Below are 288,358 nucleotides of genomic sequence, written 5' to 3'. Positions count from 1 at the left end.
GGAAAACAGTGGGAGAGATGTGAAGGAAAACTTCACTGTACAGTTTTTTGACAAGGATTTAATGAAAAGATACAACTCTGACTCCTGAGATTCTTGTGGTGTGAATTCAGCATTTTTTTTTCCTCTGTTTCATATGTAGCTTGTTATGTTTCGATTTCATTTCATAATCATTTCTAAATGAATACTTTTAAGTGAGAAAGGAAGAATCCAGTTTGCTGCTCTGCCTTGGGAAGGTATTCATGTTTTGTGTTTTCTTCTGTTTGATAAGGATTCATCTATTGCCCTTGTCAACCTCTCAGCGTTCTTTTCATTTCATATAATGTCAAAATTGAATGCTAAATTTATTTCCTGTCTTGCCTCCTGAGATAATCTGTGTCTCGGATTTAATTTCCCCGCTCATGCTATTCTCGATCCCACGCTACCCAGAAAACCCAATCATTTATCAAATTACCCCTTTCCTATCCATTGACTAGCCTAAAATCAGTTCCCATTTTTAGCCATCTCGCACCCGATTGCTCATTTTATCAAGATTGACTAGAGAGAGACCTCTCCTGCCCTCGTAGGGCTAGCTATGAGGCTGAGCTTGGTTTGATGTTGCCTCGAGTTTTGCCTTCTTTAGCCTGAGGTAGATTCGAGCCTTAACAGAAACCAGCTACTAGATCAAATTTATATCAGCACACATGTTAAGATCACATGTAGTCAATGGAGAAGGAATTTGGCCACAGACATCATCCAACACATTAGCTATTAGATCATGAAAAACTTGAAAAGACTACTGCAACCCATTTTCTATTGGTTTTGATGAGATTGCATGACTTTCTACAGGCTGCTCATTCTTTACTGAAAATGTACTATGCAAATTTTCCTTCAAAAACTGAAATGATTCAAAATAGAAAGGTACGGAATCATCTTGCATCGTTTGATCATATGTGCCAGCTTCCATGTATTCATCTACAAATTTACAATCAATGGCATTCAGGAGCTACAAATCTAGATATGAGAAGTCTTGAACAAGGTTTTCATTGCCCGATCATGACTTGTCGACAATTGATTTTTGATTGCATGAATGTTGTCTCTGATGAACTGAAACAAAGCAAAACAAAAAGGTAAATATCCTTCACTTACTTCAAAATTTTCTGCACTTTCCTCGTCACTGTCATATCTGATATGCATCTGCTGATCACTGTATTCGAGCTGCTGAAAATGAACTTCCTTCTCCCACAAACTAGCTGTTGATTTGTCTACAAGATTAGCTTCTATTTGGAGAAAATAATCGTCATCATACTGATCAAACTGAGACAAATCATCAGTATAAAAGACATCATCAAGCATACATGTCATATCAATAGGTCTCTCTTCTCCAAGATGATCTACAAAACAATCATTATCAGATCTATGACCGCTGAGATAAGAAAGAAGATGTTTTGGATCAGCAACTTGTTCTTCTTCAATCAGCAAGCCATGGGCTTGAACGTCATAATCATTCCTTGCGGTGATCTTTTGCATCATCTCTTCTACTGCACTTGCCAAAATGTCAAGCTTTACCTCTAGAGATGTCGATTCCTTTGGATCTATGTTCTTCACCTCTTTTTCCTTCAACTTTTCCCTTCTGATCGGCAAATGAGCCTCTACATCTACTGCATTGTTTTGCATCTCTTCAAGTGTTGCCAGGTTCCTTTCCCTCAGCTGAAACTCAATTTCCGGATCACAGGCACCTAGGTAGTGCAAGAGAGTGGATCCAGGAGGAGGTCTTATATTAACAGGCATCGAATAATAAACTTGGTTAAATCTGGCAGAAAATTGTTGTACTGTCTCCCCTTGCAATCTTTTCAGCTGGTTATACTCTTCTATAATCAAGAAATGGTTCTGTCTGACCACCCACCTATCGAGGAAAACTTTGATGAACTGCTGGAGATTTGAGATGCTCACATCAAGTAGGGGTTTGAACCAACTCTTGACTTTGCCATGTAAAGAAAGAGCAAAATGCCTAATACTGACATCTTCTTCATCAACTTCAAAAAGATCAAGAAAAGACTCAAAGTATAATACATGTCTCTTAGCATTGATGTTGTCACATTCACCATCAAATCTTGGTAGATATAGGTCATGATTTTTAGGGAAAGCATGGGATATATGAGGTAAAAATCAGAGGCTTGTATTGATCTGGAATTTTACGAGGTGGAGGAGTATATACAGAAGCTGTAGAATTAGTCTTGGTCACTTTAGGCTCATTAGTTTGAAGATGGTAATCACAAAATTTAGAAAAAGGGTCTAGATCAAGCTCAAATGCATGCAAATCTTTGGTGTTTACAATCTTCAAAGGGAAGGAATCAAATGTAGGCTGAGGATCTCTTCTCAAACATAGTATACTTTGCAAAGCCTTCTTGACATTCTTGGGAAAAGAGAAGAAATAATTTACAACAAAGAACAAAATGTCTTGGATGAAATTCCAACTTGAATACCTAATCTGTCCATATTGTCCTTTCATGTTTCTGTTGGACGGGTTCATCCTCCAATGAGGTCTTTGGATTTGATCTCAAAAATGATTTGGAATCACCAGGTGAATGATTTCAGCCTTTCCAGTGTCTGATCGTTGTCCACCATCAATAATCAGATCTGAACTTGATACATGTTACTGGAGCAATTTACAATTTAGATATTCCGTTTATAAGACTAGACCGGAGATTGACGAAAGTAGCTTTTATCTACTTACGCTCTCGCAAAGCAATGTGCAGTTCGAAGGCTTCCTGGCATAACTTCAGGCTCCGTCTATGGTTTATAAAGCAAGAACACTAACAAACAAATAAGCTTTTCTTCCCCAGTATAGTCGCCACTATGTTAGTGCCTAGATTTACCTTAGGCTGAGGAAGGTAGGATCCAGGGCCAACATCAGAGCACGCCTAACCTGGTAGATAGCCCTACCAAGTTGGGAGAGGGCTCTCTCCAGGTCAATCTCATCAAATTATAATCGATGAGGGCTTGAGATGACTGATAGAAATACTGATCTTAGGCTAGGTATATGTGTGAGAAATTTTGATTGAATAAAATGATGTTTTGTTGGCTTAGATGGAAAAGTAGATTTTGGGTGCAGAGATTGAGGCTCAGTCTTGCAGAGATCTCAATGGGGCAAGGTAAGAAAATGTTTTTGGCACTTCAAATCAAATGAGATGGAGGGATTAGATAGGTGAGGAGTTGAAGAGGGCAAGAAAAGTCATGGATCCTCTCTGAACAGCTGAAAACATCAAGAAACTAAAGCAAACCTCAAGTAGAGCACTGCGATTTCAATGGATTCTACTTACACTATTGTTTGTTTAGTTAAGAAGAAACAAGATAGAGAATGGCATACATAACACATAAGAAAATTCACAATTACAAAAGAAATCATTGTACCAGGACAAATTTCCACATGGATTCCAAAGAGTGCTGCAAACCGTGGTCTCAATTCCTTAGCCAAAATGCTGATATGAGTGTACAATGAAGCTCAAGGCTTTCTCAAAAGTCCAACCATGCTACTGACTAAAAAACAACATAATACAGACAACCATAGCTCATCCTTGCCTCTAGGGGTCGAGCACACATGTTTAGGATATGTTTCAACTAATTCTAAACTAAGAACTAGAAAATAGGCAACAGAACAGCATGCCTCTAGAAACAAGGGAACTGATTCATTCAATTTCAAACAACCTTTAAACTGATGAATCTACCTCTACAAGTGAAAATTTAACATATTTACATCATGATCCATCAATGTACATCAAATTACATCACAAATTTTCCATTAGGAAAGTAAAAAAGTCAAACTAGCCAAAGCTAGGCGAAAAATAGAGCAAAACTTGGTCAAATTGGCAATTTTTCCTCTATTCATCGCGCCTGATTCTCTATGCGTAGCACCTGTTTGGACCCACTTTTGGAGGTCTTCCTGGTGTCCAATGAGCTCTAGGTGTGCTTGTTCGAAAGGTATGCCCATCTAATTTCTAACCCAAGTGGAATTTTTCAATTTGGCCTCCATTTGCCCCTCCAAAATTCAGTTCTCCCAACACTGCTTCCTGTGTGTCAAAATAGGGGCAGTGAGGTCAATTTTTTTAGTGTTTTTGACCTTTTTAAGGGCTCAAAACCTGTCCAAAATTCTTGGCCATTGGTAGGCAAACATATATTTTTATTCCAAATCCAAAAATGTTGAGTTTTTATGCTTTGGAGGCTCCTAGCAAAAGCGAGTGCCACGTGGCATGGCACATAGGGCAGAAAAACCTGTTTTTTGTGCCAAAATTTTCAAAAATGCAAAAAGTGCTCCAATTTTTTTGAAATTTGGGCTGAGTCTCCTCTATCAAACATGGTGTTGGGCCAAGGAAGCCTCGGCCAATATCTGAAGTCATTCATGCTCCTTTCGCCTCTTTGATGCCATCTTCAATCTTGCCTTTAAGCTCCTGATTCTCGCCTTGCAAACTTTGTTCCTTGCCATGTAATGAAAAGCCATATGTCTCAACAATTTTTTCTCCTTGTTGGCCTTCTCCAACAATCTCTCTAAGTGGATGTTGGCTCTTTCAAGCCATGACTCCCAATCGGCATTGATCTCTCGTTCAAGTGAAGTGAACTCCACCCTCCTCCTTTGGGCAGCTTGGCGATTTTTCTTTATGTTTTTGCAACTCCATGATCACTTGTTGATCTTGAATACCGGTTGCTAGTGAAATGGATTCTGGTGTTAATGTGAAAGTGACACCAGCTAGAGTGGCTTGACCATCATGTAAATGCAGCACAAACAAACGAGCCAACTCATGATGAAACTGAATGCTAGCAACCTTCTCACAAAATTCATAGCAGGACTGGTGTTGGAAACAAGAGATGGCAAGAGGGCAGGCCTGTAATTCAGCAAGAGTGGTTGGTTCCTCTCGAATATGTTTGCCTCCTCTATGAGGCCTCCTAGGTGCATGTACCTCTGTAGGTGAATCACTGTGTGTCTCCTCTTCATAATCATATGAGGGATCAAATGCCATGTCTGCTAGTGGATGGACTGTCTTGGAGCTATCTTGATGAGAAAAAGGTGATTTGTGATGTGTTTTGACTTTTGCCACCAAGGGAAAGAGTGATATGAGGGACTGTGGAGGGAGAAAATAGTGAGGGATTTAGGGACTGTTGGGGTAGGGTTTAGTTAAGGGAACAGGGAATTAGGCAGTAGTTTGGGAGTTTTTAGTATAGGACTAGGGTTTGGGAGTTTGAGTTTGGGACTTTGGGAAACGGGAATTAGTGAATTTTGGGAATAAGGAAAATCAAGGGAGAAATGGAGTAAGGGTGTGGTGAGGGAATATAAGATGGACTTGGCAGCAAAACAACAGTTTGAAACCCTAGGCAGCAATTTTCTTTGCAAATATTGAAGAGATAGGGTTTAATTTCTTTAAAAAATCACCATACATCAACCACCATGAAGCAAGCATTAAAATTCGATGAAAAAGAGTAATAGAGGTTCAACCTACTTGTACCAATGACAATCCACGCGTTTTGGGCAATTTTGGAGCAAATGTTTGAAGTTTCAGTCTTGCTAGCTATGTGCGCCATGCATCCAACCTAATGCGCCGCGCCTAGTGTATGTGCCACACCTGTGCAAAATTGAACTGGAGTTTGAGGCCCAATGCGTTGTGCCAGTTGTATGTGCCATGCCACCTACCCAGTGCACTGCGCCTAGTGACTTAGAGCGATTTTCACCAATTTTGCCTTGCTCAACTCCAAAATGATTTTGCTTTGCTTTCTCTTTGATCTTGCAGTGCAAATGGGCTTTAAACATTTGGAGACATGATCTATACATGGAGCTTTTAAATTTTAATTTTGCAAACCCACTTTCATAATGTTTTGAAAATGACTTTATTTTTTAAACTCTATTTTTGGACTTTTTCACTTCATTTGAGCTTTGTGATGAACTAAATGACCTAAGCTTTGCTTGTTTTGCAGGTGTTGGAACTACTAGGGCTAGGGAAAGAAACCAGGGTTACAGATGGAGTGATTTACATATGGAGAAAATAAAATTACATAAATTTATACCATAAAAGCAAAAATACTCTATTTTTCCTCAAAACAAAGTTTTGAGGAAAGACATATCTCTGAGCACTTGATGATGAAATTTATTGATGCTGGGATCTCCTCATGGCCTGCTGGTTGTTATTAGAAACTTTGAAACATTTTTTGACGAAACCCTAATGAAACCCTAGACCTAAATGACAATGAAACCCTAAAGAAAAACCTTTGCAATCTTTAATACAACAGATGACTATATATTCTTTGAAATGAACAAACATGAGCCAGCAGGTAGAACATGAGGGAAACTGTAGGAAATCCACTACCGTTAGATGATCCATGCACCTAATGGAATGTAGCTGACTAAACGGGACACCTTATATGCAATGCAACAAGAGGATTTGATCTCTGACGAAGGGATGAAGATAACGACTTAACACAACCCACAGTTACCGCCCGAATCCAGAGCATTTGTCCAACCAAGGCTTACTGGACTAGTATCTCAACCCACAACATTTTCTGGGCTTCCAAATGGTTTGTCCAACCAGGGCTTCCAGTACTAGTAACTCAACCCACCAAGGGCTTCTAGAGTGTTTGTCCAGCCAAGACTTCCAGGACTAGTAACTCAACCCAAGCTGTTATAGGGCTTCCAGAGCATTTGTCCAACTAGGGTTTCCAAGACTAGTAGCTCAACCCAAGCCATTATAGGGCTTCTAGAGCATTTGTCCAATGAAGGCTTCCAGGAACTCATAACTCAACCCAAGCTAAGGAAACATGAGAACCAACAAAAAATAATAATGAGAGTAACCTATAGTCACCATGACTATCTAGGAAATGACAAGGCTAGGAAATCCACTGTCGAACTAGGCAATCCTCCATGCTAGTAAGATATCATAACCAAGAAACCACATGCATGTGCCACGCATGGAAAAACTGGTGAAGGAAACATACATGCAACTTAGTATCTACAAGAAAATTTGATGTAGCTACTGATCCCAATGCCTTTTCGCACTTTCCTTCTCTTCATTTTCCTTCTTGCTCCAAGAATCCAAGTATGCCACACCCTCCAAGAGCGCTCCAAGAAAAATATAAGTATCCAAGAGTATGAGAGGGAGAGAGAGAATAATGAGAGAGAGCTCCAACACTGAATTGACCAAGTCTCGCCCACTGATCCTTAGAAGCATTTTTATTAATGAGGCTTCTATTTTCTCCATTTTCCTCCTCAACTGCAACGTATGATGTTTCACCTTATTTTCTCCTAATTTTCATTATTTTCGTAAATAAAATTCCAATTAATTCCTCATGCCCTTCCAAAACCTTAGCCATTTCCTTTGCCAATTTCCTTTATCCATAATAAACTAAATCAACACCCCTTAGGATGTTTCCCCTGCCATTCATCTTAGAATACGTGTCCCATCACCATGGCCTTATATATATTTTTACTAGGGATTTACAGAGGTTTAATTGGTTATACTCTTGTTGGAACTATTCTAACCCCTTCTTTAGATACAATATGGCCAGGTAATTTTGCTTCTTTCAAAAAAAAATGAGATTTATTGGGGTTCAAGGATAAGCCATACTTTCTGCATTTTTCAAAATTGTGTTGTAAATGCTTCAAATCCTCTTCATCTAATATGGAGAAAACTGTAATTCCATCCAAATAAATTACCACAATTTTTTCTTTTTCAACTACAAAGGCTATATCCATAGCACTCTAGAAAGTAATATCATTGTTCATTAATCCAAAAGGAATCTTAGCATACATGAAACTGCCCCATGGAGTGGTAAACATTATCTTTTTTTAATCTTTTGGATACACTGAGATTTGATTATAACCTGAAAAACCATCACTCATTGATAATATAGAAGATCCTATTACTTTTTGCAAGATGTGATCCATTTTAGGGAGATGATAGTTATCCTTCAGTGATGCTCTGTTTAAATTCTAGAAGTCAATACATAATCGAATCTCCCCATTCTTTTTCCTCACAGGTACTAAATTAGCCACCCACTCAAAATATCTTAGAGAAACAACTATTTTAGCTTGTAATAGTTTCTTAACTTCCTTCTCAATTGATGGAAACAATAAAGGATTAATTTGCCTCAATTTTTGTTTATATGGCTTAATCCCTGGTTTCAAAGGAATTTTATGTTGAATGATGTTGGTATCATAAGTCTTCAGATCTTCATAATACCATGAAAATATATCAACATATTTCTTGAAAATATCTACATACCTCTATTTGAATTCTTTTGGAACATCTTTTTCCAATCTCACCACCTTTGGTTGTTGCTCTGTTCCAAGATTGCAGTCTTCAAGATCATCTTCTAAATCTATTTTCTTTGTATTGAAAACAACATCATTAGCATTAAAAAATATCTCCAAGGGTACCAAACCTTTAGGTATCACATTATTCTTCAACTGCATTATCTTCTGATCTCCTATAGAATCCTTTAAAGGAAATTTTCTACTTGATTCATCTTCTTGAACTCCTTTAGTTTCATCCTCTTGGTTGATCTCCAAGTTTGAAAATTCACCTACCATTTCCAGAAATATTTTAATATGTTCTTCATCTTTGAACACCTACCAATACTTTACATTATATGCAATAGTATTCCTGACTTCCACTTCATACTTGAGCCTGGGATTCAATGGAGGTTTAAAAGTACTAGCTGCAATTGCCAATGAATCAGCTAGTCTATTACCTTCCCTAGGTACAAATTGTATATTGAAAGCATAAAAGAAGTTATCCACCAAATCCCACACTTCATTCCTATATGTCTTAAGCCTTGGATGTTTGGCTTGACATTGATCCTTGATTTATTTAACTACTAATTATGAATCTCCAATAACAGAAATACATTGTATTCCTAATTTTTTTGCATCTTGTAAACCAAGAGTCAAAGCTTCATATTAAGTAACATTATTTGTAGAGTCAAATTATAATTTATAAGAAAAGGGAATCATATGAACTTTTGTAGAAAGAATAATAACTCTAGTTCCATTCCCTTCCTTCAAATAGGCACCATCAAAATGCAACTTTGAGACTCCACTGACTATTATCTCCTTTCTTTTAATTATTGAAGGGAGTTGTACTTCTATATCTTCAGCAATTTCCTGTGATTCTTGTAACATAAAACAAGAAAAGCCATCATGTTCCTAACTATAAATAGGAGAATTACTTGAACCCTCCTTTGTGATAGTCTTTAAAAAATTGGTCTCTTGATACAACCACCTTTCTTCTCAACCAAAAACTAGAATAATAGCATAAGTGAAATCCAATTTGAGTACTCCTCCCAGTTTTACTCTCCAGGAATTAGAGAGCAACATTCCAAAACAAGTTGTTATATCTACAACAACCACATCCATTACAATACTCCTAGTAGGAATTTGAGTCAATGACACCACCAAATCTTTAATAAATCCCACACAATTGACCATTTTTTAATCAAAGGAATACAAGTCTTTCTAATTCTTTGTAATTTGCAAGTTTAATTTCTTCATAATTGAAAGTGGCATTAGATTATGAGATGCTGTAGAATCTAGCATACAATTATGAAGTATGAAAGTATACATGAGTAGAGAAATACAAAATGGTGGTGTTATCTTCTTCCTCCACATGAGGACCAAAAATCACCACTAGTCTTTCCTCCTACAAATTAACTGCATTCGCTGAATTATTATCTTGTGAAAGATTTATAAATTCAGATACTTTTTTTTTTTATAAATAGGAGTCTTAACTAGCTTAGTTAAAGGAATTGGAATTTTAATTTTTTCTAGTTCTTTTAATAAATTTAAAGAATTACCTTCTTTCACTGTTTTCAATTGTTCCTCTTCATATAAGTTCTGACTTGACTCCTTCTGTGAACTGACAACAGGTTTCTAAATAGATTCGTGCAACACCCTTGAATCTTTCTTGTTGTTATAGCTTTCTCCTTGTTGATTTGTACCTATTACGACTGTATTGATCTATTTCTTTCCTTTATCAACCTATCTTGAAGATTGTTGTTGAATTGTATGATCTATTTTCTCCTCTACACTGTCTTGGAGTCGTCACCTCTTTCTAGATCTACGATCATATTTTTTGTGCAAATCTACTTGCATAAAATCTATAAGCTTCTTACAATATTCTTCAATTTCTTCATGATCCAAAAAGACATGATGAACCAAATTTTAATCTTCCCTTATGACTCCTTCTCCCTCTTCATCATAAAATGTAGAAACCAGATTTTTCTATTTTTTAAGAGTTTGTTCCACTTCTTCCTCTCGTTCACCTTAGATGTACAGAGGTGGTTGTATATGATCTTGGTCCATTTTATCCCCTTGCATAATTTGTAGTGGTTGCCTCCTAAATTAAGGATTAAAATTTATGTTTTTACCCTGTTGAACCTGTCTTGGTAGATTTTTTCCTTCTAATTCCATCTTCACCAATTTGTTGGACATATTCCTAATGGCTTTTGTCATTTCATCAAGATTTTGTTCATGAGAATCTTTAGGTGGACTAATAACCTTCACTTGTTATTTTCCTGTACCCCTAGCTTCAACGTGCCCCTTTGGTTTAATTTTCCTTGCAACAAATAGATTTGCTTCAATTTCCAGTGCATCAGTTTGGGTTTCGTCTAAATTTGGAGATATCCTCTCCCTCAAGGTAAAACCAAAGTCAGATTCAAATGCCCTTGCAAACACCACTTTTTCTCCTACAGGTGGTGTTTTTTTTTCTACTGGCAAACTATTATACAACTTATTAAATCTCTTAATGAATTCATTTACATATTCTTCACATTTTTTTTATTGCATTGAATTCAGTTGAGAAATAACTGTGATCCTTCTTTTCACCCCATCTCTATGTGAAAAAATTCTCTAATTCCTCCCAGGTATTTATAGAATTAGCAGGAAGTGTTTTGAACCACTTCCTTGCTTCCCCATCCAGTGACTGAACAAATAATCTCATCACTACATCCAGATATTCAACATTTAAATTCTTAGCAAATGCACAAAAAGAAGCAATATGTTTTTCTGATATTACTTCATCTTCCACTATACACTTGGGTAATAATTTTAGATAGTCTTGGGGCATAAAATTCATTGGCTAAGGAAGATTTAAAGGTGCATATCTGTTCAAAAGAAAAGTTGGGATATCCATATTTGAATTTGAGAGGGGAATAGAAGAACTTCCTGCTTGAAATACAAATGATTGAGGTGGGATAACATAAATAGGAACTGGTTAACTGATAGGAAAGGGACATTGACTCAAACAAATATCCTTTCAATGTGGGTTCTGAAAAAATGTTTTGAAGGGAAGAAAAGATTTTTGAGAAAAGTCAATATTTTTCACAACTTCTTCTAAATGAAAAGTCCTAAGAAATTGTGGAACAAAACTGGTACTAGGAGTAGACAAGGTAGGGTTTAGAGCTAATGGTGATTTTGGCTTCCAAACTTTTTGAGATCTCTGGATCAGAAAGGATAGGAGCTTTATGCTGTGAGGTATCAGACCTCGTGTGGGGATTTTTTGGAGCTAGGACTATTTCTTGGTGAGAGACTCAGCCTAAGCACTTTCTTTGTTCACCAGACAAAGAAATGACTAGAAAGAAAAACCCAAGGACAAATAACTCTCTGTCTTTAATCCCCGATAATGACACCAAAAAATGTTGTACCTTGAAAGACAACCTTTGGCTGAGGAGAGTTTAGTGACCAAGACATTTATTTAAAACTGTGATTAAATAAGTTGGCTATCCCATTGTTTTAAAACCCCATAAATTATAATTATAAAGATAGTGCCTCTTAATATTTTATTCGAAAAAACAATTATTCAAAGTGGCCTTCCCATGTTGAAAATAATTTTAATGAGAGTGCAGTGAGAAACGATAGTGGAAAGTCTTCAACACAGGATGCTTAATGGAGAATCTTTTTTTTTTCAACTTTAGAGGAAACATGAAATTATCATGGAATGACATATAGAAAAGAGGAGCACATAATTAAGGTACTTTTAACTTTAACTCACAGGAATCTAAGTTTGCAAAACTATAAAATTAAAGGCCATCGACTTCATTACTCTTTTCTATGAAGAAAAACATAAAATGAAAATAACAGGAAATACATTTTGTACTCAATAGGTGTCTGGAATAACTTTGAACACTTTATTCAAATCCACATGAATATTGAGAATACAAGTATTTTTTTCTTCTAAGGTCCAAAAATCAGAACCCTCACTTCTCTTTCTGAATTCATTTTATACAAAATTTCAAAAGCACATTTAAGGAATTATCAACTGCCAAAATATCTACCTTCCTAAAATACTTTGGAATTAATAGTTCTTTCGAACATTACATTTTGAAAATAGAAAACCTAAATACATCATTTCAAAAATATCTAAAAAGAAAGTATTGCATGAAAGGTGGCACTGCCTCATTTAGTTATCTGAGACTCTAATGCAGTTGAAGGTCTAGCTTTTGGACTTTCTGTTGTCGGTGACATCCATTCCCTACATCTTTCCCAGATGGTTGTATCTAAACTGGGACTCTTGACAAACCTAGTGTGTGCCATTCTGACGTTCGTGATTATTTTGTATGTTGGTTGTTAATTTTTCATAGGGAGAAAATTTTCTTTGCTATGATAGTTGAATTTTATCATTAATACAATATGTTCACCACATATCATCATTATAATATTAATATCTAAACCATTATACATCAATATGTGAAATAACATATAAAGAAGCAACTCCACTGTTGTAGGGAAAAGTATCCGACTCGGATGACCCTATCCCACTCTAAGGGTGATAGTACCTCAGCAACAACTGTAAAGAAAACTACTTAAGGTTTACTTCTTTATGAAAGCAAGAGAGAATGAAGAAATGCACTAACCGTTGCCTTGCGCTTAATGTCGAATCCAAACTCTTCTCTTTGCTTGCTTGCTCCCAGCTCCTTGCTCTTTTGCTGGCCCAGCTACAATGAGATCCTGCAAAATAACAAAGAAGGAAACTACAAGAAGCATGCAATCATAACTGATTCAAGGATTAGCATAAATCAAATATACAATTATCGCAACACATCATTGAAACAAGTGCATATAGAAGAACCTCAATAGCTTTTATTAATGGAAGAAGTAAAGTTCTGAGAGTGTTACAACCATTGAAGGCCCCAATCCAGTAACACCTCCCAGCAGAAAGAATTTCTCCTCTTCACCTCCTTCAGGCAATCACCCAATAGTTCTATAGTGAAACCAACAGCATATCATTACTTTGCACAAAATTTCAGCCTCCTGAGCTCATAGGAGAGAGCTCAATATATAGATGAAATGAGAAAGGATGAGTCAGCTTGCAACTGATGTGTAGTTGCCTTGTGTCCTCTCTCTCTTCAGTTGATCTTCAGTTCTTTAGTCCACTTGGAGAACCTTGCTTCCACTTGGAGAAACAGAGCCTCTGACTCATCACAAGGCGAAATCCCTGATCCAAGTGTCATTTTTGGAAGATTCCAGAGCAATGACTCAGTGTGCCACTTGTCCCATCTCGCTCAGCGCAGGTGGCCTTTGTTCTACCTGCTTTGCAACGCAGGTACACCATGGAGGAGTTGAGTTTCAGCGCAGAAGCCTAGTGGAGCACCTGCTTTGATTTTAGGATTGCTTGTTTTTGAGTGTTTTCAGGTGGAGAACTGATCTGAGAGCTGTTGGTTTGCTGACCTTGTTCCTCTAGGGGTAGGAACATCATGTTTAGGGACTTTGGATCCCTTGGATTATTGACAATTCATGCCTGATGCTGCAAGGCACAAAATTGTCTATAACATCCACCATCATCATAAATGCACTGAAACATAAAAGGAATGGTAGAAGAAAGCATGCAAACATATAGAGAAACCAGGATTGGTCTAAAACCAGGGAAAATCCGCTATGGGGAAAACCCTTGCAAATATTTTTCTTCTTAGATCACCATCAAATGATGCAGAAAAAGAGAGTATAATGATCCATAACTTTATTTATGCAGAAAAAACAATATTTATATTCATAAAATAGATCTAACCATGCTAGGAATCATATTCCTCATACTGATGGTTGAAATGTGTTATCACAAACTGATGCCAATTTTTGTATACTATTGTCACTATGCCAAACACTAATGAGTACTGTTGTAACTATCAATGAGGCCAATACATATGTTTAGAGTGGGAACTAACAAATAATATATACAAATCTAAAGATCTATATAATAGTAGAGAGAAACCCAGATCTACTAGATTACTAAAGTCAATTGAAGCCAAGATGTCAAACCTAAGATCTGAACTCAGGTTGCTCTCATAAAAAATGTTTGTGTGTGACCGAAACCCCATGGTCACTCGACTGGATACGATATGCAAGAGACTTTGCCTACATAGTCTCTCTCGGGAATACTTCATCCATGCAACTATGGCATAACACATCTAAAACCCGGAGTTTCTCCCTTACTGTAGTTGTGCGAGCAACCGAGACATCTTGGTCACTCTCAGGACTACTTTGTGCGAGCAACTAGGGACCAAAATATTCCTATGTACCTCTAAACCCAGATTCACTCTCACTAAAATATCTCTGAGTGACCAGAGAGCCAGGGTAGCTTGCTTTCCCACTCTGTGCCTCTATCTAGGGACAAAAATGTCCTGATATGTGTGAGCGACCGAGATCCAGAAAACCCAAACTCAGAGAGAAGCTTTCACCTATGATTTCAGACCCTGTGAGAACTCCTTCCAAAGTATCTATGTGAGGCAAGACAAAATAGATGAATATAAATATGATGAGGTGTGTTTAAATGAACTTGAGGTCACTTCCTTTTATAGGCTTTCCTGAGAGTTCACTTCAGGTTAAGGTTGACTCGAGCAATTACTCATGTGGTTAGGTTCAACCCATTCCATAATACATGTATGAATAAACTAATTCATAACTCAACTTCTTCTTAACCAAATTAGGTGATCTTTGGGTTAATTTTTGTCCTCTCGAAATAAGGAATCCAATGAAATCATGATCTACATCATTTGATCTATCCAAGGTGGAATGTTACCGTAGTTTCCAAAATTAACACTCCCTATCAACTAGGGAGAATTGCACTTGCCAATATCTGTCCATCGAACAATATGCCATTCTGGAATCTTCGAGTGTAATCACGTATCATCACTGATCATCTATGTCATGTAGTAACTATGCATTATACATATCAAGTGTCTCATCATCACAAATCATCATTGTACATCTAGATCTATCCTTTTCTTATTCATGTTGATCTCTTAATTGTTCGTTCTTGTATGCTGAACATTTTCGAATCTATAAGAAGAAGAACTTGATACTGGAGGGGAGCTCAAGCTACCACCCTCTATCCATCAAGTTGCTATCTAGAATCTTTGTTGGCGGGATTCTATCTAAAATGTTTTCATCTAAGAGCATATCATCAAGGAGAACATCTCAACCTAGAATCACATCAGGGAGCAATAGCTTCCACCCATACCGAGAAATAGGATACCTCATCACATAGGGGAGTAAACGATTGACCCTGAAATTTCATCAGGAAGCTATACCCTCGACCCAGAATCATATCAGGTCCTCTCAACCCATGGGTCATCTCAGCGCATCCTATTTCCTACTAATATTCCCATCAATGACCCAAAATAGTCATGTTGTAGAACACCTACATCATAATTGCCTGGGCTTGTACACCTCCAAGTACACTTTCAAGTCATTGGCCAGATGAGGAGCGGTAATCCCAACAAGCCTAGCTTGTGGGTATGATTCTAACTAGGGTATACTCTGTAAAGACCAAGATAGGGTGATTTACAACTCCAACACTATGGGTATCAAATATGGGTAACTCGATATTGTCAAAAGATTGATAGGGTAACACCCTATTGTCTAGAGTTCCCTTAACCACAGGAGCCCTCCATCTCAATTCCTCACCCTGGGAGATCAAACAGGGTAGGAAGAGTTGGCTCGGTGTCCTATATTAGCATTGCCCCTCATCTAGAGGGGATGCTCTCTGAAAACGAGGATGCCTTTGAGAGAACATCTGCAATCTTCTCATCTCAATAGCAGTTGTTTCTTATTCATACAAAGTATCAAATTAAATATCACATAAGATTATATATAATCACATAAATCATAAAAGAATACCATAATCATCTTCCCTCTCAAGCAGGTTCCAACCACAAGCTTGAGCTTGCGTCAAACAACTTCACTATTTCAATATGTGATAGTATCTTGATCCCAACTATATATATATAACCATGTCATATCCATATCATGCTCAAACATCTCTCTAAGGAGCTTATGTATCCTACCTCATAGCTAGCCATGCTAGTAGAATCTCGATCAACCTCGGTCATACTATGGACTTATCATCCAAGATATCATACTAAAGTAGCATCCAAATGTTCTTATCGACAATAATCACAAATATCAACAATACATCTAGGTAGACACATACCATAGGAGAAACCTTCTAAAAATATAATACCTCATGCAGCTATTTCAAAATCATGCTCGGTGGAAACTCCATGTGAATGAAGCAACTCAATTATGAATTTATTCAAGTTCTATGCACATCATATATATACAGATGGATGTTTAAAATAGAACATCAATGCTTCAAACAACTATCAAATGCCATGTTAATTTCGGAAATATCTTTGAACTTCAAATCAGAGTATCAAAGGATTTTCATTTTTATTATACAAAAAAAATTTCCAATAGCTTCGCAATGTGGAACTTCATTCCCAAATTCTTGAAATGATTCATCGTGATGTGATACATCATTTGAAGCTTTGGAAGCCATATCCCTCTGTTAACACCCAGGTTGTTCCCTATGACTCCCAAGGGAATACGGCCGGGGTAACCACTAACCAATCTTTTAATCACTGTTTCTTGCCAAACAGTGATCAGAGAGGGCTCTCTCTTTATGATTTATATCTACAGTGATGGTGTTTTAGGCTAGGTATTGAGTACAGGTTATGTTTGTGTTTCGGTTGATGAAATTCCCTTAGACTTCAGTGATGTAGTTTTCAGATATGTTGAATATCATTGGGCAATGGAGTCTGTGGCTTAATGTGTTTGAATCTGTGAGATGAAGGATGGAACTTACAGGGCCTTTTGAGTGCTTTGTTACAACATATTTTTGGCTAAATGACAGGAAACAGGCAGCACGAAGTGAAAGCATTTAAGAATTTCCACTTATTGTTTACATATTTCCAAGAGACAGACTTTGGAGGAGAAAACAGAGGTCACAGGGGCAATAATTTGAATCCCTGGGAATAGTCTGTTACAGCAAAGAGATAGATTGAAGTGCAGCAGTTAAGAATTGCAATTTCTATTACTGTTTCTGAAGAAAACATAGATGACAGCTCAGGTTTGAGTTCAGGGTAATGCTTGATTAAATCCTGAAACTATTCTTTCACCTTACTATCAAGTGTAAGACATTTAAACAACCAAAGAGAACAAAAGACTCTAAAAAAACACACAACAGAAGATTTGAAAATACTTATAGTTTTATGCAACACCCATGGAATCCTGCAACATGCATCCTTCACCACAAGACATCAAATACACCAAACTTCTGGAAGTTCCATTCCTCCTTTGTATTAATTCTCTGAAAATATTACAGCAGATGGAAGTTATCCAAGAGAAAATTCTAGCAACCCCTTATGCGTTACTAAGGGGGGTATATATACAGATTTACATTTGGAAAAATATCTGAAAGAAGAGTAAATGCCTCATAAATATGCTTCCAACTGCTAGTGAGCAGTAGCCAAAGAAGTAAATGAAGAAGTAAATGCAGTAATAGCTCTTAGTCCTTTAATTGTCAAAATCTGTCAGATGCTGTTGAATTTGTAGCAGTTGTAGTCGGCTGAAGGCGTGTGTTTCAAAATGTGGCTAGCTGTCACTGTTAGTGATGAATCACTTTTTAGATATTTTCCAGTCACCGACCACTTTATACTTGTCTTGCGGTGACCTGAGCTGGCTTTTGACCTGGAGTTTTGAAACTACCGTGGCAGAATCTGGAGCATGGCTTGCCACCAGTCCTCCTTGGGCATTTGATGCCTTCGCATTTTAATCAATGTCTCATCAAGCTCTGTGTATTTGAAAAAACTGGGAGGAGTTTCAAATAGATGATTAACTTCATTTTCAATAAAAAATGACCCTTCAAGCTGAGTGTACAAACTCTGTCCTGTAGGAGGAACAGTTTCTTCAGAAGCACTGCTGGATGCAGTGATTTGATTTTCTATGTACGCGGCCATCCTATTTGTAAATTGATCTCTGTTGATCAATTTCCCTGTACCGCTCAATAGGCTAGGCATTCCTCTTGCCTGTAGCATCCCCATTCTGAGCTTGAAGTCTTCAACTTCAGTCTGTATCTCATAGCTCCTCCTTTCTGCTGTCTGCACATATCCTCTGAGTGTTAGCACCTTTTTGGCCATAAGGATGGCCTCCGTTCTGTTGGTGATTCCAACTGCTGCCAGCTCATCTTTGTCTTGCCTGTTCAGAAAGTCTATCAGTTGGCTAGCTTGTTCAGGTCTATTTCCTAGTGCTGTCTTAGCCCTCTGGATATCTATCTGAGCTTGCACAATTAAATCCATATGTTCATGGATTGTTTTGAGTGATTTCCACTGTTTAATCATGCTTTGGGTGATTTTATTCCATAAGATCCTCTTGATCTCAGCCATGGTGTTTTTGAGATCAAGCTCTTTCTCCAGGGCTTTGATTCTGTCCTTTTGGGTCTTGATCTGTCTGCCCTGTTCTGCCACTGTCATTTTAGACTGGTCATACTTGGCATCTATCTCTGCCAGTTTTTCTTTTGCCTTCCTTATCTCATCTGCTTGTAGCTCCATTTGCTTAACAGCCTTAGTTAGTTCTTCTATGATGGGCTGGTCAACTGTATTTGCTGTTGTAGGGGCCACTGCTGCCCCAGAGCCTGTTGCTGCTGTAGAATCTGTTGGGGGAGTTGGTAGTGTGGATTCTCCCTGTTTGTCCTGTAATGACTTCTCCAGCTCCTTCTCTAGCTCTTGGATCCTTTGATCCTGCTGCAATAGTAAATCAAGTTGTTGATCAACTTGTTTTTCTTTTTGCAGTTCAGCTGTCTGAGGATGTTCTGTAGGTGACAGCTTCAATCTCCTCTTCATGGCATTGAGATCATCCTCTTTTTTCTTCAGGAGGGCTTTTACCCCGGTTGGGTCACTAGGGTTATGCCCTAGATCAACAATAATCTCTTCAAGAGATTTTATCCTGTTATCCTTGGCCCTGGAAGACAATCTCTCAAAATCCAGTTGAGTATTTGTGTGCTTCAAGGATTCTTTCAGCTCATGAGCTAGTGTGGCCTTATCTACCAAGGTGGCATAGACCATTTCTCCAGTCTGCTTATGGAGCTCAATTTGGTCCATAGGATGTATGTCTTTGGCCAAGACCTCCACCCTTGTTTTGATGAAATCAGCAGTGGACATTGGGTTGGGCCCCTTAGGTTTGAAATGGCTGAATATCATCTTCTCCTCTTTGAAGTCGTAGACCGACATCAATCTTTCTTGTTGGGCTGGAGTGGCATCTATAAATTGTTTGTAAACCTCAGCCCTCAATAGTTCATTTGCTGCCTTGATTTCTTTGAAGGTGGCCTTAACACCTTTGAGCTTCTGGCTTTGTTGAGAAGAAGATGATACCTCCAAGCCAAGTTGTAAATTCTGCTCCTGCTGAAAGGAGCTAGTCCCTGTGTGTTGGCTGCCCTCCCTATCCTTGGCTGTATCATTGAAGACATCTTCAGTAATGTTTTCTACTTCTGGGGAGTCTGCCCTCTGCCTTTTAGCTTCTGGTTGTTGGGAGGATCCACTGAGGGGAGTGGGCTCTTCTCTTTGTCTTTTGGTCCCCCTTTCTTCATGTGCCGAGGTCTGTAAAATTGAAGTGGTTAGGGGCTCCACTTGAGGGGGTGGTGTCTGCAATAAGGTGGTTTCTGGCAGCCCAGTTTGTGGCAGACCGGTTTGTTCTTCTTGCTGCCCTGTTTCTTGCTCTGGTTGTTGCTTTCCCTGCTCTGACTGCTGCTTTTTTGCTTCATCTTCAGCGTCCATTTTTCCCTTTCCCTTGTCCAAGCCTGGTGCTGTTGTTGGCGGCGCTGTCCTGGTAACTGAGGTTCCTCCTCCTGATGTTTGAGGCAGCCTGAAAGGTACCTGGATCACATAGTCCAAGTCAATAGTTTTTTCAAGTTCTTTCATATTTTTAGTTATTTTTTCCTCTTCAGACAAGCTCTCAACAAGGGTATCCAACTGCCACTCTTGTAAGTTTGCATACTGTTCTAGATGTGGATAGTGGCAGTGTTTGATGGCTAGGAGTCTGTACTTTGTTCTCCTGGCAGTGATGAAACCTTGAGGGTCATATGGGACCCACCGGAAACTGTAAGACAACTTATATTTGTCTTTTAGGATCAAATCTGCAGCCTCCCATCCTTCCTTCTTATTCATGATAAAAGGGCCCAGCTCATTTTTGAAGTTAAGGTGTGCTTTTTTCTTTGAGCTGTGGAAGTGAGTGAGGTCTGACTGGATTAATTGCCTGTAATATTCCAAGGCAAATAATCTCATGGGAACATACTTGGGTAGTCTGTATGGACAGAGCTCACACCCATACACTCTGAACACAGTGTGGTGTTCATATAGGTACCAATCACCTATTTTGTACTTCTTAGAAAGCTGTAAAGCTTTCTTGATCTCATTTGATATTCTAGGTGGAGGGGATTTCATAAGTATGCTGGAGACTGGGTATACAAACTGATCTACAAATTCACAATAGCTGTAGGGTGAATTTGTGATTTCATGATAGACTGAGGTCCAGAATATGACTGATCTTCTCTCCCCTTTGTTGTCCAGCCTTCTGATGTAGCATGGGAAAGCTTCAGAGTGATGATACATGAACAGGTGGTAGATGTATGCTGAATATCTAAAGACTCCTTGTCTGTCCAATTTGCACAATTGATCATGGATCTTATTGGCTATGAACTTGGCAAAGTTGTACTTTCGGGCAGGGGGTTGTCGTGGGCTGTAGGCAGATAGCATTACGAGCATGGCTAGATCCACATGCTTGCTGTTCTGGTAGCCTAGCACATAGGCTATCATGTCCAGGAGCAGCCTGCCTGAGTCATTGAAGTGCTCATGTGGATAAGGAGGTGGCCCTGTAGGCTGGTTCTCAGGCCACATGTAGTTCCTGGTGACCTTCTGCAGCTCCTCACTGGTCATCTTCTCACCTGCTTCCATTAAAGATCTCATGGAGAAAGGGACTAATAACTCTGTCTGTTCAAAGTGCAGCATTTTGTTGATGGTGTCAGCGTTTATATAGAACAAAATCCTCCCTAGTTGAGTGTTGACAGCTCTGTGCTCCTGATCATAATTTTGAGCACATAAGTGAATGATTTCAGGGAAAACATTCACAGCTGGGAGGCAGTAATAGGGCAGGTTTGACTCCCATATCCCATCTGTACCAAGTCCTGCCTTATAGTCTTCCCTTAATGTGGTGAAGTTCTTCAAAAAGTTTCTGTTTCCCTCAAAATCATTTATGAGACAGTCTTTGTCAACTAATGGCATAGCTTCCAGTTCCTTATTGGTTTGACTCAGTGGAGTGACACTGAGGGAGGAGGATGCAGATGCTGCCATGATACAGTCTGAAAGTGTGCAGCAGGATGCAGAGCTTTGATGAATCTCTTGAAGACTTTGAGCAGCAGGTAGGTGCAATTGGTGTGATGTCTTCTTCTGGTGTGAAGTTGTTCTGAAGCTAGCAAAGTACTGATGATTTTCAGGAATGTGGATTGTCTAAGGGAATGCTTACTGAGGTATTAGTATTTGTACAGGAAGAGTGTAGGTAACCAGTACTTGGCAAAAAGGAACAATGCCGGGTACTTCAGGGCGATTTCTGCAGTTTTAACCCGCGAGCTGGTTTGTACAGAGCTAAATTGGGGCTAATGGATGGCACAGGTTGCTTATGTCTGATTTGGGTGCTTAGGTAGAGCTAAATTTAGAGTTTTTAGCAGAATTTAATGGTGATTTTGCAGAAAATTGGAATTCACGGGCAGAATGGGAGAAGACGGCAAAATACCTGGCAAATCGACCTGGAAGCTTGCGGGCTGGGTTGCAAAGGCTTAATGCAGTCAAGCCTCGAACTTTGAACGGTTTACTTGTCGAATTTGATGGCTGAATGCAAGATTTCGCGGCAGCAGGCTTGACAACGGCTAGTTCAGCTTCGCATGCAAAATAAGCGAAAACTATGCGTTTAGCCGTTTAAAACGGTAAATTTGGCAAAAGTATGAATTTGGCGCTTTTCCGCCGATGACGTCAGCATGATGTCATGGCGGGGCCCAGGTGAGGGGTGACGTGGATGCTGAGGTGTTAGCCAGGTCGGCAGGACACGGTGGCGGGCGGGCGCAAAGGCGGGCCCGCGTGGAGGACCAAGGGACGATGGGGCGGGCACCGGCGGGGTGACGTCAGAGCGGCGTGGACATGACGTGTAGGCATGACGTGTGGGGTAGCGGTATACGGGGTGGCGGTAAGTGGGTTCCCCGCACCACCTTTGGGCAAAGGCGGTAAGTGGGAGGAGGGCTCCGAACAACCTTACCGCCCGCCACGCGTCCATTGTACGGGATAGGTAAAACCGCTTTCCCCGGACGCTAAATGTCGGCACATCGAGATCTGAAATTGACCGCCCACCCTTAGATCTGGGCGCTGGAGATCTGACGGCTGGCGGGCCTCCCGACTGGTCGAGCATGTTGGGGAAGGGTCCCGCCAGCGGAATAAAATATTCCATTTAATATTTGGGCGCAAAACTATAGGTTAGTGGGTTTTGAATGGTTTTTCATCTTTTCTCGCTTAACCCGTAATGTGGTGGGATTGGGAAACGTGCCAGAGGCGGGTTTTTTACCTTAGGGACTTTTGCAAAGATTTTTGTAGGCCAAAGGGTCTTGGAGAGGGGTTTTGCCCATGCAGAGGTGAATTTGAGGGTAAAATAACTTGCAGCAGAGGGGAAAGGGGTGGAAAAGGTTCACCAAAGTGGCCAGGTGCCATTTGGTCCCTTTTGAAAATACATGGCTATTATGCCTAGGGGAGGGAATATACATAAAATTTGGGGCTTTATACACCTTAGTGTTAGTATTATTAGGGGTAGGGGTAAAATAGGGGAGCTAAATAGTAGAATTAGGAGTTAGTATAAGTGAAGGTGGGGGAATTTAGAAAGGGGGTGTTAGCAATGGAGTAGGGGGGAAGAGAGAAGTTAGTGATGCTCTGCTGTGAGACCATGAATTTCACCACCTTTTTGCTAATATATCCATTGCCTTGGCAAAACATCTTTGACAACTATGTAATGGTGAACATGTCCTTTCTGCAACCACAACTGCCTACCCAACTATTTCACCTAACATTTTTCGTTTCTTCTTGGAGGGGCACTTGGACTTGCAACCCTCAATTGCCTTTTCTTTTCTTTGGCTTTTTTCCTTTTTTACTCTATCTGCTTCTACCCTTATCTCTTCCAAGGTCCCAGATTAGACTTTTGGGAACCTTTGTTTCTCTACCTGAACTACTTGTCTGCCAAGATTAAGCTGTTTGGACAGACTTCTTTCTCTATTCTACAACTCAAAATTGAAACATGGCATGATCCAGCTTGAACTGTTGAATCATCCACAAAATTTGTAATAAGGTCCTCAATATTTGAAGTATTTCACACACCTCTGATTTCCTGGAAATATGGGATCTTTGTAGTAACAAAGCAGAGCATATTTGGATTTTCAATAATCAATCATGAAATATGAAACCTATCACTATAGGTATCCAACAGTGGCTCCACATGGGGATGGTTTTTCTTTTGAAAGACCAAGAACAGCAGGTCAGATTGCCTTGTTCCTTGACTGTCCATCTTAATCTTTGGAATCTGATGCATGTAACCTGTCAAAATTGTGTGCTTTTCCTTGGGGAACCTTTGATTTTATCTGCCTATTGCTGCTAGGTGCAGCACTTGAAAACATCCTTTTACAAACAAAAAAAACATATGTAGGCCTGCATATATACAATGAACCTTTGAATCCCTATCATAGTGAACCATCATAATAGTGCTTCAACATCCTGCCATTGACAGGACCTTCATCTAGTTCAGTCACAGTCAAACTTTTAAGGAAATAAGTGTTATTACCTTGTACTGCTTGGACAGCAAATGGTCCCTTCCACAAGGAATCAAATTTCCCATGTTTCCCTTTCTCTTCTCTTCTTGCATCCCACTTTAGAACTTTGTCTCCTAGATTGAAGTCTTCTGCCTTGGTTCTTCTGTCAAAGGCCTTTTTCAGTTTTTCTTGTAGTATTTGCACTCTGCTGAAAACTTGTTCTCTGGTCTGCTGTAAACAGATTATCTGGTTGATCCTTCTTTGCATATCATTTGGCTCTGCTTGACTTTCTTGTAGAAGTTTCATAACTGGCACCCCTAGTGATGAGGGAAATCTGGCCTCTAATCCATAGACTAACTCATATGGGCTGGTCCCAATTGATCTTTTGGTGGTTAATCTGTCTGCCCATAAAGCATTTACTAGTTTCTTGTGCCAGTTCTTTTTGTTCTCTTCCAGCACTTTCTTTATGATGTTTATCAAGCTTTTGTTTGATGATTCAGCAAGACCATTTCCCTGAGGATAGTAAGCTGTAGAATGGCCCAAAGTAATGTGAAATTTATGGCAGAAGTTCACCATTTTCTTGGATTTGAAGGCAGCAGCATTGTCTGTTATTATTTTGTCTGGGCAGCCAAATCTAGCCAGTATATTGTTCTCTAAAAATTGAATGATCACTGAGTCATTTGCTTGTCTGCATGGGGCAGCTTCAATCCACTTGGTGAAGTAGTCTGTTGCAGTCAAAATCCATCTGTGTTGTCCTAAAGATGAGGGATGAATCTCTCCAATGAAATCCAAGCCCCATTGTTGAAAAGGTCTTTCTGTTGAAATGGGCCTCAAAGGAAGTGGCAGCAACTGTCTTCTGCCTTCAAACAGTTGGCACTTGTGGCATGATGTTGTGAATTTCTTCACATCAGAGAACATAGTGGGCCAGTAATAACCAGCCCTTAATATTTTATCTACAGTGGACTTCCAGTATAGATGTCCACCACAGTCTCCAGCATGGAATTCTTGCATGATGTTGTCAGTTTCACTCTCAATAAGACAGTGCAGCAAAATACCTTCATGGTTTTTCCAGAGTAGATTCTCATCCATCACACAAAACTTAGATGTTTTCATTTTCAGAAACCTAGACTTAGTTCTGGACAGTCCTGGGGGAGCACACAGGTTTTGTAACACATAACAGACATCAGAGTACCAAGGAGATTGTTCAAAGGCTACATTGATCTTTGGAGTCGCCAGCTCTGTTTCACTGTCCAGTTGGTTGATATCTAAGGCTTGGAAATTTGCTTCTGTCATTAACTTGGCCAAACCTTGCCCTTTAATCAACTTTGTAGGTTTTATTTCAATGTCAAATTCAAGTATGTTTGCAATCCATTTTCCTCTTCTACCCTCTAAGTTTTCTTGGGTGAGAATGTCCTTGACAATAGGACTTGGCACATAAGCCACAACATGAGAGTAAAGGATATAGATCCTAAAATCTTTGATAGCTTTGATTAATGCATAGGCTTGTTTTTCCATTATTTGGTACTTCAAAGGAGCATCTCTAAGAGCTCTGCTGAAGAAGGCAATGGGCTTTTCATTCCCTTGATCATCTTTCTGCAATAAAACAGCAGCAATAGTATGCTGGGAGGCAAAAGAAAAAATAATAAAGTCTCTGTCAAACTGAGGATTAGTTAATACCGGGGTTTGGGTTAAAGCCAATTTTATGCTTTCAAAGGCTTGCTTTGCTTCCACAGTCCACTTAACCTTTGAATCTTTCTTTAGCATATTGTTTAGTAGTCTGATCAATTCTGCTAAATTTGGGATGAACCTTCTTAAAAAATTGAGTTTTCCTAAGAATCCTTGCAACTCTTTGACATTCCTAGGGTGAGGCATTTGTAGGATCGCTTGTATCCTATCTGGATCAATTCTTATGCCATCTTTTGAAATGATGTGTCCTAAAAGTTTCCCTTCTTCCAAACCAAATAAAGACTTCTTGGGGTTTAAGGAGATGCCATATTTTCTGCATGTTATGAAAATCTGTCTTAAATGTTTCAAATGTTCTTGGTCAGATTTCGAAAAGGGTGTAAGATCATCTAAATAAATGACCAAGAAATCATGAATTTCTTTTGCAAAAGCAATGTCCATTGCTCTTTGAAATGTTGCCCCTGCATTCTTCAATCCAAAGGGCATTTTCACATACTTGAAAGTTCCCCATGGGGTAGTAAATGCAGTTTTGTCTTGATCATCAGGGTGCACTAAAATTTGATTGAAGCCTGAGAATCCATCAAGCAGTGATATCCTTGAGGCTCCTACTACTCTTTGGAGGATGTGGTCCATTTTTGGTAAAGGGTAGTTATCTTTGAGTGAAACTTGATTCAGATTCCTTAAGTCTACACAAAGTCTGATTTCACCAGTTTTCTTTCTTGTAGGGACTAAATTTGAAATCCATTCAGAGAATCTGATTGGTGCTATAATACCAGCCTTGAACATTTTATGCAACTCTTTTTCAATGGAAGGAAGGAGCACAGGATTGATCCTTCTCAATTTCTGTTTGAATGGTTTTTGATTAGGCTTGAGAGGGATGGTATGCTGGATGACAGATGTGTCATAGGACTTGAGATCTTCATATCCCCAGGCAAAGACATCTTGAAATTCTTTAAAGAGATCAACATATTTGGGCTTTTGATCAGGGGGCAAAGAGGCGGACAGCTTGACTATCTTAGGCTTTTCAATAGTACCAATATTGCATTCTTCAACTCTTGCATCTAATGGCTGCATCTTTGGCTTCCTAGGGATGTCATTTGAGTCAAAAATATCCTCTAATGGGGTAAGGCCCACTGGGAGGAAGTTGTCTTTGAGTTGTATGATTTCAGTTTCAATGTTACTTATCTCTTCACAGTCCATTTGTTTAATTTGTTGAATGTTTTCATTGTTGAAAATGGTTGGACTGAGTAGTTGTTTCGCTGTCTTAGGTGACATTGGGTGAGCAGATTGTTGAAACTGTATTTGTGGTTGACATGCTTCATTAAATATTTGTGATTGACTTGCTGTCTCAAGCATTTGTGATTGACTTGCTGTCTCAAGATCAATTTTTAATCCAGTGAACTCTTGTTGCAGGGTTAAAAAATTGTTTATTTGCATGTCATCCTCAAATACTTGCCATTCTCTGACATTGTTTGGAATAGAGGGTCTGTACCTGACCTCAGCTGTGAAACAGTTGTTGGGTTCCAATGGGAATTTGAAAGTGCTGGCAAATGTTGCTAGGCTATGTGCATGGAGGTTGTGGCCCCTTGGAATTTTTGTGATAGCAAACTCATGAAAGGTCTCTAATATTTCAATTACAGCAGACCTGTAGGATCTCAGCCTCTTGTCATTAGTGACAAAGTTTCCTTTTACTTGTTGAATGACCAGATCAGAGTCTCCCATGATGGAGAGGCTAGGTGCTTGTAATGATTTTGCAATCTTGAGGCCTAGTAATAGAGCTTCATATTCTGCCATGTTGTTGGTGCATCTGAAATTCAATCTGTAGGCCTTGCCTGTTGCGCGGCCTTTCTCTTTGTTATGTATCCATACTCCAGCTCCTGCTCCTAACTTGTTAACAGAGCCATCAAATTCTAAGACCCACAAGATGCGTTGCTGGTCAGGAGATTTGAGGTTCTGTTCATGGGATGGCAGTGTGAGCATGAGTTGGGGTTTCTTCTCCCATTTGTTTTCCAGGATAGCTTCATCGTTTGCATGACCATCTTTGACCCCTAGGGGAGAGCTAAAGTGTTTTGTTGTACTGATTGATGTTTTACAGGTGCTACTTGTTAGAATGATGTTTTGTTCTGGTTTAAATGTCTCCGTGCTAATGTGACTGTCCGAGAGGCCTATGCTGTCATTAAAGAGGATGTAAGAGTCTATGTCTGAATGAACTGCATATATTGGGAAATTTTGGGGTTTCTCTTCACTGCTAACCATATACTTCATGAGTGTTTCCCTGTAAAGTCTTTTTGGTTGTCCAAAGACAGAGATGGTTGCATATGACATGTCTAACTGCTGGGAGCCTTGAAGCTTTGCTCCCCATGATCTTGATAATAGCATCCCATACTTGGGTGGGATATCAGCAACAACAACATCCATCAAAATGGTTTTGTTGGGGAATTGGACCAGAGACACACACAAATCCTTAATTAGACCCAGGCACTTGACTTGACTAGAATCAAAAGAAAACAAGTCTTTGTATGGTCTTGTGATATCTAAGTTTAATCTTTCCATGACTGCTTTTGGCATCAGGTTATGAGAGGCTCCTGAGTCAAACATTGCATTGTGCAGAATTTTGTCATGTACATGTAAGCTGACATAAAACGGTAAAACCCCTGTGACTACTGTTTTTCCATCTACCTCTGGACCAAATAGTAACTCTGGAGTGTCATCTAATACATTTACATCATCTTTGCTATTGGTGAGCTGAAGGGATTTTTTAATCTGTTGTTTGTACATGTCATGCTTTGCTAGCTCTGAGAGGGGAATTGCTACCTTTAACTTGCCAATCTCTACTCCTAAGTCAAAGGGTTTGTCAATTTGCAATTTGGGATCACGGGTAGCAGTTCTTTCTTTGTTTATTACATCTTCTGGTGGGATTTCATCTTGATTTTGGAACCTGCCCCTAATATTGATGTCTTGAGGGGCCATATTTGGGTTAGGCTCAGAGGATAAGGTTGCCATGGGTTGTTTTGATGGGGACAGTGGATCAGTAACTTCTTCAACCACTACTTCCTTTGTAGGCAAGTTTGGCACATGATCAGTTTCAGTGGCTGAGCTTTCTTTGGTTTGCTGTTTTTCTTTTATCTTTTCGGGTTGATTTACATTTACAGTCCTACTCCTTAGTTTGTATTGTTTGTGAACTTCATAGACAGCAGTGTCATATCCTTGTTTGAAATCAAAGGATTCCCCTGACTTAGTTTGAAATGTATTGCTTTCATCCTCCTCATGGTCTTCTTGGGTTAAGAATACATGACTTTTGCCATCCAGACCTATTAGATTGATTTCGGGGTCTTCATTTAGCTGATTTGCAGAAGAAGTTTCTGCATAGTTTTCTTGAAAAGGGGGTCTGATATCTTGGTCAGCATTAGTCTTTCCTATATTGGGGTTCTGGACTCTCCTGAAATTTGGGTTCCTAGGAGGATTGTTTTGTTGTGCCTCCCATGATGATTTTTTTTCTACTGATTCCACTCTCTCCCCCAACCTCTTCATGCTATTTAGAATTGCATCTAGCTTTTGGTCAAAACCCGAGGGTTCTTCTTTGAAGCCAGTTTTCTTTTCCAGCTTTGCCCTGTTTCTTTTGGCAATTAGGTTGGCCTCTACAGTGACTGCAACCCTTTGAGCTTCTGCAAGGGTTGGAGGGTCTCTTTCTCTCAACTGATAGGCCATATCAGAATCAAAACCATCAGGGAAATTATAAAGGGCCAAATCAGGAGGGGGTCTTAAGTTCTGAGGGATAGCATTGTATATGTTGTTAAACCTGGCACAATACTCTAACACTGTCTCTTGGGGACCTCTTTTAATAGTGTTATATTCACCAAGTATGTGGTGGGGATCTCTCTTTTTCTCCCATCTGTTAGTAAATTCCTGGTATAAAGCTTCAGGGGTTGCAATTGAATTTGCATTTAAGGACCTAAACCAAGTTCTGACATCCCCAGTTAAGCTTTGAACAAAGATTCTCATCCTGACACTATCATCATCAATTTCATAGGTCTCAAAGTGGTCTTGCATCTTTTTAGCATGCTGGATGGCCGTCAAAGGGCCATGGGAATCAAAAAATGAGAGTCTGGTTTGATAATCTTGGGGTAGGGCTGGAGCATTGGCTGGAATCTGCAATGGTGCATATCTGTTAGCCATGTTTATAGGGTTAATAGGGTTGATAGGAACAAATGGGACAACTGGGATTACAGGTGTACTGGGGTTAATAGGATGGGTAACAAGTGGAGAACTGGTTGAGTGAGTATGTGCAGATGGTGAAGATGGAAAGGTAGGACTTTGAGGGGTTGAAGATGAACTAGGGGAATTGGGTGTGGAACGAAAAAGGACTTTGCAAGGAGTGGGAATGAGGATGGGTTGGTCTGACCTTATATCTGAATCAGCAGGTTTATCCTGCTTGTGCTGTTTCCTTATGTTCTTTGGGATGATATTTGGGTTATCAACAATGATGGGTTGATCAGGGTCAGGGTGTGCCCTAGTATGCCTTGGATTTCTTTTAGGAGCCAGCTTCTAAGTGTTCTTTCAGAACTTTATACAGAAGTTTTGTATTTACAAGGGCTAAATAAGAACTCTGGAATGACTATATATGTTTCAAAGCTAGGATAAGTTTCCCTAGTTAGCTCTTCCCTAAGACTGTCCCTGTATCAGAGAAACAGTCCTAAGATGTCTTGGCTAGTTTCAGGCTTGATGAAAGCTTTGGAAGATAGATAGTAATTGAATAGTCTTAGTCCCCAGTGGAGTCGCCAATTATGTTAACACCCAGGTTGTTCCCTATGACTCCCAAGGGAATACGGCCGGGGTAACCACTAACCAATCTTTTAATCACTGTTTCTTGCCAAACAGTGATCAGAGAGGGCTCTCTCTTTATGATTTATATCTACAGTGATGGTGTTTTAGGCTAGGTATTGAGTACAGGTTATGTTTGTGTTTCGGTTGATGAAATTCCCTTAGACTTCAGTGATGTAGTTTTCAGATATGTTGAATATCATTGGGCAATGGAGTCTGTGGCTTAATGTGTTTGAATCTGTGAGATGAAGGATGGAACTTACAGGGCCTTTTGAGTGCTTTGTTACAACATATTTTTGGCTAAATGACAGGAAACAGGCAGCACGAAGTGAAAGCATTTAAGAATTTCCACTTATTGTTTACATATTTCCAAGAGACAGACTTTGGAGGAGAAAACAGAGGTCACAGGGGCAATAATTTGAATCCCTGGGAATAGTCTGTTACAGCAAAGAGACAGATTGAAGTGCAGCAGTTAAGAATTGCAATTTCTATTACTGTTTCTGAAGAAAACATAGATGACAGCTCAGGTTTGAGTTCAGGGTAATGCTTGATTAAATCCTGAAACTATTCTTTCACCTTACTATCAAGTGTAAGACATTTAAACAACCAAAGAGAACAAAAGACTCTAAAAAAACACACAACAGAAGATTTGAAAATACTTATAGTTTTATGCAACACCCATGGAATCCTGCAACATGCATCCTTCACCACAAGACATCAAATACACCAAACTTCTGGAAGTTCCATTCCTCCTTTGTATTAATTCTCTGAAAATATTACAGCAGATGGAAGTTATCCAAGAGAAAATTCCAGCAACCCCTTATGCGTTACTAAGGGGGGTATATATACAGATTTACATTTGGAAAAATATCTGAAAGAAGAGTAAATGCCTCATAAATATGCTGCCAACTGCTAGTGAGCAGTAGCCAAAGAAGTAAATGAAGAAGTAAATGCAGTAATAGCTCTTAGTCCTTTAGCTGTCAAAATCTGTCAGATGCTGTTGAATTTGTAGCAGTTGTAGTCGGCTGAAGGCGTGTGTTTCAAAATGTGGCTAGCTGTCACTGTTAGTGATGAATCACTTTTTAGATATTTTCCAGTCACCGACCACTTTATACTTGTCTTGCGGTGACCTGAGCTGGCTTTTGACCTGGAGTTTTGAAACTACCGTGGCAGAATCTGGAGCATGGCTTGCCACCAGTCCTCCTTGGGCATTTGATGCCTTCGCATTTTAATCAATGTCTCATCAAGCTCTGTGTATTTGAAAAAACTGGGAGGAGTTTCAAATAGATGATTAACTTCATTTTCAATAAAAAATGACCCTTCAAGCTGAGTGTACAAACTCTGTCCTGTAGGAGGAACAGTTTCTTCATAAGCACTGCTGGATGCAGTGATTTGATTTTCTATGTACGCGGCCATCCTATTTGTAAATTGATCTCTGTTGATCAATTTCCCTGTACCGCTCAATAGGCTAGGCATTCCTCTTGCCTGTAGCATCCCCATTCTGAGCTTGAAGTCTTCAACTTCAGTCTGTATCTCATAGCTCCTCCTTTCTGCTGTCTGCACATATCCTCTGAGTGTTAGCACCTTTTTGGCCATAAGGATGTACTCCGTTCTGTTGGTGATTCCAACTGCTGCCAGCTCATCTTTGTCTTGCCTGTTCAGAAAGTCTATCAGTTGGCTAGCTTGTTCAGGTCTATTTCCTAGTGCTGTCTTAGCCCTCTGGATATCTATCTGAGCTTGCACAATTAAATCCATATGTTCATGGATTGTTTTGAGTGATTTCCACTGTTTAATCATGCTTTGGGTGATTTTATTCCATAAGATCCTCTTGATCTCAGCCATGGTGTTTTTGAGATCAAGCTCTTTCTCTAGGGCTTTGATTCTGTCCTTTTGGGTCTTGATCTGTCTGCCCTGTTCTGCCACTGTCATTTTAGACTGGTCATACTTGGCATCTATCTCTGCCAGTTTTTCTTTTGCCTTCCTTATCTCATCTGCTTGTAGCTCCATTTGCTTAACAGCCTTAGTTAGTTCTTCTATGCTGGGCTGGTCAACTGTATTTGCTGTTGTAGGGGCCACTGCTACCCCAGAGCCTGTTGCTGCTGTAGAATCTGTTGGGGGAGTTGGTAGTGTGGATTCTCCCTGTTTGTCCTGTAATGACTTCTCCAGCTCCTTCTCTAGCTCTTGGATCCTTTGATCCTGCTGCAATAGTAAATCAAGTTGTTGATCAACTTGTTTTTCTTTTTGCAGTTCAGCTGTCTGAGGATGTTCTGTAGGTGACAGCTTCAATCTCCTCTTCATGGCATTGAGATCATCCTCTTTTTTCTTCAGGAGGGCTTTTACCCCGGTTGGGTCACTAGGGTTATGCCCTAGATCAACAATAATCTCTTCAAGAGATTTTATCCTGTTATCCTTGGCCCTGGAAGACAATCTCTCAAAATCCAGTTGAGTATTTGTGTGCTTCAAGGATTCTTTCAGCTCATGAGCTAGTGTGGCCTTATCTACCAAGGTGGCATAGACCATTTCTCCAGTCTGCTTATGGAGCTCAATTTGGTCCATAGGATGTATGTCTTTGGCCAAGACCTCCACCCTTGTTTTGATGAAATCAGCAGTGGACATTGGGTTGGGCCCCTTAGGTTTGAAATGGCTGAATATCATCTTCTCCTCTTTGAAGTCGTAGACCGACATCAATCTTTCTTGTTGGGCTGGAGTGGCATCTATAAATTGTTTGTAAACCTCAGCCCTCAATAGTTCATTTGCTGCCTTGATTTCTTTGAAGGTGGCCTTAACACCTTTGAGCTTCTGGCTTTGTTGAGAAGAAGATGATACCTCCAAGCCAAGTTGTAAATTCTGCTCCTGCTGAAAGGAGCTAGTCCCTGTGTGTTGGCTGCCCTCCCTATCCTTGGCTGTATCATTGAAGACATCTTCAGTAATGTTTTCTACTTCTGGGGAGTCTGCCCTCTGCCTTTTAGCTTCTGGTTGTTGGGAGGATCCACTGAGGGGAGTGGGCTCTTCTCTTTGTCTTTTGGTCCCCCTTTCTTCATGTGCCGAGGTCTGTAAAATTGAAGTGGTTAGGGGCTCCACTTGAGGGGGTGGTGTCTGCAATAAGGTGGTTTCTGGCAGCCCAGTTTGTGGCAGACCGGTTTGTTCTTCTTGCTGCCCTGTTTCTTGCTCTGGTTGTTGCTTTCCCTGCTCTGACTGCTGCTTTTTTGCTTCATCTTCAGCGTCCATTTTTCCCTTTCCCTTATCCAAGCCTGGTGCTGTTGTTGGCGGCGCTGTCCTGGTAACTGAGGTTCCTCCTCCTGATGTTTGAGGCAGCCTGAAAGGTACCTGGATCACATAGTCCAGGTCAATAGTTTTTTCAAGTTCTTTCATATTTTTAGTTATATTTTCCTCTTCAGACAAGCTCTCAACAAGGGTATCCAACTGCCACTCTTGTAAGTTTGCATACTGTTCTAGATGTGGATAGTGGCAGTGTTTGATGGCTAGGAGTCTGTACTTTGTTCTCCTGGCAGTGATGAAACCTTGAGGGTCATATGGGACCCACCGGAAACTGTAAGACAACTTATATTTGTCTTTTAGGATCAAATCTGCAGCCTCCCATCCTTCCTTCTTATTCATGATAAAAGGGCCCAGCTCATTTTTGAAGTTAAGGTGTGCTTTTTTCTTTGAGCTGTGGAAGTGAGTGAGGTCTGACTGGATTAATTGCCTGTAATATTCCAAGGCAAATAATCTCATGGGAACATACTTGGGTAGTCTGTATGGACAGAGCTCACACCCATACACTCTGAACACAGTGTGGTGTTCATATAGGTACCAATCACCTATTTTGTACTTCTTAGAAAGCTGTAAAGCTTTCTTGATCTCATTTGATATTCTAGGTGGAGGGGATTTCATAAGTATGCTGGAGACTGGGTATACAAACTGATCTACAAATTCACAATAGCTGTAGGGTGAATTTGTGATTTCATGATAGACTGAGGTCCAGAATATGACTGATCTTCTCTCCCCTTTGTTGTCCAGCCTTCTGATGTAGCATGGGAAAGCTTCAGAGTGATGATACATGAACAGGTGGTAGATGTATGCTGAATATCTAAAGACTCCTTGTCTGTCCAATTTGCACAATTGATCATGGATCTTATTGGCTATGAACTTGGCAAAGTTGTACTTTCGGGCAGGGGGTTGTCGTGGGCTGTAGGCAGATAGCATTACGAGCATGGCTAGATCCACATGCTTGCTGTTCTGGTAGCCTAGCACATAGGCTATCATGTCCAGGAGCAGCCTGCCTGAGTCATTGAAGTGCTCATGTGGATAAGGAGGTGGCCCTGTAGGCTGGTTCTCAGGCCACATGTAGTTCCTGGTGACCTTCTGCAGCTCCTCACTGGTCATCTTCTCACCTGCTTCCATTAAAGATCTCATGGAGAAAGGGACTAATAACTCTGTCTGTTCAAAGTGTAGCATTTTGTTGATGGTGTCAGCGTTTATATAGAACAAAATCCTCCCTAGTTGAGTGTTGACAGCTCTGTGCTCCTGATCATAATTTTGAGCACATAAGTGAATGATTTCAGGGAAAACATTCACAGCTGGGAGGCAGTAATAGGGCAGGTTTGACTCCCATATCCCATCTGTACCAAGTCCTGCCTTATAGTCTTCCCTTAATGTGGTGAAGTTCTTCAAAAAGTTTCTGTTTCCCTCAAAATCATTTATGAGACAGTCTTTGTCAACTAATGGCATAGCTTCCAGTTCCTTATTGGTTTGACTCAGTGGAGTGACACTGAGGGAGGAGGATGCAGATGCTGCCATGATACAGTCTGAAAGTGTGCAGCAGGATGCAGAGCTTTGATGAATCTCTTGAAGACTTTGAGCAGCAGGTAGGTGCAATTGGTGTGATGTCTTCTTCTGGTGTGAAGTTGTTCTGAAGCTAGCAAAGTACTGATGATTTTCAGGAATGTGGATTGTCTAAGGGAATGCTTACTGAGGTATTAGTATTTGTACAGGAAGAGTGTAGGTAACCAGTACTTGGCAAAAAGGAACAATGCCGGGTACTTCAGGGCGATTTCTGCAGTTTTAACCCGCGAGCTGGTTTGTACAGAGCTAAATTGGGGCTAATGGATGGCACAGGTTGCTTATGTCTGATTTGGGTGCTTAGGTAGAGCTAAATTTAGAGTTTTTAGCAGAATTTAATGGTGATTTTGCAGAAAATTGGAATTCACGGGCAGAATGGGAGAAGACGGCAAAATACCTGGCAAATCGACCTGGAAGCTTGCGGGCTGGGTTGCAAAGGCTTAATGCAGTCAAGCCTCGAACTTTGAACGGTTTACTTGTCGAATTTGATGGCTGAATGCAAGATTTCGCGGCAGCAGGCTTGACAACGGCTAGTTCAGCTTCGCATGCAAAATAAGCGAAAACTATGCGTTTAGCCGTTTAAAACGGTAAATTTGGCAAAAGTATGAATTTGGCGCTTTTCCGCCGATGACGTCAGCATGACGTCATGGCGGGGCCCAGGTGAGGGGTGACGTGGATGCTGAGGTGTTAGCCAGGTCGGCAGGACACGGTGGCGGGCGGGCGCAAAGGCGGGCCCGCGTGGAGGACCAAGGGACGATGGGGCGGGCACCGGCGGGGTGACGTCAGAGCGGCGTGGACATGACGTGTAGGCATGACGTGTGGGGTAGCGGTATACGGGGTGGCGGTAAGTGGGTTCCCCGCACCACCTTTGGGCAAAGGCGGTAAGTGGGAGGAGGGCTCCGAACAACCTTACCGCCCGCCACGCGTCCATTGTACGGGATAGGTAAAACCGCTTTCCCCGGACGCTAAATGTCGGCACATCGAGATCTGAAATTGACCGCCCACCCTTAGATCTGGGCGCTGGAGATCTGACGGCTGGCGGGCCTCCCGACTGGTCGAGCATGTTGGGGAAGGGTCCCGCCAGCGGAATAAAATATTCCATTTAATATTTGGGCGCAAAACTATAGGTTAGTGGGTTTTGAATGGTTTTTCATCTTTTCTCGCTTAACCCGTAATGTGGTGGGATTGGGAAACGTGCCAGAGGCGGGTTTTTTACCTTAGGGACTTTTGCAAAGATTTTTGTAGGCCAAAGGGTCTTGGAGAGGGGTTTTGCCCATGCAGAGGTGAATTTGAGGGTAAAATAACTTGCAGCAGAGGGGAAAGGGGTGGAAAAGGTTCACCAAAGTGGCCAGGTGCCATTTGGTCCCTTTTGAAAATACATGGCTATTATGCCTAGGGGAGGGAATATACATAAAATTTGGGGCTTTATACACCTTAGTGTTAGTATTATTAGGGGTAGGGGTAAAATAGGGGAGCTAAATAGTAGAATTAGGAGTTAGTATAAGTGAAGGTGGGGGAATTTAGAAAGGGGGTGTTAGCAATGGAGTAGGGGGGAAGAGAGAAGTTAGTGATGCTCTGCTGTGAGACCATGAATTTCACCACCTTTTTGCTAATATATCCATTGCCTTGGCAAAACATCTTTGACAACTATGTAATGGTGAACATGTCCTTTCTGCAACCACAACTGCCTACCCAACTATTTCACCTAACATTTTACGTTTCTTCTTGGAGGGGCACTTGGACTTGCAACCCTCAATTGCCTTTTCTTTTCTTTGGCTTTTTTCCTTTTTTACTCTATCTGCTTCTACCCTTATCTCTTCCAAGGTCCCAGATTAGACTTTTGGGAACCTTTGTTTCTCTACCTGAACTACTTGTCTGCCAAGATTAAGCTGTTTGGACAGACTTCTTTCTCTATTCTACAACTCAAAATTGAAACATGGCATGATCCAGCTTGAACTGTTGAATCATCCACAAAATTTGTAATAAGGTCCTCAATATTTGAAGTATTTCACACACCTCTGATTTCCTGGAAATATGGGATCTTTGTAGTAACAAAGCAGAGCATATTTGGATTTTCAATAATCAATCATGAAATATGAAACCTATCACTATAGGTATCCAACACCCTCTTATTTATATTGTTAGAGGCTCATCACCTATCACAAGTAGATCATCCAGACATAAAATAAAAAAATATAATCAGTATCAAACTCATCATCATGAATTCATCAGATAACTGTGAAATATAGGCATATATGGATTCTAAGCATAATTCCTTAATAAGCCATCATAAGGATCCTTACATAAATTAATGTTGTATCATCATATCAGGAAAATCATCTAATCAAAGTTTAGAAGAAAGATCGAGACCATTATCAAAGATATCATTATCATAGTATCAATACTTTCAACCAAGAAATGGGTAGAGCTCATATTAAACAATGAAGTTGTCATCACCCATGCATCATCAATTTGAACTTGATCAAGTCATTCTCATAATCAAAATACAGGTAATTTTTGTCACTAGGTGCAAACACATGCACCAAGGATTATTCATTTTCATATTGAATCACAAATTTTGGTACCTCAACCATTTTTCTAAGAATAATAGGCCAATCTCCACATAGGTCATCATGCCCACATATCATCGATATAAGGGAAAATCAACAATCGTCAAATCAAATCATCAGGTTAAGTCCAAATTTGCTATCATAGAGAAATCTGTAATCAAAGCATATCTTAGTCACCCACTGAAAGTTACTGTCAAGCATCATGCCAAAACACTTTTCATATATACCAATAATGCCAAGTCATTCCAACCTATTGTGGCATAAACATAGTGACATATCTATATGTATGTCCTGGTCACGTGTAAACACAAGTTCAGTCAGCATGTTCATCTTGTGGAAAATATTCAAGCTTTTCTTACTAAGAGATCTTGTTGTTACCTGCAATGCATCTATGGTACTAATGTCTTCCATGTGACCGCCTGATTTCATTCACAATACTTCATTATATGATAAAAAATTTAACTCAACAATTTTAAAAACTAGTTAACAATCGCAGAATATGTCAGAGACACTTTGATTATGAATTCAAACAAGTTCATAAATCTTTAGATGATGGTAAACAACAATCAAATATCTTGCCTCTCCCTTCAGGTTAGCATGAGAATGACTTTAGCTGCCTGGACATTGTCTAGGCCTTAACATGTGTGCATCCAGGGATGGGATTGCCTAGATCTATGAAAGAAAACAGAGAAAAAACCTTAATTTATGTATAGGCTTTAGCTCTAAGATTTTACTGCAGATAAATACTATCAGATGCACATAAATCATACTTTAGTAGCATAGAATACAAATATTAATAAGGCTAAGAATATTGAGAAGAGATGCTCCCTTTGACTGGGGATATGCATCATTCATCTTCATTCATGTAAGCAACTAGTCTCTATTTGAGTCACGCAACAGTAGATATGTTAGATCATGACATAAATATTTCATCAAAGGCTTAGAATCAAAGCAATAGATAGATGCAACATCACCTCTCAAGGATTATGAACAAAATAGAAATTTCTATCAACTCACTTCATCAAGTTAAGATATTCAGTTTAACCATGACCATAGTTAGTAAGATATCTACTTATCAATATTACACTTATAATTTTCACATCGAGGTTGCCATGCTCTTCATGACCAATGAAATTAGGTTAGATCATTCAATAAAACTATATCCAAACAACAAGAGTGTCAATCGTGGTTATCACAAGTATTACCAATAGACTTATAAATAGGAGTTAATGAACTACCATTTTATATGAAATTCATCATGACAAGTATCAAGAATATCATTTACTAGAGTCAAGGTGCTAGCATTCTTTATAGGATAAAGATATCCAATAGATAGATCATAGATGTTAGCAAAACATAAACTGTATCAATGTATCAACATTAGATAGCCTCATAGAATTCAACATTAGGAGTAAAATTTCATTATAGGAGACATAGATCCAAGTCACTTTCATATACATGTATGAGCCATTGCATAAAGAGACATTCTCATCATACCTTGGGGCTTACTATGTCAATAACTGAAACATACCATGCATACCTTGTGGTATTAGCTATGAACCTTTTCATTAGACATAGGCCTCTTGAAGCACTCTTTCATATTTTCATCAAGTACCTCTTTGTCTCTTTCTAGATCTGCATTTCAAAAATGACCCTCAAGAAGCATCTACTCATCATATCTCAGCAAGGAGCTTAAAAGCATCCATATACTCAAATACATATGTAGGAAGTACTAGCAATAAACATAATCATCAAATCTCTAAGTCTAACAAGTAGGAAGCATCATAAGTCAAGAAATACTTATCTTCAATGAGAGGTGATCCTCTCCCTCTTGAACCAATCTTCAAGGGCCATGAATGTTCATGGTCCATATACTAATGTTGCCTTCAAGTATCCAACCAGATCTTCTAGGGATTATCCCATCTAGGGCTTCATCGAATATTCATCTAGTACTTGAGCATCTTTACATAGATATATAGTTTTATACATCAAATATCAAGCTTTTGCCATAAACCAAGTTTTTATCTGCAAACCTAACCTCATATAATCCATCACGCGCTAATAATAAATATTCCTAGGGTTATCTTGAAACCCTAGAATTATTTTAGGTCTCCACCATCCTCTTCTTGCTTCCACAAAGGTGTCATCATGAGGGTGATCTCCATGAATTTTCTTCATCCCACCTTTGATACCATTTTAATTTTTCATAGGATGACATTGTTCTTTTCTATGATAGTTGCATTTAATCATTAATACATTAATTTCACCCCATATCGTCATTATATTATTCATATCTACACCATTATACATCAATATGTGCATTAACTTAGAAAGAAACAACATCACCATCATAATCAATGCAGAAGAACATAAAAGGAATAGTAGAAGAAAGCATGCACACATATAGAAACACCAGGATTGGTCCGAGACCAGGGAAAAACCCACTATGGGGAAAACCCTTGCAAATATTCTTCTTCTTAGATCATCATCAAATGATGCGAAAAAAGAGAGTACAATGATCCATAACTTTAACTAGGGAGAAAAACAATAATGATATTCATGAAATAGATCTAATCATGCTAGGAATCATACTCATAATATTGATGGTTGTAATGTGCTATCACAAATTGATGTCAACTATTGTATACTGCTATCATTGTGATTAACACTCATGAGCATTGCTTTCATTTTCAATGATCCCAATACATATGTTTGCAGGGGAAACTAACAAATCATATATATAGATCTACATATATGTATAATAGTAGAGGGAAACTTAGATCTACCATATCACTAAAGTCGACTAAAGCCAAGATTTCAAACCTGAGATCTAAACTTGGGTCATTCTCATCAAAATTGTTTGTCTGCTATCGAAACTCCTTGGTCAATCTCTTGGATACTATATGTGAGAAACTATGATTGCAAAGTCACTCTCAAGAATCCTTCATGCATGTGACTGTGGAATAATACAACTGAATCATAGAGTCACTCCCTTACTGTAGTTGTGCAAGCAACGAAGACATGGTGGTCACTCCCAAGACTACTCTATGCGAGTTACCAAGGACCGAAACCTTCCTATCTGTGTCTAAACCCAGAGTCACTCTCACTAAATCATGTCTGAGCAATTAGAGAGCTAGAGTCACTCCCTTTCCCACTTTGTGCTTGTGAGCAGGGACAAAAGTGTCATGATCTATGCCAGCAGCCGAGATCCAGAAAACCAAAACTCAGAGCAAACCTTTTGCCTATGATTTTAGACCCTTTGTGAACTCCTTTCGATGTATTTGTGCAAGCCAAGACAAAATAAAAGAATATGAATATGATGATGTGTGTTCAAATGAAATTGAGGGCACTTCCTTTTATATGATTTCTTGAGGGTACACTTGGAGTTAAGGCTGACTCAAGCAATTTCTCATGTGGTTACGACCAACCAATTCCATAATACATGTATGAATAAAATAATTCATAACCCAAATTCCACTTAACCAAATTGGTTGATATTTAGGTCAATTTTGGTCCTCTAGAAAAGATGACTCCAATACAATCACTATCTAGGTCATGTGAGATGTACAAGGTGGAATATTACCGTAGTTGCCAAAATTAACATTGGTTTGTCCACAAAATGAGTTCTCATTAACCATAAAAGTTGGAAATCCCTTTTCAATTAATGGAGAATTGTTTCTCCATTCAACACTATTGTTATTTCATGAGTTGAACCGGTTTTTATTTTAGCCTCCACCAGGAATGCTTCATAAGTCTCCCAGGGTAATAGATTTCCCTACTAGTCCCAACATGAAGGCAAAGTTGTTCTTGTTCTTTTATTAAAATCAATATTGAATTTCATGAGAACTTGTTTTACATATGTTGATTTTGCCTCTACTATCTTCCTGTATAGGTTCTTCATAATAATTTTATTAATCTTTAAAACATACTCAGTCCTTTCTTCAACTCCTAATTTCCTTAACTACTTTGAAGATCTCGATTTAAGGAAATCGATCATTTTTTTGCAAACTCAGCTCGTTGTTCTAATTTTTGCTTATTAGCAGTGATGATGTTTTCTAGTTCTCTGATAATGATCTTCTTCTCTTCTACTATAGACAATGATTCCCAGATGTTCCTCACATTATGGATGATACCACTCCATAAAATTTCTCTCACCTAAATAAGGGACATATTTCCTTTCACCTTCTCCTTTAGCTCTTTAATTTCTTGAGAAGAAACTTGAAAATCATTTCTGTACTTTTCAGCATTCTCCTTGGACATTGCCAAGTCAATTTCAGTGCATTTTATAATATTCAAGGCACTTTGATAATCCCTTTGAATTTTCTGCATCTTATTCTCAAAAATATGCAACTCAGTCATGACTCTAGCTAACTTATCAATGGTGTCTTTAGAATCTGATTGTACTATAATAGTACAAACATGAGAATACGTTTTCTGTTACAAAAAAAATCCATTTCCTTCAGCTTGGTGATTTCATCATTCTTTTGTCCAAGTTCATCAATCAATGCTTATTTTTCTTTCTCCACCTGTGCTACTTCTGAATCCATTGGATGCTCTATGGAGGGAATCTTCAATTTCTTCCTCATCACCTGGATTTCTTTCTCAACTCCTTGCAACAAATTTTGAAGAGAACTTCTATCCTCTGGATTGACCCCAATTTTAACAATCAATTTCTTTAACTCCTCAGTTTGAGTGGTTAAATCTCTTGAATTTTCTTTTTCTAATTTTAATTGATTAACTACTTTTTCTAATAAAGTTTCAACTCTGTTAGCAACCAAGGAAGTATTTTTCCAATCATTGTTAATCAGTTCACCAGTCTACCTATGTAGGTTGATTTTATCAGGTAGTGGGATCTCTCTAGCATCTACTATCAAGTTGACAAACTTGAAACCTGATGAAGAAGACACAATCAAAGTAGAAGGGTGAGAAAAATATAGTTTGAGTCGATTTCTCTCCAAATCCATAGAAAAAAAGAAATCTAGATTGCTAATTGGAAATAAAATGAGCATAAAATTGGGACTCTATGCTTTCTTTAACGTTCCTGTTCTTTTATTCAATCTAAGAATACAATTGTTTTATCATTGAAACAAAGCTATGGTCTGTCTCTTTTGAAACATGAGAAGATGGTGTACAAATAACTTCTCCTAACCATAGTTGAAAACCTAAAGTACATGATGAACTGACCCCCTCAGAGAGTTTAGTTTTGTTAGTACTTTTGTCTATTTCCTCCTCCAAGTCAATGATATCTTCACTGCCTCTATTTAAATTCTTCTCACTTTGATGAGGAGTTTCAATCTCCACCCCTCTTAACAAACTGGTGTGTTTTCCATTTGCTAGCTTATCAACATCTAGTTGAGCTTCATGTACATAGGTAGCATAATAATTTTCCACTGTCCTGTATGAATGATATGGTGAGGGTCATATGCCAATTTCTCACCCAGCTGCAAATTCATACCTTCAAGAAATTTTTGCACTTCTCCTATAGCTTGTCTATTATTAAGAGAAAAAGGTCCCACTATACATGGAAATTTAAATAGGTTCCCCTTCTTTTCTAGAATAAAATGTACTTGATCCACATTTAAACTCTGCTTAATGAATTCCAATGAAAACAGCCTCATAGGCACAAATGTGGGCAACCTATAGGGGGGAATGTCTGCTCCATATAATCTATTTTTTACATAATATTCAAATAGAAACCAATAGCCTACATTAACATCTTTGCTGAGCTAAAGAAAATATTGAGCCTTTGGTAATATGCAAGGTGGAGGAGAACTATTTATGATTGAATAAGAAAGTTGATAAAAAATAAGTAAGAAAGTGCATCAAGCCCTCATTATTTGTAGTACTTCTTACCACATTAGTCCAAAAGATCATTCATTGTTTGTTCTTGTGAGGGTCCATGATATTCAATCCCAAATGCATGAATATCTCAACATGAGTATACAAGAAGAGATAAGTAATTAGAGAAGGAAATTTGAAACATCTAGTGAGGGAGATATCTATGAATTGAGAATTAACCATCTTCTACCAAAAAGCAGGTATGTCAAAAAGCATTTCAGGGCTCATCATCACCTTGAACATTCCTAGGATATATTTTTCAATAATACTTGTATCTTCCCTTCCTAAGATCTTGTAAATAATTAGAAGAATATGTCTAACCTCCTCGGCAAAAGTATCCAAAGGAAAAGGAGTAGGCTCCATAGGCAAATGATTCTGAACAAGGATTAAAAAGAAAGTCAATTAAGAATAATTAGATGTAGATAAGTCTTGAAAATTAGATAACAAAGTTTCTTTTGGGAAAGTAATGTAACAACTTGAGGAAGGAAAACATAATCCTTGCTGAATCAAAAGGGAAGACACTTGAAAATTATTTTCACCTAATTTGTTCATGAAAAATTATTTTTGAGGATAGAAGGCAAAGACCAACCAATATATGAATTCTAGGAACACATGGGTTTGAGGAATCATGGCAGCTAAAACACTTGACCTTACAGTAGCAGCATATACAGGAGACTCAACTTGGTTAAGAAGAACATGCTAATAAATTTCTATGTAATTAATTGAGAAAACTGGGTCAAATATATTTGTTTCAGTGTCCATCAATGGAATATGGGAAGAATAACCTGCTAAAATGGCTTTCTTCGACATTTTGATAATCTTGGATGTTTAGATATTTTGCGCAAATACCTGAGTAGCTGTGGCTAATGGTGACTGGAGCTTCAACTTGTACAATTGGATCTAGAGAAACAAGAGAAAAGGACAATGGTAAATGAAATGAGATTTTATAGAGGAAACAAAACAATGGGTAGGAAAAACGGAATTAAATGTGAATGTGGGAAATTTGAATGATGACATGGTGACAAGATGGTTGATGAGCTGGAAGATGATGTGGATGATGATGTGGTAGAGGGGTGTGATGACAAGTGGTCACAGAGCAGTGGCAGAATGACTCGATGGTGCCCATGCTCACTTGTCGATGTAATCATGCTGAGTTGCCGACATAATACAGGGGCAAACTCCTGAATGGAGAAAAACTTATGGATTCCCCTCGTAACCATTGCAATCCATTGAATTGTGGTCAAACAAGAATAAAAAAAGTATTTATAGAGGAACTTAGAGGATCAATCCTCAGGCATGTAGTTTTGACATGTTTGCTCCATCTGATGGGCCCGCCTGTATATTCCATTTCACCCAAAAATGTGAAAAACATTTAATCATTTGTCAAGTTTAGTGTATAAGGACCCATCTATATTTAACCTTAAGTCTACATTTGATTTAATTAGTGCATCTTAATCCACCATAAAAAATAAACCAAAATTTGAAATCAAAATTCTTCCTTTTTATTTTCTTTTTCTTTTGATTTATATATATATATATATATATATATATATATATATATATATATATATATATATATATTTTCTTTTGAACACATAAAAAGTAAAAGGAGCTACAACACATGCCATTAGAGATGATTACCTTTCATAGTTTCCCTGCGATACCCCTTAGTTCAAATTCCTTTCCGTCCCAAAAAAAAATTCGAGAAATGTTTTTGAAAATTAAAAGCTATCATACCCAAAGATTGTAACCATTGGACTCCTAGTACAACATCAACACCACCCATTGGAATGGAAATAATTGAATTATTCAATACATATTCTCCCATGGATAGCTCAATATTATGGAATTTTCTACAGTAATTTATGGTTCCTCCATTTTCAATCATCACTTGACACTCTGGTGATGGATATAGGAAGCAATTCAATTCCTTCACTATGTTACAATGAATAAAATTATGGGTACTACCCGAATCAATCAACACTATTACCTTTTTCCTCTTGATATGTCCTTTTATCTTGAGAATTTGAGAAGTGGTAATTCCTTGCAATGCATTACAAGATATGGTCGGATTCATTTCTTCTTTCTCTAGGATTGGTTCCTGGTCTATATCCTCTTCTTTTGACTTTTCTTATTCCTTTTCTTCCTCTTCTTCACAATCTATGTAAATTAATTTCTTCTCAACAAACTTATTACCTCTAGTGTATTTGTTATCACAACTATAACAAATTCCCTTCTCTCTTTTTTCTTCCAATTTTTTGGTGTCAACCTTGTAGGTTGTGTAAGGCTAGGAGCAACAACGTTTCCATATTTATAGTTGTGAGTGGTAGGCATTCTTGTTGCCATAATTTTTCTTTCAATTTTTCTTGCCAACTTGAATGTCTTTTCCAATGGATTAGGTTCCCAAAGGTGAACCTCATGTTGGATGTTATCCTTTAAAGTCCCTATGAAGACATCAATCCTATGCCCCTTTAAAATATCATTTACCCTTATATTCAATTTTTGGAAGTCCTCAATGTGCTTCACCATTGAACCCTTTTGTTTGAGATTTATCAATTGGATAAAGAAGGTGTTTCTCTTTGTATCCTCATAATGTGCTATCATTACCTCTATAAAAACTGACCAAGTTACAGTTTTTTTACGATAGCAAATCCACCGATACCATACAAACTAATTGTTCTAAATATAAAGTTGCAATGTGTACCTTTTGTGTGTTTTGCACATTACAGAGATTAAAATATTACTCCATCTATAGTATCCATGTTACAGGATCCTTGCCATCAAACTTTCTTGTATCGATATTTGGAATATGGTGGGTCTTCAATCCAATGTTAGTGTCTATGAAATCATGATTAACATTTCTTTTGTTCTCATCATGAGTTTCCTCTACTACCTTTTCCCCATTGGGAAGCATTTCTTGTAACAACTTTGTCAAATATTTCTTCAAATATTCCATGTTTCCTTTTAGTTTTCCTTCTATACCATCAATTTTAGCTTCCATGTCATTCTTCAAGCCATCCATATTAGCTTTTGTTACTTTTTTGTGACAAAGAAATTTGTTACACTTGATCTTGTAATTTTTATATATCATGTTTCATTTCTTCCTCTTCTTCATGCATCATAGTAGATATTTCTAGTTGCTTAATAGGTGTTTCCATTTCTTTCTTCGAGGCATTTTGAAGTCAAGCAATGATATATATGCTTCATTATTCCCTTTGAATCACTTCAAACTAATTTTTCAAACAAAAGTTATGTAATTTTTAAAAACAATACACACCTTTTTCTTACTTGTATGACCTCGATCTTGAAACGATTGTAAATCTATAATTGTGGATCTCCAAGTTTTGAAATTGCTTCATGCGTTATCTCTCTAAGTCCTCTTTCCAACCCCATAAGTCTGGTCGAGATTTGATTCTTCAAGATAGAGTTATGCCAAATCTCCTATGATGACCTGATTATGGATTGATTCAGTAGAGCGAAGTTGTATGGGATACCATGTACTATTGTTTCAACCTTCGATCGTAAAATTGCTGCAAAAAAATCTACAATCTGTTCAATTTAAGTGATGTTTTACATAATTCAAATCCAATGCTTGAAATGCATGTTGTGGTGGTTTTCCCTAGGTCACCTGTCTGAGAAAGAATTCTGGTGCCTACAAAAACCCTAACTTCTTCAGAGCATATCTATGAAAATATAGCAAACCAAGATCTAAAAATTTCACACGAAGCCCATTACAGTGTCAGCTCCATGTGGAAAACATTTCTGCTTCTGATTCCTCGTAGAAAATAATTTATGATGATTTTCTCTAGGTCACTTGTTTGAGATAGAATTTTGGAGCCCGCAAAAACTCTGACTTCCTTAGAGCATATCTTTGAAAGTATACCAAACCAGGATCTAAAATTTTTACACAAATTTCTCTGATATTTCTTCTCCACATGGTAAAAATTTAGTCTTCTAAAGCCTTGTATATAAAAAATTATAGATAAAATTCCAAGATGGCCCGTTTGAAGAAACAAAACCATAGAATCCAAAGCTTTGATACCAAATTTTATGCAACTGGCTCACAAAATAGAAGAATACATAGATCAACGACTTCAAATTAGCTTATACAAGGGGGAAAAAACCTTTACGTTACAAAATGAACAATTCTTGGATGATTCAAATGACAAAATATGCTTTATATATGTAGGCGTCTAAGGGGTCACAGTATAACCAGAGCTAACATAACAATAACAATGTAAGGGCACCAAAATAACAATAGTGGGCTTCTATGGGATAGAATAATAACAATATGGGGACTACATGGGCACAACAATAACACTAAAGGGGCTACACTGATAATAATATTGATGGGATACACTAGTATTATAGGGACCTAACATCTAAACATCATATATGTTTAGAAGATACCAAAATCATCACCAAAGAAAATCATTATTACAAGCATAGAGTTAGAGAATCCATTGAAATAAAAAAGCTCCCTAAAAGCTTGAATAGAGATAATGGCATGGATATCAATAGTAGTTGGTTTCTCGTGCTCTCTTTCAAGCATTAATGAAACTAATATAGCTATTTTTCCCTCACTTTCTTATCCTTTTTAATACTACATAGAGAATTAATTACCTTATAACATTATACATTTCTTACGTATATACATTTATAATTTTTATTAATTAATTAATTTTGTAAAAAAAAAATTGAAAATAATTTCCTAATAATATTACGTATTTAATTAAATAATATAACTTTACTTATCTTAATATCTAATTCTACATATTAATAATTCATAATTCATAAATTAATCATTAAATTTGGAATCCTGGTCATTTATATACTAACACCATTCATATTCAACTAGGTTGGCTACAACATTTTCTTTAAACATACCTTTCCACTATTTATTTACCTCCACTCTTCATAATTTTCTCAACTTTTGACAATGGACCAGGATAGCGGGTCTGAAACATCGACATTAAAATCCATATCTGTGAATCTTACTACACAAACTAAAAACTCTAATAATAGAAACATGAACACTGCAACTTCAACTATTCAAGGTCCCTTGGAATGATCTTTTAGCCTACAAATTCATTAGTAGTCAATGACAGACCAAATTATAGATTTAAGGCCCAACATACCAAATTAAAAGAACTTGGTGAGGAGAGAAGGACACTTGGAAATTAGTGAACATATTCATATTTACAGGTAGAAGACCGACAACTCAAATAGTTTGAGAATTCGTATCGAGATTATTGTGCAACAAATTTGATTTTTCTTTATTTTACTTTATACATAACATAATTTTAGTTTGATATTATCAACATTTGTTATTTTATTTTTATTGGCTAAAATGAGGAACAATGAGATAGGCCATGGTAATTTTCCTACTTAAACAAGGTTTTTGTAAGTAACATGGGTTGGGAATTTTTGAAGAAAGATTGTGTGTTAGTCTTGATTAATATATTGCTATATGCTATGCTACTTATCAAGTTATGTAGAGATTCTTGTGTGTATAACATCTGGTCTATTTTTCCTCATGGTATTTAGTTTCTTTCTATGCAACATCTCTTGATCATTAAGTCATCAGTACTTTGGATAAAACGTTATGAACTAGAATTCCTTACGAATGCTTTGATTTATGTTATCTAAATAGGAGAATTCTTGTTGCTCTATTGTGATATTTATTCTCCATATTTCATCTCTACATCTTGATGGTATCATATCTAAGAATTTATATCCTTTCTTGCATCTATTAAGGGTTGTCTAATATGCTTTGGTTAGAATCCTCTACACCAAAATTCATGCCTAATGGTCCTGGTTCTCTTATCTCCAAACCAATCTCATCTTACACATTAAATCTAGCCAATTAGCTTAGCAACTATTGTTGAGGTGACACTGGGTAGTTGAGTTCAAGGAGAGATCCCTCTCCAAATTGAAGGGCCAACTTTCAATCCAAAGTGCTTAGACGTTACCTTAGTTTTTTCCCTCTATAGCCAGGGTTTTTCTAAGCGATAACAAAGTCAAACCAATAATCCAAATCTTGTCAAGCCCTTGCAATTGTTACCAAATACTATCATATACTAGCTCAAGTGATCAAGTGAAGGTAAACAACATATTGATATGTATATTTTAGTTCCCTACAAACACAAGATTAATCAAGATGTTCACATTCTCTATAATAAGTCAAACATTATATAGATACCAAAAACTTCCCTACTCATAGAAACTTTTGTTCTCTTCTCCATATTTGTAGAATTGTCATACTGCTGGTGCGCTCCTGGTTTCATGCATAATAATTTATTTTTTTATCATTATGGTTGAATTGCACATATAGGCCTTCTTCATTGAAATTTAGAGGCTTATAACCACACCCTTAAGACTTTTTTCCAGTAGTCAGGGCTTTAACTAGGAAAAACCTTCTATGCTCAAATAAGGATTTTCCAAAACTTCTTTAACAACGTAAGACGATTATTCATGACCATAATTCTTCCTTCAACTATCATGTGTCTTCTTTTAAAATAATGATAGGTGTTGAGATCTCATGGAGATTTTCTCCCACTGAATGGGAAGCCACTTTAGTGATCATCATTCAAGACATCAACATGTCTACCATTGTACAATCATGCCTCAGTAAAACTTTTTGATCATGAAGCCAAACTATATCAGGTTTTTCAAACAGATATGCAACATATTCGTAACATATCAACATTATCTACTTCATCATCAAATATTAACATGACATAAAAAATTCATCAAGGGTTAGTTTCAAATAATTAGGACATCTAATAGGAGTATACTTCAAGTATCATAATCACAACATCACTTCTTTATCACATTATCCAACCATAAAGATAGGGCATTCATCTTTACCACATTTTCAAATTTACTAATCTTATTGAAACCTAACAAGAAGGTCTTGAGTATCAATCTTATTATTATAATCTCATCATCAAGGTTATATTATCACGAGAATTAACAATAGTATCAAGTCACAATATATATAGCAAATTGTATCTAGCTTGCATATATAAAAATCAAGAAATCCGTCATGTCTAAAAAGTAAGATACTTCTCAAACATCAAGTGCACCAATATATCACATGTGCCATAAATAAAACTTACTTTCATATTCATATATGAGTCGTTGATGAAGGTGATATTATCGTCATACCTTAGGGACCAACTTATCTTCTAATCTTTCAGCTAAATCATAACATTGAAGCAATACACTACAGATGCCTTGTAGTATTCATATACCTTGGTCACTTGTTGCTCTTTTTTGTTATTGGAAGTTGTAGAAAATGCATATCGAAATTTATGGATGCTACTTTGAAAACTTTCATCAACTTTATTCAAGTGTTTCTTTCCTTTTCCAAAACCATCTCTTCTCTTCCTGCACTAGATTTGTTTTCCTACAACTTGGACGATTCTCAAGAATGATTTGTTGATCACATCTTATTTTAGAGGTTAGAATTATTCACATGTTCAAATATGCAAGAAGGAATAATCAAAACAATAAGTTAAAACAAGAACAATATCATAAAGAAATAACACCATCTTAAAAGGTACTTTATTTAACAAGAGGAGATCATCTCCCTCTTGAATGGACCTTCAAGAGTCATTACCATCAATCACCAATGTAACAATGTTTCATTCAATATTTTCAATTATCTTCATCAGCAACCAAGACCTAATTGAGATGATCCCATCTATGGTTTCGCTTAAATTTATCACAAGAGCTAGAGAAACTTCTCATTCATCATGCTAGGGTTTCAAGATTGCAAAACTAAAGCTTTTATCATATTATGTGGTTTCTTCAAAACACTAACCTCATGATATCCATCAAACCCTGATACTTATATTATTTAGGGTTTCCTTCAAACCCTAGTATTATTTTAGGTCTCCTCCATATTCTCTTACTTCCATCAATGGTGTATTTATAGGGGTGATCTCAATGACTTTTGTTTAGCCCAACTCTGATTCAATGTTAATTTTTCATAGGACTTTATTTCTCTTTTCTTTAGATAATTTCATTTCATCATTTACATATCAAATTTACCCAACACCATTGTAACATTATTCATATTTACAACATTATTCAACAATATATGCAATTATATGGAAATAACAATATCATTATCCATGCTGTGAAACATAAAGGAACAATAGATGAAAATAATTCACACATAAAGACAGCAAGATTGGTTAAGACCAAGGAAAAACCCACTATGGGGAAAACCCTTTCAAATTCTTCTTCTTATTAGATTTTCATAAAATATTTAGCAAAGAGAGTACAATCATCCATATCTTCAACCAAAAAACTATCTAGCAAAATAAACTAATCAACATCCAAGAGATGAACCCAACAATGCTGATAATAAAAACCCTGATTTAGAAGCCTACAACTAACTATCAATATTTGTGGTCAACTATCAAACTCTATGGTCAACTATAAAAATCAAACCTATAATATCCCTCGGTCAATGTTCATGTAATAAGGCTTAATAAAGGAAAATTAAGACAAAGATGATGGGACATGTATTCCAAGTTGAATGTTGGGGTAAAACTATAGTGGGCATCACTTTTGGTTTATTATGGCTATGGAAATTTGCAAAGATATTGGTAAAGGAAAACAGGCATTAATTGGCATTTAATTACAAAAATAAAGGAAAATAGGAGAAAAGGAAGGTGAAGAGACACAAATTTGCATGCTAATGAAAATAGAGGGAAAATTAAGGAAAAAGAAGAAAAAGGAGACATCAATAATAAGAAGGCATTAGAGAACAATTCACATTTCTTTTTTTAGTTTTGGCTTGCAAATATTTTTAGAGAGAGAGAGAGCTCCAAGAGGAAGAAGAAAGTAAGAAAAGAAAACCAAATGAATGTAAAGGAGGGAAAGGACAAGCAAAGAAAGCAAGGAGAGGGTTGGATCAACAACTAAACAAAAGGATTTTGTAGTTAACAGTTTGCATGTGTGATTTCCTTGCTGAGGTGTAAATGCATGGTTTGTTAATTTGTTTGTTTGGTTCATTTTATGTCATTGGAATGGGATTGGCCTAGCTCGACAGTGGTTTCAACCTTGCCTTTCCATTTCTAGGATAGCTGTGGTGTTATCGGATTTATTATTAGTTGAGCTTTGGATTGCTCAAAGTTTTTGGCATCCGATGAGGTGGTCTCAGGAAAATTCCCGAGGGTTGAGGGTGGAGATGGTGTTCTCTAGGAAGGCCTCGGTGGGTGTGTAGAAAGTCCTTGTAGATTCAAACTTTTTATGTAATTTTCTAAAAAAAGACTTGAATCTAATCTTCTCATTAGCAAAGACAATTAATTGATCAAGAAATTACGACACATACAAGAGAAAGAATTCAATCAACACATTAAATAATGATTTCCTGGGGAAATCCATAGCTAAAAACCCTTACTATCTGCATACTGCATTAGTCATAAAATATGAGAATATTACAATTCTTTTCTCAAGACCGAGCAACCTCTGCACTATCTCTATTTGCCTCACAACTTCCTAGACAAGCCTTGGCCAATAATTAACCAATTTTTGACACCATTTTTATTCTTGGCCAAGTCCCTATTTCCTTTCATTATTTCCTGGGGAATTAGCCCCTATTAATTAGGGAAATTCCTCAATTTGAATTCTGCAATACATCATTGGTCTTCCTATGACTGCATGCACCACCTATATAATTTTGATGATTATACAATTGATAGTACACTACCCTTGAACTCCAATATCAACTAAGTAACTCTCACATCACACATGCATGAATTATTTATGGTTGAATTATCAGCTAATTGGTTGAATGCTAAATTTTCACCTCACTTTTAGACCTCCTACTAGTTCTTCCATCAGTTGGAACTAGTTTAACTGACTTAAACTCAATTAAACTGAGTTAATTAATTACCACTCAAAATAAACTCAACCAGGGCTCCTAAAAGGTAGGAGACACTCTACATGACCCAAGTCAAACCATCAACTTGAAATAACAGAACCAAATAAATCAAATTAACTTAGTTAACTTGTACAAGTTGTCTTGTGATGTGGAATTACAAATTTTCTCCTAATTTAATTCAGGCGAAAATTAAATCAGGATTTTTTTTATTGCATTCTCAACACTCCCTCTCAAAAAGAAAGAGATTATCAGATACCCCAATCCTTCCTCTTTGGAACTCAAAATTTCCTCTTGACAGTGCCTTAATAAATATATTCACATCATGTTCCTCTATAGTAATGTACTCTAGCAACATGATCCACCTCTACACATAATGTCTGAGATGGTGAAAGTTCATGTTGATATGTTTGGATGTATCATGGAAAACACAATTCTTAGAGAGTTTGATACAACTCCAATTGTCACAGTAATCACTGTAGGATCCATATGCTAACCAAATAACTTATCAAGGATCTTCCTTATCTAGATAACCTCACAAGTTGCTTGCCTAGCATTCATGTACTCTGCTTCTGGTGAACTGAGTGCAACTGACCTCTGCTTCTTGTTGTACCAAGAAACTGTTCATGACCTTCAACACTGAAGATTCCCCCTAACATGCTCTTCCTATCTGATCGACTCCCTACCTCATTTGTATTTTAGAAGCCTTACAACTTCACTCCCTTTGTTCTTCTACATAAGAGACTAAATTGACATGTTTAGTTACCCTCCAATAGAGTTTGGTTGGTTTAACCATTGCTTGACTGAGTTGGTTAACTACAAAACACATATCTAGTCTTGTGTTCACCAAATACAGAAGTGAATCCACAAGCTTCCTATAAATGATAGCCTCCACTACTTCACCTGAAGTAGCATCTTCCTTCCTCCAATTCCCTACCAGAGGAGTCTCCATGGGTTTGTTTCTATCCATGTGAAACTTCTTTAGTATCTCATTGGCATACTTCCCCTGAGAGATAAAAAGTTCCAATCTCCTTGCCATACTTCCATACCGAGGAAATAATTTACAATATTCAATCCTCTTTGCAATATTTGACCATATTCTCATCACTTGTTAGAATTAAATCATCAACATATAATACTATAATCAATAATTTACCTTCAACCAAAATATGGTAAAGGTTCATATTTGCTTCACTTTTCGCGAAGCCCATCCTGGTGAAATATTTGTCGATCCTAGTGTGCCAAGCACGAGGTGCTTTTTTCAATCCATAAAACACTTTCTTTAGTCTACACACATGTGACTCTCTATCGAAGGCCTCAAATCCTTCTTGTTGCTCAATGTTCAACTCTTCCTCAATCACTCCATTGAGGAATGTTGTCTTCACATCCATATGATGTATATTCCACCCCATCTGTGTTGCAAGAGGTAGAATTGATCTGTGTCAGGCCCCAGAATTGTTGTACTTAATGCACCTTTTTATTCATATGATGCCCTACGTATTCCCTTGTTTTACTAGTTTATGAACTCTTTCTACATTATTTTAATGCAATAGTGAATATTTTCACTTGGGTTGTATTTTATATAAGAATAACTTCATTATATGCATTTCTAGGATTAATGTTCATTAAAATGTTGTTAATGTAGATTGTCTTGTTCTTGCATCACATAGGGATCCCACACCAAGTATATGTGGACCACTTTGTCATTCAAGATTTCCACAAAGGAAAATGCTAGATTATAGTACAAAAACGTGTTTGGAATTATTTTGGATCCTTTTCGATAGTCAGGGGTGGACTTATCTTTCATTGACCTATTCCTCCACTAAAGAGAAACATTCATACATTAGAGAGCAACCAATTTGGGGACTTCATACATCAGCATATTTTCGGGAAAATCTGGAAAGCTTTTGTTAGAAATTTTGTTTGAACACCTACACATCATTAAAATTGCACCCAGTCTATAGATATCATTTTTTATAGAATAATTGATGCTTCAACAACAAATTCGACAGTTTCCAAACTGCCTAATTTGGTCTCAAATTTCATGCACTTGAAGAAGAATTGCAGAAATCTAGAATACGAGATTTTCTTCCAGTATCGCAAAATGATTCAGCCTCAAACGGTTGTCTAAAATTCATCATGGTTTGGGAGATCCAAAGGGGTCTTTGAGGCGGATTTGTAAAAAATCAGGTAAAACCCAGAATTGCAAAAGTATCCAAATAGTCAACTTTGCGCATGATTTCCAATGAAATGGAGTTGAATGAGAAAATTCCAAGAGAGGTTTTTGTTGAAAACATGAAAATTTAGGTTTCCTCCAAATATGCTACCAAAATTCACCATCATTAAGAATATATGAAAATATATTTGAGGCCAATTTGTTAAAAATATATAATTTTCTAGAATTAAGAAAAATGGCTGTTAGAGCCAAAATTCGCCTTGTAAATTTTATAAAAGGCTTAGCCATGGACTATGTGAAGGAGGATGTTATTATAAACTTACACTTTTGGTCTGGAAATGTAGCATATGGCCTGGGATGTAAAAGATTGATTCAATTTTAATAAAAAAATGTTGATGTTGGGTTTTTCTAATCATTTCTATTGTGTTTCATCATTATTTCATCTCTGTAATTTCAGCTCTTAAAGGAAAGTGAGATTTGTACTGGTAGGTCCCACTAGAATGACTCAACATCCCTCTGATTGTATAATAATTGTGTGAATTTGTAGATATGTTTATGGTGTAAGTTTTGTTAAAAGATTGATGTGTCAACTATTTCAATTTCTTTTCAAAGTTTCATGATTTAGGGTTGTGTGTTTGGGATTTTTTTTTATGTTTTTCTACTAATTTCATAGCTCTTTAATTTGTATTGGTTTCATATCTAGATCTAGGTATTTTTGACACTAGATTTGCAGATCCATTATATCCTTTAAGTCCTCTATCATAATATAACTACAACAAATCTTTCATATTCAAAGCCTCTTGTTGAATATTGTGCCTATGGTTTAGAAGCATTCAATGTGATCATTGTTTACTATTGAAAGTGTTAACAAGTCTTGAAAATGACAATGATTTTATTTGCATCCATTGGACCGAGGCTTGATTGATAAAGTAAAACCACAGTGCAGAGTTAAGGTTTCTTGGAGCCAACAGATGAACCTAGATTTTGAATGCAAACCCTTAGACAATATTTGATCCTGTTTGTATTATTGTGAGAGCAAAGTATGCATAATTTATTATTGTGCATGTTTGGTTTATCAAGGTTGTGTTTTCTGGTTGTTGATTTGATTTACACAACCTACACTTGTATGCATTGAAGCAATGGTTTAAACTTATGGAGTTGCAATATTTGATGAATAATGATTGTAGAGAACGCTACTGGATGAAGGAGGTTTTGATCATTTAAACTGTATAACTATGGCTTTATTTTGGATAATTATATGTAGTACATTGTATTATAACACTAAGATTAAAAAGTGTGTTTTTTCTCCAAGTTGTCTTTCCTGTACCAACATTAATAACTTAAATCAAGATTTGATTTGGAAGACAAGACATTTGTTAGAGAGTGGGTGCAATCGACAGATAGCGGTTATTTCCTTTTCATGCACACAGTGTTTTCTTATATAGCTGATGCATTAGGTTTTGTTGATTGCACTTTAGGTAGATATTTAGTTGCATTGTTTACATTAGTACAAGAATCTGAAATTGGAATTGATATAGTGCAAGAACTTGAATAGAGATTTTATTTTATTTAAGAATCTTGTTTGGAATTAGTAGAGCTTGGATTGCTTAAGGTTTGGATAGTCTTTACATTTTCTTGGTTAATGCTCATGTTTCTAGCTAATTAATAGTTAGGGTTTGTTTCTTGATTTCCAAACATTTAAGATTTTCCAATCACTATGGTTTGTTTACAATTGTTACTAGAACTGTAGGATTGGTGTTTGAAACATTTATGGTTTTAGTTCTAATGAATTTTTTGGGTATAGGAATTAACTAGTGCAGGTATACAAAGGTGTGAGAATTTTCTACCCAAACTAGGTTTTTGTTTTTTAGGTTACTGAAGTCTCTCCCTAGAATTTCTAGTGCTGCATCTCGAAGTTCATGAACTCCTAGATTGAAAATTAAATGTTGGTACATTAATCCACCATATAATATGCCCAACATTTTGGTGTCATTGCGAGGGAGGCACTTAGGGGATTGACCTTCGTGACCCACTACATTTGTCTTGCTATTTCACTTAGTTTCTCTTGCAAGTTTCTATTATTGGATTTTACTTATTTCCTGCATATCTTGGTTATTTTAAGGTTTTTTTCTCGATTTCTATAAGTACCTCCTTATACATACATTACCACTGTGCTGATAGAATATAGTAGTTTCCTCGTTTGGAATAGGAAAATGGTATTTTGGGGAATTATTCAATAAGGAGTTTCGATGATGCTACAAAGACATTTAAATCATCCAATGAAGAACTCACAAGTGTAGAATCTAATATTTTTCTTGAACATAAAGATAATATTATAAAATATTTGATTTCAAAATTAGATTATTTGTAGGAAGAATAGAAGAAGGATGAGGAAACATTGTTGATCTATTGTGCCCACTGTATGAAGAAACACTTCCTTGGAAAGTGTCCACTTAGTAGCTTGAAAGTTTGTAGAATTTGTGAAGAGGCTCATGCAACAAAAGATTGTCCATCACTACCATGATTACTAAAGTAACTCAGGAAATCAACTAAGGAATCAAATCAACTTCCAGGTACAAATCAAAACTTATCATCATTCAATACTTGGATTAATGCTTATTCTCCTGAGAAGGTTCCTCAACATGTTTATAATCCTACAATTTCATGGAAAAATTTTAGTCCTCCACCAATTGAATACCTTACTTCATGGCCACAGTGGCCCTTTCCCTGGACCTCATTCTCGAATCGAATATTCCCATGGCCTCATGAATGGTTTGGAGCCCCTTTCCTAGGGTAGTATTTCATGCAAATTGAATAACAACAACCACAATTTCCACTCAATGCACTACCAAGTCATCCTCCTCCATCATCCCAACTAGTTGTGAAGCATTACCCTGATCCATATCCTAGCTCTAATCCATACCCTATCCCTTATCCTAATCTATATCCTAGCCTTTACCTGAATCCATATCCTAGCCCTTATCCTAATCCATAACATAGACCTAATCCAAAGTCTAATCCATACTCTAATTTGAACCCTCAACCTAACCCTAGTTCATACCCTAATCCAAACGCTAGACCTAAACCTAGTCCAAAGCATAACCCAAATCCTAGTCCAAGCCTTAGCTCCAAACCCTCATCTACACCATAGCCCAAACCCTAATCTAAACCAACAGGTTGCGAAACAATTTGAAACATGTATTCTTCCCATTGACTCCCCTACTTAGTGTAATGATATATATTTGAAGTTGGCAAAAGGGGTGAGCTTGGAAACATCTCCTAACACTACAGAACATTCACCTCCAGAAGATCTAATTCAAATACCATTAGACGAGAAATCTATAATTAGGACCTATTTTAAATGTGTTGTTGAAGCTCAAAACCCTAGAATTCCCCTAAACTATTCTTGCCAATTTGAAAAGTAGATATTTGAGCTCAAACTTGAGGGTTTTTTGTTTTGTCTTTCACTTGATCCTTTATGCCTATGAGAGAGTGATTATCAAGTTGTGGAAGGCTTTCATCAGTTGAAGAATCATGAATATGTGGATCCCATCGAATCTTGGTTTCAGGCAATCATCAACACATCTTGTTCCCTCATCATTCTACAACACTTGGTACCATATCAATCAAAGTAACTGGTTTCTTAAACCCTGGTATGTGTTGAAAATTATTCTTTAAAACTAAGCGTGAATATATTTAATATTATGTTATGCACATGGTGAGATTGGAAGTACTCCTACACATGGAGGAGATCTTCCTCCCTTTAAATTAGGGTAGGGTAGTATTAGAACAATAAATAAAAATTCCATTTCAAATAAAATTGTTACAAGAACACTCTTGAAATTGAAATTTCTAAGGCACAGGTATTGAAATTTATATCATTGTGCACTCTTGCGATAATACTTGTTAGAATTAATTCACTCTTAATGCCTCAAATTTTATAAAGTGACTTTGATTATTGGCTGAGATTACTCATTGGATCAGTTAGGGGGATTTTCATTATTATACTTTCCATTCATAAGCTTAAAAATATACTACTTCCCTATTCCTTCTAACATACTATCATCGAAGAGACCATTTCAAGTTTCTCTTTGAAGGTATTGATGAAAAGCCTCCATTGGTGGACCACTCCTATAAAACCCTAATGAGCTCTCATGGGAACCCTAGCACAATCAACTCGAGGAATATTTCATTCATTATCTGAGATGATTTCTTTAAAATGAGTCTTTAGGGTAGTAGGACCAACCAGTAAAAGATTAGTAATTAAAAAAATTTCACGCCATCCTGTGCTCTTAAGGAGAAGATTTTCCTCCCCACCTATTAAGTAACCTATCTGAGGTTAATCATAATCATAGTTTTTTTTAAATAAATGGATAAATTGAGGTATAGGAGGTCCCATTACAAGTTTACCTACTATGATCATGGGTCCTAATGAGAATGACATTACCACTACTGGTCACCAAGTCAGGGCAATGGCTTTCAGTTGAAAAGTTGGAAGAGAAGAGGTCTCATCACGAGCTAGCTTGTTCATTCTTGTTATATCTTTTGAATGGAACTATTATTCGCTAGTTACCAAGCCATGCCTTCAGTTAATTCCCAAATCAAATTAAATTCTTCTAAATGACTCTGAATCTATATCTAATTAGTGGGACACTAGAATTTCATTGGGTTTAAAGGAATCCCTATCAAGGCTATAGATTCCTACTCGTAGTAGGGCCATGATTGTGGTATTAAAGTCTATTTTACATTATGATTTACTTTCATGTTTTTGTCTTTTCCTGAACCCATTATCATATCTCTCTGACAATGGCTTTAAGATCCTTTCAGTAATGGTTTTTGGAGTTCTATATTTTCAATGATTTGGTTTCTATGGATGTGGTACCCTCAATGTAGGTGATTTACTTTACTTGAACAAGAGGCTTCAACTATACGCTTGGGTAGTGGTAAGATGGTCATCCTAGGAAGGTATCATTTTTTCATATTTCCTTTTCCCTATTTCCATTGATTTTATTCCTTGGCATTCAAATAATGTCACTTCTATTTATAATAATGAGGCTATTGAAAGTGAAGACATGTTGATTTTGACTGCTCTTGAGATGGTTTGTGGAAATTTTGATAGTTCACTATTTCATTATGACACTATCCTTGCTTTTTATCATTTTTTATAGCAGCCTTGGTATCAAAATTTCTTTGGATTGGTCTTATTGAATAAATAATCGAGTACATAAATAGACCAACATGCATTATCTTTTAGAAAAATCAAATCTAGTAGAGAATATTTGTTTACACATAGTTGTAGGAACATTTATGGTTCAATTTTGGGTTTGTTTGCAAGGGAAAATCAGTATATCAGTTCATTCGCTTGCATGAGGACATGAAATATGATCGGCATGAGGGGATGTCAAGCTGTAGAATTGTTGTACTTGATGCACCTTTTTATTCATATGATGCCCTACTTATTTGCTTGTTTTACCAATTTATGAAATACTTCTACATTCTTTTAAAAAAATAGTGAATATTTGTGCTTGGGTTGTATTGTATATAAGAATAACTTTGTTATAGGAATTTCTAGGATTAATTCTCATTAAAATGTTGTTAATGTAGAATGTCTTGTTCTTGCATAAAATAGGAATCCTACACCAAGTATATGTGGATCACTTCATAATTCAAGCTTTCCACTAAGGAAAATGCTAGATGGTAGTACAAACATGCGTTTGGAATCATATTGCATAATTTTTTACAGTGAGAGGTGGACTTTGTTAGGTCCCTATACTACTGGTGTAACCCCTTATTGTTATTAGTACACCCCCTTATTATATTGTTGTGTCCATGTAGTCCCCATATTGTTATTATTGTGCCCCATAGAAGCCCACTATTGTTATTATTGTGCCCTTACATTATTATTGTTATGTCGGCTCTAATAATATTATGACCCCTTAGACTCCTATATATAGAAAGGAGGTCTTGTCATTTGTATCATCCAAGAATTGTCCATTTGTGTAATACAAAAGAGGTTGCCCCCTCGCAGAGACTGAATTCTAAGGCATTGATCTATCTTTTCTATCTTTTTGTGGGCTGGTTTCATAACATTTGGTATCAGAACTTTGGATTTTAGGGTTTCGCTACTCCAAATAGGTCATCGTGGAATTTACACTATAATTTTTTTTCTGCAACGTTTCGGAAGCAAAAACAAATCCCATTTTACATGAAATCACGTTGAACCTCAGGTTCGAATTTCAGATCCTTTTGCGCAATATTTACGGAGATGTGATCTCAGGAAGTTGGTCTTTTTGCAAACTCCTGAATTACATTCCAAACAGGTGACCTGTGGAAAATAGTCATACCTTTTGTTCTGAGCATCAGATTGAAATTTCATAAGAAGTTATAGAAAGAGGACTGATTGTAGTTTTCTGTATATATTTTTCAGATCCTAAGGTCAAAACAGTGACACGTGGCACTTCATACAAGTTCACTCTTTTGAAAAGGTATATAATCAGGTCATCTTGGGAGATTGTGCATAACTCTGTCTTGGAGAATCCAAATTCGATCAGACTGGTGACATTGGAAAGAGGACGCAAAGGGGTACTGCAGGTTGCAATTTTAGAACTGGATGATCCGAAACTATAGAGATACATTAGATTCAATATCAAGCTCCTACAAAGTGAGAAAAGGTGTGTATTTTTTTTAAATATCTGCACAAGCTTGGTTTGAAAAATTAGTTTGAAGAAATTCAAGGGGCATAGTGAAGCATTATCATCGGTAATTAATGCCCCAAGGAAAGAAAATGGAAACACCTAGAAAACAACTTGAAATCTCTAGCATGACTCATGAAGAAGAGGAAGAAATGCTACATGATATATCAAAATTATGAGACCAAGTGCAACAAATGTCACTCTCACAAAAGCTAACAAAAGCTAAGATAAATGGTATGGAATCTAAGATAAATGGTGTGGAATCTAAGATAAATGGCATGAAAGCTAAGATGAATGGCATGGAAACTAAGATGGATGGCATGGAAGCTAATATGGATGGCATGGAAGCTAAGATGGAAGATAAGATGGATGGTATGAAAACATTGTTACTAGAAAGGCTTCCTAATAGAAAAAGGGTAAGAGAGGAAACTCATAATGAGTGTTATAGCTCCAAATCTCACTCTTATGGTTTGTGATGCTGCACTCATGGCCTAGGGCAACCCCTCCTTCCAGACTTGGTCCTAAAATTTAAAAAATAGTGTTTTATCCCCTATACGTGACATTGCCCTGAGTTAAACGCGTGTACACGCGGGTCTGTGTATACCCAACCCGCGTGTATGTATTAAAACACTTAAAAAAATAAATAATTCCTTATTTTCGGGCGGAGATCGCGGGTTTTACCTGTTGATCACCTGTTAGTGCCCGTGGCCCAACTGTTCCCAACCAACTCCTAACTAAAAAACTACTTTGGAGATGGTATAAAAAGACATCAAAGGGAAGGCCTAAGGGAGAGACAAAAGAAGAGCAAGATTATTATGCTGAGATTTTCCCCATAGACCAGGTCTGAAGTCATTCGTGCCTTCTGCACTTCCCCCATTTTGCATAGGAAACCCTTGTTTCCATGTGTATTGGTGATCATTCATCCTTTATATCACCATTGAGTAAGACTTGGAAGGAGCTCTTGTTGGAGGCTTGAGGCTGGAACGAATTCGGGAGGAAGCTTTGCTTGGAGCCTGCTGAAGGTGTTTCACGTGAAATCTTTCCGTTATATGTACTTTACTTGCCTTTATATAAAGAAACACGTCTTGGTTCCTGAAACAATCTTTCTTTATGCTTATGAGATTCTTGTTTTGAATTCTTATGCAAGTAGTTACTTAAAGATTTTTATAACTAACTTTATAGCATGAAGATGGTTTTCATATAAGTATTTGTCCATGTACTGTTGTGTTCTTTGATTTGTTTGTTTTACAGGTCAAAGGAGAAGAAGGGAACTCCAAGAAGGGTTTGGACCCTAAAGGCCTTCTCGAACAAAGGACCTTAGGTACGTACCCTAAACATTAGAATTTGCTTACAGTAAAGATAATGGCTGTGTGTGTGTTTCTTTGAATAAGCAATTTTCAGTCTGGTAGAGTCTTAACCCAAAGGACCCTAGGGGTACTTTCCCCTCAACCAGAATTGGCGACTCCGCTAGGGAACAACATTCTTGTTGTTCCTAGTTTGGGTAGTCTTCAAGCCAATCAAGGCTCAGCCTCTCTGTTTGCTGGCTCTGACTGTCTGATTTGTTCTTGAACTCTAAGCTTTTCCAGTTTTTTCAGTCTATGTTTTTTATTCTTCTTGAAAATCTTCAGATACGCTATTTTGTTGGATTACAGAAGCGTATATACGGAAGTTGTACTAAGTGAACCCGCGTATACGCAGGTTTCCTCAGTTACAGTCGCGTGTACACGCACTCTGCACATCACTGCAGGTGCGTATATTATCTAATTTTCAAGATTTATAAATTTCCTTTTTGCGAAATGTTTGTCTGGTAGTTTGGGTCAGTTTGAAGCAGTCATTTTCCAGTAATAGTCCTATGTTTAACAGGGGGCATCTTGTTCTGAACTCTTTCTAGTTATAAGGAGTATTAGTCTTGTTTTCGTTGATTGCAAGCGTCAATGTTTATTGACACACAAGATTTCTGATTAAGAATCTTGACTGCTCTGTTTTAGTAGAGTAGGAAGATTGGATTCAATATTTGCATTCATTTTGTTTTGGTGACCTTTTGTTTGCTTAACGAAACCATTTTTATGACCATTTGCTCCTTTGTTTCGGGAAAGTTGTTTGTTACCATTTTCTTGAAACTTGTCTTTTGATCTTTTGGACTTTCATTGCTGCTTTTGATTGTCATGAGCGATTTCAAACGTATTTGTTTTTGTTGGGTTTTCATCATTTGAAAGGTGTCAATTCACAAAAGTGTTTGGTTGCCTATTCATCAATCATTGGTGTCAGTATTTTTGAGAGCATTCTTTGAAAAAGACTTCTTGGCTTCATTGAAAGAAAATCTTTTGAAAGTTTTGAGTTTCGCTTTCTTAAACTTGCTTTTCATTTGATTTCCTTTTTTGCGAAGTGAAAGTGCTTTGTGTTTATCTTAAAACTTGTTTTTATTGTTTGGATGAAATGATTGGTAACACATCATCTTCTATCTAAGCATTTTAGTGGCAAGACAAATTTGATAAGGCAGCAACTTTCCTTCTTTGATTTTAGAGTAGTATTTAAATCTTGCATCCACATATAGTTCTTGCATTAGGATAGATTTGCATCTCTTTTTTAGGCATATATAGTTTTGTTAGTTTTTGTGAGTGTGGAGTCTGAAAAGAAAAGGAAAATTTGTTTATATTAGAAGTACCTCTGAACCTCATAGAAATTGCTCTTCATCGAAAACAAAAAGTGCATGTGCATGTAGCTAAGTTTTATTAATTACTTTTGCGTCCATAAAAACACCACAAGTTTCATCTCCATTACCCTGTGACTTAAAGAACAGCCTAATAAAATCAAGTGCTAATTAAAATCCACTAGAACTTTTTGTTTTAGTCAGTTACACCAACAAGTTTAGGATTTTAGGGCCTTGGATTAGGCAAGTGGAGAGTTAACTCTCCAAGGCCACATAAAACGTCAAACATAAGAGTCTGATTAACGAGAGAAAATCCAATAGCGTTAGGAAGACCAGGAAAGCTTCGGATCTGGGAGTTAAGCACGAGGGTCTGTGAAGACAGGGAAGAGAGATACCCCCTCTCCTACTTGTCCGAACTTACCTCACGACTGTTCCGCCTGGATTCTGCGACGAGTTGGTACCCATAGTTGCCTCTCCTAGGGATCTACACAGGTGGTTGCGGAGGGGAATCCCGTGGTACCTGAGGTTGACGTTGTATCACTCTCGACAGTACTACTGGAGGGCACCCTTGCGAAGCTTGGGGGCTTGCACCGGCGCAGGCTGTTGTTAGGAGGTCAGCGTAACTTCCTCTGATACCTTCGCTGATAGGACTGGGCCCTCATCATCCCAGACTATCTTCGGAAGGCCCCTTGATTCACTTTCTCGTATTTTGGTGTCCGGTCCTAATCACCCGGAGCGGAAATACGTGGGAGTTGTTTGACTGGCTGTATCTTTAGGGACTTTATAGTGTGTGCTCTGTGCTCCTAGTTGGCCTAGCTTTCAATTTTTTGAGTCTTTAGTTAGATCATAACAAAAAATTCAAAGTGGCTGACCGATCTCCCAGACGGTCTCGAAGACTTCGTGGTCTTTCGCCGCCAAGTTTAGAGCCTTCTCCGAGAAGGCGCAGAGGGAGTACCACCGGTGGGGTTCATCCTACGCCGGTTGACGCATCGGAGATTGATCCTCCTAGCGGAGGCATTATTGCCCAAGCAACGCCTGGTACTTCTGAACAAGAGAGGGATAATCCATTCCTTTCTCGAGTTCTTTTTCAAGCGGAGAATAACGTAGATGTAGAAGAATTCTCAGAGTCGTTAGGAGCTCCGAATTCTCCCCTACCATTAGTCATCCAGATGTATTGCAATACGTTGGGACTCCGTCACATAGACCATCAAGTCCAGGTTATGCTACGCGCTTACCATTCATGACCACTACTGGAAGCATGGCTTCTACAAGTGCTACGACTATGCAAACCCCTACATCAGTGCAAGGGGGAGGAACTATTTCCATCCCCTCCACTTCCTTGTTTGGATCTTTTGCGAGCACATCTCTACTTGGGTGTACCTCCATTCCGTCTACGAGTGGAAATGCCCAAACCAATGCTCTTGGTACTGGACTCTTCTCTTTTGGCACCCAATCACAGGGTATTCCATCGGTTCCGTTTAGTGCCGCTACGTCCATGATGGGCGGATCGGCTTCATTCCAGGGTTTTCCTTTCGGAAGTGGTCATATACCACATTCCAACCCGACGATAGGATCCATGCCTTTTTCTTCAATAGGACAAAGAAGCAAGCCTTTCCAAGGTTGGAATAACCCTGGGGTTAGTAGCGCGAGAACTGGGGATCCATTTATCGGCCAACAAGGGAATAGGCCGTACACCACGGTTAGTTCGTTTCAAAGTATTCCTCCCCTTGCTTCGGCTTGGAATCCATATCAGGGGTTATCAACTCCTTACCATTCTTTAGGAGGAAAGTTTGTGGGTTATTTAGGTTATACGGCAGGAGTTGGTCAAACTCCAAATTTTGCTGGACCACAAGGCTTGCCTTTTGGTTCAACCGGTTCTACTGGTCACTTCGGGCAGCCTGGTGCCTCCCAAATTCCAGGACAATCTTTTTAGAGCTTTGGGAGTTTTGCCCAATCTGGGTGGAATCCCCTAGGTCCTCCTAGGCTTCCGTTTCTGGCAACGTTAAACTTTCTAGATCTCACAAAGTTAACAAATGACCCAATCAGGTGTAATCCAGCCTGGCCTCCGGTCCCAACCAAACTCCCTTCGGACATTCCAAAATTCGAAGGGAAGAGTGGTGAGGACCCGGGCGACCACGTAACCACATTCCATCTGTGGTGCTCATCCAACTCCCTCATCGAGGATTCGATTAGGTTGAGACTCTTTCAGTGAACCTTGACTGGTAATGTGGCCAAGTGGTATATAGAGTTGCCAGGGGGCAGCTTTACATCGTTCGCCGACTTAGCCAATATTTTCTTAAATCACTTTCAGTTGCCTGTCCGCTATGACGCCGGAACTGAACTTCTGGCCACCTTTCGTCAAGATAAGGCTACTCACATTTCCGATCACATTCAGGAATGGAGACGGAGAAAGAGGCTCATTAAAGCCGAAATTCCTTCGGAATACCGTCTCGAGTGGTTTTTGAAGTCTTTACAACCCGAGATCTCCAAGGATGTCTCCATGTCTGGGGTCTATTCTGAGGAGCAAGCCATTTTTAGGGCCCAGCAATTGGAATTGATCTACTCTCAGTCTGGGATCCTACAAAAGTACTTGCCAGATGCTCCTGGATCTAAGGTTGATTTAGCTAAGCCGAAGCCAGGTCCGCACGCGGACGGTATCGTTGGGTCAGTAGACACATCTACAGTGAACTTGTTGAATCAATTGCAGCAGTTTTCTTTTCAAACTGCTTCTAACAACCAAGTCACATTGTCTAATCCTCCCGCTTCCCAAACTTCTTCAATTAATGCCGTCCAATCCGATAACCCCAAAGGAAATCAAAATTCCAATGGGAAGAAGAAAGGACGTGGTAAGAAGAAGAACTCGGATGGGAAGCCCGATGCAAATAAATCCGGTAACAACGCTGGTGGTGGTAAAGGTGAGTCGAGAAAGAAAGTTAAGTTTCCTTGCAAGTTATGCAAAGGAGACCATCTAACTCATCTTTGCCCTAGGATTGAAGACGCTCAGTGCTTGTTAGGACAGCAAGGGACTTCTAGTTCGCAAGCTGTGTTAACTAACCCATTTCCCCAAGGGCAGCAACTTCTCGCTGGCGCGAGTTCGAATCCTGGGACCTCCTCAGGGGGAAACCAGGAAGGGGAAAAAGCATCAAATGTTTTTATGATGGGTTCAAATGTCCATGTGACTATTCGGTCACGTGATTATGGTGAAGCCGAAACGTCCAAGGATAAAACTGTTCCCGGAGGTGCTGACCTTCATATTGAGCGACCCCCTGTTGAGACTATACATCGGATACCGGAAGGGTCCGCCAAACGTGCTACGATTAACCCTAATGCTAGGGCCACCCAGAATTACTCCATTGTGGAGGATCTGGCTCAAAGCCCGTGTGCTATGTCCGCTTTAGAGGTTCTCCAGTCGTGTCCGGCTCAGAGAAGTGCTTTACTCTCCGCAATTGGAGCAGTTGATCCGGCAAACTCTTTAGTGCTCACTTTTTACATGTTAAATGTCAAAAAGCGACTCCCTCATCATATGGCTTTTCAGATAAAGTCTACATACCGGAAAATCAATATTTTCCACACCATTATAGATGAAGGAGCTTCCACATGTATCATGTCGATGTCATGTTGGAAGGCTATTCGTTCACCTTTGGCTGTTCCTTCACCAACCGTCTTAACTGCATTTGATGGTCATTCTCACAAGCCGCATGGGATTATCCCGGCCTTTCCTATATGTGTTGGAGGGAAGGTCGTTAATATCTAATTTGAAGTCGTAGATGCTAACCTAGACTATAATCTCCTATTAAGAAGGAACTGGGTATACGAAATGGAAGCCATTGTACTGACTCTGTTTCGTGTCATTTGCTTTCCTCATGAGGGGAAAATCGTTAAGGTTGATCAATTGGACTATTCCCCAATCGATCCTCAAGCAAGCTCCGACTCTACTGCTCCTTTGGTGGATAACCCTTGCCCACCGACTGAGAATTTAGGAGTAGGGATGTATTCCTCATTGATGGGTACGTTTGATCTTCCCTCTCCTTTTGCAAAAATCAATTCTATTTCATCATCCAAGGAGTCTCCTCGAGAAGAGTTCTTCCGAACTCATTATTTTTCCGACCGTTGGACCTTGCCTTCACCTACGACCAATTAGTTGAAGGACAAGTAAATGGAATGGCGTTTCCTATATCTGCAGCTGAGCTTAGATATCAGTCTATCGTAGACTCTGCAGATAACCATTCCACTCCTTTTTCTGAAGAAGAGTTGGATGGTCATGTGGCCCCAGCCTGGAGCCTAGACTCTATCTCTACCTTGGATTGCTTGGATTCAATTTTACCTTCTGAAGAAGCAATCCTTGAAGCAATGATGGGTATAGATCAACCGTGGGAAGACTTACACCATCGTTCGTACTTTCTTCCTCCTTTGCAGGAAGTGGAATCTAGGTTTTCCGAGCTCTGTACTAGTGATGTTGATATGGTGTCGAACCCTTTGGCTCCAGCACACATTCGCGCCGAAGGTAATATGTCGGTAATTTCAAAAACAATATCCATCAACATGTCTAGGGACCCTAACATCATTGAGAATATCTTCATCGGGATTGAGTGTTCCCCTGAAGAAATTCAAATCTACACCGACCTCTTTAAGGAATAACGTGATGTATTTTCTTGGTCTTATGAAGAAATGCCTGGCATTGATCCTTCTATAGTTCAACATGAGATCAATACATATGAAAACGCGAAACCTGTTCGTCAAAGACTTCATCCGGTTAACCCTAGGAAAGCAGCTGTTATCAAAGCTGAAGTCCAGAAGCTGCTAAAGGCGGGTTTTATATACCCTGTTCCTCTTACCGATTGGGTTTCTAATCCAGTCCCCGTAGATAAAAAGCAAGGAACGATCCGCGTATGCATCGATTTTAGGGATCTAAACAAGGCTTGTCCTAAAGACAATTACCCCACGCCGTTTATTGATCAAATTATTGATGAGTGTGTGGGTAACGAGATTTTCTCCTTCATGGATGGTTTTTTAGGTTGTAATCAAATCTCTATCCGTCCTGAGGATCAGCATAAGACAACCTTCATATGTCCCTGGGGTACCTTTGCATATCGAAAGATGCCTTTTGGTCTTAAAAATGCTGGAGCTACGTTTCAGCGGGCCATGTCATACGCTTTCCACAACATCAAACATGTCATCGAAGCATACTTAGATGATCTCGCTGCTCATTCTCGAAAGAGAACAGATCACCCTAGTCATCTTCGATTAGTCTTTGAGCGATGTCGTTTTTATAAAATCTGGTTGAATCCCAACAAATGTGTTTTCGCGGTTACATCCAGTCGGCTGTTAGGGTTTATTGTGTCCAATGAAGGGATTCAGGTTGATCCCTTCAAGGTTGAGGCAATAATTCAGTTGCCTCCCCCGTCTTCACTTCGGGAACTTCAAAGTCTTCAAGGGAAGGCTAACTTCTTAAGACGGTTTATAGAAAATTACGCCGAGATCACTAAAGGGTTCATGCGTCTACTACGGAAAGGAGTTCCATTTATATGGGATGACTTCACGCAGCGGTCGTTTGATGCTTTGAAAAAAGCATTAGTCTCTGCCCTGCTTTTGAGTCCACCGGATTATGGTAGAGACTTCCTTTTATATCTCGCTGCGGCAGAATCAACCATTGGTATGGTTCTAGTTCAGGAGGATGATGCTCTCGCCGAGAACGTCATTTATTATTTGAGCCGAGGCTTAATAGGCCCTGAGCTTCGCTATTCTCTGGTTGAGAAATTGGCCTTGGCAGCTGTCCATGCTGTCCAACGGCTCCATCATTATATTTTGCTACGTAAAACTTTTGTCTTAGCGGCAGTGAATCCATTTCAATTTGTCCTCAGTAGGCAAGTGATTGGGGGAAAATATAATAGATGGATAGTCATTTTGCAAGAATTCAATCTCGAGTTCTTGTCTGCCAAATCTAAGAAATCCATGGTTTTTGCGGAACTTATCTCGGAGCTACCTTGTGGAGATGATATTGTCTATGAGGAAAGTTTACCCGAAGAACATATATTCCTCATCTCTGCACAAGACCCTTGGTATGGAGATATCATTGTTTATCTCCAGACTTCGAAGTGCCCCTCTACTTTCTCCAAGGATGAACGTCGCAAATTACGTCACCTGGAAAAAAACTATGTTATTGTTGGTGACACATTATATCGTCGAGGGATTGACTCAATCCTCCAGCGTTGTTTAACCTTAGAGGAAGCAGAGTCCGTGCTCAATGATTGCCACAGTGGAGCTTGTGGTGGTCATCTATCAGGGCTTGCTACAGCCCAACGCATCTTACGTGCCGGCTATTTTTGGCCTTCACTTTTTAAGAACTGTGTGGAAGCAGTCAAACGCTGCCACCCATGTCAAATTTTTACTCGCAAGATGTGTGCGCATCCAGCTCCTCTTTTTCCCGTTGTCACTGTTGGTCCCTTTACTAAGTGGGGCATTGACTTTACGACTTGTAATCCGCCTTCAGCGGCGAATCACAAGTACATTATCGTGGCCGTAGACTACTTCACGAAGTGGGCTGAGGCCATGCCTACTTATAAGAACAATAGTGACACGGCAGCTTTGTTTCTTTTCAATCAGATTATCTCAAGATTCGGTATCCCAAAGGAGATTGTCACTGACCATGGCAGTCATTTTCAGAACCAACTGATGTCTGAATTGGCTCGTAAATTAGGTTTCCGTCAGGAGCATTCGTCCCCTTATTATCCTCAGGCCAATGGGTAGGTCGAGGTAGTTAACAAAACTCTTAAGACGATACTCCAATGGACAATCGATAAAAATCGATCCAATTGGTACATTATGTTGTATCCGGCCCTATGGGCATACCGAACCTCCATCAAAACGGCTACTGGTTTTACACCTTTTCAGTTGGTTTATGGGATGGAATCCATCTTCCCGGTTGAATGTGAAATTCCATCTCTTAAATTGGCTGTCGAACTCCTTCCAGAGACTTCGAGTCTCGAAGAGCGCCTAGTTCACTTGGAACATCTCGATGAGAAGCGTCGAGACGCCGCCACGATGAATGAGGCTCATAAGAAAAGGGTAAAAGCGCAGTATGATAAGTTTGTCCGTCCTCGAGTCTTTGCTGAAGGTTACCTTGTCTTGGTCTATGACCAAGATAAAGACACCTTGGGGCCAGGCAAATTTAGGCCTATGTGGTATGGTCCTTTCATTGTTAAACGAGTTTTAGAAAAAGGGTCGTATGAGTTAATCGACTTTGAAGGGAACAAGCTGGCAGAGCCCCGAAATGGGCTCTACCTAAAGAAGTACTTTGCTTTGTTCAGGCTGGGAAATGACTTCTTTGTACTTTATGTATATATTTATACATATATCGTCGAGCATTTTCTGATATCAGTTCTTTTTGGTCTGCTGTGGCAGGTGCTGATGGATGATTTGGTCTATTTTGGATTCACCGATGGTGCTAGTCGACACACCCGGAATCTTTCTTCCGCAGCTTGGGTAATTTGTTATCCAACTAGTCAATTGATGGTATCGAGAGGCGTGCGTATCGGTCCTGCTTCAAAAAATATGTCCGAGTATACAGCTGTTATCAATTTATTATCCGAGGCAATCTCTTATGGGATTGACTCGTTGGTAGTATATCTTGATTCTCAATTGAGAGTGTCTCAATTAAATAACATTTATCGGGTTAGGGATCCTTTATTATATCGCCAATATTTAAGGGTGAGTTTGTTGCAAAGATCATTTATTTACATTAATTATTTGCACATTCCAAGATCTCAAAATTGGTTAGCTGATTCTATCGCTAATCAAGCATTAGACTGGCATATCAATCATTCATCATCATAAAATCATACATCAAAAAGTCAAACTATATATATATATATATATATATATATATATCATAAAACGCCTCGAGTGTACATATGTGTGTCCAAAAATATACAAAATTGGGACTCAAATGCCCATAATCATGTCAGGAATATCTAACACCTCGGCTCAGGATGAGTGTCTAAGTATGTCACTATAGCGTGGGCCACGCGCCGAAAGATGCGAACCCAGTCACGTGGCATGCCAACCACATGACGCTGCATATCTGGAGGAAGGTCCTCTATCTTGGCCATCGATACTCAGCAGCTCAGTCTCGTCAAGTGTCGTTGGATGTTGTTCAGGGTCTGTTCCGTATCTGGAGCCGCCTCTTCGGCTCCTCGGCCACGCCGTCCGTGCCGAGGGAATCCATCTGGTCGTACAGGCCCAATGTCTGGAACATGATCATCATATTAGTCATTTGAATCTCATCAAAAAATATTTTTCAAAATTCATCATTATATTTGAAAAATCCAAAAAAGATCATAAAATAATAAAAAAAAAAATTCGTACCAATCTCGCCCCATGCTGCATCCGGTGGTAACACTAGGTCAGGATCTCCTCGGAAATCCAGCCCAGCATAGGGGTAGTCATCCACAGCGATGATCTGCTACTCCCACCAAGCAAAGAAGTCATCGTCAAATGCATTCCTTGGGACTTCCCCACCCCCCAAACATTTCATCAAGTCAGCCCACCGGCCCATGCGTGGATCACGTGGACTACTGATGGCAACTGCTACCCTGGGGCGGAGTGCGGGAACCTTCTTGAAGAAGAAAGTGCACAAGATGGTTCCGAACCCAAAGTTCTTGGTCTGTCCCCTCCTGATAGAAGTGAGTTGTTCCTTCATGTTGGCAAGAAGAGGGGTACACCAGTCAAACACAGTAGTGAGACAGTCCACTGCCACGCTCATGGTTACCCATGACGCCTGATGTTGTGAGGATGATCCGTTGACTCGTGCTATGGTGAACAAGATTATCCTGAGTGACAAACTCTTCACATGTGGGATAGAGATCTGGCTCCCGACCTTCCGATGACCTGGGCAGTAAAGCTGTACATAGTCATCTACACTAAGGCTATTCCGTGTCCTGCCCCGGGAATGTACTACCTCTCCCCTTCGGGAAAGGCCCGTGATAAAATATATGTCTTCCACTTCTATCCTGAGTGGCATCTGATCAATCACAAATGCTTCCTCATCGACATCCCAATAATCAATGAGCCTCTCGAGCAGACGCGTGTTTGCTTTCATATTTGGCAATTTGAAGAATTTTAGCAACCCGCATCCCCGTAGGGCATCTAATGCCTCATCATTGCCCATAACTTCATTATCCATGGCTGAGTGCTCTCTTTCACGTCATGTGATAGTCATCCTGGAAGAAAAAATCATTATCATCTGTTAGTTTTGTGTATAAAATTAGTTTGCTGCACACACGCGGGTTCATCTGTATACAGTCGCATGTAGGGCCGGCGTATACGCGAGTTCTATATTGCCAACCCGCGTGTACGCCGCGAAAAATTTTTTTGCAAAAATCCGACGGTAAAACATCAAATAAAATTCCTAAAAACTATCACAATTAATTTCAAGACAAGTTTGAGGCTTACCTGGAAGTTTTCGGCAAGTTTGAATGGTTGAATTGATCACAGGGAAGTTTGCTCCTTTTGCTCCACAATTTTTGCTCGCCAAGTCAAATGGTGAAAATGGTGAGTCAAAAATGCCTTTTATAAGTTTTGAAAATGCAAAATTTTTTCAAAATTTTATTTTATTTTACCTCATGTGACTTTTAACTTGGGAGCTTGGAATGCTGAGTTTGGTTTGTTTTTCAGGACATTTTGGACATTTTTCGACAGTTCGAGACGGTTCCATGACCGCTGACCCTCCATGGCAGGTATCGTGTTTTCACTGGCATATAGGTTAGGGACACCATTTTTTCCGTTGCATTATGCATACTAGCCTCCATCTGACCGATACATCTGCCGTAGGGTCCACCCCATCGTGTTATGGTTCGTAAGCCATTTTCACTCACCGATTCTTTAAATCATGACACGATGGTAGAGCCATCCCTTTACATGGGCATCGTAGTTAGCACCTCATTGACATTTGTTGCCCATGCTGCTTCATTTTGAGTAGGCTCGGGAGTCCTCTGTAGTCCCGCCATGACTTATGCGTTGAAGACTCATTCCTCTTTACTTCTTCGCTTCGTTCTAGCCTTATACCCTAGAGGCTCCTATGTGTGTTGAGTTGTACTTCTGCATTGCATGTTGACCATTTGCACCTTTTGGCCTAGAGTCGGCTTCACTTGGACTCATGTTTAAGCCAACTTTTGAGCATGACGTCTGCAAAATCAACCTTGCATACCTTTGACTTCTACAGCTTGACATACCCAGATCCGTGGAAAGAACATACCTCTGAGTGTCACTGACCAGCTTTCACCTCCCTGCATTGAGCATAGGAATGTTCCTTTCCCAGGAACTAGATCATCTATTTCACCGACACTCGTTCTTTCCACTGTACCATAGCATTCTTTTATTCTTTTTCCGTCTTAACAGAAAAAGACAAAAAAATTAAATATTCCAAAAAAGAGCGGGAACAGGGACATTATTTCCATTTATTGTTGGCAGCTAGAGTCAGTCGTGTCACCCTTGAACAAAGCACTCAAAACAAAGTCTCCTCAACATGGGTGGGATTTAGTTTGACTTAGGTATGCCATAACCTTGTTATTGAGTCAGTTCTCCCCCGATTGGTTATCTCTTCCAATCATATGGAGGGTTTGTTTGTGCCTCCTGCATGGCAAACTTATACAGAGTCATCATATGCTGCCACATAGTCACATTGAGTTGTGCTTTTGTTCAAGGGAAGTTAGCCTGAGTCGGCCTCTCTGCGGTGTCTCTTGGCTCATTTTCAGTCGGCCATCCCTGGTTGTCAGTATCATGTCTATCATCACATCAGTATATTGGTCCTTTACTCGTGCCGGTTCGAGAAGGTCCCCATTGACTTCTTGCTGGCGGGTCTTGTCCTTATCGACGACGACACCTTGCTCTGAGGACAAGCCTAGAGCCGCACCCTGGCCCTATTTTCATTATTGATAGGTCACCTTGTGCTCAGCATCGATCAGTATCATGGGTCTTTGACTGAGTGGTTTCCCTTCTGTTCGACATCAGCATACATTATCACACATTGGGATTCGTGCAGTACCTTGGTTTCCATTTGACCCTATTGGTGGATACCTCGCCTCTGTGTCAGCTTTCATTATTGGTTGGTTCAGAGGGTTTCTGCCGTGCGCTAGCCACATCTTGTGTATGCCGGAAACGTACTTCGGTTGGGTTACTACATCTTTTTCGTCTGATTCCTTCCACATTATTGGCCTACGGGTTACACTCGCGCTAGATTGATGGAGGATGCCTTAATGCCTTCCTTCTAGTGGATCTTTCCCTATCGACTCTGACTCATTGCTCTGGGGCAAAGATCTAGAGTCCATTTGGCAGTACCTTGGGGTTTGCAGAAATTAGTGGCAGATTCCTCTTTATCAATAGTGGGAAACCATCATTGTCTCCTGATCGATAGATTCTTATAGGTGTTCAACTTCAACTCATCTATTCACACTTGTTGGATTGTACTGGGTACCTTGACGCTCATTATCAATATCGGTGAGTAGTCTCGCGTTTTTTAACGGTATACATCAATGACCGGTAATCAAACGATTTCTCACATGGTCGACTTCAGATCATTTATTCCCATGGTGTAGAAATGTACCACGGCAGTCGATGAAGACCTCAGGTCGTATCAGCATTCATTGGTTCACTTGACAGTTGCTCCTGTTGCTGCTAGTTGATACCACTCTACCTTATATGTCGCAGTCAATCATGGCGACATTCTATATGCTGGCACCTGAGTTTGCAGTGTAGTACCATCCTATTCCATCATGTTTAGTTGGTACCTTTTGGGATCAGTCTTTGATATCAGTGATCTGTTGCATCTTTAAGCATCATTGATAGTCTTATATGTGATATTCAGGCATGTACTTGCTCCTTATGATCAGATGATCCATTATGTATCTTCCAGTCATTTATACTTGTATACTTAGTGGATCCACTTGTACTTGATATGCGGACATGCTTTACTTTTTCTGAGCATGGGTATGTCGGCCTCAGACAGTGTTCCTTTCATATCTCCTTTTGGTGGCTTGGCAGGCTGAATTCTGGTGAAGTCCTCCTCGGTTTTTCGACACGACTTCCTTTCCATGTTCTTACATAATATATTTCGGCCATCATGTTCCCCTTCTGACCTCATACATTAGGGGGCATCTGTTATAGCTCCAAATCTCACTCTTATGGTTTGTGATGCTGCACTCATGGCCTAGGGCAACCCCTCCTTCCAGACCTGGTCCTAAAATTTAAAAAACAGTGTTTTATCCCCTATACGCGACATTGCCTTGAGTTAAACGCGTGTACACGCGGGTCTGTGTATACCCAACCCGCGTGTATGTATTAAAACACTGAAAAAAATAAATAATTCCTTATTTTCGGGCAGAGATCGCAGGTTTTACCTGCTGATCACCTGTTAGTGCCCGTGGCCCAACTGTTCCCAACCAACTCCTAACTAAAAAACTACTTTGGAGATGGTATAAAAAGACATCAAAGGGAAGGCCTAAGGGAGAGAGAAAAGAAGAGCAAGATTATTATGCTGAGATTTTCCCCATAGATCAGGTCTGAAGTCCTTGGTGCCTTCTGCACTTCCCCCATTTTGCATAGGAAACCCTTGTTTCCATGTGTATTGGTGATCATTCATCATTTATATAACCATTGAGTAAGACTTGGAAGGAGCTCTTGTTGGAAGCTTGAGGCTGGAACGAATCTGGGAGGAAGCTTTGCTTGGAGCCTGCTGAAGGTGTTTCAGGTGAAATCTTTCCATTATATGTACTTTACTTGCCTTTATATAAAGAAACACGTCTTGGTTCCTGAAACAATCTTTCTTTATGCTTATGAGATTCTTGTTTTGAATTCTTATGTAAGTAGTTACTTAAAGATTTTTATAACTAACTTTATAGCATGAAGATGGTTTTCATATAAGTATTTGTCCATGTACTGTTGTGTTCTTTGATTTTTTTGTTTTACAGGTCAAAGGAGAAGAATGGAACTCCAAGAAGGGTTTGGACCCTAAAGGCCTTCTCGAACGTAGCACCTTAGATACGTACCCTAAACATTAGAATTTGCTTACAGTAAAGATAATGGATGTGTGTGTGTTTCTTTGAATAAGCAATTTTCAGTCTGGTAGAGTCTTAACCCAAAGGACCCTAGGGGTACTTTCCCCTCAACCAATGAGAACAAAAGGAATTTTAATCATGATTTGAAGAATGACAACATGGAAGATTTAAAGAAAGACATTGAAGGATTGAAGGAAGGTTTGACAAATTTGCTACAAGAAAGGCTTCTTAATGGGGAAAATGTTGTAGAGGAAACTCATGATGAGAACAAATGAAATATTAATCATGATTTCATAGACTCTAACATTGGAACAAAGACCCACCATGTTCCAAAGGTCGATATGAGGAATTTTGATGGAAAAGATCCCATAAGATGGATACTACAGATGGAGCAATTTTTCGATCTTCATAATGTGCGAAACACACAAAAGGTATGCATTGCAACTTTACATTTGGAACCAAACCAGTTTGTATGGTATCAATGGCTTTTCTCTCGTAAAAAAATTGTGACTTGGGGAATTTTTATGGAAGAAATGACAGCACATTATGAGGATACGAAAAACAACACTTTTTTAGCCAATTGATAAACCTCAAACAAAAGGGTTCAATGAAGGAGCACATTGAGGACTTCCAAAAATTGAATATAAGGGTAAAAAACATTCTAGAGGAGCATAGGATTGATATGTTCATAGGGACTTTAAAGGATAACATCCAACATGACATTTGCCTTTGGGAACCTGATTCATTGGAGAAGGCATTCAAGTTAGCAAGAAAAATGGAAAGCAAAATTATGGCAACCAGGAAGCCTACCACTCACAACTATAAAGATGGAAGTGTTGTTGCCCCTAGCCTTCCACAACTTATAAGGTTGACACCACAACAATTTGAAGAAAAAAGAGCAAAAGGGCTTTGTTACAATTGTGATAGCAAATACACTAAAGGTCATAAGTGTGTCAAGAAGAAATTATTCTACATAGATTGTGAAGAGGAGGAAGAAAAGGAACAAGAAATGTCAAAAGAGGAAGACATACTCCAAAAACAAACCCTAGATAAATAAGAAATGAATCCGACCATATCTTGTAACGCATTGGCTAGAATTACCACTCCTCAAACTATCAAGATAGAAGGACATATCAAGAAGAAAAAGGTAATAGCGTTTATTGATTTAGGAAGTACCCACAATTTTATTTATTGTAAGATAACCAAAGAATTGAATTTCTTCCTATATCTAGCACCAGAGTGTCAAGTAATGGTTGTAAGTGGAGGAACCATAAATTTCTCTAGAAAGTGCCATAATATTGAGCTGTCCATGGGAGAATATGTATTGAATAGCCCAGTGCTTTCCATTCCAATGGGAGGTGCTGATGTTGTACTATGAGTCCAATGGCTATAATCCTTGGGTACAATAACTTTTAATTTTCAAGAACTTTCCTTGAAATTTTTTTGGGAAGGAAAGGAAGTTGAATTGAGGGGTATCAAAGGAAAACTTGGAAAGATAATCAACTCTAACAGCATGAAAGAGCTTCTAAATAAAGAACAATGAGGTGTAATTGCACAATTATGTTCACTAGAGGATCCTACATCGAAATCATGTATTTCTCCAGATCTCCAAAACGTTTTGGACAATCATTCCAAGGTATTTGAGACTCCCAAAGGCCTCCCACCTATTCGTGATCATGATCATGCTATTCATTTGATTCCACGAAGTGTTCCTCCAAACATCAGGCCTTACATATATCCATATGCCCAAAGGAGTGGGAACTCATTCAAAAGTTGCAGAAGATCCCCGTTCAAGTAGTCTTGCGAGAACTTGACAAGGAAGGAAAAATCATATTCAAATCTGAAGCAGTCACAGAACCAAGAAATTGAAAGCTACGAAATAGATCAATTTCAAAGTATCTCATCAAGTGGAAGAACTTACCCATTGAAGATTCCACATGGAAGGACAAGAACTTATACAAAAACATCAAGAACTACTCAAGCATTGAGGACAACACTTTTTGAAGGAGAGGGGCATGTTAGGTCCCTATACTATTAGTGTAACCCCTTATTGTTATTAGTACAAACCCCTTATTGTTGTGGGGAAAAATGCCTATGCAGGACGATCCTATCCACCTAAGGTGTGACAGTGCCTTAGCAACAAATAGAGACAGCGATTCTAGTATTCTTCCTTTATGAATTAAGAATGAAGAGAGAGATGGATGGACTAACCAGTGTCTTCCATTTGTCCCTCGATCCAGCTTCTCTTCTGTTGGAGAGTTCCCAGCTACTTGCCTTCTCAATCACCTAGCTTCAAGAGGTTTCTACAAGATCACAAGAAGAGAACACTACACAAGACATGGTTTCATATTCATAACTAGTTTAGGATTAGAAATAAACTAAACATACTAATGCAATCATACATCAGAGATACACCAGTATATAGGAGAAAACAAGATAACTTTATTGATGAATAACAAGGTTCAGGAAGAGATACAACCCAAAGGGCTCCAATCCAGCATCTCCTTCCCAGCAAATGGAATTCCTATCTTCACCCCCTTCAAAGCATTAAGCACCCAATGATTCCAATCTCAAACCAACAGCAATTCTTTGCAATAACAAAATTCCAGCCTCTAGATCTCATGGAGGAGAGATCCATATATAGATGTTTGGAGAGAGAATGAGTCAGCTTGAGATCTGACTAGTGTCCTCTCCCTCTGTTAGTTCTTGATTCCACTTGGAGGTTCTTGCTTCCACTTGGAGATTTGGAACCTCTTACTCATCACCAGTCGAATTCCCTGAGGCAAGTGTCATTTTGGAAGCTTCCTGGGTTCTGACACCTTGAGAAATGAACTTGCCACATGTCCACTCTCGCTCAGCGCAGGTAGCCAGTGTTGCCTTTGACATTCAGCGCAGGTAGCCAGTGTTGGCTTTGACATTCAGCGCAAACAGCTAGTGAAGCTACTGAAATGATCCTGAATTGACTTGTTTTTGAGCAGTTTCTGGTGGAGAACTTCTGTGAATTGCTGTGGTTTGTTAGCCTTGTTCCTCTAGGGGTAGGAACAACATGTTTAGGGACTTTGGATCCCTTAGATTATGGACATTTCATGCTCAATGTTGTAAGGCACAAAAATGTCTATAACAGTTGCCCCCTAAAGTATGAGGCCGTTTATCAGGTGAAATGCTTTATCAGGGGGATCCGAAGTTCATCCAATGCTGGGAGGAGACCTGTAATAAGATACAATACAATACATTATTTTTCATACTGCTTCCATGATCTAGCTGAGGCGGGCATTCCCATGCTCAGCTTTATAAATTCATTTTTCCATACATAGAACAGACAATTGTCTGATGGTAGACTGATAATTTTGATGAAATTATCATCCTTTGAGTAGGATGATTATCTGCTGCAATGATGTACATGTAAATGTCTTTATCTTTCCTGAATATATGTATCACAGCCCGGATGGATGAAACTAGATCCGGGGTCTTCAAACTCGTTCGATCTTCACTCTAAGTACAAGTCAATCCATGTGAGAAATGTTCTGAAGTCGAACATGGAAAGACATCGCTTGATTACCGGTCAATGAGGTAAACCGTTAACAAGCGCGAGAGGAATCACCGATAATGATAATGACCCTCAAGGTACTGCAGTACAATTCACGTGGTGTGAATAAAGGACTTGGCATCGAACACCACGCAAAATCTTTCGGTCGAAGGTCATTGATGTATACCTGTCGCCGGAAGTGAGAAACTTGCCATTGAGGCATGCAAGCTTCAAAGTACTGAAGGGGTTGTTCCTAGATCAACTTCTTGGATAATGAGATGATGTCGACAAGAAACTATCCGTCAAAGGAGGGCCTTAATGAATCACACATCAATGACATGGAACGGAGCTAATGATTTTAATGGAAGTGAAAATGATCTGTGACATATGATTCAGGGTGGCGGTCATGAAAGGATGAAGGATAATGTATGGCAGTGGATGGGACACGGTTGACTTTTCTGAACGACTTCTCTTGAACATATGGCGACACTGATGCGATGGATTGGTAGCATTACCCTAAATATGGATGGTATGGCGAGACCATGGATGTGACCGGTGAATGAAACAACCCAACCCGATTGTGGTACGGAGGAAAAGTGTCATGTTCAAGAGCGACTTGCTACCATCAAAGTTTTCTTGAGTTTCTCCCAATTTTTCCCCAGTCATTGCTAACCAGTACCTCTTTATTTTTTTCAAGCTTGAGGAGGATAACATATGCTTGTTCTATAACCTGCCCTTCGGGCAAGCCCATCGCTATGTTTTAATGAGCCTAGCGATAGTGAAACTCATTCTCATCTAAAGACAAGTTTGTCGCTATTTAATGATTTTAACGAGTCTAACGACAAGGATAACTCGATCCTTTCCATTTTTAGAGAGTCTGAAAAGGTACATAAAGTTAACTCCAAAGGTCCTTTTTCGTCATCTAATCCCTTAAGTCCAAAAAAGTATAAAACAATACAGAAGGGATGAGTTTTTGATAGTTTTAACGAGCCGAATAAAACAAGCGCTCGATATTTTTGTGCAATAATCCCTCAGGTTCAAAAAAGATTAAAATCTAGAGGAGGGATAGCACTTCCTGTCCCTTTAACGAGCTGGAAGGCCAAGGACTCGGCAATCTTTTCATATTTTATGAGTCAGTTGAAAAGAGCTTAAAGAAGACTCGTCTTTTGAGGAACCAGTGATAAACAGGGTTAGCAGCTGATTCCAGGTACAGGTTGGAATTTTCCAATCACGGCAGTGTCACAAGGATGGCTAGGCGAAATCACTCTTCGCAGCTGTTCCTCAAAATGGGTAAACAATCACATGGAGGTGAGCGACCAGCCAAATGAAAAGAGGAGGTGATGGGCAAACACGACCAAGGCTTTAATGGCTGATGATATTACATTCACAATGGTTATTTACCGGGATAGTTCATTTTTTAACGAGCTTAAACGCGGGTGGAAACATTTGCTCGATCTTATGTTTATTTTTTAACGAGCATGAACTATGTGCTAAAACTGCTCGGATCTTGCATTTATTTTTTAACGAGCATGAACTGTGTGCTAAAACTGCTCGAATACCCAGTCATATGATAAGAATGTCTCATTAAGATTTTATTTTTTATGGAGCTTCAGCTTACAAAGCTATGCCCCGCATCCTTTCTTTATGCAAGTTAGGAAACGGCTAACCCCAAAAACAGATAAATAACCGCTCTTTGCTTGCACTCCAAAAGGTTTGCATGCCCCCAGGTATAAAGTATGATTTCAAGGTTACCTCTACTTCGTTTCTGTCAAAACAATTGTTTTAACGAGAGAGGCTTACCTCTTTCAGGTTACCCAAAGATTGTCTCGTTAATCTTTCAAACAAAACACTTCCTCGGCAATGTCTACTGAAATAGACAAATGTGAGTGACGGTGCCCGCCAACTCACATAACTTTGACAAAAGAATCTTATTCTAGAATAACCCTCTTCCAGCATGGGCGGGGTACAGACTAGTCATATTCTCCCGCAGAAACCTACCCTATACCCAAAGTTTTCCTGCCGAAGCAGACCAGGACGCATGCCCCCTGGGTTCCAGTCATATCCTCCCAGATTACTCGCGCTCATCAGGAGGACGGACCGTGGGTTGAGACACTTCTTGCGTGAAGAGACCATTTAGGGATGGTACATGACTATTTGCGATGCGTGATCCGGGAAATCAAAGTTGGTCCACAAGCTTGACCATTCTTCCTTCATGCGGAAAACACATTACTCTAAAGAGTGAGGAGACGAGGGCCCCCATGCAATATATATAGTCTCGTCCAAGGAGTAGGTTATAATCCAAGGGTCCTTGAACGACCATCACATTCATTTGAACGGTCTTCCCTTTCAATGTGATAGGCACATTGGGGAGGATCCCTAAAGGTCGACTGGTTCCTTTATCAAAGGCTGATAGATTTCTCATTTCAGGCAAAAGCGCTGGCAAACCAAGCGCTTTCCAAGCAATAGAGGAAAGGATACTCACAGATGCCCCCTCATCAATGAGAGTGCCAGCCATTGCCATTCTGTATATTTGAATGATAATTCTGAATGGTATGCTTGCTGGCAACCGGGGTCTGCCTAGTTGGTTCCAGTCGAAGGACACAACCAGGTTGCTTGGTGGTGGGACCGAGTAGACGGCCGGGTATGACTCTGACGAAGTTCCTTCCTGTGATAAAGGAATGGGAAAATTTCCCCCTTGTTTGTCAGAGTTTGTGTTGATGAAGAGAATTTGGACGGTGTCGTCTTGATTCTCCTCTGTGATGGTATCATTCGAAGATAGAGCCTCTGAAGGCAAAACCGGGTCAACTGCCGCCTCAACCTTTCAACTTTCGTCAGGCATGGATCCAGACGGTTCATCTTCAATGATAGGTGCTTCGGCTGAACACTTGGGCGGGCCAGCCGGGTTCTCAACTAGTGAAGGACTTGGCAAGAGTTTTTGATATCCAGGAGGAAGTTGCGCTCGTAAAATCGGGCGATCTTCCAGAACTCTTTTAGCCTCGTCTAAGAAGGGACAACGTTCGATGGCGTGGTTTCCTTCACACAGTTTGCAAGGAAATCTAGCTTTCCCTCTCTGTCCTGGGACTTCACTTTCACTAGTCGATGGTGAGCAGTCAACATGGCTATCAGAGGTTGATGCTACCGAATTGCGCAAACGGGGAGACCAGTCCCTTAGTATCCGAGGGATGCAAGGACAATCTCTGTGGAAGTGGTCTCCCTTGCATATGACACATGGCGATTTAGGCCTAGTCAGTGCTGTGTGTGGATTTTTGTCAGACGACACTTGTTTGCCCCCAGTCGCTTTTGGCTCCTTCTTCTTCTCTTTCCTCTTATTTTCCTTCTTCTCCTTAGGAACTTGGTTTTTTGTTTTACCAGTTCCGTCAAGCGAAGAGGAAGGAGGAGAGGAAGAGTTAGATGAAGTAGAAGGTTGGTTGGCAACTCTGGTCTGGTCTAACTGTTGACTCGACTGTTCAGGAATAGTGGTGTTCTGAACGACATTGGTTGAAAAGATCCAAACCGGCAGGCCAATTGTCAGTCCTGGAAGCGATAATGTGCCCATATGGGGCGCCCCAACATCTCCCCAAGAGGAGAAGGGACTAGGATTTCCACCAAGGGGAATTCCTTGGTTGGTGTGCTCCATTTTTTCAACTTAAAGATCAACGCAGGAATAAAGGGTGATTGTTCCATTTAAAATAAATTTTAACGACGCTTTAGACGCAACTTGCTTTTTCACTTTTAAAGAGTCGAGAAAAAGCTAAAGATGACTCTAGTCTCCTTCGATGTTTTAACGAGCCTGAAGTGACAAATTCTCGGATGGACTTTTTCCGTTATAGAGTCTGAAAAAGGCCAAAAGGAACTGCTCTGGAGTTCTAGGCAGAGGGTGTGCCAAACTTTTCGCAAAACCGCAGAATACTTTTTAGGGTACGGGCGCTCGATCTTCCTGAATGCTGTGTTCAGTGCATTGCGATCAATAGGGCGGCCGACACGGCTTCCTAAGGATAAAGGTTTTATGCCTATAGGGGTCTCCCAATATATACGCGACGGTACGTGGGAGCACAATCCGTACTGGCACTATCGTCCCTCAGGAGGAATCACCCACCATCCACGAGATCGACAGTCACCAGGCTTTACGACGCCAGAACACGTCTCTAGCCTAGACCTCTATGTTGCGCGTTATGTTGCAAAGTGTTGTTAAGTTCATTCAATTTATTTTAGGTTGATCGTTTTTAGAAGTTTGCCTTTCAAGGTTCACCACGAGATGTATGATACAATCCCTAAATGCAGTCTGAAGATGATAAGCAAGCTTTATATCTTTTCAACTTTGAAAATCCTAGCTACTAAGGGAAAAGAAAGACACCATCTTTTCTCAAAGAGCAATCAGCACACTCTAATGCACTTTTCCTAAATCAAACATGCAAACTATCAAGATGCAAATGCACAATGCAGGTGTTTGTCTTCCGCTTTCTTAGTATTGATGCCTACAAAGAAAGCTTTTTGTACAACTTTGAATTTTCTTTTAAATGACAAATACAAACAAGTTTACTTTTTCGAAATCAGAAAGGGTAGAAGAGATTACAACACTTAACGATTTTAGAAATGAATACTTGTTCCGACACTTAAAAGAGACAAACTCAAACCAAATGCAAAAGTAAATGTATAATCAACTGCAAACAGCCAATGAACTCTCTTCTAAGATCACAATCAACAGATCTGAATCAAGGGCTACAGGATGATTATTTCACTCATGCAAAGGAAAACTGTAAATGACGCCAAAAACACATAAAAACATTAACAGTCTTTTTGTACAAAAGGAGGCAGAATTTAAGCAGAGAAAAGGAGTTATTAGACTAGTACCTATGCTGGTTACAGGCTGCAAAAATCAGAGATCAAAACAGGGCAAAACAGAGCAGAGAACCCCAGCTGCACAAGGGCAAAATGGTTCAGCGCAACCTCAACACAGGGGTTTTTACATTCAGCGCAGGTAGCCTTCACGGGACCTGCGTTGAAATGCAGAATCCCTTCACTGGGTCTGCGCTGAAGGAGAAACTCTCGTTTCTCACTGGTTCTGGGTCACAGATTGCTATTTAATCTACTGTTTTAGGCCAAATCAAAGCAACAAGCAAGGTGCAATCAAAGGGATGCTTTGAGGGGGTACTAAGATCTATCACAAAGGATCATCAAATCATTTGTGAGTCCATTGTTCAGATCATAGACAAGTCCAGTGATTGGATCAAAGCAGCAACTGTCTACTTTGCATCCGGGAATAGCAGATGCAATTCGATTGTTGCAGTCGAGTCTATGAAACAAACAATGATAGAAACACAAATGAAATGACTAAACAGATGTCCCCAGTGGAGTCGCCAATTTGTTGTGGGGAAAAATGCCTATGCAGGACGATCCTATCCACGTAAGGTGTGACAGTGCCTTAGCAACAAACAGAGACAGCTATTCTAGTATTCTTCCTTTATGAATTAAGAATGAAGAGAGAGATGGATGGACTGACCGGTGTCTTCCGTTTGTCCCTTGATCTGGCTTCTCTTCTCTTGGAGAGTTCCCAGCTACTTGCCTTCTCACTCACCCAGCTTCAAGAGGTTTCTGCAAGATCACAAGAAGAGAACACTACACAAGACATGGATTCATATTCATAACTAGTTCAGGATTAGAAATAAACTAAACATACTAATGCAATCATACATCAAAGATACACCAGTATATAGGAGAAAACAAGATAAATTTATTGATGAATAACAAGGTTCAGGAAGAGATACAACCCAGAGGGCTCCAATCCAGCATCTCCTTCCCAGCAAATGGAATTCCTATCTTCACCCCCTTCAAAGCATTAAGCACCCAATGATTCCAATCTCAAACCAACAACAATTCTTTGCAATAACAAAATTCCAGCCTCTAGATCTCATGGAGGAGAGATCCATATATAGATGTTTGGAGAGAGGATGAGTCAGCTTGAGATCTGACTAGTGTCCTCTCCCTCTATCAGTTCTTGATTCCACTTGGAGGTTCTTGCTTCCACTTGGAGATTTGGAACCTCTTACTCATCACCAGTCGAATTCCCTGAGGCAAGTGTCATTTTGGAAGATTCCTGGGTTCTGACACCTTGAGAAATGAACTTGCCACATGTCCACTCTCGCTCAGCGTAGGTAGCCAGTGTTTCCTTTGACATTCAGCGCAGGTAGCCAGTGTTGGCTTTGACATTCAGCGCAAACAGCTAGTGAAGCTACTGAAATGATCCTTAATTGACTTGTTTTTGACCAGTTTCTGGTGGAGAACTTCTGTGAATTGCTGTGGTTTGTTAGCCTTGTTTCTCTAGGGGTAGGAACAACATGTTTAGGGACTTTTGATCCCTTAGATTATGGACATTTCATGCTCAATGTTGTAAGGCACAAAAATGTCTATAACACTTATTATATTGTTGTGCCCATGTAGTCCCCATATTGTTATTATTGTGCCCCATAGAAGCCCACTATTGTTATTATTGTGCCCTTACATTATTATTATTATGTCGGCTCTAATTATATTATGACCCCTTAGACTCCTATATATAGAAAGGAGGTCTTGTCATTTGTATCATCCAAGAATTGTTCATTTGTGTAATGTAAAGGAGGTTGCCCCCTCGAAGAGGCTGAATTCTAAGGCATTGATCTATCTTTTCTATCTTTTTGTGGGTTTGTTTCATAACATACTTAGCTTTCATTGACCTCGTCCTACACTAAAGAACACCATTCCTGCACTAGAGAGCAACCAACTTGGGGCTTTCATACATCAGCACATCTTTGGAAAATCTGGGAAAGGATTTTGTTCAAAATGTTGTTTGAACACTTCCACATCATTAAAATGCACCCAGTTCGTAGAGATCAATTTTTAGAAAATAATTAATGTTTCAGCCCCAAATTCGATAGTTTTCAAACTAATAAAATTTGCCTCGGTTTTCATGCATATAAAGAAGGATCTCGGAAATATAGACCACGAGTTTTTCTCCCAGTATACTAAATTGTCTGAGCCTCAAATGGTTTTCTAAAACTCATCATGGTTTGGGAAATCCAAAGGGGTATTTGAGGCAGATTTATAAAAACTCGGGTAAAACCCAGAATTACAAAAGTATTCAAACAGTCAACTTTGCGTAGGTTTTTCGAGGAAATGGAGTTGAATGAGAAAATTACAAGAGAGGTTTTTATTGAAAACATTAAAAATTAGGTTTTCTCTAAACAATTTTCCAAAGTTCTCTAGGGTTAGGATGATGTGAAAATATCTTTGAGGCCAATTTGTTAAAAATATACAATTTTCTAGAATTAAGAAAAATGGTTGTTAGATCCAAAATTTGCCTTGCAAATTTTATAAAAGGATGAGCCATGGCCTGTGTGAGGGAGGATGTTATTATAACTTTACATTTCTAGTTGGACATGGAGAATATGGCTTGGGATGTAAAATACTGATTCAATTTTAATAAAAGACTATTGATGCCAAGTTTTTCTAATCATTTCTAGTGTGTTTCATCATTATTTAATCTCAGTAATTTCAACTCTTAAACAAGGGTGAGAGATTTACTGGTAGAGCCCACTAGAATAGCTCAACATCCCTTTGATTGTATAATACTTGTGTGGATTTGTAGATATGTTTATGGTGTGAGTTTTGTTAAAAGATTGATCTGTCAACTATTTCAATTTATTTTCAAAGTTTCATGATTTAGCATTGTGAGATTGAGATCTATTTTATGTGTTTCTACTAATTTCATAGCTCTTTAATTTTTGTTGGTTTCATACTTAGATATAGGTATTTTTGACAATAGAGTTGCAAATCTATTATATCCTTTAAGTCCTATCTCATAATATAACTACAACAGATCTTTGATATTCAAAGCCTCTTGTTGAATATTGTGCCTATGATTTAGAAGCATTTAATGAGATCATTGTTTACTATTGAAAGAGTTAACAAGTCTTTAAAATCATAGTGATTTTATTTGCATCCATTGGACCGAGACTTGATTGATAAAATAAAACCATAGTGCAAAGTTAAGGTGACTTGGAAGCAACATATGAGACTAGATTTTGAATGCAAACCCTTAGACAATATTTGATCATGTTTGTATTATTGTGAGAATAGAGTATGCATAATTTATTATTGTGTCTGTTTGGTTTATCAAGGTTGCATGTTCTTGTTATCAATTTGATTTACACAACCTACACTTGTAATCATTGAAACAATGGTTTAAACTTATGCACTTGCAATATTTGATGAACAATGATTGTAGAGAAGACTATTGGATGAAGGAGGTTTTGATGATTTAAATTGTATACCTATAGAATTATTTTTATAATTATCTACAGGGCATTGGCTTGTAACTCTAATATTAAAAAGTGTGTTTTTGCTCCAAGTTGTCTTTCCTGCATCAACATTAATAACTTGTTGACTGTGCTAAACCCACCAACATGTCAGGGGATCTCCTCGATAAGAAGTCCCAACTAGACCTCACACCGTTTGGTGCAGGAGTCCCAGCAATGGGTCGTACAGTATTGTATTGACTGCAATTGCACATAGAGGCAAGTAAGATGTCCCTGTTGGTAGCAATGGTGTGACATATACAACAAGTCGAGGAAGGTGCATGAGTGGTTCTAACACATGGAGGGTGAGATGACTACGCCCCTTGGAAACTTGTGAAAGCACAAAGTTAAGAAGGGAACGCATGAGCAAAGATGAATCACAAGCTGAAAAGAAAGTAAGCTAGAAATCCAAAGTGATGGTTAATTAAACAACACATTTCAGTAAGATTCATACATACTTATATAGGAAATTCCTACATGCATGCGTAAGCAAACAGATACATATACCATTTAGAGTAAACAAGATAGATGAAATACAATATGAAATATTCATGAAATGTGTTGGCTATGTTATATTAAGAAGTGAAAGTTCTAAGCATACAATACAACCATGACCAACCACTAGTTCTGACAGTGGAATGTTACAGTCACTGCTGCCTACTTCTCCAAAGAGATATACTAGCTTTGCATAGTGGATAAGCCAAGGCTTGTTACAATACTCTCCAAGCTTTCTCTAAGATACTCCTATCGGAAGCTTGGCTGACCAAAAGTGTCTACAATGAGTTATAAGGTACTATATATAACAAAGGGTGTGGTGGCCCTTAAGATTCCCTTTTTTTATTGTTCATCTACCCTCATGACTCTTCATCTACCCTATGATTGTTACATCTAACTATCAACACTTGAACTTCCCCTTGACAAGACGTTACCTACAATCTACACATCTACCCATGTGAGACAAAAGAGGCTTCAACAAGCCATGCAAGACATCACTATCACTCAGATAATTGTGGGAAGACCAGCTCTTTGACATCCTCATGTGGACGATGGTAGTGAACTGATGCTACGCTTGGTAGTCTGCGATGGTGTCTGTGTACTATGTGGTGACATCTTTCTGGAAGTCAACTCTTGCCTCTGTTGCATCCGGGTACACTGCTTAGGCTCCTCTATCCAACTCATTTGATAACATGCACATCATTGTCTTGAGTGTAGCTGGACCAGTGACATACTGATGCATGGTGTCTGCACTGATCACCAAGTCTGTGCTAGTGTCTATGTGCATCAACTCGTCAAAGTATGAGTCAAGCTCTAGTCAGACTTGTGCCTTCATCTTTGCCTTGGTGAGTGTCCCAATAGATGGGATCACATGTGCGCGCACAACAAAATCCATACTACTGAATACCCATGCATGGGAAGCCTGCAAACTATTGATGGGCTATGGGAGGTCTTCATAGTTCTGGATCTGAATCTGGATGTGTGCCTTCGGCTCGACCACTCTACGCTTCATCATCTTCGGCAAGTGTAATGGGTCTCCCTTTTATCTCATTTTCCATATTTGCATGTAATCAACAACATTCTGCACATTTGACAAGATACATGCTCTCCTAACACATCGTTGCTACCAACTGTTGAGATGGACAACTGCCTTATGCATGGTACCAAACTTGGAATACAACACCCGCATGACCGTTTCAAGGGACAATACTTCATCTAGTATTGCCTTCTTCAACTATGCTCAGGCGGATGTTGTAACCAGTTATCCTCCCTGCTTGGCCATCTGTAACACCTTATCCATACTCTCATTCTCTTCTATGAAGAAGCGAACACTTGAGCTAGTGGCTTCAGCATATACTCTGTTAGCATTAGCTAATGTTGCTGGATGCTTGCAAATGTTAGACACGATCACTCATTCCTCAAACTACGTAGGAGATGTGTTGTCATCTGAAGTAGACACTCTGCGTGATTGCACAACTTTATGTTGTGACCCATCGAATGATATGTTTTGTATCTCTCCTTCTGGATTGTCTTCAAGGACCTCAATATCTCCTTGGTTGCTCGGGACTTGCTCTGCTTCCGGATTCAGCGAATCTGGTGGGTCAAGCTCTTGGTCGTAAGGCATGAGGTTGATGTCTTTCTCCAACTCTTTCTCCTCCATATTCGTATACATCTTTTCAAATGGTCATTCTATCTATTGAGCAAAGTCCTACTCCTGCGACTACTCACCCTGCCTTCTTGGTGCCAGTTGTTCAGATGAGTATGATAACTGTACAAACATAGTTTCATCTTTCTGTATATGCTCTAATCCCTAATATACCAGTTCATGCTACACTTCCTTCTCTTGTTTGTGCAACATCTGTTCCTTCCGGAGTTGCTCCTTCACCTCATCCAACTCCTTCGGTGTTTTCTCCATCCCCCATTTTTCTCTTTGACATTGTGCATTCCTCATGTCACGTTGTTTCCTCTTCACCTTTATTGCTAAAGCTACTTTCTACACAACGGGGTCTACTCTAAACTTGCAACTCTTTTTTGCCTCCGCATTGTTGAAAATCTTCCTCTTGCCTTTCTCACACACTGGTATATTTATATCTGCTATTTTTGTTGCTATTGCTCTCCTGGATTTTGCTTCACCCTACTTCACTAACCATTCCAAAGCGATTTCGACCAGTTCATTGGACCTAGATAAGTTGTAAAAATATCTTGATGGCTCTTCATATACCCAATGACATGCCCTGTGGATCCACTGAAACTGTACTCTCATGCAATGATCTTTCACAATACAATGTATGTCATATGGGTTGAAGCTTCAGACATTGAAAGTATATTTCTTGATCTCCTTTGTTTCAACATCCACATGCTTGAGGTTCCATATCTCGTACAACCCAATCCAAAATGGAAGATTGGACCAAGGTTTGTTCTTCTTCCAGTGCAGCCTAGTTGACAATCCTGCCGAGATGTGGTATGATACTTCTTGCATGACGAGCTTGTCCATGGAAAACTTTGGCAAAACATGCAAAGGTTTCTCCACATTGTACATCTGTATGAAGGTGTCGGGTGGTGAAGCATACCAATCCGCTATGTCGACCAGTGCCTTCATTTCTTCCTTCGACATGCAAGGTGGATCCTGTTAAAATATCATCTTGTACACTGGGGTGAAGAAATGATATGATCGCTATGTGATGACTTCTTTGAAGCTGCATTCAGATAACATTTTACAATAAGTATTCACGGAAGTTTTCATCAATGTCCACACCCACTTCATGCCCAGGAATTGCTGATGAGCACATATTGCATCCAAGATGTAAGTGGACATGTATATTTCTGCTTGGTGACCTTTGGGTAGCTGCCAAGCTTCTGTGACCTGTTTCTTCAGCCTGTGAGCGAAAATGTCGGACCAATTGCATGATTTTCCTTCACTAGCTAGTTGGTCCAACACGATCACCCAACTCTACAAGAAGATCTTTGTGCTCTCTTGGCCATACAAGCAACATGAAAAGATGACCAAGTATTAATAGACCTTTCGCAGTATCTTCGTCTTGTAAATCTGGTTGGGTGTCATCATGAATTTGGTTGGCTTCTTTATCCAGTTCTTTAAGATATCCCTACAGCTCGCATTAGTGCTGGGTATGTTGAAGGGTGTCTCCATGGTGATCACTGGCTTCGACAAATGGTACATCTATTGATAATTCTATGCCCTGAAGGTAGAAATATCCATCCTGCTGACACTACTCAATGTCATCGTCTAAGGATCAGTGTGTGAGATGATCCAATGTATCATGTCTGGGCATGGGAACATGGGATACCTGCATGCCATTTGGTATAAGCCAGACTTGTGAATGTTCACATAGACTTGGTGGTCTTCGATATCTTCCCCAAATGTGCTTGAGAATGCATCATTGACCTCTTGCCATTTTAGCTTGATGTGTTTTTCTACAATCAACTTGGTGTCTTCATAAATCGACCAACTTGTAGACACTTGCTCAACTATTGCTCCAGTTGTGCTTCCATTGGTGTCCTTTGATCCTGCTCTCTTCGAGGCCATTGATACTAAACTGTTGAGAGATGGATGAACACCTACTATGTCTGGAGACATGGTGACATGAATGGAAAGAAATTTGTTAGTTAAAACCAAAGCAAACTTGAGGGATGACAAGCTACATACCTAGGGATTGACTAGCAAGGATTGCACAATTTGCACTGAGAGGCATGGAGATTGACTACTGGAACTACGTGAAAGGTAGTCTGCATTGTCGGAAGGTTGGTTAACTTCTGGGATTGTGTAATGCATAATCTAGACTGGCCTGTTGGGTGCTAAGATTGCGGAATGTGAAATTTTAGCTGGCAAGTGTTGCAGGCCCAAGGACTACATTGCACAATTTTCTGGTCCAGAAGTCACTACCTCTCAAAATTGCACAAGGCAATACTAGAGAGTAGTCACTGGCTAGAATTGCACTTTTTCTGGGAGGAAGGCAGAGCCTTCCCTCTTCGAATTATGTAATGTTGTCTTGGTGAGGTAGAATCTGGGCCAAGGTTGCCTAGACCCACTGATGGGAAACTGAAAGCAAATGAAGGTGTGAATGCATGGTGTACTAAGTATAAGCAAAGGTTAATGATCATGCATGCAAATAGTGAATGCAAGATTCAAAAAATGGAACAACATGCATGTGTGTGAGACGAGTTACTGAATCGACAACCATTCGTGCAAAATAGTGTCATGCATGTGACAGCAGTGAGATGCTAACAAAAAATTGAAACGATGCTTGTACAAGATAATATGCATGCAAATGACAACAAGAATTCAAAAAATCAAGCAAATAGCACTTGCATAAGCCAAAACACAAAAAGTGACATAAATGGTGCAAAAGACAAGTTAAACAGACTTACTGAGATATAGCTGAGCTAGATGTGTCAAAGATTCCTAGATATGCTCTGGGATGTTAGTGCTCCAACTTGATCGATGTGAAGAATGCACTCTGACATGTCAAATAAATAAGTTTGAGGTTGATGACGCGCATGCAAAAGATCTAGGAAAAATAGACACTTGGAGGAAATTTTCTAAAACAATCTTTGCATGTAACCTCCAACTGCTAAAAATATCTCCCTAAAATCTAGGGATGTTTTTTTCATGTAACATTTTTCTATTTCAGGAAAAAGTAGAACTGGTCAACCTGAGGGCACATGCAATAGCTTGCTTGACTAAGGGGAAATTTTTTGTGATTTCTGGGAGGAAGTCGGGTTGGCTATCTAGAAGGATTACATAATTTCTAGGAGGATGAGCTTACTGCTGCCCATAATTGCATAATTTCTAGGCTAAGTTGTCCTGCTGGGCTAGATTGTGTATTTTTCTTTAGGAAGGTTGTATGACAGGATTGCACAGTTTTTGAGTCCATTAAGATGCCAGTTAGATTGGTGTAATTTCTGGAGGGAAAGTTCGTTCCCCTCTAAAATTACATAATTTCTTGAGGGATTTTCTCAGCCAGTAGTTGGACCATGTCCGAAGTAGTAGCCTATGAGGGGGCTTGAAGCAAGCTATCATGCATAGGCTGGCAAGCTACTAGAAAACCACTTAAACTCATGTACTTGACAGTGTAAGACATGCTGCTAAGGAAGGTTGGTAGGGAGGCTCCAAAATGAAGTTAAGGAAAAATTTTGGAGGGTGGTTGTAGCCATTACAACACTTGGCGATACACTGGTAGAACTCTAATTCTCTAAATTGACCTTTTTCGTGAAAAGCAAGTCTAACACCTCCGTAAGTATTATTTATTTCTCTATTCATCTTCATTTCTACACTTGCTTGGTTGTAAGATGTAGCATCTGCAAAGCTCTTGGTTGGTTGAAACACATTCCAAGCCAAGTCAACATAGTTGTTATGATTGGGGATGACGGGTACATTGGTGCAAAAGTAGTATAGTCGTCAGAGTTTTAGTTTCATCTCTGGTGTTTCTTCACTGCCAGTAGGCCTGGATAGTACCCCGGTGGAGTCACACAGGAACACAAGCATCTCTCCACTGCCAGCAAGCATGGTTAGTACCCCGACGAAGTTACTTGTGTCACCTCTCTGTGAAGGAAGCCTTTCTCTTCTTTCACCTTATTCATTTTTTTCAAAATTCTTCACTTTTCATTTTTTATTTTCATAACTGTGCATAGCACTTATTCATTTCAGAGGTGGAAGAGGGATCTCGACTTATTGAGAGTAGAAAATGTTTTTCCTTCAAATAAGTAGTTTATATATACCTTTGATGTGCTTGTTAATGTTTTCCCCCTCACGTTACTCTACTTGACTGAGCTAACAAGGGTTAACCCAAAAACAACCAACTAGAGTAGGTGACACTAGTTAGTGTGCAAGTGTTGTGTTTTCACCAAGGTTCACTTCGAACAATACGTATTTTCTATTGGTGTATCATGGAATGATGATAACAAGTTCTTCACACATAGGAAAGATGACATATAACCAAGTATTGATAACTACACAAGTCCTCTTGTACTTTACCCATCTTATTTCAACAGTCACACACGGTCTCATGTGAAACTAACCTACAAATGTAAAATGAGCAAACAAACAACAAAACAAAGCGGAAGCAGAAGTAAATCTGAAAGAAAAGCTAGTAAGCAAATAGACATGCAAGCAAACAAACATGCAAGGTAAGAAGAAAACATACATGCAAGGTAAGAAGAAAACATTCATGCAAGAAAAAAAATCAAAAGCAAACATTACTCCTACTCCTAAGCTAACGGTGCATGGGCCTAATCATGTGAAGTGATAATTCCAATGAAGCCACTGGTGCATCGGTCGACCCATGTTGATGAAGGCATGATTCGCGAACAACAGAGTTATGCGGACCAAAAAACAAGAAAAATACAACAATGAAGACAAACACACTCCAAGTTTAAATGTGTCCACAAAACCTAAGTGAGTGCAAGTACATGACATGCATTCCATGGACTCTTCATTGTGTTGTGTGACACTATGTGCAGCTGTTAAGCATACACATACTCTTGACTATGACATGCAAGAAAAGGAAAGAAAAAAGGAAACTCGTGTCATGTACATCTTCTTGCTATGTAAGATTCCTCCAATGTATTAGCGATGGGATCATGTAGTTTGAGTGGAGGAAGCATAATTTGTGTGTGATATTTATCTTCAATGCATACATATGAGTGATCAGGAGCCCTGGCTGTTTCAACATTTTCCTGATCGGAAGTGAAACCAACCTCAGGAGAATGAGGGCTTGACATAACCATTAGCTTGGGTTGAAGTGCCCTGAAAGTCTATGGGGTTTCGACTTCATCGACAAATAGATCATCAGAAATAGTTGGCTTGGAAAAATCAACCATGATAGAATCATCATCATGATCGAGTACGGGAGTAAATGGGTAATGACAACTACATTCAACAAAATCGATGATTTCATCAACATCCTCATGATCTGATTAGTCAAACAGAGGGTTAGATGAGAAGAGGAAAAAATCACCCTTTGGGTTTTCGGAAAAGGTAGATGAAAAATCAAGTGGATTTTCAGTGAATAATTTATCCTCTTCATTGTTGGACGATGGACTAACATCCGGTGTGTTCTGTGAATGATCAAAAATGGGTGCATCTATAGACAGAGATACACATGTGAAATCATGGATGGCAACATCACCAAAGATGTCAGAAAAAAATGGAGGAGGCTTGGACAGAAGGGAGTCATCCTTCGCCGAGGATTGATGCTCAAGTTCCCAGTCATACTCTTCATGAATGACAACACGAGTTGGTTATGGAACACCAACTCCATCAATACCTTGATCCTTATTCACAACAAGTGTAGAGTCCTTATGCTACAACCACCATCCAAATTTTTCCTTAGCTTCATTTTGGAGCCTCCCTACCAACCTTTCGCAACAACATGTCTTGCTTCATCAAGTACACAAGCTTTATTGATTTTCTTCCAGAATGATAGCCTGCCCATAATATCTTGTTGCATTTCCCTCATAGGATGTTCCTCCAGACTTGTTCCAACTATAGGCTAAGGAGCTCCCTCAATAAATTGCGCAATTCTAGAGGGAAACTAGCCTTCCCTCTAGAAATTGCACAATTCTATTTGACAACCTACTGGGCTCTAGAATTGTGCAATTTTGTCAGTTATGCTTCATCCATAGAATCGCACAATTCCTCCCAGCAGGGCTCCTCAACCCAGAAATTGTGCAATTTTTGGTAGTAGTCAACTACTCTACCCAGATATTTCACAAATCTCCTGGGAACACAGCCCATCTCCCTTCGAGAAAAGCATATTTTCTCCCAGTAGTTAAGCGACCTCTTGCATGTGCAGTTAAGTTGACTGGTTCCCTCCATTACTGAGCAAACTGATTTGTATGCATGGGCTACTTCTTCCAAGGCAGCATGCAAACACATCCCTTGATTCAGGGATCTACTTTCAGCAGTTGGAGGTTGCATGCAAGGATCATTTTAGAAACCTCTCACCAAGTGTCACTCTTCCTAGATTTGTGGCATGCGCACAACATCTTGGATTTTATCGGAACTCATGAAACGGACGTTGTAGAGTTCATTCCTCACATCAACCTTGTAGCTCTGACATCCCACATCACATCTAGGAGTCTTCAGCACATTCAACTTAGCTATTTTGGGGTAAGCCAACCTTCCATGTCTTGTGTTGCATTTTTGGTACTTTTTTTTTTGTTTTTCTTCAAATGAATTTTGTCTGCTTGATTTCAGTGACCACTTGCTATCACTTTGGTACATACTAGCTTGTACTAGCACCATTTTAGTTTTCGTTAACATCTCATTATTGTCGCATGCATGAAACTATTTTTCATGAATGGTGCATGATTCGGTGACTCACCTCACCCACATGCATCTTGTTTCATTTTCTAAATCTTTCATTCAAAATTTTAATGCACTATCATTCACTTATTCTTATAGTTAATATTGCCATGCATTCACATTCACGATCTCTTTCAGTTTCTCTTCGGTGAGTCTGGGCAACCTTAGCCCAGACACTGCCTCACCAAGAAAGCATTATGAAATCCTGAGAGGGAAGGTTTTGTCTTCCTCTTAGGGAATGCACATTTCTTCCCAGTGGCTAACCTATAGTATTCCATTTTGCAATTCTGAAGGATAGTGACTGTTGGCCTAGAAAATTGCGTAATGCAATCACTCAGCTTGCAACAATTGTTAGCTAAGATTGAAAAATTCTCGTAGTCAACAACCAGACTGGACTATGCATTGCGCAGTTCTAGCAGTCAATCAGCCTCCCAGCAACTGAGCCTATGCCTTTCGCAGTCTTCGTAGTCAGTCTCCCGAGCTCCCGGCAGAAATTGCACAACCTTCATGATAAGTCACACAGGTATGCTGCATGTTAGTTTTCAAGTTCATTTTGGTTTTTGATTGATAGATTGCTTGCCATGAGTGTTTCCATGTCTCCAAGTATCGCAGGTGTTCATCTACCTCTCAACAGCATAAGTATAATTATTTCCAGGAGAGTAGATATGGAGACACTATTCAGACCACACTTAGGGATGTAGTCAATCAACTGTCTATGAACTTTCCTACCCATGAAGACAACAAGGTTTTCGTGGAGAAGCACATCAATATATGACGAAAGAAGCATCACAAAAAGAAGTACCATGAGCAACAGCTGAAGGCAACATACCAGATCTAACAAATTCAAAAGGAAGGTTGTTGAGAACACAGAGGCAGAACAAAGTTGCAAGCTCGATCATATCCACTTGTGATGAAAGAAACGTTGGAGATGTAGGCTATGAGGTGAGGGTGTGACATGAAGATCACGCGAAGGAACAGAATGAATAGAGAAGGAGTTGCACGTGCTCATGCGGAAATTCATGGAAGAACATGAGCTACATAGACAAGAGAATGAGTTGCAACAAGAATAGGTATAGCAGCAGGCGCAACATGCAGTCACAGATGAAACTGCACCTGTACAAGTTAAATATCCATCCCAGCAGCTGGCACGAAGCAAACATGATGAGTAGTTTTGTTGATCGCATGCAATGGAATTCAGTAGCATGCATGTCATCGTGCACACGCATGCGATCCCACCCATTCAACATACTCACCAAGGTGAAGACAAGAAGCAAGTCCGACTAGAGATGAACTTGTAGTTGACAGTTGATGCGCATGACCACCAGCACACACTAGAAGATCAGCACAGACACTATGTGTTAGTGTATTGCCAATTTAGCAACACCCAAGAATAGCATGCACATGCTAGTAGATGATTTGGATGGAGGAGCAATACCAATGCACCTAGATACAATGGAGGTAAGAGTTCGCTTCAGCAATATGTCATCGTTGAGTGCATGCACACCATCACAGACAACCAAGCTTGGCATCATCTCACCACCTTCACCATCACAAGCATGTCAAAGAGTTGGTCTCACCACAATAGGACCGAGTGTCAGTGATGTCTTGCATGGCTTTCTCAAGCCATTTTGTCTCACATGAGTACATGTGCATTGTAATGTAACGTCTTTTCAAGTGGAAGTTCAAGTGTCGATAGTTGGATGTAACAGTGATTGAGTAGATGAAGAGTCATGAGCATAGATGAACTATCACAAAGGTGAATGTCAAGGTTCACCCCACCCTTTGCTATAAATAGAACCTAATAACTCATTGTAAAGGCTTTTGGTTAGCCAAGCTTCTGATAACACTATCCTGGAGAGAGCTTGGACAATATTGTAATGAGCCTTGGGTTATCTACCACGCAGAGATAGTATATCTCTTTGGAGGAGCAGGTGGTTGTGGCTATAACATTATTTTGTTGAAGCATGTGGTAGGGATGGATGTATTATATGGCTAGAACTTACACTTCTTAATATAATAGATCTAGCATGTTTCATGCATATGTTGTATTGTATTTTATGCTATTTGGTTTACTCTAAAAAATATATGTATTTTTTTTCTTACTCATGCATGTATGGACTATTCTGTATAAGTATGTATGAACCTTTATTAAATGTGCTATTCATTTAACCATCACTTTGGATTTCTCACTAGCTTTCTTTCCATCTTGGGATGCATCTTCTCTCATGTGTTCCATTCCAAGCTGTACAATATTAAAGGTTTCCAAGGGGTGCACTCACCACACCCTCAGTGTGTTAGAACCCATCATGCACCTTCCTTGGCTTGCTATAGCTATCACACCCTTGCTACCAACAGAGACATCTTACTTTCCTATGTGAGAAATCTCGATCAAGGCATTACCGTAAAACCCACTATTGGGACTCCTACACCAAACATTCTAAGGTCTAATTGGGACTTCTTACCAAGGATATCCCCTTGCATGTTGGCTGGTCTAGCACCATTGACATTTTGGTGCTATAAGGAGGGCCAGATGATAAGCTGAGTCCTCGCATTTGTTTTGAATATCTACATATCTATCATGACTAACTATCGATTTTCTCTCCCATAGTGCATGTATTATGGAAACGACTTCATTATCTCAGAAAATCTCTCAGATAACTTGTCTCATAAAACATATGATGGTGGTGGCCACGCAGCCTTAGTGAGGCATGCACTTAACATTGTAGGCTCATGTGAAAGACATGGATTCTTTGAAGAATACATGAATTGTGCGTTGTTCGTCTACATGCTTTGAGGGCACCTAATGCACTAGTGTGAGATGCTGCCCGAAAAATCTATTCATTCTCTTGCTCATCTGGTCTCAATGATAGACCATTCTTCCAATCAGTTCGACTATAAAGAACTCACCAAAGAAATTCTAAAATTACAAAAAGCACCTGATGAATCGTTCAATAGTTTTACACACACTTTTGTAATCTTGCATATTCATTCTCCGAAGATGATATTAATTGGGACTTTCACGATGGAAGATTTGAGTATTTTCTTCACATATCCAAACCCTGCTTAGCACACTTTGATGATGGAGCTACACAATCACAAGAAGGAAAGGTTGTTGTCACAAGTGACTGTCCGCCTTCACCTCATCAAACAGCTCCACCACTGTGGAGTGATGTGGGAGAGCATGCACACACATTTGTTGAACTATCACGTCCTCCCACCCCACCAGCTCTTGAGATATGAAAAAATTTGGCTTGCAAGCCTATTGGTTATCACATGGATTCATTCTATCAACCTCCGTCCTCACATTCTGTTGATCCTCCGGATTGTACTATCTTGTGTTCTTCCATTCCAGACTCCTCACATGTTGTAAACAAGGATCAAGTTGTCGACAGAGTTGGTGTTATGCACCCAACCTGTGCCATCATTCATGATGAGTGTGTGCGGGAATCTAAAGAAGAACACGCGGTGAAGGATGAATCCCTTCCAGCCACACCTCATCCACTTTATCCTGACATAACTTTTGATTCTACCGCTATTGATTTCCCCCATGAAAACCCATTTTCAGATGTTTCTACTTCCGATCATTCACAGGACACGTCGGATGTCAGCCTGTCATCAAATTGTGAAGAGGACACATCTTCCTCGGAAAATCTACCCAATCTGTCATCGGTCATTTCTGAAAACGCAGAGGGTGATCATCTTTTCTTCCCATCTACCCGTCTTCCCGGTACATCAAATCATGAGGATGCCGACAAACATCCTGAATTTTATGATCTTGGTATTCGTGAACTCTCTACTTCTTCATTTGATCATGATGTTGATTCAATCATTGTTAATCTGTCTAAGAAACTGGTCTACGATGATCTATATGTCAATGAAGTTGAAACCCTGTAGGTTGTCGAGACACTTTAGCCCGAGCTGATGGTTATGTTAGGCCATCGCTATCTTGAGGTTGGTCTCACTTCCGGTCAGGAAATTATTGAAACACTCAAGGCTCCTCATCAGCCTCTTCTTTGCATTGAATATCAACCAAACACCCATATTTCATTTCAACCACTCGAACTACATGATCCCATCGCTCATGCATTGGAGGACACTTACACAACAAGCACACAGGCACAATGTAAGTGGTCTAACTTTCTCATGTTTTCTTGCTTGTCATAGTCAAGAGAATGCATACACTTGACATCTACATGCAGTGTAGCACATAAACATGGCAAGTCCACAAAGTGTATGTGATGCACTTTCACTCATTTTTGTTCTATGGATGCTTTTAAACTTAGAGTGTGTTTCTCTTCACTATTACATCTTTCTTGTTTACTGTTTCACACAACTATCTTGTTTGCAATCCATGCCTTCACCAACATGGGTCTCCCAATGCGCTAGTGGCGGCGTTGGAACTATCACTTCACATGAGATGACCCATGCACTATTAGCTTAGGAGTAGGAGCAGTGTTTTTTTTTTAGTTGTTTTCTTGCATGCATGTTTTCTTCTTTCCTTGTGTGTTTGTTCACTTGCTTTTTGGTTTTCTTACTCACTTTATTTCCACATTTTCTTTTGCTTTTTGCTTTTCTTTGTTGTGTGTTCACTTGTTTTGTTCATAGGTTAGTTTTGCATGAAACCATGTATGACTCTTGAAACAAGCTGGGTAAAGTACGAGAGGCCTTGTACAACCATCACTACTTAGTTATTTGTCATCCTGCCTCTGTATGAAGAACTTGTTACTTTTATTCCATGATATGTCGATGGAAAATACATACTATTTGAAGCGAACCTTGGTGAAAACACGATGCTTGTGCACTAACTAGTATCACCTACACTAGTCGGTTTCTTTTAGGTTAATCCTTGTCAGCTCAATCAAGTAGAGTAAGGTGAGGGGGAAAACCTTAACAGGCACGTCAGAGGTATAATAAACTACTTCTCTGTAGGAACAACCTCTTCCACTATCAATAACTTAGGATCCCTCTTTTGCTTCTAAAATGAATAAGTGTTATGCACAGTTACTTAGACGAAAAATGAAAAAAACATGAAAAAATATGAAAAAGTGAAAAAAGTTTGAAAAAATGAAAACGAATAAGGTGAAAGAAGAGAAATTCTTCCTGTGCAGAGAGGAGATGCAAGTAACTCCACCGGGGTACTGACCAAGCTCGCTAGAAGCAAAGACATGCTTGTGTTCCTATGTGACTCCGTTGGGGTAATATCCTGGCCTGCTGGCAGCGGAGCCATAGCAGAGATGAAACTAAGACTCTGACGACTATACTGCTTGTGCACCAATATACATCTCAACCCCAATCAAAACAACTATGTTTACTTGGCTTGCAATGTGTGTCAATCAACCAAGATCTTGGCATATGATACATCTTACAATCACATAAGTGTGGAAACCAAGACGAACTGAGAACTGAACAATACTTCCGGAGGTGTTAGAGTTGCTTTTCACCAACAAGGTCCATTTAGAGATATGGAGTTCTACTAGTGTTTTTTCCAACTGTTGTAGCAGCTACAAACACCGTCCAAATTTTGCCTTAGCTTCGTCTTGGAGCCTCCCTACCAAACTTTCACAACAACATGTATTGCTTTGTAAAGTACGCAAGCTTCAGTGATTTTCTTACAGAATGAAAGCATGTCCATCAGAGATTGTTGCATTCCCCTCTTAGGCTGTTCCTATAGACTTGGTCCATCTGCAAGCTGAGAAACACCCTTAAGAAATTTCATAATTCTAGAGGGCAACAAGCCTTCCCTCTAGAAATTGTGAAATTTTGTCTAGCAGTTTGCTGGGCTCCAGAATTGTGCAATTCTGCCAGTTAGGCTTCATCCATAAAATTGTGCAAGTCCTACTAGCAGGGCTACTCAGCCCAGGAATTACACAATCCTGTGTAGCAGTCAGCTGCTCTGCCCAAAAGTTGTGCAAATCTCCTAGGAAGCCAACCCAACTCCCTTCGAGAAATGCTCGTTTTCTCCTAACAGTTGAGGAGCCTCTTACATGTGCAATTGAGTTGATTGGTTCCCTTCGGGAACGAGAAAAAATGATTTGCATCCATGGGCTTCTTCTCCCAAGGCAGCATGCAAAGGCATCCCTTGATTCAGGGATCTACTTTCAACAGTTGGAGGTTGCATGCAAGGATCATTTTAGAAACCTCCCACCAAGTGTTGCTCTTCCTAGATTTGTGGCATGTGCATCACATCTTCGATTTTATCAAAAATCACAAATCAGATGCTATAGAACTCATTTCTCTCATCAACATGGCATCTTTAACATCCCACATCACATCTAGGAGTCGTTGGCACATTCAGCTCAGCTGTTTTGGGGTAAGCCCACCTTCCATGTCTTTTGTTGCATTTCTGGTGCTTTTTGTGTTTTTCTTGGAATGAATTTTCTCTACTTGATTTTAGATAGTGTTTGATATTATTTTGATATACACTAGCTTGTACTAGCACTGTTTCAGTTTTCGTTAACATCTCACTGTTTTCACATGCATGAAACTATTTTTCATGAATGGTCGTCGACTCAAAGACTCGCCTTACCCACATGCATTTTGTTTCGTTCCATGAATCTGTCATTCAGTGTTTTCATGCACTATCATTCACTTATGCTTACACTTAGTATCGCCATGCATTCGCATTCACATTCGCTTTTAGTTGCCCATCAGTGAGCCTAGGCAACCTTGGCCTAGACTCTGCCTCACCAAGACAACATTACGCAATCCTGGAAGAGAAGTCTTTGTCTTCCTCTCAGGAAATACACATTTCTACCTAGCAACTATCCTCCAGTCTTGCATTGTGAAATTCTGAAGGACAATGACTACTAGCCCAGAAAATTGTGAAATGAAATCACTGAGCCTGCAACCATTTCCAGCGAAGATTGCGCTTTGAACAATTCCAGCAGTCAGTAGCTAGACTAGGCTATGCATTGTAGAGATCTAGTAGCCAGTCAGCCTCCTAGCATCCCAGACTGTACTTTGTGCAGTCTTGGTAGTCAGTCTCCCAACTACTGGCAGAAATTATGAAACCTTCATGATTAGTCACACAGGTATGTTGCAAGTTAGTTCTCGATTTCATTTTGGTTTTTGACTGATAGATTGCTTGCCATGAGTGTTTCCATGTCTCCAGGTATCGCAGGTGTTCATATGCCTCTCAACATCATAGGTACAATGATTTCCAGGAGAGTAGATATGGAGACACCTTTCAAAGCAGACTTAGGGATGCAATCAATCAAGTGTCTATGAACTTGCCTACCCATGAACACATCAAGTTGTTCGTAGACAAGCACATCAAGATATGACAACAGCAACATCACATCAAGAAGCTCCATGAACAGTAGCTGAAGGAAACATACTAGATGTAACAAATGCAAGACAAAGGTTGTTGACAACATGGAGGTTGAACAAAGTTGCAAGCTCGAGCAAATCCACTTGTGGTGAAAGCAACATTGGAGACTCAGCCTATGAGGTGATGACGCCACATGAAGATCATGTGAAGGAAGAGAATGTAATAGAGAAGGAGTTGAATGTGCTCAAGTAGCAACTCAAGGAAGAACAGGAGTTGCATAGACAAGAGAATGAATTGTAGCAAGAACATGTACAGCAGTCGGCACAACGTTCACTCAAGGATGAAATTGCACTAGTACAAGTTAAAGATCCATCCCAGTAGTTGGCACAGTGTAGACATGTAAGCAGTGATCTTGATCACATGCAAGGGAATTCAGCAGCATGCGATCCCACCCATTCAGCACACTCACCAAGGTGAAGACAAGGAGCAAGTCCGACTGGAGTTGAACATGTAGTTGAAAATTGATGTGCATGACCACCAGCACACACTGGAAGATCAACACGGACATTGTGCATCAATGTATTACTGATTCAGATGCACCCAAGAAGACCATGTGCATGCTAGCAGATGAGTTGGATGGAGGACCCATACCAATTCACCTGGATACAACGAAGGTAAGAGTTCTCTTCAGGAAGATGTCACCATTAAGCACATGCACACCATCACGGACGACCAAGCTTGGCATCATCTCACCACCTTCACCATCAAAAGCATGTCAAAGAGTTGGTCTCACCACAACAGGACGAGGTGTCAGTGATGCCTTGCATGGTTTGCTCAAGCCATTTTGTCTCACATGATCACATGTGCATTGTAATGTAACGTCTTGTCAAGTGGAAGTTCAAGTGTCAATAGTTGGATGGAATAGTCATAGAGTAAATGAAGAGTCATGAGGGTAGATGAACTTTCACAAAGGGGAATGTCAAGGGTCACCCCATCCTTTGCTATAGACAGAACCTCATAACGCATTGTAAAGGATTTTGGTCCACCAAGCTTGAGATAAGACTATCTTGGAGAGAGCTTGGACAATATTGTAATGAGCCTTGGCTTCTCCACTACAGAGAGCTAGTATATATCTTTGGATGAGCAGACAGTTGTGGTTGTAACATTTTGCTCTCAAAACTAGTGATAGACGTGGATGTATTGTATGACTGGAGCTTATACTTCTTAATATAACAGAGCCAACATGTTTCATGCATATGTTGTATTGTATTCTATGCTATCTCGTTTACTCTAAATGATATATGTATTTGTTTGCTTACACATGCATGTATGGAATATTCTGTATAAGTATGTATGAACCTTTCTAAAATGTGCTATTGGTTTAACCGTCACTTTGGATTGCTTGATAACTTTCTTTCCAGCTTGTGATGCATCTTCACTCATATGCTCCCTTCTAAGACGTGTATTTTTACAGGTTTCCAAGGGGCGCACTCACCTCACCCTCAGTGTGTTAGAACCTCTCATGCACCTTCCATGACTTGCTGCAGATGTCACACCCTTGGTACCAATAGAGACATCTTATTTCCCTCTATGAGAAATTGTGGTTAAGGCATTACTGTATGACCCACTGCTGGGACTCCTACACCATACGGTCTAAGGTCTAATTGGGACTTCTTATCGGGGAGATCACCTTACATACTGGCAAGCCTAGCACCATCAACAAGTATGGAATGGAAGAACACAAGACAATGCAATCCAAAGGATCATTTGAGTATGAACATGGAGGTCGAGTTACAAAATGCATGTGATAACCCAATGGATTCACAACCAAGCTTGTGTAAAAATCAGGAGCAACGTCAAGAGGATGTGATGGTTGAAAATATGTGTGTGCATGCTATCCCATGTCACTCTTTAGTGGTGGGGCTATTTGATGAGGGGATAGTGAATAGTCACTTGTGACATGGACGATGTCCATCTGTGATTGCACAGCTCCATCACCAAAGTATGTTGAACAGGCCTTGGGCTCAAACTTCTTCTTGGGATTGACTGACTTGTTAAGATATTATTCCAACCTATGCCAAAGATATGGAAATTTCATCTAGCTCTATGGAGCTTGAAACTACAACACATGGAAGCGTTACGAAAATTCCATATGCTATTCTAGGAGGGCCTTCCATTGTGTTGTGGGGAAAAATGCCTATGCAGGACGATCCTATCCACCTAAGGTGTGACACTGCCTTAGCAACAAACAGAGACAGCTATTCTAGTATTCTTCCTTTATGAATTAAGAATGAAGAGAGATGGATGGACTAACCGATGTCTTCCGTTTGTCCCTCGATCCGGTTTCTCTTCTCTTGGAGAGTTCCCAGCTACTTGCCTTCTCGCTCGCCCAGCTTCAAGAGGTTTCTGCAAGATCACAAGAGGAGAACACTACACAAGACATGGATTCATATTCATAACTAGTTCAGGATTAGAAATAAACTAAACATACTAATGCAATCATACATCAAGATACATCAGTATATAGGAGAAACCAAGATAGCTTTATTGATGAATAACAAGGTTCAGGAAGAGATACAACCCAGAGGGCTCCAATCCAGCATCTCCTTCCCAGCAAATGGAATTCCTATCTTCACCCCCTTCAAAGCATTAAGCACCCAATGATTCCAATCTCAAACCAACAGCAATTCTTTGCAATCACCAAAATTCCAGCCTCCAGATCTCATGGAGGAGAGATCCATATATAGATGTTTGGAGAGAGGATGAGTCAGCTTGAGATCTGACTAGTGTCCTCTCCCTCTGTTAGTTCTTGATTCCACTTGGAGATTTGGAAACTCTTACTCATCATAGTCGAATTCCCTGAGGCAAGTGTCATTTTGGAAGCTTCCTGGGTTTTGACACCTTGTGGAATGAACTTGCCACATGTCCACTCTCGCTCAGCACAGGTAGCCAGTGTTGGCTTTGACATTCAGCGTAGGCAGCCAGTGTTGGCTTTGACATTCAGCGCAGATAGCCAGTGGAGCCACTGACATGATCCTGAATTGACTTGTTTTTGAGCAGTTTCTGGTGGAGAACTTCTGTGAATTGCTGTGGTTTGTTAGCCTTGTTCCTCTAGGGGTAGGAACAACATGTTTAGGGACTTTGGATCCCTTAGATTATGGACATTTCATGCTTAATGCTGTAAGGCACAAAAATGTCTATAACAGTTGCCCCCTAAAGTATGAGGCTGTTTATCGGGTGAAATGCTTTATCAGGGTGATCCGAAGTTCATCCAATGCTGGGAGGAGACCTGTAATAAGATACAATACAATACATTATTTTTCATACTGCTTTCATGATCTAGCTGAGGCGGGCATTCCCATGCTCAGCTTTATAAATTCATTTTTCTGTACATAGAAGAGACAATCGTCTGATGGTAGACTGATAATTTTGATGAAATTATCATCCTTTGAGTAGGATGATTATCTGCTGCAATGATGTACATGTCAATGTCTTTATCTTTTCTGAATATGTATCACAGCCGGGATGGATGAAACTAGATCCGGAGTCTTCAAACTCGTTCAATCTTCACTCTAAGTACAAGTCGATCCATGTGAGAAATGTTCTGAAGTCGAACATGGAAAGACATCGCTTGATTACCGGTCAATGATGTAAACCGTTAACAAGCGCGAGAGGAATCGCCGATAATGATAATGACCCTCAAGGTACTGCAGTACAATTCACGTGGTGTGAATAAAGGACTTGGCGTCGAACACCACGCAAAATCTTTTGGTCGAAGGTCCTTGATGTATACCTGTCGCCGGAAGTGAGAAACTTGCCATTGAGGCATGCAATCTTCAAAGTACTGAAGGGGTTGTTCCTAGATCAACTTCTTGGATAATGAGCTGATGTCGACAAGAAGTGATCCGTCAAAGGAGGGCCTTAATGAATCCCACATCAGTGACACGGAATGGAGCAAATTATTTTGATGGAGGTGAAAATGATCTGATGACATATGATTCAGGGTGGCAGTCATGAAAGGATGAAGGATAATGTATGGCAGGGGATGGGATACGGTTGACTTTTCTGAACGAATTCTCTTGAACATATGGCGACACTTATGCGATGGATCAGTAGCATTACCCCAAATATGGATGGTATGGCGAGACCATGGTGATGTGACCGGTGAATGAAACAACCCAACCCGATTGTGGTACGGAGGAAAAGTGTCATGTTCAAGAGCGACTTGCTACCATCAAAGTTTTCTTGAGTTTCTCCCAATTTTTCCCCAGTCATTGCTGACCAGTACCTCTTTATTTTTGTCAAGCTTGAGGAGGATAATATATGCTTGTTCTATAACTTGCCCTTCGGGCAAGCCCATCGCTATGTTTTAACGAGCCTAGCGATAGTGAAACTCGTTCTCGTCTAAAGACAAGTTTGTCGCTATTTAATGATTTTAACGAGTCTAGCAACAAAGATAACTCGGTCCTTTTCATTTTTAGAGAGTCTGAAAAGGTACGTAAAGTCAACTCCGAAAGTCCTTTTTCGTCATCTAATCCCTTAAGTCCGAAAAAGTATAAAACAATACAGAAGGGATGAGTTTTCGATAGTTTTAACGAGCCAAACAAAACAAGCGCTTGATCTTTTTGTGCAATAATCCCTCAGGTCCAAAAAGATTAAAATCTAGAGGAGGGATAGCACTTCCGGTCGCTTTAACGAGCTGGAAGGCCAAAACTCGGCAATCTTCTCATATTTTACGAGTCAGATGAAAAGATCTTAAAGAAGACTCGTCTTTTGAGGAACGAGTGATAAAACGGGTTAGCAGCTGATTCCAGGTACGGGTTGGAATTTTCCAATCACGGCAGTGTCACAAGGATGGCTAGTGAAATCACTCTTCGCAGCTGTTCCTCAAAATGGGTAAACAATCATATGGAGGTGAACGATCGGCCAATGGAAAAGTGGAGGTGACGGGCAAACACGACCAAGGCTTTAATGGCTGATGATATTACATTCACGGTGGTTATTTACCGGAATAGTTCATTTTTTAACGAGCTTAAACGCGGGTGGAAACATTTGCTCGATCTTATGTTTATTTTTTAACGAGCATGAACTATGTGTTAAAACTGCTCAATGCGGGTTTATTTTTTAACAAGCTTGAAGCCTGCGGTAACACTGCTCATGGCGGGTTTATTTTTTAACGAGCTTGAACCCTACAGTAACACTGCTCGTGATAAGTTTGCGTGCCCCCAGCATAATAACGCAAATCATGGTGCATGCCCCCCAAGCTTCATTGCATTCAACTTGGTGGTTGGAATGAAGGTTTACCTTTGACATTTGGAAAGGAGATTGTTTCATTTTTTAATGAGGTTGACAAAGTAAAAGAACTATCCTCATGACTCCTTGTTTCATTTTTTAATGAGGTTGACACGAGATTAGAACCGTCCTCGGAGCCCACCGTATTTACAGTATTTCTATTAGGGCGATGATCCACACTAACAAAATGTTTAGGAATCTTCCGAATCCATTATATATAGAAGATTTCATATTGTAGGTTTCCACTGTGGCCACTTCCGCCAGATTACTTGCAGGCGGTAGGGCAAAAGTACCCATTAAGGCAGGGTCTTTTAGGAGACCTACTCCAATATTTTGAAGCGAATGATTGCTTCCATGGATCATTGGAATGCTTCCCGTAACTTGTGAACTGTCGGGGAGGAAAGTTTGTTGGTCGACGACTGTAATTCCTCCTTGAAAGGGAAATGCAATCTTCCTGAAGTAGGTCGACACAACTGCGTCCATGGCATATATCCAGGGCCTTCCCAGTAGGATGTTGTAATCGAGGTTTCCATCAATTACTTCAACATCAATTCCTACTATTTTGCCCCCTAGTTCAACTTGCAAGTTACTTAAAATCCCGTATGGAGTGTATGATCGTCCATCAAATGCTTTTAACGTCGTTGACGATCTCAACAAGGGTGGTGAGCCTAAATTCTTCCAGCAACTCATCGACATAATAGACGTAGATGCTCCCTCATCAATAATTTTTCGATGAACAATTTTGTTGAGGGCTTTCACTTGAATAAGGAAAGCTAGTTGAGCTGGTAACTGAGGGTCATATCCTTTATGATCGAAGGCCACAAGATTGGAGTCCATTGGGTCAATTTCACCTATTGCTGATAATAAAGCTTGCTCTTGGGAGAGGCAATTTTGCGGTACCTCAAGCGTCGACATAGCGGACGGCGATTGGGCTAGGTCCTCTATTATATTATAATTCTGTGTTATTTTTGCACGAGGATTAAATGTCGACTAGTACACTACTCCCTTTGGCGACTTTATCGTTTGTTCAGGAATGGTGGGTGGCACAACTTTGGTCAAAGTTGTTGTCGAACTACTAGGTTGTTCATTAGCCTTTTTATTCGACACCTGTGGATTCCCGTAATCTTTATTCCTTGCCAAAGCATCATTTTGCTGCTTTGAGATAGACAACATAAGCACTTGGGATCGGGAAGCATTTTGATTAGCAACCAGTTTGGTACCCGGGCTTGGAAATGGATCAATCAATACTGCTGAGGTTTTTGAACTCTTAAAGAGTTTCTTAACTTCAGCTATATGTGGACAATCTCTCGTCCAATGATCCTCATCGCATATATGACACCCTGCAGGGGGTTTCCTTTTTCTCCCTTTCTTTTTCTTCTTGCCCCCTAGTTGCTTCAGTTGTTTGCCCTTGTCGGTCGACGCGGCATTTACTTCCGAGGCAAGAAGTTCCTCATTTGCATTTTGACTGGAAATCTTACGGACCCTTGTAGATGTAGCCTTTGTCGATTTCGTGTCTGTCGTGCCAATCATGCCATCGATGGCATGAGAGTCATTTTTTGACTTAGGAGGAGGAGGAATTGAGAATTCCGGTCTAGGGGCGTCAGGTATTTTGTCATAGAGCGTGCCAGACTGAGTATAGACCAAGTCAAAATATTGCGCATGAGCGATGACTTGCTCTTCCGTTACGACTCCCCCCTTTGCCACATCTTCCGTGATTGTAGGAAGTAAGGATTTGATAAACCATTCAGCTAATAGCTGATCGAGAACGTACGTTATTACCATCCTACGACGACGTCGCCACTCATGTATATGATCGGATATATGAGTGGCCGTCGTCTGTTTGAAGTTGGTTAAGATTTCCGTTCCCGTTTCATACCTTATCGGTAATTGAAAATGGGTTAAGAAAGTCGTGGCTAGGGAGCTGAAATTGTCGAACGAAGCTCTAGGTAATTCAATATAACATTTTGCCGCTGGACCCGTTAACGTCCTCTGAAAAAGGCGAAGCCTTATCGAATCATCGTTTAGGGTGTTTGATGAACACCACAGATGAAAATTCATCACGTGATTCGATGGGTCTTCACCTGGATTTCCATTAAATATAGGAATGTCAGAAGGAAGTTTGTGAGGAATCGCTAGCCGCCAAGGGGCGTAAGCAATTGGATCGTTTGTTAACCGGTGTAAATCGGGTAACTCTAAAGTTGCCACGAATGGTAACTGTTGATTCAGGTTAGGTGAAGCATACCCAGGGTACGATGGAATTGCCTGGGTAGTTGGCCTTTGCATACCAGCATAATGCAATTGATGTTGGTATGACTGATATGGTTGGTGGACTTGACCACTATAAAGTGGTTGATTTTGACCATTTTGAATGTACGGTTGTCCACTGTTTGCAAAGATCTGCTGCTCAGAACCTTGGTATACTTGTTGGAATTGCGGTTGTTGGTATTGCACCAGCCATGGTTGTGAAGCCATCCTCTGTTGTGCTATACTAACTGTCGGACCAAGATGTGGGGTAATTGTACCCGTTTGGACCTGTGTCACCCCACCAGTTGGCGATTGTGGTTGAGTCACAGGGTCAAGGGGCTGTTGCATTACAACCTGAGAAATCTGAGGCTGACATACAACAGGCATCGTTTGAAATTGTGACACTGTTACAATAGCTGGTGTTGACGGGATGTTCGACATAGGTACACATTGTTGCATAGAATACACAACTCTTGGTTGTTGGTGTAGTATAGGTACCCAACCACTTGTCGTAACTCCAATATAACCTAAATACTGTTGAGAACTCCCGTATGGATATCCTCATGGAGGGGGTAATGGAAGGGCATACTGCCCCCCATACGGTGGCAATCTGGAACTCAAGGGGATTGTTTGTCCTTGGGGACTGGATTGCCCAAATTGACCTCCAAATGGATCAATCTGGCGAGTCTCAACATAAGAGTTGTCGGATATTATTCCGGAGGAACAAACTGGAACAGACCACACTGTCGAAATAGTCCCTGGGTGGACTCCTTCTAGCGGTTGTGAGCTAGTCGGAACAGATGGTATGCCGGCAAACATTGTTTGAGTGACAGCAGGGGGTTCTGTTGTCGCCGTGTCGTTCGACACAGTCCTAGATGTTGACGGTTGTTCAGACATTTTGAGTCTATCCAAGAGATTACCTAGCGATTCTACAGGAACTTCCACTTGTGGTAGACTAACTTCTGATGAAGGAAATAGAGTGAGCCCGACTCCAAAATGGGTTGGAGTACTTGCTTGCGGATCCTCTACAATTTCCTCTATCACAATCAAACCAGGTGGAAGGGGAAGACCGTCAGGTCCGTAAAATATTTCTGGTGCCGAAGAAGGGGTTGAATCGACAGCGACAGTTGTTTGAGGAGCAAGACTCTCCGAACCGGTCACAGATGGAACTGGTTCAGTAACGCAAGTATTTGCTCCCAGACTAGGATCAGTGTTACTGTCCCTCTGTGGTTGTTGAACTTCTTCTATAGAGGCAGGGTTTCCATAAAAGTTTGGAGTAACCGGAATCTCAGATGTCGTTGGAACACTTGTTCTAACTTTGATAGGAGATTTCGAACCAGTTAAACGAATTAGCTTTGTCCGTACTGTTTTCGATTCCGGAGACAAAGACGGTTGCCTCGTAAGCCTCCGCGAACGACGGGGTTTCAATTGACTTTCTTCCATGATTGCGGATTACTCGATCAACCAAAATACAAAGGGGAAAATGTGTTTCCGAATTAAATGAATTTTTAGACGCTTTTAGACACAACTTGCTTTTTCACTTTTAAAGAGTCGAGAAAAAGCTAAAGATGACTCTAGTCTCCTTCGATGTTTTAACGAGCCCGAAGTGACAAATGCTCGGATGGAATTTTTCCGTTATAGAGTCTGAAAAAGGTCAAAAGGAACTGCTCTGGAGTTCTAGGCAGAGGGTGTGCCAAACTTTTCGCAAAACCGCAAAATACTTTTTAGGGTACGGGCGGTCGATCTTCTTGAATGCTGTGTTCAGTGCATTGCGATCGGTAGGGCGGCCAACACGGCTTCCTAAGGATAAAGGTTTTATGCCTATAGGGGTCTCCCAATATATACGCGACGGTACGTGGGAGCACAATCCGTACTGGCGCTATCGTCCCTCAGGAGGAATCACCCACCATCCACGAGATCGACAGTCACCAGGCTTTACGACGCCGGAACACGTCTCTAGCCTAGACCTCTATGTTGTGCGTTATGTTGCAAAGCGTTGTTAAGTTCATTCAATTTATTTTAGGTTGATCTTTTTAGAAGTTTGCCTTTTGAGGTTCACCACGAGATGTATGATACAATTCCTAAATGCAGTCTAAAGATGATAAGAAAGCTTTATATCTTTTCAACTTTGAAAATCCTAGCTACTAAGGGAAAAGAAAGACACCATCTTTTCTCAAAGAGCAATCAGCACACTCTAATGCACTTTTCCTAAATCAAACATGCAAACTATCAAGATGCAAATGCACAATGCAGGTGTTTGTTTTTCGCTTTCTTCGTATTGATGCCTACAAAGAAAGCTTTTTGTACAACTTTGAATTTGCTTTTAAATGACAAATACAAACAAGTTTACTTTTTCGAAATCAGAGAGGGTAGAAGAGATTACAACACTTAACGATTTTCGAAATGAATACTTGTTTCGACACTTAAAAGAGACAAACTCAAACCAATAAGCAAGAGTAAATGTATAATCAACTGCAAATAGCCAATGAACTCTCTCCTAAGATCATAATCAACAGATCTGAATCAAGGGCTACAGGATGACTATTTCACTCATGCAAAGGAAAACTGCAAATGACGCCACAAACACATAAAAACACTCACAGTCTTTTTGTACAAAAGGAGGCGGAATCTAAGCAGAGAAAAGGAGTTATCAGACTGGTACCTATGCTGGTTACAGGCTGCAAAAATTAGAGATCAAAACAAGGCAAAACAGAGCAGAGAACCCCAGCTGCACAAGGCCAAACTGGTTCAGCGCAACCTCAACACAGGGGTTTTGACATTCAGCGCAGGTAGCCTTCACGGGACCTACGTTGAATTGCAGAATCCCTTCACTGGGTCTGCGCTGAAGGAGAAACTCTCGTTTCTCACTAGTTCTGGGTCACAGATTGCTATTTAATCCATTGTTTCAGGCCAAATAAAAGCAACAAGCAAGGTACAATCAAAGGGATGCTTTGAGGGAGTACTAAGATCTATCACAAAGGATCATCAAATCATTTGTGAGTCCATTGTTCAGATCATAGACAAGTCCAGTGATTGGATCAAAGCAGTAACTGTCTACTTTTCATCTGGGAATAGCAGATGCAGTTCGATTATTGCTGTTGAGTCTATGAAACAAACAATGATATAAACAAAAATAAAATGACTAAACAAATTTCCCCAGCGGAGTCGCCAATTTGTTGTGGGGAAACATGCCTATGAAGGACGATCCTATCCACCTAAGGTGTGACAGTGCCTTAGCAACAAACAGAGACGGCTATTCTAGTATTCTTCCTTTATGAATTAAGAATGAAGAGAGATGGATGGACTAACCGGTGTCTTCCGTTTGTCCCTCGATTCGGTTTCTCTTCTCTTGGAGAGTTCCCAGCTACTTGCCTTCTCGCTCGCCCAGCTTCAAGAGGTTTCTGCAAGACCACAAGAAGAGAACACTACACAAGACATGGATTCATATTCATAACTAGTTCAGGATTAGAAATAAACTAAACATACTAATGCAATCATACATCAAGATACATCAGTATATAGGAGAAACCAAGATAGCTTTATTGATGAATAACAAGGTTCAGGAAGGGATACAACCCAGAGGGCTCCAATCCAGCATCTCCTTCCCAGCAAATGGAATTCCTATCTTCACCCCCTTCAAAGCATTAAGCACCTAATGATTCCAATCTCAAACCAACAACAATTCTTTGCAATCACCAAAATTCCAGCCTCCAGATCTCATGGAGGAGAGATCCATATATAGATGTTTGGAGAGAGGATGAGTCAGCTTGAGATCTGACTAGTGTCCTCTCCCTCTGTCAGTTCTTGATTCCACTTGGAGGTTCTTGCTTCCACTTGGAGATTTGGAACCTCTTACTCATCATAGTCGAATTCCCTGAGGCAAGTGTCATTTTGGAAGCTTCCTGGTTTTTGACACCTTGTGGAATGAACTTGCCACATGTCCACTCTCGCTCAGTGCAGGTAGCCAGTGTTGGCTTTGACATTCAACGCAGGCAGCCAGTGTTGGCTTTGACATTCAGCGCAGACAGCCAATGGAGCCACTGACATGATCCTGAATTGACTTGTTTTTGAGCAGTTTCTGGTGGAGAACTTCTGTGAATTGTTGTGGTTTGTTAGCCTTGTTCGTCTAGGGGTAGGAACAACATGTTTAGGGACTTTGGATCCCTTAGATTATGGACATTTCATGCTTAATGTTGTAAGGCACAAAAATGTCTATAACACATTGTTGTAACAGTTTTTGGTCAATAAGTTCTCAAGCAAAATGATGGAAGGTAGATTCAATGAGATCACAAAAATGATCAAGTGAGTGCATGTTTCTAGGAGGCAGACTGCAACACCATCGTTATGGGGATTCATGAGGTGTGTATGATAGCAGTAGACTAACCTCTTCTACATAGAACTCATCTGCATTCTCAAGGAATACATAGAAGTCTTCTAGGTACTCAGGCCAGAAGGGATAAGTGTGATGGAATACATGATAGATGTGCAAAGGTTCAAAATAGGATGAGAGGACAAAGCTTGTCATCTATCCCTCCTTCTAGCACCAGAAATGTTGATGGTGTTAGACCTGCCAACATGTCAGGGATCTCTTTGGTAAGAAGTCCCAACTAGACCTCAGACCATTTGGTGTAGGAGTCCCACCAATGCATCATATGGTATCGCCTTAAACATGGTTTTGCGTAGAGGCAAGTAGGATGTCTCCATTGGTACCAACGGTGTGACATATATAGCAAGTAAAGGAAGGTGCATGACCAGTTCTAACACATGGAGGGTGAGGTGAGTGTGCCTTTTGGAGACCTGTGAAAGCACGAAGTTAAGAAGGGAACACACAAGCAAAGATGCATCAAAAACTAGAAGGAAAATAAGATAGTAATCCAAAGTGATGGTTAAACCAACAACACATTTTAGTAAGATTCGTACATACTGATATAGGAAAGCCATACATGCATGCATAAGAAAACAGACACATATATCATTTATAGTAATCAAGATAGATGAAATACAATACGACATATGCATGAAACATGCTGGCTCTTTTATATTAAGAAGTGAAAGTTCCAATCATACAATACAACCATGACCAACCACTAGTTCTGACATCAGAATGTTAGAGTCACCACTGTGTGCTCCTCCAAAGAGATAGACTAGCTCTGCACAATGGAGAAGCCAAGTATCATTACAATAATCCCCAAGCTTTCTCTAAGATACTCCTATCGGAAGCTTAGTTGACCAGAATCCTCTACAATGAGTTATGAGGGACTAAATATAGGAAAGTTTGGGGTGGCCCTTGACATTCCCCTTTGTGACTATTCATCTACCCTCATGACTCTTCATCTACCCTATGACTGTTACATCCAACTATCAACACTTGAACTACCACTTGACAAGATGTTACATACAATCTGCACATGTACCCATGCGAGACAAAATAGGCTTGAGAAATCCATGCAAGACATCACTATGATTTGGACAACTATGGAAAGACTAGCGCTTTAACATCCTCACAGTGGTCGTAATCTTCCCTAAATGTGCCTGAGGATGCATCATTGACCTCTTCCCATTTTATCTTGATGTCTTTGTCTACAATCATGTTAATGTCTAAATAAATCATCCGACTTGTAGACACTTGCTCAACTGCTTCTCCAGTTGCACTTCCATCGGTCTCCTTTGATCTTGCTCTCTTGGAGGCCATTAATATTGAACTGTGTAGAGATGGAGGAACACATTCTATACCTAGAGACATGGCAACATGAATGGCAAGAAATCTATCAGTTAAAACCAAAGAAAACTTGAGGGATGAAATACTACATACCTGGGGATTGACTGCCAAGGATTGTGCAATTTTCATTGACAAGCTGAGAGACTGACTTTCGAAACTACACAAAAGGCAGTCCTGAATCTCAAAAATCTGGTTGACTACTGGGATTGTGCAATACGCAATACAAACTAGCCTATTGGGTTTTGAGATTGTGTAATGCGCAATTCCAGCTGGCAAATGTTGTAGGCCCAGGGATTGCATTACACAATTTTCTAGGCCAACAGTCATTGGCCCTTAGAATTGTGCAAGGCAAGACTTTAGGATAGTCATTGGCCAAAATTTTGCATTTTATAAGAGGAAGGAAAATCCTTCTCTCTCATAATTGCACTATGCTACCTTGGTGAGGTAGAGTGTGAGCCAAGGTTTCCCAGACCCAGTGACAGGAAACTGAAAGAAAATGAAGGTGTGAATGCATGGTGATACTGAGTGTAAAAAGAGGTGAATGATCATGCATGAAAATAGTGAATGAAAGATTCAAAAAATGGAACAACATGCATGTGTGTGAGACGAGTCACTGAATTGGTGATGGTTCGTGTAGAACAATGTCATGCATGCGACAGTAGTGAGATGCCAACGAAAATTGAAACGGTGCTTTTACAAGCTAATATGCATGCAAATGATAGCAAGCATTCATAGAAATCAAGTAGACAACACTCACACGAGCCAAAGCAAAAAAAGAAATAGAAATGTTGCAAAAGACAAGTTAAGCAGACTTACCCAAAGATAACTAAGATGGATGTCTAAGACTCTTGGATGTGTTGTGGGAAGTCAGAGCTCCAAGATCGATGTGAAGAATGAGCTCTGAAACATTGAATAAATAAGTTTGAGGGTCATGATGTGCATGCCACAAATCTAGGAAAAAGCGACACTTGGAGAAAAGTTTCTAAAACGATCTTTGAATGTAACCTCCAACTACTAAAAATAGCTCCCTAAAATCTAGGGATGCTTTTTTTCATATATCTTTTTACTATTGCAGGAAAAAGTAGCCCATACATGCAAGTCAATTTTTCTCAGTCCCATGTGAAACCGTTTAACATGAGGGCATATGCAATAGCCTGCTTGACTGAGCGGAAATTTTGCATAGCTTTTGGGAGGAAGCTGGCCTTGTTGTCTAGAGGGATTGCACAATTTCTGGGAGGAGCAGTTGACTGCTGCTCGGAATTACAGAATTTCTGGGTTGAGTTGTCCTGCTAGGCCAAATTGTGCAGTTTTCTCTGTGAAGGTTGTCTGATAGGATTGCATAGTTTCTGAGCCCAATAGATTTCTAGTCACATTTGCGCAATTTCTGGAGGCAAGGCCAGTTCCCTCCATAATTGTGCAATTTCTTGATGGAGATACTAAGCCACCAGCTGGACCAAGTTTGGAGTAGCAACTTGTGAAGGGGGTGAAGCAAGCTATCATGCACATGCTGGAAAGCTACTAGAAAACCACTAAAGCTCATGTACTTGAAAGTGTGAGACATTCTGCTGAGGATGGTTGGTAGGGAAGCTTCAAAATGAAGCCAAGGAAAAATTTTGGAGGGTGGTTGAGGCCACTACAACATAACTTACATCAAGATCTGATTTGGAAGGTAAGACACTTGTTAGAGAGTGGGTGCAAGGAACAGATAGTGGTTATTTCTCATTCATGCACATAGTTTTTTCTTATATAGTTGACGCATCAGGTTATGTTGATTGCACTTTAGGTAGATATTTAGTTGCATTGTTTGCATTAGTACAAGAATTTGAGATTGGAATTGATATAGTGCAAGAACTTGAATAGAGATTTTATTTTATTTAAGAGTCTTGTTTGGAAATAGTAGAGATTGGATTGCTTAAGGTTTATATATTCTTTACATTATCTTGGTTAATGCTCATGTTTCTAGTTAATGACTAGTTTGGGTTTTCTTCTTGATTTCCAAACATTTAAGATTTTCTCTGAATTAGGGTTTGCATTTCAAGTTGCCAATAACTAGGGTCTATATACAATTCTTGACAAACCTAGAGGATTGGTGTTTGCAGAATTTATGGTTTTACTTCTCATGAATTTTTTGATTGCAGGGATTAACTAGTGCACGTATACAAAGGTGTGAGAAGTTTCTACATAAATGTTGGGATGTGGTTCCCTGGGGTCATTTTTTGGGCAAGAGACCAAGTTTTGATGTAAAAATATGCAAAGTCTCTACAAGTTGTGATCTCAGAGTGCATAGTTAGTTAAAGAATAAGAAATGGTTTTACCCTTCGTTTATGTAACTTGAGTCGGCTTCGAAGATCTACCCATGGTCTGTGGACCATGGGATTGTATAAATAGGTGTGTCTTAGGAATGTATAAGGCAAGTAAGAAGTTGTCGATGGGTATGATCGAAGAAGTCTAGCGCAGAAGTAGAAGTCTTAGAGGAGGAAAAGGCTCTGCATTTGAGTGCACAAAGGCCGAGAGTACTGTTCATAGCTGAGTGTGTAGACCCTTGCAGTTGAGTGCGCAGGGAAATCTTGAGTTTGTAAGCTTAACTAAATATCAATAAAGAAGATTGTTATAGAAATTCTTGGGTTTTATCTATTAACTTCTGTTATGTATGAATGTGCTTTATGGTATGATGAATTATGGGTTTATGAAATAATGATGTATTTATGCACGACATTACTTATTTCACATTGTTATTTGAATGCAATTAATGTTACGCGAAGACTACAACACATTCTGTCAAAGTTATCGAACACTTAAGTAGATATGAACAAATAATGGTCTAAGAGTAATCTATGATGCACATAAGTAGATAATTTTCATGTTCAAGGTCTGTAAAAGCTGATCTTAGACCTTCGTGGAGTTTTAGAAGTCAATTAGAGGAAGTTACAATGATAGGCTATAGGAGCATAGAGGTATGCATGAAGGCAGATCTAGGTCACCAAAAAGACATCACACTAATATCTGGGTGCGAAACTTGGTTCTAGCATCCCCCCATACTACTTTGGGTGAGATTTCAGTCCATGCAACGTGGATTGATACTGAAAGGGTCAGTAGTGTAGGGACTTGTTTGGCACAACTAACTCTAACCCTGGGTTAGGACCCCCTAAGCCAACAAATGGTTATGTTGCTGGGACTGAGATTTGCATAAAGAGATGTGTGATGTCACATCACTGGAATCTGACCAAGAAAGAAATTGAGAAGTGGTTGGATAGAAAAATCCATGAATTCGTGGTGTAAGAAAATAGAAATCCATACCTAAAAAAAGAACAGTGGTTGGACAGATATTTTTACATGGAAATACATGAAATCTTCTTTTTCACCTTCCCAATCGAACTATATGAATGGATAGCTAAATTGGAAGACAGTTAAGGAAGGTGGAGGCTTGATGGTCTGATAACATGGACCACGGAGCTCGTGTGGAGGTTGGAAACTTCTGAAGATAATATTGCCACTACAAGAAAAAAGGAAATTGGTGACGGGCGAAAAATGTCACCATAAGCTCATTGGTGATGGTCAAAAGAGCATTCATCACCAAAAACTGAATGTCACCAAAGTTGGCGTCACCAAAATTATAGGTGTTGTAATGACATACAAATTCCATCACAAATAATTATTTATAATGACGGATAGCGATCATCACCATTTCATATGAGAAATGGTGATGGACCATAGCCTCCATCACCAAAAATTGAACATTGCCAAAAGTATGGGTGTTGTAGTGACATTCACAGTTCGTTGCCAATAATGATTTATAATGATGGATAATGATTTTCACCATTACATATGAGAAATGGTGATGGACCATAGCCTTGGTCACCAAAAACTGAACGTCACCAAAGGTGTCGTTACCAAAAGTATAGGTGTTATGGTGACATTCAAGGTGCGTAACAAATATTGATTATAATGAGAGATAATGACCGTCACCATTTCATATCAACAATAATGATTTATTGGGATGGATCTTTAATGGTCGTCACTTTTGGTGCATGTATATCGTGATGTTCATTGACCATCACTAAAAACGCATTGCTAGAAGTATTGGTGTTGTGGTGACGTTGAAGGTCCGTTAAGAATAATGAGTATAGACCATCACCATTTCATATCAACAACAATGATTTATGGTTACGGACCTTTGAGAGTTATCATATTGATGCGTATATATGGTGGCATTCATTGATCGTCACCATTTCATATTTTTGGTGAGGGTAAAAAAATGTCACCAAAGCTCATTGGTGATTGTCAAAAGAGCCTTCGTCACCAAAAATTGATCATGGCCATTCCATATGGATGTCAAGGCACGATGGAATTGAAGCACCAACCACATGCTTGTAAAGCAGGTGCTCTTCCATTGAGCTAACACCCTTTAAAGAATTATATTTTTAAAAATTAGACCTTGGAGCTTCATAAATTGTAAATTCTAAAACTTTCAAAAAATTAAAGTCTCAGTAATATTTTACTAAACAAGCAAAGAAACATTGAAGTTGTAGGTCCCTACCTAATGGTTATTGAAGTTATGAAAATTGGGTGGAGAGAAAAATAGTTATGTATAGGAGAATCAATATGTTCAGTTGAATACTCAATTAGAAGTGAAACTCTGAAGACATTTGTAACCTATAAATGACCTATAACTATCAAATGCACCAAATATTGCAAAGGAAATGTCATAAGTGGATAGCATATGGAAGAAGAGGATGCAGGGACTTGGAACCCTTGTACATCTTGGCATGCCTTAGCACTTGGCACATCTTAGCTTGTTTGACATGTCTTCGTACTATCTAGCAGATCTTAACATGCCCTAGCATTACTTAACACACCTTGGGAGTCATGACCTCACAACTAGCATTGTATTTTTCCATGACTTGGGAACCTTACATTCACTAGAACACCTTGGCTCTCCCTAGTTGTCATGCCATCTATTATCCTACATAATGTCCTAGGTTGATGAGGAGATCGACAGAGGTAACCTCAGACCAAGCTTTTAGTTTGGTATCTAGCCCTACCAAACCAGAGAGGGCTCTCTCTATGAAATCATAGCCAAGAGATGACTGAAATGTAAAGGATTTTAGGCTAGATAGCTAGGCTTAGGTGGGGTTTTCGAAACTTTAGGGATTTGGAACTCTATCCACTAGTGTCTTGTCTGGTAGGGACATTGTTAAGGAGGAAAGGAGTTGGAACTTTTATAGGATAAATCACCTAACACGCATGACAGAATCTCCGTAGAATAGACTACCTCCTACCTAGAAGACTGTCCCCTCCTCAAAATATACAACCCTTCTCTATTGTGCACTTTTTTTAAAGATAAATCTATGCATAAAATAGTACTAAGAAAAACACCTAAATTAAGGAAAGTGAGCATCTAAGTCAAACTAGAAAAGTATAATAAATATGACTCTATATAAGTTTGGGAAACACTAGATAAGAATGCTTTCATACAACAACAATAATATGCCTAAAATCGATGCGATTCTTTCATTGTTGTTATACCCTAACAAAAAAACTAGAATCTATAGCACATACCCCAAGGCTATATGCATCTGCTGAAGGTGTAGATTGAAATGATCTGTTGAGATGAAGTACTATTGAAGAAGAAACACCTTCAAAACAATAGATAAAGTATATTGTGAATTCAACCCATTTTCACACAGACCAAGGCTGCTATTGGGTACACTTCTCCGCTAAATGGAAACTGCAATATATTGTAGTGCTGCTGAAGAAAAAACACCTTTAGTGCAACACAAAAAAAACTTTAACAGATATTGTCACCATGGACTCGGTTTTCGATGATCTCATCAATATAGGTAACAACTTCAATAATTGAAAAACCAAAAGTTGAGATTCCTAGATCATTTGAAATGACAGATTTGGGCATACTTTATTATTGTTTAGGAGTGTTAGTATAGAAAATGCAAGGTAGCCTGTTGCGTCTTTATGTCACATGCCAAGGATGCGAATAAATACATAAAATATTAAATAGCATGGTATAATTCAATTGCAGGTCCTTTTGAAACGGGAATGTAATTCTCCTTGTACAGGTTCTAATCTAGTGGGTATAACTTTAAATAAGAAGATGATAGCTATTTGGGTTGAAATTGTCTCACAATTCATGAAAAGTCCCAATTTTGTTCACTAGAAAGAAGCAGAGTGATTCGTCAAGTTTATGGAATGGAACATCCTATTCGTAGGAAGATAACTGGAAATTAGTCGAGCATATTATTTTTTGTGTTCTTGTACGTGTGTGCGTTGAAGAGATAACCACATCCAAAGACTCAATAACAACTCTGGTAAAGTTTATAGATATGAAGCACTTCTGAGAAAACCCATTGCTTAATGACAATTGAGCGAGGAATATGTCGAAGGATTCAATATTGCACTCAGTCATAAAAAGGAAGTTGGGGTATCCAACATCTTTCCAACAAACCGACTCCAACCATAATGTGAAAGGCGGGTTAACTACAAAACCCCTTTCCCACCTTGTAGTATTGTTCCCTCTTGAATTCCAACAGGTATCTAGCTACTTAGATCCACAAAACTCATGCCAGGTAAACTTTGCATGATACAATTATGACATGCAAGCTTGACACACACACTAGTTTCCCTCTAAAAGAGGGGGTATGTTAAAATATTATGAAAATATTATTTGTAATTTGATCATACATTATTGAGGTATTGCATGGAATAAACAATATACTATTAATGCACTAATGAAGAACTCAAAATAAACAATTTCGTATTTCTACAATAGTGCCTCTTAGGATTCTTGGATAAAGCACCTAACTTTCACGACAAAAGCTTCCTATAATAGAGTACCTCCTACCTAGAAGTGTGTCCCCTGCTCAAAATATATAACCCTTCTCTACTATGCACTTTTCTTAAAGATAAATCTGTGCATAAAACAGAACTAAGAAAAGCACCTAAATTAAGAAAAGTTAGCATCTAAGTCAAACTATAAAAGCATACTAAATATGGCTATATCTAAGTTTGGGAAACACTAAACAAACATGCTTTCATAGAACAACCACAAGAAGCCTAAAATTGATGCACTTCTTTCATCGCTGCTACAACCTCATAGGAAAAATATAATCTACAACATGTATCCCAAGGCTCCATGCATCGACTAAAGGTGCAAACTGAAAAGATATACTGAGATGAAGTATTGTTGAAGGAGAAAAACCTTCAAAACAACAGATAGAGTCTAATGTGCATTCAACCCATCTGCACACAGGCCAAGGTTGCTACTGGCTACACTTCTCCTCTAAGTGGAAACTGCAGTGGATTGTTGCTCTACTGAAGGAGAAACACCTTCAGAGAAACACAGATAAAACTATAACATATATTGCCACTGTGGTGTCGGTTGTAGAAGATATCATCAATATAGGTAACAAATTTGATAATTGGAAAACCAAAAGGTGAGATACATAGATCATTTGAAATGATATATTTGGGCATACTTTATTATTTTTTAGGAGTGTTAGTATAGAAAATGAAAGGTAGCTTGTTGCATCTTTATGTCATATACCAAGGATGTGAATAAATAAAGAAAATATCAAATAACATGGTACAAGTCGATTGTAGGTTCTTTCGAAACAAGAATGGAGTTGTCCTTGTGCAGATTCTAATCTATTGGGTATATATTTAAATAAGAAATTTATAATTATGGGGTTGGAATTGTCTCACAATTCATGGGAAGTCCCAAAGTTTTTCACTAGAAAGAAGTAGAGCGAGTTGTTAGGTTTATGAATGGGAACACCCTATTCATAGGTAGATAACTTCAAATTAGCCAGGCATATTATTTCTCCTCTTCTTGTACGTGTGTGATTTGAAAAGCTAACCATCTCCAAAAAATCAAGAACAACTATAGTAAAGTTTATAGGTGTGAAGCACTTCTGAGAAAACCCATCACTTAATGACAATTGAGTGAGGAATATGTCCAAGGATTCAATCTTGCACTCAGTCATACAAAGGGAAGTTGGGGTATCCAGCATCTTGCCAACAAACCGACTCCAACCATAATGCGAAAGCCAGGTTAACTGTGAAACCTCCTTCCCAGTTTGTAGTATTGTTGCCTCTTAAATTCCAACAAGTATCTTGCTTCCTAGAACCACAAAACTTGTCCCAGGTAAACTTTGCATGATACAATTGTGATGTGCAAGCTTGACACACACTCTAGTTTCCCTCTAAAATAGGGTAAGTCAAAATATTATGACAAGCTTAATTGTAATTTGATGATACACTGTTGAGGTAATGTATGGAATAAACAATATACTATCAATGCACTAATGAAGAACTCAAAATAAATGAATTTCTTGTTGCTACAATATCGCCGCTCTTGGGATTCTCCAAGAAGCCACTAATTTATACACATTTGGAATCTTTCCTTGGTCTGCAGAAAGATTAAGCAATGGTAGTGATCACTTTTTTCCCTCCCATGGAAGTTCTATACACAGTCAACAAGAAATTGATTTAAAATTGAGGTATATGCATGACAAATAAGACTCCAACTCTTCAACTCTAATTTAGTTGCAAGGAAAAAATCAACTGTAAATGATTGATCTTCTACAGTGTAAATTTATAGAATAAAGGCTAGCGTAAATCTGTCCATTGTCCACATATCCCAAAAAACCATGTATGTCTAGACTCTAGTTGTGTGTAAGAGAGGGGAGATCACATAAATAATCCATTATCAAAAGAAAAATTTAATGCACAACATTCTATGGAGAATTTTCTTTTTAATTTTATTACATACCTCAGAAAGTTTGAAAGGACATAATCGTAGCTTCCCTCTCTTTCCACACTCCTTTAACTATGCCCCTTTTCCAATGCAGATGCGGCCTGCAGAATCACAATCAGCGAATAGAATATCAAAAGTAAGTTTAATGAATTAAAGTAGCTTTTCTATTTGTCAAGCAAATGGACTATGAGAAATTGGATTCATTCTTTACAAAAGATGATATAGCAAGATCTAATTACATTTTTAAGTGAAACAAAGGTAAATTGGATTCATGCTTTGCAATAGATGATATAATGAGATCTAATGACATTTTCAACTCAAACAAAGGTAAGTTCAGTAAGCTCAAGCTCCAAAATGATGGCATCCAACTTATGAGTTGAAGTTACTATATATATCTAGCTAGAGGCTATAACATAAAGATATTTGTTATATGTGAAGATAAAAAAATGAAAGGAATGTGAAATTTTGACCATCAACTATAAGTTCCTTTCAAGGAATAGATCAAACCATAAAATTGTTATCAAGATAATCAACTCACACATGCTAGTATGCTTCTAGTAGTTTCATGATAAAACTCAAACTCAATAAACTTCAAACAACATAAATTAACCAACAATATGTCTAAGGTTGGTTAACTAAGGATTATATCATACTAAATTACCTTTTGCATCTAACATTGAAAATGATTGTCAAAGAAATGGAGACAAATCAGTGATTATGATGGATGCATGTGATGAATAAAAAGACCTTTCTTCTTGCTACTGATGAGCCTTGTAGGGGATTCCTAGATGAAGATGATCTCGATCTGCTTTCTAAAATCAAAGAGACACTTTCTAGCTACTCTAATTTGATGGACAACAACCCTAATGCTTATGAAAATGAATATGGAAAGCAATAAGCATCGATGAACCTAGTCTTGAAGAAGGTGCCACAAATTCTAATATGGATAGTATTTTAAATTTCTACAGCTAACAGAGGGTTTTCCCAGTTGGGTTCCCTAGAATTTATTTTTTTTGGCTATATTGTGATTGTGTTTTATTTCTATTCTATTCCACTACAAATTGGTAGAGATATTTTTATCTTGGTGCAACAATTAGTTTCAGATTTATTCATTCAAGCAGTAGCAGAATTTGAAGGAAATTCTACACAAGGGACAATTAATCATATTTTCACTTATATCTTTTCCAAGTAAAATTCATAACTAAATTTTCATTCAAAGTGTTTAGGTTACTAGCAAGTGGTATCACAACATATCTCAACATTGCAAGGCATAAATCATACTATTCAATAACTTTGAGACTTGAGATACAAAAATGTTCCCAAGTTATGCAAGCAAGAAAACTGCTGATTTTTAGTTCTAAATCTATCCAACCAGAACAAAATTATGCCATTTTCAATGCCCTCTAGTCAAAGTGATTCCTGGCCTCATTCAACTCAATTAAGAATATGTCAATCTCGTTGAGATTTCTTCTTCGGTTCATGCTTCTAAGTTATATATTTATGCAACCTAATATATCATTTATGTTAAGTGATTATTCATTCAAAATTATTTATTTCATCAAGCACATCTACCTAATTTTCTGTTCAGTTTCTGGGCAGACTATATCCGACATTTGCAGAAAAAAATAGAAGACTATTTTAGTACCTAGTGTTATAAAACTCTAATCTAGAAAAAGTATTTTAGGTTGTTTCCCTAAAAATATTTACAATTTCAATACCAAAGCCATTTCAGGGAGAATTTTAGTCAGAGAGAAATTTAGTATTATTTTTGGAAAATTTGAATGCAGCTAAAAGAAATTATTCCCATTTGCTCAAAATATTCCATCACCAAAGATGAGTGAATTCACAAAACTTAAGATTTGGAAATAATTAAATTTCACTTCGCTTTTCCAGGAGCATATATGATTGAATTAACAAAACCCGAGATTTGGATTCTGGAAACACTTAAATTTTACCCCATTTATTAGGATTGGAAGTTCCATGAGATGCAAAGATGTATCATTAAGGATCTACTTTTCTTGTTTAAGGACAATGTTCAGTTTGTAAATAGTGATACAAGAATCATTGTGTACATGCCTGGCATAGTTCTTTGGTCATAACTAATGAAACTAAACTCCATCAATACATGACAGACGAGGTAGAATGTAAGAGAGCATCCACTTTTCAACATATACTCTGACAAAAATAAACATCTATACAATCATATAAAGTTGTCAACACACCAAAAAAGGAATTAAAAACCAAAATCAAAATAGGAAAAGGCTTGGATTGTTATGGTTACTCTAACAAAATGTTAAATAGGATCAATATGTTAATATGGAAAATAGTGTAGTTGATTATGATTTATTGAGCCCAAGGGGTTAGCCCAACCAAATTTCATTAATGTTACTAGGTATTTGGCTAATTTTGTGCTGGCAGGTGCCCTGTTTGAAATCCCTTGGGTGAGGTGCACTAATTAATGCCAATGGATTTACCAGGGATGCCATCCATGAATTTGGGGAAACATCCATTATGATTCCATAAAGAGTTTTTCTTGGAAAAAGTAAAAATAGGATTTTCTAAAGAGAAATTTTGAGATGCATACAATGTACACCCAGTAAAATTAGCTTTTACCTATGTTCCCTCATGAGTGTCTGCTTCATGTGAGATTTTACCATGGAGATAACCTTCTCCTTTGCACCTTCAACTTTGTGGACTCCATTTTCACGAGGTTTACTAAATGAAGTGCACTTGTTTAGCTAATGATGTAAAATGTTACTTCTATCAGATAATATTATACCCAATATCTCATTAGAAACACTAGGTGTTGGTAGCCTATTATTTCCATCATCCCTAAATGAGATCTCCTATGTTATCCTTCTTGGATTTTCCAAATAGTTAGTAGTTGTAGGGATGTGTCTATCTTTACTATAGCTAGTTCTTGATCGTACACGAGCAGTTAAGATGCTTCCGCTCACAACACTTGACCTTGCATTGCCCATCAATTCCTATAAATCATTTTTTTATCACTAGAAGATAATCCCTGCTAATGTCTTCCATCTTTATGAGATTAGCTGGACCTATATTATCTTCTCTTGATGTTAGAGTACGTTCCATCGTTGCCCATGCCTAATCAACATTAGATTTAACTATATAATTTTCCATCTCTAAAACAGGTGCTAAATTACTTCTCCGAACTGATTCACGAAAGAGAAGCGACCTATTGTTGGGTGTGGGTTATACAATTGCATCAGTCCCATATCTAGCCCCAAATTTGTCAAGGGAAGAGCTAGGTTAAAACCACTAAAAGCCTTTTCCTGGTACAGACCAGTTGTCATTGTAAAGCCTATACACGCTCCTGAAGTATGTGTTGACCTGAGAGAATTTGTGTCTGTACAATGGATACTTGGGATGTAATCCTAGATACTTCAGTTTTCCTAAGTGAAGCCCTTGCTGAATTTGGCAATCTAGGAGATGGATTTGGAGTGTTTCGTCGCAAAATCATTCTATGAATTGTTCTTACATGAGTTGGCCTTGTCTCTGCGAGAGGATCAAAAGAAGAAGAAGGTGGTGATAAATTAAGCTCCAAGTTTATTCTTTCTACAATCATCCCAACTAGAGCATCTTCTACAAATCCTCTGATTCCTAAGCTTCATCACCATTGTCAAAATCAAGCGCAAAATCCTCAACATATTCATCATGTGTGCTGGGATGTCCAAGTATAGATGTTTGATAGCCTTAACAATACCAATCTCCTTCAGGGATAGCCCTTCCATGGCCAACAAAATATGTATGATATGTTGAATCATAGCAATCACACAATAATAAAAGATCACCATCACTAGCCTCATTACAATCTAAGCAAACTATATTTACATAGGGATCAAGAAATCCCATTACTTCTTCTTCTGAAAGTTGATATACCTGCCAAATAGAACCATTTCATATAATAAAATCATCCTCCAAATTTAGAACCAACTGATTAAACTTCAACCCTATGTATGCAAATAAATAATCATGCTTCGCAGGAAAGATAGTAAGATAAAGGAAAAGAAATATCTTTAAGAAATCCAACAAGGTGTTGCAGCTAGAAACTGATATCACCAAATTGTAAATCACCAACAAACTCAAGGATTGATAGAATAAAATGATGAAATAAAATGAGCTAGACTCGGGGGAACTCAAATGTATATGTCTTTAAACATGAACCTATAAATTCAAGGAACCCTGATAAATAAAGAGTATTGCTACAAATAGGACATAAACTACTCCAAATAGTTATTGGGAAAATAACTAAATTCTAGCATTCAAACAAGGGCATAAACATGTTGTCAAAGGGCAGAGTTGAAAGGAGTTAAAAACATCAAGGGCATGTTGCAAATCCAATTCCTATCATTGAAATCAAGAAAACTACCATTGGAATCTCAGGCTTGGATCCACTTCTCTATTGAATATATTCATCTACTTGTCTACTCAATCTGTTATAACTGCAGCAAATGGTGCCACATGATAAATAAATTGTAACTTCAACAGATATTTTCAAACAAAGGCTATATTCTGGACATTGGAATGAGTGATGCAGGAGTATCCCCAGTCCATTAGTGTTCTTGCATCAGCAAAAACGTGTTTAAAGTCCAGCATCTTGTTCACATTTAATAATCAATTTGTGCTTGTGAGACTTACATGAGCCCACAAGAGAGCACTCTTAGCTTCATCAACTCCCACTTTAAACATGACATTTCTAAAAATAGCTGGCAGGAAAGGTAAGATACAATGTACTTAGTTTATTCACCCATTAAATTGGAACCACAATAAAAACAAGAGGAGTTGAGATGACAGATTGCTACTCCTGGAGAAATAAGACAAAAACAAAGAGATACCAAATTGACAGAAATACAACAGGGTATGATGGCATCGAATCACAGATATTTCTATTTCCAGAAACATCTTGCTGTATGATGAAACATAAATCAACTCCATGAATAATTAAGACATTCATTGTAAAGGAGGAGAGCACTGAGAAAGAAATTTTAACATAGATCAGAAATCACTAGGCTAAAGTGGAGGAATTCATCGAGGAAAACAAATTAAGAGAAGCAACAGACTCTTGTTGGGTCTTGAAAATTTCACTCATTTCCATTACAATTTCACTATTATTTCCATTATATCACCTCCATTTCAGTACTATGTCACTACATTCATCCCACTTTCATTATCATTGGGCCACATTTATGTTTTTCTAAACTTTATTAATTCTTAGACTTTTTAAGTGAATTTGTGGTTAAAGATTAGAAAATAATGTGCATATGCTTATACCTAATAAGTGGGTTGAGATTGTATACATGTGTAGGTCAAAAGTAGACTTCTCGAAGACCCTTATGTGGCACTCTAAGGCCAAATTCGAATTTGAGTGGAAAGAATAATGGGATCATGAGGATATGTGTCACATCTCCTAATTGTATTGAAACTCTAAGAAGACATGTGTATTATCAGTTCCTATTTTGATTAGGACTCTAGAGGTGGAGGGAGAGATTCATGGACTCTCATTAATGAGATGACTTCTCATCTTTTTGTATAAATAGGAGATCTCTCTCCTTCATTTGTTAGCTTAGAGTTTGGTGAGCTTGTTAGTTCTTGAGCTTGTTAGCTTGTGAGTCTTAGCTTAGCCTAGAGTTTGTAGTTCTTCCTTGATGGATTTTGAAAGCTTTAGAGAGCTTTTTTGTACTTTTTAATTTTGAATAATTTGAATAAAGCTTTGATGCTCTCAACATGGAAGGAGATGTGAAGTAGATGTCATGGAGCACATTAGAATATAAGGTAGAGTAGATTTTATTTTGTAATTTTACTTTGATTTCATTATGTCATTTTATTGCTTTCAAGCTTGGTAGATTAGATTTTCCATTCATGCAATTTTAATTCATGCAAGTGTGTTCAACCAATTGATTGTAGATTAGTTTTTCTTAACATGTTCTTGCATCAAATAGTGACATGAGATTTGCCTCTCTGCTGACTTTGCTTTTTTAGCTTTTTAATTTCAATTATGCTTTGATTTCAGTCTTATTCATTTGCTTTGTTAGTTAGTTTAGATATCAAATTCCTCATATCATTGAAGTTATCTCCTAAAGCCATACATTAAACTACTTGGCGAGCTATCAGACTACGAATGATGTGATTTGATTTTAGTTTTACTTTTCTGCAATTAGATATCAAACTGCCCATATCATTGACGTTATCTCCTAAAGCCATAGCTTAGACTACCTGACGAGCTATCGGACTATGAATGGCATGATTTGATTTTAGCTTTATTTTTTCTGCAATTAGATATCGAATTCCTCATATCATTAACATTGTCTCCTAAAGCCATAGCTTAGACTACTTGGCGAGCTATCAGACTATGAATGATGTGATTTGATTTTAGCTTTATTTTTCTGCAATTAGATATCAAATTATTCATATCATTGACGTTATCTCCTAAAGCCATAGCTTAGACTACTTGGAGAGCTATAAGACTATGAATGAAGTAAACTGATTTTATTTTTATTAGTTTGCAGTTTTTGATTTGTTTGAGTGCAATAGCTTAACATTTATTTATGTATATAGATAAACAGCAGAGACAATGATTTCATGGTCAGTATGTCATCTTTTGTTTGATTTAAGTAGTTGCACATTTACACTTTTGTTCAACTACTGATTTGATCAATAACACGTTTTGAGATCTTTTGAAGCGCTAAGTTTTGGAAGTTACTATAAGGGACATAAACCTTGTCTTAAAATCTACATCCATACTTGACCTTTAAAAGTATTCTTAAGACCTTAGAATAGGATTTCCATTTGCATTAGACACTTTAAGAGATCAATAAGAACAAAACCCCCAAAACAACATAAACTATAAAACAACGAAGTAAGAAAAAGGTTAACTAAGCACATATGGTGCACCACACTTCATTAGTTTACGATACCCGGATTGATAATTTATGTAGAGCAATTTAAGACGTTAAATTGACTAGACATTTTGGTGCTGTTGCCGAGAAAGTGTAATTAGGAGACCTTCTTTTTTGCATAAAAAAATAATAATTTCTTGAGTATGCTCTCTGCCTGCACTTTGTGTGATCTGGAGGATCAGAAAAAGGATTGTTATGAAAAAAAAAAAAGGGAGACAAAAAGGAGACAAACTAAACCTCATCATTTCATTTGATTCAATAAAATATATATATAAATATAAAAGATAAAAAAAAATAAAAAAAATCCAACTGCTTTGATAGATTCAAACTGTCCAAGATTGATTGGTTATGGTTTGTAGTGGTCCTCAAAATGATGTGTTCTGTTTTAATAAGATTTTGCAACTTAGCTGCGGAATGTAGCCTGATTCTGCAGCTAATTTCAAGGTTTAGCAGGTTACATGCATCAAATGAAGAAACCAACGACATGGGCATCTCCAGAATTTTCCCGACATGGATCTTATCCTACTCACCCAGCTCAGATCAATAAAAAACCAACCTAAGACCTCAGTCAAAGTCTTGTTTTTAGCATGTTTTCTTTGAAGACTTTGTTGCCTGAAATTGAAAATAATTAATCCTTTTTATAAAATTTCACAATTTCAGAGAAGAGAAAAAATCTATGGCTATCTCCAATTCCAGTCTCCACTATGGCCTCAATAGAAACCTGCATTCTTTATTGTAATTTTTGTACTGATATTAGATGTTGATTTGGGTACAAGTGCCATTTTTCCCATGGTGAAAAGGAGCTTGGGAAGGTAAATGTAGTAACACACAAGCTTAAAGATGATCTGGCAACAAGAACTTTTGGCAGTAGGTTCCCAGTCGGTGACTTAGATGGGAAGTCTGAAGGTCGTCCTGGCTATTGCGAGGTTAGTCCTCCTAGTATGGCAGTTGTAGCTACATTTGGGGCTTCAGAAACTGCAAGAAAAATAATAAATATCGATGTTGCACTTACTGGTGTTTAATTTGGAAAGGTGTTGTAAACTCTAAGTAAATTTTTCATTCAACTGGTGCAAAATTGGCTATAAGAGACCATGAGTCCGATACTAACCTGAAGTATATTGAGTGGGAAAGCAGTTTTGATTAGGTAAAGGAAGTCGGTGCCTGCGTTTGTCAACTAATCATGCACACTAGTATTACATTGCCTCTAAAGTAGATTCCATTTGCTACAAACAATTTCAAAACCACAACCATTAGGAATCAATAAGCATAAACAAAAAACCTGCAAATGAAATTCAACCACAACAATTTAGAAAAAAAAAAAACGCAAAATAGAAAAAAAAACGTCAAACTTTGAATGCATGATTTGGCCAAACAGAGGTGAATTTGGAAAAAATAAAACATGGGTTTTTTCGCCAATAGGGTCAATTAGATAACTGAGAAACGGTTTTTAAAAATTCGTGGCGGTTTGAGAGAATTTCTCAGTTCTCTAAAGCCTCTTTTTTCCTGCCGTGTGAAGAAAAACGAAATTTGAATCAATTAACTGACAGTTGATTTAATTCGGCTGCTTCCAATTTGAAATCAATGGTGTGCTGATAATTAACCGTTTTCTGATTAGATTCTCCCACCTTTTGCCACCCGTCTAACACCTGCTCTGCCGATTAATAGCAATTCTAATTGGATACGGCTCTTTGCTGATAGACGTAACACCTGTTAACAACAATTCTAATTGGATACGGCTCTTCCATAATAGACATAACACCTGTTAACAACAATTTTAATTGAATACGACTCTTCCTCAAAGCTTTTCACATCTGTTGGCTGCACGGTTTGAATCTGAATTCTATCATGCAAAATTTTTATGTGTGGTTAAGTCGCTTGAAAGGGAATTGCTTACACACTTGCTAACCTGTAATTAAATGCTTCATGGTGGTTACATGCTTACACTGCAGGAGAGAGCACAATATTGGGACAGAATCACCTTACACGAGTTAGAAATGAGAAGAGTTTCCAGCAATAAACTAAGCAGTATTCTGGTGATATTGTTGTTCTTGTTTTTCTGTGGACAAAGGAGAGTGCCACATTCAAATGAGCTAATTTGAGCTTCTGCCTAATTTGTAAACTTTCCTTTACTTTGACCAGAAGGGCTTGTTACGTCAGAGACAGATCTGCATGTTGGCTCTGCATTTGTCGTATGCTGTGTTAATTTTAATTGCAAATACAGACATTTGCTTGTTACCATCTGAAACCGTTTTGCTTCCACATAACCACTCTGTTTTCATTGATGTTTACGCAGTAAAAAAAGCAGAATGGGTCTCATTGTGAGGACAGAACCGAGGGAGTCATCAAAGCTGTTGAAAAGATCATACATTTCCATTACTCTGATATATTTTCATCATTAAAACTGTTTTGCTTCATATACCATTTACAAAATTTTTATTTTTCAGGCAGACAGTGAAGAAAATTTAAAAAAATAAATATAGCAGATCATGAATAATCGGTCTTGTGCACTAGCTGTGATCTTAGGCTCTCTCTCTCTCTCTCTCTCCCTGGTACTTGCCTGCATAAAATCTCTTTTCCAATAACTTGAATCAGAAAACTAATGGTTGACTGTCTTTTAGCTGCGGAATGCAGCCTGATTCCGCAGCTAACTGGCAATTCCACAGCCATTTTATTACTTCTATAGGTTATAGGTGTCAAGAGACGAAACAAACCACATGGGTAGTTGGGAAAATGTTAGTACATGGATGGTGTCCTATTCATTTGATCCAAGTCGATGAAAAAGACCCCGGTCAAAGGGAAGTCAAGGTGTGTGTTATCACTAAGTCGCCACACTAAGTCGCCACATGTCAAGAAAAAAATTAATAATTTTGAATCAATGAAATGAATATGTTATTTGCTCACTTTTCTGAAGGTATTGATTAATTTTGGACTGATGATGAAAGATGAATGGCTAACATTTTATTCAAGATTTTTAGCTACAAAAACTGTGCACATTCCATAGCTAAAGTCCAATTCTGTAGATGTTCTCTAATTCCGCAGCCATAAAAACCTCATTGTTCAAATCAGCATATCTTTCTCATACAAAATCATATTTTTGATAAGTCAAGTACTGTTGGAAAGATCTCAACAAGATCTACACAATGAGAAATCCATCATTAGAGTTTGAAATGGTAAATAATGAAATAAATTGCTGAAAAGAAGTAACATCAACTTAAGGCGCTAATTCCTAAACAGGTATAAATTCTTTTGATTTTTTTTCTTTGAGAACTTGTTTCATTAATACAAATTCTTAGTTTTGTGTGTAAGTATCATAACTAGAGATATTAGCCATCTCTCTCCTTTGATAATCTTACATTCCATTGCAGAAGAAGTATTAGTTTTTTTTCAGGTTCCAAGAGGAAGGACAAATGACTATAAGAGAATGGTGTCTCTCTAAGAAACTAATTTTTTTCATAAGAGGATGATCAGCAACAAAGAGAAAATATGCTGATGCAAAATCAGATCCAAACACTTGAAAAACTTTCAGATACTATTGTCTCCATCACATCCATACCTCATAATAAGCCATTCACCTCATTTCACTCCATACTTTCCATTTACATGCACTTTCCATCTCTTTTTGTCCATTCATAATCCACAAATAAAAGCAAGAGGCTCATTCACATGCTTATTGCCCATTGCCATCTTCCACTTTCATCTTTCATTTCCTGTCATTTTCATTTTGCAAATAAGCCATGCTTTAATGCAAATTATTGAGTCCATAGTCTTTTGAGTCTAAGTTCCTTATAAAGACACCTTGAGGCTTGCATGCCTTAATGGAAAATTCTAATGTTGACAAACAATGGGAATACATTAATGTCCCTTGTTCGTCAGATCTTCTAGGTGACTCAACATCAGCAAATTCATTCGTACTTAGCAAGATGTGTTTGGGCATCTTGACTCTCGTGGTCATCAATGGTGAGAGTTCTCGTGTTGACTAGTGGTATTCATTAATGGCCATTAAGTCAACAATTTCTTGCTATGTTCGACATTAGAATATTTTTTTTCACATAGTAGGAATTGTGCCAATGAGTTTTGAAGACATGAAGACTATTATTTTCAGCATTTTGGAACAGATTCTGTAAGTTTAGTAGAAGCAATAAAAAGTCATCTTATCTCTTTATCGATGACTCCTCTTACTCAGCCACTTAAGGAAGAATATGATTAGAATTTTCCAGCCACCACATATACAACTCATCCATTCCAAAGGGGTAAGTTAAGGTACGTCATTTTCTAACTTTTGACCATAGAATTCCATAAAAATCTAGAATGATAATTGTTGGAAAAACATTTCTCTTCCTCATTTCATAAAATTGCCAATACCATCAGTTGGGGGGGAATGCATTCATCTTCATTTTTTTCCATGTCCATATCATATTCAGGAGCCCACATACTTCCAACATATATTAACTATTACATTGTTATTATGAGCATACAATGGCTTTTCAAAAAGTGCTTAAAGGAGAAATTGGATACAACAAAATCATGGTTGTCACACAAGAACCAACCATCATGCAATCCAATAAAGATATACTTTGCAACAATAATCAAAATATCATTATTCAAAGTTCAAAGATCAAAATAGAATGCAACAACAAATAAATTGGTTGTAACACAAGAACCAACCATGTTGCAATTCAAGTAAAACACTTTGCAAAAATATGAAGTTATCAAATGATATCATGCAAAGTTAAGCCAAAGCTCAAGGATCAAAAGAGTTAATGTAATATATATTGCATGAGGACATGCAATAGCTTCAGTTGGGGGGTATGTTGGGTCTTGAAAATGTCATTCATTTCCATTACAATTTCACTATTATGTCGATTATATCACCTCCATTTCACCTCTATTTCACTACTATGTCACTACATTCATCCCACTTTCATTATCATTGGGCCAAATTTATGTTTTTCTAAACTTTATTCATTCTTAGCCTTTTTAAGTGAATTTGTGGTTAAATATTAGAAAATAATGTGCATATGCTTATACCTAACAAGTGGGTTGAGATTGTTGACATGTGTAGGTCAAAAGGAGGCTTCTAGAAGACCCTTATGTGGCACTCTAAGGCCAAATTCGAATTTGAGTGGAAAGAATCATGGGATCATGAGGATATGTGTCACATCTCCTAATTGTATTGAAACTCTAAGAAGACATGTGTCTTATCAGTTCCTATTTTGATTAGGACTCTAGATGTGGAGGGAGGGATTCATGGACTCTCATTAATGAGATGGCTTCTCATGTTTTTGTATAAATAGGAGATCTCTCTCCTTCATTTGTTAGCTTAGAGTTTGGTGAGATTGTTAGTCCTTAAGCTTGTTAGCTTGTGAGTCTTAACTTAGCTTGGAGTTTGTAGTTCTTCTTTGATGGCTTTTGAAAGCTTTAGAGAGCTTTGTTGTACTTTGTAATTTTGAAGAATTTGAATAAAGCTTTGATGTTCTCAACATGGAAGGAGATGTGAAGTAGATGCCATGGAGCACATTAGAATATAAGGTAGAGTAGATTTTATTTCGTAATTTTACTTTGATTTTATTATGCCATTTTATTGCTTCCAAGCTTGGTAGATTAGATTTTCCATTCATGCAATTTTAATTCATGCAAGTGTGTTCAACCAGTTGATTGTAGATTAGTTTTTCTTTAAATGTTTTTGCATCAAATAGTGACATGAGATTTGCCTCTCTGCTGACTTTGTTTTTTTAACTTTTCAATTTTAGTTATGCTTTGATTTCAGTCTTATTCATTTGCTTTGTTAGTTAATTTAGATATCAGATTCCTCATATCATTGACGTTATCTCCTAAAGCCATAGCTTAGACTACTTGGCGAGCTATCAAACTATGAATGATGTGATTTGATTTTAGTTTTACTTTTCTGTAATTAGATATCAAACTACTCATATCATTGACGTTATCTCCTAAAGCCATAGCTTAGACTACTTGGCGAGCTATCGGGACTATGAATGATGTGATTTGATTTTAGCTTTATTTTTTTTTGCAATTAGATATGAAATTCCTCATGTCATTGACGTTATCTCCTAAGGCCATAGCTTCGAATACTTGGCGAGCTATCGGACTATGAATGACTTGATTTGATTTTAGCTTTATTTTTCTGCAATTAGATATCAAATTCTTCATATCATTGGCGTTATCTCCTAAAGCCATAGCTTAGACTACTTGGTGAGCTATCAGAGTATGAATGAAGTAAATTTATTTTACTTTTATTAGTTTGTAGTTTTTGATTTGTTTGAGTGCAATAACTTAACTTTTATTTCTGTATTTAGATAAACAACAGAGACAATGATTTCATGATTAGTATTTCAACTTTTGTTTGATTTAAGTAGCTGCATATTTACACTTTTATTCAAGTACTGATTTGATCAATAACATGTTTTGAGATCTTTTGAAGCGCTAAGTTTTGGAAGTTACTATAAGGGACATAAACCTTGTCTTAAAATATACATCCATACTTGTCCCTTAAAAGTATTCTTAAGACCTTAGAATAGGATTTCCATTTGCATTAGACACTTTAGGAGATCAACAAGAACAAAACCCCAAAAACAACATAAACTATAAAACATTGAAGTAAGAAAAAGGTTAACTAAGCACATATGGTGCACCACACTTCATCATTTTACGATACCCAGATTGATAATTTATGTAGAGAAATTGAAGACGTTAAATTGACTAGACAACTCTCTCAGGAAGAAGGCAACGACATCCACAAATGCAATTGAGCACAATAATTGGGAAAGAATATCCTTGGAGTAGTTGAGGCATATCACTGGGAAATTGAGGAACATCGCTCCACCGAAAATGAAGGAGATTGTTAAGGAATAATCATTGAGGAGAAAGAAGGGTAAATTCCTGGAAAAAGAACTAGCATGGAATCTATTCCTAAAAAAGAAACCGTGCAACCCATTGTTGTGTGAGAAATAGAGTATTCCTTTTTATTCATCCTTTCTTAATCTTGTGCATGAGGATCAATTTCTACTGCAAAGTGAATGTAATTGAGTAGCATCACTGTTATTTCACCGATTTACATGAATGTTATAATACAAGTTTAGTGATAAAATATTCATGTGGAATTTTTTGGCTTATGTTTAGTGATGTACATTGATTGTGATTGACACCATCCATTGAGATGGATAGTAAATTTTATTTCTTATCTACCTACAACAGATTAGTATGTATTTGTGTAGGTTTTGCATTTTCCAGCACCCATCGATTAGTATTAAAGTAGGAAGAACCTATAGTTAGGCAAATCCAACAAAGGAGGGAGAAAAGGAATTAGGTGTTTCTTGTCTATCAAACAAACCCCAACAACACTAGGGTAGGTAGGGTTTCTCTAATTTTGGGAATGGGAGGGTTTAGTTTTATTGTATGTTTGCTTCTTCTGATTGATCTGTGTTCCTCTATATTGGTTGAATAACAACCACTTGATTTAACATATCACAGGGGTCCCCTACTCACTAGTAGTCCTACTATGGATGTTCATCTGATTTGGTATGGAAGATTCAACGCTGCTCAACATTCCATTGTGGTAGATTTTGTTTAGTGCTTGGAAGCTAGCAAGACCCTAGAGCCCTCTTTGTATAGCTAGTGGAAAACCACTTAGAGATACCGTGGTTAGTCCAACAAGGCCATCACCATGGAGAATACAAGGCTAGGAAAATAGAAGTTGGATGTTGGTTATTCCCTCGGTATATCTCTGAAAAGGAGCCAAATTATGGCTCTAGTGGAAGGGGAAATTTCTTCCAAACCTTTGCTGGAGAATGGAAATTTGATGTATTTGGTGCTCATGTCTGATGATGTTACCATAGAGGGATTCTGTATTCTCCACAACTGAAATTGAGCACAATCATTGGGCAAGAAGATCCTTGGATCAATTGAGGCATATCACTGGGCAATTGAGGAAGATCACTCCACTGAAAATGAAGGAGATTGTTAAGGAATAATCACTGAGCAGCAGCAAGGTTAAACTTCTGGAAAGAGAACTAGCATTGAATCTCTTCCTAAACAAGAAACCATGCAACCCATTGTTCTATGAGAAACAAAGTATTTATTTTTATTTATCCTTTCTTAATCCCATGCACGAGGATCAATTTCTATTGTAGAGTGAATGTAATTGAGTAGCATCACTATTATTTCACTAATTTAATTGAATGTTATAACACAATTTTAATGATAAAATCGTCATGTGGAATTGTTTGGCCTCAGTTTAGCGAAGTACATTGATTGGGCTTGACACCATCCACTGAGATGGGTAGTAAATTTTATTTATTATCTACCTACAACAGATTGGTGTGCATTTGTTCAATTTTTTCATTTTCCAGCACGCATCAATTGGTATTAAAGCAGGAAGAACCTGTAGTGAGCCATATCCAACAAAGCAGATTTTTTTCTCCCTCCTTTGTTGCAAATCCAACAAAGGAGATTCAGGGGAGAGAAGTAACTCCAGGAAGAGAACTGGTAAGATGATGTCCAGAAGGAAGAGAAAATACATGGTATGTGGAGGAGTGGATGTGAATTGGAGAAGCATATATCAAAGAAACGAAAACATTACAGAGATGTTGAGAACAATTACTACAACATTGAAACCATAGAAATAGCCCAGCTGAGAAAAATTATAGCCAAAGTAAATGATGGAAGTGAACATGAAGGGAAACAAGGAACCCTGAGAGAAGAACTAGAGGACTCTTTTTTAAAATAAAAATGTGATAGAGAACTTCAGGCTACTAACTTCGTTGTCTATCTAGTGAAAGATCAGTTGTTTATATAGATAGCTCGGAAAGGCCCATCAATATATATATATATATATATATACCATTGTGAGAGAGTTTGAATACTAGAAATTAGAAGCTAGACATAAGAATGTCAATTGGAGCCCTATGAAGTTGGTGGGTTAATTTAGCAGCCTTCATCAGAAAATTTCTTCCACACTACAGGTCAACACCATAGAAGGTGGAAAAAAACAAAATTAACTCGAGACATATGAGGATCATTATTTGAAGGAATGATTATTTACTAACACTATGGGATCATTAGTTATGGATCAAGTAATCACTAGAAAATCTATGTTCTAACCAATTTTACAACTCTCTTTCACTTTCTTGTTCTTCTCCATAAGTTTGTGCATAGCAACACCAAGGCACTTCCTTAGATTATTCACCAAGTATTAAGTGTTTTTTTTGCATTGTCGAAAGAGCTATCATGTCTTGTTTGAAGCATAGACTTGAAAAACAATAATGTGAAGAGAAGAAGTGCATCATGTTTTTTTGTTCGTACCTATCATCCAGAACAACTAGAGGTCTGGGAGGAAGATTTATAAGAAAAAAAAGTCAGTGAAATTACTCACTATCCTTTGCAAAAATTAAGCTTCAATTTAGAAATTGCTTAGCTCTAATATAATAAAGGCCATAAATTATGCCCATGAAGAGATTATATTGCAGGGACAGGTCTAGGAGGAAGATTTATTAAAAAAAGGTGCTGAAATTACTCACTATCCTTTGCAAAAAGTAATCTTCAATTTAGATATCAATTATACTCATGACAGGTCTAGGAAGAAGATTTATAAAAAAGAAGGCAATGAAATTATTCACTATCCTTTGCAAAAATTAATCTTCAATTTAGCAACTGCTTAGCTCCAATATAGTAAAGGCCATCAATTATACTCATGAAGAGATTATATTTTAGGTATGCTTATGGATAGTAAGAAAATACGCCTGCATACTCTTATGTGTGGTCTATTGTCAAACAAAGATCTTACTAACAATGGATCCCGTGATCAAGTGAAATAATGTTAATGTCAATGATAAAGTGAGTGATCGAGTAAAATATGAACTGTGGTTGATCTTCAGTTATATGTTTGTGATATTACTTCCCTCTTCCACAACTAATTGTTGAACAATTCCAGATAGATAAGTATTCCTACATGTATATATGAATCGTATTGAATTATTACAAATTTTTATGGTTTATTTCGTTGCTGAATTAATTTTTAGGTTGCCTCCCTAACTGCTTCTGTTATCCACATTTTTTATCTATGGATTCGTGATTAATGGAATGGTTGTGTGTATTTAGGTTGCATAAATCCATATTTTCATGCCTGTCAATAGTAAATAGTTAATAATAGAAATAATTCAGTTCAGCTACTTCATAAATTTGTGTGAATTTGGGTTCATTTTTTGTGTAAATTTGGGTGGTAAACAGAAGTACCACATCCCCAAAGTGCAAAAAATTTATTGGGTATATTACATGCATGGACCAATACCATGGAGCTATGTTTGACATGCATGCCCTAAAAATATAGCCCTAAATCTAGCTCCTATAAAATAGGCGAACTACCCACAAGGAAAATCGACATGCACCTATAAATAGAACCAACATGATGGAATATGGCACATACAAATCTAGGGGCTGAAATTCCCTTAATGCACATTAGATGTCCAATGATCCAAACGACATTTAAACGCATTCATCAATTTTAAGAGATTTAGTAGGAAGGCATTGACATATGTAGAGAATCTAGCTCAGTGGGCCTCGGTGAGAAAGAGTAAATAGGTCACAGATTATTAGCTTATTTCAAGCTTTACAAAAAATTTAAGTAATTTTTAGTTATGAATCATATAAGTTTTAAAGTAAATTCTGCTAATTTTCATAATTTAATTTTTTATTTCAGTCTTTAAAGAAAATTTAAATCATTTTTAGTTATGAATCATACAAGTTTTAAAATAAATTTACTAATTTTCATAATTTAAGGGTGATTTCACTGATCCCGAAATAGAGAATGAATAAAAAGAATAAGAGCTTACTGATGATGACATCACCGTAGGGTTTCTAGAGCATCATTTTTATTCCTTTGGAGTCTAGTGAGTTGCGCAGTATTCTCATAACAACCTTGGTGACCACAATGTTAGAAATTTTGAACATCTAAGCCTCTCATTTGGGTCTTCTTCCCCTGCTTCTTATTATAATAAATGGCTTCCCAAAGTCATCAAATGCCAATGCCATCCCTGCAAACAGTAACAAAGTGTGGCACAGAGATTAAAGCATAAACTTAAAAGCAAGGATGAAAAAAATAGTGAATTTTGAACCAGAGATTTGAGGTGTGTGTACTCCTCCCTATGTGGAAGAAGACTAAAAGTGGGGTGGAAATGCAACAAGGTTAGAAATGAAACATACCTAGGCACCATTAATGGATTGAAGATCCAATGGTGGGGTTCGATATGAGTCAGCTACTGGTGAAACCTTAATTCACAACTCTCTTCAATATCATTTTCCCTCCTGCCCTATGAAAAGTGAAAATATGCTACTCTTAAACTTAAAAGAAAGGATGAAAAAAATAGTGAATTTTGAACCAAAGATATGAGGTGTGTGTACTCCTCCCTGTGTGGAAGAAGACTAAAAGTCAGGTGGAAATGCAATGAGGATAGAAATGAAACATACCTGGGCACCATTAATGGATTGAAGATCCAATGTGTGGAAGAAGACTAAAAGTGGGCTGGAAAAGCAACGAGATTAGAAATGAAACATAGTTGGGGGCCATTAATGGATTGAAGATCTAATGGTGGGGTTCGATATTAGTCTACTGCTGGTAAAACCTTAATTCACAACTCTCTTCAATCTCATTTTCCCTCTCACTCTATGAAAAGTGAATTTTCTCTCTCCCTCTATGAAAAGTGAAAATGCTACTCACTTTCCCTCTGCCTTATGAAATTTGAAAATTTAATTCACAACTCTCCTCAATCTCATTTTCCCTACGCCTTATGAAATGTGAAAATTTAATTCACAACTCTCTTCAATCTCATTTTCCCTCTCGCCCTTTGAAAAGTGAAAATATATAATCGTTTTCCCTCTGCACTATGAAAAGCGAAAATATCTAATCGTTCTCCCTCAGCCCTATGAAAAGTGAAAATATACTACTTGTTCTGTGAAAATTTAATTCACAACTCTCTTCAATCTCTTTTTCCCTCCCACCCTATGAAAAATGAAAAAATACTACTTGTTCTGTGAAATTTTAATTCACAACTCCCTTCAATCTCATTTTCCCTCCTGCCGTATGAAAAGTGAAATTATTTAATCGTTTTCCCTCCACCCTATGAAAGTGAAAATATACTACTTGTTTTAGCATGTAAATGAAGATTGGAATTGGGAGGGATTTGTTACATCAAAATTAAGGCTGAATTTTTTCAAAAATGTTAAAATTTCCCTCCCTAAAAAAACCATAAATACAATATTTATAGAGTATAGAGTAGATGTGTATGTTATAGACATATTTGGGCACATCAATCCAAAACTTATATGTCGAAGTATTAGGGCTCATCAACCCCTAAAAGAGTTGTTTCATACCCTAAAGGAACATAGTCATCTGAATACATCATTCCCCAAAAGTTCCATATGAGAAACCATCTAGAAATTTCCTAAATTGAACCATACTGACTGAACCACTGGCAAAGTACAATGCATACTGAGTGGTACAATTCCAAGGTGTGATTCATACTGTTTAGGCCTTCTATAGGGTGCGATGGGTGAGTATGGACAAATGTCTGAGACATTTTTCTAAGTGGTTGCTCATGGAATCTTCTAGAAACTTCTCCTATGCCACTTGCCTCTCTGAATTCGCCCAAGGATGAATAAGGGATCTAAGAAAATCTCCGATCCCTTCTCTTATGGAACCAATTGTAACAAGTAGAATGACGCTAATCAAACCCCATGGATGACTCACACCCTTGCAAACATCTATAAATGGATCCCTCATTCAAGAGATCTAGAGGCTGAAATATTGTGAATTATAAGGAAGTGCTGATAGTTTGTAATTGAGGAGAGAGTATTTTATTCTTGTTGATATGATATTGCTATTTCATGAGGTGAAGAAAGATTGAAGTTGGGAGGATGATGCTGGATCAGACAACTGGGTTGTAGTTCTCCTTTCTATTAATAAAGCTCTTCAATTTTTCTTCCATATGATTGTGCAATTGTGAATGTTATCATTTGTGAATGTATCATTTGTTCATTATATATCTGATTCTATAATGTTTATGTTGTAATAGATCACAATGCTTTGACGGTTCTTTGTTGCTGTACTTGTGCAGGTACTCTCCAAGCATGTTAAATACAGGGAGGAGTTGCAGGATCTGTCAAAGGGGAGAGAGATCAAACAAGGGATTAAGCATAAGTTCCATGTTGGTTCCATTATCTTTCTCTTATCTATTACACATAGAAGAAATCATTGTATTGCTTTAAACTGTTGTTTCTAGGGTAGCTGCCAAACCTAGAGGGCTAGCATTCTTTAGGAATACCAGTTTTCCCTGTAGGTTATTTGATTGGTCTATCACACCATTCACCTTTGTCTATTTGAATGAAGCCAAAGAAGTGTTGGATAACCATCATGCTTCACCGCAGTGATTTCCATCTGGTTACAAAAGACTATCCCTTCCATCATGCTGGTGGCATGTAAACCAATTTTCAAGCATACTTTTTTTTCATTTCGAGGATAGTTCGTTTTCTTGTGTCAACCTCGTTAAAAAATGAAACCAACGATGTGAGCATAATTCCTTGTCTTGTGTCAAGCTCTTTTAAAAAATGAAACAAGGTCCCAAGTTCCAAGTCGAGTCGTTCACTCAATCTCATAAAAGAACCTTCATTCCATCCACCTGATAGCCATAATTAGTCTACTTAGGTGAATGTAATGAAGCTTGGGGGGCATGCACCTAATGGTAAAGATAATTTTCCCTATAGGGTATGTGATTGGTCTATCACACCATTCACCTTTGTCTATCTGAACGAAGCCAAAGAGGTGTTGTATAACCATCCTGCTTCACCGCAGTGATTTTCATCTGGTTACAGAAGACTATCCCTTCCATCATGCTGGGGGCATGTAAACCAATTTTCAGGCATACTTTTTTTTCATTTCGAGCTTGTGTAAAAATGAAACTGAATCCAAGCATAGTTCCCTATAGTTCAAGCTTGTCTAAAAATAAACCCATTTTCAATTTTTAACCCTTATGATTGCGATTCTATCAGCCTTTTGAGCCTTGGTTGTTTTCATCTCATCACCACCATCTCTTTGGCCAATCATACACTTTCACATGGTTGTTTTACCCCTTTTTGAGGAACAGTTGCAATGAGTGGTCTTAATAGCTAGCCTCTTCACATAAATAAACATGTTTTGAGAAGTTCCAACATCACCAGAACCAGTTGCTACCCTAGACACCACTCATTCCTCAAAATAGAGTCCTCTTTAAACCCTTTTCAAACTCATTAAACATTAAAACATCGTCGAGCGCTTGTCTTTTCCAGCTCGTTAAATTACTGGAAACGTCATCCCTCCGGTATTATTTTATCCTTTTTCGGACCTGATGGATTATTTTACAAAAAATAACTTATGCAGTTTTCTTTTTGTCCCTTTTCAAACTCTCTAAACATGAAAAAGACCGAGTTATCCTTTTCGTTAAACTCATTAAAGTAATAGCGACAAACTTCTCCATCTAGACGAGACCGAGTTTCACTGTCACTAGACTCGTTAAAATATTAAAAAGTGATAGGTTTGCCTGAAGGGCGAATTATAGAACAAGAATATGTTATCCTCATCAAGCTTGACAAAAATAAAGAGGTACTAGTCAGCAATGACTGGGGAAAAAGGGAAGAAACTTCAGGAATTTATTGTAGCAAGTCACTCTTGAACATGACACTTTCACTTCATCTCCATTATTGAGTTGGGTTGGGTTATTTTGTTCATCGGTCATCTCACCATTGGTCTTTCATACCATCCATCTTTTGGCGTTAATGCTACCAATTCATCTCAGTGTCGCCGACATGTTCAAGAGAAGTCATTCAGTTGAGAAATCACCATCTAGTTAATGTCCCATACACTACAATACCTCCAACCTTCATTTTTTCATAACCACCAATCCTAAACCTTGTGTTGTCAGTTGCTTTGTTTCGTGTCATAGATGGGGGATACATCAAGGCCCTCCTACGACGAGTCACTTCTTGTAGACATCAACTCATTATCCAAGAAGTTGACTTAGAAACACCCGTTTCAATGCTTTGAAGCTTGCATGCATCAATGGCAAGTTTCTCACTTCCAGCGACAGGTTGACATCAATGACCTTTGGCCGAAAGATTTTGCATGGTGTTCGACATTGGATCATATATTCACACCACGTGAATTGCACTGTAGTACCTTGAGGATCACTATCATTATCAGTGATCCCTCTCGCATCTGTTAACAGCTCACATCATTGGCTGGTAATAAGGCGATGTCTTTCCATGTTCGACTTCATAACATCTCTTCACATGGATTGACTTGTACATCGAGCGAAGATTGAACGAGTTTGAAGACCCCGGATCTAGTTTCATCCATCTAGGCTGCGATATATTCAGGGATATAAAAACATCAAATGTACAAACGCTCTACACAGATGGTCATCCTAACCATGGATGATGACTCTATATTTGAAGAATCACCAGTCTGTATCTGTAGACGACTATCTAATCTATGTACATGAAATGAATTTATAAAGCTGAGCATAGGAATGCCTGCCTCAGCTAGATCATGAAAATTATATTATGATTATGTATTGTACTGTAACTTATGCAGCTCACCTTCTAGTTTGAAACTTCAGATCCTCATGATAAATCATTTCACCCAACATGAATATTTACAACCTCATGCTTTAGGGGGCAACTGTTATAGAAATATTTGTGCACATCAACCCCAAAACTTATATGTCAGCGTATTATGGCTCATCAATCCCTAAAAGAGTTTTTTCATACTCTAAAGGAACATAGTCATCTGAATACATCATTTCCCAAAATTTCCATCTGAGAAACCATCCAGAAATTGCCTAAATTGAACCATATTGACTGCTCCACTGGAAAAGTGCAATGCATATTGAGTGGTACACTGTCAGGGTATGATGCATACTATTTAGGTCTTCTCTAGGGTGCAATGGGTGAGGATGGACAAATGTCTAGGACAGTTTGCTAAGTGGTTGCTCATGGAATCTTCTAGAAACTTCTCTTGTGCCACTTGCCTCTCTGAATTCACCCAAGGATGAATAAGGGATCTAAGAAAATCTCCAATCCCTTCTCTTGTGGAACCAATTGTAACAAGTGGAATAACACTAATCAAACCCCATGGATGACTCACACCCTTGTAAACATCTATAAATGGATCCCTCATCCACGAGATTTAGAGGCTGAAATATTGTGAATTGCAAGGAAGTGTTGATAGTTTGTAATTGAGGAGAATATTGTATTCTTGTTGGTATGATCTTGCTATTTCATGAGGTGAAGAAGGATTGAAGCTGGGAGGATGATGCTGGATCAGACAACTGGGTTGTAATTCTCCTTTCTATTAATAAATCTCTTCAAGTTTTCTTCCATATGATTGTGCAATTGTGGATGTTATCATTTGTGAATGCTATCATTTGTTCATTATATATATGATTCTGTAATGCTTATGTTGTAATAGATCACGATACTTTGATAGTTCTTTCTTGCTATACTTCTATAGGTACTCTCCAAGCGTGTTAAGTACGGGGAGGAGTTGCATGATCTATCAAAGGGGAGAGAGATCAAACAAGGGATTAAGCGGAAGTTCCAGGTTGGTTCCATTATCTTTCTCTTATCTGTTACACATAGAAGAAATCATTGGATTTCTTTAAACTATTGTTTCTAGGGTAGCTTCCAAACCTATAGGGCTAGCATTCTTTAGGAATACTAGTTTTCCTAGAAACAGTGTAGGTGTAATGTAAGTATGTAAACAATTCTAAATATGGGATTAGTTAAATTATAATAGTAATAATAATGATACAAGTCAAAAGTATGGGGATGAGTGCAAAAATATAAATGTTGGCTCAATTAATAATAAAAATAATAAAATTCAATTTGTTATATTTTGATTTTGTTATTAACTTGTGAATAGGTTTTGTTACAATACCATGAGCCAATACCATCCCTTATGAATACCTCAAGCCCAAAACCATAACTCATTTCACAACCAAAATATTTTATAAAAATATGACAAGATGCTTCGATGTGGATATTCACCCCCCACTTTACAGTGGAAGTAGGATATTACTAACTTGTAAAAAAATTGGTTTTGTTATAATACCATGGGCCAATACTATGGCTTATCAATACCACATGCTCTAAAAACATAACTTATTTCACAATCAAAATACTTTATAACAATATGAAAATATTCTTAACCATGGATATTCATTCTCACTTTACCATGGATATTATTAACTTGGAAATAGACTTTGTTACAATACCATGGGCCAATACCATGGCTTATCAGTATCACATGCCCGAAAAACATAACTTATTTCAAAATCAAAATATTCTATAATAATATGACAGGATTCTTAATCATGGATATTCACCCCGGCTTTGTCATTGATATTATGAACTTGTGAATAGGCTTTGTTACAATAGCATGGGTTAATACCATGGCTTATCAATACCACATGCCAAAAATTCATATCTTATTTCACAATCTAAATATTTTATAACAATATGACAAGATTCTTAACCATAGATATTCACCCCCACTTTACCATGGATATTATTAGCTTATAAATAGATTTTGTTACAACACCATGGGCCAATACCATGGCTTATCAATACCACATGCCCAATTTAATTTAATTTTATAACATTTTTTATTTGAAGCTAATAGGAAAAGGGTTGTAATTAGTTTTGAGATATATATAAACCCTCTATCCTCACGACTACTAAAATTACTCCCATATAAATTAAATTAAGGTTTTAATAAAATTAAAAAAGAGAATACTTTTGTATTTAAAGATGTGAAATTTATATAATACAAATATTAGTAAGAACCAACATAGATCTACCTTAAATAAGGATACAAGTGATGATAGCAAGCAAAGTGAAGGGAAGAGAGTGGGAGGGAGATAGTGACAAATATGGAGGGTGGAGAGAGAGCGAGAGAGAGAGAGAGAGAGAGAGAGAGAGAGAGAGAGTGAGTGAGTGAGAGAGAGAGAGAGAGAGAGAGAGTGATGGGGGGAGACGGAGAGAAGGAGGTAGGAAGAGAGAGAGGGGAGAGAGAGAAGAAGAGAGGGGAGGAGAGAGATATGGAGTTGGAGGGGGGGAGAGAGGGAGGAAAGAACTAAGTCATAGGGAGATAATGGTTGAGAGAGAGAGGGAGTGACAAGGGATAAATGGATAGAGAGAGAGGGAGAGAAGAGAGGATGGAAGAGAGAGAATAGGAGGGGAGAGAGAGATATGGAGTTGGAGGGGGAGAGAGAGGGAGGAAAGAACTAAGTCATAGGGAGATAGAGGTTGAGAGAGAGAGGGAGGAAAGAACTAAGTCATAGGGAGATAGAGGTTGAGAGAGAGAGGGAGAGAAGAGAGGAGGGAAGAGAGAGAATAAGTGGGGATAAAGATAGGGAGAGAAAGGAAATAGAGAGAGAGGGAGGCACAAAGATGGAGGGGGGAGAGAGAGAGTGATGGGGGGGATAGAGGGAGGTGAGAGAGAAAGGGAGAGGGAAGACTAAGAGAGAGGAGAGAGAGATGAAGTTGGAGGCAGAGAGAGAGGGAAGGAAGGATTAAAACATAGATGGAGAAAGGTAGAGAGAGAGGGAGTGATAACGGAGCGATGGAGAGAGGAGAGATAAAGGGAAGAGAGAGGAAGAGAGGAAGGAGGGAGAGAGATATAGATATGGGGAGAGAGTGTGTATGTTTGGGGGGTGAGATAGAGAGAGGGAATAAGAAAGAGACACATAGATACAAACATAGATATTATATGGTATCATATAACCAGCCTAGATCCATCTTAACCTAGATCTATCAAGTGCCAAAAAATATGTTTGCACATCGAGAGATTGGATCACTCTTGGCGCTTGATAGATTCGGGTTAAGATGGATCTGGGTTGGCTTAATAAGTTTGTAGTTGTATTTGATAAACTAACACTTTTTTTTATGGTTGTGTTTGAAAACATTTTTTTTATATTTGGTGTATTTATCATAATAATAATAGTCTAATTTTAATTTAATTTTAAGCTTACCTTTTCTATGCAATGATTTTTTTGTTAATTTATATAGACAAATATGTTATACCTTTAGAATTTGAAAAGGAAACATGTGCTCTTAACTTGGTTGTATTGAAAACATTTAAGTGTACAAAAGAAACATGCCCTCTTAACATGGTTGTATTAAAAACATAAGTGTTCTTGTATACTGGGTGGGTGAAAACAAGAGATAGTATATGGTAAGTGGATTAAATAGTTAAAATAAAATGTTAGTTAAGGAGAAAGTTAAAAAATTCTAACAAATAGGCTAGGGTTAGGATGTCACTGTTTTGGGACATCTAAAGTTGAAGGTACGTTTTATGGAGGTGTAGTCTGAGCCCTTGGGAGTAGGGAAAATATTATAGGTATCTTGGACTTTTGGTGTGTGTTAGTGGTGTCAACTAGTGGTGGAGAGTCCAACCAATGGGTAGGCAAAGTTTTTCATTTACAAGGTTGGCATCAATCAAGTATTCTCCCTCTCTACCCAACTCCAAGATGAGGAGTGTGCATAATGGACTTATTATTGTAAAAAATTGCAAATATTTGATTATCTTTAAGTTCAAGGGCTTGAAGTGGCTACCTCAACCTACAAATCTTTAAAGGAACTATGTGTTTTTCAATTAAACCCTTGTTGTCAAGGAGCTACAAAATAGGAAGGCCTTATGGCTATTTTTAAGGGGTTGTAATGACCCTCATCTTGTGGTAAATATGTTGATACAATGCTAATGGTCCTGATATTAGTACATTCACGTACATAATGTACGTATTTTCCTATCACCTTGCACTGTATAAATATGATAAATATTTTGTGGTAAATGTTGGGTCATGCAACAGGTATAAATTTTCCCTTGATTACATTATATGTCTCCTCCCTTTTATGCATTTGTGCTATGATATAACAAGGTTTTGATAGAATTTAGATAGAAAGTAAACGAAACTGCTTTTGATATGATTTCATTGTCAAAACTAACTTTCGTTACTTTTTATGCAGAGATTAGCGAATAGGACAATTGTTGTTCAAACTATTGAACAACAAAGGCTAAACAAGGATAAAAGACCACATCTTATGCAGTCAGTTGAGAAGTGAATCAGAAGGATCAGCGCAACATGGAATATTGTTTTGATAATAGAATTTTGTCGCAAATTCCTCAAGATCTCCTGATCCTAAGGAATCACAATTATCTCTTTTCCTCTTTGACTATAAGAGGGGTAAAATGAATAGAATGGAACAACTTTTTCCTTTTTTACTTCAGTTGTAATTGTAAGAGACAGAGTGTTATTCTGAAAGACACATCATTACTATAATGATATTTGGATTTAATGAGTAATATATAATTCATGTTTCCATTTTCTTGATATATTCTAAGTAACTAGGCAATAATCATTAGTGGCTTGGGCCCGGTCACTGGTGGATTTCACTATTGTTCCTTGTGTTATATTTTTACCTTTTTACTGCCAGTCTAATTAGTTTGTTTTATAGTTCCACAATTGATCTACTTGATATATAAATCACTGGTGTTGAGTTTGTGTATTCCATGCATTAATTCTTATTTTTGTTGATTGGCTTCATTGTTTTATGGCATAGATTGATTTAATTATTAGATAAGAGTTATTTCTTGTTAATTGAAAGCCAGAGTATTATTGGTTAGATCAGGTGTATTACTATTATGAAGAAGTTTCTATTCAGCTAAAAGAGCTCTGTTACTGCTATAGTGCACTCGGTTGATGTGCTTATGACTTCTAATTGCAATTAGAGCTTTTTGATTAAGATTGAGTTTTGATGCTTGAATAATTTAATTTCTTTGAAGTTACAAGTTTGGTAGTTTATGATTTCATGAGTTTACTCTTGTATTGAAATCAATAAGTTATCTTAATGCATTACTCTTGGTAGATACAATGATTTCCATCACTTGCACATATCGTGTACACTCTTGAAACAAAAAGACTTACCCAGGTCGATAATTAATGTGAGGCATTTAGGAGTTCTAAAAGACATCTTATCACCCAACAGTTTGGCGTCGTTGCCAGGGAGAGTGTTGTTATTTAATAGAAGGTGATGTATGTTTGATATTTGTTGTTGTGAAATAATTGGGTATTAAAAACGAAAGGTAAGAACCTACGTACGAGTAAGTAAAGTGCTTGCTCCTTTCCCCACTTTTTGGCACAATTGCCTAGGACTTGAAGTAGAAATAACTGTTTGATATTTGTTCGTTGTGAAAGAACTAGGTATTAAAAATGGAAGGTAAGAACCTACATACAAGTAAGTAAAGTGGTTGCTCTTTTTCCCACTTTTCTGCAAAATTTCGTAGGAATCAAAGTAGAAATGAAAGTTTGTATTTCTATATGAATGACTAAGAAGAAAAGAGTAGAAAAAAATATAATTCCTCCACCCATATTTGAAAAATATAAGGGAATGATGACCCTTGGACGATCAACCTTCATTGACGAAATCATAAGAAAAGCAAAGTCTCAATCATTAGTACGACCCTGAATCATTTCTACAAGAAATCCTATTGTAACCCTTCAGGTCGTAGGATCATCATTTGTAGTTGACGCTGAGATTCACAGAAAGACTAAAGGGTCTGAACAGAGTTTTCAGAACACTGAAAATTTACAATTTAGCCCTTTACAAGAAGGGAATTCTTGCATTCTCTGTGAAGGAGTAGGAGAAATAGGTAGTGCTGAAAAGATTAAATCATTAGAACCCAAATATCCTAAAGTAGTGGTTGAACACAGGACACCCATTATTCCAAACCAAGGTGGTGTTGTTAAAATCATTCTAAAAGTCTCTTCTAACCCCCCAGGAACAAATCTCCAGCTCTGGAAATCCCTAAAGGATATTGGCATACTTTTTACCAAATGGCTCATAATCCAAAATAGCCTTGGACCTCTACATTACAATACCCTATTGTTGATACAACTGTCAATGCTCCCATGAAATCTATTCCATTACAGAATATTTTGACCTTTCATGGGCTGACTTTAGAGGATCTTGATGCCTTCCTTTTCGAATTTGATGGTTTATGTAGGGGATATGATTACACTACCGACCCCCAGAAGCTGAAATTGTTCCCCTCTACTCTAAAGGGAGTAGCTATGCATTGGTTTATGGGGCTTAGTGGAGGTACCATTAATGATTGGGACCAAATGAAAAAAGCCTTTCTAAAAAATACCGAGATTATTGCCAAACTAGAGAACTGAAGGATGAAATCTTTCAAATGGTAGCTAAGACTAATGAGACTCTTGAAGAATATGTAGAACATTTTCAATATAATCTTCAAAGATATCCTTCTGCAAATTTGCCTCCTGAAGTTCTTAAATCTACGATGATCAAAGGTATGAAAGACCAATGGGTAGAAACACTAAATTTAATGGGGAAGGTATGATATCCCATTATTATACAACTCCTTTTGAAGCATTGTTTGGCTTCAAGTCTGCAGTAAGTCATCTTAGAATATTTGGTTGTAAATATTTTGTGCTTGTTCCCAAAGAAAACAGGAAGAAGTTAGATTCAAAGGCCATTAAATGTACTTTCATTGCATACCACAGTGAGTATAAGGCTTATAAGTTGTTTGATCCTTCTACTCACAAGGTGTTTGTTAGTAGAGGCGTAGTATTCCATGAACAGGTTGATGATGGAAATCCTATTCAGGATAATTAATAATGGCATGAACCCTTTGTTGAAAAGTGTGCAACAAGAAATGCTTGTTGAGAGTGCAACAAGATGATGGAGCTTAGTGAAAAGAGTCGCCTTCACTAAGTGGGCCCGTAGGCTATTTTTGGTGCAAGTCTATTTTTAGACCATGTCTATTTTTAGACATATGGATCATGTCTATGGATGATTGATCAAGTTGGGAAAAATAGATGGACTTCTATTTTTGATGAAAGTGTGAGTGATCACAGTGTGAGTGATTATAGTGTGAGTGATCACAGTGTGAGTGATCAAAGTCAAAAATAGAAAAGTCAAATATTATTATCTCACAATAATATTTGGACTATAAACTTAATCTTATTCTCTTGGAGCACTTCAGTTTGAGCTATGGAAGTGGCACATGTAGCTGTCAGAAGGAAATTCGTTTTTCTTATGAGTCAGTTGAGTTGTTGCATGCATGACTTCAGTTAGAACTCAAGTGAGTTGAGTTTAGTGGACTGGAGGTACAGTTGATGGAGTTGTGTTCAGTTTAGCTTTGTTAAACTGGTTGTATTTAGTCTAACTGATCAATAGACTAGAGATGAGTTGGGTGAATTAGTTATTAATTAATTCACAAGTTATTAACTCATAATGCAACTATAGAATACATCAGTTAACTCAGTTGCATGTCAGTGCATGTTCAGTTCAGCAGGGATAGGTGTTAGAGGATCAGATTGCTATCAGTTGTGACTATAGCTGTGCATGATGATTTGCACAATCAAAGGATTGAGTATGCCAATGAGTTTTCTCACGTATCTTCATGATATTATAGCTGTTGCTCACGTCCAACATAGTGTGGGTGACTATTTTGCAGTGTAAAATCGAGTTTGGGAAGCAATTCTCATCAGTTTTCGAGCAGGTTTGAGCAGTGGAGGCAGGCAAGCAGCGGGAGAGATTTGGAGATCAAATCTGAGCTGTATTGTGTGTAACAGGTGGAGATACTTGTGAGAAGTATTATGCTTTGTATTGTTACATGATTCAATCAATATAATATACAGATAGTGTGGGGTTTTTAGCGAGATGCTTTCCCCGGGATACATACTGTGTTTATGAGTTTGATTGATGCTTCTATGTGTGCCTGTGGATGTTTCTGCTTCTGTAATTTGATGATCAACGTAGAGGAGATTATGTATTATACATGTTCCGCTTAAATTGTATGATCAGGATAATCTCTGCTGAATATGTGTCATATTATTCAAAATTTCTACATGGTATCGGAGCGAGCTGATTTGTAGAAGAAGTTCTACATGATATCAGTGCTGTATTGATCATCAGATCTATTATTCAGGAAGTGTTTACATTTTATTTCTTCAGGCAGAGTCTGTAATCGGGCCAGGTAGCCTCTGGATTCATCCTTCTTTTGGAAGGTGAGATATCTGGTGAATGCCCATACAGTCGATCTCTGTACGAGAAATATTTTGTTCTCACGAATTCTAGATCGGAAGCAGTTGCGTTTTGTGCTGGTGGAATTCGAATTTAATTCCAAAGCAAGAGATAAAACTTAGAAACATTCAGTTCGAGAATGGAGATAGTATGCCCCAGTATCTCACGAGGTTCACTCAGTGTCGAGATGAGCTGGGAAGTGTGGGGGTTACTGTTGATGATGAGGATGGTGAGTCTAGGACACCTTGACCTTCCTAAGAGTTGGCATAGCTACCAGGACTTGGTGAATGGAAGGGAGAAACTGCCAAATTGGGAACGACCATGGTCGGATTTGATGCAGGAGGAGATTAGACGGAGCACCAGAGACAGTTCTTCATCCATGCAGGATGAGGAGAACTGTGCCTTAGCGAGTAAGGCGAAGAAGGGGAAGGAGAAGGTTTCTCTTTTCGAATCTTGTTCTTCCAGTGATGGGAAGAAGGTTGACAAATCGAAGGTGAGATGCTTTCGTTGTCATGAGATTGGTTCATGGGTCAGGAACCTGTATGCTCTTGAGGTTCAAGATGCATGCAAAGCCTTGAGCAGCAAGGCAACTGATGGAGACTTGGTGGTTGAGAGGGAGCGTATATTACCTCTCAACATGTAGAGCCAGAAGAAGTCTCAGATGATTGTGGAGGAGCCACGATTGGTGCAGCAGCTTCAGGAGGTTGTGGAGGAGCCACAACAAGGGAAGCTGAGTGGAGATCGAGTAGAGACATCTACTCATCCAGAGACCTCCAGTAGGGGGAAACTTCAAGCCAGGTGGGCTGAGGGATCGCATGCAGCCATACCTCCAGGTAGGAGGTGGGGTGATGTGGATTGATTGTCCCAAGGAGGAGGGGCAAGATCCTTGAGGTACCCAACCTCTTGGATGAGACCTTGCTACGGGAGCCCCGATGTGTAGTAGCAGGAACTGACTGATTGGGTAGAGACAGATGCGGATGGAGCAGCAGAGAGAGCGACAGTGCAGGGAATCCCAGGATAGCGCATAGCTAGCAGGCTGTAGCAATGCGAGAGGCACAAGTGTTTTGCACAGTGCTAGGTGGCACAGAGAGGTGTGCAATGGTGCCAGATGCATGGAGATGTTGCATTAGCGCAGATGTCAGAGAGGGAGCACTTGTCAGTAGCAGGTAGAGCTTCAGCATCAGAGGATGTTTCTAACCCAACAGGGAGGTCAGTTGGGAGGTGCAGTGCGGATGCAATGCTGGGAGATAGAACCAGCAGCAGCACGGATGCAGTCAGAGATCAAAGTGACAGAGGCTAGAGCAGTCAGATACTGAAGAGCACAGAGATGCAGAGTTTCAGTTGACAGAGGCAATAGAAGTCAGAGACTTTGATGACAGAGCAAGTGGACCGGCCAAATGTGTTGCATGGAGAACATTCCAGAGTTACAGGATCGGGTTTGAGAGGAAGCCTTTCTTGTTGAGAGGTAGTGTTGAAAAGTGTGCAACAAGAAATGCTTGTTGAGAGTGCAACAAGATGATGGAGCTTAGTGAAAAGAGTCGCCTTCACTAAGTGGGCCCGCAGGCTATTTTTGGTGCAAGTCTATTTTTAGACTATGTCTATTTTTAGACATATGGATCATGTCTATGGATGATTGATCAAGTTGGGAAAAATAGATGGACTTCTATTTTTGATGAAAGTGTGAGTGATCACAGTGTGAGTGATTACAGTGTGAGTGATCACAGTGTGAGTGATCAAAGTCAAAAATAGAAAAGTCAAATATTAATATCTCACAATAATATTTGGACTATAAACTTAATCTTATTCTCTTGGAGCACTTCAGTTTGAGCTACGGAAGTGGCACATGCAGTTGTCAGAAGGAAATTCGTTTTTCTTATGAGTCATTTGAGTTGTTGCATGCATGACTTCAGTTAGAACTCAAGTGAGTTGAGTTTAGTGGACTGGAGGTACAGTTGATGGAGTTGTGTTCAGTTTAGCTTTGTTAAACTGGTTGTATTTAGTCTAACTGATCAATAGACTAGAGATGAGTTGGGTGAATTAGTTATTAATTAATTCACAAGTTATTAACTCATAATTCAACTATAGAATACATCAGTTAACTCAGTTGCATGTCAGTGCATGTTCAGTTCAGCAGGGACAGGTGTTAGAGGATCAGATTGCTATCGGTTGTGACTATAGTTGTGCATGATGATTTGCACAATCAAAGGATTGAGTATGCCAATGAGTTTTCTCACGTATCTTCATGATATTATAGCTGTTGCTCACGTCCAACATAGTGTGGGTGACTATTTTGCAGTGTAAAATCGAGTTTGGGAAGCAATTCTCATCAGTTCTCGAGCAGGTTTGAGCAGTGCAGGCAGGCAAGTAGCGGGAGAGATTTGGAGATCAAATCTGAGCTGTATTGTGTGTAACAGGTGGAGATACTTGTGAGAAGTATTATGCTTTGTATTGTTACATGATTCAATCAATATAATATACAGATAGTGTGGGGTTTTTAGCGAGATGCTTTCCCCGGGATACATACTGTGTTTATGAGTTTGATTGATGCTTCTATGTGTGCCTGTGGATGTTTCTGCTTCTGTAATTTGATGATCAACGTAGAGGAGATTATGTATTATACATGTTCCGCTTAAATTGTATGATCAGGATAATCTCTGTTGAATATGTGTCATATTATTCAAAATTTCTACACCCTTAATTTCAAATGAGGATGTTGAAATAGGGATCAGTCAACAACAACAAAAACAAAAACAACAACAACAAGATAAGGAGGAGGAAATTGAGTTCAGTCGAAAAAAAGAAGAACAGAGAAGAACAGTTGACACCCCACCACTCAGGAGATCTAGCAGGCCGAAACAGTTACCGGCTCAGTATAGGGATTGTGCGCTCATCACTGGTATGTTAAACATTGCAAAACCTTCTAATTTTCATGAATATAGTAAGAATTGTGAGTGGAAGGAAGCAATGAAGGAGGAATATGAATATATTATTAAGAATAATACTTGGGATCTAGTAAAGCTTCCTCATGGTAAACAACCCATAGGTTGCAGATGGTTATTTAAGTTGAAATTTAAAGCATATGGGTCTATTGATAAGTATAAAGAAAGGTTGGTTGCAAAGGGGTATTCCCAGAAAGAAGGTATTGACTTTGAGGAAACATTTTCCCCTGTTTCAAAATTAAATACTATTAGATTGATTATTGCTTTAGCCACTAAGCATCATTAGAAAATATGTCAATTAAATGTTAAATCTTCTTTCTTAAATGGTGATTTAAAAGAAGTATACTTAATGCATCTTGAGGGGTTTGTTAAGAAGGGAGAAGAGCATTTAGCCTGTAGATTAAAGAAAGCATTATATGGTTTAAAACAACCTCTTAGATCCTAGTACGACAAAATTGATTAATTTTTCCTCATGCATGGTTACAAACTGAGCAAAAATTATCCTAATTTGTATACTGTGTTTAAGGATGAGGGACATATAGTGTTGATTTTTTTATATGTAGATGATATGATCATGATAGGAAGTGCAAAGAATCTCATTGAAGAAATCAAGCAACAGTTATCACAGAAATTTGAGATGAAGGACCTAGGAGAATTGCATTACTGTTTGGGTCTAGAAGTTTGAAGAGATTCAAGCCAAACTTTCTTGTCCCAAGGTAAGTATGCTAAGAGTTTGTTGACTAACTTTAAAATGGATGAGTGCAAGGTTGCATTTGTGGCTTTACAGTAGAATAGCAAACTTCAGGTGAATGATGGTTCAAAATATGCAGATGCAACATTGTACAGATAGTTGGTTGGTAGTCTTATTTATTTGACTACAACGAGACCAGATCTAGCTTATGCAGTGAGTGTTTTGAGTCAGTTCATGACTCAACATCATAAAAACCATTAGCTTGCAATGAAAGGAGTACTGAGGTGTCTGCAAGGAACTTCAGACTTTGGTATTTTGTATTCTAATTCATTTGATGTTAGCTTGACAGGTTATACAAACTCTGATTAGGCAGGAAATTTAGATGATAGAAGATCAATTATATGTTACACCTTTAGCATTGGATCTAGGGTCATATCTTAGTGTAGCAAGAATCAACATACTGTAGCCTTATCCTCTATAGAAGTAGAATATCAAGCTATGTGTGCAACAGCATGTGAGGCAGTTTGGTTGCACAGACTTTTCCAGGATGGAGGAGAAGAACAGACAGAAGATACTGTTAGCTCTATTACATGTTGCTGATTTTCCAGGAGGAGGAATAAGCTTGGTCATAGGTTGCTAGCTCAGAGATGGTCTACAGTGGTTATCCTCACCTTTCCCTTTTTCCCTGCTTACTTCCTTTCACCTTGCTATCTCTGTTTTCCTTCCTAAACCTCTCCATTCCTCATTGCCCCTTCATTCTCCTTATTCTCCCTTAACCCCGTCATTTATGTTTTCCTCTATAATCCTTTATAAACCCCGTATAAATCCTTTTTCCCTCGGGTCCCGGGCGCAAAGTTAAACCCATGAGACCGTGGTCATATAACTGCACGCATATGAAAAAAGCACCACTGGCGAGGACCTCCCATGTCTCATCAATCAATAAACATGTGCATTGATTCCCGCCATCCAATTGTCCATCTCGTGATCTGACGGTAGTCGCATCTCCCGCCACCAAAACCTGCACGCCCGTTAACTTGCGATTGCAGTGGTTTTCTGCCTGTCCCATCGTCCACGTGTCACCCTCCTACTGTGATCACTGGTTGTTGTACGTATACCGCCACACACCAAAAGCGGTGCGATAATTACCGCCATCTGCCCAAAACCACTTTCCTGACTGTTAAATTCCCCGCAGCTTCCGTGCCCGTCAACCATTGGATCTCCCTACTCGAGATCCAACGGCTCGTGATCTCCCTGCTCCCCTATCTTCTGATATCCTCCGTAGACTGATCTTCGCCATCGATATATGTGATTTGACGGCTTGCAGTTGCTCCACCCCACATCTTCCCATCGCCTCCCACCATGAGATCTCAGCCATCCGTCAGTTCCATCCAACAGCTAACATTTATTCCCAGCCCTTCATTCATTTTCCATGCAGTTTTCATGTGTTTGGCCTATACCATGCTTCCAAGGGACGAAGGATAACAGCGATCAGCTACCCACCAGCACTCTGCGCAGTTAATCTTCAACTACCTCATTCAAGAGACAACACGGCCAAGGAAGGAAAGTACAGCCTCGAGCAGTTAAATGCCTCCAATAGTTATGGAAATTTATTCATACAACACCCCACTTGCCTGAGGAGTACTCCTAAGTACCAAAGAATGTCAAATTTTGTTCATGAAAGTAGCAGATTGTATCAGAGACCCATATCAAACAATTAATGTGGTTGGTGGTCCATTATGACCCCTCCACACATAGGATAGCAGATATTTTTGTAATCAACCTCCATATATATCAAGAAACAAGATGTAATGAGGGTTGATGGATATTGCTTTGATGTAAGATTCAACTTCTGGAGACTATAACTACTGTGATACCTGCAGCATCTGGTCTTCATTTTCAGCTAATGAAAGCTTCTTTTGTTGTTAATTTCTCACTTTCCACTGCTTCTTTGTTCCAAGTTGTGCCTGTTATGCATTTTTCATGTGCTCTTGATGTTTAGCAATAGAGGGGCTATCATCTCACCTCTGTGTTAAAATATAGTATTTATCATTAAGTGTGTATGCAGGTTTCTATTATTTTAAAGATAGAGAGATGTCATCCTATCTGTGCATTAAGAAATAGATTTACAGACCCTTTAACTGGTTGCAGATGGCCATCACAGGGTCCTGTGCATCTACTGGTGTGGTCAGCGTTCTCCATCATCACCTTATCCTCATACTGTGAGTAATTGGTGGTCTAAAGCCTTGTAGTCTGGGGGTGTTCACCCATGTTTGGGGTCAAGCATAGTAGAAGTGGTTATCTAGTTTGAATATGCATCATTCCTTCCATTCATCCACCATTTTCCAACATTTTTGTTGAGTTTGTAATGTTCCTGAGCATCTCTTAGATACAACCTAGGAGAGTTTCTTGGAGTGATAAAATTAATTGGCGCCATTGCCAGGGAGAGGAGATTGAAGCTCAGCTTCCTTGGGAGAACAACACAGTTCCAGATGTTAATGATAGACAAGGTCTGGGCACATTTTTGGTTGTAATCATCTATCTGGAGACTCCACTGGAGGAAGACCAACATTTGGCGACTCCACATTGAAGTTTTGGCTCAGTTTGTGAGACATACTCGAAGAAATCCTCAGAAATCACCAGCTGAATCAGTGCCTAACCCTGAGAGGACTGTCAAATCGAAGAAAGCATCACAGAAAGGGGCATCAGGATCAGGTAAGCCTAAGAAATCTCATGCATCTCTGAAAGATAAAGTTATAGCTGAAGATATACAGTTTGAAGATTTAGAGCCCAACACTATTAATAAGGAAATTCCTTCAGAGATTAATACAGCCCCTTGTCCATCTAGTTCCCCTTTGAATCTTAGTCCAAAGAAAGTTTCCCATACAGTCCAAAACATCCCTTTGTCTCTGCCATCCATCACATTACTTCCTACCATTCAATCTGCCAATATCCTTCCACATATCCCAATCATGGCAGGTCAGCAAGCACCCACGAAGATAGAAAGAATTGTAGCTGCCAGGTATGGACCCTTGGTCTTGCCTGTTCCTTTAAATCCCATGCCTGTGGGAGAATATCAAAAATATATGCCTAAGTTCATTGGCACAGAGGGAGTAACAGCAAAAGAACACCTTGAGGCCTTTTACAGTTATGCTAATAACTTAGAGATAAGTGAAAATGATGTCTGGATGAGAGTTTTTGACCAGAGCCTTGATGGAGAGGCCAAAAAAGTGGTTCAGAGAACTAGCCCCTAGATCTATTGCTGATATTGAAGCCTTAGATGATGCATTTTTGAAGCACTGGGTAGATAAAAAAGACTTACTTTATTACCATACTGAGTTTGGTAACCTAAAGAGGGAAAATGGGGAATCATTGCCTGATTTTAATAAAAGATTCAACCGTATGTATAGTAAGATACCAACTGAGGTAAAGCCTACCTCTACCTCTGCCAAACTCACTTATGCCAATGCTTTTGACTATGATTTCTGCCTATTATTGAGAGAAAGGAAATGTGCTACCCTGGTAGACATGCAGGATGCAACCCTAGAAGTAGAGTCTAATATCATGGCTACAGAAAAGCTCAAAGGTCAAGCTGATAGAAGGAGGTAGAGAGGTCAAGCTTCTACCTCCTCTACATCATCTTCAGAGCCTAAATTAGACAAAATGACTAAGATGATAGAGTCATTGGCTGTTGAAATTTCTAAGCTAAAGGTTGAGCAAAATTCAGGAAAAACAAGGCAGCAAAACACATTTTCTCCAAGAAATCTCAATCCATTTAGAAGAGAAAATGAGAAGTTACAAATTATTCAAAGGGGTGAAGAATCAAAATAAGAACAGAAAGTTAAAGCTCCTTTCCAAAATGTAGTCATGGAGGAGGAACAATTTGAAGATGAGGATGAAATTCACTGCATGGAAGATAAAGGCAGCGCTACATTTTTTACTTTGGCTGCTTATGAAGAATCATTGCTGTAGGAACAAGATAGCCAAGAATGGGATAGAGAAGCTATCCTACAAACTGAGGAGCAACGAAGATATAGCCTGATGTCAAATGCAAGAAATGTCAAAGAGAATCCTGCACAAAGAGTTGCTGTCCAAATAGAGTGACATAATATCAGACAGAGAAGACCAACAACTGATTCAGTCATTCTCAAAGATCCAGTTCAAGAGGTGAGAGGTTTTGACAAGTTACCTTCCTCTTTCAGTTTTGAGTCAGAAGTCCAGAAAATAAAAATATCTATGCCTCTGGTAGAGTTGGTAAATAGTGAAGTGTTTAGAAAGCCTATTCTTGAAGCTCTTGAGTTGGAAACCACACAGACCTCCACTAACTCTATCAATTTGCAATATGAAAAACCTTCCATTGTGCTTAGCCCCATGATTGAACCTACTGATAATAATTCTCCATCTTTTTATGTCTCCTTGACCATTCATGACAAAATCCTCCACAATTACCTTCTAGACACAAGGGCCAGCCACAATTTAATGTCTAAAGCTATCATGGAAGAGTTAGGCCTTGATATCACTAGACCCTATCATGATTTATTCTCTTTTGATTCAAGGAAAGTGAAATGCCTAGGATTAATCAAAGACCTGGCCATTACCTTAACTCAGCTACCCATGAAGAGTATGATGATGGATATTGTGGTAGCAGATGTCCCTCCTAGGTTTAGCATACTGTTGTCTAGAGGATGGATTAAGGGACTAGGTGGGACATTACAAAATGATCTATCTTATGCCACTGTCCTAGTTTTTGGAGGGGAAAGCAGGAGATTGTACAGAGAAGCACAGTTGGCATACATCATCAACGATGAGAAGAATCCTACTAATCATCCCATATATGTAGTGGACACTGATTTTGGAGCATGTATCCTCCAAATGGAAGAATCTTAGAAGGCCTCAATGAAGCTCAGGAAACCAACAAATTAGGTTGAAGAAGAGCAAGGAGGTTGAGTTTGGGAGATGTTCTTTGATGGAACATGTTACAGGGAGACTGCAGGAGCAGGGGTGATGCTGGTATCTCCAGAACAAGAAAGCACACATTTGTCTTTCAAGTTGGCTTTTCAAGTCACAAACAATATAACAGAGTGTGAGGCTTTACTATTGGGCCTTAATGCAGCAAAAGATAGAGGAATCAAGAATCTGAAGGTATTTGGAGATGTTGATTTGATCATTCAACAAGTAAATAAAACATTGCAGGAAAAGCACCCAAGGCTGAAAGCATACAGAGATGAGGTATGGAGAATCATAGATTCCTTTGATTATTTTTGTATTTCATATATCCCTAGAGCCAAAAATTAGCTTACTGATTCCCTTGCTGTTTCTGCTAGCCTGTTTATCCCTCCCATGCCTCCCAGACTAGTTTATGAAGTCCAAATCAAGTACAGACCATCCTTGCCCGATAATGTCCACCATTAGAAATTTTTTGAAGATGATGATGAATTAAATAGGCTTCTGCAAGTCATTGATGAGTTTGCTAAGATGCAAATTGACCAAGAAAATGTAGCCTTGTTAGAAAGCCCCAAATCCCAGCTTAGAAATAAAATTGGCAAAGATAGCATTGTCCAGCTTCCCAACAATCATATTCCTAAGGGTTTAATTCCTTTAGAAAGATTTTTTGACCAGAATGATGTGCCCTACAAGGTTGCCCAAAAAGAAGATCAATATCTGGTCTGTAAGCATGACATAGGGTGTCCAAATCAGCCTAGATACATAAATCTGTCTTCTCATCTGTCTGCTGACGAAAGCTCTGAATACTGCAAATTAGTGAAGCAATTTGCTGATGTGTTTTCCTGGGAGTATAGTGACCTGAAAACTTATGATAGAAAGATTATTCAGAATAAAATCCCTCTGGAGAAAGACACCATTCCTTTCAAACAGAAGCTGAGACCAATAAATCCTATGCTTCTTCCTCTAATTGAAAAAGAAATCAAAAAATTGTTGGCTACAAAGATTATAGTTCCTCTTAGATATTCCAAATGGGTAGCCAACCTAGTATTGGTGAGGAAGAAAAGTGGAGAAATTAGACTGTGTGTTGATTTCAGAAACTTAAACAAATGCTCTAAGAAAGACAACTATCCTCTACCCAAGATGGAGCATTTGCTGCAGAAGGTCTCAAGAGCCAAAGTGATGTCTTTCCTGGACGGATTTTCAAGGTTCAATGAGATTGCTATGCATCTAGATGACCAAGCGAAGACTGCATTTACCACTCCTTGGGGCACTTTTATGTATGCCAAGATGCCTTTTGGATTGATGAATGCTGGAGCAACATTTTTGAGAGCTATGGATATAGCATTTGTTGGAGAGAAGGATAAATTTGTCCTTATCTACCTTGATGACATAACAGTATACTCCAGCAGCCATCAAAACCATTTGTAGCATTTGAAAAAGGTGTTCTTGAAGTGCAGAAGGTTCGGGATTTCAATCAATCCTAAAAAATCACAATTTGCTTTAGAAGAAGGCAAGCTGTTAGGACATGTTGTTTCTGCTGCAGGTGTCTGGATTGATTCAGAAAGAGTAAAAGCAATACAAACTTTGTTTTGTCCCTAGATCAAAGAAATATATCCAGTCCTTTCTGGTAAAAATAAATTTTGTGAGGAGGTTTATACCAAATTTTGTAGAACTGGTGAAGCATGTTACCTCCATGTTGAGAAAAGGGTCAGAGGTTAGATGGACTGATGCAGCAAGAAAATCATTTTTGTCCATTAAGAAGGCTATTATGGAGGCTCCCACTTTAATAAGTCTAGATTACAGCAAGGAGTTCCATATATTTTCATTTGCCTTTGAAGACACTATTGCAACAGTTTTACTGTAAGCAGATGAAGAAGGTTCAGAACATCTGGTGGCATTTTTCAGAAAAAACTTAAGGAATGTTGAACTGAGGTATGATATTATTGAAAAACAAGCATATGCTCTTATCAAATCCTTGAAAGCTTTCAGATTTTACATTATGCATTCCAAGATACTTGCATATGTACCCTCTGCTGCAATAAAAGGTGTCTTAACACAACCTGATGCTGATGGAAGAAGCACTAAATGGATTGCAAAATTGATCGAATTTAACATTGAAGTAAAGCCCACCAAACTTATCAGAGGTTAGGGTCTTGCCAAGCTAATGGCTGAAGAAAATTGCAGATCGTTAGATATTGATTTCCTGTGCACAATTGCAGAAAGTGGTCAGACAGATGAAGAAGAGGAAGCAGCTGAACCAGAGAGAAAGCAGTCAGTGGCCAAAAATCTAGCTTCTTGTGATTGGTATTCTGCAATAATTAATTTCTTGCTGAAGCTAGAAATCCCTTCAGGACTTACTCAGAGTCAAGCTAGAACTATCAAGCTTAGGGCAGCAAAATATTGCATTAATGAAAATCTGCTCTATTAGAGGTACCCATCTAGAGTGCTTTTGAGGTGTTTGGACAAAGAACAGTCAATAGAAGTTATGCAGCAGTTTCATTCCAGCTTGTGTGAAGGGCACCATTATTAGAAGACTACAGCCCTCAAGATCCTCAGAGCTACGTACTATTGGCCCACTTTATTTTCTGAATGTGTTTTCATTTGTTAAATCTTGTTACAGGTGCCAACGATTTGAAGGAAGCAGCAGTTGAAGTCCATGCCCTTAAAACCAATACATGCAAAAGGACCTTTTCAACAGTGGGGCTTGGATTTCATTAGACAGATCAATCCCCATTCAAGTGGCCAACACAGATGGATATTAGTAGCCGCTGATTATTTTACTAAGTGGATTGAAGCAATCCCTACCAGGAAGGCTAATCAGAATGTGGTCATGAAGTTTTTAATTGAAAATATCTTTACCAGATTTGGTTGTCCACATAAATTAGTTGCAAACAATGCAGCAGACTTCAGGGAAAAAGAATTGGTGGATATGTGTGATTCAATGGGTATTAAACTGGTTCATTCCACCGCATATTGTCCTCAAGAAAATGGTCTAGCAAAATCCTCTAATAAAATCCTGATAAGGATAATTAAGAAGCTGTTAGAGGAAAATAAAAAGAATTGGGATTCTAAGCTCAAGTATGCACTATGGGCTGACAGAGTGACCATTAAGAAATCCACAGGGAATTCTCCTTTCAAGCTAATATATGGCACGAAAGCTGTATTCCCAATTCAGTTAAATCTCCCTGTGGCAAAATTCCTCCGAGAAGAGCATAATGAAGAAGAGGACATGGCAAAAAGGATCACTGATTTGGCAGAGTTACATCAGATTAGAGAACAGCTGGTTGAAAAGGCTCAACACATTAGATAAAGATCAAGGAAGCCTTTGACAAAGGGACAAAATCAGATGATTTTCAGGTTAGAGACTTGGTTCTGAAATGGGATGCATTGAAGAAAAAGAAGGCAATCGTGGGAAGTTTGATGCTTTCTAGACAGGCCCTTTTATTATTTCACAGATTCAAGGGAACAACACCTTCATACTGAAAAGTATGGGGGAGAAGCAGTTTTTGATGGCCCAGTTAATGGGCGTTTTCTCAAAATTTATAGGATTTAAAGTCTTTGGGCATTAAAATTGTAAATATTTTGCTTTATCAGTTTTAGTATAGGTTCAGTCAGACTCCATGCCCAATGGAACACTAGGAATTTTGGCTAATTTGTTTTCATCAGAAAGGCAATGGTTTGTAGGTTCTTGAGACCTCACAGGGAGGATCTCATCCCCAGAAGGAGCCAGTGTTAGCTCTGCTACATGTTGCTGATTTTCCAGGAGGAGGAATAAGCTTGGTCCTGGGTTGCTAGCTCAGAGATGGTCTACAGTGGTTATCCTCGCCTTTCCCTTTTTCCCCGCTTACTTCCTTTCACCTTGCTATCTCTGTTTTCCTTCCTAAATCTCTCCATTCCCCGATGCCCCTTCATTCTCCTTATTTTCCTTTAACCCCGTCATTTCTACTTTCCTCTATAATCCTTTATAAACCCCGTATAAATCATTTTTCCCTCAGGTCCCGGGCACTAAGTTAAACCCATGATACCATGGTTATATAACCGTGCACATACGAAAAAAGTGCCACCGACGAGGCCTTCCCATGTCACATCAATCAATAAACATTTGCATTGATTCCTGCCATCTGATCGTCCATCTCACGATCTGACGGTAGTCGCATCTCCCATCACCGAAACCTGCCCGCGTGTTAACTCGCGATCGTGGCAGTTTTCCGCTAGTCCCATCATCCACGTGTTGCCCTCCTATTGTGATCGCTGGTTGTTGTACGTATACCACCGCACACCAAAAGCGATGTGATAATTACCACCATCTGCTCAAAACCACTTTCCTGGCTATTAAATTCCCCGCAGCTTCTGCGCTCGTCGACCATTGGATCTCCCTGCCCGAGATCCAATGGCCCGTGATCTCCCTGCTCCCCTATCTTCTAATATCCTCCATAGACTGATCTTCGCCGTCCATATATGTGATCCGACGGCTCGTAGTCACTCCGCCCTGCGTCTTCCCATCGCCTCCCGCCATGAGATCTCAGCCATCCATCAGTTCCATCCAACGGCTAACATTTATTCCCAGCCCTTCATTCATTTTCCATGCAGTTTTTGTGTGTTTGGCCTATACCATGCTTCCAAGGGACGAAGGATAACAACGATCAGCTACCCACCAGCACTCTGCATAGTTAATCTTCAACTACCTCATTCAAGAGACAGCATGGCCAAGGAAGGAAAGTACAGCCTCGAGCAATTAAACGCCTCCAGCAGTTATGGAAATTTATTCATACAACACTCCACCTGCTCGAGGAGTACACCTAAGTACCAGAGAATGTCAAATTTTGTTCATGAAAGCAGCAGATTGTATCAGAGACCCATATCAAATAGTTAATGTGGTTGGTGGTCCATTATGACCCCTCCATGCATAGGATAGCAGATATTTTTGTAATCAACCTCCATATATACCGAGAAACAAGATGTAATGAGTGTTGATGGATACTGTTTTCATGTAAGATTCAACTTCTAGAGACTATAACTACTGTGATACTTGCAGTGTCTAGTCTTCATTTTCAGCTAATGCAAGCTTCCTTTGTTCTTAATTGCTCACTTTCCACTTCTTCTTTGTTCCAGACTGTGGATGTTATGCATTTTTCATGTGCTCTTGATGTTTAGCAATAGAGGGGTTCTCATCCCACCTCTGTGTTAAAATCTAGTATGTATCATTGAGTGTGTATGCAAGTTTCTGTTATTTTAATGCTAGAGAGTTGTCATCCTATCTGTGCATTAGGAAATAGATTTACAGACCTTTTAATTGGTTGCAGCCAGCCATCACAGGGTCCTGTGCATCTGCTGGTGTGGTCAGTCTTCTCCATCATCACCTTATCCTCAGACTGTGAGTAATTGGTGGTCTAAAGCCTTGTAGTCTGGGGGTATTCACCCATGTCTAGGGTGAAGCATAGTAGAAGTGGTTATCTGGCTTGAATATGCATCATTCCTTCCATTCATCCACCATTTTCCAACATTTTTGTTGAGTTTGTAATGTTCCCGAGCATCTCTGAGATACAACTTAGGAGAGTTTCTTAGGGTGATAATAGCTATGGTTATCAATTGCGATAAAACATCCATCAAACTGGCTTACAATTCTGTGTTTCATAAAAACACTAAGCACATAAACACTCAATTTCATTTTGTTAGGGAAAAGGTGCAGTCCAAAGATATTTGTGTTGAATATTGTAATTCTTGTGATAATATGGCTGATATATTTACTAAGCCTCTAGGAAGACTGAAGTTTGAGTTGTTTATGGACATATTAGGCATGTTTAAGAACCCATTCTGCATTAAGGGGGAGTGTTAGAATTAATGGAGAATAGGCTATTATTGTTACATAGTTGTGATTTTCCCTTCTATAGTTATTTAGTTCCTATTCTCCTGAGATAAGATTTGTTCTCCCTAACAAATTGTATCTATTTAATATTGAAGATTAATGTGAACCATGTGTGGCATTTTTCTTGAGGTAACTCTTGGTGATCCACACCTGTGAGCTCCTCTTATTTTGGTTTATCATTTCATGTCTTCCCTGTGTAACTCTTGAAAAAATATTGCTCATAGTAGATGAGATATATCTCCACATGAAAGTTGTTGATAGTCGATTGGAATGCATTGAAACATGCCTAGCCTCTTCCTTAGGCCCAAGAAACAATAGCAAGAATCTTGAAGATGTTCAAAATTATGTTGGATCCTTCTATTTATATATAAAATTCATCAAAACCTTTTGGTTTTCTATTTTTTATAGTTACTCTACTATTTTCCCATTTAAATATTTTAGTTTACCAAACAATTTTAATTCTACTATTTTCCTATTTAGAGATTTTAGCTTCCCAAATAATTTTAATTCTAAGCAACAAAGATACCTTTGCATTGCTAATGACATAGCAATAACGACAACTCTAAACATATATAAAATTTAAAAAATATTAATCCAAAATTAAATTGAAATTGAAATCAATTCCATTTTTCTTTAAATTAGGCACCTTTTAAAACGGTCTACAAAGAAATATAGTAATTTCCATTACCAATATGCATGTGATACATGACATTCGAAATAAAATATTAATAACTAAATCCATATTATCTTAATCAGTTCAACATACGTTAAGGTGCAAACCTTTTCTTGTTAAGGTTTAGAGAAGTGTACATAATTTACATTTTAGATTCAGACTTAAAATTTTTTAAGGAGAAGCACAAGTTACTAATAATTAGCTCAATTTAAGCTATATATTACAATATTAAAATCTTTAATATTTTAATAAAATGTCTATTGCAACTCTAAATCTATCATATAGTGAAATATAATATCTCAAAATACAAACTATTATTTTTGTTTAACTCCAAAGAACTTCTCACATGATTACTCTCCAAAAATAATATATTTTAATTAAGGTAAACTTATATATATATATATATAAAAGATCTATCAATTTCACATTGAATATTTAAGAAATTATATATATATAAAAGATATATCAAGTTCACATTGAATATTTAAGAAATTCTACATTTTTATTCTTTGCAAATGTATTAATTAGATTAATATAGGTATCTATTCTGGAATAAGGTTTACAAAATTTTAATTTAATTATCCGTAATTAAATTTATCTATCGGTGTTTATTTTGGAATAGAGATTCCACAAAAGTAATTATGTTATTTCTTCCTTTCTATTAAATTGATTAAGTGAAAAAATTTCATAATAACAAATGTCATATGAAATGAGTTATGGTATTTTGGGAATGTCGTATTGATAAGCCATGGTATTGTAACAAAGTATATTAACAAGTTAACAATCCCTATTGTGAAGTGGGGTGGAATCTTTAGGGTTAAGAATAATTAGGTTCTTTTTTAAATCTATATCTATTTAATTCATATATTATTTTTTTTCAATTAATAATAATGACAATATTTAAAATAAATAAATTGTAATTTAATTAATTAAGCTATAGGTGTGTCTATTTTGGAATAAAACTTTAAAAAAATTAATTTAATTATCAATAATAGTTAGCTTCATGGTATGGATTTAATATAAATGAAATATTCTACAATAGTAGTCACAAATCAAAGGTTTATATTTATCTCAAAAGTAGTAATGTCATTTTTTCCTTTTTGATTAAAGTGATTAATTAAAAAATTGTCATATAATCACATGTCAAATAAGCAGGTGGTTTTTGGGACATGTGGTATTAGTAATCCCTATTATTGGGCCATGGTATTGTAGTAAATCATATTTATAGTTTAAGAATCTCCATGGTAAAGTGAGGGTGAATCTCCATGGTTAAGAATCTTGTTACATGTTAAATGTATATATGTTTAACTCATGTACTAGTGCAACCATATAAATTAATTGGTTAGTAAATCCTTATATGCATCAATTTGTGATAAAAATCGAAACACTTATAATACATTGTCACATTGCTAAGTTAAAAGGTCATAAAAATTATCTAAATTATAATTATAACTTTATTTAAATTTTATTATTATTAATTATAAAGAGAGTTCGTAAACACCCCGATGGGGGTATTGGAACTTGTTCCCAAGGAGGGAGGGGAGAAGGCCTACCACCCTACCATCACCGAAGGAATTAGAGAGGGTGATTTTGCAGCCAACTAATTCCATGCACACACACATGTTCACTAGTTATGATGACGTAGAGAATTAAACTATAAACATACATAACCATCACATCTTGTTGGTATTTCTAGAGTTTCCCTATTGTTATCTGGAGCCTTTGTTGTATCATTGAGTTACTTGTGGGATTTTTCATCCCTTGCATATGCAATTATGGTATGTTGGTTAGGGAAGGTCCAAGCTTTCCTAGCCTAACCTTCTAGTTCTCATTATTTTTAGCTAGTTGGACACTCTGTAAACTTCAAACATGCATGGTGGTAAATGCAATTTGGTTGTGCATTAGCTAGAAGGAGGGCTAGTACTAGGGTTCTATTGATGTCTTCTGGAAAATGTCTACACCAAGATCCATGGTAAAACTATTGACCTATGACCCCTACATATGGTATTTTAATTATAATGTTATCATTTATGGTTTTTTGTTCTAAGAAATTGGTATTGACCTCATAGTTGGAAACATCAATATCTTGTATCTTGTGGGGAGTTTACCCAGTTTTCCCCAACTCAAGGAGGACCCTTAGTTAGTTAATATTTCTTCCTACACATATGCGTTGTTTCCTTGGTTCTTCTTGCACTTGAGCCCCCCACCCCTGAAGCTTTTCTTATTGCATTATTTGTGATACTCCCCTTGTTATTCATTCCCACACTCTTCACTTGTCCCCGGGGTCATGACTAGTTGGGAACTGACATTTACCTACTACCATGTGTAGGCATCCAAGGGAAGGCTTGGGCGGAAAAAGTGCTATTGGTAAGCCTCGAGCCGAGTCCCAGGCTGAGTCTACAACAAAAGTTTACCATTTAGCCACCCCCTAAGAAATTCAAGATGAAATTTGTTTCCTCGAAGCACGATAAATTTGAGATAGGAAAACCCATTCTAACTCATATATTTAGGTAAATGTTTCTTGTTGGGTTTGGATACTAGACACACTATGGGTCGCAGGAACCAATAATTCCACTCCATCATTGTTATGGCAAATGAAAATAATATCAGTCCATATCATCTAGGGAAACCAAGAGGACCATAATCAAATCATTGTTCACCTTAAAGATATCCAACGAGCCCAAAGCATTTGTGTTTTTTAGTTAGCCAGGACACTAGGTTCAGTGTATATTGAGATGCATCTCCAATATGGGAAACACTTCCCACTAGGTGTGAGCACATAGGATCCCACCCTTACAACTCCTTCTGAGGAAGGATGAAAACTGAGTTTTATTATAAGTTTATGCTTATGATTTTTTTAATTTCAAATAACATTTTTTTTTTATGTTTTACAGTTATGGTTTGTCCATTATATTCGACTGTTATTTTTAATGTCTATGAGGATACTACTAAACATCTATCATGGCCTAGAGATAGTCATGTAGTAGTTTCTATATGGTTGATTTTCATAGGCATAAGAAACTTACAATATCTATAGCGTTGTTGGTCTGGTTTGTCTCCTAGTAGGCCATGATCGTAAGTATACTAGTTTTGTATCACGGAACTGAGATTAAATGGAAGATGACAAATTTAAAAAAAACCAACAATTGAGAAACATTTATACATTTAAAAAAATATGTAACAAGATTCTTAACCATGGAGATTCACGCTCATGTTATCATCGAGATACATAATATTAGATAGGATTTGCTAAAATACCATGGCTTATGAATACCTCATGCCCGGAAAAATATAATACATTTCATATGAAAATTTTTAAATTAATCAGTTTAATTAAAATGTAAAAAATAACCACAACTACATAGAAGATAAATCTAAACTTTTTATTTGTTTATACCACTAAGAATATCCTAGAATAATTTGTGAAAGTTAAATACATACCATCCACTTAATAATTATTGATAATTAAGTTAAAATTATGGAAGTCATATTCGAGGTTAGGTTAGCCATAATTAATTCATTTTACAACTAATAGTAATAGTTTAAAATAAAAAGTGTATTTTAGTTAACTCTTATGAATTTTTTTTTAAATGTGGCAATGTGAGATGTATTTTGTTTTGATTCTTATCATGTATTGATGTCTATCTATATTTAATTTATGTTTTTTTTTTCCCAGGAGAAAATCCGTAATTTCCATTAATTTTAGAAAATTACATGTTGTAGATGCGTAACGCATATGCAGAAGTGGGCAGAGCCACATACAATAAACAATACTTCAAGAGAAGTATTCCGACAAACAGGGCAGCAAGTAAAGGGTATGTAAACCCCAAAACTGGAGGATACCCTTACCCGTCACAGCAAAAACAACAAAATAAATCAAGAACATAGCTTCTGAGGGAGAAAATGAAACAGTAAAACATCTAAATCTGGCTGTCCAAGCAAGTAGGAGAGGCACGAAATGAGGAAAGTGCAGCCATGGTAGCCACGCCTCCCCCGCCCCCTCAAAACTCTCCTCCTGAAGCCGACCAAACCAGAGGTAGATACCCAACTGCCAAAACTTCTTTAGCCACTAGTAGAAACCCCAGCAATTAAAACGGCTATGATGCGGCATGAAACAATGCATGTTCCCTCAGCGTGTCAATAAACCACAATGTATTGCTAGTGAGCCATCAAAAAAGCACCCACTGCCCCAGCAAAGGAACCCATCCGGTCCCAGCCAGAGCAGAGGCAGGTCCGGGGGTAGAGGTGGCTAGAGCAGCCACCTTGCCCCCACGAAGAGTGATCTGAAGACCAAAATAATCTCACCCCCGCTCCGCCGTGCAGACAAAATAACCCAAAGAAATCAGCACCTTGCAAGACCGCCAAGCAGAGCCGCCGAGAAAAATAACGAGCAGGGCCGCCGAAGTCTACAAGGCACGCCGCAACCACCCGACAGGTGCTATAAGGAGCCCCGGATCTCTTCCGATCAGAACCCAAGACGAGCGGGCCGCCAAAACAGTATCACAGAGCCGAAAGGATTTAGGTCAGCAGGAATGGGGAAAGCAGGGGCCGAAAAAATGAAGCGTCGCCTCAGGCAAAGCCGGATTCGTCGCTCAAAACCCCAACTGTAAACAACGAAAAGACCTCCGGCAACCTGGCAATGGCGACGATGTCAATACAAAAGCGTCAAGGATGGCCGCCAAAACCAGGGGCGGCCCTGCCGCCACTTCCCAACGGCGGTAGCAGGGGCAGTCGAAACCCTATCTCCGCGCGCCTTCACTCCGCCTCAACCCCATTTAATTTAATTTATGTTGTTGCTCTAGCGTTTTGATATTTATGATGGATTGATGCCTATACTAATTATTAGGTGATAGTAGGCCCCTCCAATGGCCTTCTCTCTCCTGCCCGTGATTATTTCCTTGTGTGCACTAATGACTACACTAATGTAACTTTTAAAATTTTATTTAGGGCTCCCTTACCATTTACAACCCTTGACACCATATTCTTTATGGTGGCACATTCAAATAAAATAAAACCCCTCGGATATTTTTATGGTTCTCGCTCTTACAGTTACCACAATGGGTTTTCTCTTGTTGTATGGAGCCACTTTCAATTCTAACTTGATTTCATTTATACTAGGACCCTCGTCCTCCTTCCTCTATATTTTATGTGTAATTCTGTCCATGACATACAAAAGGTCTGTTGGCGAAAATTTTGGAACATTATAGACCCAGAGCTCGACCTGAGGTTGCCAACAAGATACCATTGTAGTCTAACTTATTTCCAGCATTTCCACTCCCTTTGGAGAAAAGGAGTGTCTCACCCAATGTGTGCCAGAACATAGAATGATAAGAGGGATCTACATGAGTGGCATAAACTAGAAATTACCATCACATTATTTGTTCATTTTAAACATGCTACTAACAAGCACAACCAGATCTATCTATAGATCAACCATTCATAGATTAAATGATAAAGAATCACACATCCATAGTTAAAATTAAATGGGTCACACATTCATCAAACCATATAACACAAATCATTCCTGCAACTCCTTCATTATTATTCAGGAAATCATTACAATAAAGATATGCACAGACTTGCGCAATATCATATCTTCATATAAAATTACATTACATCAAAGCAACATAGTTCAAAGTGAAAAGACTCATGATTTTGTGCGGGTTACACATTCTTAGTGCACAGAGCACTAAGAGCAGTCCCGAGTACTATCTCTAACTCTAGATGCTCGATTTTCCCATTTGTGGCTTTTTTTATAGACTCGGTCGCTTGATCTAGTCATCATGTAGGTTCCTTGATCCCATCCTTGATCAGGTCCACTTTGACAAAATTTGGTGGCTTTGCCCCTATCCTTCTTAATATTTTCAAAGTTGAGCTTGTGTTTCCTTCTTTTGCAACTATGTTTTCCTTGTTTTATGGTTGCGTGAGTCCCAACATAAGTTATTTATCTACCGCTTTTTGTTTTCTGGTGGTCTTCTTCCAATGGAACTATCCATTCTTTTCTCCGCAAATGTTGTTAGAAGAAGAGAGAGAGAGTGCAGTGAAATCGATTAAACACATAATACCAAAACACACACTTTATCCCTTGATCACATTAAGCAATTACATATATAAGAATTAGATCACTGACTTCTAGATGATAAGGCCCGAAAAAGGTGGATCAATGACTCATAGAGAACTCACACACATAGGGAAATAACTACTTCTAGAATCACACCTAGAGACTCACAATGACAACTCTCTACAACTTGGAAGTCATGGAAGCATTACTTCCAATATCCCCCCTTAATGCTTTCATGACAAGTATAGAAACACACATTACAACAATAAGGATAATCTTTGTCTCACTTGTCTTCATCAGCACCCACATACACTCTGGAATCTCACAAACAATGCTCTTTCACCACCACATCTTTGAGTTGTCACTTGACCTCCATTTACCAAAATAAGCACTTTAGACCATCGCTGTCGTGCTTTGCAGAATTGATGCTTCTGAACCTCCTACAGCGCAACGGGCCAGTCTCCATACTAGACCATCGTATAGAACTTCCACCATTTGTTAATCCACAACCCTCCGCAGCCTTCATCAGTTATCTAGGATAACATTCTGGGTACAAAATGTCTTCAGCAAACAATTCTACAACTTGACCTTGCATAAAATAACCTATAGTGACGTTCTTCGAGCACGATGAATCACATCAACTTAACCTTATTAATAGCTACTATGATTAATGCCCCTGGAACATGACAACTCACATTTTAATCTATTCGATAGTTGACATGTTCTTTATAATTCTACATCATTTAATTTTTACACAATATAATTGCATAGTACAACATTAATAAAACTACACCATAAAAAAAATTCTACCCACGTTTTTCATAACTCCTTGCAAACTAATTGGTGGGGACAACTACTACTCTCCCTTAAATGCGATTACTCCCACCATATTTGACTACTATCCCTTAAATGCTACCGCTCCAACCACATTTGACAAAATATATATAACATATCATTTTCCCGTTCATCTTTTAAGGCCCCAACATTGACACAACGTAACTGGAAAATAAAAAATGAAATCCATAAGTAATAGAGTTGACCTGCACTTAAAGTTTTGTAACGTTTCCCTTTGTGCCCATCTTCCCCGATGACGTACACCATAATAAACCAACACAATAGCTGGAGCTACTCTGGAAAGTTGATTTTACTAAAGATTGTGTAGAACGACGACAGGATCTCTTCTCTAAACCCCAGGATGCACTGACCGAGAATAAACTTGAGGACATCTGAACATGTTCATCGCGGTTTCTGCAGCGCTGAAAGATGTCCTTAAAAATCATGGAAGTCCTCTAATATATGATACTGTGTGCTTGAAGGCATTCTCTTTTTCTAATAAAGAGGAACTCCAAACAGTTCTGGAGGTTTCGTATTGTTCTCCTCCGACTGAGAAGCCACCGCCTAATGCTGTCGATGGTGAGCTAGAGATGCTCGATCATCTGACATGCCTTCGTCGCAGAGATAGTGAGAAACTTTGAATTCCACCGTGACAACAAATAGTCCAAACTGCGATTAAGATGTAGTACATAAAGATTCTAATCCCTCTCAATTGGTCGATCATCTGACATGCCTTCGTTGCAGAGATAGTGAGAGACTTTGAATTCCACCGTGACCACAAATAGTCCAAACTGCGATTAAGATGTAGTACATAAAGATTCTAATCCCTCTCAATTTGGTTAAGGCCGTGGGCAAATTTTCACCAGCAATGCACATGGACTCCGCAAAATAATACAGATCTTAGAACATAGAGTGGAATTCACACGGCTCCACTACCTTGCTTCCAATGTGGCTTTGTGGAACTCCTTACGCAGACGTTTTCGCAGCATGAAATCAACTTGTCGGCGTATTTTAATAGCAATGAAGAAAATCACAGCACACGGCCTCGATTACTGTATTCCTTTGACAACGATTTCACACTCCGGTTCCACGATCATGCGTAGCACACGGCCTCGATTACTGTATTCCTTTGACAACGATTTCACACTCCGTTTCCACGATCATGCGTAACAACCTTGCTTGGATTCTAGATCTACACACAAATAAATCTACACACAAACATGGAAATCAAACCCTAACTAATTTATATACAGAGGATTGACTCTCACATCTTAATCAAGCGAAAACAAACTTTGATACCAGGTTAAAAAAAGGATTGAAAAAAAGATTGCACAGGAGAAAGTGATTAAACACACAATACCAAAATATACATTTTATTCTCACATCTTAATCAAGCGAAAAGAAACTTTGATACCAGGTTAGAAAAAAAGATTGCACAGGAGAAAGTGATTAAACACACAATACCAAAATATACATTTTATTGTTGATCGCATCAAACAGTTAAGTATATAAAAATTAGATCACAGATTTCTAGATCATAAAATCTGAAAAAGATGGATCTATGATTTATAGACAACTTAAAGAAAATAATTATTTCTAAAATCACACTAAAAACTCACAATAACAACTCACCGCAACTTAGAATTAATGGAAACATTACTTTCAACATTACTTTCAATAATATAAATTTGTTTCCCAAAATATCTTTAAAAAACTAAAAACCCAACAAATTTCCTTTTTACCAGAAACTGGATGGTAGCCACAGTTCCGGAACGCCGATTTTCATGAACGAATACATAAATTTTATTTTATTGTGAACAAATAACCTGTACGTTTCCACGTGTTCGAGCTCAGTTTTATTGTGAACAAATAACCTGTACAGATTTTTATTCAATGTTTTTTCTTCACGTTTTCCCCTAGCTTACGGCAGGTTTGTCTTTTTTAACTAAAAGCAATCTATTCAAGATAGAGTCAAATTAAGTTTTAAGTTCATTTGATATCATATAGTGGAAACTATTTCCTTTTTCTAATGGTTTAATCAGGATTTGCTTCTATAGCATATATATGGGTAAAAGTCATAGGTTAAACATCACTCCACACCAATTGCAGATTCTACTCTATATATATATAATCTTTTAAAATTTTTATACTAAAATAAAATAATAATTAGCACAAGGTATAAGAAAAGATAATTAGGGTGAAGCACAAGAATGTATATATTTAAAGTCAATGTTGAATATTTATTTGTATTATATAAAAGGTACTTATTATTTAGTTTTACAATTAAATTCAATTATAAATTTAATTGAAATTATATTAAAAATTGAAATTAAATCTGTATTTTTCATATTGTTTTTTTTTTCCTGTTAAATCTATTAAGAGCATATATATGAAAACATAAATAAAACTATTGAACAAAAATAAGAGAAGTGTGATTATCAATTCATAAGTTGAACTCTCATTGGAATCCCATATCTCCATAGGAGCAATGAATACATTATTATATGGCCCACATATTTCTAATTTCATGATCCATTATCTGACTAATCTATTGTCCCTAATAATTTGTTGAATGATCTTTGACTACATCTATAAATTTGTTGTCCTAATTTTATAACTCTGAACACAAAATTTGTTGGCTAATTTGCCAGCAATACATAGCTTTATTTTAAGCATTATCCTCAATACTCCCCCTTAATGCTTAATGAGGTGATTCCAAGCATATCCCTCATGTATTCGAACTTTCCTTTAGATAGTGCTTTGGTAAATATATCTGCAAGCTCTTCATTTTTTGTACAAAACTTTATTTCAATTTCTCCTTTTGCCACATAGTCGCTTATGAAATGATATTTGATATCAATGTGTTTGGTGTGATTATGAAACAATGGATTTTTAGTTATGGCAATGGTAGACAAGTTATCACAATAAATAGTTGTGGCATATTTTCATTCTTGTTTTAGATCTAGCAATACTTTCTTCAACCAGACTGCTTCACATGTTGTTGTTGCTCATGCAATATATTCTACCTCTATAGAAGACAATGAAATAGTCGGTTGCTTCTTTGAATGCCATAATACTGCACCTGATCCAAGGCTGAATACATAACCTGAAGTGCTTTTTCTATCATCAAAAGATCCAGCCCAATCACTATCTGTATAACCAACCAACCCAAAATTATTTGATGAAGTATACCAAATTCAATAATTTTTTATTCCACACACATACCTCAAAATTATTTTTGCTGCTCCAAAATGAATGTTACTTGGACTTTGCATGAATATGGAAATCAAGCCTACTGCATGCATAATATCAGGCCTAGTGGTAGTAAGATACAAAAGGCTTCGTACCAAACTCCTATAGGACTGAGCAGCTACCTTTTCAGCTCCATTTTCTATAGAAAATTTTTCATTTGTATTCATGGGTGTGCTCATGGGTTTACAATTTCCCAGTTTCCATTTTTTAAGAAGATTTGAAATATATTTTTCTTGTGAAATAAAAATTCCATCATTCATCTGTGTTACTTCTATGCCAAGAAAATAATGGAGCGAACCCAAATCAATCATTTCGAATTCAGTCATCATAGCCTCCCTGAACTCTTCCAGTAAAAAATTACATGAAGATGTGTATATCAAGTCATCTGCATATAAGCACACAATTATTCTATCATTACCATTTGACTTGATATATAATGTGTGTTCATTTTCACTTAAATTAAACCCCTTTTTCAAAAAATACGTGTCAATTCTACTGTACCATGCTCTTGGAGCTTGTTTAAGCCCATAAAGAGCCCTTTTTAGTTTGTAGACTTTGTATCCATTTCCTACTTCTTGATATCCTTGGGGTTGATGAACATATACATCTTCTTTCAACTCACCATTTAAAAAGGTTGATTTAACATCAAATTCATAAACTAACCATTTATATCGTGTTGTCAATGCCAAAACAATTTTGATTGTATCAAATCTTGCAACAAGAGCATATGTTTCATTGTAGTCAATACTTGGTTGTTAAGCATATCCCTTTGCTACTAACCTTTCTTTGTGCCTTTGTATTGATCCATCAACTACATACTTGGTTTTATACGACCATTTCACCCCAATGACCTCTTTTTCAGTAGGAGGATCCACAAGCTCCCAAGTTTCATTCATTTTAATCGCTACCATCTCTTCATCCATTACTTTGCACCAAAATAACTCTTTTACTACATCTTCAAAACATCTTGGCTCTACTTCAATCTAAGACATCAAAGCAAAATTAGTATAACCATAAATTTCATTTAAATATTTTTTCTTTTTCAGAGGAGGACTTGGACTTGAAACATGACTTGAAGTAGCAGAAGATGATGGAGTGGATGTGGCCTCTAAAGTATTTTGATTAATGGATGGATTTGCAAAATAAAAGATTGATCTTCTTGTACAACAATACATGGAGTTTGTTGTTGCACATCATGATTCCACTGCCATTCTTCTTTCTCATCAAATAACACATCACGACTAATCATTAATTTTTCAGTTTCTAGATTGTACAATCTATAACCTTTGGTTTCCTCACAATATCCAATAAAAATGCATTTCATGCTTTTATCATCAAGCTTTCTTCTCTTTTCAGTATGAACATGAGCATAAGAAATGAAACCAAAGACTCTTAAATGAGAAATATTTGGTTTTCTTCCACACCATGCTTCATAAGGGGTAATATTTTTCACTCTCCTTGTTGGGCATCTATTAAGAAAATAAACAGATGTAGCTATAGCTTCAGCCCAAAAAATGTTTGGAAGGTTTCTACCTTTCATCATGCTCCTAGCCATCTCACCAAATGTTCTATTCTTACGTTCAGTAATGCCATTCTGTTGGGGAGTATAACTAGCTGTCAATTGCCTTCGAATTCCATTCATTTTACAATAATAATCAAGCTTATTAGAAGTGAATTCTCCCCCTCTATCTGTGCATAATGTTTTTAGAAAATATCCACTTTGTTTTTCCACATGAGCTTTAAATTGTTGAAATATGACAAATGCATCAGATTTTTCTTTAATGAAATATGCCCATGTTCTTCTACTAAAATCATCCACAAAAATAATGAAATACTTATTTTTGTTCAAAGACAAGGTTTGCATAGGACCACATATATGTGGATGCACTAGTTCCAATGGTTTATTTTCTCTCCATGATTTTCCTACTAGAAATGAATCTCTATGTTTCTTACCAAGAATACACCCTCCACAAACTTTATCAATAGAACCAATAAGTGGTAACCCTTTAACCATTTGCTTGTTATATAACAATTTCAAGCCTTTCATATTCAAATGTCCATACCTTATGTGCCATAGCTAGGAACTATCATCATAAGCAACATTTAATGTTGTACTTTCTTCACAAGGGAGATTGAAGCAAAAATTCTATTTTGCAGCATATTAGTCTTAGCAATAATTTTATTGTGATCAACTTTATCATAGATTATACATTGCTTGTCCTTGAAAACAATTAAATATCCCTTTTCAAGGAGCTTCTCCACACTCAACAAATTATGTGCTAGACCAGGAATATATAAAACATCATTAATGTGCTTTGCTTTTCCCTGTTTTGTCTTCATAGCAATTTTTCTCGTACCTTTAGCTTCAACTGGCTTGTCATCTCCCAATAGTACATCAGATTTTGCAAATTCATCTATCTCTACAAAGCCATCTTTGTTTCCTGTCATGTGATTGCTACAACCACTATCCATAAGCCACACCTCTTTGGAAACATTATTAGTTGAATCAGAAGCCAAGAATAAATTGCCAACCACTTTGTTTTCTTCAGAAAAATTAGCTTGTTGTGTTTGTTTTTTCCAACAATTTCTTTCATAATGGACAAATCTTTTACAATAAAAACACTAAACTTGGGATTTATTAAATCTTTTACCTCCATCACTTTCATCATTGCCTTTTCCTTTGTTGTATGCAAAAAAATATATTCCTTTGCCTCCTCTGTATGTTTGTCCTCTTCCTCTTCCAAAAGTTTTTTGGCTTTCCTCATGAGAGGAACCACTTTTGTCTTCGAAAATATTTCCTCTTGCTTGAAAAGTTTGCTGAATAGATTTTTCAGAAGATCTATTGATTCTTTTCTCATGAGATTGAAGAGACCCCATTAACTCATTGACAGACAATTGATTTAGATCCTTGGACTCCTCAATAGCAACATCAAACCCATCAAATTTTGCAGGCAAACTTCTTAAAATTTTCTCAAACAATTTTTTGATCTTTTAAATCTTCTCCATAGGACTTAATTTCATTCACTATACTCTAGTGAGAAAATCTTGAATAGATTCAGAGTTTTGCATGCAAAAAGTTTCAAATTCTCTTCTTAATGACTGCAACTTAACAATTTTTACCTTATCACTTCCTTGATATGCTTGCTGCAAATTATCCAATGCCTCCTTTGATTTTGCAACTCCAACTAGCCTTGGAAAAATAGAATCATGCACTACTTGCTGGATTAGGAAGAGAGCCTTTGAATCTTTCTTACGATTTTCCTTTCGCTGGTTTCTTTTGTATTGAGTTCAGCGGGCAAGTGTTTGAGCAGCTGTATATCCATTCTCTACGAAATCCCACAAATCTTGTGAGAGAAACAATGTTTTCATCTTAATGCTCCAAAAACCAAGGTTCTCCCCTTTAAACATTGGTATTTGTGTCTGAGAAATATTCATATTGTTGGCCACTGCTACTAACTACTGAACATTCCCACCAATAACTTGGATCTGCACAGGCTTCACAAAATTATGAAAACTCTTGCGAATAGATTTCACAAACTTTTGAAACCTCCTATCAACAACACACGCTTTACATATAAATCAACTCTCTTAACCTAGCTCTGATACCATGTTAAATCTATCAAGAGCATACATATGAAAACATAAACAAAATTATTGAACAAAAATAAGAGAAGTGTGATTATCAATCCATGAGTTGAACTCTCATTGGAATCTCATATGTCCATAAGAGCAATGAATACATTATTATATAGCCCACATATTTCTAATTTGATTATCCATTAATCTATTGTCCCTAATAATTGTTGAATGATCACTGACTACATCTATAAATTTGCTGCCCTAATTCTGATAACTCATAACACAAAATTTTCTGGCTAATTTGTTAACAATGACATAGCTTTATTTTAAGTATTATCCTCAATATTTTCTCTCTGCTCGTTTCTTGAGTGCCAAACTTGGTTTCTCGTACAGTTGTAGTTTCTCGTTTCGATGTATGGTAACATAGCAATTTTCACTTGACAAGAATCGAAGTTCTTTCATTAAATATTTAAACCCTAAAAGAATATGACTACCATGGGGTCCGCTCTAAGGAGCTCAAGTTCTGGATGCCGACTCAGGTCCGAGGTCGACCTTGTCCCTTGAGTCATTCCTCCACAATACTCCCGACTACAATGATCCTCGACTAAGTCAACTAGAACTCCTATCCCGACCAACTCAATGGGGTCAGAGCTGGTATTCCTTTGGAGCACACCAAACGCAAATGAGTTGAAGCTGACTGTTAACTAGTAAGCATAATCATTGATACGGTGTTATTTGTATGTCGTAAATGTTGATCCCAATGCTGACTCCTTTGAGTAACAAAGATAAGTGATGGCCTTGACTTGAATTTACTCGCCTTTATCCTACGTTGTAAGCCTTCAGGCCTCGTGTCCCTTCTCTAAAGGTTTGGATTGGGATCGACAACCATTATCATTGAAGACCGATCATGAACGTTCAATGCCTCTTTCATCAACGTCGCTCTTCTGAGAACACTACATGGTGCCTTTACACTTCTGACTTGAAAATAGGTGTTTCCATGATGTCGCGTAGTTACGGGAATCCACTCTACCACACAGAGTCAACACTAACGCATACATCGATGATCCCCGAAGCCTTTTGTTGATCTTGCTTTTCTTAGTTGCATGACAACCATGTACAGGGATTTGCTGAAAGCGTAGATTGTCCCTTCACTCGATTCCATCCTCACATGTATTACTGAGATAAAATTAAGAGACTGTTCTGCTTAAATTTCAAACTGACAGAACTCATTTAAAAAGGACTATGCAAGGAAACTCCACTGAGATGCTGAGAAGTGACTCAAAGAAGACTCATATTAATTCCTAATTCAGGAATATGTACAAAGATACATATGGACTTTCTATCTGGATCCTTTGTTGAAAAATACAATAGCTAGCTGCCTCTCCTGTCCTACAGTACACCTTACACACCTAACATATGTACAAGAACATTGTTCTGAAAAATATCTCCACAATCAAAGAGAAGATAGGCAATTGTCCAAATCTACAATATTCCTAATTCTACACATGTTACATTAGTATAGGCTTACTTTGGCCAGCCACTAAAATAATCTAACAACTACTCACAAAAAAGATTCTTACAACAATTTCCTAATTTTTGACAAAAGAAACATAATAAAATATTTTTCTAGAATCTGCATGGTTTCATTTGGGTCTCAACAAATGATTTGTGTGTGGTGTTATTCTCGTATCATTAGGTAGATGGCAGGGATTTAACCTCCATGCAATATTCTATAATATTTTTAGTAAAAATTATCAAAGTTTGAGATTTTTTTCGAGAAATAATTATGCTCTTTATATCTTTTTAATTATTTTTGAATTTCGAATTCTGTGATCCATAATAATTGTAACATCTTTTGGAAAAAAACCACATAAGAGAAAATCTCGTCCACCAGTTTCAAACCAGCCAGTATGATTCATCTTCACGGCAAGATGAAGAACCAGATCAATGCAAAGCAATAATCCTTTTAATTAGTTATAATTTTTTGAGACTTGTGGTATTAGTAAGTCATGATATTATCCATAATATCATACTTTATTTATATATTAAAAATCCCTATAAAATAAAGATTAATATCTATAATTAAAAATATGATTGCCTATAATAATAATAATTTAAAATAAAATTATATTTCAATTCTTTATAATTTGGACAATTTAATATTGTTTATAACGCGACTTTTTGAAAGCCTTTCCGGCGGGTTTTTCCGGTCGAAATCCGGCAGGAATTTATTGGAATCGCAAGTTTGATAGCTAGTTTCTGCACAATGAAAGCGTCCCAGGGGTTTTTCAGGGTGCTGAATCCAAATATGCAGTTAAAAAACCATTTTAACTGCAACAAATCAAGATTTAACATCAATTTCTTCCGACGGATTCCGTCACCGGAATCTCCAAAAAGTCGCATTATAGACAACTCCTATATATATATTTTATTTCATTTCTATACACATTTATTACCATTTAATATATATATAAAGAGAAATGTCTGGTATTAAATAGATTTGTTGATAAAGGAAAATCTACAAGAAAGTCACCGACAAAATGCTGATGGAGAAGCAACCATCTTCATGGTTTCTGGGTGTGGATGATGCGGAAATCTCTGAAGTTCGGTTATTGGCTGTTGCATTGAAGGGATGAACAAGATCTGTGTCAGGAAAGCCAATCCTTATAATTGATCCAGTTAATACGAACCAAACTGCGAAGCGTTATGTGGGACTCCAATAATTTCCAATGAACATAGTAGTTGGCTCGAATTTTGATGTTTGTCGAAGAATTTTTTAATAACCAAACATCAAGTGACTAACACATTGTATACATAAGTGACTACAATAGAGGCAGAGGATCATGAAGCACGCTTGAATATTGAGGTTTAAGGAACTTTAAGAGAAGCTCACAAAAGGAACGCGAGTCATAAATGGCATGAGGCCTCTCAGGCTCCGGTGGCTTCACTATGAAAATGTATTATTTGTGGAGATTGTCCTCCAGTTGTTTCATACAGTCGGATCTGACCCCACGTATGAGTAACCACTTTCGATCTAGCAGGGTAGAAAAACTAGAAAAGCGGCAGACGGCGGAAGGAAGAATATCTCACTAAGTAATTCAAGGGAGAGAAGAAAAGGTGACGACGTACTTCAACGGAATACAGGACGCTGTCTCATTCAGCTTTTATCCTGCGGATAGCTGGCATTCGTTCTTTCAAGACTCGGGGAAATATTCGATTCCTAGACCCGAGAAATGCGGACTATAGTTAACTCTTTTTATAATTTATTTTCCTAAAGGCGATTCCCCGTATTTTAAATTATTGACCAGCTGCCCCTAATCATTTTATTTTCATTCATTTGCCCGGAATAAAACAACACTGGCCGCAAGGTAGGAATTTCAAAACTAAATAGCACTGCAATTTTGACGGTTTTAAGGATTATAGTGCATGTTTAATGTTTACGGAAAGATGCCGCCGTATTTTGATGCGCAAGTTGCCCGTTAATTTGCACCTCAAAGTCCATCCCGAAGAATTTGCTTGTGACTCTCAATTTGCACGTCAACCGATGGCGGATTTCACGTGTCTTCTAGCTTCCTTCTCTAAATAATCTACAGTGGTCAATCCGGACGTCCTTCCGCAAGTGAATGACTGTCAGCGGCGTGCATACCATTCATTAAAGATGCGAATCTCTTTTACGTACCATACCACATTATTGCCATTGGATTAGTGTTGTATTACTTGAAAATCTTTTTTACACGTTTATATGATCTATCTCAGGAATTCACCATTCCAGTAGTGGGAAAGGAATCCACGACCACATTATTGCCATTGGATTAGTGTTTTATTAATCTTTTTTACAAGTTTATATGATCTATCTCAGGAATTCCATTGGATGAGTGTTTTATTAGTTAAATATTTAATATAAATGTTAATGTAAATTTGCAGGCAAAGTCAGCCCATAGCACTACAACGAAGACATTTTTTAAAGGATCGAAAGGGAGAATTCCATTTTTTAAAGGATCGCAAGAGAGAATTCCATGTTAGTTAAATATTTTATATAAATGTTAATGTAAATTGGAAGGCAAAGTCAGCCCATAACACTACAGCGAAGACATTTTTTAAAGGATCACAAGAGAGATAAAAGCATGATTCCAAGGAAAAAGAATAAAATGCTGGGAAAGCGCTAACGCAATGAGATGGTGTACACATGAACGAGCTTAAAAATTTGAGATTCCTAACGTCAAACTTGTTAATTTAGATGAGGCATTTAGGTTAAAATGAACGATTCGAAGAAATTAGAATAACACATGAAATTATATTTTCTATTCTATTTTCACATTCAATTATAATATAATTATATAGTTTAATTTAATTATATAGTCTAATTTAGATCCAATTGCTTTTAATTTTAGAGATAGTAATTGAGACAATCTCTTAATTGCCTTGTACAAATCTCAAACTAATTCGAAACTCAGTATGTAAATATTATTTTTAAGCTTTTCTCGTAATGCTGATATGACAAACATTGAAAACACACATTACAACAATAAAAATGATATATGTCTGGTCTTCATCAACACTCACACCCACTCTAGAATTTGGTACACACCACTCTTTCTTCACCACAATCTTTGAGCTACCACCTGACCACCATTTAAAACATCACTTACCATCGTTGACGAACTTGTAAGATCAACAATGTTGACAAACTTAAGTCATTGGGGCTTCCACTATCAAATAATGAACCACTCTATGGACCTACCACCATTTGTCTTATATTTCGCTTTCGGCTATCTGTCAGTTGCTAGAAAAATGGTCTTGATATTGAATGTGTTCAAAAGTTGATCAGACAACTTGACTTCTTAAACACATAAGAATTGATGTTCCCAAAATCGGGGCTTCCAGCTTAATAACCACCAATCATTTTCACAAACACACAACAATAATTTGTCTCACACATATGAATCTCATAAGAACTGATAGCTATTTCAAAAATGTTTGATATGTTTTGTAATTTTACAAATAGGATCAAAGAAACAAACAAATCTCACAACAACAAAACCAATGAAACTATCGATTGTAATAAGACTATAAACAAGTCTCTTCATCCCTCCTTGGCACAAGTTAATGATTGTTCATATATAGGTGTTTCAATGTTTCATTTTGACTCAATCCTTTTCTAGGAGTTTCTTTTCTACAGTTGTTAGATTAGTCAATTCTAACAAGCTCAAGCTCACACATATTAAGTTGACGAGACTCAAAATGCCTAAAATAAACCGCAACGAAATTTAAAACATATTTCATTTGACCTTGACCAATGATTTTGATGAGCACCTTTCTCCTTGCTCAACTTTGATTCATAAACAATGGTCAACCTCAACAAGGATGGGCGATCTGCTTAAACTAGGTCTCCGAACAAGAAATGGTTGCCAATGATTCTTCCATGCGATCTGTTAAATCGATGGCTTACCTCTTATCTAGTCATGGTCTGTCCTCCTTAAATACAATGGTCTAGGCTAACAAAATATAACATTGCAGTTACAACCAATAGGAAAGGGCCCTACGTCTTTGTGAACACAACACGTATCTGTATTATGTGATCTCAATGCATGCTCAGAGATATGACTGTACGTCGCCCATTGATTTGATTCACTCAACCATCGTCGACTTCATGTTTTAGACCATATCCATTCCTTCACATTCTTCCACAGAAGTCCTTGTAACAAATCACCATACACCAGGTTTGAACTACAAGTCCTTCCTCAAGACATATGCCAAGCTCGACTAGGGTTTGCATCGCCTTGCCCTCAACGTTCATGACTTCCATTGCAGGAGCTTCGATAAGAACATTTTCAGGAGCTTCGACCTACAAAGGAACAAAAAATGGAACAGGTGTGGCATTGTTGTCTATGATAAACTAGAAAGCATAATCCATGATATTTTCATTGCATCCTTTGTTTCCAGTCATGATTTGATTGATGCCTTCAACAACTACCACAATCAAGAATTGCCAATAACTTCCACAAGAACCCTAGTCCTTAACCACAATCATGACTTCATTTTCTCTCCAGTCAACAAACTTTAGCAAATTGTTGCACTCTAAATACTGGTATCGAGGCTTGGAAACTTGGACAAGAATTTACATATGTGGTCATAATGGGCCTTTTATGTGGATCGAACTCTCAACCCTATATTAGCTTAAAAATTCGAGATTCCTAGCATCAAACTTGTTAATTTAGATGAGGCATTTAGGATTAAAAGAAATGTAGGATAAGTATGAGATCATGGTAATCATTAACTTTATAATTATAATAGTTTAGAGACATTGAAATAATAGGTAATCAAGTTGCTACATGTAAGTTTAAAGAATTGTGACTTGGTATTTAATTATTATAGGTCAAACATCTTTTTGGAGAAAGAGGTCTAAGATCTCTCCTCCTTAGAAACCATGAGTGTTCGGAAAAACAAAACTAAATTTTGAATAGATAAAAGAACAATCTCATTGTAGGGAGAGGGTTGAGATACAAAATGGTGCCTGTATCATGCTCTAAAGAGTAAATATTACAAATATGGTGCTCCCAAGAAAAATGGTGATTTTTCTTTATATGAATCTAATGGGAGATAACCCTTATGCTATGTGACAAAGATTCTTATGTTCAACATAAATGGATACTATTATACCAATGGAGACTATTATATCTTATGGGGTTGAATGGATCTCGCACTATGTTGAAAGTGAGACAAAAATATGAGTTGTGCTAAAATATGAGTCTATGTGGTATTGTTATTTGAGTAAGATCCATCATATCACTAGTGAATAGTTAATTAATGCAAAACATTTATGTTTATCAAATAAGGCACCCATGGTAGTTGGTACTCATTGATGAGGGGACCACATGTTGTAAGAGTTCTAGCTAATTAAAGAGATAGGGCAGTATGGATTAATTTGGTCAAGTATCACTCTAATTGGAGCTTTGATCATGAGAGGGTTCCTAACCTTAATAGGGAATTTAACATTGTTTTCTTTCACTAATGGTTATTAATACAAGAGTAGATTTTACATAGTTCATCTTGTTTATCTATTGCACCTTTTTTTTGCATTTATATTCTATAAATATCTTATATTGAATTCAAGTATAAGGGTTATGAAACTCCACAAGTGATATTAGGGATCATTCTTAAGAAAACATGCATCCAGACTTTAATTAAATTTTTTTAGGTTGTAGGTTTGTTCTAACATCATCAAAAAGCATAAAGATGTATCATTTTGTGTGTAAATTTGTAGATATGGAGGAATACAAGTAGAAAATAAAATTGTATTCTACATACCCTAGCATATATCAGAAACCCCTTACAGCTACCCAAAACTAGCCTAACATAAAGTTATAGCTACCTTCTTTCTATTGTATATCAAGAACAACATATAGGTAAATCACTCTCATGTACTATGGAATCGTATTACAAATAGGAGTATGGTTCATCCTTCTTAGTTAGTATTATGAAAGATCAAACCCAATATTATTGTTGGATATCCTTAGGTATATTAGAGAGTGATTATACTTTATAATCATTTACTCTTAAAACCTTGAAAAATATAGCCTCTATATTTTTCTATTGAAATTCATACATGTTTGAGTATAGAAGGAATTCAAGAATTCTATTAGCATAGTAATACTCCCACTAGCATTGTGAAAAGAATGGGTCCTTCCAACAACATTGTATTTGAAAAAACTCTTCTCAATCCCTTGTTCATTGACATAATTCATGGTGTTGATGGTTCTGGAAACCACCAACATATAAGGGATCTCCCCAATATGATGTCCCAACTAGACCTCACATTTCTAGGAGTAGGAGCCCCATCCAAACAACAGGCCCAACTACCATAATCGTAATGATTTTCCTCGGATGCAATAAACAACATAACAAAGTACACATATTCTTTCGAGATAACCGAGTAATTTATCCTTGTGAAGTACTCAATTTCAATGTGTGATGGTTCTTTCACGAAAAAAAGAAGAAGATAAACTGAGTCTTTAGAATAAAAGTAATAGTACTATCGCAGTAAACACACACACATGTATATAAAAAAGAATTGTTAATTATCTTGTGAAATAGTTCACAAAGAAACAATGATCATGAAAGAAAGAGATGCACAAGTCAAATATGTATATTAAATCCAACAAAATAGTTCATTTTCTGTAGTATGTATAAACACAAACATACACCGCAAACAATGAAATAATAGTCTTACAACATTCATGATATATGCATGAAAGTGCACCGAATTTAAGAGCTTTAAATGATTAAGTGAATGTTTCAAGATACAAAATTAAGATGATACATCACTAGCTCCAATAGTGGAACATTAAGCCACCACTTGCTCCTCAAAAGGATGATATTCTCTCCTATGCCTAGCTTGAAAAGCAAAGGTGAAAGGTCCTCTTCTTTAGCTACGAGGGTTTATTTATAACAAATAAGGAGACCTTTCACCTCCCTTGTGACTATTGACTTTCATCATGACTCTTGAGCTTCCATGTGACTTTTGAGCTCCTACATGACTCTTGGACTTCCTAGTCACTCTACATAATCCATGTGAGACCCTTAGGCTTCCACACATTTTACATTTTCCAATTTCCGAAATTACATAGTTGATCTCCACCAATAATGTGGCAAAAATACATGACATGAGACAACATTCTTGTGCTGACACTTTGAAGAGTTAAAATTTGGTGATTGTGACATGAAACTTCATTGTACTATATCAATGCCAAGTTCTTCTATTTGTTGTTATGTATTTTTTAATGCTTCATAATAGATCTTGCTTGTACTTCATCTTCATCCTTGAAAAGGGGTTTGTTATTGTATTAAAGTCTTCCATGTCATCTCAATTTGCGCCCATTTGTTGTGGTTCAAAGTTCCTTTATTTCCTTGTAAGATGGTTCATGTGTGCTTCACTTCCGCAAGTGTCTTCTTGTAGCTTCTCCTTGATGTCCTTCTTGAGCATCATATTTTTAGGTTGGGATGATTACACCTATAAATGAAGTTCACTAACAGAAAGACAATATTAGTATGATAATCGCATAGTCTTCCTTTTTTTCTCTCATGAAAAATGTTGACTATGATGGGATAGTGAGCAAGGGTTGAGAGAGAGGATTTCTTGAACTCAGTGCACAAGATGAGGATGCTAGGAGTGAACTATTTGGCACTACGAGTGCACAATGTGTATTGGAAGGGAAGGAAGAGGGAATCTTGTGTGCATTGCGCAAGTCCTAGAGGTAGAGAAGGTAGTCTTTCTCACCAAGAATCCATAGTGCATAGTGCTTGAGAAGAAGGTATAGGTGGGACAGAATTGAGCATTGCAAACATTGAAAGATGACCCTACTACACACTATAAGTTTGTAATGATCAACAAAGGAAAGGTTGGTCAAGGAATTACACAGAAGGCAAGTTGAAGAGACAAGGAAGATAATCTTGGGCACTGTAACTGCACAGTGTGCATTGGCTAAGGAGGAGCCTCAAGGATTGTGAAGCTGTGCATTGCAAGGGTCCAAAAATGGCCCTTCTATTCACTAAGACTGCATAGTGTGTAATTCAAGGTAAGGTTGATCCAAGCTTGCACAATGAGCAAGTGTAAGCAACAATGTTGAGTGATTGTGCTCTGAGGTTTCGGAATGCGAGTGAAAGAGTTTTTCCTCTAGATGGGCATAGATGGTAGGTATAAGGGGAAAGGGTCTCATTATTAAGGCTTAGGAATGCAAAATGCATGCATTCCTTACCTAGAAGTTGAATTTGATCATGAGTGATTAAAGAGGTGAGGATAGGGAAGGACTCCAAAATTAACTAAGTGTGAGATAAATGAGACAAGAGAACAACAGTGTATAATAGGTCTTGAACGTGATGACACACATATATACAACCAAGAACCTTACAAGATGATGCAAAGTACCCAAAAATAGCATGCATACAACAAAAGGACGGTAAAGTGGCACTTATCTCCAATTGTGACATTTAGGATATATATTTAGGACACAAGTATCAACTGCAACCAAAAGGTGTGCGATGCCATGATAATGTGTAGAGAACATGCTCAAATAAAAATTATTATCAACGAATGCAAGAAAATGCACTACAACTACCTCTTAAAGGTGCGCCAAGGATTCCTATAAGAAAAGAGGACACTTCATGCTTCTCTAGAAAGGAACTTCAATGCTTAGAAAAAATTAGAGAATAAGCATGCAACAACTTTAACGATTCAAAATGACAATTCGCATTATCAATGGGAGGCTCCAAAATTTTAATGTAAGCTGAAATTTAGAGGGTGTTGTAGCAGCAACAACACTTGGCAATTCTCTTGAAGAAACCCAAATTCTTTTGTCGGGTCTTGATTTGTGCACAAAGTATAGACTTTTAAGAAGTATTGATTCACCATGTTGATCACCTCATCTTCGCCACTAATCCTGGTTATAGACGTAGTCTCTTCTATTTCCTTTCTCGCCTCAAACACATTTACAAGACTTGCCATATCTAAATTGTTTTTATTTGGGAGAAGGATAGTGTATATTCATGAGTTTAACATAATTAGTGTTTTAGTTCCATATCTAGTTTTGATCGACTACCAATAGGTCTATTTAGTATCCCCACATGGTCACTTCAAGGAAACAAAACCATTACTTCACAGCTAGAAAGCCTATTCAGTACCACAACGAAGTTTCTTCATTGACCTCTTTGTGGAGGAAACCCTTCCCTTCATTCCCCCCTTATTTTATTTTTAATATTCTTGTTGGAATTTTATCGATGTTATATCGGTAGGGTGTAAGAGGGGTCCCAACTTATTTAATAATCAAGAGGTTGTTCCTTGTTTGCAAATACTCTTATATATACCTCTGTAATTGATGTGCTCGCTTTTAGTTTTCTCCTTTTTCTTCTCTACTTAAATATTTCCATTCAGAATGAATCATATTTTCCATTCTGACATCATTGACCTTAAATATATTAGACCTAAGAGAAGAGGGACCAAAAGCTAGCCCAACATTCTTTAATGTCACAATCCCCTTTAATAAATTTCCACATTAATTAGAACCAAACAAGACACTTCCACACAAGGTACTATATATGTACACTAACCAGAACAAAGAAAAGAAATAAAAGACAAGACATGACATAAATGACAAAAACAAGAAGAGAGAAGCAAGAAAAAAAACATGTACATAGGTAGAAACACAAACCTCAGGTCGCTATTCAAAGTAATGTGTCAAATCATGGACATTAACGAGAAAAGAGACAATCCTCCCATCTAAGGATTGGAGATGGCCAATATTTTCATGAATGGTGAAGGGTCCAATCTACAAGGATTGGAACTTACTGTGTTTTCTTTTCTCTTCATGGTTCCTGCCCCATTTCAAGACTAGGTCTCATACACGAAATACTTTATTCCAAATATATTTCCTGTCAAACCACTGTTTGATACAACTCTAGTGCAGAACAAACTTTTATTTTGTCTTACGCCTTTCTTTGTCTAATTTCATAATGATGTCTATCCCACTCTAAATAATCAGACATGGTTTAGCTTTGGATTCCTTTGAAGGCTGTAAGGCTAGTAGGTACAAATTTGGAGGAAGGATAACTTCTTTCCCATACACGAGGAAGTAAGATGAGGTTTTCATAGAGGGCTTAGGGGTAACACACTCAGCCCATAAAGAATTCATCAATGCATTATGTCAGTTCCTTTGCTAAGAGTGAATTGTTTTCTTAATGATGCAAATTAAATTCTTAGTTATAGATTCAGCTAAATTGCTTCACTGTGGGTAATCGTTATATGTTTTATTTAAAACAATACCATTTTCCAATGAAAAGTCATAATTTTTTAGTGAAGAAAAGTAAGTTGCATTTCCAATCACAAGTGGCGTAGGAACACCAAACCTCGTAATGATATTTTGTTTGATGAAGTGAGTGAATTCTTGTGTGTTTACTTTGCTTAAAGGAACTCCTTCATCCCACCCAATAAAGTATTTTGTGGTAGTTAACATATATTAATGCTAATTTGATGGGTGTGGAAGAATGTATCCAATGACATCTAATCCCCATTTTTGGAATGGTTCTTTGATGAAAATGGCCTGTAACGGGGCAACTGAAATCTTATCACAACCAACACATTTTTGACATATATGAAACTTATGGGAGAAGGCATATTCATGGTTGAATCACGTGGGACAATAATATCTAGACACATAACTTTTTAAGTCATAGTATCACTTGTGTAATGTCCACTAGCTGGCCCATCATGAAATATATTTAGCACCCTTCTCAATCTAGTGATTCCAAACATCTGAATAAGACACCATTGAGGTGCTTTTTGAAAATCACACCATGAACAACCAGTTAAGATAATGCTTTAAACTGAATTTCCCTTCTTTGTTTAGTCGATAAGTGCAAAGGCAAGGTTCCTTTCTCCAGATATTGTTATACATCAATGTACCAAGACGTGGCTGATTTTGTATGGCTAACTTGGTTGATGTTGTACATACGAACTTCCTGTTCCCAACAAGAAGATTCTTCTTTAAGAGAATTAATTACTTCTGTTGTAAGTTGACAGAGACCGTGTCCTTAAATTGTGTGAAGTAGTTTGAATTCTAATTTATATTATTGCAAACTTGCAGTCATCTAGTTTTCCCTCTTCTCATCTAGCTCTTGTTGTAAAAAGTGTGATCAAACTGTCGGGTGAGGCATAAAGATGATAACATGGATTTTGAAGAGATAAATATTGAAGTTCTTCACTGCCTTGTCAAATTCATAGACTTTTTTATCTCTGGTGAGATAATTCAATTATAGTCTCTATAGGCCTACACTAATTAACAATATCAAAAAATCATTGCCTTGATTGTATTTCTAAGTTAGAACAGTTGAAATTAATGTATCAGGAGAAAATGTGTATAACAAAACATATCTATTAAAATTTGGACTATATAATGTTGGGGCATCAACAATCATTTTTTTGATCTAGGAAAAAGCATCATTTTCTCTCTGGTCCAGTTTTGTATTGCATCCTTCTTAATCATCTCTTCCAAAGGTTTAAAAATTTGCACACAATCAGAGATAAACTTCGAGAGAAAATTAATCTTCCCCAAGAAGGACTGCATGGCTTTCTTGTTCATGGGAATGGGAATCTGACCAATAGTATTGACCTGCTAAAGATCCACCTTAATCCCACTCTTTCATATAATGTGTCCCAACATGTTTCCCACAAACACCCAGAAAATGTTTTTCTTAGGATTTAATGATATGCAATATTTCTGACACCGCTCAAAGATTTTCTTTAGATGATGAAGGTAGTTTGATGTTTTCTTTGTCGTCCAATTAAATAACCACACTTTGGCTAATAAGTCCTCAGAAGGAAATGTCTATAGCTCTTTGAATGGTAGCACCTACATTGATAATTCCAAATGGCATTCTCCTAAATGCGAATGTAACCCATTTTTTCATGAACACTATTTTTAATTTTTCGTGCTTTTCTAATAGAACTTGGTTATATCCAAAAAATCTGTCCAATAATGAGAAAATCTCTGATCCAGATATTGTCTGGAATATTTTCTCCATAGATGGCATAGGATAATTATCTTTATTAGAAGCTTCGATTAGGCTGTGAAAATCTATATATAGGGATATTTCTATAGACTTCTTTTTGAGGGGATCCATTTTAAAAACCTAGGTAGAATGACGAACATTAAAGATGATCCGAGCATCCAACAACTTCCTTAGTTATTTTTGGATCAGGGGTTCAAGCATAGGATGAACTATTCTCAAGTTTTGTTGGAATGGGTCTACTCCTTCCTTTAGAGGTATCATGCACTATATGATTCACATGTCAAAAGTTTTCAGATTATCATATGTCCACGGGAATACATCTTGGTACTATTTGAAATGATGAATAAAAGTTTTTCGTTCCTAGGGAGAGCGAGATGTATCAAGGTTCACATACTTTCGATCTTCCTTGGTGCCCAAGTTAACTTGATTGTGCAACAATGTGGAACTTTAGGTCTTTGTGTTGGTTGGTCCCATAAAGTGATTTTGCAAGTCGTAAAACTTCTATAATGATACCACATCATTAGGCATGGATTTTCCTTTATCTAATTCAACTCTTTTTTGCAATGACTTATTGTGCTCATCTTCATTGATCATCACATATTTGAACACATTAACATTAGCCATGAAATCTAGTATCTTTTGGTCATCATTGATTACATGTAAATTATTAATGTTATAATGTATGGATGGATTATAAATATTGTCAACAGAAAAAGAATCTCTAAGTGGTGACAACCTAGCAACTTCATTAGCTAAAGTGTCCACAACTGAATTATGAGTCCTAGGAACAAATTTAATATGAAATACTTGAAAGAAAAATATAGGAATCCATACCTCTTACTGGTAGTTTGTAACATTATGTGATACACAATGAATAATATTTTGTACATGATGTGTAACAATTTTTGAGTCACCTATTATCTTCTACATTTCCACTTTGAGGTCTATAGAAAACTTTAGTCCCAATATGAGCGCTTTGTATTTTACAATGTTGTTTGTTCACTCAAACTCCTACCTACACAATATCAAATAGTTGTTCTTTTGAGGGTCAATCAAAATACAACCAACTTTATAACCCTCGTATATTTTCAAACCATCAAAATACAAAGCCCAAATGTTAGTACCAACTCGGTTAGTTTCTACACTAGTATAATTTACATCTATAATACTGGGTTAATTATCGCTAGTTGGATTGCAAGGAAGGAGTTCCAACTATTTGTCTGGTGGTATAGAAGATGTCTACACAAGATGACATCTATGATCAATTTCTAAAAAACAATTTTCGAATATTTTTTGCAAATCTAATTAGCTCATTGTGTGCTTCAAGCACCATAATGGTATGCTTCATAAAGCTTTCACTTTCAACTTGAAGAATTTTTTTTTTCCTTATAAGGAAGCCAAAAATTAGAACAGCGTGTGGAAAAATGTCCTTGCAACTTGCTAGACCAATCTCTACTTAGAAGTAATCCATAGGCTTCCAGAATGTCCACAAGGACAATATCGATACATTAGTGAACTCCATGATCAGAAGATAAGTGAATTATAACCTTTTTTAGTTCACTAATTATTTTCACTAGTGATCTATCTAATTATATGATTCTAGTGTTAGTATTTCCACATTTTGCATTTATTTTCTTTGTGACAGACAATGACATAACATTCAGAGACGCCCTAGAATAAAAAAGGCGATTATAGGCATTATAATTGAAAATTTCAAAAGTCAAGAGAAAATGGAGGAAAGTGGATCTAGAATTTACATTGGCATCGTTAACCACTAATTCGAGGGTAGTGGGAGACTTACCTAATGAAGTTTTGGAAGAAAAAATTGTCTTACCTAATGGAGGTTAACATTAAAAAACATGGATGATCAACTTGTGTTGGCCTTCCAACTTTGCTAACTCATAGAGGGAGATAACAACACCAGCTTTCTTCATATTATCAATGATGTTGTACTCAATTTTTTCATCCTTGGTAGGGTGTTCTAAAGTGGTAGGTGATGAAATTTTGTTTGATGCCTAAAGAGTGACAAAATTGATTTTATTATTCCTAGAAGTATTTTTAAAAGGATGAGGGCTCCCAGATTTGGTTTGTCAGCTTTGAGCATGATTTCTCAGTGGTAAAAAAAAATTAAATAATTTCTTGCTTACATCTTGTTTAGGAATAAACTCTTTTCTCCTCAGATTATATTTCTTAGTTTTTTGTTTCTCTTATGATGACAGACTTTCTATGACATTGGCAACCAAAAAATTCATGTTATGATTCCAATGTGGGCATGTTTTTTTAAAATGTTCTTCTTAATGAAACATTCAATAATTCTCCATGCCCAAGTTATGAACATTAAATACAACATTAGAGATTTGTGCAGACTTAGCCAGTTGATTGGATTTCTTCTTAAAAATGGCTTAAAGGACTTATTATTGGTGGAGGCCTCACTTGACTTCCTTTTAAGCTTATATACTTGGTAGCAACTTCAAGGAGTTAGTCAATCTTTCCACGTCAAAAGGATTTTTCACTTTAGTTTTAGCGGACAAGCTGTAAGCCTTTTTCCTAGTATCTCTGGAATCATTTGAATCTTCTTGATTTGAAATGCCTCCAATAAATATTAAGTCTTCATCCACAACAATTTATTCAAGAAAGTTTAGATCTAATGGCTTCCTTGCAACTCCTTCCACAAAAATGAAAATATTAGTGGGACAGGAAGCAATGTAATAATCCTTAGTGATTGAATCATGAGGTTGCACATTAGTGGGAAACTTGTTCAAAATACAAGTAAATATTTGATTGAAATATTTCACCTTCTCTTTGTCCCCAATCTTTGTATTGTTGAGTTCTTTGAGCAACATTGAAGGAGTTTTATTGTCAGTAATTTTATCCAAGAATAACTGCTTAATCTCCCTCCAATTATGGACTCAATTTGCAAAAGGATGTGATACCAAACTGATGTTGTTGCTTCAAGAATGTACAAAAGTAAACTACAAGAAACATCATCATAACACACCTCTAACATTCTTAGATGTAAGTAGAAGTCATCAATGTGATCCTCATCCTTCGTCTTTCTATCAAGATGATACCTTGTGAGGAAATGTTCTGCGTGCTTTGGTAAGCATTAAAGATTTCTGAAAGGAGCAATAGGCCTTTGGGCCATTCAATACAATTGGTCTTCAACCATGTGTTTTTTCTCTTCCTTCTCCCCGCTCTCTGGTTCTGAAGATTGTTGTCCTTCACTATTTAAATTTTCATTATCGTTTGGTTGTTCATTATTCCTCAGTTGTTCATCATCCAAAAAGTGAAAGTCCTTTGTGTCTCCCTCCATATTATCGCAAATAGGTGGTGGAATATCGCCTAGATGATAATATTCTTGAAGTGAGTCAATTATATTCTCAAGGGGAGTGGCAACCAAATATTTTCTTAATAAACTAGAACACCATGACAGGTTATCTCTTTCCTTGATTTTGTATGAGGAAGAATTGATGTAACAGGGAGTAATCCAAGAGCTATAGCAAACTAACGAGTGATAGGATGAATCCTCTAAAGTTTCTCATAAGTAACTTCATAAGCACGCTTTCAACATTGTTGAGATGAATCTTCTTTCTCAGATAGGTGGGTTGGAGTCAAACTAGGAAAATTGCTATATTTAAATGAAGGTTCTTTATGTCAATGTGTTGAGTTATCAGCCATACAATGGTTTCCCTCCTCCCAGTGCCATAATTTTGATGGCATTGGAAACTACCAACACATAGGGGATCTCCCTGATATGAAGTTCGGGCTAGACCTCACACCGTCTGGATTAGGAGTCTCATCTGGGAAATAGGTTCGACTACCATAATATTAATGATTTTCCTTGCCTACAATAAACAACATAAGGGAGTACACATATATTTTCAAGATAAGAAAGTAAGTTAGCCTTGTAATGTATTCAATTCAAATTTGTGTAAAGGTTCTTTCATGGACATAAAAGAGAAAGGAAGTCTTTAAAATAAAAGTAATATTACTATCCTAGTAAAGACACACATGTATATCTAAAAGAATCATTAATTATCTTGTGAAATGGTTCACAAAGAAAAAACAATAATGAAAGCAAGAGATGCACAATTCAAAGATGTATACTAAATCAAATGAAATAGTTCATTTTCCTTCATACGTGTAAAGGCAAACATACACCAAAAACAATGAAATAATATTCTTACAACACTCAGATTATATGCATGAAGGTGTGCTGGCTCTGAGAGCTTCAAATCATTAAGTGAACGTTCCAAGATATACAACTATAATGATACATCACCAGCTCCAATAGCGGAACATTAAGCCACCACTTAATCCTTAAAAGGATTATATTCTCTCATATGCCTAGCTTGAAAAGACAAGGTGAAAATTCCTTTGCTCGAGCTATGAGCTATTTGAGGAATGTGGACTACTCTCATCACTTGGCTAGAAGTTGAATGCGCTCATGAGTTATGAAAGAGGTGGGGACAATGAAAGACTCCAAAATTTAATAACTGTGAGATCAATGAGATAAGAGAATAAGAGCATAAAAAATTTCTTTAACATAATCACACACACACAGATATACAATCAATAAATGAGAAGATGACACTCAGTACCTGAAAAAACATGCATATCGAAAAATGATAGAAAATGACAGTTATCTCCAAGTGTGACACTTAAGATATATCTTTACGACACAAATGTCGACTGCTACCAAAAGGTTCACTATGCCATGAGAATATGTCCAAGACATTTTATAATAACAAATAGGACCAATTAATGCAAGAGAGTGCACTGGAGCTGACTCTTAAAGGTGCATCAGGGCTACCTCTAATAGAGTAGGACACTTTGAGCTTCTTTATAAAGGAACTTAAACAAAAAGAAAAACTTACAGAATAAGCATGAAACACCTTTAACAACTCAACAAGGTAGTTCAAATGATCAACGAGAGGCTCCAAAATTTAGAGGGTGTCATAGCAGCAGCAACACATGGATACAATTTTGAGAGGATATTATGTGATTAAGAGGTAATCAACATATATAACTAATATCAATAAGAAACATGATGTTCTTAGCATGTACATGTGTAGATTTGATTTATGTCTCACAAAGTGCTAAGAAAGCATGTATGCATACATCTTCACACACCATGATTTAGGCACTTTCTTGAGGCCACAAAGTGAATTTTTAATTTGGCATACTAAGGATGATTTCTGTATGAACCATTAAGGATGCTCCACGTAAATCTCCTCTAAGAGATATCGGTGAATAAAGGAATTCTTCATATCCATCTTGTGAAATTCCCACCCTCTATTTACTACAATGGCAAGGGACAATTAGTTGGAGTCCATCTTTGCTACCAGAGAAAAGGTCTCATCATAATCTACCCCATGGTTTTGCTGAAATCCTTTGGCAACCAATATTTCCTTGTGCCTGCTCACATGTCCATCTGTTTCCTTCTTAGTTCAATAGACCCATATACATCTAACAATATTTATGTCTAAAAGAAGTGGAACTAAATCCCAAGTCTGGTTCTCAAAAAGAGAGTTGTACTCCTCTTACATAGCTGCTTCCTAGAAAGGATTCCCTATAGCCTCTACATAGGTCTGTGGGTTTGAAACTAGAACCATGTAACAATGAAAGGGATTCACTAGTTTAATACTTGTGAGTGCAAGAGGAGGCTCCTCAAACAAGAACCTTGTCCTCCTTGGATCTCTAGGATCCTCTATAAGATCACTTCCTACAGCTATGTGGTCTTGTGCATATATATCTCTTTATCCCCTTATTCTTTGATTTCTCATAGGAGATAATAAGTAATTGATGGAAGCCAATTTAGGGCTTGGATGTGGATTATGCTCATTTTCTTCAAAACAAAATTTTGAAATATGATCGAAAAACTAATCTCAATGACTAGACTCATCATCATTAATGCCTAGTTGAGGGAGAGGAGCAAAAATCTTTGCATATGGTTCCAATGGTGTATGCAATGAACTTTCTTCAAATTGGATGTTGCCTCAATAAAGAGCTTTCAAGATGAGGGATCAATCAATTTATAATCCTTGACATCGTTAGGATATCGCATGAAGATGCATGGAGTGCTTTGAAGATATAATGCTTTCCTGTTTTAAGAGAGTACCTAAGCCCATGTGTGTGATCCAAATATTTGTAAGGTGGCGAGTTATGGTTTGTTACCACTCCATTCCTCAATGTGGTTTTGATCCTTGAAAGATTTGTGAGGACATATTTTCTGGATGAAATTAGCACATCATGTTCCTCAACCCATATCTTGGGACAAAGATACCTTGCATGCAACATGCAAGTGGTCATCTTTTTGAGGGATTTATTCTTTCACTCAACTACTTTTTTCTACTCTGGGGTGTATGGTATTGTATACAATAGTTGTATGCCAACATTGAGAAAGTATTTTGAACATTTAGATTCAAATACCCCCCCCCCTCCCGCCACCCCAAATTATCTATGTGGAGAATTTTGATCATCCTCCGAGAATGAGTCTCTTCGAGAGATTTTAAGTCTTTGAGATGATCAAGAACTTTAGATTTTCTTTTTAGAAAATAGACCCAAGTTTATCATGAGATATCATCAGTGAATGCTCGCACTTACCTTGGTTTGCTCATAGATGGATTAGGAAAAGGTCCCATGATGTCACTATGGATGAGCTCCAAGGAAGAGGAGGCCCTCCAAGCCTCTCCTTTTGCAAATTTCTCTTTAGGATATTTTCCAAGAAAACATCCTTGATAAACTCCTTTTGGAAAGTGTATGATGGGAAATCCAGTGAACATTCCCTACTTAGAGAATTGTTGCATGTAATGAAGTTTAAATGACGAAATCCCTTATGCTAAAGTCTAATACCATCATCTACATTTTTTAGTAGTAGAGAATAATTAATTTTAGTAATAAAGTTATTGAATGTATACAAACAAGACTAATGATTTTCCTCACCAATAGAAATCTTGGAGTTATCATGCATGTCAAATAAGGTTACCTAATCATGTGTGAATTATACTATTTTTCTTGTGCCAGAGTGTGCTATTTAATAATCAAAGAGTAGATTCACGAAGAGTTGTAGAAAATTGAAGACGTTCTCAAACCTTCCATCTTGGAATTCTACTTTCCCTCGTCCAGTGAATTTTATTGGAGTGGCTTGACTCAACGAACCTCTCACATAGCACTTACATTTGTGGCATACTAAAAATTACCCTTAATTGAAATACATACTGGAAAATACCTCTAAAAATCACTTTATTTAACCCCCTACCAATACGAATGCAATACACCTTCCCAAATTAAGAAACCCCTACTTTCACTAGATATTGTATGTATTCATTTTTCCATTAACACCTTTTCCACCCCTTTATAGTTTTTCATTAACTTTGAACTCCATTTTTTATACACAACATATAAAAACCTTTGACACCCTATTATATTCTCAATATATTATGGCATTTCCCTCAATATATATCCTCCAATATGAATGCACATGGTAGCCCCCTGTGATCATTACCAATGAGGATGGGAGGACCTGTGCATGCAGAAATATAAGACAGATCATTTTTTGTTGCTACCATATGATGAGATGCACCTGAATCCATAATCCATGCATCAGGAGAAGAATGAATAGCAATTAAAGGATGATAATTGCCTCTTTTATTGGTGGTTGGTCACTCAACTTCTTCTAGGCATTCTGGGGAATCTAGTACCCAAGATTGTTCTATTGATGTGCTTTCCTCGTGAGGTCTATTGTCTTCTTCCTACATGATGATTCGAGAAGATATCCATGATTGTAGTAACAACATTTTGACTTTCCTTTCATTCCATTTCCACCTTTGGAGCTAGAGGAATCATCAAAGGGTTTGCAATTGTCTTCCTTACTTTTTTCAAAATGCAACTTTCCCTTTCCATTCTTCTTGGAATTTGGATTAAATGTATTGTTGTTCTCATGTACTACAAGTGAACACACATTTGAACCCTTGATTGTCCCCATTTTCATGAGCTAATCTTTCTCATTTGTTAGGGAATCGATAAACTGATCCAAATTAGTCAGTTTCCATGCTGCTTCGAAAGTGAATCTCATTGTATGGATTGTTGAAGAAGACAACATACTTTGGAGCACATTTTTCCAATATAGAAAGGATCAATTGATTTTGTTGTGTTCATTTGTCAATACCACATTCCTTTAGTTGAAGAAGAATGGACTCGAACTTATTATGGAAATCTTGGATATTTTCAAAGATTCTCGTATCCATGGAATTCAAGGCCTCGAGGATGTGGCCTCTCATTTCATCCTACTTTTGAAAGATAGATTCCAACTTTGTCCAAATCTCATCTGGAGTGGTACAAGCTTCATTGTGAAACAATAACTCTAGGGACATTGACATGCTAATAAAGTCATAAGCCTCATCCATGATGGTTGAGATACTTATTTATCTTGACAAGTGATGTTGGATCAACCTTTGTAGCCATTATTATTTGGTACAAGCCCTTGAATCTAAGCTAATACAATATCTAAATTCTTTAACTTCCACTTGAAATTGTTGAAATAGTTATGAGGCTTGAGAAGAATTGACACAATTAATTACATTCTTACAAATAAAATGTTTATGCATTTTCTCTTAGCAACAACCTATACCATGTAAAAGTTTCATAATGAACCTAGCTAAAATAAATCAGACAAAGCTTGTAAAAAAGAGTAAGAAAACAAAAATAATTAAAATGAATAAAAACTTCCATAATTTACTCTAGCTGAGTACACTAATAAACCATAATAGTGAATCTAGAGAAATATATAAAAATATTAATATTTATGAAAACATCCATAAAACTGAGAAAACATCAATACTTAACAAAACATCTCCCATATTCCTATAAACCACTCACTGATTTCACATCTCTCAAGTAAATTGACGCCTATAGTAAATCGGTTGATTATTCTGCTCAGTATGGCCAGCTATTACGAACGCAGATTCAAATTTCCGCTTAAATTGAGGTCTGTTGCAACTCCCCAAAGGGTGATTAATCAGGGAGTTGTTTTTGGTGAGATTTTTTGGAAGTTTTTCAGGTGGGTTTTTCCAGTCAATTTTATCTAAAATCCGTCAGCAATTTATTGAAATTTCTAATTTCTACACAATCGAAGCATCCTAGGGGTTTTTCAAGGTGCTGAATCCAAATATACAGTTAAAAAACAATTTTGAATAATACAAATCAAGATTTACCCTCAATTTTTTTCATTTTATCACTGAAATCTCCAAAAATCACACTAAAAACAACTCCATTAATCAAAATAACATACTCAGCTCTAACCTAAAAACAAAGCGCTGTGATATCGAATACTCTTTGAGTGAATTAAGCTGAAGTTATTCTTCCACAAACGTGTGTATATGTATAGTATACAGAAAGGTTGAATTCCCAATGTATGTCGAGAGAAGTAAATTAATTTCCCTCTGTACCCAATTATAACCCTATAACACGGCTAAAAGCACCCGCACAGAAATCTGGCCGATCGTTAATCGGCCGTAAGCGACTCGCCTGTCGCCTGGCGTATGCATATACCTACACGTGAATATAAGTGTAATTACCTTGAAAGTGTGAAAAAGATTTAAATAGGTCTCTGAGGAGTTTAGCATAAGTTCAGTAACATAGGTGTAATTACCTTGAAAATGTTAAAAAGATTTAAATAGGTTTTTGAGGAGTTTAGCAAAAGTTCAGTATACTTTTGGTGATGGTATAATTATTTTTTCATCCAAGATTGAAATTGATATCAAATTCACAATATATAATAAAGAAATTAATGATAACAGCGTATACCAATAATTCTTTCGTCCAACATTAAAACTAACCCCACCTTAAACTCAAACTAATTTAAAATTTTAATTCCTTGAGTGAATTTGTAATATCCAAGTTGGATGCCGAATATTAGATTAACGAATCAACGTCATAGAACCATGTAAAACCATTTTTACCATTGAGCCATTTTTGTGGATGCTTCTCGTTCCACTACTGTTGTATCGGAAATACCCGACCAAGACATAAGTTTCTTAAATCATTATATTTGAAATAAAGTACCAACCTTTGTAATTAGACATTAAATCTGCACATGTTATAACTGCAATGGAATAGCTTTTGGTAATCAAGTAAGAAACATTTTATCTGAAATAAAGTACAACCCTTTGTAATTAGACATTAAATCTGCACAGGTTATAACTGCAATGGAATAGTTTTTGGTAAACAAGGTTTTTCCACTGTTTAGAATTTGATAAGGATATATTGAAATCAGAAATTTAAATGTTCTATAATTATAATATTACTAATTTTCAAAATGTTGAATCATTATATATAATCAAAAATTGTTTTTAAATAATAAAAATAAAAATTTAACTATAAATTAAAAAAAAAAATTATAATTAAAATATCACAAATTTAGAGTTTAGGCTTCTGTAATCAAGTTAGAGAATTCTTCGGCGAAAATCACATGGAATCTCATTTGTAACTTGTCTTGGGTTCGAAACTCGTCGACAAATGAGATTCCATATAATTTTTGCGGAAGAATCTTTCTCTAATATCACAAATTTTTTAAGTGCTGAATCAAAATATATATATATATAATCAAAACTATAATTTTTAAAATGCTGAATCTATATATATTTTAAAAACTATTTTTAAATAACAGAAATAAAGATGTGACCATTAAAAAAAGAAAACAGTGATGCCCAAAATTCGCACAGAAGGGAGGAGGGTGCAAATCTGAAAGGTTGAAGACCAACCGCATCATTGAGAAGAACCATACCGTTAAGTTTGGCAAATAATAGTGCTGCGAAAGCATTGAAAGTCCGATTACATATAACCAAGATTTCTATAAGGAGAATTTGACATTTTTAACCGTGAAAATTTTGTAATCTTAATTATAGAGTGTCTGTTGTTAGTCATTTCCATTTGAATTTTGATTTACATTATTTACATCTGTGAGAGATTAGGCAGCGGCGATGAGGACAGTTAGTAGCGCCTGACAAATTCATTTTGTACGTACTGGAAAATGTTTCTTGGTTAATTATAACTGTTTTTTTAACTATTTGAATGATCTTTTTTTTATTTGATGACAAATAAATTTTGATGTAATTATAGCCTAAAACCTGGTAGCTCCATGATATATATATATATGGAATTCGAAAAACATAAACACTATATTATGTCTTTGCTATAACATAAACACTGTATTACATCATAGTTGCTTCATATATGTTCGTAAACAATACAAACATGTCACGAACTCGCTTCTTTGACATTAATATCTTTCTATTCTCATTCTTACTCAATTACACTGAGCAACAGTTTAGGTGAACAAATCTCCCTAATTCAGTGTTTAACTAGAACAAACGGTCGACATAGAAATATTTAAGTAGCTCTTTCCAGTTACTCATAGTATCGACGCTCAGAAGGCGTCCTCTCCAATTCCAAATCCTTGTGGAACGAGTTGATGAAATTTTCTGCATCCTTATTAATATCTCCCTCAGAAATATCGCCCCCTTCATTCTTAACAGATGTTACTGCTGGAAAGGGCCGACATTTCACTGGGCTCACCGTGGACTTGGATGATCTGTCCCCGCATATGAATAACCACTTTACACACATATTCAATACTGCAAATACCAATTACTGATGATAACAAACCGTTGAAAAGAACGCAGAAACAGAAAAAGAGCAGAGAGCTAATAGAAGAAATTTCCACCACAGATTTAGTACAAAGACAAAAAGAAAATGAGGAAGGAAAAACGATGATTCAGTTTAATGAACAATGCTGCCCTCCTTAACCTTATATGCTGGTTGTCATTTTTTGTAAGAAGAACTCTCAAGATATTCAGATCCTTGACCGATAAGCCGCTGAAGACAGTTGTCTCTGGTCATAAAAAAATATTTTGTTATAAAGGTTATTCGCCACGTTTTGACCTATTAACCACAGCCGATCAATGATTTGCTTTTATTCCAAGCTGCAAAATTCTTTTATTCCATGATACAAAAGTCCTTAGGTTCAACATGAATGGATAATATTATACCAATGTGTTGGAATATTAATTCCAACTGCTGTGCAACAGCAGTGATGCGAGACATCGCCGATGAGTGATCGTCGATATCGCACCAGCGAGTCGCAATAGAGGACTTACAAAAGAGTCGGCGTATCTGCGGTAGAACTACAGTGAACAGTTGAACAACTGCAGCTATTTTATTCATTTGTCCTGATCCGGCGCCCCACATTTATTCCTGATCTTTTAAGTCACCGCCATTACCATCTTTTCACTCTTTAATTATTTTTGTGTTCCCGAAGGAGGAAGATCAGATCCAGCGCTACAACATTACTTTTCAACAACCATACTGAAAGAGAAAAGAACCAGCTTCGAGCCGACGCAGCATTCATCAGTTATGGGTTTCCACATAACCGACTCAAGAAGCACAGCATAATGTCAGAAAGATCAGATTTTATTCATTATGAGCAGCAGAGTACAGCAGAAAACTTCATCAACAAGTTAAAGCGGTGATGACCCTTTCCCGCACTATAAAATGCAGACGCAGCAGTGAAGAAAGAAAAGAAGCAGAAACAGAAATAGAAATAGAAACAGGGGAAATATATAGAGAGCAGATGAGAGCACGCAGCAGTGTGAAGAAAAATGTTTCCAGAATAGTGAAACTCACAGCAGTGCAGATTTGAATGTTTTCTTCTTTAAGATTGTTTGCTGTGAGACAGAGATGTTGTGTTACAGTGCTGAGATAGAGTTGCTAAGATAGAGTTGCTGAAACGGAGTGCTGAGACAGAGATGCTGAAACAGCAGTACTGAGACACAGTGCTGAGATAGCAGTGCTGAGAGAAAGAGTTGCTGAGACAGCAGTGCTGAGACAGCTGTATATGCAGCAGCATAAATGTATTGAAAGTTTTACACACAGTAGTGTAAAATATCAGACAGACACAGCAATGTCAATTTGGACAGATTGAAGTGCCTCTGAAGCAGGCATGGTGGAATTCCTCTGTTAAGAGGTAAATGTTATTTGTGTGGAACAGAAGTGTTCCTTGGTGAATCCCTCTGTCAAGAGGAAGGTGCTTTTTAAGCATAGTGTTTGGTGAATCCTTCTATCAAGAGGAAGATGCTTTTCAGCATAGACTGGTAAATCCCTCTGTTAAGAGGAAGATGCTCTTTAGCATAGATTGGTAAATCCCTCTGTTAAGAGGAAGATGTTTTGTAATAGGAGTTGTGGAAATCCCTCTATGTGAGGAAGACTTAGTTTTATCAGTTGTTTATCGTTTACAAATAGAAGTTTCTTTTTGCCTGTTGTTGTTACACCGTAAGTCAAAAATAGGCTTGACGTAAAAAATCTCCGTTGTTGTTACACCGTAACTCAAAAAATACTTGACGTCAAAAATTTACGTTGCTGCAACACCACGAACAGCGTTGCTGCAACACCAGTTACAACAAAGCGATTTTTTTCTGTTTTCGCTGTATTGAAACAGAGTATTATTTTGATCAATTTTTGATCCTGAGGCAAAGTAGAGTATTATTTTATGCCCTGTTCTTGTGTTTTTGAATTATCAGAAAATAGAGTATTACTCTCTGTTCATATTTTTCTTGTTTCAGAATTTATCAGAAAATTCTCAACAGTGGAAACAGAGGATTTTTCCACAGTATTTTGTTTGGAATAACCAGAAATTCCCGACACAATGGAGACTGTTATATCTTATGTGGTTGAATGGATCTCGCACTATGTTGAAAGTGTGAAAAAAATATGATTTGCGCTAAAATATGAGTATATGTGGTATTTTTATTTGAGTAAGATCCATCATATCACTAGTGAATAGTTAACTAATGTAAAAGGTTTTTGTCAAATAAGGCAACCGAGGTAGTTGGTTCTCATTGATGAGGGGACCATATGTTGTCAAAGTTCTAGCTAATTAAAGAGATAGGACACTATGGATTAATTTGGTCAAGTATCACTCTAATTGGAGCTTTGATCATGAGAGGGTTCCCAACCTTAATAGGGAATTTAACATTTTTTTCTTTCACTAATGGTTATTAATACAAGAGTATATTTTACATAGTTCATCTTATTTATCTATTGCACCTTTTTTTGCATTTATATTCTATAAATATCTTATATGGAATTCAAGTATAAGGGTTATGAATCTCCACAAGTGATATTAAGGATCATTCTTAAGAAAACATGCATCAAGACTAATTAATTTTTTTAGGTTGTAGGTTTGTTCTAACATCATCAAAAAGCATAAAGATGTATCATTTTGTGTGTAAATTTGTAGCTATGGAGGAATACAAGTAGAAAATAAAATTGTATTCTACATACCTTAGCATATATCAGAAACCCCTTATAGCTACCAAAAACTAGCCTAACATAAACTTATAGCTACCTCCTTTCTATTGTATTTCAAGAACAACATATAGGTAAATCACTCTCATGTACTATGGAATCATAGTACAAATAGGACTATGGTTATCCTTCTTAGTTATTACTGTGAAAGATCCAACCCAATATTATTGTTGAAGATCCTTAGGTATATTAGAGAGTGATTATACTTTATAGTCATTTACTCTTAAAACCTTGAAAAATATAGCCTCTATATTTTTCTATTGAAATTCATACATGCTTGAGTATAGAAGGAATTCAAGAATTCTATTAGCATAGTAATACTCCCACTAGCAGTGTAAAAAGAATGGGTCCTTCCAGCAACATTGTATTTGAAAACATTCTTCACAATCCCTTGTTCATTGACATAAATCATGGTGTTGATGGTTCTGGAAACCACCAACATACAAGGGATCTCCCCACTATGATGTCCCAACTAGACCTAACACTTTTTGGAGTAGGAGCCCAATCCAGAAAACATGCCCAACTACCATAATCGTAGTGATCAAATGCAATAAACAACATAAAAAAGTTCATGTATGCTTTCCAGATAACCAAGTAAGTTATCCTTGTGAAGTACTCAATTTCAATGTGTGATGGTTCTTTCACGGAAAAAAAAAAGAGAAGATAAAGTGAGTCTTTAGAATAAAAGTAATAATAATATCATAGTAAACACACACACACATGTATATAAAAAAGAATCATTAATTATCTTGTGAAATAGTTCACAAAGACACAATGATCACGAAAGCAAGAGATGCACAATTCAAATATGTATATTAAAGCCAACAAAATAGTTCATGTTCCGTAGTATGTATAAACACAAACATACACCATAAACAATGAAATAATAGTCTTACAACATTCATGATATATTCATGAAAGTGCACTGACTTTAAGAGCCTTAAATCATTAATTGAATGTTTCAAGATACACAATTACAATGATACATCACTAGCTCCAATAGTGGAACATTAAGCCACCACTTGCTCCTCAAAAGGATGATCTTCTCTCCTATACCTAGGTTGAGAAGCAAAGGTGAAAAGTCCTTTTCTTGAGCTATGATGGTTTATTTATAACAGATAAGGTGACCTTTCACCTCCCTTGTGACTATTGACTTTCATCATGACTCTTGAGATTCCATGTGACTTTTGAGATCCTACACGACTCTTGGAATTCATAGTGACTCTACATAATCCATGTGAGACCCTTAGGTTTCCACACATTTTACATTTTCCAATTTCCGAAATTACATAATTGATCTCCACCAATAATGTGGCAAAAATACATGACACAAGACAACACTCTTGTGTTGACACTTTGAAGAGTTAAAATTTGGTGACTGTGACATGAAACTTCATTGTACTATATAAATGCAAGTTCTTCTATTTTTTGTTATGTCTTTTTTAATGCTTCATAATAGATCTTGCCTGTACTTCATCTCCATCCTTGAAAAGGGTTTTGTTATCATAGTAAAGTCTTCCATGTCATCTCGATTTTCACGCATCTGTTGTGGTTCAAAGTTCCTTTATTTCCTTGTAAGATGGTTCATGTGTGCTTCACTTCCACAAGTGTCTTCTTGTAGCTTCTCCTTGATGTCCTCATTGAGCATCATATTTTGAGGTTGGGATGATTACACGTACAAATGAAGTTCACTAACGGAAAGACAATATTAGTTTGATAATCGCATAGTCTTCCTTTTTTTCTCTCATGAAATATGTTGAATATGATGGGATAGTGAGCAAGGTCTGAGAGAGAGGATTTCTTGAGCGTAGTGCACAAGATCAGGATGCTAGGAGTTAAGTATTTGGCACTAGGAGTGCACAATGTGTAGTGGAGAGGAAGGAAGAGGGAACCTTTTGCACATTGCACAAGTCCTGGAGGTAGAGAAGGTAGTCTTTCTCACCAAGAATGCGTAGTATGTAGTGCTTGAGAAGAAGGTATAGGTGTGACACAATTAAGCACTGCAAGCATTTAAAGATGACCCTGCTACACACTGTAAGTGTGTAATGCTCAACGAAGGAAAGGTTGGTCAAGGCATTGCGCAAAAGGCAAGTTGAAGAGACAAGGATGAGAATCTTGGGCACTGTAACTACACAGTGCACATTGGCAGAGAAGCCTCAAGGATTGTGAAGTTGTGCATTGCAATGGTCTAAAAATGTCCCTTATATCCACTGAGAATGCACAGTGTGTAGTTCAAGGCAGGGTTGATCCAAGCTTGCACAGTGAGCAAGTGTAAGCAGCAAGGTTGAGTGATTGTGCTCTGATGTTTCTCAATGTGAGTGAAGGATTTTTTCCTCTAGATGGGCATAGATGGAAGGTCTAAGAGGAAATGGTCTCATTATTAAGCCTTAGGAATGCAAAATGCACTCATTCCTTAACCAAAAGCTGAATTTGATCATGAGTTATTAAAGAGGTGAGGATAGGGAAGGACTCCAAAATTGACTAAGCGTGAGATAAATGAGACAACAGAACAATAGTGTATAATAGGTCTTGAACATGATCACACACATATATACAACCAAGCACCTAACAAGATGATACAAAGTACCCAAAAACAACAAGCATACAACAAAAAGACCATAAAGTGGCACTTATCTTCGATTGCGACATTTAGGATATATATTTAGGACACACATATCAACTACAACCAAAAGGTGCGCTATGCCATGAGAATGTGTAGAAAACATGCTCAAATAAAAATTATTATCAACGAATGCAAGAAAATGCACTACAACTGCCTCTTAAAGTTGCGCCAAGGCTTCCTATAAGAAAAGAGGACACTTTAGGCTTCTTTAGAAAGGAACTTTAATGCTTAGAAAAGCTTAGAGAATAAGCATGAAACAACTTTAATGAATCAAAAATAAAATTCACATGATCAATAGGAGGCTCCAAAATTTTAATGTAAGCCGAAATTTATAGGGTGTTGTAGCAGCAACAACACTTGGCAATTCAGTCGAAGAACCCCAAATTCTTTTTTTGGGTCTAGATTTGTGCACAAAGTCTAGAATTTTAAGAATTATTGATTCACCATGTTGATCACCTCATCTTCGCCACTAATCCCAGTTATAGACGTAGTCTCTCCTATTCCCTTTCTCACCTCAAACACATTTACAAGGCTTGCCATATCTAAATTGTTTTTGTTTGGGAGAAGGATATTATCTATTCATGAGTTTAACATAATTAGTGTTATAGTTCCATCTCTGGTTTTGATCGACTACCGAAAGGTCTGTTTAGTACCCCCACATGGTCATTTCAAGGAGACCAAACCATTACTTCACTGCTGGAAAGCCTATTCAGTACCACAACAAAGTTTCTTCATTCACCTCTTTGTGGAGGAAGCCCTTCTCTTCATTTCCCCCCTTCTTTTATTTTTAATATTCTCATTGAAATTTTATTAATGTTATATCGGTAGGGTGTAAGAGGGATCCCAACTTATTTAATAATCAAGAGGTTATTCCTTATTTGAAAATACTCTTATATATACCTCTGTAATTGATGTGCTTGCTTTTAGTTTTCTCCTTTTGCTTCTCTACTCAATTGGATCACGAGGCAAAAACACCATTTAATTACAATGACAAGTCAAGGAATGAAGATCCTAAAATAGATATAGGCCTCGCCGTTTGACTTAAATCTTTCAATTCAGAATGAATCATGTTTTCCATTCTGACATCATTGACCTTAAATATATTAGACCCAAGAGAAAAGGGCCCAAAAGTTAGCGCAACATTTTTTAATGTCACAATCCATTTAAAACTTTTTCCACATTAATTAGAACCAAACAAGAGACATCCACACAAGGTAATATATATGTACACTAACCAAAACAAAGAAAAGAAATAAAAGACAAGATGTGACATAAATGACAAAAACAAGAAGAGAGAAGCAAGAAAAAAAATGTACATAGGTAGAAACACAAACCTCAAGTTGTTATTCAAAGTAATGTGTCAAATCATGGCCATTAATGAGAAGAGGGACAATCTTCCCATCTAAGGATTGGAGAAGATAAGTATGATGGCCAATATTTTCATGAATGGCGAAGGGTCTGATCCACAGGGATTGGAATTTAGTGTTTTTACTTTTGTCTTCATGGTTCTTGCCCCATTTCAAGACTAGGTCTCCTACTCTAAATACTTTATTCCCAACAAGTTTCCTATCAAACCACTATTTGATACAACTCTAGTGCAGAACAAACTTTTGTTTTGTCCTATACCTTTCTTCATCTAATTTGAGAATGATGTCTATCCCACTCTAAATAATCAGACATGTTTTACCTTTGGATTCCTTGTAAGGCTATAAGGCTGGTAGGTGCAAATGAAATTCTTATTTATAGATTCAGCTAAATTATTTCACTGTGGGTAATTGTTATATGTTTTCTTTAAAACACTACCATTTTCCAATGAAAAATCATAACTTTTTAGGGAAGAAAACTAAGTTGCATTTCCAATCACAAGTGGCATAGGAACACCAAACCTCATAATGATATTTTGTTTGATGAACTGAGTGAATTCTTGTGTGTTTACTTGTCTTAAAGGAACTTCTCCATCCCACCCAATAAAGTAGTTTGTGGTAGTTAACATATATCGATGCTACTTTGGGTGTGCAAGAATGTATCCAATGATATCTAATCCCCATTGTTGGAATGGTTCTTTGATGAAAATGGCCTGTAATGGGGCAACTGAAATCATATCACGACCAACACATTTTTGACATATATGAAACTTACAGGAGTAGGCATATTCATGGTTGAATCATGTGGGCCAATAATATCTAGATGCATAACTTTTTCAGTCATACTATCACTTGCGTAATGTCCACCAGCTGGCCCATCATGAAAGATATTTAACACCCTTCTGCATCTGGTGATTCCAAGCATCTAAGTAAGACACCATTGTGGTGATTTCTGAAAATCACACCATGAACAGCCAGTTAAAATAATGCTTTAAACTGAATTTCCCTTCTCTGTTTAGTCGATAAGTGTGAGGGCAAGGTCCCTTTCTCTAGATATTGTTGTACATCAATGTACCAAAATGTGGTTGATTTTGTATGGCTAACTTGGTTGATGTTGTACATATCAACTTCTTGTTCCCAACAAGAAGAGTCTTCTTTAAGAGAATTAATTACTTCTGTTGTAAGTTGACAGAGACTGTGTCCTTAAATCATATGTAGTTTGAATTCTAAATTATATTATTGCAAACTTGCAGTCATCTAGTTTTCCCTCTTCTCACCTAGCTCTTTTTCTGAAAAGTCTGATCAAACTGTCGGGTGAGGCACAAAGATGATAACATGGATTTTGAAGAGATAAATCTTGAAGTTCTTCACTGCCTTGTCAAATTCATAGGCTTGTTTTATCTCTGATGAGATAATTCAATTATAATCTTTGTAGGTCTACACTAATTAACATTATCGACAAGTCATTGCCTTGATTGTATTTCTAAGTCAGAATAGTTGCAATTAATGTATTAGGAGAAAAGGTGTATAACAAAAAATATCTATTAAAGTTTGGACTATATAATGTTGGGGCATCAACAATCTTCTTTTTTTTATCCAGGAAAAAGCCTCCTTTTCTCTTTGGTCCAGTATTGTATTGCATCCTTCTTTATCATCTCTTCGAGAGGTTTAACAATTTGTGCACAATCAGAGATAAACTTCCAGAGAAAGTTAATCTTCCCCAAGAAGGAATGCATGGCTTTCTTGTTCATGGGAAAGGGATCTGATCAATAGTATTGACCTGCTACAGATCCACCTTAATCCCACTCTTTCATATAATGTGTCCCAACATGTTTCCCTCAAACACCCCGAATATGATTTTCTTAGGATTTAATGATATGCCATATTTTTGACATTGCTTGAAGATTTTCATTAGATGATGAAGGTGGTTTGATGTTTTCCTTGAAAGCATTGTATTGTTATCCAATTAAATAACCACACTTTGGCTAATAAGTCCTCAGAAGGAAATGTCTATAGCTCTTTGAATGGTAGCACCTACATTTATAATTCCAAATGGCATTCTCCTAAATGAAAATGTACCCCATTTTGTCATCAACACTATTTTTAATTTGTCGGGCTTTTCTAATAGAACTTGGTTATATCCAAAAAAATCTGTCCAATAATGAGAAAATCTCTGATCTAGATACTATCTAGAATATTTTCTCCATATATGGCATGGGATAATTATCTTTATTAGAAGCTTGGATCAAGTTGTGAAAATCTACATATAAGCATATTTCTATAGACTTCTTTTTTATGGGAGACATTTTAAAAACCCAGGTAGAATGACGAACATTAAAGATGATCCGAGCATCCAACAAATTCCTTAGTTCTTTTTGGACCAAGGGTTCAAGCATAGGATGAACTATTCTCAAGTTTTGTTGGAATGGGTTTAACCTTTCTTTTAGATGTATCAAGTGCTATATGATTCACATGTCATAAGTTTTCAGATCATCATATGTACACATGAATACATCTTGGTACTATTTGAAAAGATGAATAAAGGTTTTTCTTTCCTAGGGAGAACAACATGTATCAAGGTTCACATACTTTGGATCTTCCTTGGTGCCCATGTTAACTTGATTGTGCAACAATGTGGAAATTTAAGTCTTCGTGTTGGTTGGTCCCATAAAGTGATTTTGCAAGTCGTAAAACTTCTATATTGATACCACATCCTTAGGCATGGATTTTCCTTTATATACTTCAGCTCTTTTTTGCAATGACTTATTGTGCTCATCTTCATTGATCATCACATATTTTAACACATTAGCATTAGCCATGAAATCTAGGATTTTTTGGTCATCATTGATTACATGTAAATTAGTAATGTTATCATGTATCGATGGATTATAAATATTCTCAACAGAAAAGCCATCTCTAAGTGGTGACAACCTAGCAACTTCATTAGCTAAAGTGTCCATGACTGAATTACGAGTCCTAGGAAAAAATTTAATATCAAACACTTGAAAGAAAAATATAGGGATCCATAACTCTTACTGGTAGTTTAACATTAGGTGATACACAATGAATAATATTTTGTACATGTTGTGTAACAATTTTTGAGTCACCTATTACCTTCCACATTTCCACTTTGAGGTCCATAGAAAACATTAGTCCCAATATGAGCACTTTGTATTTTACAATGTTGTTCATTCACTCAAACTCCTATCTACACAATATCAAATAGTTGTTCTTTTGGGGGTCAATCAAAATACAACCAACTTTATAACCCTCTTGTATTTTTAAACCATAAAAATACAAAGCCCAAATGTTAGTAGCAACTAGGTTAATTTCTACACTAGTATTATTTAAATCTATAATACGAGGTTAATTATCGCCAGTTGGATTGCAAGGAAGGAGTTCCAACTATTTGTCTGGTGGTAATAAAGATGTCTACAGAAGATGACATATAAGATTGATTTCCGAATATTTTTTGCAAATCTAATTATCTCATTGTGTGCTTCAAGCACCATAATGGTATGCTTCATAAAACTTTCACTTTCAACTTGAATAAGATTATTTTTTTCCTTACAAGGAAGCGAAAACTTAGAAGAGTGTGTATAAAAATATCCTTGCAACTTGCTAGACCAATCTCTACTTAGAAGTAATCCATAGGCTTCTAGAATGTCCACAAGTACAATATTGATACATTAGCGAACTCCATGATTAGAAGATAAGCGAATTATAACCTTTTTCAGTTCACCAATTATTTGCACTAGTGATCTATCTAATTATATGATTCTAGTCTTAGTATTTTCACATTTTGCATTTATTATGTTTGTGACAGAAAATGACACAGCATTCACAGATGCCCTAGAATAAAAAATGCAATTATAGGCATTATAATTGAAAATTTCAAAAGCCAAGAGAAAATGGACGGAAGTGGATCTAGAATTTACATTGGTAGCATTAACCACTGATTTGAGGGTAGTGGGAGACTTATCGAATGAAGTTTGGGAAGAAAAAATTGTCTTACCTATTGGAGGTTGACATTAAAAAGCATCGCTGATCAACTTCTGTTGGCCTTCCAACTTTGCTACCTCATAGAGGGAGATATCAACATGAGCTTTCTTCATATTATCAATGATGTCATACTCAATGTTTTCATCCTTGGTAGGGTGTTCTAAAGTGGTAGGTGATGAAATTCTATTTGATGCCTAAAGAGTGACAAAAATGATTTTATTATTCCTAGAAGTATTCTTAAAAGGATGAGGGTTCCCAGATTTGGGTTGTGAGCTCTGAGCATGATTGCCCGATGGTAAGAAAATTCTGAATAATTTCTTCCTTACATCTTGTGTAGGCACCAACTCTTTTCTCCTCAGATTATATTTCTTAGCTTTTTGTTGCTCTTCTGATGACAGACTTTCTATGACACTGGCAACCAATAAATTTATGTTATGTTTCCATTATGTGCAGTTTTTTTTAAAATTCTCTTCTTAATGAAACTTTCAATAATTGTCCATGCCCAACATTAGATATTTGTGTAGACTTAGCCAGTTGATTGGATTTCTTCTGAAAAATGGCTTAAAGGAATTATTATCGGTGGAGGCCTCACTTGACTTCCTTTTCAGCTTAGATACTTGGCAGCAACTTCAAGGACTTAGTCAATCTTTCCACGTCAAAAGGATTTTTCTCTTTAGTTTTAGCGGACAAGGTGTAAGCCTTTTTCTTAGTATCTTTGGAATTGTTTGAATCTTCTTGATTCGAAGTGCCTCCAATAAATCTTATGTCTTTATCCACAACAATTTATTCAAGAAAGTTGAGATCTAATGGCTTCCTTGCAACTCTTTCCACAAAAATGAAAATATTAGTGGGAAAGGAAGCAGTGTAATAATCCTTAGTGATTGAATCATTAGGTTTCACATTAGTGGGGAACTTGTTCAAAATACGAGTAAATATTTGATTGAAATATTTCACCTTCTCTTTGTCCCCCATCTTTATATTATTGAGTTCTTTAGGCAACATTGAAGGAGTTTTATTGTCAGTAAATGTTTCCAAGAATAACTGCTTAAACTCCCTCCAATTATGGACCAATTTGCAAAACGATGTGATACCAAATTGATGTTGTTCCTTCAAGAATGTACATAAATAAAATACAAGCTATATCATCATAACACACCTCTAACATTCTTAGATGTAAGTAGAAGTCATCAATGTGATCTTCGTCCTTCTTCTTTTTATCAAGATCATACTTTGTGAGGAAATGCTCTGTGTGCTTTGTTAAGCATTGAATATTTTCGAAAGGAGAAATAGGCCCTTGGGCCATTCAATACAATTGGTCTTCAACCATGTCCTTTTTCTCTTCCTTCTTCTCACTCTCTGGTTCTGAATATTGTTCTACTTCATGTTGGCATTATGTTTCAAGTGTTGTCCTTGATGGCAACTCACTCAGAGGTTGGTACAGGTGATGGCAACTTAATCAGAGGAAACAGAGGACAGATCTCAGTACAGCAGGACAAGAAAGAGGTATACGCAGGTTCAACAAGGAGAATCAGCGTGTACACGCAGGTTGGCTTCAGTAAAAGAGCGTACATGTGAAAAGTACCTTTGGTCCGTGGCAGTTAGACCTTGGAAGTTGTGCCTATGGTTTTGGACCATAATGTCTCGACGGACGTGTTGATCCCTAGTTTCGAGGTTGATGGTATTGTGTTTCTATGGTTTTGGCTCTTGGTATTGAACAAGGCCTAAGGCTATATAAGGAGAAGATCACTAGGCAAAGAGATATGCATTGTGTGTCTGACGCAGTGAGAGGATCTGGTATTGCTGGTTATCTGTTCGGGACGTTTGGCAAGGGTCGGATCTGACAGCGAAGGCATAAGAATCTATTTCTAGATCTGCACGCGGGTTTCCTTTGGTGAAAGCGCGTATACACGCGGTTTTGGTACAGTGAAGTAGCGTATGCATGATAAGGTTTGATATTTCAGGTTGCTGCTGATTCTAGTGGTTGTTGCAGAGTTCTAGACGATGGTTTGGGTTCTGTGTTCTTGATGACAGGGTTTCAGTGATTCAGTATTGGGTTGTTTAATGAATTATGATGCAAGTATAAGTTGATGATTGTATTGCAGTAATGTTTGTTTTGTACTCTTGGATCCAGTCTGAAAATTGATGAAACGTGGTCCCTGAAGGTTGTAGGGTCAGCACCTACGTACTAGTAAATGGATCAGCTAGTACAAGAGCTGAGGGGGTTGTAGCTCCCTTCCAGAAGTAGTTGGAAAACGAGAGAGGGTTGTAGCCCTCTGCAGGTTGTAGCCTGCGTACTGGTAAAGGACTGCACCAATACATTGTAAAAGAAGTTTCTCATTAAAGAAGAAAGAGACGAATTGCAGCAGGTGGTTTTCACCCACATTGGGTTTCCACCTTATATCATGGTGTTCATGTGTGTGGCTCTTGTGTGATGTTCTGTTCTGTTATACTGCACCTGTTTACTGTTAAATTGCTTAATAATGTTCTGATGCATTTACTGAAGATTAAGCTAATTGAATTATAAGATCTCTGAGTATACGCTAGTTGCATTAGACACAGTCGCGTGTACACGCGGGTTCACTTAACTGAAGTCACGTATATGTTTCTAAGTATGAAATTGAAAAGTTTTATCTGATCTGATAATACTGATTCACCCCCCCCCTCTCAGTATTATTTCCAACAATTGGTATCGGAGCAAGGTCCTTCAGAGGAAGCTTGATCGCTTGAAGGAAAAGATCCATCAGAATGGCTAATCAAGAAAGAGAGGCACACATCAGGCCACTAGTCTTTGACGGGAACAATTTTACTCACTGGAAGATAAGGACCACTACATATCTACAATCACTTGGAGCAGAAGTTTGGGGAATCGTAGAAGGAGGATACAAATTTCCATCAGCAACCCCTATAGATCCAACAGAGAAAAAGAAATATGAGCTCAATGCCAAAGCTGTTACTGTCCTATTGAGTAGTTTGACTCAATCAGAATTTATGAAGATCATGCATTTCAAATCAGCTAAGGAAATATGGGACAAAATCGTCACAAGCTACAAAGGAGATGATCAGGTAAAAAGAGCAAAGCTTCAAACTCTCAGAATCCAGTATGAAACTCTTAAGATGCGTAGTAATGAAAGCATAGCTAATTATTTCCTGCGTATGGATGAGATTGTGAATTGTATGAGGGATCTGGGTGAAGAATTTGAGGAAGTCGTCTTAGTTGAAAAGGTTTTGAGATCTCTGTCTAATAAATTTGATTCTAAAGTATCTGCCATAGAAGAAAAGGAGAATGTGCAGAAAATCACCATGTCACAGCTTCACGGGATCTTAACTGCTTTTGAAATGCGACAAGAGGTACCACCAGAGGCCGCATTCGAAGTGTCAGAGGAAGAAGATGAGGTAAATTTTGTCAAGAATCTTGAACGGGGAACTGGACGGTTCAAAGGTAAGCTACCTTTCAAATGTTTTCTATGTGGTAGAGTTGGTCACTATGCTGCTAGATGCCCTCATAACAAAGGAAAGATATCTGAAGAAGATGGTAGAAGCTATTATACCCATATTAAAAGTTCATTCAATGATAGTGAAGATATTAGAAGTCTCATGGCACATGAAAAGAAGAATGCTTCATCCAATAATAGCGAAGATATTAAAAGTTTCATGGCACATGAAAAGAAGAATGCAGAAACTGAAGAAGTTGCCAAATTAAAAGAGCAATTGGAGACAGAAACCAGGGTAAGGGAGAAATTGCAGGATATAGCAAAAGATCAGAGCACAACTATTCAGAGACTTGAATCAAAGATCCTCTCTCTAAAAGAAGATCTTGAAGATCAAGAACATGAAGTGATCAAACTAAAGCGACAAGTGGAAGAAGGGAGAAAAGTTGAAGAAGACCTAAGGAAACAGTATCTAAAAAAGGAAGAACAACATCAAGTTGAGGTAAATATCTTGAAAGGTAAACAAGAAGAAAACGATAAGCTTTTACAATTTCAAGATAGTTCTAAAGTCTTGGATGATATTCTTAATAGTCAAAGATCTCCTGCTATCAAGACTGGTCTTGGTTTTCATGAATATGTTGAAGCTAAATCTAGTTCACAAGGTGAGGCAAGAAACTCTAATGAGAAATCTGAAATGCTCAAGGAACAACCAAGGAAAGAAATTCCTCAAGGAAGATCCTTTACTCCTAACTATGGACGTGATAGACGGTTATTTCCTCCACTGAATAATGTTGAATGTTATGTATGTCATAATCTTGGACATGTTGCAGCCAGATGTAGAAGTAGAATGGTTCAAGAAAGATCATCGCATCCCAGGTATTTCAGAGGGTATTGCTTTGCCTGCAATGCATATGGACACAAAGCAATTGATTGTGATAGAAGGAACATGAAAAATGTAAGGTGTTATACATGCAACAACTATGGGCATAAAGCAAGGGAATGCAGGAGCAGATTTCAAAATTCAAGACAAGAGGACCATACATCATCACAGTTGCAGGCATTGAAGAAGATAGAGAAAGAAAGGTGTGGCATAACTCAGTCAGCTGACATAACAGACACAGGGGAATCTGAAAGTGATGAATTCAGTATTCCATCCTGCATACGCTGATATAATGAAGACAAGTCGCGTATATACGCGAGTTACAGGCTGCAAAGTCGCGTATATGGAGAAAGAGCAGCAGAACAAACCCAGGTTCAGTCATGGTTGGCTCAGGCTCAGGGGGCAGCAGAACAGACTCAGGAAATGGTTCAGTCATGGTTGGCTCACACTCAGGGGGAGCATATACTTCAAATAATTCATTGTTGGCATTATGGATTGCTGATGAAACTAAATGATACATCTTGTTGTTTGATCAAAGGAATAGTATTGCAGGTTGATGCTTATGGTACAGATCTGAATGGCTGGTCTTAGATCCTGCATCTGCTCAGGGGGAGCATGGATAGATTGGTACACTTTGGCATATACAAAGGGGGAGCCAAATCAGAATCTTCAGCATGTACTCAGGGGGAGTATGGACAGCAGTATGGACAGTAGAAGGTATACCAAAGAAGAGAATATCTTGGTACGCCCTTTGCCCTTGATGTCAAAGGGGGAGAGTGACTTGGTGTGGTGGTTGCCATCAAGTCCAAAGGGGGAGATTGTTGGCATTATGTTTCAAGTGTTGTCCTTGATGGCAACTCACTCAGAGGTTGGTACAGGTGCTCAGAGGTTGGTACAGGTGATGGCAACTTAATCAGAGGACACAGAGGACAGATCTCAGTACAGCAGGACAAGAAAGAGGTATACGCAGGTTCAGCAAGGAGAATCAGCGTGTACACGCAGGTTGGCTTCAGTAAAAGAGCGTACATGTGAAAAGTACCTTTGGTCCGTGGCAGTTAGACCTTGGAAGTTGTGCCTATGGCTTTGGACCATAATGTCTCGACGGACGTGTTGATCCCTAGTTTCGAGGTTGATGGTATTGTGCTTCTATGGTTTTGGCTCTTGGTATTGAACAAGGCCTAAGGCTATATAAGGAGAAGATCACTAGGCAAAGAGATATGCATTGTGTGTCTGACACAGTGAGAGGATCTGGTATTGCTGGTTATCTGTTCGGGACGTTTGGCAAGGGTCGGATCTGACAGCGAAGGTATAAGAATCTATTTCTAGATCTGCACGCGGGTTTCCTTTGGTGAAAGCGCGTATACACGCGGTTTTGGTACAGTGAAGTAGCATATGCATGATAAGGTTTGATATTTCAGGTTGCTGCTGATTCTGGTGGTTGTTGCAGAGTTCTGGACGCTGGTTTGGGTTCTGTGTTCTTGATGACAGGGTTTCAGTGATTCAGTATTGGGTTGTTTAATGAATTATGATGCAAGTATAAGTTGATGATTGTATTGCAGTAATGTTTGTTTTGTACTCTTGGATCCAGTCTGAAAATTGATGAAACGTGGTCCCTGAAGGTTGTAGGGTCAGCACCTACGTACTAGTAAATGGATCAGCTAGTACAAGAGCTTAGGGGGTTGTAGCTCCCTTCCAGAAGTAGTTGGAAAACGAGAGAGGGTTGTAGCCCTCTGCAGGTTGTAGCCTGCGTACTGGTAAAGGACTGCACCAGTACATTGTAAAAGAAGTTTCTCATTAAAGAAGAAAGAGACGAATTGCAGCAGGTGGTTTTCACCCACATTGGGTTTCCACCTTATATCATGGTGTTCATGTTTGTGGCTCTTGTGTGATGTTCTGTTCTGTTATACTACACCTGTTTACTGTTAAATTGCTTAATAATGTTCCGATGCATTTACTGAAGATTAAGCTAATTGAATTATAAGATCTCTGAGTATACGCTAGTTGCATTAGACACAGTCGCGTGTACACGCGGGTTCACTTAACTGAAGTCGCGTATATGTTTCTGAGTATGAAATTGAAAAGTTTTATCTGATCTGATAATACTGATTCACCCCCCCTCTCAGTATTATTTCCAACACTTCACTATTTAAATTTTCATTATTGTTTGGTTGTTCATTATTCCTCAATTTTTCATCATCTAAAAAGTGAAAGTCCTTCATGTCCCCCTCCATATTTTCCCAAATAGGTGGTGGAATATCCCCTAGTGATAATATTCTTCAAGTGAGTCAATTAAATCCTGAAGGGTAGTAGTAACCAAATATTTTTCTTAATAAACTAGAACACCATGACAAGTTATCTCTTTCCTTGATTTCTTATGAGGAAGAATTGATGTAATAGGGAGTAATCCAAGAGCTCTAGCAAACTAACGAGTGATAGGATGAATCCTCTGAAGGTGCTCATAACTAACTTCATAAGCATGATTTCAACATTGGTGAGATGAATCTTCTTTCTTAGATTGGTGGGTTGGATTCAAACTAGGAAAATTGTTGTCTTTAAATGAAGGTTCTTTATGTCAATGTGTTGAGTTATCAACCTTACAATGGTTTCCCTCCTCCTAGTGCCATAATTTTGATGGTGTTGGAAACCGCCAACACATAGGGGGTCTCCCTGATATGACGTTCAAACCAGACCTCACATCGTCTGGAGTAGGAGTCTCATCTAGGAAATAGGTTCAACTGCCATAATATTAATGATTTTCCTTGCCTACAATAAACAACATAAGAGAGTACACATATATTTTGAAGATAAGAAAGTAAGTTAGGCTTGTAATGTATTCAATTGAAATTTGTGTAAAGGTTCTTTCATCGACGTAAAAGAGAAAGGGAGTCTTTAAAAGAAAAGTAATATTACTATCCTACTAAAGACACACATGTTTATCTACAAGAATCATTAATTATCTTGTGAAATAGTTCACAAAGAAACAACAATCATGAAAGCAAGAGATGCACAATTCAAAGATGTATACTAAATCAAATGAAATAGTTCATTTTCCTTCGTATGTGTAAATACAAACATACACCAAAAACAATGAAATAATAGTCTGACAACATTCATATTATATGCATGAAGGTGCACTCATTCTGAGAGCTTCAAATCATTAAGTGAATGTTCCAAGATATACAACTACAATGATACATCACCAGCTCCAATAGTGGAACATTAAGCCACCACTTAATCCTTAAAAGGATTATATTCTCTCCTATGCCTAGCTTGAAAAGACAAGGTGAAAAGTCCTTTTCTCGAGCTATGAGATATTTGAGGAATGTGGAATGCTCTCATCACTTAGCTAGGAGTTGAATGTGCTCATCAGTTCTGAAACAGGTGGGGACAATGAAGGACTCCAAAATTTACTAACTGTAAGATCAATGAGACAAGAGAATAAGAGCATAAAATATTTCTTTAACATAATCACACACATAGATATTCAATTAATAAATTACAATATCATACATGCATACCGATAAACGATAGAAAATGACAATTATCTCCAAGTGTGACACTTCAGATATATCTTTACAACACAAGTGTCGACTACTACCAAAAGGTGCACTATGCTATGAGAATATGTCCAACACATGTTATAACAACAAATAGGACCAATTATTGCAAGAGAGTGCAGTAGAGCTGACTCTTAAAGGTGCATCAGGTCTACCTCTAATAAAATAGGACACTTCGTGCTTCTTTAGAAAGGAACTTAAACACTTAGAAAAATTTATAGAATAAGCATGAAAGACCTTTAACAACTTAAAAAGGTAGTTCAAATGATCAATGAGAGGCTCCACAATTTCGAGGGTGTCATAGCAGCAACAATGCATGGATACAATTTTGAGAGGATATTATGTGATTAAGGGGTAATCAACATATATAACTAATATCAATAAGAAACATGATATTCTTAGCATGTACATGTGTAGATTTGATTTATGTCTCACAAAGTGCTAAGAAAGCATGTATGCATACATATTCACACACCATGATTTAGGCACTTGCTTGAGGCCACAAAGTGAATTTTTAATTTGGCATAATAAGGATGATTTATGTATGTGCCATTGAGGCCGCTCCATGAAAATATCCTCTAAGATATATCAATGAATAAATGAATTCTTTAGATCCATATTGTGAAATTCCCACCGTCTGTTTACTACAATAGCAAGGGACCATTAGATGGAGTCCATGTTTGCTACCAGAGAAAAGGTATCATCATAATTTGCCCCATGGTTTTGCTTAAATCCTTTGGCAACCAATCTTTCCTTGTGCCTACTCACATGTCCATCTGTTTCTTTCTTAGTTCAATAGACCCATTTACATCTAACAATATTCATGTCTAAAAGAAGTGGAACTAAATCCCAAGTCTGGTTCTCAAGAAGAGAGTTGTATTCCTTTTACATAGCTGCTTCCTAGAAAGGATTCCCTATAGCCTCTACATAGGTCTACAGGATTGAATCTAGAACCATGTAACAATGAAAGGGCTTCACTAGTTTAATACTTGTGAGTGCAAGAGGAGGCTCCTCAAACTAGGACCTTGTCCTCCTTGGATCTTTTGGATGCTCTAGAGGATCACTTCCTATAGCCATGTGGTCTTGTGCATATATATCTCATTATCCCCTTATTCTTTGATTTCTCATAGGAGATAATAAGTCAGTGTTGGAAGCCAATTTAGGGCTTGGATGTGGATTATGCTCATCTCATTCAAAACCAAATTTTGAAATATGATCTAAAAGCTAATCTCAAAGACTAGACACATCATTGTTAATGTCTAGTTGAGGGAGAGGAACAAAAATCTCTGCATATGCTTCTAATGGTGTATGCAATGAACTTTCCTCAATTTGGTTGTTGCCTCAATAGAGAGCTTGTTAGATGAGGGATTAATCAATTTATAACCCTTGACATAATTAGGATATCGCACGAAGATGCATGCAGTGCTTTGAAGATATAATGCTTTCCTCTTTTAAGAGAGTACCTGAGCCCATGTGTGTGATCCAAATATTTGTAAGGTGATGAGTTATGGTTTGTTGCCAATCCTTTCCTCAATGTGCTTTTAATCCTTGACAGATTTGTGAGGACATATTTTCTGGATGTAGTTAGTACATTATGTTCCTCAACCCATATCTTGGGAGGAAGATACCTTGCATGCAACATGCAAGTGGTCATCTCTTTGAGGGATTTATTCTTTCGCTCAACTACTTTGTTCGACTGTGGGGTGTATGGTACTGTATACAATAGTTGTATACCAACATTTGAGAAAATATTTTGAACATTTTGATTCAAATACCCCCCCCCACCTCCGATAATCTATGTGGAGAATTTTGATCATCTTCCAAGAATGAGTCTCTTCGAGAGCTTTCAAGTCTTTGAGATGCTCAAAAACTTTAGATTTTTCTTGAGAAAATAGACCCAACATTATCGTGAGAGATTATCAGTGAATTTTCGCACTTACCTTGGTTTGGTAATAGATGGATTAGGAAAAGGTCCGACGAGGTCAGTATGGATGAGATCCAAGGGAGAGGAGGCCCTCCAAGCCTCTCCTTTTGCAAATTACTCTTTAGGATATTTTCCAACAAAACATCCTTGATAAACTCCTTTTGGAAAGTGTATGATGGGAAATCCAGTGAACATTCCCTACTTACAGAGTTGTTGCATGTAATGAAGTTTAAATGACCAAATCCATTATGCTAAAGTCTAATACCATCATCTACATTTGTTAATAGTAGAGAGTAATTAATTTTAGTAATAAACTTATTGAATGTACACAAACAAGACTAATTATTTTCCTCAGCAATAGCAATATTGGAGTTATCATGCATGTCAAATAAGGTTACATAATCATGTGTGAATTATACTATTTTTCTTGTGCTAGAGTGTGCTATTTAATAATCAAAGAGTAGATTCACAAAGAGTTGTGGAAAATTCAAGACATTCTCAAAGCTTCCATCTTGGAATTCTACTCTCCCTTGTCCAATGAATTTTATTGGAGTAGCTTGACTCAATGAACCTTTGACATAGCACATGCATTTGTTGCATACTAAAAAATACCCTTAATTGAAATACATACTCGAAAATACCTCTAAAAATCACTTTATTTAACCCCCTACCAATTCGAATGCAATACACCTTCCCAAATTATGAAACCCCTACTTTCACTAGATATTGTATGTATCCATTTTTTCATTAACACCTTTTACACCCCTTTATAGCTTTTCATTAACTTTGAACTCCATTTTTTATACACAAAATATAAAAACCTTTGAAACCCTATTATATTCTCAATATATTAAGTCATTTCCCTCAATATATATCCTCTAATATGAATGCCCATGGTAGCCCCCTGCGATCATTACTAATGAGGATGGGATGACCCCTGCATGCAAAAATATAAGACAGATCATTTTTTGTGGCCACCATATGGTGAGATGCAGCTGAATCCATGAACCATGCATTAGGATAAGAATGAATAACAATTAAAGGATGATAATTGCCTCTTTTATAGGTGGTTGGTCACTCAACTTCTTCTTGGCATTCTGGGGAATGTAGTCCTAATGATTGTTCTGTTGATGTGCTTTCTCTGTGAGGTCTATTGTCTTCTTCCTACATGACGATTCTGTAGGAATTTACAGGGTAAGTTCCACAGAAAGAATACCAAAAGGACACCGCTCACAACCAGATCTCAAATCAATACACCAGTATTTTTGACGTGGTTAAAACCCTCAGAGTGCAAGGAGGGAAACAGTCCACGGCCTGTCCCAACGTGGGTACTACAGGCAATTTATTAATCAAAGAATGAAAATTTACATAAGCTTCTCTCATGCACGGATTACCCGAACAATGACCCTCCATGCGCTTTAAATAGAACTCATGGACCAATCGGGTGTCAAGCCACGGATCAAGTGTCGGTAATACCGAGGTGAGAGTGAACCGTCGGATCACTACATATCGTGACCGTCAGATTGTAAGTTACAAAATGTACAATGGTAAAGAAACACACTTTACCTAACTCTAACCTAACTCTATACTAGACCAAGTTGAACTTAACTATATCCTATGTGTCGGAATATCCTAACATCCCCCCTTAAGAACAACTTGGGATAGGATTGAAGGATTTACAAATATGACACAATAGGAGAAGGAAGGAGGCACTAGAGCCTATCCCCCCTTAGTGACAACTTCCTGAACTCCAAGCATATATCGAAGTTTAGTGAACTTCGCCTCTGTGAGAGCCTTTGTGAAGATGTCTGCAACCTGATCATCTGTTGGACAATATTGCACTTCAAGAACATGGTCATGAATGAGCTTTCTGATGAAGTGCATGTGTAGTTCAATGTGTTTGCTGCGCTGATGCTGGACTGGATCTTTGCATAGCTGAATGGCACTTTGATTATCACACCAAAGTGTGGTTGAATGCTGCTGCTCAAAGCCAAACTCTGATAGGATCTGACGAAGCCACAAGGCTTCCTTACTAGCTTCCACGGCACCACGATACTCTGCTTCTGCTGACGAAAGAGAAATGGCAGCCTGTTTCTTACAAGCCCATGTAATAGGTCCTGAACCAAGAGTGAAGACATAACCGGCAGTAGACTTCCGATCATCAGGGTCACCAGCCCAATCAGAATCAGTGAAACCAACTAACAGAGGAGCTGCTTTGGCACTGTAATGAATCCCAAACTGTACTGTACCTCGAACATAACGAAGTATTCTTTTAGCTGCTTTCCAATGACTTTCACGGGGGTTTTGCATAAAACGAGCAACAAGGCCAACAGCAAAGGAAAGATCAGGACGAGTATGGGTTAAATACAAGAGTTTTCCGACAAGTTGACGGTATAAGGTAGCATCAACTTCAGGAGAAGTACAAGAGACTGAAAGTTTGACTCCAGACTGAAAGGGAGAAGGGGCTGGCTTACAGTCTTCCATGTGAAAATGACGAAGAATATCACAAGCATACTTGGACTGGGAAAGGAAAATACCCTCTTGGGATTGCAAGACTTGAAGACCGAGAAAATAGTGTAAGTGTCCTAAGTTTGTCATTTCAAATTTCTTTTTAAGGCTGGACTTCACATGGTTTATAAGGTTGGGATCACTACCAGTAAGAATAAGATCATCAACATAAAGAACAAGGATGATAAGAGAGTTGCCCACTTTCTTGGTGTAGACAGTATTGTCAGAATGACACCTAGAAAAGCCAGATTCTAAAAGAAAGCTATCCATTTTGGCATACCAAGCCCGAGGAGCTTGCTTGAGGCCATAAAGGGATTTCTTAAGTCGACAAACAAGGCTGGAGTCTGTTTGTATGAAGCCAATGGGTTGTTCCATATAGATTTCTTCCTGCAAGTCCCCATGCAAGAAGGCAGATTTAACATCCATCTGATGGACTTCCCATTTTAAAGAGGCAGCAAGGGAAAGAACAAGGCGGATAGAGTTCATTTTGGCAACAGGAGAAAAGGTTTCAGTGTAGTCAATGCCTTCAACCTGTGAAAAGCCCTTAGCAACGAGACGAGCTTTATGTTTATCAACTTTCCCATCTGGTCCATACTTGGTTCTGTAAACCCATTTACATCTAACAAGTTTGCGTCCCTTTGGTAGAGGAACAAGATCCCATGTATCATTTGTCATCAATGAATGATATTCTTCATTCATAGCTGCTTCCCAATGTGGATGGCCTGAAGCTTCTGCAAAAGTGTCAGGATCATGATTTACTGGAGCTTGAGCCAGTAAAGAAGAGGCTCTTTCAAACTGAGAACGTGTACGTCGCTGATCTGTAGGATCACCGGCAAGATCACCTGCTGCATCCCGAGTAGCACGGACCCATCTTGGAAGTTGAGGATCCTGAGAAGGTGGGGGAGGATTATCATCCTCGCTTTCATCATCTGAAGAAGAAATGTTTTCAAAGATAGAAGAGATAGGAAGAGGTGGCACATCCGCCGGACTAGGCTCGCAGGCCGATTTATTTTCATCAAATTTTACATCTCTTCTAATGATAACATTTTTGGACTTAAATGGAATAAGTCTATAACCTTTTACATCTTCAGAATATCCAACAAAAGTACATTTCTCACTTTTAGGTTCTAAAGCTTTATGCTTTTCATCTGGAATATGGGCCCATGCTTCACTTCCAAACACACGAAAGTGACTTACATCTGGTTTAATGGAACTCCAAGCTTCTTCTGGAGTGATATTCTCTAGAACCTTAGTAGGAGTGCGATTGATTATATAATTTGCACAATTAATTGCTTCGGCCCAAAAACTAAGACTGAGTCCTTTAGATTGCAGCATACAATTAGCCATTTCCTTTAAGGTGCGATTTTTCCTTTCAGCTACACCATTTTGTTGTGGAGTGTATGGAACAGTATGTTGCATTTGAATTCCATTTTCGGTGCAAAAGTTGATGAATGTGTTTTTAACATATTCTCCACCATTATCAGTTCTTAGCTTAAGAATTTGATGTCCAGATTGTTTTTCAACAAATGCTTTGAAGGCCAAAAAAGTGGTAAATACTTCGCTCTTGAGTTTTAAGAAGTATACCCAAGTGCGTCTGGAGAAATCATCAATGAAAGTTAAGAAGTACTTGCAGCCAGAGAATGAAGCAACAGGAAGAGGACCACATAAATCACTGTGCACAAGCTGTAAAGGGGCTGAGGCGTGCCAAGAGGCACGTTTGTCAAAACTGTCCCGATGATGTTTTCCGAGTACACATTCGGAACAAACACCATCTCTGCAAGATACCATAGGAAGACCTGTCACCATATTTTCTTTACATAGATGCTGAAGGGAGCGATAGTTTAAGTGACCAAATCGCTCATGCCAAAGTTTGCTCACTTCATCATTATGAGCAACAAATACTGAGGGAAGATTGGATGACCCAAAGTTGTGAAACTTATACAACCTTTTGGAATCATCAGCAAGACCAGTAGCTAGAATCTGTTTAGGATCTTTTAGATCCTTGATTACAACATCATGAGGTGAAAATTCAACAATTTTACCTTCACCTGAATGAGTTATCTGATAGACAGATAGAAGGTTGCAGGATAAGGTTGGAACACATAATACATCATTAAACTGACCATTGTCTAGATGAACAGTTCCAGTCCCTACAACATTAAGAGATCTATCATCACCAATATATATATTTTTGGTGTTACAATCATTTAAAGAAGAAAACATGGCTTGGTTTTTGGCCATGTGACAAGAGGCTCCAGAATCAATGAGCCACTCATGAGAATGAGGAGAAGAAGAAGATACATTTAATGCATAACCAGACTGAGATGATTGATAATGACATGCAGAAAGTGCCATTCCGGAAGTTGAAGTTGAAGTAGGCTCCACATGGATGTTATGTTTCTTCATTGCGGCTTCCAAGGCTTCCATCTTCTTAAAGCATTTAGATTCTAAGTGGCCATCTCGATTACAAAAGTTACAATGTCTATCAGTCTTCTTCCATTTGTTTTTATTGGTCTTATCATTTTGCTGAAATGATCTTTCATTTTGAGGCTGAAATGGTTTAGGACCATTCTTTTGAGGATATGACTTCTTAGGATTCTTTGAATTTGGTTGCTGCTGGGCGGCTAACGCTTTCGTGGAAGAGTTTCCAAGATTAAGAAGACCAAGGTGTAAGAGTTTTTCTTGTTCTCTTATTAAGGAATCACAAAAGGAGTCAAAGGAAGGGGGCTTGTAGTCTTGTCCTTGACAAATGAAAGCTTCTCTTGTAGAATGGAAAGTGGAAACAAATACAGAGTAGGCTGGTCCCAACTTAGTAAGGATGGAATAAATAAGGTTACCATCGTCTTTCTTAACTTTAACACCTTCCAAGAGATATCTAAGGTTCTTGAATTTGGACAAGAAATCTTCAATGCAAGAAAAATTATTAGGATCCAAAGTAAGCAGCTCATTTTCAAGTTGATGGGCTCTAATTTCATTTTTAATCCCAAAAACTTTAGCAAGTTTTTCTAATGCTTCATGAGGAGTCTCAAGTTCCGCAATGTGGAATCTAAGATCAGGAGAAATAGACATCCCTATCAAACCACGTGCTTGATCTTGTCTATTTTCCCATTTTGCCGCCTTGTCTTCATCTTTTGGTTTCTTCTCTTGGTCTGTGGCTATTCTGAAGAGGCCTTTACTTCTAAGTAAATCTTCAATGTAGGCTACCCATTGGAAGTAGTTAGTGCTGTCAAGAATGACTTGGCATGGGCTTTCCATTTTTTAAAAAAACTGAAGCTGAAGATGCTGAAAGTAAGTGTTCCAATGGATAGATCTCGAAAAAATAGGCGGTTTTAAAAAAAACGGCTCTGAAAAAGGCTTCCGGATGAAGAAGTTATGGCTTTTTGAAAAATAATTGTTGAAGTTGCCGGCAAAGTGCGCGAATGTGCGGGAATGAAAAAATCCGCCCCCACAAAATGGAGACTTGAACCCAAGACCTCTACTCTCTTAAAATAGCTTTGAACCAATTGATCTATACAAAAAATTTGAGAGAGAGAGAGAGAGAGAGAGAGAGGGGGGGGGGGGGCTCGGTTTGCGTGCTTGCCTTGAGAAAGCTCTTTTTCCCTACAAAACACAAAACACAAAACCCAACACGAATATGCAAAGAAAAATGAACCTTGCGGCTCGAAGTTAGCTTTAGCCAAAAAACTAGAAATTTTAAAAAAATCTCAAAGTTAGCTTTAGCCGAAAAACTAAATATTTTTCTCAATGTTTCTGATTTTCCGAGATCACACTAAGGTGCAGGGAAAAGAGCATACGCATGAGAAAAATCCTTCCTTTCTGTTTCTGATTTGCCCAGATCGCACAGAGTCGCAGGGCAAAGAGCATACGCAGAAATGAAAGGTATAGATCCAGTTAAAAAAAAGGCTAAATAAATTGAGACCGAAATAAGCAGAGAGAAAATAACAGTAAACTGCAAAAAAAACACTGTATACCTCCCGATCTGAAAAATGACGCAGCTAGGGCTACCGGAAACCTTTTCGCGTGAAACGAAAGGGGTTCCTCACTGGAACAGATGCTCCAAACGCAACAGAGCAGTCCTCTCGGCCCGAAAGCAGTCAGAAACAGCAAATCTAGGAAACGACAGCCGCATGCAGTTCTACCGGCTTCAGATTTGAATCACCAACGGACGCGGCCCTCAAATTGCTCTGATACCATGTAGGAATTTACAGGGTAAGTTCCACAGAAAGAATACCAAACGGACACCGCTCACAACCAGATCTCAAATCAATACACCAGTATTTTTGACGTGGTTAAAACCCTCAGAGTGCAAGGAGGGAAACAGTCCACGGCCTGTCCGAACGTGGGTACTACAGGGAATTTATTAATCAAAGAATGAAAATTTACATAAGCTTCTCTCATGCACGGATTACCCGAACAATGACCCTCCATGCGCTTTAAATAGAACTCATGGACCAATCGGGTGTCAAGCCACGGATCAAGTGTCGGTAATACCGAGGTGAGAGTGAACCGTCGGATCACTACATATCGTGACCGTCGGATTGTAAGTTACAAAATGTACAACGGTAAAGAAACACACTTTACCTAACTCTAACCTAACTCTATACTAGACCAAGTTGAACTTAACTATATCCTATGTGTCGGAATATCCTAACAGATTCTAGATGAAATCAATGATTGTAGTAACAACATTTTGACTTTCCTTTCATTCCATTTCCACCTTTGGAGCTAGAGGAATCATCAAAGGGTTTGCAATTGTCATCCTTCTTTTGTTCAAAATGCAACATTCCCTATCTTTTCTTCTTGGACTTTGGATTAAATGTATTGTTGTTCTCATGTACTACAAGTGAACACACATTTGAAGCCTTGATTGTCCCCAATTTTCATGAACTAATCTTTCTCATTTGTTAGGGAATCAATAAACTAGTCCAAATTAGGCATTTTCCATGCTGCTCTGAAAGTGAATCTCATTGTATGGATTGTTGAAGAACACAACATACTTTGGAGCACGTTTTTCCAATATAGAAAGGATCAATTGATTTTGTTATGTTGATTTGTCAATGCCACATTCCTTTAGTTGAAGAGGAATGGACTCGAACATATTATGGAAGTCTTTGATGTTTTCAAAGATTCTCGTATCCAAGGAATTCAATGCCTAGAGCATGTGGCCTCTCATTCCATCCTACTTTTCAAAGATAGATTCCAACTTTGTCCAAATCTCATTTGGAATGATACAAGCTTCATTGTGAAACAATAACTCTAGGGACATTGACATGCTAATAAAGTCATAGGCTTCAACCATGATGGTTGAGATACCTATTAATCTTGACAAGTGATGTTGGATCAACCTTTGTAATCATTGTTATTTCGTACAAGCCCTTGAATCTGAGCTAATACAAAATCTAAAATCTTTAGCTTCCACTTGAAATAGTTATAAGGCTTGAGAAGAATTGACACAATTAATTCCATTCTTGCAAATAAAATGATTATGCATTTTCTCTTAGAAACAACCTATACCATGTAATAGTTTTATAGTGAACCTACCTAACAGATAAATCATACAAAGCTTGTGACAGAAAGTAAGAGAACAAAAATAAGCTTGAGAGAAAGAATAAAAAATAATTAAAATAAATAAGAACTTGCATAATATACTCTACATGATTGCACCAATAAGCCATAATAGTGAATCTAGAGAGATATGTAAAAATATTAATGTTTATGAAAACATCCATGAAACTGGAAAAACATCAATGCTTAAGAAAACATCTACCATATTACTATAAACCATTGATTTCCCATCTCTCATTTAAATTGAGGTCTATCGTAAATCCCAAGAGGTTGATTATTCTGCTCAATATAGCCAGCTATTACGAACGTAGATTCAAATTTCCCCTCAAATTGAGGTCTGTCGCAACTCCCGAAAGGGTGATTAATCAGGGTAACATACTCAGCTATAACCTAAAAGCAAAGCGCTGTGATATCGAATACCCTTTGAGTGAATTAACCTGAAGTTATTCTTCGACAAACGTGTGTATTTGAATAGTATACAGAAAAGTTGAAATGCCACTGTATGTCAAGAGAAGTAAATTAATTTACCTCTGTACCCAATTATAACCCTGTAACCCGGCTAAAAGCACTCGCACAGAAATCTTGCCGATCTTATTCGGCCGTAAGCGATTCGCCTCTCGCCTGGCGTATGCATATACCTACACGTGAATATAGGTGTAATTACCTTGAAAGTGTAAAAAGATTTAAATAGGTTTCCGAGGAGTTTAGCATAAGTTCCAGTAATATAGGTGTAATTACCTTGAAAATGTAAAAAAGAGATTTAAATAGGTTTTTGAGGAGTTTAGCAAAATTTCAGTATACTTTTGGTGATGGAATAATTATTTTCTCATCCAAGACTGAAATTGATATCCAATTCACAATATATAATAAAAAAATTAAAATTAATGATAACCGCTTATACCAATAATTCTTTCGTCCAACATTAAAACTAACCCCACCTTAAAATCAAATTAATTTAAAATCTTAATTCGTTGAGTGGATTTGTAATATCCAAGTCGCATGCCGAATGGATTTTTACCATTGAGCCTTTTCTGTGGATGCTTCTCGTTCCACTACTGTTGCATTGGAAATTCCCGACAAAGACATGAGTTTCTTAAATCATTCTATTTGAAATAAAGTACAAGCCTTTGTAATTAGACATTAAATCTGCACATGTTATAACTGCAATGGAATAGTTTTTGGTAAACAAGTAAGAAACATTTTTTTTTGAAATAAAGTACAACCCTTTGTAATTAGACATTAAATCTGCACAGGTTATAACTGCAATGGAATAGTTTTTGGTAAACAAAGTTTTTCCACGGTTTAGAATTTGAGAAGGATATATTGAAATCAGAAATTTAAATGTTCTATAATTATAATATTACTAATTTTCAAAATGTTGAATCATTATATATAATCGAAAACTGTTTTTAAATAACAGAAATAAAAGTTTGATTATAAATTAAAAAAAAAATATAATTAAAATATCACAAGTTTTTTAAGTTTTTTAAGTGTTGAATGAATCTATATATAAATCAAAAACTATAATTTTTAAAGTGCTAAAAAAATAAAAAAAATATTATAGATATCTATATATATATGAAACTATTTTTTAAGTGTTGAATGAATCTATATATAAATCAAAAACTATAATTTTTAAAGTGCTAAAAAAATAAAAAAAATATTATAGATATCTATATATATATGAAACTATTTTTAAATAACAGAAATAAAGATTTGACCATTAAAAAAAAAAGAAAAAAGAAAAAACAGTGAAGCCCAAAGTTCGCACAGCAGTGAGGAGGGCGCAAATCTGAAAGGTTGAAGGCCAACTGCATCATTGAGAAGAACCATACCGTAAGTTTGGCAAATAATAGAGCTGCGAAAGCATAGAAAGTCAGATTACATATAACCCAGATTTCCATAAGGAGAATTTGACATTTTTAACCGTGACAATTTTGTAATCTTAATTATAGATACTATCCGAGTGTCTGTTGTTACTCGTTTCAATTTGAATTTTGATTTACATTATTTATATTTAAATCCGTGAGAGATTATGCAGCGGCGATGAGGACAGTTCATAGCGCCTAACAAATTGGCTTGGTAGGTATATAAGGTGGAAAATGTTTTTTATTAATTATAGATGTTTCTTTTTAACTGTTTGAATGATTTTTTTTTTTTATTATTATTTAAGTTTGGTTTGGATTTGGTTTTTCATCTACTTTTGACTATAAATCACATTTGTTAAATTTCGTTTTAACTCTGAATCACACTTGTTAATTGAAAACAAATAGACAAATAAATTTTCATATGATTATCACCTAAAACCTGTCTCAAAAATTTAATATTAAAAAAAAAAAAAAAAACTCAATTCAATAACATAAACCCTATATTACATCGTAGCTCCATCATATACATATAGAATTCGAAAAACATAAACACTATATTATGTCTCTTGCTAGAACATAAACACTGTAGTACATCGTAGTTCCTTCATATATGTTCGTAAACAATACATACATGTCAGGAACCCGCTTCTTTGACATTAATATCTTTCTATTCTCATTCTTACTCAACTACACTGAGCAACAGTTTAGGTGAACAAATCTCCATAATTCAGTGTTTAACTAGAACAAACGGTCGACATAGAAATATTTAAGTAGCTCTTTCCAGGTACTCATAGTATCGACGCTCAGAAGCCGTCCTCTCCAATTCCAAATCCTTGTGGAACGAGTTGATGAAATTTTCTGCATCCTTATTAATATCTCCCTCAGAACTATCGACCGCTTCTTTCTTAACAGATGTTACTGCTGGAAGGGGTCGACATTTCACTGGGCTCACCGTGGACTTGGATTGTTTCTGATCTTCTGATCTGTCCCCGCATATGAATAACCACTTTAGACACATATTCAATACTGCAAATACCAATTACTGATGATAACAAACCGTTGAAAAGAGTGCCCAGAAACAGAAAAATAGCAGAGAGCTAATAGAAGAAATTTCCACCACAGATTTAGTACAGAGACAAAAAGAAAATGAGGAAGGAAAAACGATGATTCAGTTTAATGAACAATGCTGCCCTCCTTAACCTTATATACTGGTTGTCCTTTTTTCTAAGAAGAACTGTCAAGATATTCAGATCCTTGACCGAGAAGCCGCTGAAGACAGTTGTCTCTGGTCATAAAAAATATTTTGTTATAAAGGTTATTCGCCACGTTTTGACCTATTAACCACAGCCGATCAATGATTTGCTTTTATTCCAAGCTGCAAAATTCTTTTATTCCATGATACAATAGTCCTTCTGTTCAGCATAAATGGATAATATTATACCAATGGAGACTGTTATATCTTATGGGGTTGAATGGATCTCGCACTATGTTGAAAGTGAGAAAATATGAGTTGCGCTAAAATATGAGTATATGTGGTATTGTTATTTGAGTAAGATCCATCATATCACTAGTGAATCGTTAACTAACGTAGAAGGCTTTTATCAAATAAGGCACCCAAGGTAGTTGGTTCTCATTGATGAGGGGACCATATGTTGTAAGAGTTCTAGCTAATTAAAGAGATAGGACACTATGGATTAATTTGGTGAAGTATCACTCTAATTCGAGCTTTGATCATGAGAGGGTTCCCAACCTTAATAGGGAATTTACCATTGTTTTCTTTACCTAATGGTTATTAATACAAGAGTATATTTTACATAGTTCATCTTATTTATCTATTGCACCTTTTTTTGCATTTATATTCTATAAATATCTTATATGGAATTCAAGTATAAGGATTATGAATCTCCACAAGTGATATTAGTGATCATTCTTAAGAAAGCATGCATCAAGACTTTAATTAATTTTTTTAAGGTTGTAGGTTTGTTCTAACATCATCAAAAAGCATAAAGATGTATCATTTTGTGTGTAAATTTGTAGCTATGGAGGAATACAAGTAGAAAATAAAATTGTATTCTACATACCTTAGCATATATCAAAAACCCCTTATAGCTACCCAAAACTAGCCTAACATAAACTTATAGCTACCTTCTTTCTATTGTATATCAAGAACAACATATAGGTAAATCACTCTCATGTACTATGGAATCATAGTACAAATAGGAGTATGGTTTATCCTTCTTAGTTAGTACTGTGAAAGATCCAACCCAATATTATTGTTGAAGATCCTTAGGTATATTAGAGAGTGATTATACTTTATAATCATTTACTCTTAAAACCTTGAAAAATATAGCCTCTATATTTTTCTATGGAAATTCATACATGTTTGAGTATAGAAGGAATTCAAGAATTCTATAAGCATAGTAATACTCCCACTAGCATTGTAAAAAGAATGGGTCCTTCCAGCAACATTGCATTTGAAAACACTCTTCTCAATCCTTTGTTCATTGACATAAGTCATGGTGTTGATGGTTCTGGAAACCGCCAACATACAAGGGATCTCCCCACTATGATGTCCCAACGAGAGCTCACACTTTTTGGAGTAGGAACCCCATCTAGAAAACATGCCCAACTACCATAATCGTAGTGATCAAATGCAATAAAAAACATAACAAAATTCACGCATGCTTTCCAGATAATTGAGTAAGTTATCCTTATGAAGTACTGAATTTCAATGTGTGATGGTTCTTTCACAGAAAAAAAGAAGAAGATAAAGTGAGTCTTTAGAATAAAAGTAATAATAATATCATAGTAAACACACACACATGTATATAAAAAGGAATCATTAATTATCTTGTGAAATAGTTCACAAAGAAACAATGATCACGAAAGCAAGAGATGCACAATTCAAATATGTATATTAAAGCCAACAAAATAGTTCATGTTCCGTAGTATGTATAAACACAAACATGCATCATAAACAATGAAATAATAGTCTTACAACATTCATGATATATGCATGAAAGTGCACCGACTTTAAGAGCTTTAAATCATTAAGTGAATGTTTCAAGATACACAATTACAATGATACATCACTAGCTCCAATAGTAGAACATTAAGCCACCATTTGCTCCTCAAAAGGATGATGGTCTCTCCTATGCCTAGGTTGAGAAGCAAAGGTGAAAAGTCCCTTTCTTCAGCTATGAGGGTTTATCTATAACAAATAAGGTGACCTTTCACCTCCCTTGTGACTATTGACTTTCATCATGACTCTTGAGATTCCATGTGACTTTTGAGATCCTACATGACTCTTGGAATTCCTAGTGACTCTACATAATCCATGTGAGACCCTTAGGCTTCCACAAATTTTACATTTTCCAATTTCTGAAATTACATAATTGATCTCCACCAATAATGATGCAAAAATACATGACACGAGACAACACTCTTGTGTTGACACTTTGAAGAGTTAAAATTTGGTGACTGTGACATGAAACTTCATTGTACTATATAAATGCCAAGTTCTTCCATTTGTTGTTATGTCTTTTTTAATGCTTCATAATAGATCTTGCTTGTACTTCATCTTCATCTTGAAAAGGGGTTTGTTATCATATTAAAGTCTTCCATGTCATCTCGGTTTTCACCCATCTGTTGTGGTTCAAAGTTCCTTTATTTCCTTGTAATATGGTTCATGTGTGCTTCACTTCCACAAGTGTCTTCTTGTAGCTTCTCCTTGATGTCCACCTTGAGCATCATATTTTCAGGTTGGGATGATTACACCTACAAATGAAGTTCACTAACGGAAAGACAATATTAGTCTGAAAATCGCATAGTCTTCCTTTCTTTCTCTAATGAAAGATGTTGAATATGATGGGATAGTGATCAAGGTCTGAGAGAGAGGATTTCTTGAGTGCAGTGCATAAGATCAGGATGCTAGGAGTTAAGTATTTGGCACTAGGAGTGCACAATGTGTAGTGGAGAGGAAGGAAGAGGGAATCTTTTGTGCATTGCACAAGTCCTGGAGGTAGAGCAGGTAGTCTTTCTCACCAAGAATGTGTAGTGTGTAGTGCTTGAGAAGAAGGTATAGGTGTGACACAATTAAGCACTACAAGCATGGAAAGATGACCCTGCTACACACTGTAAGTGTGTAATTCTCAACGAAGGAAAGGTTGGTCAAGTCATTGCGCAGAAGGCAAGTTGAAGAGACAAGAATCAGAATCTTGGGTACTGTAACTGCATAGTGCACATTGGCAGAGGAGAAGCCTCAAGGATTGTGAAGTTGTGCATTGCAAGGGTCCGAAAATGGCCCTTCCATCTACTAAGAATGCACAGTGTGTAGTTCAAGGTAGGGTTGATCCAAGCTTGCACAGTGAGCAAGTGTAAGTAGCAAGGTTGAGTGATTGTGCTATGATGTTTCTCAATGTGAGTGAAGGATTTTTTCCTCTAGATGGGCATAGATGGAAGGTCTAAGAGGAAAGGGTCTCATTATTAAGCCTTAGGAATGCAAAATGCACTCATTCCTTACCCAAAAGTTGAATTTGATCATGAGTTATTAAAGAGGTGAGGATAGGGAAGGACTCCAAAATTGACTAAGCATGAGATAAATGAGACAAGAGAAAAATAGTGTATAATAGGTCTTGAACATGATCACACACATATATAGAACCAAGCACCTCACAAGATGATACAAAGTAGCCAAAAACAACATGCATACAACAAAACGACTGTAAAGTGGCACTTATCTCCAATTGTGACATTTAGGATATATATTTAGGACACAAGTATCAACTGCAACCAAAAGGTACGCTATGCCATGACAATGTGTCGAAAACATGCTCAAATAAAAATTATTATCAACGAATGCAGGAAAATGCACTAGAACTACCTCTTAAAGGTGCGCCAAGGCTTCCTATAAGAAAGGAGGACACTTTAGGCTTCTTTAGAAAGGAAATTTAATGCTTAGAAAAGCTTAGAGAATAAGCATGAAACAACTTTAATGAATCAAAATGAAAATCAACATGATCAATGGGAGGCTCCAAAATTTTAATGTAAGCTGAAATTTAGAGGGTGTTGTAGCAGCAACAACACTTGGAAATTCAACCGAAGAACCCCAAATTCTTTTTTCGGGTCTAGATTTGTGCACAAAATCTAGAATTTTAAGAAGTATTGATTCACCATGTTGATCACCTCATCTTCACCACTAATCCCAGTTATAGACGTAGTCTCTCCTATTCTCCTTCTCTCCTCAAACACATTTACAAGGCTTTCCATATCTAAATTGTTTTTATTTGGGAGAAGGATAGTATATATTCATGAGTTTAACATAATTAGTGTTATAGTTCCATCTCTGGTTTTGATCGACTATCGACAGGTCTGTTTAGTACCCACACATGGTCACTTCAAGGAAACAAAACCATTACTTCACTGATGGAAATCCTATTTAGTACCACAATGAATTTTCTTCATTCACCTCTTTGCGGAGGAAGCCCTTCTCTTCATTCCCCCCTTCTTTTATTTTTAATCTTCTCCTTGAAATTTTATTGAAGTTATATTGGTAGGGTGTAAGAATGATCCCAGCTTATTTAATAATCAAGAGCTTATTCCTTATTTGAAAATACTCTTATATATACCTCTGTAATTGATGTGCTTGCTTTTAGTTTTCTCCTTTTGCTTCTCTACTGAATTGGATCACGAGGCAAAAACACCATTTAATTACAATGACAAGTCAAGGAATGAAGATCCTAAAATAGATACGGGCCTCATGGTTTGACTTAAATCTTTCCATTCAGAATGAATCATAGTTTCCATTCTGACATCATTGACCTTAAATATATTAGACCCAAGAGAAAAGGGACCAAAAGTTAGCCCAACATTTTTTAATGTCACAATCCCATTTAAAACCTTTTCCACATTAATTAGAGCCAAACAAGAGACATCCATACAAGGTAATATATATGTACACTAACCAAAACAAAGAAAAGAAATAAAAGATAAGATGTGACATAAATGACAAAAACAAGAAGAGAGAAGCAAGAAAAGAAATGTACATTGGTAGAAACACAAACCTCAAGTTTTTATTCAAAGTAACGTGTCAAATCATGGCCATTAGTGAGAAGAGGGACAATCCTCCCATCTAAGGATTGGAGAAGATAAGTATGATGGCCAATATTTTCATGAATGGTGAAGGGTCTGATCCACACGGATTGGAACTTAGTGTTTTTACTTTTGTCTTCATGGTTCCTGCCCCATTTCAAGACTAGGTCTCCTACACCAAATACTTTATTCCCAACATGTTTCTTGTCAAACCACTGTTTGATACAACTCTAGTGCAAAACAAACTTTTCTTTTGTCCTACGCCTTTCTTCATCTAATTTGAGAATGTTGTCTATCCCACTCTAAATAATCAGACATGTTATACCTTTGGTTTCCTTGTAAGGCTATAAGGCTGGTAGGTGCAAATGAAATTCTTATTTATAGATTCATCTAAATCGTTTCACTGCGGGTAATTGTTATATGTTTTCTTTAAAACAATACCATTTTCCAATGAAAAACCATAAATTTTTAGGGAAGAAAAGTAAGTTGCATTTCCAATCACAAGTGGCGTAAGAACACCAAACCTCGTAATGATATTTTGTTTGATGAAGTGAGTGAATTCTTGTGTGTTTACTTGTCTTAAAGGAACTTCTCCATCCCACCCAATAAAGTAGTTTGTGGTAGTTAACATATATCGATGCTACTTTGGGTGTGCAAGAATGTATCCAATGATATCTAATCCCCATTGTTGGAATGGTTCTTTGATGAAAATGGCCTGTAATGGGGCAACTGAAATCATATCACGACCAACACATTTTCGACATATATGAAACTTACAGGAGTAGGCATATTCATGGTTGAATCATGTGGGCCAATAATATCTAGACGCATAACTTTTTCAGTCATACTATCACTTGCGTAATGTCCACCAGCTGAGCCATCATGAAAGATATTTAACACCCTTCTGCATCTGGTGATTCCAAGCATCTAAGTAAGACACCATTGTGGTGATTTCTGAAAATCACACCATGAACAGCCAGTTAAGATAATGCTTTAAACTGAATTTCCCTTCTCTGTTTAGTCGATAAGTGCGAGGGCAAGGTTCCTTTCTCTAGATACTGTTGTACATCATTGTACCAAAATATGGTTGATTTTGTATGGCTAACTTGGTTGATGTTGTACATATCAACTTCTTGTTCCCCACAGGAAGAGTCTTCTTTAAGAGAATTAATTACTTATGTTGTAAGTTGACAGAGATTGTGTCCTTAAATTGTGTGAAGTAGTTTGAATTCTAAATTATATTATTGCAAACTTGCAGTCATCTATTTTTCCCTCTTCTCACCTAGCTCTTGTTGTGAAAAGTGTGATCAAACTGTCAGGTGAGGCACAAAGATGATAACATGGATTTTGAAGAGATAAATCTTGAAGTTCTTCACTGTCTTGTTAAATTCATAGGCTTTTTTTTATCTCTGGTGAGATAATTCAATTATAATCTTTGTAGGCCTACACTAATTAACAATATCAACAAATCATCACCTTGATTGTATTTCTAAGTCAAAATAGTTGCAATTAATGTATCAGGAGAAAAGGTGTATAACAAAAAATATCTACTAAAGTTTTGACTATATAATGTTGGGGCATCAACAATCTTTTTTTTGATCCAGGAAAAAGCCTCCTTTTCTCTTTGGTCCAGTATTGTATTGCATCCTTCTTAATCATCTCTTCGAGAGGTTTAACAATTTGTGCACAATCAGAGATAAACTTCCAGAGAAAGTTAATCTTCCCCAAGAAGGAATGCATGGCTTTCTTGTTCATGGGAAAGGGAATCTGATCAATAGTATTGACCTGCTACAGATCCACCTTAATCCCACTCTTTCATATCATGTGTCCCAACATGTTTCCCTCAAACACTCGAATATGATTTTCTTATGATTTAATGATATGCCATATTTTTGACACCGCTTGAAGATTTTATTTAGATGATGAAGGTGGTTTGATGTTTTCCTTGAAAGCATTGTATTGTCATCCAATTAAATAACCACACTTTGGCTAATAAGTCCTCAGAAGGAAATGTCTATAGCTCTTTGAATGGTAGCACCTACATTTATAATTCCAAATGGCATTCTCTTAAATGCGAATGTACCCAATTTTTTCATCAAAACTATTTTTAATTTGTTAGGCTTTCCTAATAGAACTTGGTTATATCCAAAAAAATATGTCCAATAATGAGAAAATCTCTAATCCAGATACTGTGTAGATTATTTTCTCCATATATGGCATGGGATAATTATCTTTATTAGAAGCTTGGATCAGGTTGTGAAAATCTACATATAAGCATATTTCTATAGACTTCTTTTTTATGGGAGCCATTTTAAAAACCCAAGTAGAATGACGAACATTAAAGATGATCCGAGCATCCAACAACTTCCTTAGTTATTTTTGGATCAGGGGTTCAAGTATAGGATGAACTATTCTCAAGTTTTGTTGGAATGGGTTTACCCCTTCCTTTAGAGGTATCATTTGCTATATGATTTACATGTCATAAGTTTTTAGATCATCATATGTACACAAGAATACATCTTGGTACTATTTGAAAAGAAGAATAAAAGTTTTTCTTTCCTAGGGAGAACGACATGTATCAAGGTTCACATACTTTGGATCCTCCTTGGTGCCCAAGTTAACTTGATTGTGCAACAATGCGGAAATTTAAGTCCTTGTGTTGGTTGGTCCCATAAAGCAATTTTGCAAGTCGTAAAACTTCTATATTGATACCACATCCTTAGGCATGGATTTTCCTTTATATAATTCAGCTCTATTTTGCAATGACTTATTGTGCTCATCTTCATTGATCATTGCATGTTTGAACACATTAGCATTAGCCATGAAATCTAGGATATTTTGGTCATCATTGATTACATGTAAATTAGTAATGGATTATAAATATTCTCAACATGAAAACCATCTCTAAGTGGTGACAACCTAGCAACTTCATTAGCTAAAGTGTCCATGACTAAATTATGAGTCCTAGGAAAAAATTTAATATCAAACAATTGAAAGACAAATATAGGAATCCATACCTCTTATTGGTAGTTTTTAACATTAGGTAATACACAATGAATAATATTTTGTACATGTTGTGTAACAATTTTTGAGTCACCTATTACCTTCCACATTTCCACTTCGAGGTCTATAGAAAACATTAGTCCCAATATGAGCGCTTTGTATTTTACAATGTTGTTCATTCACTCAAACTCCTATCTACACAATATCAAATAGCTGTTCATTTGGGGGTCAATCAAAATACAACCAACTTTGTAACCCTCTTGTATTTCTAAACCATAAAAATACAAAGCCCAAATGTTAGTAGCAAGTAGGTTAATTTCTACACTAGTATTATTTACATCTATAATACGGTGTTAATTATCGCCAGTTGGATTGCAAGCAAGGAGTTCCAACTATTTGTTTGGTGGTACAGAAGATGTCTACACAAGATGACATCTAAGATCGATTTTTGAATATTTTTTGCAAATCTAATTAGCTCATTGTGTGCTTCAAGCACCATAATGGTATGCTTCATAAAACTTTCACTTTCAACTTAAATAAGATTATTTTTTTCCTTATAAGGAAGCCAAAACTTAGAAGAGTGTGTAGAAAAATATCCTTGCAACTTGCTAGACCAATCTCTACTTAGAAGTAATCCATAGGCTTCTAGAATGTCCACAAGGATAATATTGATACATTAGAGAACTCCATGATTCGAAGATAAGTGAATTATAACCTTTTTCAGTTCACCAATTATTTGCACTAGTGATCTATCTAATTATATGATTCTAGTCTTAGTATTTTCACATTTTGCATTTATTTTGTTTGTGACAGACAATGACATAACATTCACAGATGCCCTAGAATAAAAAAGGCAATTATAGGCATTATAATTGAAAATTTCAAAAGTCAAGAGAAAATGGACGATAGTGGGTCTAGAATTTACATTGGCAGCATTAACCACTAATTCGAGGGTAGTGGCAGACTTACTGAATGAAGTTTGGGAAGAAAAAATTGTCTTACCTAATGGAGGTTGACATTAAGAAGCATGCATGATCAACTTATGTTGACCTTCCAACTTTGCTAACTCATAGAGGGAGATATCAACATGAGCTTTCTTCATATTATCAATGATGTCATACTCAACGTTTTCATCCTTGGTAGGGTGTTCTAAAGTGGTAGGTGATGAAATTTTTTTTGATTCCTAAAGAGTGACAAAATTGATTTTATTATTCCTAGAAGTATTCTTAAAAGGACGAGGGATCCCAGATTTTGGTTGTGAGCTCTGAGCATGATTGCTCAGTGGTAATTTTTTTTTGAATAATTGATTCCTTACATCTTGTGCAGGCACTGACTCTTTTCTCCTCGGATTATATTTCTTAGTTTTTTGTTGCTCTTCTGATGACAAACTTTCTATGGCATTGGCAACCAATAAATTTATTTTATGTTCCCATTGTGGGCATGTTTTTTTAAAATGTTCTTCTTAATGAAACATTCAATAATTGTCCATGCCCAACATTAGGTATTTGTGTAGACTTAGCAAGTTGATTGGATTTCTTCTTAAAAATGGCTTAAAGGAATTATTATTTGTGGAGGCCTCACTTGACATCCTTTTAAGCTTAGATACTTGGTAGCAACTCCAAGGACTTAGTCAATATTTCCAAGTCAAAAGGATTTTTCTCTTTAGTTTTAGCGGACAAGGTGTAAGCCTTTTCCCTAGTATCTCTGGAATAATTTGAATCTTCTTTATTCGAAATGCCTCCAATAAATCTTATGTCTTTATCCACAAAAATTTATTCAAGAATGTTTAGATCTAATGGCTTCCTTGCAACTCTTTCCACAAAAATGAAAATATTAGTGGGAAAGGAAGCAGTGTAATAATCCTTAGTGATTGAATCATAAGGTTTCACATTAGTGGGGAACTTGCTCAAAATATGAGTAAATATTTGATTGAAATATTTCACCTTCTCTTTGTCCCCCATCTTTATATTGTTGAGTTCTTTAGGCAACATTGAAGGAGTTTTATTGTCAGTAAATTTTTCCAAGAATAGCTGCTTAAACTCCCTCCAATTATGGACTCAATTTGCAAAAGGATGTGATACCAAACTGATGCTATTCCTTCAAGAATGTACATAAATAATCTACAAGCAATATCATCATAACACACCTCTAACATTGTTAAATGTAAGTAGAAGTCATCAATGTGATCTTCGTCCTTCTTATTTTTATCAAGATCATACTTTGTGAGGAAATGTTTTGGGTGCCTTTTTAAGCATTGAAGATTTCCAAAAGGAGAAATAGGCCCTTGGGCCATTCAATACAATTGGTCTTCAACCATGTCCTTTTTCTCCTCCTTCTTCTCACTCTCTGGTTCTGAATATTGTTCTACTTGACTATTTAAATTTTCGTTATCGTTTGGTTGTTCATTATTCCTCAATTTTTCTTCATCTAAAAAGTGAATGTACTTCATGTCTCCCTCCATATTTTCCCAAATAGGTGGTGGAATATCCCCTAGATGATAATATTCTTCAAGTGAGTCAACTAAATCCTGAAGGGTAGTAGTAACCAAATATTTTTCTTAATAAACTAGAACACCATGACATGTTATCTCTTTCCTTGTTTTCTTATGAGGAAGAATTGATGTAACAGGAGTAATCCAAGAGCTCTAGCAAACTAACGAGTGATAGGATGAATCCTCTAAAGTTGCTCATAACTAACTTCATAAGAACGCTTTCAACATTGGTGAGATGAATCTTCTTTCTCAAATAGGTGGCTTGGAGTCAGACTAGGAAAATTGTTGTCTTTAAATGAAGGTTCTTTATGTCAATTTGCTGAGTTATCAACCTTACAATGGTTTCCCTCCTCGTAGTGCCATAATTTTGATGGCGTTGGAAACTGCCAACACATAGGGGGTCTCCCTGATATGAAGTTCAAACTAGACCTCACATCGTCTGGAGTAGGAGTCTCATCTAGGAAATAGGTTCGACTGCCATAATATTAATGATTTTCCTTGCCTACAATAAACAACATAAGCGAGTACACATATATTTTCAAGATAAGAAAGTAAGTTAGCCTTGTAATGTATTCAATTGAAATTTGTGTAAAGGTTCTTTCATGTACGTAAAAGAGAAAGGGAGTCTTTAAAAGAAAAGTAATATTACTATGCTAGTAAAGACACTCATGTATATCTAAAAGAATCATTAATTATCTTGTGAAATAGTTCACAAAGAAACAACAATCATGAAAGCAAGAGATGCACAATTCAAAGATGTATACTAAATCAAATGAAATAGTTCATTTTCCTTCGTATGTGTAAAGACAAACATACACCAAAAAAAATGAAATAATAGTAGTCTGACAACATTCATATTATATGCATGAAGGTGCACTCGTTCTAAGAGCTTCAAATCATTAATTGAATGTTCCAAGATATACAACTAAAATGATACATCACTAGCTCCAATAGTGGAACATTAAGACGGAACTTAATCCTTAAAAGGATTATATTCTCTCCTATGCCTAGCTTGAAAAGAAAAGGTGAAAAGTCCTTTTCTTGAGCTATGAGCTATTTGAGGAATGTGGAATGCTCTCATCACTTAGCTAGAAGTTGAATGTGCTCATGAGTTGTGAAAGAGGTGGGGACAGTGAAGGACTCCAAAATTTACTAACTGTGAGATCAATGAGACAAGAGAATAAGAGCATAAAATATTTCTTTAACATAATCACACACATAGATATTCAATTAATAAATTACAGGATGATACATGCATACCGATAAACGACAGAAAACAACAATTATCTCCAAGTGTGACACTTAAGATATATCTATATGACACAAGTGTCGACTACTACCAAAAGGTGCACTATGCCATGAGAATATGTCCAACACATGTTATAATAACAAATAGTACCAATTAATGCAAGAGAGTGCATTGGAGCTGACTCTTAAAGGTGCATCAGGTCTACCTCTAATAAAATAGGACACTTCATGCTTCTTTAGAAAGGAACTTAAACACTTAGAAAAACTTATAGAATAAGCATGAAACACCTTTAACAACTTAAAAAGGTAGTTCAAATGATCAACAAGAGGCTCCAAAATTTCGAGGGTGTCATAGCAGCAGCAACGCATGGATACAATTTTGAGAGGATGTTATGTGATTAAGAGGTAATCAACATATATAACTAATATCAATAAGAAACATGATGTTCTTAGCATGTACATGTCTAGATTTGATTTATGTCTCACAAAGTTCTAAGAAAGCATGTATGCATACATATTCACAAGCCATGATTTAGGCACCTACTTGAGGCGACAAAGTAAATTTTTAATTTGGCATACTAAGGATGATTTATGTATGAGCCATTGAGTTTTCTCCATGTAAATATCCTCTAAGAGATATCGGTGAATAAAGGAATTCTTCAGATCCATCTTGTGAAATTCCCACCCTCTGTTTACTACGATACAAGGGACAATTAGATGGAGTCCATATTTGCTACCAGAGAAAAGGTATCATCATAATTTGCCTCGTGGTTTTGCTGAAATCCTTTGGCAACCAATCTTTCCTTCTGCCTGCTCACATGTCCATCTATTTCTTTCTTACTTCAATAGACCCATTTACATCTAACAATATTCATGTCTAAAAGAAGTGGAACTAAATCCCAAGTCTGGTTCTCAAGAAAAGAGTTGTATTCCTTTTACATAGCTGCTTCCTAGAAAGGATTCCCTATAGCCTCTACATAGTTCTACGTGTTTGAATCTAGAACCATGTAACAATGAAAAGGTTTCACTAGTTTAATACTTGTGAGTGCAAGAGGAGGCTCCTCAAACTAGGACCTTGTCCTCCTTGGATCTTCTGGATGCTCTAGAGGATCACTTCCTATAGCCATGTGGTCTTGTGCATATATATCTCATTATCCCCTTATTCTTTGATTTCTCATAGGAGATAATAAGTCAGTGCTGGAAGCCAATTTAGGGCTTGGATGTGGATTATGCTCATTTCATTAAAAACCAAATTTTGAAATATGATCTAAAATCTAATCTCAATTACTAGACTCATCATTGTTAATGTCTAGTTGAGGGAGAGGAACAAAAATCTCTGCATATATTTCCAATGGTGTATGCAATGAACCTTCCTCAATTTGGTTGTTGCCTCAATAGAGAGCTTGTTAGATGAGGGATTAATCAATTTATAACCCTTGACACCATTAGGATATCACACAAAGATGCATGCAGTGCTTTGAAGATATAATGCTTTCCTCTTTCAAGGGAGTACCTGAGCCCATGTGTGTGATCCAAATATTTGTAAGGTGGTGAGTTATGGTTTGTTGCCTCTCCTTTTCTCAATGTGCTTTTAATCCTTGACATGTTTGTGAGGACAAATTTTCTGGATGTAATTAGTACATTATGTCCCTCAACCCATACCTTGGGAGGAAGATACCTTGCATGCAACATGAAAGTGGCCATCTCTTTGAGGGATTTATTTTTTCGCTCAACTACTTTGTTAGACACTGGGGTGTATGGTACTGTATACAATAGTTGTATACCAACATTTGAGAAAATATTTTGAACATTTTGATTCAAATACCCCCCCGCCCCCAGTTATCTATGTGGAGAATTTTGATCATCTTCCAAGAATGAGTCTCTTCGAGAGCTTTTAAGTCTTTGAGATGCTCAAAAACTTTAGATTTTTTCTTGAGAAAATAGACCCAACTTTATCGTGAGAGATCATCAGTGGATTTTCGCACTTACCTTGGTTTGCTAATAGATGGATTAGGAAAAGGTCCCATGAGGTCACTATGGATGAGCTCCAAGGGAGAGGAGGCCCTCCAAGCCTCTCCTTTTGCAAATTTCTCTTTATGATATTTTCCAAGAAAACATCCTTGATAAACTCCTTTTGGAAAGTGTATGATGGGAAATCCAGTGAACATTCCCTACTTACAGAGTTGTTGCATGTAATGAAGTTTAAATGACCAAATCCCTTATGCTAAAGTCTAATACCGTCATCTACATTTGTTAATAGTAGAGAATAATAAATTTTAGTAATAAACTTATTGAATGTACACAAACAAGACTAATTATTTTCCTCAGCAATAGCAATATTGGAGTTATCATGCATGTCAAATAAGGTCACATAATCATGTGTGAATTATACTATTTTCTTGTGCTAGAGTGTGCTATTTAATAATCAAAGAGTAGATTCACAAAGAGTTGTGGAAAATTCAAGACATTCTCAAAGCTTCCATCTTGGAATTCTACTAACCCTTGTCCAATGAATTTTATTGGAGTAGCTTGACTCATGAACCTCTCACATAGCACATGCATTTGTTGCATACTAAAAAATACCCTTAATTGAAATACATACTCAAAAATACCTCTAAAAATCACTTTATTTAACCCCCTACCAATACGAATACAATACACCTTCCCAAATTATGAAACCCCTACTTTCACTAGATATTGTATGTATCCATTTTTTCATTAACACCTTTTACACCACTTTATAGTTTTCCATTAACTTTGAACTCCATTTTTTATACCCAACATATAAAAGCCTTTGACCCCCTATTATATTCTCAATGTATTAAGTCATTTCCCTCAATATATAACCTCTAATATGAACGTCCATGGTAGCCCCCTGTGATCATTACTAATGAGGATGGGAGGACCTATGCATGCCTAAATATAAGACATGTCATTTTTTGTGGCTACCATATGATGAGATGCAGTTGAATCCATGAATCATGCATTAGGAGAAGAATGAATGACAATTAAAGGACGATAATTGCCTTTTTTATAGGTGGTTGGTCACTCAACTTCTTCTTGGCATTCTGGGGAATGTAGTCCCAAAGATTGTTTTGTTGATGTGCTTTCCCTGTGAGGTCTATTGGCTTCTTCCTACATGATGATTCTAGATGATATCCATGATTGTAGTAACAACATTTTGACTTTCCTTTCATTCCATTTCCACCTTTGGAGCTAGAGGAATCATCAAAGGGTTTGCAATTGTCATCCTTCTTTTCCTCAAAATGAAACTTTCCCTATCCTTTCTTCTTGGACTTTGGATTAAATGTATTGTTGTTCTCATGTACTACAAGTGAACACACATTTGAACCCTTGATTGTCCCCATTTTCATGAGCTAATCTTTCTCATTTGTTAGGGAATCGATAAACTGGTCCAAATTAGGCATTTTCCATGCTGCTCTAAAAGTGAATCTCATTGTATGGATTGTTGAATAACACAACATACTTTGGAGCACGTTTTTCCAATATAGAAAGGATCAATTGATTTTGTTGTGTTGATTTGTCAATTCCACATTCCTTTAGTTAAAGAAGAATGGACTCGAACTTATTATGGAAGTCTTGGATGTTTTCAAAGATTCTTGTATCCAAGGAATTCAAGGCATCGAGCATGTGGCCTCTCATTTCATCCTAATTTTCAAAGATAGATTCCAACTTTGTCCAAATCTCATTTGGAGTGGTACAAGCTTCATTGTGAAACAATAACTCTAGGGACATTGACATGCTAATAAAATCATAGGCCTCATCCATGGTGGTTGAGATACCTATTTATCTTGAAAAGTGATGTTGGATCAACATTTGAAGCCATTGTTATTTGGTACAAGCCCTTGAATATGAGTTAATACAATATCTAAAATCTTTAACTTCCACTTGAAATTGTTGAAATAGTTATGAGGTGTGAGAAAAATTGACACAATTAATTAATTACATTCTTACAAATAAAATGTTTATGCATTTTCTCTTAGCAACAACCTATACCATGTAAAAGTTTCATAGTGAACCTAGCTAACAAATAATTCACACAAAGCTTGGAAAAGAAAGTAAGAAAACAAAAATGAGTAAAATGAGTAAAAATTTGCATAATATACTCTATCTGACTACACTAATAAACCATAATAGTGAATCTCGAGAAATATATAGAAATATTAATATTTATGAAAACATCAATAAAACTGAGAAAACATCAATACTTAAGAAAACATCTCTCATATTACTATAAACCACTCACTGATTTCCCATCTCTCAATTAAATTGACGTCTATCGTAAATCGGTTGATTATTCTGCTCAATATAGCCAGCTATTACGAACGCAGATTCAAATTTCCCCTTAAAAGCGTGATTAATCAGGGTAACATACTCAGCTATAACCTAAAAACAAAGCGCTGTGATATCGAATACGCTTTGAGTGAATTAAGCTGAAGTTATTCTTCCACAAACGTGTGTATATGTATAGTATACAGAAAAGTTGAAATCCCACTGTATGTCGAGAGAAGTAAATTAATTTACCTCTGTACCCAATTATAACCCTGTAACCCGGCTAAAAGCACTCGCACAGAAATCTTGCCGATCTTATTCGGCCGTAAGCGATTCGCCTCTCGCCTGGCGTATACATATACCTACACGTGAATATCGGTGTAATTACCTTGGAAGTGTAAAAAGACTTAAATAGCTTTCTGAGGAGTTTAGCATAACTTCAGTAATATAGGTGTAATTACCTTGAAAATGTAAAAAAAACATATTTAAATAGGTTTTTGAGGAGTTTAGCAAAGGTTCAGTATACTTTTGGTGATGGAATAATTATTTTCTCATCCAAGATTGAAATTGAAATCCAATTCACAATATATAATAAAAAAATAAAATTAAGGATAACCGCTTATACCAATAATTCTTTCGTCCAACATTAAAACTAACCCACCTTAAACTCAAATTAATTAAAAATCTTAATTCGTTGAGTGGATTTGTAATGTCCAAGTTGCATGCCGAATATTAGAACAACGAAACATCATAGAACCATGTAAAACCATTTTTACCATTGAGCCTTTTTGGTGGATGCTTCTCGTTCCACTACTGTTGGATCGGAAATTCCCGACAAAGACATAAATTTCTTAAATCATTCTATTTGAAATAAAGTAGAAGCCTTTGTAATTAGACATTAAATCTGCACATGTTATAACTGCAATAGAATAGTTTTTGGTAAACAAGTAAGACACATTTTATCTGAAATAAAGTACAACCCTTTGTAATTAGATATTAAATCTGCACAGGTTATAACTGCAATGGAATAGTTTTTGGTATAGTTTTTGGTAAACAAAGTTTTTTCACTGTTCAGAAATTTAAATGTTCTATAATTATAATATTACTAATTTTCAAAATGGTGAATCATTATATATAATCGAAAACTGTTTTTAAATAACAGAAATAAACGTTTGGTTATAAATTAAAAAGAAATTTTATAATTAAAATATCACAAATTTTTCAAGTGCTAAATGAATCTATATATAAATCAAAAACTATAATTTTTAAAGTGCAAAAAAATAATAATTATATATATATATATATATATATATTATAAAAACTATTTTTAAATAACAGAAATAAAGATTTGACCATTAAAAAAAAAAAAAAAACAGTGAAGCCCAAAGTTCGCACAGCAGCGAGGAGGGTGCAAATCTGAAAGGTTGAAGACCAACTGCATCATTGAGAAGAACCATACCGTTAAGTTTGGCAAATAATAGAGCTGCGAAAACATAGAAAGTCAGATTACATATAACCCAGATATCTATAAGGAGAATTTGACATTTTTAACCGTGAAAATTTTGTAATCTTAATTATAGATACTATCCGATTGTCTGTTGTTATCGTTTCCATTTGAATTTTGATTTACATTATTTACATCCGTGAGAGATTATGCAGCGGCGATGAGGACAGTTCATAGCGCGTAACAAATTGGCTTTGTATCTATATAATGTGGAAGATGTTTTTTATTAATTATAGATGTTTCTTTTTTAACTGTTTGAATGATTTTTGTTTTATTTAAGTTATGTTTGGATTTGATTTTCATTTTGTTTTGACTATAAATCACAATCAAACAAATCCACAAATGAATTTTGATGTGATTATCAGCTAAAACCTGTCTCAAAAATTTAATATAAATCACAAAAAAAACCTCAGTTCAATAACATAAACCCTATATTACATCGTAGCTCCATCATATACATATAGAATTCGAAAAACATAAACGCTATGTTATGTCTCTTGCTAGAACATAAACAATAAACCCTGTATTACATCGTATCTCCATCATATACCTATAGAATTCGAAAAACATAAACACTATATTATGTCTCTTGCTAGAACATAAACACTGTATTACATTTTAGTTCCTTCATATATGTTCGTAAACAATACATACATGTCAGGAACCCGCTTCTTTGACATTAATATCTTTCTATTCTTATTCTTGCTCAACTACACTGAGCAACAGTTTAGGTCAACACATCTCCATAATTCAGTGTTTAACTAGAACAAGCGACGGACATAGAAATATTTAAGTAGCTCTTTCGAGGTACTCATAGTATCGACGCTCAGAAGGCGTCCTCTCCATTTCCAAATCCTTGTGGAACGAGTTGATGAAATTTTCTGCATCCTTATTAATATCTTCCTCAGAAATATCGCCCGCTTCTTTCTTAACAGATGTTACTGCTGGAAGGGGCCGACATTTCACTGGGCTTACCGTGGACTTCGCTTGTTTCTGATCTTCTGATCTGCCCCCGCATGCGAAGAACCACTTTAGACACATATTCAATACTGCAAATACCAATTACTGATGATAACAAACCGTTGAAAAGAAGGCCCAGAAACAGAAAAAGAGCAGAGAGCTAATAGAAGAAATGTCCACCACAGATTTAGTACAAAGACAAAAAGAAAATGAGGAAGGAAAAACGATGATTCAGTTTAATGAGCAATGCTGCCCTCCTTAACCTTATATACTGGTTGTCGTTCTTTCTAAGGAGAACTCTCAAGATATTCAGATCCTTGACCGAGAAGGCGCTGAAGACAGTTGTCTCTGGTCATAAAAAAATAATTTGTTATAAAGGTGATTCCCCACGTTTTGATCTATTAATCACAGCCGATCAATGATTTGCTTTTATTCCAAGGTGCAAAATTCTTTTATTCCAAGATACAAAAATCTATCAAATTTTAGGGGTCTTCCACTTACCTTACGAATAACTCTCTACAAACTGAATAAAGTACTACTATGTGAAACTTCTTATTCGCCTACTCTAAAATGACTCTGCCAAAGAAGTCCTGTGATCAACTTGCACGCCATTCAAAGCTACGATTGTTTTGCACCATGCCATCCTATTGGATGAGTTTATTTCTAAACAGGAATCAAATAGATTCATGTTCATTACACATTTCAGACCAGTGGTTTCATTTTAAATAATTATAGCTTGGTCTTGTCAAAGTATTTTGATTCTTCAAAACTTCATATGTACTTTATATGTGCAAATAGATTCATGTTCATGACACATTTCAGACCACTGGTTTCATTTTAAATAATTATAGCTTGGTCTTGTCAAAGTATTTTGATTCTTCAAAATATCATATCATATGTACTTTTATTATTATGTGTCTCGAAATATCAGATGTACTTTTATATGTGTCTCTGTGATGTGCAGTCTGTTTGGTATGTGTGATGTGGAGCTGTTTGGTATATTTGTTTATTTTGATTCTTCAAAGCTTCATCTGTACTTTATATGTGTCATTTTTAAATAATTCAAGGTTGGTCTTCTCAATGTATTTCGATTCCTCAAAATATCCTATGTACTTTATATGTTTCTCTGGAGTTTGTTTGGTATGTGTGATGTGTTGTCTGGTATATATTTTAATGATTGGTGTTTCTTTTGTGAAATGCAGATTCAGAAAGTTAATTTTATTATAGTTATTAAGTAGATAGTTTTTTAATTAGTATTTATAAATAAAAAATAGGATTTATTTAAAAATAATTATGTTGTTTTTGTTTTTTAATTAAATTGATTAATTAAAAAAATATCACATGAATATGTGTCTTATGAATATGATTTATGGTTTGTTGAGCATGTGATATTAGTAAGTTATGGTTTTGGTCCATGATAATATAACGAAGGTTATTATACCGGCTGCAAATATGGTATTACACATTTAAATTTTTCTTTGGTCAAGTATTATTTTGTTTTTTACCAGAAAAAGTTGTAGTGTTTCCATAGTTTAACATTATGGATTGGATTTTATTATTTTTTATCAATATCTAAAATTATTTATCTCGATATGATCCGTTTAGGCCTTATTCTGTAATGATTATTATTGCATCCTTTGCACATTATAATGCCATGTGGATCATTGCCTTGAATTTTTTTTGCCATAATTTTTGGATGCAATGGCAATATCTATGCCATGATTTTTTTTTATAATTTTAAATTTTTCATTGTTAAACTTCATAGGAAACCACCAAAAATTGGAATCCTTGAAAATAGTTCATATTTTTGTAAATATAATTTTACAATCAATTACTACTACCATCATTTAAGCAAGTATTTGCATAAAATATTGATAGGAACAATCTATAAATAAATACACTTACCAAGACTTGTTAGTACCACCATTATTTTGTGTTTCTTCAACACTTTAATAAGTCAGAGTAAAAATGTGAATGTGCAGACTATGGATGTGATCAAGATTTGTGAAGGGAAGGAAGCGACATACAAATTTATAATCAAAACATAGAGACATAGTGAAACTTGATTTATATTAATAAATGTGAAGTGTTGAAATTGTAAAAATATAGAATGAAAAAAAACCAGCTCAAATGAATGGGTTTCCTTCCAGCCAACAACTCTGTTGACACCTAATCCGAAACGGATGAGGTGAAGTCGGACAGTCATCTAGAAGATGAACTGATCCGTTTTGTATTTGTATAAATAATAATAGTTGAATGAATAATACTCACTCAGTTGCTTTGCGCTCATTGATTTCTGAGCCAACCTGGCCTGACATGGTATCAGAGCACAGGTCCCAGGTTCCAGAAATAGCGTGCTGCCTCTGCTCCCTGGCGCACCAGCGCTGCATACGCTCTCTCAATGACCTGACATCTGCTCCCTTCTGACATCGCTGCATTCACTGCGTTGAGAACCGTTCCAGCAAGAGAAGACCTGCGTTTATGGTTTTTGAAGAAACTGAGACTGCTGATACTGCGCCCTCTGCTGAGGGATTCCTGACATGGGTACTGCGCCCTGAGTTGATGCGTTCTTTCTCCGGAACGCTGGGTTGAAGCTCCGTTACCTATGCAAACAGAGGTATCGTTTTTTTTGTGCTGTGGACTGCGTTTTCTGGTATGATTGGTTGAATATCTTCATGAAATATGGTGAATGCCGTGAGCATGGTTTTATAACTCCGGTAGTTTAGAGCTCTGAGGGTCCGTGCCTTTGCTGGGTAATTATTTGCTGGGAAATTATTTGCTGGCACTGCTACACCAATTTTTTTTTGATAACAAAGACCAGTGAAAGCCATTTTCTTGTCACCGTGGAGCTGCTTTTTTTTAAAGAGACTGTTCTAGCTGCGTTTTTTAAGACTGTTCTATGATGTGGGTATTCTAGAGACAGCATGATATATGCTGATGGAAATTGATATATATCGCTGTTCTAATTGATAGCTAACCTGGCAAGCATACCGCCTTGTGAAACCTACACCGTCAGCGAATAAAATCAGATCATCGCCATCACTGCGTTGATGTATTTCAATAGAAGACTGTGTGTATTGAAACCTGACTGTGTGTATTCATCACTGCGTTGATGTATTCCAATTGAAGACTGTGTGTATTGACTGCGTTTTTTTTTGGTATCATATTTCTGCTCTCGGAATCGGTTCATTCAGTGCGCGCAGTTTTGAATGGTGCATGGTTATGCGTTGGTAAATTGAAAGTACATGAGCCAATTTTTTTTAAAGGTCGTGATATACAGTGATATATATATGTGAGAAATATATGAGCGCCTTTTTTACAGTGATATACATTGATTTGTATGGGAGAAATGATATGTATATGAGCGCCTTTTTTAAGAAACAGTGATATACATTGATATGTTTGTGAGCAGTGACATATATATATGCGCCCTCTTTGTGTTCAGCAGTGATATATGTAACCAGTCATATATGTGAGCGCTATTTTTTTTTTTTGAAATATTGATATATGGAAAAGCAGTGAGCGCCCTTAATTTTTTGTTAAACAGTAATACAGTCATATATGTGAGCAGTCTCTGAGCAGTGAACAGTGTATTGAGCACCCTTGTTTTGTTGAACAATGATATGTGAGCAGTGATATACTGTTGGAATGATAGAAGAAAATAAAATTGCATAAGGCAATCATATAAGGATTTTTTTTTTCTTCTCAAACAGAAGTGTTTTTTGGCAGAGTTTTTTTTTTTTCACAGAATGCATTCAATCATTTCTATGGTTGGAATAGTTCTCACTGGCAAGGAGAACTATTCTGAATGGTTCCGGATGGTAAAACACACCCTTATCTACAATGAGCTGTGGAAAGGTGTGTGTGTCGGAGAAGAAGACAGAGACCCTATGCAGCCCACATCAGAGAAAAAACTCGCCATTTGGGAAAACAAGAACAGCAAAGCCTTTGCATTGATCGCAGCATCTGTCAATGAGGAAGTAAGTCGTCATATTTCCTGCTATTCCACTGCTTTTGAAGCTATACAAAAGCTGAAAGAACTCTATGATACACATTCTGCACTTGAAGTTGTTCAGCTCATGATTAAACTCTTCACTCTTGAACTGAAAAATAATGATCCTCTTGCTCTTGCATCTGAAATAAAGTCTATAATGCATGATATAAAATCCACTAAGGTTGAGCTGGATATCTCTCTTATTGCCTTTCTCAAAGCACTCTATCCTACCTACTCCAATTATCTTGAGTCTTTACAAGCAAATGGAAACCTTAAAGATATAACCTTTGACTCTCTTGTGAAAAAGTTTGTTGAAAGAGAGAAAGCCTTTGGAAAGAAAACAGTCCCTGAATCTTCTGAAGAGATTGTTTGCCTTGCTCACAAAGAAAAGCATCCTGCTCAAGATTCTGCAAGAGGAAGAGGTGGACGAAGAGGAAGAGGAAGATACTTCAGAGGCAGGGGGGCAGACATTCTCAAGCAGAAAAGGCAGATCTGCATTGCATTCGCTGCAAACGAAATGGATCACATGATGCTTCTACATGCAAGCTACCATGGGACAAAGTTGAGCAGAGAAGAAATCAGCAGAAAGGTAAAACTGATGACTCAGACAAAGGTAAAGCACCCGAATCTGCACACTATATTGAGGCACAATGTAATATTGGAGTAAATGAAGATTTGTTTAATGCTTCACTTGCTTCTTCGAAAAATGACTGGTTGCTTGATTCAGGAGCAACCTGTCATATGACTCATAGGAGAGATTTCTTTGAAGATTTCACTAACAATGTTGATGGAGCAGTATACTTTGTAGATCAGTCAAAAATCAAGCCATCAGGGCTTGGCACAATCAGGCTTAAACTGCCTAGTCTTCCAGACTTTCTTCTGGATCATGTTCTATATCTCCCACAGCTGAAGAGAAACTTGCTGTCCCTGGTTCACATCCGCCAGCAAGGTCACTCCATTCACATGTTTGATGGCAAGCTTGAGGTAAGAAAGGCATCTGACCACTCACTTTTCATGAGGGGTATAGAAGAAGAAAGACTCCTTAAACTGCAAGGAACCTCTGCTCATGCACAACATTTCTCATATATTTCTCATCATGAAGAAGGTGCACTTCCATCAAGTTTATTATGGCATGCTAGATTTGGACATTTAAACTATGATAGTCTCCGCTTGTTGAAGAAAAATGGTGTTGCTGGTTTGCCTACAATTCCTAGAAAGCATAAACAATGTGATGCTTGCATTCTAGGAAAGCATAGCAAACAGTCTTTTCATGATTCACATTCAAGAGCACATAGGAAGCTTGAACTTATTCATTCAGATTTATGTGGTCCAATGCCTGTTCCTTCTGCAAATGGAAATAAATATATCATGACATTTATTGATGATTACACCAGAATGTGTTGGGTTTACTTATTGAAGAACAAATCTGATGCTTTTCAAACATTTAAGAATTTTCATAAGTGGATTGAAAATGATGCACAATCTCATATTGGGTCTATTCGCACTGATAATGGAAAAGAATATACATCAAATGAATTTGAACACTATCTTCGCCAACATGGGATTAAACATAAAACAACTGTGCCTTATAATCCTCAACAGAATGGTGTAGCTGAAAGAATGAACAGAACAATTTTGAATATGGTACGATCTATGCTTTTCTTCAAAAATGTAAAGACAATGTTTTGGGTTGATGTTGTTCTATGTGCTGCATATATAAAGAATAGATGTCCATCTAGTACTATAAGAAACAAGACTCATTATGAATTGTGGTATGGACATGTTCCTTCGGTAAAACATCTCAGGATATTTGGTTCCACCTGTTATGCTTTAATACCAAAGGTACATAGAAACAAACTTGGTGCAAGAAGTCGTAAGTGTATCTTCCTGGGGTATTCAAACACATCTAAAGCATACCGCCTTTATGATGAAGTAAATAAAAAGTTTGTTTTATCTAGAGATGTCATTTTTCTTGAATCATCCAAATCTGACAATTTTGTTGAGCGGCAACTTGATCGCTTGGATAGATTCACAAAACCAAAATCATTTCAAGAGTTTGATAATCAGATTCCACATATTGAAGGGGGGATTCCTATACTAGATCAACATGTGGAATCTTCTTCTGAAGAACAATCTCCCCTGCATGACACTCCAACAACGGATGATGCTTTAAGTGATGTAATTGATAGAATTGGGAGACTCAATCTTGATTCAGACCCAACTCAATCAACAGAACAGCCTAGACCATCTCAAAAAGGTCCCCGAAAGTGGCTGACAAAGACACTTGAAAGTGTTCATCCTGATGAAATTGGAAAAATAGGAACCCGAAATTCAAACCGACAAGATGGAGGTGATGTAGATAACTCTAATTCACCTGTTGATATGGATGTTACTTATGATTGTTTATTGAACTTGTCTACATATTTTGAACCAACTTCCTTCAAAGAAGCTGCTTCTCATGATGAATGGAAAGAAGTGATGCAGAAGGAGTATGATGCCCTCATAAAGAATGGCACTTGGAAGCTGGTTGATCCTCCATTTGGAACCAAACCAATTGGCTGCAAGTGGGTCTACAAGAACAAGTACAAAGCTGATGGCTCACTTGGCAAGCACAAAGCTAGGCTTGTGGCAAAAGGTTTTGCACAGAAGGAAGGGGTCGATTATGAGGAAACTTTTGGTCCCACAGCAAAATGGGCCACCATCCAGACACTCTTTGCACTAGCTGCTCAGAACGGTTGGAAAGTCCATCAAATGGATGTAAAAACTGCATTCTTGAATGGAGATCTAAAAGAGAATGTTTTTATGTCCGAGCCTGAAGGATTTGCTGTGAAAGGACATGAACACAAAGTATGCAAACTTGTGAAGTCCTTATATGGCCTCAAATAAGCACCACGAGCCTGGTATGAAAAACTAACTGAGCATCTTCTGAAACTCAACTTCAAACATTTTGATCTTGATGATGCAACTTTATTTGTCAAGAAGGTTGGCAAAACAGTTGTATATCTTGTGGTATATGTAGATGATCTTTTAATGACAGGGAATAATGAAAGCTATATTGCATCCATAAAGAAAGAATTAAGAAAAAATTTTGAAATCACTGATTTGGGCTATGTTCATTACTATCTTGGCATTGAAGTAACCCAACATCCAAAGTCCATATTTCTTTCTCAAAAGAAATACATTGGAGATTTGTTATACAGATTTGGCATGACAGAGTGCAATCCCCTTTCTACTCCAATGGAACAAAACTTGAAGCTCACATCTACTGAAGGAAAGGAATTTGAGGATGCAACAAGGTATAGACAGCTTGTAGGAAGTCTCATCTACCTCACTACTACCAGACCAGACATTTCATTTGCTGTTGGAATCCTCTCCAGGTTTATGCAAAAGCCTTGTGAGGGACATTGGTCTGCTGCAAAAAGAGTTCTAAGGTACTTGAAGGGAACTCAAGACCTTGGAATCAAGTATACACAGGTGGACGACTTCAACTTGATTGGATACTCTGATTCAGACTTCGATGGAGACAAAGAAACTGGGGTATGTACTTCAGGATATGCTATGAGTCTTGGATCAGGAGCTGTCTCCTGGAGATCACGCAAACAATCAGTGCCAGCAGATTCCACAACAGAAGCAGAATATGTGGCAGCAGCTGAAGCAACGAAAGAAATTGTGTGGCTCAGGAAAATTCTTGAAGATTTGCAAGTAAAACAAATACAATCTACTCCACTCATGATTGATAACACATCTGCAATAAAGTTGGCCAAGAATCCAAAATTCCATGATCGTACTAAGCACATCAATACTAAATATCATCTGATCCGACATCATGTTGAGGCCAAAAAAATCCATCTCCGTCATTGTTCCACAAATGAGCAAATTGCAGACATCTTCACCAAAGCGCTTGGAAGAGAAAAGCTTGAAAGATTCAGAACGATGCTTGGACTCACCAACATCCCTTCAGATTAAGGGGGGGAATGTTGACACCTAATCCGAAACGGATGAGGTGAAGTCGGACAGTCATCTAGAACATGAACTGATCCGTTTTGTATTTGTATAAATAATAATAGTTGAATGAATAATACTCACTCAGTTGCTTTGCGCTCATTGATTTCTGAGCCAACCTGGCCTGACAAACTCCACTAGATCCCAAGCCTCATTTTTGTCCAAAGATGCAATTTCATCAAATATGGCCTCTTTCCAAAGTTTTCCATCCTTTGAATTTATTGCCTCCCTCAAAGTTATGGGATCATCATAAATAATAGATAAATAATTTTTTTTATAGAAAACAGATGGACTATACCTTTCTAGATGCCTTCTTTCTTGAATTGATCTTCTCACAGCTGGAGTTTGTGGCTCTTCATCTTCTGATTCTTGTTCTCCTGTAGATGCTGATTTTTCGTCCTTTAACTCAAAATCTATCTTCTTAGGTTCTTTGCGTGGGAATTCATGTTTAATAACATCTTTCACCTCTCTAAACACCACGTCTTGGTTGTACACAACCTTCCTTCTTTCTAGGTTCCAAAGCTTATAACCTTTTAAACCGTCCTTATACTTAATAAAGATGCACCTTTTAGATTTACAATACAACTTGGTTCTTTTCTCCTTTAGAACATGTACATATGCATCACACCCAAATACTCTTAGATGTAAAAGAGAGAGTCTCTTACTAGTGCATACCTCATGTGGAGACTTATCCTACAATGCTCACCGCCTGTGCCAAAAATTCCTATCCTAACCAGACAGTAATGAACATGCTTCTTTCCATTTCCATCGATGTCCTGTTCATTCTTTCTGTAACTCCATTTTGTTTAGGTGTGTATGGACTATTATTCTGCCATTTTATGCCCCACTTCTTACAGAACTCTCCATCGTTATCTGTCCTCAACACCTTATCTTATTCTTTGTCTCGTTTTCCACTAGAGTCTTAAATTCTTTAAACTCGTAAAAGACTTCAGATTTCTTCTTGAGGAAATATATCCATGTATTCCCTATGAAGTCATCTATAAATGATACATAGTATAGAAACCTACCTAGTGATGGAATCGACACAGGTCCAAACACATAATTGTGCACAAACTCTAATATCGCTTTCACCCTTATATCACTAAAGGGGAAGCTCACTCGATTTTGCTTCCCATATACACAATGTTCATGAAAATAGAAATCCAGAGAGAAATTAGACATATTTTCTACCATACCATTACCATGAATTATTTGAAGGCCCTTCTATCCAATATCTCCAAGCCTTTGATGCCATAACAGGGTATTTTCTCTAAAGACCACAAGGTTTTCTGCTCCACTTTCAGGAACCACAGAACTGTTGCATCCATAAATAACAATGTTACCCAAAATCTTGTACAAAGTTTCAATTTGAACTCCCTGCATCAATATCAGTGCTCTCTGAACCATCTTATAGGTATCTTTCTTGAACACTATTTTTACACATCCATCATCCATATTTCTTATAGAAATCAGATTTCTTGCAAATGCAATAATATGCAGAACACCCAGAAGTGCTCTAATCCTTCCACTTTGCAACTTCAGCTTGACTTTTCCACATCCGATGATTCTAGCCTTCCTGTAATCCCCTAAGAAGACATCACCACCATCATATTTATCATACTCAGAGAACCACTCCCTATGGGGAGTGAAGTGAAAGGATGCACCTGATTCAATCAACCACACCTCATTATCTACATGTGTACTTGAAGAAGAAGCCAAGTACACATCCCCACCTTCATCTGAGGTGGTTTTCACCTTTGCAGAAGGAGCATCATCACATCCCTTTCCTATCTCATGAGCTTTATATCTACAGTCTTTTCTGAAGTGCCCTTCCTTTCTGCATTCTCAGAACACTTGTACAGGTTTTCTTAGAGATTTACATCTCCCTCTAGATTTAGATCTCCCACTCGAGGGCTTATTTTTGTTTCCGTTATGGGACCATCCTCATACAAACAGGGAATCACCATTGTATCCCTCCATATTTTTCCATCTGATCTCCTTCGACAACAAGGATGAGACTATTTCATCAAAATGCAAGGTAGTTTTATTGCTACCTATTGCAACAACCAGATGATCCCATGAATCTGGTAGAGAACACACCAAACTGATGCACTTATCTTCATCTGAAATTTTAATATCAATAGATAAAAACTAGCTTGCCATAATATTAAAGGCGTTCAAATGCTCTATCATTGAGCCTCCTTCCTTCATCCTTAGGTTATATGACTTTTTCCGTAGGAACAGTTTATTCACCAGGGACTTAGGTTGGTACAAAGTCCTTAACTTGTGCCACAAATCCTTCAACGAAGCTTTCCCTGATACATTTAACAATACCAAATTTGAGATACACAACTGTATCTCCCAATGAATAGGGTCTACCACAAGTCTGAGAAAAACCCCTCGACAACAAAGGCATCACCTTGAAGTCAAAACAACTCTGATACCAAATGTAGGTTTTAACCTTGTACAGATATTTTCGGCAAACAAATTCTTAAAAACATAAAATAAACAATGGTGAGAGCATAAAACATAAAACATATATACACATAGATTTTCCTATAGATCCCACAAGCAAGACTACTAGATTGATTTTTCATTATATTCCTTTCAATATTACAATACTTATATATACATGTCGAAACATCCATAAACCCCAATCCATTAACCATGGATTAGAGCATAACCATAGTTCCCTCAATCGGATCTACAAATTACCATCGGCAGAAAACCATCATGTGCAAAACCATGTGCCAAATCCATGCAGAAAACCATAGGTAGGTTCACCGAGCAAATATAGGGTCCAAAAAAACTTCCCAGGGTGTTGCCCCAAACCCCATGGAGGGGGGCTACCGCCCCCTACAAACCCCCGAACAGGGGAGGATACTACCCACCCAGTGACACCCCCGCTGCACCCAATGCAATAAAGGGAGCACTAACCACGCCCCCTCCAACACCTTACCTTTGCGCCTAAGGCTAGTCGTGGAAATAATATTACACACACTGAACACCACGAATTTATTGAATTGTGCAGTTTTGACCCTCAGTGGGCACTACAGAAGGTTTCTCCTTAGTGAGGACTGTGCCAAAAAGTTCCTTATTCAAGACAAAGCTATTCTCTGTGTAGTCTTAGTTATTAAGGTCTCTCCATGTCAGCTAGAACTGCATAATGAGCATTCACTGAGCCCTTTCTCCTAGTCTTTCACTTGTCCCGACCCTATTTCATGGATAATAATGTGTCATCTTAGACTAGCGATTTTTCGATTGATGTCGCCCTGCCACGAGTGAATTGCAGAAATAGGTACAATATCAAGTCATGGAAAAATGATCAAGAAGGAGAAGAATGAGTGAAGCATGTCTAAAGACTCACTTGTTGCTAAAACTATGAGTGGAGCTACCAATAGCAAGAAAAGGGACACAAGTTTACAACCACCTTTGAAGAGACCAAATATCATTGAAGACCCCACATCACCAAGCTATGCGGACGAGAAGAGAAAGCATATCCAAGAACACATCTAGCACTTGATAGCAATAGTGACTTGATATTGCCACATCATCAAGCTAGTCCATGTCAACAGTGTCATGTCTAGTCGTGTCATGAGTTTTCATATTCCACGTCACTATTGTGGACCATGTATATAGTAATCAAATGTATTGGAAAGTGGAAGTCCAAAGGACACACATGCATATGAAGAGTCATGTACGTTGAAAAGTCATAGGAATTTGAAAAGCCATGAGGGTAGTCAAAGATTCTCGAGGGGAAAGCATCACCCCTTTGATTATATATACCCCCTCATTGTATGAGCAAGGGACGTTTCACCTTGGATCCTTCCGCAAGGCATTAAAGAGATCAGCTAGTTCTTTGAGGAGCAAGGAGTGGCTCTAATGTGCCACTATTGGGGCTATTGATGTACAATGTGAAAATGTGCCTTGGAAAATTTTCTTAGTAAAAGAAGCCTTTAAAGGCCAACACGTTCTTCATGCATGAACTATGAATGTTTGTAAAACTATTCTATGGACATTTTTATTTCATGTGTTCTTTCACATGTACTAAGATAGTTGAACTATTTCGGTTATTTTAGTGCTTATCTTATTGAGAATGTGCTGCAATTATTGTTATCATTGTCCCATCCTAGTGGACCATTTTTTAGGATACTATACATATCTTTCCTTTTTTGTTTTTTATAATGATTGTCGCATCCAATGTGGACTATTCTGCTAGATGTTAGACATATATTCCCTTTTTTGTCAGTTGTAACAACTGTCACATCTGTTGTGGACTATTCCACTGGATGTTGGACAATTCCTTTTGGCTCATGTGTGTCTCTTCCTAGGTGGTACTATTACCTCTCACTTAGAGGCTCATGTTTCTCTCCCCCTTTACAGTAGAAGAACCTCGACACAGTTGCACTGCACACTCACCATGCACACTTCCCTTGCTTTTCGAAGATAGAATTGCATCATTCTCTTATGCTGATAGTTAGAGCCCAGGAAAATATTTAACGATTTGACAACTAGGCCTTTATACTAGATGGGACTCCTACACCAAATGGTGTGAGGTTTGATTGTGATTTCATATCAGAGAGATCCTTTGAATGTTTGCAAGTCCATCACCATCAACATTTATGGTGCTAGAAGGAGGATAGTCGGTATTTTATGGCTGATAGACCCACTGACCCCACTAATCCATCTTCTAGTCAAGGCAACAATGTTCACTCCATCTCCCCTACTCATACTTCTGAAGTTGGTGACTCTTCCTAGCCTAGGCCTGAACATGAAATCACTTATGGTCGGCTTTGCTCCATCCACCCCATCACTCGCCAGTTTGGAAAAGATGTTGGATTGATTTCAGAAGTAATCAGTCTTCCATATTCTCAAAAGAAGAACAAGACCACCCCCACAGGAGTAGTAGTCTCATTCGTTGAAGAAGTGGTCCTCGCCACTCTTGAAGAATTAACAGACGTTATGGAAAGGAAAGAAGAGCCTCCACTCTTTCATGGAGGTAATAGAGGCAACCCCTTACTCTTGAGTTCAAATTTTGGTGGGACAAGTGGAGAAGAAGAGGAAGAAGAATAGGAAGAGGAATCATTAGATTTAAAAAAGGAAGAGGAGGAAAGCGAAGAGGAAGACATAGCAGAGAAAAATATGCACTGGATGACTGAAGGATCAGTAGTACTTCTAGGTGTCCTGCACAAGATGCCGAGGCATGTAGAGAAGCTCTTGGAAAAGTATGGCCTTGACAAGATAGTGAAGGCTGAAGATCACTTAGCGAACTTTTACCAACACCTGCAAACACTTGAGGTATGTTATGATGATGTTGCATGTAAACTTTTTCCATGTACATTGAATGGTAGAGCAGTTGTATGGTATCACAACCTTCCTCCAAACTCCATCCAGAATTGGAGGGGAATCAAAAAGATATTTCCTGAAATTTTTTCCGACAAAAATACCCATGCCATGTTATTAAAGCAGTTGGGTAATATAAAGATGGAGAAGAAGGAAAAATTTAAATATTTAAATCATAGGTTCTATCACATCTTGAACAAATTTTCTGACAACACAAATCTTTATGACTCCATCACCATAGATTACGACACTTATGCCTTTCCAAAAAATATTGCACACTTTGTAAAGTGAACCACAACACAGACATTGACAGAAAAATATGAAGAGTCTATCATCATTCATAAGGACTTGTGTGCTATTGGAGTCATCACAGATGATGAATCAGCAAAATACTCTAAGGACACGGGTAAGAGGTCTAAGGCCTCCTCGAGAAAGGCTAAGGAGAAAGAATATAATGATATTAAAAGCTTGACTCATGTCGTGAAGTCTCTAACCACAGAAATGGTCGAACTCAAACAAAGGACAAGTGTGACTACAGTGAGTAGCAAGCCCCCCAGGCTCCTTCTCAGAAAGAATTCATTCTTTTGGTAGTGGCAACAATCAGCCGACAAGTTCTTCAAAGAGTTCCAATGTTGTCCTGAATATCGAAAAATTTGGCAGATATTTGCATTGCACATTTTATAATGAACATAATTTGGAGAAGGCATTCCCCCAATGGAACCATCTCGTGAGAATAATGGTTGCATATTTTGTTGACTTAGTCATGGTCGAGGAGCAGACTGAGCCTGATGAAGAGAAGGAAGAATTTTTTGCAGCTGATGAATCTCCAAGCATTGGGCATCCATTGAACATGTATCATTGCATTCTTGCAACCCATAAGAGTATTACCAATAGGAAACCTCTGAGTGATGGTCTGGCCCAAAAGTAGAGAAACTAATACAACTTAAGAAGACAAAGAATGACCACTTTGATCAAGTTGTCGAAGAAAAAATTCAAAGAAAATCTATTAAGGAAACTGAATCCCCTGGCTAACTCAATGTAGAGCACTCAGAGCAAGTCCGAGAAAGTAGTCTCAACGAAAAGTATTTCTAATAGAAGTAAGGAAAGAACCATCCCTCCAAAAACCACAAACCATGTTCCATCCCTGGACACCTCAGTTAATCTACCCACCATGGATTATAACATTGTAGATGATATGAATAAGGTTCATGTAGACATCTCCATGTTAGAACTTACAAAGATCAGGAGCCAGCTGGACATCCTTCTATGGAAACTTGGGAAAACCACTTCAAGTAATGCCACCTCTTCGGACCAGGGATCTAGTAAGTCTCCTAGTACTCTCATATCTATACTTAATTCTCTCACGATGGATGCAAAAAAAATCACCCCGTCATTCTTGTTAACATTCAAAATATTCAATTTCAATGTACACAATTGCTTGGTTCATTCAGGTGCATCGGTGAATGTCATGCCACTATCTATGGCCAAGAAGATCAATGCTAAATGGGAAAAGACATATGCAAAAATTATTCAGGCGGAGAAAACTAATGTCTAGGTAATTGGTGAACTCAAGGATGTCATCATCCATTTATCATCTAATTAACGAGTTCACCAATGTATCAAAATACTGATTGCGAACATTCTGGAAGCATACAGAGTGTTACTAAGCAAAGCTTGGTCAAGCAAGCTTCAAGGATACTTTTCCACAGACTAGTCTACCTATGGCTTCCATACAAGGGCAAAAAAAATCGGATCCAGGTAGATTCAAAGAGATACATGAAGCCCACAATGACTCCCTTGAATGGACATAACAAGCCAATGGATTTCGTAGAACTATTATTTGGAAATTATTATCGGGAGACACAGTTGGGTTGCTATCTTACAGATCCATCCCTACTTCCACCAAACACATAGTTGGATCTCCTTCCATGTCCAACTGGCGATAATGAACTATGTATAGTTAGTAGTAGTAGTATTAGTACTACTACTAGTGTAGTTAACAGCCCCTACACATATGATATGTGGACTATGCATTTCGATGGATCCAAGATGTAGGAGGGCTTTGGAGCTGGTTGCATTTTAATAGACCCACATGTAATTTGAGTGCATGAATAACTCATGTTGGTCTTATAGAAGGCCATCGACCTCAACATTGCCATTCTAAAAGTGGTACATGACTATGATATCATGGTGCATCAGGTACGTAACACTATAAATTGTGTGTCACCTCATCTTAAAAGTTATCAACAAATGATATTGGAGCTCATCTCTCACTTCCAAGATTTTAATATTATTTCAGTTCCAAGAATGCATAATGCAACTACAGATTACTTGGAAAACACTGTTGCTAAGATGTTACCTTTAAGGGATGAATTTTCTGTTGAAATTATGTATAAAACTTTCATCCCGGATAATATCACTAAATTACATGTTTTTCATAACGACCAACATATACTCTATTCTATGTCGAACGCTAACGTATTCAAGGATGCATCGATCAATCAGGGGAAGTGTTGGTTTGGGGGGCTTGAACTAGGTTCAGATTGTGTTTTGCACCAACAAAACCCTCAACTACTCGCCCTTTCAACAACGACCTGTAAGTAGATCAGAGTATCACCTGAAGAAGTTATGGGAGGTTGTATAACTAGGCTTCTGCAATTGAAGGGATATCTCCAAAGTGGCACCGTGCAATTGAGTTTGTTTTACATAAATATTATAATTTTGCATGCATAAGAACTTCATGCGGATGATTAATATATAGAAACGCATAAACTTCAACACATAAAAGCATATCTTATAGTTCTTTGGATGATTTAGTAAAAAACACACATAACTAGATAGAGAACAATAGATAAATAAGAAGTATAGAGACACAATACTTTCACAAAACTTCTTATTTATTATACATATATTCAATTACATTCACTTCACTAAGCTGGAAACTCATCAAAGTCTCCACGCACTCAGCTGTGGAGCCTTCTCCAAAACTACAAAATACAAACATGGAAATAGAGATTCACTTATGCTTCTATCATTTAGATTCTACGATGATTCGATTACAAATTATTACATTTCCTTATATACAATTCATCTATACAAAAACCATGGTCCACATATCATGGATCCATAAAATAAGGACTACTACCCAATACCTGTTACAAAATAAGGGCTTTATCATATCCCTAAGGCCCTAAAAGTTTGCGCGATGAATATTTCTTCGCCAACTCCGTGCAGTCCGCTCCTTATTTCATGGGGTATTTTACCTAAAATTTGGACCAAGTTGGGCCATGCATAACCAGCCCCCAACACTCACCTATGACTCATCCCGAGTCACTCAGCTTGGATGCCCTTGATCTTCACTACAATGTCATTGTACACTATGTTGTACGACTGGAGTGTTTCTTCCATCAACTTTTCTTCCTGCTACGCTTCCTTCAGCAAAGCTTCTATAAAAGGGCCATCAGTCTTTTCCAATAGCTTCTCTTCAGTTTTCTTGAATTCCTTCAGCCATCATGACTGCAACCTTTCCCTTATCTTCGTTCTGCTTCTTTCTTGCCCACATATTTATCACAAAGGTTGAATCTTCTCATACCTCCACATCGATGCAGTGTTATTCGTGTTCCTACCTTGTTCCTTTTATTTCTTTTGGATCTTTGATGACATGTTTCTTACTTGTACCCACACCCTGCAAGGTACCTCTCTCTGCGCCATCTCCTCCAATTGCTCCACTAGGTAGAGTCATCCATTTATCTAGCCAACTCTGCACTATCACGGTTCATAACAAAGCATAACAAAGCATACCTCACTGCTTTACACACATCAGCCTCCACAGTAAAAAATTCACAATATTTCAGCTCCTTCCCTGTAATAACAGTAATATGAATCAACAACCAAGCATACAAGTGGAAGGTCTTTCCTTCTTCTTGTGCCTCCCTGCAATCCATAAAAAATTCCTTGCATAAATAAGAAGCCCACTTGAACTGGACTCCTTCTGTGCACTTCTCCGCCAATGATACCACTACTACAGGAACCTCATTGGCCCTACACTTCCTCATAGTATTCCCCACTGGGATATGTGCAGCGAAGCACACACCCTCATCTTTGATAAAATTTATCTTGTAGCCACAATATTTCTTCACCAACTTAAACTTGTCTTTCATCATTTGGGCCATTTCGTTGTCTTTTCTTTTACCCATGAATTCATCTATAGGGTCCTTTCCCTGGTGTGGAGATTTTTTTATTCCTCTAATCATCATTTCATCAACGGGGATCCTCGTCCCCAACGAAATACAGTCATCATGCACTAGTGCGAGGGTTTGTTTCTCATAATTTTTACTGAATGGGCTTCGACCGAAGTGTGGCACATTCAATATGTTTAGAAGTCTTGTTATCCCCACTCCCGCAACCCATTGTTGTGGCTCTAATCTCGTAACTCCATTTTCCGGGTAGTGAACTTTGTTCAAGTACCTACCGAGCTCAAACTGCGGGTATTTAATTCATTCGTTGAAATCCTAGTCTTCCATTTTGAGTTGGGGAATCTTCCCCAATAATTCTCATTTGAACGGAACCTCTTCTCACATTAGTGACATATATGTAGAAAAGTTTCCTTCTTTTGTCTCCTTGATTGGCTTCACACCTGACTTTCTTAGCGGCATATATGTTGGGAGCACAGAGGGAATCTCCACATCTTTTATCTCCTTCGTGTGTAACTTAGCTTCTTCTTCACTGTCATGGATGTACTGGGGTCCCTCCTACTATACCAGTTTCTTCCCTTTATGCATGGGCCTTTTTTCCTTATCCTTCGTGTTCTTCGACCGCATTTCCTTTTGCATCTTCTTCCATGGTGATTTTATCAATTCTACTGTAGAGACCTCAGCTGATCTCTTCACCTTCATCTTCTGTGGCTATGACTACAGCTGTACCTACGGTTGGACAAGCACATTTCTTGGCGACCTTAAACAAGTAGAGGACATAGGCACATTTTATCCTGCGGTCTTTCCTTCTTGTGACTCCATGATACCAGTTAACCCCTTCTTTAATATTCTGACCAACTCTTCCCATCTCCTCTAAGACATGCAATATCTCTTCTTTACATAGGTGCAATTTCTGATCTCTCCAGGTAACAAGTGTAAAATGTGGCACGGGATGTGATTTTCATAACAATTTTGAATTCCTAGACTCATGATTGACTCTAGATTTGGTTCATTAATGTAGGTATGGGCTGGATACATCCAGTTGTGCTTCATAAATTATTTTCTCTCATGCCCTTCAATGGTAATTTATTTCTTAATGTTGCCCTTTTTTTTCCAACAGTCATATTTCCAGCTAACTTTGTCATATTTCTTATTTGGCACAGTAATATCTTCTTTATCGCAGCTCCCTTAGACTTCACCATACTTTTGAGTATCACACAACATTCTTCCTTTGGAAAAGTCCCTTCTTGCATAGTAGTTTATAGTCCCATGCCCACTTTCAACTGCAGGTGGCACTAAGACTTCCCCCCTTCATTTTTCAGTGCGAAGGTCCAGGGACATAATCGTCCCTATATATCTTTAATCTACTACCATTCACTTTCCCATGAATCATCTATCCATTCAACTTTGCGAGCTGAACAACTCTTCCATCTATAATGTTCTTGACAATATATGGCCCCAACCAATGTGTCTTGAATTTCCCTGGGAACTTCGTGAACTTACTGTCATATAATAATACAAGATCCCCCTCCTGAAATATATTCTTTTTTATGTGCCTGTCATGCCAGTCTCTCTCGTTTTCTATCATGCTGTAATTCTTTTTTGCCTTAGACAACTTCTTATTTGCAAATTCTATGGGATGATCAATATCTCCTACCCCTGTCTATGCTAATATTATACCCAATGTTATGAAAGATGCATCTACATGCGCATGAAACTCTTTCTTCCAATCCAAGTGTTATAGACATATTTGGGCACTGCAAGCCCAATCTTATATGTCGATAAAACAAGGGCTCATTAACCCCTAAAATTGTTGTTTCATACCCTAAAGGATCATGGTCAACTGATTACATCATTCCCCAAAATTTCCACCTGAAAAACCACTCAGAACTGGCCAAAACTGGACCATACTGATTACGCCACTGTCAGGGTGCAATGCATACTGACTCCTACACTAGCCAAGTGTGATGCATACTGAAGAGGCCTTCTGTGGGGTGTGATGAGTGAGAATGTAGAAATGTCTGAGACAGTTTGCTAAGTGGATGCTCATGGAATCTTCTAGGAACTTCTCCCATGACACTTGCCTCTCTGAATTCGCCCAGGGATGAGTAAGAGATCCAAGAAATCTCCAAGTGGAACCAAGAACTACAAGTGGAATGAAACTAATCAAAAGACGAGAGATGAATCACACCCTTGCAAACATATATAAATGGATCCCTCATCTGAGAGATCTAGAGGCTGGAATTTTGTAATTTCTAAGGAAGTTCTGATAGTTTGTCTTTGAGAAGGAGAATTGTATTGTTGGGTGATCTTGCTTTTCATGAGGTGAAGAGGGCTTTGATGCTGGGAGGATGATGCTGGATCAAACAACTGGGTTCTAATTCTCCCTTCTATTTTTAGTAAAATTATTTGAGTTTTCCTCCATACAATCGTGTATTTGTGAACCTTGTTATTTGTGAATGCAATTGTATGTTCACTGTATTTCTGATTCTGCAATGTTTATAATATAATAGATCGAGATGCTTTGATGGTGTTTTGTTACTTTGTTTCTATAGGTATTATCTAAGCGGGATGAGTAGGAGAGGAGTTACAAGCTCTATCAAGGGGGAGAGAAATCAAGCAAGGAGTCAAGTGAAAGATCTAGGTTGGTCCCCTTGCTTCTCCCTTATCTATCATACATAGAGGAAATCACAAATTGCTTTGATTGTTTGTTTCTAGGATAGCTACCAATCCTAGTGGGACTAGTAGATCGAAAAGACACTAGTTTTCCCAGAAACAAAATGGCAACTCCGCTAGGAACCAAATATTTTGTTTGTTTGTTATTACTATAGACGGATCCTAAAGTTATCCAGATAGCCTTCAAACTCCTCTTTCTCTGCAATTGCATAGTAGATGAATGCTACTTTAATCAATTATCAGTTTAGTTTATGATTTGAACATATGACTTACAAACATTCTAGATTCCCTTTTGGTAGCTCAATAACCTCCCAAGATCATACCCCTGTACTTTTCTCTTTACTGTCTATAATAGCTCAGATTAACTCACTAAAATCAGTTGCAAATTTGAGCCAAAGCCCATCTCAGTTGCACTCCCTGGCCCATCGCACTGTCTGTCACTGGAAGCCAGTATGCATCACACTTCGCGAGTGCAGCAGGTGAGATGCATCCCTGTTTCTATGATGCACAGGTCCGATGACTGACTAATCCTATTTCTCTACTTGAAATTTGGGGTTTTTGTCCTTGTTTTCAGCTCTGTTTAATTGTTTTTGCTTCCCATGAACAATATCTCATTGTTGAAGCTTCCTTGCATTCCATAGAACAACCTCCACTGATTAGGATTAGTAAATGTTTTTATGTATTTTTCCATCATTTACATTCCTTTGTCGAAAAGTTTCTTAAATCAATCCGTCGTTTTGGTACAAAAAGTGTCGTAACTATCGTTTTGTGTCAAAAAGAGAAGTTTCATAGAGTCTTCCTTCCCTTGATAGTTGATTGAACTTTTTGTCTTGTATATGATTTGATTTGTTGTTATTAGAAGTGTTGAAAGCTTTCTCTATTCAAAATTGAAAAGTGTTGTTTAGTCTTCCTTTCTATTTTGAAAAAGAAATTGTCGATATGTCGCTTTGAGTAAAAGGTTTCAAATCTATACTTAGTTTTCCTTTTTTGTCATTCCTCACATTAATGGAATGAAAAAAAAATACATGCATTTGCATTTTCATTTATACTGTGTGCGAAAAACGATTTAGAAAAGTGCATTTAGTGTGTGCTCTTTTCTCTTTGTTTGAAAGAATCGTAATCTTCTTTCCTTAGTAGCTAGGATTTTCTTTGCTAAAAATAAACAATGATTTTTTATCATTTTAGATTGCATTTTAGGAATTTTACATCTACATCACGTGGTGAACCATGAAAGGAAAACTTCTAAACAAGATCAATTCTAAAATAAATTTCAATGAAATTAACAACGCTTTGGAACCTAACGCAACACATTTAGAAGTCTAGGCTAGAAATGTGTTCCGACGTCATAAAATCTAGTAGCTATCATTTTCATCGAAGTTTGGGTGATTCCTCCTCTTTGATACGACAAGTGCTAGCATGGACTTGTGCTCCCCACACCATCGAGTATATATTGGGAGAACACAATAGGCATATATCCTTTATCCATAGGAAGTTGTGTCTGCCGCCCTATCAATCATAATGCATTGAACACAACATTCGAGAAGATTAACTGTCGTACATAAGTCCTTAGTAATTTCTCTTTAATTTATCACCAAGGTGTATATTGCAATTTTTCGATTGGTTTGGTAATCCCTCTATCTAGATTTCCAGAGTAGTCGCTTTCGTTCCTTTTTGACTCCCTAAAAGAAAAGGTCCATCTGAGGACTTGTCACTTCAGGCTCATTAAAAATCAAAGGGGACTAGAGTCATCTTTAGCTTTTTCTCGACTCCTAAAAATTGAAAAAGAAAAGTTGTGTCAAAGAGTCATTAAAATTTATTAATTCGGAATAACCTCCCTATTCCTTCGTTGATCTTAGGTTGAGATAATGGAGTCCACCAATCATGGAATCCCTCTTGAGGGGAATCCTAGTCCTTTTCCTTCTTTCAGAAATGTTGGTGCTCCTCATATGGCTACATTGTCCCTTCCGGGAATTACCATTGGCCTACAAGTATGGCTATTTTCAACCTCTATAGTTCAAAATGTTTTGATTTCTCTGCAATCCAGTGCACCTTCAACTAGACAAAATCAACCTCCAGTTGATCCTAAACTTGAACCTTTGCCTCCTTCCTCATTTGTTTCTCCCTCCCCGTCTTCCTCTTCGCTTGGTGAAAGTATTAGTACTAGTAACCAGATGGCTAAGAAGAAGAAGAAAGAGAAGAAGAAGAAGAAGAAGCCAATTCAGCAAGGGGGCAACCAAGCAAAGAGATGAATTTCCCTGTAAGTTAAGTGATTGGTCTGACATACCACTCACCTTTTTCCAATTAGCAGAAAAAGCCAAGGAAGTGTTTTTGTCTAACCACTGACAAAAAAAATCCTGCTTAACCATAGTGATTTCCATATGGTTACTGGAAACTCCCCTTTTCTTGATGCCTGGGGGCATGCAAACCTTTTATGAAAGCGAAAAACGACCAATTTCTTTTTTTAGCTTCTTAGATTTTTTAGCCTTTTAGTTTTTCAACTTCTCAGGTTAGGTGATTGGTCTGATCCACCATTCACTTTTGTCTATGTTGCAGACAAAGCAAAGTAAGAGTTTGAACCATTCCGCGGACCAAACCATCCTACCTAACCTTAGTATTTCCTTAGCTTTCCAGTTTTTCTAGCTTTCTAGTTTGGTCATTTCTAGCCTACATAAAAAGGCAATGAGCAATGTTTCTACAAGGTTCAAGCTCGTCAAAAAATAAACCCAGTAATGAGCAATGTTTCCTGAAGGTCCAAGTCCGTTAAAAAATGAACTTTCCAACTGAGCATATGTTCCCCCAGAGTTCAATCTCAAAAATGAACCCACCTTTGGTAAATAACCTCTGTGGGTGCCATTATATCAGCCTTTTCAACCTTGGTTGTGTTCCTTCCATCACCTCCATCCGTTTGGCCAATCATACACTTCCACTTGATTGTTTACCATTTTGAGGAAAAACTGCGATGAGTGGTCCTGTTAGCCACCCTCTTCACATCACCAGTTTTGAGAAGTTCCAAGATTACCCGGAACCAGTTGCTACCATGAATGCCACTCATTCCTTAAAAATGAGTCTCATTTAAACTCTTTTCAGGCTCACTAAATATGAAAATATTGTAGGGCTATTGGCCTTTCCAGCTCGCTAAAGTGATTGGAAGTGCCATCCCTCCTATATATTTTAATCTTTTTGGACCTGAGGGATTATCTCACAAAAAGATCGAGAACTTGTCTTTTTCGGCTCGCTAAAGTGATCGGAAAAGTCATCCCTTTTGTATTATTTTATCCTTTTTTGGACTTAAGGGATTATGCTATGAAAAAGAACCACTGGAGTTTCCTTTTTGTCCCTTTTCAAACTCTCTAAACATGAAAGGGACCGATTTATCCTTTTCATTAAACTTGTTAAAACAATAGTGACAAACTTGTCCACCTAGACAAGAATGAGTTTCACTGTCACTAGGTTCGCTAAAACATAGCGACAGGTTTGCTCGAAGGGAAAATTATAGAACAAGCATATGTTATCCTCCTCAAGCTTGAAAAAAATAAAGCGGTACTAGTCAATTATGACTAGCAAAAAAGGGAAGAAAACTTGAAGAATTTTATTGGTAGCAGGTCGCTCTTGAACATGACACTTTCACTCTATCACCATGTTTGAGTTGGGTTGGTTATTCCGTTCATCGGTCATATCACCATTGTTCCACCATACCATTCACATTTTGGGGTTAACGCTACCAATCCATCTCAGTGTCGCCGATATGTTCAAGATAATTCATTCAGAGAATTCACCATCTAGTTAATTGCTCATCTACTGCAATACCATCACCCTCCATTTTTCATGATCGTGATTCCTGAACCTTGTATCATCAGATTGTTTTCAGCTCTAGAAAATCATTTGCTTCGTTTCGTGTCGTAGATGTGGGATACATTATGGGCCTCCTACGACGGGTCACTTCTTTTTGACATCAACTCATTATCCAAGAAGTTGACTTAGAAACAACCCTTTCAGTACTTTGAAGCTTGCATGCCTCAATGGCATGTTTCTCACTTCCAGTGACAGGTTTACATCAATGGCCTTTGAGTGAAAGATTTTTCATGGTGTTTGACATCAGATCATATATTCATACCACATAAATTGTACTGTAGTAACTTGAGGATCATTATCATTATCAGTGATTCCTCTCGCGCTTATTAACAGCTTACATTAATGGCTGGTAATCAGGCGATGTCTTTCCATGTTCGACTTCAGGACATCTTTTCACATGGATTGACTTGTACATCGGGAAAATATTGAACGAGTTTGAAGACCTCAGATCTAGTTTCATCCATCCGGGCTGCGATATATTCAGGAATATAAAGACATCAAATGTACATAGAAGTTACCCAGATGATCATCCAAGCTAGGGATGATGACTCTATACATAAAGAATCACCAGTCTGCAAATGCAGATGATTATCTGTTCTATGTACAAGAAAATGAATTTATAAAGCTGAGCATGGGAATGCTTGCCTCAGCAAGATCATGAAAATAATATGATGATGATGTATTGTATTGTATCTTATATAGGTCACCTTCTGGTTCGAATACCTTGGATCCTCATGATAAAGCATTTCACCCGACATCAAAAGATTTACGACTTCATCCTTTAGGGGGCAACTGTTATAGACATATTTGGGCACTGCAACCCCAATCTTATATGTCGATAAACCAAGGGCTCATT

The sequence above is a fragment of the Pinus tabuliformis genome, chromosome 9, assembly GCF_031772625.1.
Source record: "Pinus tabuliformis cultivar Carrire ecotype Pingquan chromosome 9, CPIR1, whole genome shotgun sequence".
NCBI classification, from domain to species: Eukaryota; Viridiplantae; Streptophyta; class Pinopsida; order Pinales; family Pinaceae; genus Pinus; species Pinus tabuliformis.
Note: the sequence above shows the minus strand (reverse complement) of the source record.